At 40.4% G+C, this 288358-nt stretch overlaps 2 protein-coding genes, 1 long non-coding RNA gene and 3 pseudogenes across 7 annotated transcripts in view; 1 reads left to right on the top strand and 5 right to left on the bottom strand.

Moving 5' to 3' along the window:
* Positions 1-53112, bottom strand: part of PLCG1 (phospholipase C gamma 1) — a 64605-nt gene extending 11493 nt beyond the window's left edge. For 2 of the 5 annotated variants that reach the window (XM_074292641.1, XM_074292636.1), the window contains exons 1-22: positions 52332-52890; positions 52071-52190; positions 51488-51849; positions 18311-18463; positions 18093-18186; positions 17856-17903; positions 12558-12642; positions 12228-12311; positions 11450-11484; positions 10999-11071; positions 10606-10707; positions 9812-9930; positions 9574-9659; positions 9341-9461; positions 5342-5510; positions 4864-4986; positions 3972-4073; positions 3650-3837; positions 3167-3367; positions 2926-3045; positions 1587-1767; positions 621-698 (exon numbers count right to left, since the gene is read on the bottom strand). In XM_074292641.1, coding sequence (XP_074148742.1) covers positions 621-698; positions 1587-1767; positions 2926-3045; positions 3167-3367; positions 3650-3837; positions 3972-4073; positions 4864-4986; positions 5342-5510; positions 9341-9461; positions 9574-9659; positions 9812-9930; positions 10606-10707; positions 10999-11071; positions 11450-11484; positions 12228-12311; positions 12558-12642; positions 17856-17903; positions 18093-18186; positions 18311-18463; positions 51488-51707 — 2382 coding nt within the window. In that variant the 5' untranslated portion in view covers positions 51708-51849; positions 52071-52190; positions 52332-52890. Of the gene's footprint in view, positions 1-620; positions 699-1586; positions 1768-2925; positions 3046-3166; positions 3368-3649; positions 3838-3971; positions 4074-4863; positions 4987-5341; positions 5511-9340; positions 9462-9573; positions 9660-9811; positions 9931-10605; positions 10708-10998; positions 11072-11449; positions 11485-12227; positions 12312-12557; positions 12643-17855; positions 17904-18092; positions 18187-18310; positions 18464-51487; positions 51850-52070; positions 52191-52331; positions 52891-53011 lie in introns of those variants that run through there. The other 3 variants (XM_074292637.1, XM_074292640.1, XM_074292638.1) reach the window with 3 other exon arrangements.
* Positions 53113-80578: 27466 nt separating this feature from the next.
* LOC141557245 (ribonuclease P protein subunit p30 pseudogene) lies at positions 80579-81570 on the bottom strand (annotated as a pseudogene).
* Positions 81571-93356: 11786 nt separating this feature from the next.
* Positions 93357-199688, bottom strand: TOP1 (DNA topoisomerase I). Its single transcript, XM_074292657.1, has 21 exons — positions 199405-199688; positions 198812-198836; positions 158582-158684; positions 137654-137780; positions 136448-136503; positions 133936-134031; positions 131935-132010; positions 128880-128980; positions 122384-122499; positions 117114-117235; positions 115252-115374; positions 110959-111146; positions 110410-110554; positions 105588-105731; positions 104263-104448; positions 103722-103790; positions 103091-103205; positions 101808-101935; positions 96111-96205; positions 95687-95836; positions 93357-94560 (listed from the first exon to the last, which is right to left on the bottom strand). The coding sequence occupies exons 1-21, from the start codon at positions 199435-199437 to the stop codon at positions 94458-94460; spliced, it is 2301 nt and encodes a 766-aa protein (XP_074148758.1). The 5' UTR covers positions 199438-199688; the 3' UTR covers positions 93357-94457.
* A 47342-nt stretch (positions 199689-247030) lies between these two features.
* LOC141557246 (uncharacterized) lies at positions 247031-254580 on the top strand. Its single transcript, XR_012486749.1, has 3 exons — positions 247031-247312; positions 251669-251808; positions 252788-254580. It is a non-coding gene; the product is annotated as an uncharacterized LOC141557246 (long non-coding RNA).
* An 18778-nt stretch (positions 254581-273358) lies between these two features.
* Positions 273359-276371, bottom strand: LOC141557249 (splicing factor 3B subunit 2-like; annotated as a pseudogene).
* A 1901-nt stretch (positions 276372-278272) lies between these two features.
* Positions 278273-280379, bottom strand: LOC141557248 (protein ecdysoneless homolog pseudogene; annotated as a pseudogene).
* Between the last annotated feature and the right edge of the window lie 7979 nt (positions 280380-288358).

Below are 288358 nucleotides of genomic sequence, written 5' to 3' on the forward strand. Positions count from 1 at the left end.
TTAACCATCCTGAAAAATCATCTTCTGGTTTCCTAGGAACACTTTTGCTCAGTGCTGTTCTACCAGTACACCTTCCAAAGAAGGAGAAGCTGAATATTGACTACAAGTCTGTAATCTCTCCAACATCAGAAGTTCAGGTATGGGCAAGTGTGGGGAAGGAAGGGAAGAAAAGAAGAAATGCAAGTCACCTACCCTTATGGGAAATCTCCCCACTTATCTCTCAACTCCACAAGATAACCCAAAGGCAACCACGAGCTATCAGACTAGCGCTAGCCCAGGGGAAAGGGAGGTCTCAAGAAGGGATCCCCAGTCCCTGGAAAGAGTTTGAACGAGAGGCCATGGGGAACAATGTCAAGGTGATAGCCTCTAATATAGTTAAGTGCTAACCTAGCATTTTCAGGTTTACAAAATACTATACGTGTTGACTTGTCTGATCCTCACCACATCCCCATGAGGTTGGTGCTATTATTATTCTTATTTTATAGATGAGGAAACAGGCTGAGAGCAATTGCCTTGCCCAAGGTCACACAGCTAAGTAATTGTGTACGAAAGATTTGGACATAAGTCTTCCTGATTCCAAGTCTACCACAGGATCCCCTGTGCCACCTAGAACTCTTTACCTTAAAAGTTGGCATAGGATTTGCCTCCACGTAGAAACCTGGATTACGTCCTTCATACAGAGCTCCATAGTCAGGTTCCTGAAAAGAAAGTGACTTCCTATCAGGTGCAGCAAGATCTCTGGTCTCATCTTGCCCCTCTCGTGGTAAGCACATACACTCATCTTCTTCAAACTCACACTTCTCTTGGCTCCCTTCCGCTCAGAATGCTGGTCCTTGGTCTCTCTTCCCATTTTCTCATCTTTCTCCCACTCCCTAAAGTGATTTCCCTCAACCCTGCCCTTAATTTTCTCTCTACATCCTCTCCCTTGACCATTTCATCCATTTGCATGACTTTGATACTCAACACAAATGAGTCCCAAGTCTTTGCCTCTAAATCAGAACTCCACAGATGTACTTCCAACTATTAGTGAGATAAGATCCAACACTTCAGAATCAATGTCAAATATGAAGCTGTTTGCTACCCCAGACTGACCTGCCTTCCCTCCGAGTTTCTTTATTTCTGATGATAGTATCAGCACTGTTCTCTCAAGTTTGAAATCTTGGTATCATCTCTCATTTTCCCTAAAAATCAATTCCATTTCTGCCTCCTCTTCTTCACTCCTAACTGCCTGATTGCCTTGGACTATTTGTGGGTCCTATCCTCCCCTTCATCACCAATCCAAACCTGCTTGACTCAGCTTAAGCCCCACTGGCCATCCATGGGCTTTCTTGTTGCTTCCTGCTATTCATGGCCTCTCCCAGCCATCACTAGATGCTCCCAAATCAGCTACTGTACAAGATGCTACTTTTAAAAAATTTTTGGTTTTATTACTTTTTAATTTCAAAACCATCTCCCTATCCAGTGCTCTTATGTCCCCCAGGCCCTACACTCACAGATTCCCAGCCTTCTTCAAGTTCTCATATGCCTCCCCAGCCCAGGCCATCACTTCCCAATCCTCCCTGCCTTCCCAGGTGTCCCGCTCTTACCGCCGTGCCCATCTTTTCCAGTGCCTCCTCATTGATGGGGTACCGGAGCTTCATCTTTCGATACAGTGGATGCTTCTCGTAGTAACTGATGAGATCTACAAGGCTGTCAAACTCGGAGTTCCCCAGCATCACTGTCTGCCCCTCCTGCTGGACCCGGCAATGTTTGATCTTCCCTTCTGCCCTGAGGGGTCAGTGAGACAATAGCTCAACTCTCCACAGAATCGCCCCACCTTGGCACTGCATGATCACATCCGAATGTGGCACATATCCTCCCATCTCCTTGTCTTTGCTCTACCCATCTCTTAGGCCCTTAACATCCTCTCTCCTTTCTCTGGCCTCTAACACTCAAATAACAGGTTCAAGCAACTCTTTTACATGAAGCTTTGAAGCTTGTTCTGATGCCTCCTAATATTTGTCTCCCCCTTCCTCCCCAATTACCCTCTACCTACTGACATTTGTTCTCTACTTCTGCTATAAATACTTATACATGTTCTTGTTTTTTAGTTCATTAAAAAATAAACTCCTTGAGATTAGAGATAATTTCATGTTTAATCATTTGTAACAGGACAGTTAAATGGCACAGTGAATGGAACACCAGCTCTGGAGTCAGGGGGACCTAAGTTCAACCGTATTTTACATTTAAAGAGAATTTTCAACATGTTTTAGTTTTTAAATAATTTTTTAAATTCAATTTTAATTCAATAATTAATTTTAAAAAGTTTTAATTTTCAAAACACATGCACAGATAGTTTTCAACATTTACCCTAGCAAAACCTTGTATTCCAAATTTTTTCTTCCTCCTTTCCCCAATCCCTTCTCCTAGACAGAAAGTAATCCAATAACATGTTAAAATATCAACATTCATTTTTGTAACTTTGTGTTCCGAATTTTTTTCCTTCTTTCCCTCACCTCTCTCCTCCCCAAGACAGGAAACCTATCACTATAGTTTAAACAGGTGCAAGTTCAAATATAGCCTCAGACAGACACTTCCTAGCTGTGTGACCCTAAGCAAGTCATTTAATCCCAACTGCCTCCAAAGATAAAAATATACCGACTGACCCTTAAACATCTTTTTAAAAAATTGTAGATCTACACTTAATAAATGTGGCTGACTGAATGCCTGAACATAGGCCCAGGACCACCTGTCCCCCTCCTGGGCTTGCAGTCCCTGACAAGACTCAGACTCCTCTCAACCTTGTCCCACCTCCCCCCACCCACACAGAGGCAGAGCTCCAGGCCAGTACCTCACGGTCCCCTGCTCACCCACCTCCAAAGCCCCTCCCTCTCTGGCAGTCTCTCTGGCCCAGACACCTTTCCCCACACCCCACTAGGGCCTTACCGGAAGGAGATGGCATAGGAGTTGGGCTCGCTCCGCTTTCGCACGAGGAAGGCCCCGTCCCGGGGTACCCGCATCAACATATGCTCCGCCTGGGCTCGGGTCAGACTGGCATGGTACCACCTGCAGGTAGGGCCCCAGGTTAATGCGCTCCACCGTCCACTGACAGGACGGTCCCCCGCTCTCCACCACGCTCCCTCAAAGCGGCCCCTCCAAGCCTCGTTCCCATCGGGCTGGCCCTCACTCTTTGCTCTCGTGTGCGTTAGTCTGAGGCACGGGCTCCGTAAGGCGCATCTCAAACTCGTTGCATCGCAGCGGCACCTGCTGGTAGTGGGTGATGAGGTCATAGAGCGAGTCAAACACCAGGTTGTCTGTCAGGAAGAACTTGGGGCTGCCCGCGTCCTGACGCGAGTGGATCCGGCAGTGCTGCACCTTCCCATTCCGCCTGAGGGAGGCAGGGAGAGCATCAGGAAGCCCAAAGACATCAGGCTCAGAACTTCCCGAGGCCCTTCCCTTCAGCCCTTGGCCCGGGACGCCAGAATCCCGAGGCCCCGGGAAACATGCTGGGGGAGGGGTCTGAGGGTGGCCGTGCCAGCTCCGCCAAGCACTGCTCGTCTGTGACGCTCCCTCACAGAACTCCGGGTCCCGCGCCTCGGAGCCTGGCTCTAAGGCAGAGTCTGAATGGAGGGAGGATGTTCCCAGAGACGATGGGGCAGGGCAGCCTTACCAGAAGGACAGGGTGTAGTCCCCAACAAAGGTCTCACTCTCCCGAACCAGAAAGGAACCATCGGGGGCTCCGGTCTCGATGCAGTACTCGGTAAGCAGCCGCTCGGCGATGTGGCGCCCGTCCCGACCGGCCCCTAGCTTCCCATGGAACCATTTCTCGCTGGAGTGTAGCTCGGCGCTGCTGCTCACCTGGGGGAGGCAGGGCAGGGACATTTCACCCCTCACTCCCCTCTGGGGCTCGTCCGGTCAGCTGATTTCCAGCTTCCGTGTTCCATCACCTCCCCACTCCCATCTCCGACCCTCTGGGCCCAGCTCATCACCACCTCCTTCGGCTCCTCCTCGTCCTCGTTGCCCTGGTCACTGCTGGTCTCCTCTGAGTAATAGATTTTGCTGCTGGTCAGTACAAAATAGTGTGGGTACCACTCCTGAGGAACACAGGACAAAGTCACCAACGACCTCTAACTGACCCCATGATCCCTGCCCAAGTGCCCAAGATCCCTGGCTCCTCACTGCCCCCACGTCCCCCCCCCAAGATCCCTGACTCCTCACTGCCCCCACGCCCCCCCCCAAGATCCCTGACTCCTCACTGCCCCCACGTCCCCCCCCCAAGATCCCTGGCTCCTCACTGCCCCCCCCAAGATCCCTGGCTCCTCACTACCCCCACATCCCCCCCCAAGATCCCTGGCTCCTCACTGCCCCCACGTCCCCCCCCCAAGATCCCTGGCTCCTCACTGCCCCCATGTCCCCCCCCAAGATCCCTGGCTCCTCACTGCCCCCCCCAAGATCCCTGGCTCCTCACTACCCCCACATCCCCCCCCAAGATCCCTGGCTCCTCACTGCCCCCATGCCCCCCCCAAGATCCCTGGCTCCTCACTGCCCCCATGTCCCCCCCCCAAGATCCCTGGCTCCTCACTACCCCCCCGCCCCCCCCCCAAGATCCCTGGCTCCTCACTGCCCCCACGTCCCCCCCCAAGATCCCTGGCTCCTCACTGCCCCCACGTCCCCCCCCCCAAGATCCCTGGCTCCTCACTGCCCTCATGATCCTTATCCAAGATCTGAAGAGGGTCCCTGCACTCCTCAGGTTATATAAGTATATTGCCCGAGGTTATATAGGTATTAAATAGCATAGCTGGGATTTAAATCTAGTTCACATTACTACAGTAACTACACCGTCCTGGACCACTTTCTTTCCCGTGGCCCCGGCCCAACTCTCACGTGATTAATGGGGTCTTCCAAATAGAGGATGCCGTTCTTGATGGAATTGCTGATGTCGTTCTCTGAGTACATCACCGACGTGGGCACCTCTTCGTAGGCACTGCCCTCGGCCAGCTTCTTGTGCTGCAGAAGGGGCCAGAATCCTTGCTCACCCGATATTCCCCCCTACCTTCTGACAGTTTGCTAGAAAACCTCACCCTGTAAGGCCAAAAGTCCCTGACAGGCAGGGTCTGGCTCCTCGGCCTGCCTGTAGCTCTGCAAGGATCACTGGCGCCCCAACGAGGTCGGCCCAGGCCAGGCTCAGTCTGACAACTCTGGCCCCCAACAGGGCCAGGAAGGGAAAGGAAGCCTTGGGAACTGGAGGGCCTCCTCCTTCTCCTCCGTCCTTTCGTCACCTCGTCCCCCGCTCCTACGTCCTCCTGCCTGCTCCCTTCTCTACCCACCCCCCACCCCCGAGACCTGCCTACCACACAGATACCTTGATAAGGATTTTTCTCTTGAGCTGGTTGGGCGAAGGCAGACCATCAGCCGCAATGTCCACGGGCTTGGTGAGAAGCGTGTCGCCAAACACTTTCTTGAAGTACTGGGCCATGTTTCTCTGCTGAGCAATGCTGCAATGATCCTCAATGGACAAAATCACGGGGTACCTGGTTCAGGAAGGTGGGGGCCAGAATCAGGTTAGGTCCCCCCCAGGCTCAGCCCTGCTGAAGGGGAGAAGGGGAGGGACGTGGTCTCGCCTGGGATACACGGCACATAGCCCCAAATCAGGGCACACTCAGCATGGGAGAGGGGAGCACACAGTGCCAGGGGCACCGAAGGAGGAAGAGAACACCGATCGGGGCTGGTTCGGCCAGCTAGGTGCAGCTGCAGATAGAACGCTGGGCTTGGAGTAATCAAGACTCATCTTCATGAGTTCAAATCCAGCCTCAAACGCTTCCTTAGCTGTGTGATCCTGGGCAAACCACTTAACTGTTTGCCTCAGTTTCCTCGTCTGTAAAACGAGCTGGAGACAGAAATGGCAAACCAGCCCAGGACCTTTGTCCAAAAAAACCCCTAAATGGGGATCACAGAGAGTCAGATACAAACTGAGATGACTGACCAACAAGGGGCAGGCCGGGGGAAGCAGGGGTGACTGCACAAGAGCTCCTGGGGCTGGCAGAGGCAGAAAGACTCGAAGCTTACTGCGCCCTCCCCCCCCCCCATTCAGCACAGGGCTCTGTCTATAATCAGCACACTGTAGTCAGGGGATACTTCATGAAGGAAGCTAAAACGGGCTTAGAGGAGGGGATAGAGGAAGAGGATGGGGTGGGAAAAGGGGGTATTTCAAGCAGGCAAGATAAAAAAGACACGAATGGGAGATGGGCAGGGGACACTGGGAACGATAATAACAAGAGCTAACATATTTATAGTGCCTTACAAAGTTTCTCAAGTGCTTTACACATGTTATCTCATTTGAGCTTATACAATCTATTCTTATCATCCCTAACTGACACATAAGGAAACTAAGGCTGACCAGCATCAAAAAGTTCTCAAGTGTCTCAAGGAAGGATTCGAATTTAGTTCTCCTAGACTCTAAATTTAACCCTCAATCCACTTGGCCACCTAGGGCATCCTTGTATCACTATTTTATAAAAACAGACCAATGCAAGCTAAGGCTGGAAACTCAGGGAGATGCCAGACTGCTCTGTCCTTTACACTATCATTGGACAAGCATTTATTAAGCACCTACTACATGCAGGCCATTAATCTAAATGCCAGCAAGGCAAAGATGAAAAGGACTCAGTCCCTTTCCTCAAAAAATTTGCATTATACTGAGGAAGCAAATACAAAATATCTGCCCTACAGATGGGATGGACTGCTTGTAGGATGCTCTAAGTACTTCATCTGAGTTTTTAAAAAAGGACACGAGGGATTCTACAAGGATTAGGCAAGGAGGCAAAGGTCCAGAAATGGGAGACTGAATGTCAGGGACAGGGAACAGCAATAAGGCAGGTTCATTAGGAATAGAGAGTGTGAAGGAAAGTGATATGACATGTAAAAGAACAGGCTGGAGCAAGACTGTGAAAGGCCTTAAAAACAATACAAAGTAATTTGGTTTAGATCCTGGAGCAAGAGAAATTCCCCTGGAGTTAGTTGAGCAGGAGAGCCAAAATCAGCCAGACCTATACTGTAGGAAAATCATGGTACGAACAGGCAAATTCTCAATAATCACATAAAAATATTCTAAATGGCTAATAATTAGAGAAATGGAAATTAAAACTCAGGTGCCATATGACATTTATAAAATAAGCAAAAAGGACAAGTGCTAGAGGGACTGTGGGAAGGAAAACAAGGACACTGGTGTGTTTTTGATGAACCTATGGAAATTAATTTGCAATTAGGTCCAAAAAACTCCTAAAGTTTGTAGACAGTTTGACCCAGCTTTATTACTTCTCAGCCTAAAGAGATCAAAAAAAGAGGATAAGAATCCATATATTTAGGGGTTGTTTTGCTGAAACAATTGAGGTTAAGTGACTGCCCAGGGTCACACAGCTAGGAAGTGTTAAGCGTCTGAGACCAGATTTGAACTCGGGTCCTCCTGAATTCAGGCCTGGTGCTCTATCCACTGCGCCCCCTAGCTGCCTCAAGAAACTATATGTTAAAAATATATATATTTATGGCAACTCTTTCCATAGTAGCCAAAAAAGTGGAAATGGGTATAACATAAAATGAGTAGCTTTAGAGGAAATGGAAAAAACCATCATGAACCAATATAGAGTAAGGTGAACAGAACTAAGGAAACAACTTAAACAATTACACAACATCATTAAAAATTATTTTAAAAAATAACTTTGGAAGACTTTAGAATTCTAATCAATGCAATGAAAAACCATTTATTCAGGATTCATATAGAATGTGTTTTGTTGAACAAGGCATGTTTATAATAAGGGTTTTTTGGTTGTTTTTAATTTGTAATTTTTAAAAATATGTATATTTAATTTTTTAAAAAATAATCACACACACACACACACACACACACACACAGAGAGTTCTGTGAAATTTGTTTTGGAGAGGAGAAAGCCCAAAGAGTGAAAGACCAATTAGGAGGCTATTGGAGGAAAGAGGTGAGAAGGACCAGGACCAGGTGGTGGCCTTGTGAGAGGGATGATGGATATAAGCTCTATCAGGCAGCTAGGTGGCGCAATGGACAGAGTGCTGAGCTGGAGACCGGAAGACCAGTTTCAGGCATTTACCAGCTTTATGTCCTTCAGTAAATCACTGCGCCTATTTGCCTCAGTTTCCTCAACTGTAAAATGGGGATAATAACGGCACTTACCTTGCAAGGTTTTTGTGAAAATCAAATGAGATATTTGTAAATTATTTAGCATAAGGCCCAGCACATTAAAGGTGCCATCTAAATGGTAGCCATTTGTATTATTACAACGGTCATCACCATTACTGTTATATAAATAATGAAAGATCATCCTCACTATCACTTACATATCGTGAAAGAATTATCAACACCATTATTATGGTTAATTGGCAATACTGGGAAAATGACTGGAATAAGGGGTAAGAAATGGCTAAGAAATCTAGGCCGATTCTGAGAACTGGACCCCCTAGCAGGACAGGAACTAAGGAAGGAACAAGACCAAGTTATTACTGAAAAGGACATTAGCAATGATCTAGACTAAGTCTCCCATTTTAAAGATGAAGAAACTGAGGCGTACGGAGAGGAAGTGGCTGAGCGTTAGGAAGTCCACACTGGCAGGTATGGGCAGAAGGGATTGGATGAGGAGAGACTGGAGTCAGGAATACCTGTTAAAGCCTATTGTGGCAATTACACAAGGAATAATAAACAGAAAGAAAGGAGATGGGTGAAAGAAAATATAAACCAGATTAATTGGGAAATGTTTAACAAAAATATATACATAAATACAACACAAGATAGATAATGGTCACTTGTGGCTTCTAAGTCAACGTGGCCAGTAACGCACAAGATAAACAGGTCAAAAATGCAGGACTCGGATGGCAGGAGAGCCAGCCCCGTGAGCCGGAGTGCTGATGGGGAGCCAAGACTCCTGCGCTCAGTGTTCTGCTCTGCCACTAATTTGTGTGACTTCGGGCAAATCCCACAGACCACTAGAGCTGGAAAAGCTCTAAATAATCATCTGATCCAATTCCATTTCACAGATGGAAAAACTGAGAATCAGAGCGACAAATCAACAGGCACAGAGGGCAGCGCAGCAGGGCCAGGGATTCCCACAACTTTCCGTCCTCCTAGGACCCCCGTGAAGTCGGCTCCCCACCCCGGAGAAGGACTGGGACAGCCGCGCGGGCCGGGGCTGGACGCCCTTTCGGTCTCTTCCGGCTCTCGTGTCTATGAGCAGAGGCGGCCGTGGGCGCCGAGTCTCAGTGACCCGGCGGGAGCAGGGGAGACAGGCCCCCCTCCCCCCGACCCCTGCCTGGCGGTCCCAGCCCCCCTCCCCCCACTCACTCCGAGGTCACGAAGGCGTGCTCCTTGATGGTGTGCAGAACATCGGAGAACTTGATCTTGGTGGTGAGGGTGTGCCCGTGGTAAATGACCGGCATCCCGTCCGGCCCGTCCCAGCAGTCCACTTCAAGGGGAGAGACAAGGTGGTTGGGCCCAGGAAGGGCAGCAGCTAAGGGGCCCGCCGGACAGATGTCCCCCTCCTCCCCATCCCTCGCCCCCTTCCCGCCCCGACTCACGCTCGATGCAGCGGCAGCCCATTCGGAGGCACCGCGCGTAGGCCTCCAAGGAGGACTCGCTGGAGAACTGGTCCCCCGTCAGGTACCTGTTGCGCACAGGGGGGGTTGGGGTGGCCACGGGGCAGGCCCTGCCCCTGAGCCATCACCCAGCCTCCTCCCGGGCCAGAGCGAGGGAGAAGAAAGACAGGGGGAAAGTGATGCTGGGACGAGAGACCCCCCCCCATTCCCAGGTCCTCACGTGTTGTGAGATGAAGAGATCCAGTACTGAGACAGAGGGTTGTTCATGGTGTCTGCACACACCGAATCCAGCTGGGAGTTCCAGATGTTATTCTCTTTGGAAAACAGGAAGGTAACAAACTGCCCCAAAACAGATGGGGAAAATAATTAAATTCCCAGCAGTGTGAATACTATCTCCAAAAGACAGTCCGGGCTGAGGCTCCCAGCAAGGAGTGTGGCAGGGCAAGGTGCTGCGGGGCGGGCCACAGGCTACCGAGACCTGGGGGGAAGAGGCTGCTCCCCGAGGCCCCACCCTCCTATCTGCAGGATCCGGCTGCTCCCCTCGTAGGAAGCCTCTTTGGGCAGGAGCTCTGGGCCCAGGCGGCGGCGAAAGTCCCGGGAACGTCACATGAAAGAGGGAATCTGTCCCACCCAAAGGCACAGGCGGCCAATGAGAGGGCAGAGCCCAGACTCGGAACAACCGAGCTTCACACGCAGCCTGAGCCCTTCCGTGCCGCGCCGCACGGTTCCCCATCCACGAAGCGCAGATAAGCAACACCCCCAGCTCCCAGAACGTTGTGAGGATAAAACAGGACACTTTCTACAGTGGTTCACAACTTTAAAGCACTGTACAAGTGATAGCTCTTAACTCAATTATAACCTAGGAGGAAAAGCTACGGCGGTTGTCTCTCGATATATATAAGAAAGAACCTGCTGATATAACTAGGGCCGTCAAACAGATTTCCACGGAAGATAGGGAGCTCCCTGTGACGCAGGCATTCAAGCCAGCAGTCACAGACTCTGGGAGGGCCTCACCTCATCCAGGAAGAAGTAAGGCTCCTCGATTTCCCGAAGCGGGTCTTGGAGGAAGCTGAGCATGAACTCCTGCACCTGCAGCCTGTCAGTGGCCCACAGCTCCTGCGGGGGAAGGGCCGGCGTAGGGTACTCAGACCTCCCAGGCCAGCCCGCTCTCCGCCCCGGAGCCTTGAGATGAGGACGGGGTGCTCCGAAGGCCCTGCCTGCCCCCCTCAGAATCACCTCGCTCCTAAAACCCTCCAAAGCAGGGCCACACGACAACCACGGCCATCCCTCGATCCCGGCCTCCACACAGAATGTCACTCCCCAGTCAGGCAAGCTCAAGGTCATCTCCTACAACGTGGGGGGCCCTCTCCTCCTCCACTCCTCCCTGGCCCTTGGACCCCCCCATACCCCCTGATATTCCAGGAGAAACTGCTGAAACTCCGACAGGGAAATTCTGCAGAGCTTGGGTCGGTCCCCGCCCCTGCAGACAGGAAAAAGAGAGGGAGATTAGGGTTTCAGCCCACTCCAGCCAGAAAGGGACCCCGAGATCTAGTCTAAGAGTGGGGAAAATGAGATGGGCGACTTTCCCCAAGTCATATACTGAGTGACAGGAGTGGGATTTAAACCTCTGAATCCAAATCCTGTACTCTGTCTACATCACGCACTGTGCGTTAGATCCGTGTACTGCACCTACAGAGCAGCGTCCCCGTTTCCCTGGGAAGCCATTGAGCAGCCAGGGCTCTAGGGGAATCTTAATCGTATGAGGGTTCCATCCTTCTCCCCAGTTCCTCCTTCCCCTCTCCCCCATCCCAGCCCACCCCACCAGGAGAAGGGAAGGGAAGCACCCCACCCCACAAACCTCAGGGTGCTGGCTTCCAGGAAGGGAAGGTCCATCTGTGGGAGACAGCCAAATTAGGGGAAGGGGCTCAAAGATGCCCCAGGAATTGGAGGTGGGGAAGGCAGAAATAGACTTGTAGGAAATGGCTTCCAGGGTTAGGGTTGGTCCTAACGGGAGTCCCCTCGTATTCTAGTGTCTGAGAATCACAGACTGTCAGTCGGGAACTCAGGAGATTAGCTAGTCCAAGACTTGTCTCACAGGTGAGAAAGCGGAGGCCAAAAGCTTTGCCTGTAGTGTCTTTCCTATACTAACATGGCAGCGACAGAACCCTAGGCTGGCAGGGCCCAGGTTTGAATTCAAATCCTGCCTCAAATACCTGCAAGTTACTTAACCCGTCTGCCTCAGTTTCCTCATCTATAAAATGGGAATCATAATAGCATCTATTCGCCAGGATTGTTGTAAGGATTAAGTGAGATATCTGTAAAGCACTTTATAAACTTTAAAGTGTTATATAAGTGCGAGACATTATTATTTTTAAAGATTTGCTGAGGATCAAACAAAATAATCTTTGTAAAATGCTGAGCATGGGGCCTGACATACAGCAGGCACTAAATAGATGCTTTTCCCCTATGGTAGGTATTTAATAAATGTTTATTCAATTCAACTGAATGGAGGTGGCTACAAAGCAATCAGGACCTGGGGTTACATTCGTATGGAGTGAGGGGGTCCGGAGGGATTTCCAAAGACAGAATGCTGGAGGTGAATTGGGAAAGGGCGGCAGTTCCAGAGCAGTTCTCACCGATTTTTGGGCACTGAACATGAGGCTGCGATAGAGCTGTGCAAACTGGCCATAGGTGATGTCCCCGCTCCGTTGCTCCAGGTCCTGGCAAAGCATAAGCCCATGGGTCATCGCAGGAGTGACCAAGGTCAAAGGGTGTCGGGGAGAAGGGAGACAGTGAAATGTAAGGGAAAACTCAGCTCCCTCTCCTTCCTCCCAGGTTCCTCCTGGGGGGCAGCGTGTGCACCAATCCGCCCAGCTGGAGCCTCCTCTGTCAGAGCGGGTTCGGGCCCGGGCTCACAATGCTGGCCAGCCCCAGACAGACACGATGAACTGGGAAACAACGCTTACCGTCAACCGCTCCCTCAGGAACCGCATGTTGGGGACTCGGTAGTTGACCTGGGACAGCATGTTCTTAAGATCCTTGGCAGAAATCCTGAGAAGACAAAGACATCCCCTCGCTTTCACCCTGCGGTCATGAGCCGAGTGCCCATTCACAGGCCCGATTCCCACCCGCCCGAGGGCTCCCTTAACAAGGCCCTGACCAGGGCCAGGAACAGGAGGAGGTGCCTGACTGGCAGAGGGACAAGGAGCATGAAACCCCTGAATGTGAGAGCTGGGGAGGTCAGAGCTGGTCTCGGGGAAGCCCTCTGCTACTGTCCTCGTTTTTTAGATGAGGAAACTCATGAGGGAGGGAGAGCACAATAGGCTATGTTCTTAATTACCATTCAAGTCCCCACTTAGACCATTTCAACCAATTCTATCAGAACCACTCACCTAACTCCCAAGCTAAGCCAGCCTGCACTCAAAGGCTCGTATAACCTTATCTGATTGCTCGGCACCTCAGGGAGGGCAGAGGGGAGAGGGAATGAGCTTGGAACTCAAAACTTTTTTTAATGTAAAAAACTGCTTAATGTAATTAGAGGGAAAACTATTTTAAATAATATTTTTATTTATAATTATATATTATATGTATAATTATGTATAATACATAATTATTTATAAAACTAAAAAAGTAAAAGTTAAAATTTTACAGAGATTTAGGAGCTAGAAGGAAGAAAGGTGTGTGTGAATGTGTGCATACACACATGTTACTGAGGAAAAAGGGAGCAGCAGTGTATGAGATAAAGTTCATTTCTATCCATATCCCCAATTCCCTGCACTGGAGTAGGTGCCTAAAATTCATTTAACACAAATCTGTCCTCTCTTTAAGGCCCATACCATTTATTTTCCTTTTTTTTTTTTTTTTTATTAATTTTATAATTATAAAATTTTTGACAGCATATATACACGAGTAATTTTTTTTAATAACATTATCCCTTATATTCATTTTTCCAGATTTTCCCCTCCCTCCCTTTACTCCCTCCCCCCGATGACAGGCAATCCCATACATTTTACATGTGTTACAATATAACCTAGATACAATACATGTGTGTAAATCCCATTTTCTTGTTGCACATTAAGTATTAGCTTCCGAAGGTATAAGTAACCTGGGTAGATAGACAGTAGTGCTGACAATTTACACTCCTTTCGCAGTGTTCCTTCTCTGGGTGTAGTTGTTTCTGTCCATCATTGATCAACTGGAAGTGAGTTGGATCTTCTTTATGTTAAAGATTTCCACTTCCATCAGAATACATCCTCATACAGCATTGTTGTTGAAATGTGTAGTGATCTTCTGGTTCTGCTCATTTCACTCAGCATCATGTAAGTCTCTCCAAGCCTCTCTATATTCCTCCTGCTGGTCATTTCTTACAGAACAATAGTATTCCATAACCTTCATATACCATAATTTACCCAACCATTCTCCAATTGATGAACATCCATTCATCTTCCAGTTTCTAGCTACAAAAAAAAGAGCTGCCACAAACATTTTGGCACATACACGTCCCTTTCCGCTCTTTAGTATTTCTTTGGGATATAATCCCAGTAGTAGCGCTGCTGGGTCAAAGGGTATGCACAGTTTGATAACTTTTTGGGCATAATTCCAGATTGCTCTCCAGAATGGCTGGATTCTTTCACAACTCCACCAGCAATGTATTAGTGTCCCAGTTTCCCCACATCCCCTCCAACATTCATCATTATTTGTTCCTGTCATCTTAGCCAATCTGACAGGTGTGTAGTGGTATCTCAGAGTTGTCTTAATTTGCATTTCTCTGATCAGTAGTGATTTGGAACACTCTTTCATGTGAGTGGATATAGTTTCAATTTCATCATCTGAGAATTGTCTGTTCATATCCTTTGGCCATTTATCAATTGGAGAATGGCTTGATTTCTTATAAATTAGGGTCAGTTCTCTCTATATTTTGGAAATGAGACTTTTATTAGAACCTTTCCTTTTAAAAATATTTTCCCAATTTGTTACTTCCCTTCTAATCTTGTTTGCATTAGTATTGTTTGTACAGAAACTTTCTAGTTTGATGTAATCAAAATCTTCTATTTTGTGATCAATAATGATCTCCAGTTCTCTTCTGGTCATAAATTCCTTCCTCCTCCACAGGTCTGAGAGGTAGACTATTCTCTGTTCCTCTAATCTATTTATGATCTCCCTCTTTATGCCTAAATCATGGACCCATTTTGATCTTATCTTGGTATATGGTGTTAAGTGTGGATCCATATCTAATTTCTGCCATACTAATTTCCAGTTTTCCCAACAGTTTTTTTCAAACAATGAATTTTTATCCCTAATGTTGGAATCTTTGGTTTGTCAAACACTAGATTGCTATAGATGTACCCTATTTTGTCCTTTGTACCTAATCTGTTCCACTGATCTACCGTTCTATTTCTTAGCCAATACCAAATGGTTTTGGTGACTGCTGCTATATAATATAGCTTTAGATCAGGTACAGCTAGACCACCTTCATCTGACTTTTTTTTCATTAATTCCCTTGACCTTTTATACTTCCATATGAATTTTGTTGTTATTTTTTCTAGGTCACTAAAATAGTTTCTTGGAGTCTGATTGGCATAGCACTAAATAAATAGATTAGCTTGGGGAGTATTGTCATCTTTATTATATTCGCTCAGCCTATCCACTGAGCACTGGATGTCTTTCCAATTATTTAAATCTGACTTTATTTTTGTGGCAAGTGTTTTGTAATTTTGCTCATATAATTCCTGACTTTTTTTTGGTAGATGGATTCCCAAATGTTTTATGCTCTTGACATTGTTTGGAATGGAATTTCTCTTTGTATCTCTTGCTGTTACATTTTGTTGGTGCTGTATAAAAATGCTGAGGATTTATGTGGATTTATTTTGTATCCTGCAACTTTGCTAAAGTTGTGAATTATTTCTAATAATTTTTTATTAGAATCTCTGGGGTTTTCTAAGTATACCATCATGTCATCTGCAAAGAGTGACAGTTTGATTTCCTCATTACCTACTCTTATTCCTTTAATCTCTTTCTCAACTCTTATTGCCGAGGCTAACATTTCTAATTCAATATTGAATAGTAATGGTGAATAGTGGGCAACCTTGTTTCACTCCTGATCTTATTGGGAAAGATTCCAGTTTATCGCCATTGCACATTATGCTTACTGACGGTCTTAAATATATGCTCCTGACTATTTTAAGGAAAAGTCCATTTATTCCTATACTCTCAAGCATTTTTAGTAGGATGGATGTTGGATTTTATCAAATGCCTTTTCTGCATCTATTGAGATGATCATATGGTTTTTATTAATTTGATTATTAATATGGTCAATTATACTAATAGTTTTCCTAATATTAAACCAGCCCTGCATTCCTGGTATAAATCCCACTTGGTCATAGTGTATTATCCTGGGGATGATTTTCTGAAGTCTTTTCGCTAATATCTTATTTAAGATTTTAGCATCAATATGCATTAAGGATATTGGTCTATAGTTTTCTTTCTCAGTTTTCGATCTACCTGGTTTAAGTATCAGTACCATGTCTGTGTCATAAAAGGAGTTTGGCAGGACTCCTTCATCCCCTATTTTTTCAAATAGTTTATATAACATTGGGGCTAATTGTTCTTTAAATGTTTGGTAGAATTCATATGTAAATCCATCTGGTCCTGAGAATTTTTTCCTGGGGAGTTGATTGTTCTATTTCTTTTTCTGAAATGGGAGTAATATATCTCCTCCTCTGTTAATCTAGGAAGCCTATATTTTTGGAGGTAGTCATCCATTTCACTTAAGTTATCAAATTTATTAGCATAAAGTTGGGCAAAGTAACTCGTTATTATTTCTCTAATTTCCTCTTCATTGGTGGAAAGATCCCCCTTTTCATTTTTAAGACTATCAATTTGATTTTCCTCTTTCTTTTTTTTGATCAAATTTACCAAAGGTTTATCTATTTTATTGGCTTTTCCATAAAACCAACTCTTGGTTTTATTTATTAATTCAATAGTTTTTTTTACTTTCAATATTATTAATTTCTCCTTTTAATTTTAGTATTTCAAGTTTAGTTTTTGGTTGGGAGGGTTTTAATTTGGTCTTTTTTTAGCTTTTTTAAGTTGCAGGCCCAATTCATTAATCTTCTTTTTCTCTATTTTGATCAAATAAGCCTCTAAAGATATAAAATTTCCCCTTATTACCGCGTTAGCTGCATCCCACAAATTTTGGTATGATGTCTCATCATTGTCATTATCTTGGGTGAAATTATTGTTTCTATAATTTGCTGTTTCACCCAGTCATTCTTTAAGATGATATTATTCAGTTTCCAATTACTTTTTGGTCTATTTACCCCTAACTTCTTATTGAATGTAGTTTTTATTGCATTTTGATCTGAGAAGAAGGCATTTACTATTTCTGCCTTCCTGCATTTAATTTTGAGATCTTTATGTCCTAATATATGGTCAATTTTTGTATAGGTTCTATGAACTGCAGAGAAGAAAGTATACTCCTTTCTATCACCATTCAGTTTTCTCCAAAGGTCTATCATACCTAGTTTTTCTAATATTCTATTTACCTTTTTAATTTCTTTCTTATTTGTTTTGTGATTTGACTTGTCTAATTCTGAAAGTGCAAGGTTGAGATCTCCCACTATTATAGTTTTGCTGTCTATTTCTTCTTGTAACTCTCTTAACTTTTCCTGTAGGAAGTTAGATGCTATACCACTTGGTGCATGTATGTTTAGTATTGATATGGCTTCATTGTCTATGCTACCTTTTAGCAGGATATAGTTTCCTTCCTTATCTCTTTTAATTAGATCAATTTCTGCTTTTGCTTGATCTGATATAAGGATGGCAACCCAGGCTTTTTTGGCTTTACCTGAAGCATAATAGATTCTGCTCCAATCTTTTAACCTTTACTCTGTATGTATCTCCCTGCTTTAAGTGTGTTTCCTGTAAACAACCCATACCATTTATTTTCAATAACTAATTTAATACAGAAAAGGTGTGGGTGGGGCTTGTTTGCCCTCCAGGTCCTCTGGGTGATCCCACAGGAATCTTAGTCAGGAGGTCCCAAGGGGTTCATTCTTTCCATACAATGATGACCTTACTGCCTGTAGGAAGGAAGGTGGCTCTGTTCTGGGAAGAGCTATTGCCCAGGGATTACCCAGAGTCAGCTCCTAAGGGATGACCCAGCTCCTATGGGATGGCCCAGCCCCTGCTCCTACACCGAGGCAGCCAGCTGTTCTGAGACCGCCTTCCTTTACGGCAGCGCACTCCTGGGGCCCCACACTCACCTGTCTTCCCGATTCCGATCCACGGAGTAGAACTGCTTCCGGAGCCACCTGCGACAAAGCACAAAGCTCCAGGTGGGTCTAGGGCCAGCTGGCTCGGACCGGGTGACAGGACACCTAGAGTTTCCCTCAGCTTCCCCGTAAGGTGGGAACCACCCCAGCCCCCATCCTGGCCTGGCTCCCCCCCCCCCAACACACACACTCCGAGGAGCCAGCTGGGCTGGCTGACGGGACACCCACCTCTCGATCTGCAGTGGCGTGGCCGCCTGTATGGTGTCAGTCACCAACCAGTTCAAGCCCTTGATCCACATATTCACTTCGTCCTCCGATGTGGCTGCGGGGCAGAGGGAAAGTTGGGTGACCAGAGGCTGAGGCTGCCCTGCTGGCCCCCTCCCCATGAAGCTGCCAGACATACCCACTGGCCCTCCCTGTAGGCTCTAGGCTCCCCAGACCCGCACCTTGCAGACTCAGTGTTTTCAGACGGAATTCCATGCCGTAGAGGATAACAAAGCAATGGGACTGGTCGGGCCGGAAGGCCGGGTCCTCCTGGTAACGGTCAAAATCACGAGATGTTTTCCCAGGCCGGATCTCCTTGATTTCACGAATGTCAACTATGGAAGAGCAAAGGGCCTGTGAGTCAGTTCAGAAGTGCCTCCACCTGAAACCTCCAATGGCCTTGGCTCACAGTCAATAGCCAAGAGCTGGTGGGGCAAGGGGACTCTGAGACCTGGTTTGGACCTCCTCCTAGGCTCCTGCCGGGCCCTGTGAACTGGATGAATGTTTCTCTCCTCTCTGGGCCTCCATTTCCTCATCTGGGAAACGAAGGGAGAGGACCTTCGAGGTCCCTTCTGACTATAGATCAAGGATCTCAACCAACCCATTTTTATTCACATCTCTCCCCTTTCCCCCCACCCTACCACTAGTCTGTCTCTATACTGGGTTCTAAGTGAAACACACAAAAACAGACATTCAGCTATTAAAAAGCCCCCATTCTAGGAAGAGGAATAGAGACCCACATACTGTCACACTTTGGGGTTACATGACACAGGGACACACATTGACTGAGGAAGGATTAGAATTCAGCGTCTCCTCCCTCTAGGGCTGGTGCTCTCTCCACTACCCCATAGTAGGACATTTAGCACTAAATCATAAGGCTCTGAACACCATATGGCACCAGGCCGCATGAGGGACTTCCCACGTTCAGGTTGGCCCTACAGGGCAGAAATGGGAGTGATGGGGAAGTACAATAACACCTGGAGCTGTCCAGAAGTAAAAGGGATTGCTTTGGCAAGTAGTGAAGTGTTCCAAGCAGGGGTTGGAATGGCCACCTGTCCCGGATGGTGGAAAGGGGCTTCTTGACCAAGACCCGACTGGATTAGAACTCTTGAGGTTCCTCCCAACTCTCAGAAATTCTGAGCTCTGAGAAGAGACCAGTCGTAGCGCGGTGCAGCGAGAAGAGACTTTCTAAAGGAATGGATTTCTTTGTGGGGGATGTAGCTCCTCCAGCCCTGAAGGTCTTGTATGAGCACAGCTTTCAAGCCAGAAGCTCGTCAAGACCAGTCGCAAGGGCAGCAAGTGGCAGAGCTGGGATTAAAACCAAGGCCCCTGATTCCAAACTCATCATCATTTCTCTTTAGCTACGATATCATTTTACTTATCTAACATGACAATTTCTTAAGGGGATTCCAAGGGGCTTCCTTTATGTGGCAGGGAAACTTTGAACTAGATAATCTTTAAGACTCTTTCCAAATCCTAAATCTCTAAATTTTATAATAAATATTATAAATAAAGAGATCCTAAATCCTAAATATTCTACAAGGTAAGGTAAGATATGGTTGGAGGCAAAGAGTGCTCCCAGTAGAAGAAACTGCATGGGCAAAGAAATGAAGGCTGGAACAAACTTTGAAGGTAGGAGATGATGTAAAAATCATGTTATTGTATACCTCCTTGTTCCTTTACAGAGGTGGGGAGCCCACAGGCATAGAATAGTGCACAAATTGCCAGATTTTTTTTTTTTTATTTTGTAATTGACCAATTTAGCTGATGTTTTTTCCTCTTCTTCCTTGTTTTGTTTTTTCTTAAATTAAAAAAAAAAAAAAAAAAAAAAACAACCTTTGCCACATGGAATAGCTTGGGGAGACAGGAGAGGACCACAGAAGGAAATTTTGGTGATATAAAAACAGAAGATAACAATAGAAATTATTTTTAAAGGCCATTGTGCACTTGACCCCAGAAAAGAGCTGAGAAAATGCACGTTCCTCCCTTCTCCGAAGAGGTAGGAGACTATTGGTGTGTGATACTACACAGACTGCCAGACTAGGCCATGTTATTTGTTTTGCTGACTCTCCCCTCTTTTTTTCCCCCATTTTTGGTAGAAGGAACAGCTTTATTGAATAGAGGAAGGAGGCACATGTTCAGAAATAAAGTTTTTGTAAAAAGAAAAAAGCTATCAATTTTTTAAAAGCAAAAACAAAAATACAATCAATAAATAAAAGAGCACTAATTATAATCCTTATCAAGAGCACCCCTCTCCCCGTTTGGCTAAATTCAAATCCTGGCCTTGCTACTTATGATGTGCTCAAGTAAGTCCTGATCTCTCCGGGCCTCAGGTTCCCTCTCTGTAAAAGAAGATTAGATTGCATGACCTCCGAGGTGCTTTCCAGCCCTGGGACTCAGAGACTGCTTGAAAAAGCAGAGCCAGGCACTCTTCCAGGCTCTCAGGCCCAGACTGACACCACGACTAGCCACGGCCGGCCCGGGCACGCCAGTCCGGGACAAGGGCACCTCCCCAAGGCCGCCGGGGCCCGGGAGCTTCTCCCAGGGCTGAGGGAACCACAGCGACTCCCGATGACTCCCCCTGACCTGGCCCTCCCTCCCTCCGACGCCAGGGGAGCACAGTCAGGTAAGGAATGCCTGGGAAAAACTGGAGGGGGGTGGTGAGTGACACTTTGTGAGTCATTTTTTCTCAACACAAGGTACTTCTGAACAACAAACGCCAACCAATGGTGAGGATTCTGAGGGGTACTTGTGGTGGTGGTGGTGGTGGGGCTTGTTGGGGGGGGGGGTGCTGAGGATGAGGAGCTGCAGATGCCCCCCCACCCCCCCCCCCCGTGCCCTCTTCCCTGTGCTCTGCCAGCTTCTGGTCCGGTGGGAGGCAGTCAGTGGCCAAGGAGAGAGAGCCCGGCGCACCCACCCAAACCTCAGGTAGGAGGCAGACACCATGGAGACTATAAATACGGTTCACAAACATGCGGAGAGAAAGAGGGTTTGTCCTCCGAGCTGAGGGACCTGGGGGGAGCCAGGCTGGGCCTTCCCACAGGGAGGAAGCAAGCTTGTTGAAAAACACACTCACCCTAAGACTCAGGCGAAGGAGTGTCAGCTCAAGAAAAAGGCTCTGGAGGGGGCAGCGCTCCCCCGTGGGAATGACCCCTTAATGGCGGAGTTTCAGAAACTTCTGGAGGGGGAGACGTTGGCAGGGGCTGGCAAGGTGACTTCCCGGCACTTCCCGGCGCACCGAGGCGGCCCAGGAGCCGCCAGAACTTTCACCCCAGAGCCATCCCAAAGAGACGATTTACACAAAGGGCCACCCCATTTCTTCTCTCGGGCACATTTTACCTTGGGTTCAAACACTTCCCATGACAGGGAGCTCACTACCTCCCTAAGGGGCCCATTCCAGTTTTAGGCAGTTCTAAAAGTTACAAAAGAGGCAGCATAAAGCTCAGTGGATGGAGCACTGGGCCTGGAACCAAGAATACCCGAGTTCAAATCCAACCCCAGATCCCAGGCAAGTCACTTAGCCTCTGCCTTGATCCAAGGAAACGGCAAACCAGTATCTTTGCCAAGAAAATTCCAAAGCACTGCTTCCAAAGAAAGAAGTGTGGATCAAAGCAGAGCATCTTCACCTTTTGTTGTTATTTGTTATTTGTTTTTTTTCTGTCATTTTTTCCCTTTTTGACCTGATTTTTCTTGCACAGCACAATAAAGATGGAAATATGTTTGGAAAAATTGAATATGTTTAATCCGTATAAAATTGCTTGCTATCTTTCTGTCTCTCTGTGTCTGTTTGTCTCTCTTCTCTATCTCACTCCCTTCCTGTCTCTCTCTCTCTCTCTCTCTTTCTCTCTCTGTCTCTCTCTGTCTCTCTGTCTGTCTGTCTCTCTGTCTGTCTGTCTCTCTGTCTGTCTGTCTCTCTGTCTCTGTCTCTGTCTCTCTCTCTCTGTCTCTCTCTCTCTGTCTCTCTCTCTCTGTCTCTGTCTCTCTCTCTCTCTCTCTCTCTCTCTCTCTCTCTCTCTGTCTCTCTCTGTCTCTCTCTGTCTCTCTCTGTCTCTCTCTGTCTCTCTGTCTGTCTGTCTCTCTGTCTCTGTGTCTGTCTCTCTGTCTGACTCTCTCTCCTTTCTTTGGTCAAGTGCAAACCCCAGGGCTCGTGGGTTGTTTTCCTCATCTTCTCTTTCCCCCTTCCCTCAGTTCTGAGAATAGCTGCCCCCCCAGCTTTTCAGCACCCCTCAGCATGTGCCCTGCCCCCCTCCATGCCGGCTTCCTTCAGGACCTCAAACTGCCCCCCCCACTCCTTGCACTAAACCCGGGGCGTGCTCCCAAAGTGAATTAGCCCCGGTTTGGGAGGCAGAAGGTCCAAATCTGACTCTGGGCGCTGCTCTTTCCTGTCTGAGAGTGACTGATAATCAGTCCATGAAGCCCAGGAACTGCAGATTCCCAGCTGAAAACCGTGGCTGACAATCCCTCCGCTGCCCCCCCCAGGCACAGGGTGGGCTGCAGCCCCAGAGAAGGGAATGCCCGGCGCTGGGACCCTCAGCCACCGCGGAGGCCTGTGTAACAGGAGCCGTTAGCAGGAACAATAACAATTTCTGAAAGCGGGCACACCAGGAGGCAGAGACACGGGTCTGGGCTGGGAGGGGAGGAAACCAAGCGGAGAGACCAGTTGAGTGGAGTAGGGAAGGGGAGAGGGCCAGCTCTGCTGAGGGCAACTTCAAAGGCAGAAGGAGCCACTTAATGGCAGGTCCTCACTCACCCAATATGAAACCACACTGAACACCTCTGAAACAGAAAACAACTTTTCTTGTGCAAACCTGACCCTCCTCCCCCACACAGCAACGTCTGGTGCCCAAGCCTGCCCGCGGGGGAGGGGGGCAGAAGGAGCCTCCCGGGCCTGCCCTCCAGCCCAGCCTAGGTTGCAAGAAGGCGGCCCCCATGCCGGCCTGGGCAGTGAGGACTCCCTGTCAGCGAGCCAGACCTCTCACGCCCCGTAACCAGCAAACTGACAAAAATAAGGAAAAATGAAATGCTGTGACTACATATGTGCAACCTCTACAAATGTCTTGCCTTCTCAATAAGGGCAGGGGAGGGAGGGAGAGAATTTGGAACTCAATTTCAAAAGTGAATGTTGAAAATTGTTTTCACATGTAATTGGGGAAAATAAAATACTAAAAAACATAAATGCTGGTTCAGATGTAAAGAAACCTGGTGAGTCCCGAGTCTTTCCACAGAATAACTCCAGGAGGGGGTCTGAGGAAAAGCTCATTAAACCCCATTTACACATTAAGAAAACAGGCTTAGGAAAGCTGTGCCTTACTCAGTCACCCCGGTGCGTGCAAGGCCAGAGCCCTTCCTCCAGCCCAATGGCTTCCCTTCCGGTTAGGATGTGAGAGATGCTCTGTCAGTCCCACCAGTATTCGAGTCTAGTTCCCGTGTAGCAAACGTGGCGGCCCTTCGATTTACCAAAACTAAAATGATTCCACCTCCACAATGGAGGGACTAATGGTCAAATGAGGAAACACAATAAGAACCCCGCATCTCACTGATAATCAAACACATTTTGGGGGTGCCACCCCCAGGAAGAGGAATGGGGTCCACCGGTACAGGGAATGGTGAGGGTCTTTTCAGATCCTGTTCCAAAGAGCCTTCACTAGACCAAGAAGTAAAAGAAAAGTCCCTGAACGCGCCTCCCTCCTCGGGGGAAACCGGGTTCAGGGTCACCTCCTTTTTAACTCTGATCCTTAAAGAGTTGCCTAGAGAGCTGAGATAAGTGACATCTCCCTCTCTCTCTCTCTACCTCCCTCTGTGTGCGTCTCTCTGTGTCTCTCTCAGTCTCTGTCTCTCTCTCTCTGTGTGTCCCTGTCTGTGTCTGTCTCTGTCTGTCTCTCTCTCTCCCTATCTGTGTGTGTGTGTCTCTCTCTCTCTGTCTCTCTCCCTCTCCCCCCCCCTCTCTCCCTCTCTCTCTCTCTCCCCCTATCTGTGTCTCTGTCTGTGTGTCTCTCTTTCTCTCCCTATCTCTCTCTCTCTCCCTCTCTCTCTCTCTCCCCCTATCTGTGTCTCTGTGTGTCTCTCTTTCTCTCCCTATCTCTCTCTCTCTCTCTCTCCCTCCCTCCCCCCCCCCCCCTCTCTCTCTCTCTCACACTCTCACACACACACACACACACACACACACACACACAAGCAGATCTCAAACTCAAGTTCCTGATTTCAAGGCCAGCTCTATATACTATACCACACTGGCTCTCACCATATCAAACTGGCAAGCCAGAGTTACTCAATACTAATTTACTTTTAAATAAAAGAGGTACATTCCATATTCGGTGCTAACAGGATGGACAACTTGTATAATCTTTCTGGAAAGCAATCCAGGCAACATGAGGTAAAAGTTACTAAAATAATCATACCCCTGAAAGATAATTTCACTGCCAGGAATATATTTATCAGTGTTAGCAAAAAAACAAGAAAAAAAAAAAAGAACTATTTGCTCAAAGTCTTCACAGAAGCATTATGTGTAATAACAAAAAAATTGGGAGCGATCTAAATGTCTACTAATAGGGGGATGTTCAAACTGTGCTACATTAATATAATGGAATAATATGAAATAAATAAGAACAATTATGAGGAAAACAAAGAAATCCAGTAAGAGTTTTCTGAAATAATGGAAAATGAAAAAGGAGAACCAGAATAATGGAGTTCACTTAATTGCAGTCATGCAAGAAAACGTCATTGAGAATGAATCGTCAAAGAATATTGAAATAGAACTTGGTCTCTTGGAGGGACTAAAAAAGTGTTAAGTCATTTTGTGAAATTACTTTAAATGTGAATGGTTACTAAGTAAGTTTGGTTGTCTGTAATGATGTTCATTACTCAATTTCCAAGAAGAGATAAAATTTTTGTAAAACTTAAATTAAAAAAAAATAAGCAAAATGGAATGAATGTTCCACTTGCAGAGTGTATTTAAAAGTCACAAATTTCTGTTTACCCAATTTTTGAGAACTTTTGAAAATTAATATTAAGTAATATTGAACCCAGACATGTTATCTGTCAACTCATTCTCCTCCCCATCTCCAGGAAATAGGGAGAAAGCAACAATTTTCCCCATTTCGTAGATGGAGAAACTGAGACTTCAACAAGAGAGGAAAAGGAAGAAAGCCAAATGAGATCTCAAAGCTCCCACCCAGGGCTGGGTTTCTCCCGGATGTAGTAAGTCCAGCCTTGAACCCCTGCATTCCCTCTATGTGATAGCATCCCCCTCTTTTCAGATTCTGTTCCAAAGGCAGTAAAAGAAAAGCCCCTTGAACCAGCCTCCCTCCTCTGGGGGGAAACGGGGTTCAGTTTCAGCCCCAACCGGAAGGAAGCACCTTCTCCTCAAAACTGCGAGCTGGGCCTGGAGGAGGGCATGAGGCCCCTGGTACCTCAAACCCACATCCTGCCCACTTCCCAGCCCCCTTCCACTTTCCCATAGCACAGCGACCCAATTAACTCCTCTTCTAGGGGAAAGGAACAGAAGAACCCAGCAACAAGATATCAAGACACATTCCAAGAACTATGGACTCCATAACCCGTGACATGGACTAGACCCACACCATAACCTGCTGATCTAAATCCAAGAGCCACAGCTTTGGGGTCCAGAAGTCACCTCAAGATTATCTTACACTAGATGCAGTGGTACCATGACTTTCCCAGTGAACCATGAACCACAGATAGTATTTAAAAAAAAAAAAAATCATGGTGGGCTTTTTCCAGTCTAGAAACTAGAAACTTTCCAAACCCATCAACTGGAAAGCAAGGGAAGAAACTGTGACATTGGAAAGTCATGGATTATTACATCCTAGGAAGTGACAAATAGGAGGAATTCAGAACAACATGGATAGTATTCACAGAGAGAAGAACAACCAAGGAAACAATATAAATGATGAAAAAAACACTCAAATGAAGCAAAAAGCTCTAATTCCAGCGCTTTTGGTAATGTCTGATGTTGCCTGGAGACGTGAGGGGCTATGGGTGTACAATGCCACATATAGAGCCGGCCATGGTCACTTCCTCTGTTTGGCTTAGCTTCCTTTTATTGTTATTGTTTTTTTACAAGAGAAGGCTCATTCGAGAAGAGTGGAGTGGAAGGTGTAAGCATCTATCTGGAAATGACTGATGTAAAAACAAAAAGCATTAATAAAATTTTATAATCTAAAAATAAAATGAAATGAGGGGGTTGGACTTGATGACCTTAATGGGTCCTTTCCAGTTCTGACATTCTTAAATTTTAATGTGCACAGCAATAATCAGCAAGCGAGAAGATTAAGCTGGTGGGCATCGAACAAGTTGGTCATGGGAAGGAGGTCTGTGGGTGTTTTCTGACTGAAAGGAGACTATCATGACTATCCTGCAGGCCAGGACTAGAAATGATACAACAAAAGTAAGAGGGAGCTGATATCCAAGATATACAAGGATATGCTTAGAGAGAAACCAGCTGCTCCCACATCCTTAAGGACTGCAAGAACCAGCAGCTGTGACTCTGAGCCTCTAGCAGTGGTCTTTTCCTGAAAGACCACAAGCCTGAAGGCGGACAAAGGTTCTGATTTCCAAAAAAGAGGAAGAGAAAAGGCCTAAAAGCTATATATAGTCCAGGAAGTTTAACTTTAATTCCTACAAAATTCTAGAAGTAGTTATGAGAAGATATTTAGTAATTCTCTAGAAAGGGAAGTGGTGACTACAATAAGCCAGCATATATTTGCTCCTACGATGCAATGATTTGAGTAAATGGCAAGAACATCAAATCCAAAAATGACACTAAAAAGATCTTGGCAAGCTAGGAGTGAGCTGAATCTAATAAAACAAGATTCAGCATAAATAAATGCAAAGTCTTATGCTCAGGTCCAAAAGATTAATTTCACAAGCATAAGATGGAGAAGGCAGTTAGACAGCAGGTATTCTGAAAAAGATTTAGAGGTCTTAGTAAACTACAATATGGGATCGATGGTAATGATATAGCAATCAGAAGAAGCTAATTCAGCCTTGAGCTGCATTAAAGATCCCAGAAACAGAGAGGTGAGTGAGAATGCTACTCACTCTGCTTCTGTGGGACTGCATCTGGAATACTGTGCTCTGTTCTCCAGGTAGCAGTTTAAAGAGGATATTGATAAACTAGAGAGTATCCAGAGGAGGGAAATTAATATGGTAAAAGGTATTAGTTCATCTTAGAGGAGGATCATTGAAGTCAACAGAAAGCCGGTGGGAAGGGAGTTGAGATAATGATTGTCTCCAAATTCCTGCAGGGTTGTCATGTAGTAGAGCACTTGGGTTTGTTCTGTTAGCCTCTAGAGGCAAACCAGGAGCAATGGGTAGAAGACACAGAGAGGCCTAAGAGGCTTAATGTCAGGTAAAGCATCCCAACAATCAGACCTCTTGGTCAGGAGTTTTCCCTTCTTGAATTTCTCCCAGCAGTGGCTGGGTGGCTATGTTAAGCCCACTGTAGCAGGAATTCCTTTCAGATATGGGTTGGAATAGCTAGCCATCAAAGTCCATTCCCGTCTCTCAAATACTCTCAGTCATGCATCATTGTATCATTACCCCAAAAAAGGGAAATCAGGATGACAGCAGTAACTAACATCCCAGACACCTACTTTCTCAGCTCCATAAAATCTTCATGAGAATGGTCAAAGATTTCCTTCATGAATATATTTGTGTGTATGTATACATACATACATTTTACACACACAAATAGGCAAGTTTTTGTAGTTATCCATTACAGGCCACATCATCATAGTCAAACAACTGACTGAGAAATAAATACAAGGTCCTGGTATATTTACTGATCATAAAATTAAATAAATAAATAAAAGCATTTGGATTCCACGGAACAAAACGTGAGAATCTAAAGGGCTCTCATCCACCCCAAAGTGGCCCCCAGGCAACATTAAGATCTAAGAGAGTGCTTGATAGATGTGACCACAGAAATAACTTTGTTCAACAATACTCTGATTAAAAATATCAAGTGAGGCATAAAACAAGGAGGTGGATGTTTGCCAAAGGTGTTCAACGTTGTCAAGGAAGACATAACTGCATAAAGTCCAAATGAAGGCAAGATTCTTAATAAAAAGTTAAGGGCCTGTGGATAATCCAGTAAGATTTATGTCCTATAGAAAAACAAAATACAAATACATGTCCAGGAAGAGTCACTGATATCCATGAACCTCCTGGGAGGTGAGAGGCAGAAGGATAATTATCTGCCATTTTTAAAATTGAAGTTTAATTGATGCCTTTTGTGTTCCTAGCATGGTCGTTTTTAATACATCCAAACCCCCACCCAAAAGGAACGCCACTCTTACATACTGCTTCCCACAAAGGAAACCTTAACTGGTCACAAGGAAGAGAAAAACCATCGCACCAGTTTTGGTAGCACTCCACACCGAAGAACCTCCTTGCACAGAGAGAACATGCATTTCCTCTGGGAGATGCCATTTCTAAAAATGCATTTTCTCACTAGGTCCAGCAAGCAGTAGGAAACACTAGCCTAGAGCCTCTCCTAAAGTCTTCTGTCTGACCCTACAAAGGCGTGTATCTATATGTACATAGACATGCATGCACATATACACACATACACAGAGTACTTCCAGTTACATGCACACACACCCCCAACAGCAAAAGCACACATAACTACACACACACACACACACACACACACAAACACACACACACACGCTTGTGAGGAGCTCTGAGCCCAGGAGGAACAAGGGAGGAACAGGTTTGAGATGGTATTTCTTTCTACTCCACAAACCTAGTTGAAAATAGCATTTTTTTTTTAAGTTAAAAAAAAAAAAGGAAAAGAAAAATAAATATATATATATTTTAGGAATCAAGGCTCTTAGCATCTGGAAAGGATGGAGAGCTATGTTGTGGTGACACTACAGGTGCAGGGCTCGAGCTGGGTCATCGCTCCCCTCCTGGCTGTCAGCCTATGCCAGCTGGAACTCTCCCACTCTCTCTGGGGCCTTTACCACTTCCCATCACCTCCTCAGAGCCGGCTTTTCTTCTGCCGTCCAGGCTGGTTCTCTACCCACGATAAACTACGGTATGACACTGAGAGCTCAGACACAACACAGGGGACGAACAAAGTCACGAGGTCAGAATCCCCCAGTGAGCGAGTGTACCCTCAGACATATGTCCCTGTGCCTGAAGCACACCCAGAGTAGGTGCCCACACACACCGAGTACACATAAAGCCCCTCAGCCTGAAATATGCTGGAAGCCGTGGGGAAGCCCCTCTAACCAGACCAAACAACCCCAAACAGCAACCATTTCACCCAATGTCACCAAATCTTTGGGCCCAATAACCCACCAAGGAACAAGGGGAGACCAGTCTGATTTAGTGAAAAGGGCTTAAAAATGGAAATCAAGAGAATGAAGTTAAAACTCCTAGATCCTCCACTAATTCTCTCTGTCATTCCTGCCAACTTTATTTTCTCTAAATGGTAGGAGTGGTGGAAAAGTAAATGATCTCCCTGGGCCCTTCCAGCACCCAAGCTTCTATGCCCCATCTTCTTTTTTGTTGTTGTTCTACTGAGTATGAGGAAATGCTCAATATATTTGGTATTTTTTTAAGTTCACAATTTTTTTTAAATTCCAAAAGGAATTTTAAAAAACAAAACAGTTTATGTGTCCCTACTTACTGTGGTCCTAGACCCAATTTAGTTGTTTGCTGGGGAGGAAAGGCTCTCATGACCTAGGTTTATTTCCAAAGATGATTAGGGAAAAAGGAAAGAAACCACTGTTTCCAAAACTGTATATAGCAGTTCTCTTTGTGGTGGCAAGGAACTGGAAATTGCAAGGATGCCCATCAACTGGGAATAGCTGAACAAGTTGTGGTGTATGATTGTTATGGGATACTGATGTGCTAGAAGAAATGATGACTTCATTGATCTCAGAAAGGCACGGAAAGACTTCCATGAAATAATGAAGAATGAAGTGAAAAGAACCAAGAGAACATTCTATACACATACATGTGTGTGTGTGTGTGTGTGTGTGTGTGTGTGTGTGTGTGTGTGTGTGTGTGGTAACAGCAACATTGTTTTAAGAACAATTTTGAGCAAATAAGTCATTTGGACAACTATCAATAACCAGAGTAACTAAAAAGGACATATGAAGAAAGACTATCTGCATCCAGAGAAAGAAGTGACCAACAGGAGTATGTATAGAATGATTTTGCATATACATAAATATTTGTAAATAATGGTAGTCATCTCTAGAATGGGGGGAGGGAAAAAATTTTACATGATAACTTTATTATGTATTTAAAAGGAATAGCAAGGTGTATATAACAGATTTGCAGTTCCATGTACAATCATCTTTTTATTATACTGTTATGAAAACACTTGTTTTATTCCATAAATTAAAAATAATAATTTTTTTAAAGATACATGGAAGATACCAAAGGCAAAGACAGTAAGCCATCATATCTAGTCTGAGAAGACACCTTAATAGACCATCTAGATTCAGCTTCCTTTTTTACAAAAGAATTAGGGTGAGGCCCTGGAGATGAGATATCTACCCCTTAGCTGCACAGAATTCACAGCTGAGCTGGGATTTGAACCTGGACCCTCTCACAAACCAATGCTTTTACTACCACATTGAGCTGCCTTTGCTACAGTTCGCCATATCCCCAAGGCTTAGCACAGTGCCTAACACAAAAAAAAATACTTAATAAAGTTTGTCCCAAAGACCAGTCCCAGCCTTCATGCAATTCACACTTGTTCAAAACCAACTCAAGATTTACAAAGTATCAAGACGCTTCCCAGTTGGAAAGACAAAGACTCACACCCAGGAAACAATTAGAAAACTCAGAACAGGATGTAAGCAAGAGCTAAGTGTGTGGGAAAGATGCTGAGTGCTGCGGGATGCAGAGACTGATCGATAAGGACTGCCTGCCAACGTCCCCGGGGACAGAAGATGGAGCTGGGGGGGCCCCAGAGGACAGCAGTAGACAGGCAGGCAGAGGGGAAAAGAAAACAGGGAGAGTCATTGGGAGGGGCGGCAAAGGGGGGGCATAAAAAGAAAGGAAAAATCCCAGTACACTGAACTGTGCACAGGATGTGCAGGGAAGCACAGGGATAATCAGGACAGAGAATGGAATTCAGCCAGAAGCAAGGAAAGCCTTGGGTAAATGCCCAAAAGTCCCTGAGGGAGGCTTGGACATGGCTCCCAACATTTCGATGTTAGGACTGAGGCCTGTTGAGTACAGGGCTCTGTACTGGACACTATGGGGAAGAATCAATGCCCAGGAGGAGACCCCTCCCCCAAGATCCACAGATTCCACTGCTCCCAACATTGCCCTCTACAGACACCATCCAAAGCTCAGTCCCAGTACCTCAATACAGAGAGAGAGACAGAGACAGAGACAGAGACAGAGACAGAGACAGAGACAGAGAGAGAGAGAGAGAGAGAGAGAGAGAGAGAGAGAGAGAGAGAGAGAGAGGAAGAGAGGGAAAGAGGAGAGAAAAAAGGAGAGAGGGAGAAGAGAAGGAGAAAGGAGAGGGGGAGAGAGGGAGAGAGAAACAGAAAGGAAGAGAGGGAGAGCAGGAAAGAAGGGAGAGGGAAAAAGAGAAAAAGAGAGAGAGTGTGTGGGTGTGTGTGTGTAATAACTGTAATCATTAAATACAGGCAGTGGGGAGGGAGACCACTCTCCTCCTGGTTCAACTTCCCCAGGCTATGGGCCAGGCCGAAGGGCAGGGCTCATACTGGCTATCCTGTGAGGCTAAGGGCCCCAGGAGAACAAGGAACGATCAATGTAGGAAACAAGGAGGGGAAGCAGCCGCCATCCGGCGATTCCCACATCCCCCCAGCCCCAAGTTACCACAGGCCGGTTCCTGTGCAGCTGGAAGCTAAGTGTGTGTGATTGTGTGTCACACACTCTCTTCCTCCCCCTCTCTTTCCCTCTCCCTCTCTCTCTCATCCAGCCCAGACCAGCGAGGTCTCACACCTTGTTTCCTTGGCTGGCTGTCCTGGGGATCCCATGATCCTCTCCACCTCACCACAATCTCCACTTCTTTCTAAATTCTACCCATCTTTAAGTACTCCTCCAAGCAGCCTTCCCTGCCCCTCTCAGCTAGGAGGAGTTCGGACCCATGAACACACGCTCTGTCCCCCAGCGGACAATGAGTCACCACTGCGAGCCCTCTCAAACACGAGCTTGAGGTCAGGCAGGGATGGTACCTTCTATGCAGTCTCTGCCCATCCTCTACCACAAAGATAAATGCCCGGTGTGCAAGACATGTCCATGCAGGCCTTTGTGGCTATCTTGCAGCCATCCCCCCCACCACACTTTCTGCCCCCTCCATTCAGTCCTATTCCTCAGAATCATCTTCCTTATATGATAAAAATTCATAGCAACAGCACTTTAGAATTCAAAGACTGTAGTTCTGGAGCTGAAAAGGACCTCAGAGGTCATTTAGTCCAATCCCTTCATCTTAGAGATGAGGTCACAGATCCAATGCTAATGGCAGCTTTGAAACTCACACACCCGGGGCTCCTGCCTCTTTCACTCAAAAATCATCAGCCCGTTCCTCCTGCATCCCCCAAAAAGTTCAAGTTTTTTGCTTGGCATTCCAGGCCCTGCACATCCTTGATCCATCCAATCTCTGTTGTTTTATTTCTATATCTCCACTATTTGGCATGGCCTGAAAAAATGGACAATCAAGTTTTTTCTGTCTCAAGGAGCTCTATGTGACTAAACTTGCAGGAGGCACTCCTCGTCTACCTGCAACACTGTGTTTTCCTCTCAAATGCTTTTTTGTAAGCAATGGCACCGTAGTACCTAACACAATTCAGGTGATTAACAAATGCTTGCTGCATGAGCCATTTCCAACTTTTGCCCTGCCCACTCCATAAAAATTTCTAGCCAGATTTTACAAATCCAATTCAAACATCACCTCTTTAATGCAGGCTTCCCTGATCTGCTCAGTCAGGAATGATCTTTCTTTCCCCACTCTAGGATTCCCCCTGTGCACAGCACAGGGATTTGCACATACAGCTGGTGATTAATAAATGCTTATTGATTAAACTGAGTTGGGGGAAGTGGAAATAATAAATTGATGATAACCTAAGTGATGATAAGAAAAAGGAGGTGACAGCAATAAGAAGATAGTGACTGATGACTTCTCTGCTCCCATTCCCCCAGCCCCCTGCACAGACAGGTGGAAACAATCAGATTCACCTGAACCTCAAGGTTGGGGAGAAGAAGGAGGTATCTTATGGGGCAAAGTAAGGTTAGCAAGAGGAGAACAAATTACAGGAAAGCATTGTTCAGCCCCTGCTCTATCCTACAGGAGACCAAAGTTAAGTGGAGCTCCCTAAGGACCAAGATGAGAGAGAGCCAAGTGCTAAGCTGTACACACAGCTGGTGCTTAATAATGGCTGTTCCCCACACACTTCCCCAGCCCTGGCAAAGAGGAGCAGCCCCAGCTTGACTCACCATCCGGTCCCCTTTCCCTGACTAGGTAAACAGGAAAAGGCCATTCAGCCAGCTGGCTCAGGAGGGCCAGGGACCCCCTGACAGCCTCCTATCCCAAAACATCTCACATAATCACACACAATCTCACATACACACACACACACACACACACACACACACACACACACACACACACACACAATCACACACATACACACACAATCACACATACACACACACACACCCTGGCAAAGACAAAACAAACCCCAGCTCCACATTAGCCATTCTGAGGACAGGAGCAGAATAGGGTAAAAAAAGAGGAGGAAGAAAAACAATTTTAAGAATTCACCAGCAATAAGCAAGGCTCATGACTTTCCATTTGTAGATGGCTCTGCTATTTACAAAACACTTTCCCCAGAATCACCGTGAAGTTTAAGTACTAGTCCTATTTTCTAGATGAATAAACTGAGGCTCAAAAGGTTGAGTGAATTATTCAATGTCACACAACTAATATCAAAGCCAAGTTCTGAAATGTTTTCCTAACTCACATCTAGCACTTCATCCATTATACTATAATATCCTGACATAGGTCCTGGGAATGGAGAGGTATTTAGAAACATCTTCAAACCCGATACACACAAAGTAATTTCAACCCTGGGCATAGGGCCCATTTCATAGATGGAAAAACATGGCTATGAGATCCCACAGGAAGGATGAAGGGCCAAGTCAACTAAAGCACAGGTCAGGCAGCCTCTGTGAGAAGCTGGATGTCCATGAATCAGAGAAAGATTTCTGTACCAGGTAAGAGGGATAGACCGGAGCAGGGGTTTTTTACCATTTTTGTTTTGTGACTTCCTCTGGCAGTCTACTGAAACATGTGGACCCCTTCTCAAGATCATGTTTTAAAATAACCGAAGGAAATGAATGAAAATAAAGAGGTGATTCTGTTCATATAAGTTTAAGTATCCCCTGATTTAAAACTCCTCGATTTAAAGACCTCTAAAGTTTCTTTTCTAGATACATGATTTACTGACCACTTTCAGTAACAGGGAGCTCATTACCTTCCCAGGTAGCTGATTCCGCTGTTAGATAATTTCAGTTGCTATAAAGTTCTTTCTTTTAGTAAGCTAAAAATCTACCTACTGGAACTGCCACCTATCATCCTATTCTGACAAACACAAAACTTGTCTGCTCCTATCAGTTCTTCACTTATTTTGGACAGTGGTCATCCCCCATGACCACAGTTCTCCAAGACCCTGTTCTTCTGTGGTACAGAGGAATGTATGTGGCCTTTGGAATCAGAGATTACTGTTTTTCAACTGTTTCAGTCACGTTGGACTCTGTGACCCCATCTGAGGTTTTCTTGGCAAAGACAATGGAGTGATTTGCCATTTCCATCTCCAATTCATTTTACAGATGAGGTGTGACTTGCCCAGGATCACACAGCTAGTAAGTATCTGAGGATGAATTTAAACTCAGATCTTCCTGACACCAAACTGGGCACTCTTTTCTTTTTAAAAAAAAATTTTCAATACTTACAGTTAGTAGAATTGCACATGTTCAACATGTATCTGATTGTGCTTGTTGTTTTGGAGAAAGAGAATGAGGAGGAAAAATTTGAAACACAAAGTTTTGCAAAAAACAATGTTGAAAACTATCTTTGCATATTTGGAAAAATAAAATACCATTAATTTTCCAATATTATTTTATTTTCCAAATACATTTAAATATATTTTTCAACATTTGTTTTATAAGACTTTGTGTTCCAAAAATTTCTCCCTCCCTCCCTTACTTCCTCCTCCTCAAGACGGGAAGTAATCTGATATAGGTTAAATATGTGCAATCCTTTTAAACATATTTCCATATTTTTCATGTTGTGCAAGAAAAATCAGACCAAAAAGGGGGGGGGGGGGGGGAATTGAGAAAGAAAAAAATGAAACCAAAAAAAAAAAAAAAAAAAAAAAACAACAGATAAAAGTGAAAACACTATGCTTCTATCCACATTCAGTCTTCAGAGTTCTCTCACTGGATGTGGATGGCATTTTCCAACCTAAGTCTATTGGAATTGCCTTGAATCACAGGGTAGGTGGAATCAGAGGAGCTGGATTCTAATCTTAGTTCTCTCACTCTCTATGTGGCTTTTTGTCAGTCATTTTACCTCATTGTTCCCCAATTTCCTCATTTGTAAAATAAGGATTCTGAATAACTTCTTCTAGCTCTGCAAAGCCAGACAATGCCGGCCATGTGTCTGTTTTTATAGTTACCTGATCTTTTCTTCCCTCTCTATCCAGGAAGCACTCCGTGGACTCTTTCTAGCTTTTCTAGAATATGATATTTAGAACCAAGCACAAAGCTGCATTTGCTTTCTGGCCGGGAACAAGGGCAGCAGGACTTGCTTCTTCCTTACTCAGGCCACTGGGTTTTTGATTAGCACAAGCAAAGAAGGCCCTGCTGAATTTTGGTAGCAGCCACATCACAAGACTGGCTCATCACAAGCTCATGCTCGACGGAAACCACTGGGGCTTTTTCCAGTGAAAAACCACCAAGCCAACTGTGCCTCAGAACTACCCCTGAGTCCTGGGCATGCTGAAACTCTATGCAGGACTTTACATTTATCCTGTAAGTGTTCTCTTTGATGGTTTGGGTCCAGCATTCCCATCTGCTGAGATCATTCTGAAACCCGATTCTCAACCCCTTACAGTCTGGCTCCTGACCTCATCACTCCTGGGGAACCACTCTCGCAAAGCTGCTCTCTATCCCTGAAGCCCTCTTCTCAGTCCTTGGTCTTCCTCACTTCTCCTGAGCATCTGCCCCCTGCCTGCCACCCTCTCCTCCCTAGATGTTCCTGGTGGTATCTCCTGCCCATATGGCTGCTGAGGCTCAGTCTTTTTTGCTGGATTAATCCATGCCCCACCCCCAAGGGCTGCTACCTCCCAAGACCCTGCTGTGCACAAACTCTGTCCTGAACACTCTCAGTCTTACCCCTCCCACCTCTATCTTTCCCCCCTGTCTCTTTCTCCCTCCCCCTCTCCCTCCCTGTCTTTTCTGTCTCTCCTTTTTTCTTCCATCTCTCCCTGTCCTCTCCTCCCCTCCTCCTCTCCCTTTATCTTTTCTCCCTTTCTTTCTCTCCTCCCTTTCTGCTTCCCTCTTCTCTCTCTCTTCTCTTTCTTTCTCTCTCTCTCTCCTTCTCCCTCTCTTTCTCCCCCACCTCAAATTCATATCTCCTTTCTGACCTCCAGCACCATATCACCAACTGCCTACGGGACATTTCCTGATGGATGTCCTCAAATTTAACATGATCTAAACACCCTAAATTATCTTGCACTTACTTTGCTATTTTGAATTTACTCCCATGGACATGTGTTGTTTCCCCATACAAAATGTTAAGCTCCTCAAAGGCAGGGATTGTTTCATTTGTTGTCTTTCCATAACCAGGATGGTACCTGGTTATAATATATAATTGTATATATTGATTAGACAAGAACACTTCCTGTATCATCTTCTAAGTGATGGCTAAATAATACAAAAATATGAGCATATCTCTTCTATTCTCCACCAGACTCCTTGTTTCTGAACTATTCAAACAGCTTTGTGCCACTTAGGATTCAGTTTCCTCCTCCATAAAATGAGGGTTGGACTAGAGAGCCTCTTAAATCTCTTAATGCTCTAGATCTATAATATCATCTAGCAATCCTATCAAAAAAGAAATTAAGCTAATTTAGCAATTCTTAATAAATCCGGGTAAGAGTCAGTAGTTGCTCACCAACCATTTATTTACTAAATATTCTGAAATCTTCTCAGAGACAAAGAGCAAGTTTACTAGCCTATTGTTTTCAGAATCCAACCTTGTTTCTGTTTTTGAAACATCACAACAGGCTCTCAGTGTTAGCATCTCAGATCTCCAATTCCCCATAATCTTGTCAAAATGACAGCAGTTCTGGGAACACACAGCTGCATGTTCCTTCCTTCCTACCCCTCCTCCCTCTCTGTGTCCCACTTGCCTACAATTGGAAATACTGACTACCCAAAGTCTTAGTCAAAAAGCCCATAAGGCTAACCAGAAACTAAGACCAATGTTCGCTCTCAGACTCTGACCAAACCTTACACAATAAAAGTATTTTGATCCCTGGACAAGCCCATACTTCAAATGATCCATGGGATCATTTTGGAATCCCAGTAACAAAGTCTTGTTCAGTCTTATGACCTCTGCCTGTGAGACCAAGCACCTGCCTTCAGCTTTTACTCTGAGAGCTCCCATCAACCATAACCACCACTGCTTCTCATGGGACAATGGTTTCTTTACAAGTTTTATCCTTCGCTTTGCAGTCTGAAGACCGATCTCTATAAAATCCAAATCCACAACCATTTATTAAGCACTTATAAGGCAGTTAGGATACAAGAACAATATAAATAGAATAAAACTTTACTTGCTCCAGGAGCTTAAACTGTAGGAGGGAGATGCAATATGTATCCTAAAAACAAATACAAATTGACTTTTCGAGAGGGACTAGAGGGTTGGGAGAGGATTGGAAAAGAAAGTAACCCCACAGCGGCCCCAGGAAGGTAAGGATTCTCAGAAGTAAAAGTGAGAAGCACATGTATCACAAATACCCAAACCATCTAGTCAAAAAACAATCAGAGAGGTAAGCCACTCTCAGGGAAGAGTGTGTGAAAGGAATGGGGGAGGGATCAATACAAAATAAGACCAGAGAGGTAGGTGAAGCCACATTGTATAGAACTTTTTTTGAGCATCACAATTAAGTGACTTGCCCAGGGCCATGCGGCTAGTTGAAATCAGGCCCTCAGGACTCCAGGGCCAGTCTATGCACAGAGCCACCCAGCTGCCCCAGTAGAGTACTTTAAAGACTTTTCATTATTTCATTATTACTAGTTTACCCCTCTGGAGATTAGTGACATGATATTTCAAATACTTGAAATGTATATTCCTCCTAAGTCTCTTCTCCAGACCAAACATCCCCCGGTTCCTTCAATTCCTTTTCAGTCATCAGACCTCTTCACCATCTAGGTCACTCTCTTCTAGGGGCCTTTAAGCTCACCGACGCCCTTCCAGACACTGAGGCATCCGGAACTGAGCCTAACACTCCAATGGGGGTCTGACCATGGTAGAGCACAGCAAGACACTCCCTTCCCTCATCCTGGCCATGAAATCTCTCTCAAAGTAGCCTATTAGCTTTCTCCGTTGTACATGGCTCAAGCCATTTAGGTTTGAGGTCCATTAGAACTTTTCTCCTGGCAAACTAATCACACCTCCCTCATTTTGCATTTGTACAGATCCATTTCCTGAATCAAACTGGACTTTGTTTATCCCTATTCAATTAATACTTATATTCTACCCATTATTTTAATTTGTCAAGTTATTTTTAGACCCACAAAAGATCCTGGCAGTCAGTCAGTGAGCATTTATTAAGTCTCCTTTCCAATTCAGCATCCTCTGAAAACCAGTAAGCCCTGGATGCCTTCACCCGAGCCAATGACAAAAATACTGAATCCCATCAGGGTCCCAGGGTCTAGTCTCACTCCCCAGTCCTTCCTCCCATACCTCTGGGCCTTCAATCACAGCAGCTTACATTGACAGAGTTAGTAGGTTTGTTCACATGGTCCTCCAGCCTGTCCCCGCTGTCCTAACTCACCTAAGTCCCGGTCATCCTTGGGGGCCACTCAGCTCTCCTGCCAGAATGCTCGCTCGCCCATTCTAGCACTGCCTGTCCCTGCCTCAGTCCTCCTGTCCCTCGCACAATCTCTGAGACTCTTCGTGTCTAAGTCAAACTTCCAACTAAATGGAATTCAATTCAATTCAAAATTTACCGACTGCAGAATTTTCAGAGCAGAGACCTGCTCTGGGTACCAAACAGAGTTTAGCTAAAACGCTGTCCCTCACCTTCCCGGAGTTCAGTGTCAAAGGAGAACGGCACTAAATCTAAGAAGCTCCTGTGTGTCCCCATCAGCCCTTCATCACACTGTGCATGCCCTTCCCCTGACATTGGTTTTGATTTACCTGATAGTTGGCAAGCCCCTGGAGAGCAGGAATAGGTTGATTTGTCTTTACCTTGGCACATTAGTTAAATTGATGGAGGATAGGGGAGAGAAGCACTTATTAAGTGCCAAGTAACTGTGCTTAAATGCCTCACAGATATTATCCCCTTTTTACTTCATAGCTGAAGAATGGATGAGATTACAATCCTCATTTTAGAGTTGAGGAAACTGAGGCAGACAGAGGGTGTGAGTTGCCCAAGGTCCCATTCTAGTAATTGTCTGAGGCTGGATTTGAACACTATCCACTGTATCACCTAGGGGCTTAATAAATGCTCGTGACCTGAACTAGATCCTTCCTGAAACCTGTGGGAGCAAGAGCACTGAGAAAGGCCACTGTACCTGAAACACTCAGCAAATGTGGCCCTTTCAGCCCAAGCTCTTACTTTCTGCATGGCCCCAACATTCCAGATGCCCTGCTTGCTGTCACCCATTCCTGGCCTATCCTCCCATGTCCCCCGTGTGCTCCTTCATCTCTGAGCCTAACTCCGGCACCCCCTTCTCCATCCGGACTTCCCTGCATCCTCCCCTCTCCCCAGCAACGACTCTGTCCTGTGATTTCTAACATTCTGATAAGACCTCTCCTCTGCAAATGAATCATCTTCCTTCATGTCACAATTGTCATCTGAGTGTGTGACTTCCTCTTATGTGAGCTCCTTAAGAGAAAGATTCTGTGATCTCTTGATCCTCTCCACATGGTAATTTCCACAGAACGAAAGTTGTTGTGGAACTTAAGTAAATAAACGAGACCCTCTTGGGTAGGTTGAAAGCCCCATCTCTCTGTAAACCAAACCTAAGCGGAGAGGACGTCTCCTAGGACAGAAGATACTGGTCTGTCCTCCGGGAGGTTATAGCTCCCTCTTGAGAGAAGTTTGGTCACAAACCACTTCCCCTTTGCAGGCCTCAGCTTCCTCATCAATAAAAGAGCTGGACTAAAAGATATGAGATCAGAGTTCTACAAATGGAAGGGACCTTCAGGAAGCCCCCTTCCAGCTCTGACATTCCAGGCTCTGAAGCCCCGTCTAGTTCGGACATTGCGTGTTCCAAGGTCATTCACATTCTAAGTTGCTACCCTGGCTGCCCTCCCATAATGGGGACCCTTCTGACTGGCCCTGGGCAACTTCTGAAACAAGAGAGCCTTTCCCACTGCTGGTCCCCATCTTTAGTCCACATTTAACTATCCCTAGTCCAGGGGTGGAGGACGATTATAAATTCTCCCATCTCAGCTCAAGTGTCAACAGACAAGTCAAGAAAGTACTTTCTACAAACATATGTAACTACGACTCCTAAACGCTCCCACAGCCTGCTGGGACATTTTATTAATGATTTAATAATCACACCTAGATACTCGGGGAGAGGGAGAGGAGTTCAACCTTTTATAGGCTCCATTCTCTCTATCCATCCCCAAAAGATTAATTTTAGAAGCACTTTTAAAGTGCCTGAGAGCTTGAGGTGACAGACCAACAGCCAGCAGTTAAAGAAACAAATGAATAGGTGGGTCTGAGTTAGGTCAGAGCACCAGAAAAAAACAATGTGGTGGAAACGGCTGGTTTCAAAGATCTTAAAACGGGTCAAAGAGAACAGAGAGCAGGCTTCTTTTGTATGGCCCCAGGGACAGAACCGGCTTTTCATTCTGGCCCCCAGGGCACCAAGGGTGAGGAGGAACCGCCTCCGGGTCAGGGTTGGCCCCTCCCAGCTGGCACTGGCAGAAGAGGAGACTAAGGGAGGGCCGGAGAATCAGGACTTCTCACTAGACCCAAATAACAACTTCAAGGTTTCTGAAGGAGAAGTCCACACTCTCCCCCTCGGCCTCAGGCAAATTTCAGAAACCACATCCCCCACCTCCCCCAGGGGATGTAGGGTCACCTGGGGTTAGTCCCCAAACCAAACCACACACCAGAGGGAGGAAGTCGAAGTTCTAAGCTTGTAGGAAGGAGACCCAGCATGGGAAATGTCCACTTCCAAAAGCTACTCCACTAGTTATTATCCCTGGAGAACTGAGGCCATCTAACTGAGAAAAGAAACCCAAAGTCAATCCTACCAGGCAAAGTGAGACTCGAGGGACAAAAAAGGGAGGGAGGAGGGGCAAAGATGGGAACAATGTGTAATAGAAACAGCACTGACTTTGTAATCAAAAGATCTGATTTTATCCAGGCTCTACCACTTATTAGCTGTGTGACCATAAAAAAACTGCTTCCCCTCTCTGAGCATCAACAACTGGACTGGATTAGGGAAGAGGAATCCTAAAGTTTGTATTTTGTTGATCAAGGATCTCTTTGAAAGTCAACTGAAGTCTACAGACTCTTTCGCAGATTAATATTTTAAATGCTTTAAATAAAATACATAAGGGGTTGTTATTCTATGGCAATTTGGAACTATGACCAAAAGCTATCAAAATGTGCATACCCTTTGACCCAGCAGTGTTACTACTGGGCTTATATCCCAAGGAAATACTAAAGAAGGAAAAGGGACCTGTATGTGCCAAAATGTTTGTGGCAGCCCTTTTTGTAGTGGCTAGAAACTGGAAAATGAATGGATGTCCATCAATTGAAGAATAGCTGAATAAACTGTGATATATGAAACGAGCAGAAACAGATCATTGTACAGAGCAACAGTAAAATTATAGGATGATCAATTCTGATGGACGTGGCTCTTCTCAACAAGAGATGATTCAGACCAGTTCTAATAGACTTATGACGAAGAGAGCCATCTGTATCCAGAGAGAGGGCTGTAGATAGTGAATGTGTATTACAACATAGTATTTTCATCTTTTGTTGTTGTTTGCTTGCTTGTTATTTTTCTTTCTCATTTTGTTCCCTTTTGATCTGATTTTTCTTGTGCAGAATGATAAATGTGGAAATATGTTTGAAAGAACTGTGCATGTTTAACCTATCTTGGATTATTTGTTGTCTAGGGAAGGGACTTGGGGAGGAAGGGTGGAAAATTTGGAATACAGAGTTTTGCAAGGTGAATGCTGAAAATTATCTTTACATGTATTTTGAAAAAAAAAAGCTAGTATTATTTAAAAATACTTAGGGTTGCAAAGGAAACCAATTATATAGAAATAATTATTTTTAAAAAATTTTTTTAAGTTCAGGGACTTCAACTTAAGAACTCCTGGGCAAGATGACCATTTAATAGCCCTTCCAGCTCAAATTCTATAAACTTATGAATGCTCATATAATAAATAAATGGTCAGTATTTGAGGCAGGCATTTGAATCCCGTACTGGTCCCATAGGATCTACTAACAGTCTGGACATCACACAGCTAAGTATTGGATAGCATGCCATCTTGAACAGAGAGCTAATATTGATGATAAAATGATCATAGATGATCATTTCTGTTGTATATTAGACTCTTGGCCCTAATTAGGTTCTGAATTCCTCGAAGGTACATAGCCCACATACACCCCCATCCCCTTCCCAGAACACAGACAAGCCCAAAGCTCAAGAAGACCAGAGGAGCAGATAAAGAGAGTTTTCCGAGAATATCTTACTCCCTCCAGTTCAGTTCCAAACCATGATCTGGTACCAATCCTGGCCAATCCAATGACTCCTTTCCTTGTCTCAGCCTCAGCAGCCCTACGTGGCTGAAGGAGCCAAGAGGTTCCTATTCTCCCAGGTGTGCTGAAGCCACCTAGAGCCCTCAGCTGTCAAATTTTTCAGTGTAAAACATTTACCCCTTAGAAATCAGCAATTAATTTATTATTGATTGAAGAAAGTGACTGAGAAAATAAAATAGCAATAATGCAGACTCTCTGTGATAGAATATTTACCAGCACACTCCGTGTACTCATCATCCCACATCCAAACTCAGGCTGACCCTCTTAGCTTTCCCCATTTGTTGATCTCTCTTCTCCCTCTCCCCTCCTCCTGGCCCTCACCTCGCTTCTCCTCTCACCTCCTAACACAGCAGCTCTCTAGTGCTAGCAGTTCCCTGATCCTTCTCCCAAAGTACCCTCTAGCTGGTCCAGGATCCCTTCCCCTTACTGGGCAGGGCCCCCCTCCATCCTTTTCAACCCGAGCCCCTCCTAATCTGAGCTCCCTGGGTCCCCACCCAAGACTCCAGAAGGGTCCCGGGGGAGGGAGGGGGGGTGTTTACAGAGCATTGTTGTTTCTGGGGCCAGGAAGGAAGCGGCACCTCCTGTCGCCCAGGGTCTTGGACTCCAAACATGTGTTATAAAAAAGGTCCCCTTTCCCTGACCAAGACTGGCTCCCAGAGAGCAGGAGCTGGCCAACGGGGACAAAGCCCATGTTTTCTGGGAGCCAGAGTGGCCAGATGCTCCAGACTACTTTCAGAGGATTCCTAAACACCTCCTTTTGGAGGAAGGGTTGTTTCATGCTTTGTCCTCGCATATTTGTACCCCTGCCCCCAAGGCAAGTTGTTGATGATCAATTGATCCAGTTTCAGGCCTGAGGACTTCTGGCTCAGTGGGGAAGTCAGGATGAATTTGTGGAACAGTGGAAAGAATGACACACTTGGACAGAGGACCCGAGTTCACATTCTAACTTACTACAAGTCACTAATCATTCTGATTAAAGTGAGGGAGTTGGACAAAACTGACCTTTTTAAGATACATTCCAGCAATAAATTAAGAAGTCTAAATCAAAAAAAGGCACCTCACAGGAACAGTTAGGTGGCACAGTGAACAAAGCCCAGCCCCATAGTCAGAAGACCCCAAATTTAAATCTAGACTCAGATACTTGCTAACTAGTCACTCGACCCTGACAATCTCCCAAAAGAGAAAAGAAAAAGGCACTTAGTAATAGCAACATTACATGATAATCAACTTTGTTAGACTTTGCTCATCTCAGCAATATGATGGGCTAAGACAATTCCAAAAAACTCATGTTGGAAAATGCTATCCACATCTAGAGAAAGAATTATGGAGCCTGAATGTGGATTGAAGCACATTATTTTCACTTGTTTTTTATTTCTCATGGTTTTTCCTTTTGTTCTGGTTCTTTTTTCACAACATGACTAATGTGGAAATATATTTAATGTAATTGTACAAATACAACCTATTTCAGATGATGAATTGCCATCTTGGGGAGGGGAGAAGGAAAAAACTGGAAATCAAAATCTTATAAAAGTAAATGATGAAAATGGAAAAAAAAATGTTTAGAAAAATAAGATAAAACTATACTATTAAAAGAAAAGAAATGGGCATCTCACAGTTTCACCAACTGTGTCTCCTGAGAAATATTAAACTTGGCCCAGAAGCTACGCAGAACTCAGCTTTCACATCTCAGCCTCAGGTTCCCCAACCTCACAGCCAGCTCCAGCCCCAGCACACAGGACCGTCTGGACCATCAACCTAATCACAACAGGACTTTTACAAGGATTTTTTTAAGAAAAGAAAGGATTTCCCACAGCTAGGATATGGCAATGCAGGAATCTAATGATAGGGCTCCTGACTTCATCTTTCTCTTGGGCAGTATCAGCAGAAGGCAGCAGAATGCTCAGGTGGCCACTGGGTATAGAAAAATGCCCAAGGTTTACCAGCTAAACTAGTCAGTGTTAGGCAAGGATTAAGCCCAGGCCTTGATTCCAAGTCCAGGCTGCTGGTTCCGACAATGAAATGGGCAACCCTTCAAGGAGCTTCCTCTCCCCAGGTACCAGGAGACGAGAATGTCTACCTAAGATAATGCAGAGCCCTGAGAAGTTTCCTCTTCCATGAAATAAGAAGGATTGCAACTAGCTGGCCTCCAAGGTCATTTCCAGATCTAAATCTAAGCTTCAGGGAGATTTGTTTGCTTACTGGACACAGACAATGCAGAGATCGGTTTTGCTTGACCATACATAAAACAGAAGTTTTATTTTTCTTACTTTCTCAAGGGGTAGGAGGGGAGGGAGGGAGGAGAGACTACAGATCTGAAAATAAATAAATCTATACTTCTATGAACAGAGCTTCACTCGAAGTGAAGACCCAGGTTCAAAATTGGACACAAACTTAAGAGGTCTGTAATGATGTGGGGGGGAGATGAGCCTCAGTTTCCTTATCTGTAAAACATCTCACAGTATTTTGAGGAGAGTACTTTAAAGTGTCATGGACATATGAGTTATTATCAATATAATTATTATCCAAAAGACTCCATGACATAATAGGACAAAATTATGTCCTAGTACAAAAGGGAAAGAATATACTCCATGGACTCAGAGCCTGGTACGTAGCAAGTACTTAGCAAATATTTCTAGAATTGAATTAGACACAGCTGTTTCCAATCCCTGCTGGCGTCCCACCTCCATCCCTGCAACTTTCCTTTTCCATGTCTGACCTTGAGGGTCCCAGCAACCAAACCAAATAGTAAAGAGTTATCAGTCTCCAGACCAGATCCCTAACAAAGCTTGTGTCCTGCCAGTTCATCTTCCCTCCCTCCAATTCATCCAGGGCTGAGATCTTTGAAGCCATTTCTTTTGGGTAAAATCAAGAAGGGGAAAAGAACATATGATCAATCCTTAGGACAGAGACATTGGCCATGAGGAATGAGGACTGAGTTCCCAGTACAACACAAGTCCTAAGGGCTTTTATTTTCTACAAAGCAGCAGTTTCTCAGTCAATGTGTTCAAACAGCTTTTCTCTGCAGGTAGGCAACAAGTCAGAAAGCAACCATCCTCAGAAGGAGTTAACATTCAAAACAGATGAAAACTGCCTTTGGTCCAGAAGGGACAGACCTGGAAACATCCCTTCTTCCAGGACTCAGAATCACAAAGGCCTAGATCAACAAAGCTGGGGGGAGGAAGGGAAACTTGGAGGTCACTCAGCCCAACTCTCTAATTTTACTGAGAAGGGGAAATGACTTCTAGGGTCACTCAGTGAGGAAGTGGAAAATCTGGTACCTGAACCCAGGTCTTTTATCTCTACATCCAGAGCTCTTTCAATTATAGCACAAAAATACAGGGATGTACTTACTCAAGCACCAGAGTTCCTTTGTGAAACTTATCAGTCAAGCCACCAAGATGTATTAAACACACTTTTATATAGAAAAGCAGTATGGAGAGAGAACTGGTATCAGAGTCAGGAAGAACTGGGTCCAAGGCACACATGCCAGCTGTGGGACACCAAGCAAGTCATTTGTCTCTTGGTGCCCCAGGCAAGACTATAAATTGTAGAGAAAGTGTTGCCCATCTGCATCAGCACCCTCACTGGGTGCTCCCTCTGCTGAGGAAATCCCAGGTATTAGAAGGAAGTAAAGAAAGAAAGAAAGAGGGAGAAAGAGACAAAGAGAGAAAGAGGATAAGAGAGACAAAGAGAGGGAAAAGTCGAGTATGAAAGAGAATGAGAGAAAGAAAAAACAGAAAGAGAGGGGAGGGAGAGAAAACAGAGAAAGAGGGAGAGAGGGGGGAGGAGAGAAAGAGAGCACACAAACATACTATATTCCAGACACTAGAGATACAAAGACAAGAGTGAAAGAGGTTGCCTTCAGAGAACATATATACACAGAGGTAGCTACAGAATAAATCAACCCAAAATAACTGAGGAAACACAGGGGGAGGGCTGGGAAAGGCTTCTCGTAGGAAGCAGCACCTGGGCTGAATTTTGAAGGAAATGAGGGACTCTAAAGAGGTCAAGCTGTGAACTTAGCTCATCAAGCTGACCCTGGGCTGGGGCACTTCCTTACGCCCTCATCCCTCACCCAATCCCACTGTAGGCTGGGGAGACAAGAGGCCCGGGATGGCAGAGGGACATGCAGGATCCTGGGTAACAAGAGGCAGAGCATTCCCACAGAAGTCAAGAAGGTCGTTCCAGGATTATAATTCTTTGCCTCAGCCCCAAATACTCAAGATTATGATTCTGGACTTATCACCCATAACTTTTAAGGGCAAGAGTTCCTCACCATTTTTGTGTCATGGACTAGTCCCATCCTCTTATATCCTCTATCAGTTAAGTCTGGTAAAACCTCAAAATTACATTTTTAAATGCAAAAAATTTAAAGATATCTTCAACATAAAGAAAAACCAACTCACTTCCAGTTGATCAATGATGGACAGAGGTAGCTACACCCAGAGAAGAAACACTGGGAAGTGAATGTAAATTGTTAGCACTAATATCTGTCTGCCCAGGTTGCATGTACCTTCGGAATCTAAAGTTTATTGTGCAACAAGAAAATGATATTCACACACATGTATTGTACCTAGACTATATTGTAACACATGTAAAATGTATGGGATTGCCTGTCATCGGGGGGAGGGAATAGAGGGGGGGGGGGGGATAATTTGGAAAAATGAATACAAAGGATAATATTATTAAAAATATATATATAATAAAAAATTAAAAAAAAAATTTAAAGATACATAGGATTACAAAGGAAGCCTATTACACTGAAAAATAATTATCAAGTTTTTTTTAAATAAAGCAAGTTCATACACCCCAGGTTAAGAACCCCTACTAGTGACACCAATGATCAAGGACACTCAAAATCCCCCAGGTGAGTGCCGCTCTAGGAAGGCCGGTGAGGTAAGATTCAGATCTGGGACATGAGGGCTGGGGATCCAGACAGGAGCTTCATACTCCAAATGCTGCCCAGCTGACACTTACATCCACAGATAATGAATGCCTTACAATGAAAATGTGACACCTTCAGGATGAAGGTTACTCCATAAGGGAATGAAGGAGTCAGAGAGAAAACTCAAGTCTTCTGAACACTAATCCAGGGGACTTTAGATTTATAGCACACTGTCCTGTGGCACAGCAGGAAGGAGAGTCCTGGCTTTGGAGTTAGAAAAACTGAATACTGGGGCTGACTTTATTGTTATACTCTCTGGCTATCATAGACTTCCAGAATCACTTGCCTTCTTCTGCCTCAGTTTACTCTTCTTTAAAACAGAGATGAATGAAGATGTTTACTGTCTCTTCTGTTACAGTCAATAAGCCTTTCCTTCTCTCACACAACCATACTCCAGCCCACAGGTACAAATTCTCTTCTCTCTCTCTCCCCATCTCTATCTTTCTCTGTGTCTGTCTGTGTGTTTACCTCTCTCTCTCTCTCTGACTCTGACACACACACACACACACACACACACACGACAGGCAAGAACACATCAGACACATATATCCAGAGAGGAAGGCATGTGCACCAGCTCATCATGCACACATCCCCATTGCCACATATGTGTAGCAAACACTGGCAGGCAGGCACACCCCATATAAATATCTATATCCTTAAACACATGTATTGGTGCATATTCACAAGCACAGTTTGAGTAGCTGGATCCAAGACATTGACTGAGACACCAAGAAGCAGCAGCAGCACAATCCCTTCCTCAGGCTAGGGCTGAGAGTGTAAAGGAAGGGAAAAAATGGAGAAATGGAACCCCATAAAGCCCCAAATATAAGTTCCTGAGAAAGAGAGAAAGGAAAAAAAATTGGAGGGCTACCTAACCCACAGGGCCACTGTTTTTGTGTTTTATCTTACTAGATTATAAACTCCCCAAGAGCAAAGATCCTAAAGAAGCACAACATTCAGTGGAGTGGAAAAACCTAGTACGTGGAGCTGGAAAAACTAGGATGGAATCCTGACTTGAAACTTAACTTACCTAACATGCTCTCAGTCAAATGATATGACTGAGGGACAACAGGATTTCAAGCTGGAAGGGCCCTTAGATATCATCTTATCCAAGCCCTTGAAGTTTGAAATAAAGAAACCAAAGCTCAGAGTGAAAACCCATAAAGTTTAAAGCTATTCCAAGTTAAGGCAGGACACCTGACTCCAAACTGGCATTCTTTGCACTACATCACCTTGAAAGTGCTGGAGGGAAGGAGGAAGGAAACAAGCATTTATTAAGCACTATCTATGGCCAGGATCGTACAGGTTTCAAATCCAGCCCCTCTGAGTCTACCTCCCATGCTGTTTGGACATGTGAATTATAGGCCCTGAAAAATGCTTGACCTGGAAAGGTATCACATTTAGAAATCCAGACCTGGAAGCTGTGGGACTAGCTGGGAATGGGTCATCTTATCTTACAGTTACATCTATCTGAGATTCTGGAAACCGAGATCCAAGGGCCCCGTCTCCCTTTTCAAGTACCAGGTTTGAGATACCACTGTCCTCAAATTCCAAACCAGGTCACCCTACCCTCACGATTGTAAATCCCACCAAAACCTTGCCTCATTCCCATACCAAGCTCTCTATTTCCTCAACATGCCTCCTGCTGTCCAGATTCTGAGTCACCTCATGCACATCCTCAAACTATCTGCTGCCTATCCCTTCTCCAACATCCTCACCCCATCTCAAACCTGAGGCACCTGGCCCCGCCCACTCTCCTCAAATCAGGTGCTTTTTTCTCCTCCCCCAAACATCAGTCATGAGCAGCCAGCAGACACACACATCAATCCAGTACTGGGCATCTCCAGGAAAACGACAGAAATAAGAACAGAGGCCTCAGCCAAGGACCAGGAAGGGGGTGCCCTTTGGTCTATGGGGCCTGACAGCCTAATGTGCCTAGAGAAAGGAAGCAGCACCTCAACGGCTTCAATTCTCTAGCTCTTACCCTTAAAGAGATTCCTCCTAAGGTAATCTAAGCCTTCCCCTACCTCCACCCCAGCTCTAGCTGAAGAGAAAAAGCCCTTCATCAGTCTGCCACAGCCAGAGCTGTTCCTCTTCAGGCCTAGAATCCCAAACTCTCTTCAGACCTTCCTTAATAATTAATTGCCCATTGGGAGACTTCTCCCACCAGGTGCTACTTTCTCCTGGAAGTTCTGTGGGTTATTTCCTCTGGGGATCACTTCCAGGTTCCCATCTGGAAGGAGGAAGACACAATCCTAAAAAAGAAGTCCTGGATTTCATTCGCACCTTGCCCTCCTTGAAGCTAAGCTCTTGCTCTAGGAGCCAATATATATTCTCCTAGACCTAAGCCAACCCCCTCCCTGAGAAGAACTCTTCCTCAGGGCCCTCTTGGAAAGGGTAGCCTACACACAGGAACTGTATTACACACACACCCTCCACCAGACTAGAAGGGCTGGATGGATCAGAACGCACCCTAACTAGGAGAGGAACCCCATTCCCTAGGCAGGGAGTCTACCTTATTAACCAGGCCTAATTCCAAGAAAACCCCCTGTGGGCCTGACCCAGACTAAGCTGATATTCAGTGTTAGGACAAAAGGCCCAGCAGGAAGGAGGCAGCCTAGGGGAGGCCTTCTCTTCCCTCCCTCCCGGGCCTTCCCAAACAGCTTCCTTCCCTTTGGGATCGGGAAGAGCAGGGAGGTGGGGGAGGCAGGCGCCGGCAGGCTGGCCGGCCGGCCTCCCTCCCCACCCCCAAACCTAACTGCAACAATGTAACAACCTAAGGGAGACACTGTGGCTGTTTCTTTCCTCTTCGGGCCCAGAGCAGGAAAAAGCCCGGAGACAAAGCTACCCCTCTTCTCCCAGCCAGGGGAAGCCAGAGGCAGGGCGCGCACTTCGGGGAGGGGAAGGCGGGGAGAGAAGGACATAATGCCCATCCTTCGTCCCCCGGATTCGGTCTCCCCACACACGCCAGCATCAAAGGCTCCAGCTATCCTGAAGGAGAGAGCACACACATCTACGCTCTGGGCCTGTAGTCAAGAGTGGGAAGGTGTCTTTCACAGCACCTGGGCCCAATTTTCCCTGGATGAATCGTCATGGCAGCCAGTACCTGATCCACAGTCTGCGAGACGAATAAAACTCGCCAGGCTAAGGGTGAAGGTAACTAAGACCCTCAGCCCTTGCCCCCTCCCCAAAGCAACCGAATTCTGAGAAGTAGCAGACGGCGGAAGAGATCTAGAAACGCATAAAGTTTGCAAAAATATCTCCACCGCCCCCTTCCCCCAGCCCAGGACAAACAGCTGGACCGAGCGATCCGAGTTCTCCAACCACAGAAGGTGGGGAAGGAGGCCGGGGCCGCAGGCACCTACCCGCTCCCTCGATTTTATCTGCCCCTCGACTCCACGTGATCTGCCGGGTCTCCAACTTGACCTGGAAGGTTTTCCTCTCAGGTCGCTGGGATTTCTTGGAGTAGAACAAGGTCATGACTGTGCCCACTTCCAAACTCCGGCAGAGGTGAAGCGCCTCGGCCTCCGACGGCGCGCAGGCCCCGCAGCCATTGGCGAAGGGGGCCCCGACCCCTGCCATCATTCCGAGGATCTCTTGCTCTCTTCCGGAGCCGAGTTAGTCCCAAACAGCAGGCCAGAGAGCCCCGGAGGGCGCTCAGGAGGCAGCGTCCGGACGAGTGCTGCGTCGGCCAGCAATCCAGCAATCCGCGCCGCGGCTGCGGCTCCTGCGGGGGCGGGGAGGAGGAGGAGGAGGAAGGGGCCGAGTTAACGAAGGAGGCGCCCGGAGACTGACCCCCTCCCCCAGCGCCCCGCCCGCGCAGACCCCGCCTCCCATCCCGAACAAAGACCCCCCCCCTTCCCGCCCCCCAGCAGGCGGGGCTGTTCGCCCCCCACCCAGGCCGCGTCCTTCCCTCCCAGCGTTCCCCAGGCAAGCCCTCAGGACCACCTTTCCTCAGCCAGCACGGCCCCGGCTCGGCGCCCCAGCCCCTGGTCAGTCTTCCGATCTTACGAGCCCAGGCATCGATTCGAGGCCGATAAGATACCCCGAAAACTCAGGAAGTAATGGCTGAAAAAGAGCACAGAGCAGTGTCACACACTCACTCTCACACGCCACACACGAGCCCAGCCCGACTCCCTGCCACAGTCCTCCCGTGCCCCCTGAAGCAGCCGCCGCCACCCCCGCGCCCACCCTCCAAGAGCCACGTACAAATAACGAAAGTCGCGGAGTGCAATGGGACCACACAAACGGCGGCACACGCAAGTCCCTGGGACGGTCACACTCACAGCTGCACAAGTACCCAGACCCACCCCACAGCCTGAGCCAGTTTCACATCTCGGGCACCGCGGCTACCTGGGCCCGTCTTCCCCCTCTCTCTCTTCCCTCTGCTGGAGGGGGTGGGGAGGAAGGGGCTGATGGAGGGGAGGGGGAGGATCTTTTGACCCTAAATCAACACGTGCATGGGCTCCAGAAGAGGGAGAGAACCGAGTCGAGCAGCAGGGCGGTTCCCAATTTGCCTGCCCCTGCCTCCGGGCCTCTCCCTGTCTGCCTGTCTCTCCCGGTCTCCACTCTCCTCTCTTTCTTGTTCTTTTGGGCTGGGGCCCGGCAGGGTCTCCCAAGTGCCCCCGGGCTCTCGGGCCCCCGCTGCCCCCGGCCTCCCCCGCCCCACATCCGGTGGCGTCCGTAGCTCTAGCAGCAGAGGGAGCAGGGAGCGGGGAGAGGGGCCGGGCGGGCGACTTAGAACCAAGACGCTCCCCCTTTCCCGGCTCTCCGAAAGACAAAGCGGCGAGAGGGAGGGGGTGGGGGGAGCCCAACCTCTTAAAGGGACACCAGCTTAACTCCGGGGGGAGGGGGACTCCCTCAGATGTAATACCCCCTCCCTCGCTCACCTGAGCGCGTCTAGCTCAGCTCTGCAAAATGGGAAGGGAAGAGTCGGTTAGAGCTGGCCCCAGACCCCCGAATCGACCCTCTCTCCCTCTTTTTTCTTAGGGGGGGTAGGAGGGTGGAGTAAAGGACGGAAAAGGGGCTTGGGAAGGCGGTGCCACTTGTTGATTGGCCAGGGGGGCAACTGATTGACAAGGTCTCCTCCCCCTCCCCCTTTCCCATTGAGAGGTGAAGGCGGCCCTGGCTGAGGTCACTTCCAGACTGTCCGGACTAGGTTTTGACTACCTTCTCCCGCCCTTAAGGGCTTGCTGATTGATTAATTCCCATCTCCTACCAGCTTCTGGGGCTGCCTTCCCAGTCTCCCCACAGGTCTTCGAGTTAGGGACTTGACTTGTGGTTTCAATGTGGGTGGGTGGGTGTGTGGTTGCGAGCTCGTGCGCTCCCGATGAACTCTTTTAGCTATAATTGTCATAAAAGTTATAATTGAAGGAAATTTCATTTAGGGATTAGTAAAAAATAAAGCATTATTTTTTTTCCCATTCTTATTTACATTCCTAAAAATCTATCCATGGAGTCCTATTCCATGTTAAGAACCTGGTCTAATACAGCTGGGTAGAGCTCAGTCTCTTAAACTGGTTCTGGACCCCATATGGAGTCTTCTAATTGCATATGGGGAGTAGTAACATGATTTATTATCAACTAATGTTTGATTTGCATACCTATTTCATATACCTATATACCCAGGTCACATAAAAATTTCTCATCGAAAAGGAGTCAAGAAACTAGACATTGACCCACACTGAACACCAAGATAAGGTCAAAACGGGCTCATGACCTAGGCATAAAGAATGAGATTATAAATAAATTAGAGGAACACAAGATAGTTTACTTCTCAGACTTGTGGAGGAGGAAGGAATTTGTGACCAAAGGAGAACTAGAGACCATTATTGATCACAAAATAGAAAATTTTGATTATATCAAATTGAAAAGTTTTTGTACAAACAAAACTAATGTAGATAAGATTAGAAGGGAAACAACAAACTGGGAAAACATTTTTACAGTCAAAGGTTCTGATAAAGGCCTCATCTCCAAAATATATAGAGAATTGATCCTAATTTATAAGAAATCAAACCATTCTCCAATTGATAAATGGTCAAAGGTTATGAACAATTCTCAGATGAAGAAATTGAAACTATTCCTAGCCATATGAAAAGATGCTCCAAGTCATTATTAATCAGAAAAATGCAAATTAAGGCAACTCTGAGATACCACTACACACCTGTCAGATTGGCTAGAATGACAGGGAAAGATAATGCAGAATGTTGGAGGGGATGTGGGAAAACTGGGACACTGATACATTGTTGGTGGAGTTGTGAATACATCCAGTCATTCTCAGAGAGCAATTCGGAACTATGCTCAAAAAATTATCAAACTGTGCATACCCTTTGACCCCATCACGTTGCTACTGTGCTTATATCCCAAAGAGATCTTAAATAAGGGGAAGGGACCTGTATGTGCAAGAATGTTTATGACAGCCCTCTTTGTAGTGGCCAGAAACTGGAAACTCAGTGATTCTCCATCAAATGGAGAATGGCTGGGTAAATTGTGGTATATGAATGTTATGGAATATTATTGTTCTGTAAGAAATGACCAACAGGATGATTTCAGAAAGGCCTGGAGAGACTTACATGGACTGATGCTGAGTGAAATGAGCAGAACCAGGAGATCGTTGTATGCTTCAACAACGATACTACATGATGATCAATTATGATGGATGTGGCCCTCTCCAGCAATGAGATGAACCAAATCAGTTCCAATAGAGCAGTAATGAACTGAATCAGCTACACCCAGGGAAAGAACTCTGGGAGATGACTATGAACCACTACATAGAATTCCCAATCCCTCTAATTTTGTCTGCCTGCATTTTTTATTTCCTTCACACTATTTCCTACACTATTTCAAAGTCTGATTCTTTTTGTACAGCAAAACAACTGTTTGGACATGTATACATATATTGTATTTAATTTATACTTTAACATATTTAACATGTATTGATCAACCTGCCATCTGGGGGAGGGGGTGGAGGGGAAGGAGGGGAAAAGTTGGAACAAAAGGTTTTGCAACTGTCAATGCTGAAAAATTACCCATGCATATATCTGATAAATAAAAAGCTATAATAAAAAATATAAACATATTAAAATATAAAAAGGGGTCAAGAGTGGGAAATATTTAAGAAACCTTGAACTAGAAAAGTTTAATAGCTTGCCAGTGTTAAACAGGCAATATATATCAGTCAGGACTTAACCCACAGGTAGCTCTCTCTTCACTAAATCACTGTGGTCAGGTCTTTATCCCAGTCATAAATGGGCCCAAAATTTCAAAGGTAATATTCAATCATTTTGTTGTTAGATCACTTTTCAGTTAAATCCAACTCTTCATGATTTCATTTGAGTTTTGTTTTGTTTCAGTTTTTTTTTGTTTTGTTTTGTTTTGTTTTTTTGACTGAGATACTGAAGTGGTTTGACATTTCCTTAACCAGTTCCTTTTACAGATGAGAAAACTGAGGCAAACAGTGTTAAATATCTGAGGGGGTCTGAAACCAAATTTGAATTCCCTAAGATGAATCTTCCTGATTCCAGATCCAACACTCAATCCACTTCACCAACTAGCTCTCTAATCATATTCTAATTCAGGTCCTCAAACTTTTTAAATATGGAGCCAGTTCACTGTCCCTCAGACTGTTGGAGGGCTGGACTATAGTAAAAACAAAAGCTCATACTCTGTCTCCACCCCTCAGCCCATTTGCCATAACCTGGAAGGTCCCATAAATGTCCTTAGTGGGCCACATCTGGCCCACTGGCCATAGTTTGAGAACCTCTGCATTGAACAACTGAAGAATTCTATATTGTGCCTGGGGGCATTCCCACTTCCAGTTGGGAGCTTCCAAGCTAAAGCCAAAGTATGGAGCACACCGAAATCAAGAATTCACCTTCAAAGCCAAGGTGAAGATTTCCTAGATTTCTAAATTAATTTACCAAACATTTTAAAATTTATTTGTGGTCATCTATTCACATGATACAGTTTCAACTGGGAAAACAGACGAAAACTCCTTCCCTCTGGGAACTTGTCTTCTACTGGATAAAAATCAATACAAAATAATTTGAGATGAATGGCTCTAGGAAGTGGAAAGGAGTCCTAAAGGGCCTCAGGTAAGAAGGCACTTTACCTGAATCATGAAGGAAGTTGGAGATTTCCAAGAGACTGATTAAAGTTATTCATTCCAAATTTAAGGACAGTCTAGCCAAAGACCTGGAGACAATTAATGGATCAATAAAACTTATTAGACATCGACTTGTGCAAGGCACTGTGCTAAGTACTAGGGATATTTAAAAAAAAAAAAAAAAAAGGCAAAAGACAGCTCCTTCCCTAAGAAGTTTACAATCTAATGGAGGAGAGAACATGCAAATAAATATACACAAAGCAAGCTATACCCAGAATAGATAGGAAATAATGAACAAGAAAAAAGGCACTGGAATTAAGAGGGGTAGGGGAAAGCTTCCTACAAAGGAGAGTTAGCCATCAGAGCAGAGGAAGAAGAGTGCTCCAGGCATGGGGTATTGCCAGAGAAAATGCCTGGAATTGAAAGATGGAAGATCTTATCACTGGATCCAAGAGTGTAGAGGAATAAGATGTAAGAAGAGTGGGAAGGTAGGTGAAAACTAGTTTAGGTAGGGCTCTGGATGCCAAACAGATTAATTTGCATCTACTCCTGAAGGCAATAGGAAGCCACTAGAATTTTTTAATGGGGGGTGGGGGTGGTGTGTGTGACATTATTAGACCTGTGCTTTAAGAAAATCACTTTAGTGGCTGAATGGAGGATAGTTTGGAGTGACAAAACAAATCCACCAGTACTCCAGGTGTGAAGTGATGAGAATTACACTAGAGTGACAGCAATGTCAGAGGGGAGAAAGGGGCGTGTTCAAGAAATACTGCAAAGGAGAAATCAATCGGCCTTGGCAACCTAGATGGATAGAGATAGTGAAGAAAACCAGGATGGCTCCTAGGTTGCAAGCCTGAAGGACTAGAGGAATGATATCCTTTAGGTGAATTTGAAGGGAAGACAGGGAAGGAAGGCAGAAGAGGAGGAGAGACCCTGAGGGTCACCTATGGTTCGAGGGTGGAATCTGAAGGAGGAGCCAGGTGACAGAGAAGGAATAGTCAGTGACTAGAATCCTAAAAATCTAGAGAAAATAAAGTGGGAAGGAAATAAGAGTGATTAATACCGTGTTTCCCCGATAATAAGACACTGTCTTATTATTTTTTTGGGACTAAAAAACACCAGAGGGCTTATTTTCAGGGGAGGGCTTATTTTATCCTCCATCATGCCCCTTTTATCCTCCATCATGCCCATTTTAGCCTCCATCATGCCCCTTTTAGCCTCCATCATGCCCCCTGAGTGCTTATTTTATTCTCCATCGCTTACTGAACTTACCGAGTTTTTAGATGGTCCTGTCTCAGCTCTACTCCGCGGCGCTGCTCTCAGTAGCGCCAGCAAGCAAATCACCAGGGAAGAAGAGGATGACGCGCTCACTGCTGCAGCTCTGATTGGATGCAGCTCGGAGCGCGACGTGCGTTTCACCCGGGAGGGGAGGGCGGCGCTGCTTACTGAAGGTACCGCTACGCAGCATATAGCGCAGGGGATCACCATGATGACCGTTTTCATAGTAAGTTCGATAGGGCTTATTTTCGGGGGAGGGCTTATTTTAGCGGAATATTAAAGAGTATGTGGGTGTCTTATTTTCAGGATAGGTCTTATTATCGGGGAAACACGGTAGTATTAAAGGCTGCAGAGAGGTCAAGGAGAAAGATTGAAATGGAATGTAAGGTCTGAGGAAGGGAATAGACAGTTCTGATTACTCCCCCATATCCTTTTCTTGATCTGTACTGTTCCTCACTGTGGCTGCCACAATCTGTTTCTCTTTCTCCCTCCATACGTGTGTGTATACACACATATACATTTCTGTATTATATACTGTAGGGCTTTAAAAATTTTTTCCACTTGTGACCCCTATTTGCCAAAATATTTTTCCAGATTGGGATTTTATAAGTATATAAAATCTATATACAAATCAAACATTTACTACTAATAAATCATATTTTCATGACCCCCACATTCAGTTAGGATACCCCATATGGGGTTGCAAATCACTTTTTTTTTTTTTTAAAGGCTGGGGTTAAGTGACTTGCCCAGGGTCACACAGCTAGGAAGTGTTAAGTGTCTGAGACCAGAATTGAACTTGGGTCCTCCTGAATTCAGGACTGGTGCTCTATCCACTGCACTACCTGGCTGCCCCTGCAAATCACATTTTAAGAAGCTGGGGTATGTTGTATATATATATGTGTGTGTGTGTGTGTGTGTAAAATACACACATATATACATGTATGTGTGTCCCATATATGTATATGCACAGATGTATTTATATTTTATACATACATAAATTTTAACCTGTGAGAGCTGATTCTATAAATAGCATATATTATAATTATATACATATATGTATATATACATATATAATCAACTCCCGAAGATTCAATTATCTCTATGTATATGACTCCTAGATCAATATACTTGGTCTTTAGGCTGATTGCCAGTTCTATATTGCCAATTGCCTATGGGATATTCTGAATTAACTTTCCATCCATCTCTCCTGTGCTATTGCAATAATATTTTCATTCATTCTTAATTTCTATCAATAGAGGCTAAGATCTACAAGAATGTCCTGAATTTCATAGTCCCTGATAAAGCACTGTGCCTTGAGTCAGAAAGGCCTGATTTCAAACCTGATCTCAGATACTAGCAGTGAGAACCTGGTCAAATTACTTAATTTCTGTCTGACTCAGTTTCCTCAGTGGTGAAAGAGGGACACTGTCATTGTCTCATGGTGTTATAGTGAGGATCAAGTGAACTAATACTCATAAAGCACTTAGCACTTAGCACAGTTTCTGGGACACAGTCGGCATTTAATGAATGCTTATTTACTTCCTCCCTAAATTGATCTCTCTGCTTTTCTCTTTCCTCTCTAATCCATCCTTCATATGACAGTCTAATTTTAAAAAAGTGATATTCCTAAAGTAAAGTCTGACTAGTTCCTCCCCTGCTCCAAAAATTCCAGTAACTATTGTAACTATTCCAAACTTCTCCAGCACATAAAGAACCTGGCTGGAATCTAGTTCTAACCTACCTTTCCTGAAATACACTATTCCCTTTCTCACACTTTTTGGTCAGGTCATACTAATCCTTTTTTTTTCCCTTTCCTTGTGCATGAGATTCCATCATCATTCCATCATCCCATCATTCCATTGAAGAGATGTGCTTTAAAAAAAAAAAAAATGTTACTGTTAGGGCAGCTAGGTGGCAAAGGGGAGAGAACACCAGCCCTGAAGTCAAAAAGACCTGAATTCAAATCAAGCATTTAATGTGTGATCCTAGGAAAGTCACTTAACCCCCATGGTCAAAGCAACAACCACAACAACAACAAAATCCCCAAAACAAGCCTACAGACTATTGTTATCCCTGATTGTAACACACCACTTTTGCCTTCAGAATCCTCTGCTTCCTTCAAAGCTCAAGTCAAGATATTTCCTGGAGGAGACCTTCTTGATCCCTGGGCTAACCCCAACTCTTAGTGACTCTCCACGATTAGTTTTAATTTACTTCACATTTATTTTGTATTTAGACATGCCCACAGAATGTGATAGGATAACTTTGATAGAATATTAAATCCTTTGAGGGTAGAGCCTGTTTTGGTTTTGTCTTCATATTCCAAGTCCCTAAAGAGATCCAGATACTTAGTAAGTGTTTAATAAATGTTTGTTGATTGATTGAATAATGTACAGCAAACCCAGGAAGGTGGCATAGACCACAGATATCACCCACATTCAATTCAGTTCCATTTGACAGACTTTCATTAAGTGTTCTAGACATTGTGTTGGGGAGTTACAAAGACAAGAAGGAAACTCTCCATACTGCCAAAGGGGCATTCTCCTGAAAGGGATATTTTGTGGGAAAGTGGAGTATAATATATTCATAAGGTAGGATGTTATGGGAGCCAAAGAGAAATCTAGACAAAGTTGTCCAGAACCTGTTCAATTACTGGGATCAGCTTGCAGGCCATAATGATGGGAACCCAAGAGTGGTCAGAAGTTAGGATTGGGAAATCCAGGAAAGAGAGGCTCAGAGAGATGAGCAGAGATAAAGCTTGAGGGGATGGGAATGGATAGGGTAGAGAAACAAATGTGATAGATGGGAGTGAGATAGAGGACTAGGCTGGAGGTGTCCAAGGCTACCACAGTCTCTGGTTACTGCCGCCTGGAACACTGGGATCTGGTTTGTAGCAGAGAACAGAAGTGGAAAGGGCAAGAGGGAGGCTAACTTTCACTTCTCATTCTCTGCATGGCCTTCAGTAAGCTTTCTGGACAATTCTTGCTCACAAAATCTTTAAATTCCATGAAGGCCTATGTGAAAACTCTCTGTTTGGACTAAGTCTCATTGTTGAGATGCATGTGAAGGCCCCCCTCCCCCCTGCCCAGGGAGAATTTTCTCCACAACGAATATCCTTTGAATATAGATGCTGCCCCTCAAAAGGGAGAAAAGTTTCTGGAATAACATTTCAGACAGTCTTGAGTGCTCCTGGTGCTGTGGGAAAGGGAGAAGGAGGGAAACAGAATTCCTGCCCTCAAGAGAACTCCCAGTCGGGTTAAGGAGATCTCAGGACCCGCATTCCTGAAAAATTAAGGATCATACTTCCTGTAAAAGAAGTGATGCACCCAGAAGCATAATTTATTATAATAATAAATGCAAGCAGACAATAACAGAGAGAGTGGAAATGCTATGCTGTGGTCCACACTCAGTTCCCACTGTCCTCTCTCTGGGTGTAGCTGGTTTTCTTTATTACTGAACAGTTGGAACTGATGTGGATCCTCTCATTGTTGAAGAGAGCCACATTCATCAGAATTGATCATTGTATAATCTTGTTGTTGCCGTGTACAATGATCTCCTGGTTCTACTCACTGCACTCAGCATCAGTCCATGTAAGTCTCTCCAGGCCTTTCTGAAATCATCCTGCTCGACCCATGATATATTGATACCGTGATAAGGAAAGTTGCGATGTGGAAGGAATAACCGTACTTCTCTTTTTTCCCCAGAACAGACTGTATGTAACAGATAATCAGAGATTTGTATATTGTTCTCTCATGAAAACATTCATGTTTCTTGATTAAGTTCATTATATGTACTCATTTTTCCTTTAGAATGTTAGACACAAAAGTAAAAGCAATATTGTAAGATGATCATCTGTGAATGACAGCTATTCTCAGGATTATAATGATCCAAAATAATTCTGAAGGATTTATGATGAAAAATGCTATCCACCTCCAGAGAAAGAACTGATCATATCTGAATACATACTGAAGCATATTTGTTTAAATTTTCTTTATCTTGAATTTTTTTTTTTGCCTATGTTTTCTTTTACAACAGGACTATTATGGAAATGTTTTATGTGCTAATGTTAATATGTTAATATGCATATGTTAATGTTAAATATGAATCTGGTTGTAAGAGCAGGAAGTATTGGAGGAAGAGGGATCAGAAAGAAGGAAAACTAATAAAAAAAAAAGTGTTGAAATACTTCAGTAAAAAGAGTTCATGAAGTCCCAGCTTCATCAGGGTTTTGAGAGATGAGGATTAGGGAAAGAAATGGGAAGATGTTGAGACTGGGGAAGAGAAAGAAATTCTGGAGGGATCCCCCACCCCCACATTGCTATTCAGGGCTGCACATGCCCCACTACACCCACTTAGTGTCTGTCTCCCAGGCAGCATTGCCCGAGTCCCAGCTCCTTCAGGACCAGTAAAGTGTTTGAGAGTACACTGCAACTCCGTGCTTCAACACGCCCAAGCTGCACCTCCCCTGGGCATGGTTTGGGATTGGAGGAACCACATTATTGGATGTTAGGACTTGGAAGTAGTAGAAGAGGCCTAAGAAATCTGAGCACCTCATTTTTACAGAGTAGGAAACTGAGGCTCACAGAAAGTCTATAACATTTCATCCCAAGCCATGCTATTGACCTTAAAGTCTTGAAGGTTCTTTTCCCAAAGACAAGAAGACTCTGCTATCCTTCTTGCCCCAGTGCTCAAGATTACCCAAGTCAGAAGACATTTTTTTTAAAAACCAAATTTGTATTTAATTTCCTCCTGGCTGTTCTTTATGCATGGAATATTCTCCCTTCTTTTCACTGCCTCCTGGTTTCCCTGGCTGCCTTCAAGTCCCAGCTAAAATCCTACCCTCTATAAAAAGCCTTTCCCAAACCCTCTTAATTCTAGGGCCTTCCTTTAATCTTATATATGACTTTTTTTTTGTACATAGTTGTTTGCATGTTGTCATTTCTATTAGGTGATAAGATCCTGGAAGACAGGCACTGTCTTGTGCCTTTTTTGTATCCCCAAAACTTAGAATAGTATCTAGAACATTTGTTGTTGTTCAGTGTTGCCATCGTGTCCTATTTTTTATGACCCCATTTGGGGTTTTCTTGGCAGAGATACTGGAGGAGCTTGCCATTTCCTTCTCCAGCTCATTTTACAGATGAGCAAACAGGGGAAAACAAAATGAAATGACTTGCCCAGGATCGGAAAGGAGAGGGAAGGAGAAGAAAGAAGGAGGGGAGAGACAGAGAGAGGAAGAGGAGGGAGAGAGAGAGGGGAAGAAAGAGAGAGGGAGAGGGAAGAAGAGAGAGACAGAGAAGGAGAGAGAGGGAAAGAGACAAAGACAGAGAGGTAAAGAGACAGAGAGAGAGAGAGAGAGAGAGAGAGAGAGAGAGAGAGAGAGAGAGAGAGAGAGAGAGAGAGATTAAGCATTTTACTATGTGACACTATGCTAAGAGCTAGAGATACAAATACCGGGAAGCAAGATGGATAGTCACTATTTTCAAGGAACAGACTTTCTAATGGAGAAAGATAGCTTATTAAAGGAATCTGAAAAGAGTGGAGATGAGGAGCTGGAGATAAGGCACAAATCAGAAAGTGGAGGGTGCTGATGGCCCCTACTGAAACATTTCACCTATTTCACATGTGGCTCCCTTCTCCCACTGATGTGTTCCTTCCAGGATGCCTCTATTTTGTGGACAGGATGCAGCCCTCCCAGCTGAGGTTTTGATTCAGAATTCATCAGCATTCTCATCTCCCATTCTATTCCAGTCTTTTTTTTTTTTTTTTTTGGTCAACCTGCCATCTGGGGGAGAAGGGTGAGGGGAAGGAGAGGAAAAATTGGAACAAAAGGCTTGGCAATTGATAGTGCTGTAAAATTACCCATGCATATATCTTATAAATAAAAAGCTATAATAAAAAAAATAAAAATTAAAAATTAAAAAAAAAAAGAATGTGTAGGCTTAGACATTCTCCAAATCAAGGGTCATCATGGAATCATGGATTTAGAATTGACAGGGACCATAGAGGTCCATTAGTTTGATCCCCTCATTTTACAATTGCAAATTTCAATGCCATGTTTTAGAAAAAACACTGATAAATTGGGACAAATCCAGGGATGAACAATTATGCTGGTGAGAGAATAGTAGATCATGTTCATGCTATGGGATGATTGATTAATGGAATGCAAGGAGTTTAGCTTGGCGAAAAGGACACTGTAGGCTAATGTGGAAGTATGTTTAGTATGATTGCACACAGATAACCTATTTTGGATTGTTTTCTGTCTTGGGAAAGAAGTAGGGAAGGGAGAAAAAAATTAAGAACTCAAAGTCTTGTAAAAGTGAATGTTGAAAACTATCTTAGTGGTAATTATAAAAAATAAAATATGGGGGGGGGTGGAGCCAAGATAGCAGAAAAACCTTCTCTGACCTCTCAAACCAACAGCAGATTAAGCCTCTAAACTGGTTTTTGAGTCAACAAATCCACAAATATTTGGAGTACAACACATTCCCAGAAGAAGATACCTTGGAAGAACTACAGGACAGGTCTGTTTCAAATGGGCAGGGGGACAGTTTGCTGCACACAGGGAGACCAGGGAAAGGGGCTGGGGTGAGGAGTCAGAGCATTACAGTTTTCACCCACCTGGGAATCTTCTGTGAGCCTCTTAGGCTGCTCTGTCCTGGTTGCAAACAGATGGTTGGGCAGATTTGCTACAAAAAACAAATTGTAAACTACTGAGCCCCAGAAGAATGCCAGACCTACCAGCCATTACCCAGCACTGGAAATCAATCAGTAGAACTGCCCCATAACAAATTAAAGCAGCTCTCTCTCCTTTGCATTGAACAGCCTCAAGCCTTAAAAAAAATGAATAAAAAACCAAAAAGAATTCTCACTATAGACAGCTTTTATGGAGAGAAGAACAAACCCCAAATCCTGAGGTTCCTAAAGGCAAAACAATTCTAGATGAAGCTCCAAAGGGAGTCATGAGCTGGTCCCCATTTCACAAGGTTTTCTTCAAAGATTGCATAAAGGATCTTCAAAGAGAGAAGAAAAATGGGGAAATGAAATTAAATCATTTCAAGAAGGAATGGAAAAAGCATATAACGCCCTAGAAAAGAGATATGAAAAAGACACCAATACACTGAAAAATAAAATTTATGAAATGGAAAAAAAATGAACAAAAAAATTCAATTGGCCAATTACAAAAGGAGTTTAAAAAAGGTAACTGAAGAAAATAACACACTAAAACTTAGAATTGAACAAATGGAAGTGAATGATTATAAGACTTCAAGAACCAGTCAAACAAAAACAAAAAAAAAAATGAAAAAATAGAAGAAAATATGAAATATCTCCTAGGAAAAACAATTGACCTGGACTAGATCTAGGAGAGACAATTTTAGGATTATTGGACTTCCTGAAAGCCATGATGAAAAAAAGAACCTAGACATTATCTCACAGGAAATCATGAAAGAAAACTGACCTGATATTTTAGAATCAGAAGGTAAAATAGCTATCAAAAGAATTCACCCATCACCTCCTGAAAGAGACCCCAAAATTAAATCCCCAAGGAATATCATGACTAAATTTCAGAATTATTGCACCAAAGATATTGCAAGCAGCCTGAAAGAACCAATTTAAAAACCAAAGAGCTACAATTAGCTTCCACCTTAAAGGATTGAAAGACTTGGAATCTGATATCCTGAAAGACAAAAGAATTTGGGTTACAGCCAAGATTAAGCTATCCAGATAAAATGAGCATTATCTTTCAGGGAAGAAGATGGACATTCAATGATGTAGGTGAATGTCACCTATTTCTAATGAAAAGACCAAAACTGAACAAAAGATCTCTAAACACAAAACTCAAGAGAAGCATAAAAAGTAAAAAGGAAAGAACTCTTGAGAACTATATTTCTGTTATGGGTTTATTTAGAAAATGTAGGTATAATTTTATTTTATTATGATAATATGAAAAAGAAACTAGAGGTAGAAAGGAAATTGTACTGGAAAAAGGAGGTAAAATAAGTGAAATTAATCTCACAAAGAAGCAAAGAAAACCTATTATAATTGAGGGAGAAGAGAGAGAGGGATGAGCATTGTGTGAATCTTACTCTCATCAGATTTGGCTCTAAGAGAGAATATCAGACATATTTGGTTTCACAGAGAAACTTGTCTCCCCTTATAGAGAAATGGGAAGGAAAGGGGGGAAAGAAAGAAAAAAAACTAATAGAAGAGAAAACACAAATATTAGGGAAAAGGTATAAAAGGGGGGAAGGGCTCTAAAGGGGGAGTACTGTTTGAGGAAGGTGGTCATAAAAAGCAAAATATTGGGGAGTAGGGAAGGGAGAAAGAAAAGAGAAAGGCATAACTTAGGGTAAATTAGATGGCAGGAAATACAGAATTAGTTATTTTTACTGTCAATGTAAATGGGATGAACTCTCCTATAAAACAGAAGCAGATAGCACACTACAATATGTTGTTTACAAGAAATACATTTAAAGGGGGCAGTTAGGTGGTGTAATAGAGTACCAGCCCTGAAATCAGGAGGACCTGAGTTCAAATTTGACCTCAAATACTTAACACTACTTAGATATGTGACTCTGGGCAAGTCACTTACTCCTAATTGCCTCAGCAGAAAAAAAAAGAAAAGAAAAGAAAAGAAAAAAAAAAGAAATACATTTAAAGCATAGTGATACAGAGTGAAGGTAAAGAGCTAGAGTAGAATCTATTATGCTTCAGATGAAATAAAAAAAGCAGGGGTAGCAATCCTGATCTCCGATCAAGTAAAAGCAAAGATAGATTTAATTAAAAAAGATAAGAAAGGAAACTATATTTCACTAAAGGATACCATAGATAATGAAGCGATATCAATATTAAACCTATATACCCCAAATAAATAGCATCCAAATTCCTAGAGGAGAAGTTAGAAGAGATGCAAGAAGAAATAGAGAGCAAAACTGTACTAGTGGGGGATCTCAACCTTGCTCTCTCAGAACTAGATAAATCAAACCACAAAATAAGAAAGAAGTTAAGGAGGTAAACAAAATGTTAGAAAAGTTAGGTATGATAAATCTTTGGAGAAAATTGAATAGAGACAAAAAGGAGTTTACTTTTTTCATGGAATTTATACAAAAATTGACCATGCATTAGGACATAAAAACTTCAAAATCAAATGCAGAAAGGCAGCAATATTAAATGCATTTTTTCAAATCATGATGCAATAAAAATCACATGCAATATAAGGCCAGGAGAAAATAGAACAAAGTTAATTAGAAATTAAATAATCTAATCCTAAAGAATAAATGGATGAAACAGCAAATCATAGACACAATTCATAATTTCAACTAAGAGAATGACAATAATGAGACAACTTTGGGATACATCCAAAGCAGTTATAAAGGAAAATTTTATATCTCTAGATGTTTACTTGTATAAAATAGAAAAAGAGAAGATCAATGAATTGGGCTTACAACTAAAATAGCTAAAAAAAAAGAACAAATTAAAAACATTCAATTAAATACCAAATTTGAAATTCTGAAAAGGGGAGATTAATAAAATTGAAAATAAGAAAACTATTGAATTAATAAGTAAAACTAAGAGTTGGTTTTGTGAACAAAAATCAACAAAATAGATAAACCTTTAGTTAATTTGATTAGAAAAAGGAAAGAAGAAAATCAAATTGTTAGTCTCAAAAATGAAAAGGGAGAAATTTCCATCAATGAAGAGTAAACTAAAGCAATCATTTGGGAGTTATTTTGCCCAATTATATGCCAATAAGTTTGATAACCTAAATGAAATGGAAGAATATCTACAAAAATGTAGATTGCCCAGGTTAACAGAAGAGAAAATAAATTATTTAAATAGTCCCATTTTAGAAAAATAGAACAAGCTATTAATCAACTCCCTAAGAAATAATCCCCAGGACCAGATGTATTTACATCTGAATTCTACCAAACATTCAAAGAACAATTAATTCCAATACTATATAAACTCTGAAAAAATAGGGAAAGAAAGAGTTCTACCAAATTCCTTTTGTGACACAAACATGATACTAATACCTAAACCAGGTAGGGTGAATACAGAGAAAGGAAAATTATAAACCAATTTCCCTAATGAATATTGATGCAAAAATCTTTTTTTTTTTCCCCTGAGGCTGGGGTTAAGTGGCTTGCCCAGGGTCATACAGTTAGGAAGTGTTAAGTGTCTGAGATCAGATTTGAACTTGGATCCTCCTGAATTCAGGGCTGGTGCTCTATCCACTGCGCCACCTAGCTGCCCCTGATGCAAAAATCTTAAGTAAAATATTGGCAACAAGATTACACAAAGTCATCCCAAGGATAATACACTATGACCAAGTAGGATTTATACCAGGAATGCAGGGCTGGTTCAATATTAGGAAAACTATCAGCATAATCAACTATATCAATAAATCAAATTAACAAAAATAATATGATTATCTCAATAGATGCAGAAAAAGCATTTGATAAAATCCAACAGCCATTCGTATTAAAAAAAAAACCATTAAAGAGTATAGGAATAAATAGACTTTTCCTTAAAATAATCAGTAGCATCTATTTAGAACCATCAGCAAGCATCATATGTAATGGGAACAAACTAGAGCCATTTCCATTAAGATCAGGAGTAAAACAAGGCTACCCGCTATCACATTACTATTCAATACTGTATTAGAAATGTTAGCTTTGGCAATAAGACAAAAAACAGATTAAAGGAATTAGAGTAAGCAATGAAGAAACAACTTATCACTCTTTGCATATGATTTGATGGTATACTTAGAGAACCCTAGCGAATCAACTAAAAAATTACTAGAACCCATTCACAACTTTAGCAAAGTTGCAGGATATAAAATAAATGCACATAAATCATCAGCATTTTTATGTATTACTAATAAAATCCAGCAGCAAGAAATTCCATTCAAAAGAACTGTTGATAGTATAAAATATTTGGGAATATATCTGTCAAGGGAAAGTCTGAAACAATATGAACACAACTACAAAACACTTTCTACATAAATAAAGTCAGATCTAATCAGTTGGAAAAATATCAAGTGTTCATGGGTAGTCTGAGTGAATATAATAAAAATGACAATACTACCTAAATTAATCTACTTAGCTCCATACCAATAAAATTCCCATGAAACTATTTTTACAGATCTAGAAAAATTAGTAATAAAGTTCATCTGGAAAAACAAAAGGTCAAGAATTTCAAGAGAATTAATGAATAAAAAAATGTTAATGAAGGTGGCTTAGCTATGCCAGACCTAAAACTATATATTATAAAGCAGCGGTCATCAAAATCATTTGATACTGGCTAAGAAATAGAGTAATTGATCGGTGGAAGAGGTTAGGATTACAGGACAAAATAGGCAATAATTGAACTATAGCAAACCCAAAGACTCCAGCTTTGGGCATAAGAACTCACTATTTGACAAAAACTGTTGGGAAAATTGAAAACTAGTATGGAAGAAATTAGGGCTCAACCAACACCGTATACCAAGATAAAATCTAAATGGGTTCATGATTTAGACATAAAGAATGATATTATAAAAGAGGAACATAGGATAGTTTACCTCTCAGATCTGTGGAGAAGAAAGGAATTTGTGTTCAAAGAAGAACTAGAACTGATAACTGAACATCAGATAGATAATTTTGATTATATTAAGTTAAAAAGTTTTTTTACAAACAAAACTAATACAGACAACATCAAAAAGGAAGCAATAAATTGGGAAATCATTATTACATTTAAGGGTTCTAATAAAGACCTAATTTTTTAAATATATAGAGAATTGATTCAGACATAATAGTTCAAGCTATTCTCCAATTGATAAATGGTCAAAGGATATGAACAGACAATTTTCAGATGAAGAAATTAAAACCATTTCTAGTTGTGTGGAAAAGTGCTCTAAATCACTATTGATCAGAGAAATGCAAATTAAGACAACTCTGAGATAACACTACACACCTGTCAGATTGGCTAAGATGATAGGAATAGATGATGACGAATGTTGGAGGGCATGTGGGGAAACTGAGACATTGATACATTGTTGGTGGAATTGTGAATACATCCAGCCATTTTGGAGATCAATTTGGAACTATGCTCAAAAAAGTTATCAAGCTGTGCTTACCCTTTGACCCAGCAATGTTACTATTGGGCTTATATCCCAAAGAAATCTTAAAGAAGGGAAAGGAACCTGTATGTACAAGAATGTTTGTGGCAGCCCTTTTTGTAGTGGCCAGAAACTGGAAACCCATCAATCGGAGAATGGCTGAATAAATTATGGTATATGAATGTTATGGAATATTATTGTTCTGTAAGAAATGACCAGCAGAATGAATACAGAGAGGCTTAGAGAGATCTGATGCTGAGTGAAATGAGCAGAACCAGGAGATCATTGTACACGGCAACAACAAGACCATATGATGATCAATTCTGATGGACATGGTTCTCTTCATGAAATGATGGAGACCAGTTCCAATGATCTTGTAATGGAGAGAGTCATCTGCACCCAAAGAGAGGACTGTGGGAACTGAGTGTGGATCACAACACAGCATTCATACTCTTTTTTTGTTGTTGTTCACTTGCATTTTGCTTTCTTACTTATTTACTTTCTTTTTTTGATCTGATTTTTCTTGTGCAGCAAGAGAATTGTATAAATAGGTTTATATATATATATATTGGATTTACTATATATATTTTAACATGTTTAATATATATTGAATTGCTTGCCATCTCAGGAGGGGTTGGGGGAAGGAAGAGAAAATCTGAAACACAAGGCTATATAAGGGTCAATGTTGTCAAATTATCCATGCATATGTTTTGAAAATAAAAAGTTTTATTTAAAAAAAGAAAGAAAGAAAGAACCATCTATATTCATTGGGTTCACTTTTATACCTTCTACTCACTTCTCTCCCCTGGAAATTTGTCTCCCAACTCCATGACTCAACTGAAATTGTTCTTTTCAAAGTTACCAATAATGTCTTTTTTTTTTTTTAAATTAAAGCCTTTTATTTTTCAAAACAAAAAAATGAAATAAAATATCATTAAATGAAAAAAAAAAGTTGTCCTAGGATACAGGAACTTGATTTGCTTAACTCTAAAAGGGCAGACCTAGGAGGAGAGATAAGGAGAAATTCCTAGAAATTCAGGTTTAGTTTTCTTGTAAGGAAAACATTTCTTAGCAACAAAAGCTGCTCCAAAGTGTAATGGACTGCCTGGGAGGAAAGGCACATAGGCTAGTCACATCTTCTTTTCCAAGTAGAATTGAAGTAACTCAGAAGAAATGCAAAATGCACAAAGTTGGAGCTTCTACTCCAAATGTTCACATGGACTATTTGTGTCGACCTGAGGTAGAGTATGCTAAGCTTATGTTGGTCTGATTAGTCACAATGGGACACAATGTAACTTTATTTTAACATAGTGATGTCATTTTCATCTTCTTGGAGAATGAAGGACAACTAATCTCACCAGGTTGTACTCCTTTGGATTTCTCCATCATACCCCCAAAGCACTCAAACTCAAATCTTGTGACTACCCTGTTTCCCTGGAACCCCTCCCTCTGATTGGAGGGATCTTTCCCATAATTTTCACTTCAGGAGGGCACCCAGAACAACCAATTCTTCATTTTTTTTACATAAAAACACTCTTTGACCCAGCAGTACCATTACTGGGTCCGTATCCCAAAGAAATCATAAAGGAGAGAAGTGGACCCATATGTGCAAAAATGTTTGTAGCAGCTCTTTATGTGGGAGCAAAGAATTGGAAAGGGAGTGGCTGCCCATCAGTTGGGGAATGGCTGAACAAGTCCCTATAGAAAAAAAAAACTACCTGTGGAGCAGGATTATCCTTATTTCCTTTGTGTTTATATTCCCAGGATTTAGCTGTGTCTGGCGCCCAATAAGGGTCTGATAAATGTTGGTTGACTGACTCACCAATTTCCTATCTCTGGAGATCTTGGAGAAGAGGCTAGATAACCACTAGCTGAGGATGTTGTAGATCTTAGCTTCTTAAACCTGTCATAGATAATTCTGAGTAAGCTTTGGACTATTTCTTCTAGCTATTTGTCTCCTCTAACCCCGAGATTCTGTGTTAGCTCAGATCTGGACTCCTCAGCCTTAGCACTAATTCCCTCTCCTCTCTGATTCCCTTCAGCCTCTCCTACTTGGCTCTCCATACTTCTAGAGAAGAATTAAACTTTTCCCACCCTTTTCACCAGAGAAATGTTTACATGACCCTGGCTATATAGATATATAAAATAGGTATGCAAATCAAGCATTTACTGATAATAAATCATAATTTTATGACATCCCCTACATTCAATTACAAGACTGCATACAGGGATGAAAATCACAGCTTAATAAGCTGGGTCCTAGAACCTTTATTACAAAGTTAGAGGGAAAAGGGGAAGAATTACTATAGAAGGATTTGTTTTAAGAGAGTTTGTGTTCATTTTTCCCCCTCTGTCATTTACTTTCTGTATGACCATGGCAAATTGTTTCATATGGGCCTTAACTTTTCTCTTCTGTAGAATAAGATTTGGAACAAATGGTCCCTAAAGTTTTTTTCCAATTTTAAATCGATGACCCAAGAGGGAACTCTTGAGCACCATACATTTTGGCTATTTTTATCTTTGCCTTTTGTCCCAGCCCCACTACATTCTGAGGCTCTGGGAAAGCAGGGACTATAGCATATTCTTTTTTCTCCCTTAAATGCTAAGCACAGGGTCTGGGAACACAGTGAGTGTTCACTGATTGATTTATTGATTGTGGATCAGCATCTGATTGCCCTTCGCTCAATAAGCCAGCCAGACTAGCAGGATCACGTTTCTCCCCCAATGGATACAAATGAAAGACCCAGAGTCCTCATTTCTTACTGCTTTTTGCCCCTGCCTGGTCTTTGGACAGTTTTAATAGGACACCAACATCATTGGGACTAAGAGATTAAAAATTGAAAGAGATTAATTTTAGAGATTTTCTAGCGCTATTTTTTTTTTCTTCTTCTCCCTCTACTTCCCATTTTACAGAGGATTGGAAGGAAGCCTGATGAGATGAAATGTGTTGTCTAAACTCACACTCAGACATCAATTCAACGACCACACTCTTAATACCACTATTCCCACAATAAAGAAGGGAGGGAGATAGGTTATCTCTTCTTTGAGGACAAACTTGGAAATCTAGAAGTTCAAAAGTCATTTCAGCAGCTGATTCCAGGGGCTTACCCAGATAAAACCGAGGGCAGAAATAGGATTTGCTCTCACACTCGTAGACTGCCCCTGTGGCCCTCTGATCATAGCACATCATAGGATAAAATGCTCTGACTACAAATTCAGGACTCTTTACCATCCCAAGCCCCATGCCACGTGATAGGACAAACCAAAGAGGCTGCTTCATGGAATTGTGTACAAGGAGCTGTCCTTGGTGTCGGGTGACTTGCTGGCTATGTGACTGAGGAAGTCATAACCTTTCAGGGCCCTAGATAATTTGCTACACAATCAGATGCAGAGTAATTATTTACCCCCATTGGTAAAAGAGTTCCTAGATGGGAGCTTCTTACAAAGACGAAATCATGGGTCCAAGAACAAAACAAACAACAGTAACAAGAAGACAAACATTTATTAAATGTCTCCTGTGTGTGGTACCCAGTGCTTGGCTTTGAAGGGAATACAGATCTCCACCCAGCTGTCATGAAGGGGCAAATTTTAGTCAGGGCTAAGACTGGCATTGATAATTCTAATATCCAATAAAATTCAGGTTCACCAAACACATACTATACATAAGAAAAGCCTACTACATATTACATGTGTAATATGACATAATTTTGTACATATGACATAAACCCACTATATTTAACAATAGCACACTCCCATTATGCTTTAAAATTTGGGAAGAACTTTCCACAGAACAACTCAGTGAGGTAGATGGTAGTATTTTTTCTTCTTCTACACATGAGGAGATTGAATCTGAGAGAACTTAGGCGACTAAGCCAGATCACACAGCTAGTGAGTACCTGAGGTAGAACCAGTTTGAACACTACTGCCTTTACCACCTACCTGTCTCCTTTTTGGATGTAAACTCCTTGAGATCAGGTATTTTCAGGTTTTTCCCCTTTGTATTTCTAGTGCCTAACATAGTGCTTGATGTGTAGTAAGTGTTTAAAAAATCCTTTTTGACTGATTGATTAATGGTGTTCATTCATTTCCATTGTGACCCCATTTGGGGTTTTCTTGACAGAGATTGGGATGTTTTGCTTTTTCCTTCTTCAGTTCATTTTACAGATGAGGAAATTGAGGTAACCAGGGTTAAGTGACTTGCCCAGGCTCACACAGCTAGGGTCTGAAGACAGATTTGAACTCAGGAAGATGAATCTTCCTGGTTCCAGTCTAGTGTTGTGTTTACTGAATCACCTAGCTGCCCTTGATCAATTAACATAAGGACTATGAAATGAAAAAAGGGGTGAAAACAAGTTAGTAAAACTAGACAACAAATCACCCATATCTGGCATTGTATTCTGTGTTCCACACATTTAGTCTTCCCCTTCTGTGAAAAAAGGAAAATTGTATATTTTCCCATCTCTTCTTCAGGGCTGAGCCTGGTGGTAATGATATATAGCACTTGGTTTGGACTATTTTTGTTCTTTCCACTTATATTGTTGAAGGCATTGTGTATATTTTTTCCTAATTCTGTTTGTTTCAGTTTGCCTCAGTTCCTATAGAGATATGCATCATATGCATAATTTCCCAGAGTACAGTAATATTCCATTATGTTTATATACCACAAAAAATATAGATCACCACAATTTTGCATGTTATCTTTTCCATAAGGGCCATACCACTCTGCTCTGTATCATTATGATTTTAGTATTCTTGTTGACAAATCAAACAGAGATATGGACATTGCAGACACCTTTTTTCGGATAGTATCCCAGTACATTGCAGACTTTAACGGAAGCTACCCCAGGGTAAAAAAAAACGGGGGAAGAGATCAAAATATGAAAAATGTATGTCCACATACATTTCTCAGAATTCTTGGGTTTCTATCTTGTTTGCCCTCAAAGACCCAGATTTTCACAGGCTAAGGAGAAAGAAGAAACCTTATCCCTGTGACTGCAATTGTGAAAAAAAAAAAAAAAAACCCAAGTGTGAAGTGATCTTTTTGTAGAACTGTTCATGGAAGTGGATACCCAAGGGGAAATGGATAGAATATAAACATATATATATATGCATTTATATATGTGAAGTGTATATAAATACACATTATATAATTTATATACATGCACATACATGTTAGGTTCTTACTAAGTGCTACTGAGATAATGAGATATTAGGTTCTTACTAAGTGCTAAGTCGGTACTTGACAATTCTCTAGTTCCGGCCTTTACTGGGGAGGAGCTTGCATGCTTAGGAGGAGCAAGTTCATTGGTTGAAGTAATTTTTCCCAGAAGCCCTTGCATTATCCCATGCCCATTCTCTGGGAGGATAAAAGAAGGCAGCACTCCAGAGATAGGGAGTCTCTACTCTAGGCCAGAGTTGAGTCAGCTCTCTACAGGAAGAAGAATCTGTTTGAGAGATTTGAGTTGACATAGCAGATCTCCTCCCCAAGAGTGATTGAGAACGATCGGCAGCTTCTGGAGACAACAGCACGTTACAAATCGGCGTCCACAATGTGGGGCAAGGACTTTTGCTTATCCTGACAAGGACTTATTCTGAGCCTTTCAGAGGAGCTAGATTGGACCATTGCAACTTGGCACCTGAACAGGGACAAACACAATCCTGATTCCAGTGGGAAAGCCTTAGATCCAGATCTCAGTCTCTCTGACCCAGAACCGTGAGTAACAAGGAAACTTTGTTAAAGATTAAGTGTGCATTTTAATAGACAAATAAGGAACCTAACTTGTTAAGGGCTAAACCATCAATCTCTTATAGTGAAATGGGGCAAATGCCTTCTGTTCAAGGAAAATGTTTAGAGAGCATCATCAAGGTTATGAAAAGCCAATGATTGAGTATAATTTTGGAGGAGATTACTGAATTTTTAAAAACTATGAAGGTCATATGTCCTTGTTTTTCTCTGGAAGAAGAATTGGATCCAAATGAATGGGAATTAGTAGGAAAGCAATTAGGTGAACACTACAATTCTAGACCAAACTCAATTTCCAAAGATACTCTTCATACCTACAATTTAATCCAAATGGCTTTAGAAATTGTTATTCTAAAGGAAGAGAAGAAGGAGCAAAATGGGGAAGTGACAACTAAACTAGGTGAAAAGGATGAAGTCAGATAACAATGAAGTTAAGTACAATTCTGAGCAACAGGAGCATTTCTCATCTCCTCCCTTGTAACATGCTCTCCTGGCAGTTACAATTACTAGTCTATCCTAGGCCCAACAGAGTACCTTTGACCACTGTCCTTTGCAGTGTGAACTCTACCCGGCTCGCTTCCTCTGAGGCCTTCAAAGGTCTCTGGCCACAATCTCTTGAATCTATAGCTTAATAACCAGTAGCGCACTCAAGAACAGCCATGTGTAATCTTAAAAGCCTTTATTATACATACTCACATAATGCCCTGACTGATGCCCTGACTTGTTGGTTCCCGAATGAACACCTGGTCAGAAGACCCACGTGTTCACTACCAAAATCCTTACCTCTTTCGGCTACCCATCTCGGCTTGGCCACCCAGGCTAGAGAGCCAGGGTGAAGAGCGCCAGGTTAAAAAGAGTGACTGCTGCTTGCAGTGGGCTTATAAAGGACCTGTGAGGTCACACACACAGCCAATCAGCGAGAGAGTCACCCATTACGAAGCTATCTCATCGTGGCCAAGATCCCACCCAAGGGCAGTCCTAATATCCACAGAAATTACTTCTGGGCCTCAATCTCCCGATGCACTGTAGCGCCGCCCATTTAAAGGGCCCTTACACTCCCTCAATTAACCCTTCGGGGGTGGAGCAAGAAGGAGGATGGGAAGAGGCAGAAACACAAACAGAATCACCTGTGAAGCAGCCTAAGCCTATGACAAGATTAGAAAAAGCATTGGTTAAAGCTAAGAGAGAAGGACAGGATATAAGTGATTTTATACATGCATATCCTGTGATTGAAGAGATTGATTCTGTAGGTCAAAAAAGGAGAAGATATACACCTTTAGATTTGAATAAAATTAAAGATTTGAAAAAAGATTGTACCCTTTATAGGGCTACATCAGCTTATGTTAAAATGTTACTAGATGGTTTGTCTTATGAAGTCCTAACCCCGAATGATTGGAAATCCATAGCAAGGATATGCCTACAACCTGGAGAAAATTTATTATGGCTTGTGGAGTTTCATGAATCCAAGTCAGATGCAATTTGGAAATAGGAGTTAACACAAAATTCACTTTTGAGCACTTAGGTGGTGAAGGTCGATATGGAGAGAATTCAGAACAGATTAATTATACCATGACAATATATGAGCAAATTGCTAAGGCTGCAATAAAAGCTTGGGGTGTCCTCCCTGGACAGAAAGATCAGGGAGAGGCTTTCACTATAATAGAGCAAGGTCCCAATGAACCTTTTGCAGATTTTGTGGGACGTTTGCAGACTGCTGTCAAAAGAACTATTGGAGAAAATGCAGCTACAGAAATAATGACCAGACATCTGGCTAAGGAAAATGCCAATGAGATTTGCAAAAGAATTATATGGGGATTAGACAAAGATGCTCCTTTAGAGGAGATCATAAGACGCTGTGCTACAGTGGAAACAAATGCTTTTTACACCTGGACTATGATGAACGTGGAAAGACAGGGTCCCTTCTGGCAAGGGACTTCTAGAGAAACTCGGCGATGTTTTCAATGTGGAAAAATTGGACATCTAAGAGCTCAGTGTAGGTAAGGAGATACAGTGAGAAGACAGGGTGAGAGAAGACCTAAAACCCCATGTCCAAAATGCAACAGAGGACTCCATTGGGCATCAGAGTGTAGAATAATTCAGGGAAATGGGATGAGGGACCCAGGTCCAGGGCTCCAGGCAAAAAAGACTTGGGGCATGATGGCAGCTGATGTTACACCCAAAGAACCTTTAGAAGGTCAGGAATCTGATTTGATCAACCAGCAGAAAAGTAATCACATGGCAGAAAGGGATTACCTGATAAGTCAGCCAAAAGGCAATCAGATTGCAAAAATGGATTACACTTAGGGAGAATACAGGCCTTTTAAACCAACAGGGCTGTGTCCAGTGCAAACAACTCCAATGTAATTGCCAGATGATGAGAAGAGATTTAGAAAGTGGTAAATAGAAAGAAATTAGATAGGTTAACTGCCTGGGGGAGAGGGTTTGCTTGTATTTTAACAGACAGAAGGAAAAAGATGAAGAAGGAAACAGATAGGTGGCAACAAGTGCCTGGAGAGAGACAGAAAAAGAGAAAGACCTCAAAACAAAGGAGAAAATCTAAGAAACATCTGACACTAAAAGAGCATGGCTAATAAGAAGACTGTTAAAGAACTTTAAAAACCAGCAGGAATCATTGGATTTCCTAACACAAGATGAGACTAATGGACAATGCACTTAAGGACATTTATAAATTCTCAATTTATGATTATTTGATCATGTTATTTGTTACATACTTCTAGCATGTGTAACTATGTTACTATGTGTTTATGTAATCTATGTAATTATGTGTAATGCCTCCCATATTGATGGATTTGTGTTTCAAGGTCATAACCACCTTATGTTCTAAATCAAAAGAAAGGGGGAGATGTTAGGTTCTTACTAGGTGCTAATGAGATAATGAGATATTAGGTTCTTACTAAGTGCTAAGTCGGTACTTGACAATTCTTTAGTTCCGGCCTTTACTGGGGAGGAGCTTGCATGCTTAAGAGGAGCAAGTTCATTGGTTGAAGTAATTTTTCCCAGAAGCCCTTGCATTATCCCATGCCCATTCTCTGGGAGAATAAAAGAGGGCAGCACTCCAGAGATAGGGAGTCTCTGCTCTAGGCCAGAATTGTGTCGGCTCTCTACAGGAAGAAGAATCTGTTTGAGAGATTTGAGTTGACATAGCAGATCTCCTCCCCAAGAGTGATTGAGAACGATCGGCAGCTTCTGGAGACAACAGCACGTTACACATACATGTATGTGAATATATACATTTAGGATGCATATCTATGTGGGAGGTTGTATATGTAGTATGCATACATGTGTATGTATCTGTATATGTATTTATGGATATGAATGATGACCAGAGAAAGTGGAAAGGAATTGAGTCCAGAAAGATTGTAGGGTATAGTTTGGGATGAAATTAGAAACTGCCAAAGGTGAAGTAAAACAGGATTGTTCCATAGTTTCTTTCTCTACTTCTGCTTCCTGAAAGCATTATGAGGAAGCTCCTGTTCATTTCCATTCCCCTGCAAGAAAGGGAATTAGGAAGAAAAGAAAAAAATCAACCCAGATTTCAGTGTTATTATGGCCTGCTATATGGAGCTTAGTTTTATTGTTGATTTGAATTTCTTATGTTATTTATGTTAAAATACAGGGACATTAATTGCAAATGGTGAATCCTATGAGTTTGGAGTCTTAGGATTAAGTGGGGTATGAATCTAGTCCTTTGTGCATGTGGGTGTAGAAATGGGGGCTCCAGTTATTGGAGGAGAAATTTTGCATTTTGTGTAATTTTCAAGTATATTTGGGATCAGATCTGCTGTGCTACAGTTGCATATGGGATGAGAGAGAATGGGGGGGGGGATAGGTAGTGAATAGACTGCTCACAGGTAACTCGAGTACCCTCTGGTGGCTAAACAATGTACTTCCCTCAGTTTGCTAACAGATCACATGATACACCCTTCTCCCTCCCCAAGTCCCCTGTCTCTCTCAGCAGAGGGCAAGTGAACCAGCCAGAGGTGATTGATTGCCTCTGTTACTAAGTGCACCTTTTAGCAATGCACCCAGTACTTCCCAAACGCTATTATAGCATCATTACAAACTGGCTTCCAGAATGAATGGACCAATATGCATTTCCACCAACAAGGTTACTGGCCCTGTGCCTGACTTCCTAAAGCCCCTCCATCATTGACAAGAAAAACTTCTTCAAGAAGCTTAGGAGTACTTTGATTTGATTTTTCTTGATTTTTCTCCCTATTCATCATGAATAGGGAACCATGTTTAGAAGAACTGCACATTTTAATGTAATTCGGATTACTTACTCTCTTGTAGAGGGAAAGGGAAGGGGAAAATTTTGGAACACAAGATTTTGCAAAGATGAATGTTGAAAACTATTTTTGCATGTATTTGGAGAAATAGAATACTATTGAGAAAAACTTTAAGAGTCATGGGGAGGAAAGAGATGGATTGGTACCTGAGTGATATGGGAGGGTAAAAAAAAATGATTCTATAGGATTAGAGACATACATACATAATCAGGCTAGGAAAGAAGCCATAGCTCCTATGTTGACCAGCTTGTAGGTGATCTTATTGTCTTCCTGTTTCCAAACACGTGTAACATATTCTTCCCCTCCTGTGTTCTGTAAAATTTTACTACTTTTTGCTGTTCAGTCATTTTTCAGCTGTGTTCACTCTTCATGATCTCATTTAGGATTTTCTTGGAAAAGATACTTGAATGGTTTGTTATGTCCATCTTGAGCTCATTTTACAGAAGAAGGAACTGAGACAAACAGGCTAAGTGATTGGCTCAGGGTCACCCAGCTACTGTCTTAAGCCAGTTTTGAATTGAGAAAGTTCTTGAATCCAGGCCTGGCACTCTATCCACTGTGCCAACCTAGCTGTCTATGTTGCTGACATTCTTATATGAGTTTGTTGAAGGTCATACTCTAGGTTCTCTCTCCTTTTTTTTAATACAGAAAAACCTGTGCTATGTGTAATGAAACTCCATAGATAATTATCTCTGCACTGTTTAATTTGGTTGATTTTGCAATCAATAGATCCTCAACTTATCTCAGCAAGTTAATTCATTGCTCATGGAGCTATAAATTTGCTGCTTTGTCTGAAACAATTTGAAATCGTGGAACAGAAGTTACTAAAATGTTCATACATTTTGACCCCAGGATTCCACTATGAGACATCTAAATTAACTGATACTATGGTTATTAGTGGTCGTTCATTAGTCTTCTTCCTTTTATTCTTTCCTTTTTTTTATTAACTTGGACACAAAAAAAAGTTTCATAAATTGATTAATTTCAAAATAAAATTCAAGCAGAGAGCCTGGCAAAGTCTTTTCTTCATGACTGGTGGTGACAGCCAATGAGAGGAGAGGGATGTGCTGGTTAAAGTTCAGATGCCTCTTTTAGTCAGTTCTCACACTTGGCTTTTTTGCAGGCTGGAACACTGTCATCCTCCTCAGTTGTTCTTGGTTTCTTTGTTGTATAAATAATACCAAAAGCAGTTTTTCTAGTCTCTCCATGAAGAAGTGTTGCTCTGCAATTTGTGGACACTGCTGCCTTAGCATCACTTTCAGAGAGACCAAACAACAAACCTAAGTTTGCTACTTCATATGGTCCTCTTTATTTCTAAAGGCCTTTTTGCACCACTAGATACAATTACATTCTTCCCTTTGCAGATCTGCATCAGACTGAGAGCATTGGAAATGGTGTATCTTCTCATTGTGGAGTCTTTGATGGCAGGAGAATAAGAAATTTCAAAGCCTATGCCTCGCTCAATTGCCACATTAATGGGAGGTCTTCTGAAATAAAATGGCAATTTCTCTGTTACTGATATGCACACCAAATCCACATCTAAACTTGTGCAAGCAACATGGAAAAGTTTTTCTGTCTTAGGAAAGACTGCAACAATGTCATAAAGCTTGACACGAGAAGATGTTGCTCTCAGAACATTGCAATGAGATGGATCTGATACTATAAGTGCCAGTCTACTTAAAATTTTAATTGGTTTTGATTTCCCCTGTACAATAGGTAAAGATGAAAAAAGCTCTGAGGGAACTATTGGTCTGTCAATTTCCTGTTTCTTTTCCTTAAAGTCCACCACATGATTAATGGCAACAATGGAAAACCCAAGATGAGCGGCTTCCTCTAGAAGCCCCTTAAGCGCTTTTGTGTCAGAGCCCTTCTTCAGGTTCAAATCTGCAAACACCGCCATGCCGGCATCACGTGACCAGGTAGCCCTTTCTTAGAAAACCAGGCACACAACAGGCCTCAGAGGGAAGTTTCCTAGCACCCAGGGAGCTTCTTTGGTCCTTGAGCTAGAATCTCCAGGTGCAGCTATTTCCCCAACAGAGAGTTCAGCCTTTAGCTGATCCTGCTTGGATTCTGGTTTGCTTTTTCCCTCTCCCCTACTGCCTTTAGCTTTCTCTCTCACACATCTCCCGTTTTATTTGCATAGGCGTGGGATTGGAGCAGATGTACACAGACATTTGAGAGGACATTTCCCAAATGCTATACCTGTCTCGCAGAATTAGAGTTAGGAAGATAGAGATCATCTTGTTCCACTCCTTTAGTCAAAAAGGAAACAACAAAAGCCCTAAAATGTATTAGGGCTTTTCTTAGATAGTTTTTCATCTTGTACATTTACCAAAAGGATTATTTTATGGAGAGCCCCCCCTCCAGGGCAAACACTCACAAGGTGGTCAATAAAAGTGATATAAGGACATTCTCAAGGTCTCTAAAGAAATTTAGAATTGACTGCATGACATGGGAACTGCTGGCATGGTGTGTCCATATCAGAGAAGGTTCTGCCCTCTGTGAGAATTGAACTGGCTCAAAAGAAGCTCAAGATGTGCAAAGTTAGAGAAGTCACCCCAAATGTTCATCGGACTTTGTGGCAGAGCATTCTGAGCATTATGGGTCTGATCAGCCATAGTCAGTCACAATGTAACTTGATTCTAACAAAGTGATGTCATTTTGACCTTCTTCAGGAACAAAGGACAGCAGCCAACTTTCACCAGGGAGGACCTCAGAGTCAAGGGTTGCCTAATTAGGAAATTAGGAAAATGTAAGGGGGGGGGAGACAGGTAAATGTTTAAAGCTAAACAGAATAGATCAGGAAGGACCCAAAGTCAGAACTGACCCAGGGATGAAGGAGGCTTACAATACAGTGGATAAACCTGCTCTATTGACCCCTTCCAAACAGACCACTGACCCTACTGTTTGCTTTCTGAGGGGCGTGGATCTGTCTCATCCCAGAGTCACTATTCAGGTAACTGTCTAAATTGATAGGGAAATTCAGTGTGGGAGGACAGAAAGGGGAGAAATACCATCAAAGTCAAGGAAGTTATATGATGGATGAGGAAGAGTTCATGGACCCGCTTGCCAACTCTAGGGATAGTAGGATGAAAGGAGCCCCTTGAAGCCTGGAAGAGTATGTTTCCTTAGAGATAAAACTTTTACCTCACACAGAGGGAAGTGAATGGATATATACAGCTGACCTCCCTTCCCCCTTTCACTCTCAGGAACTGACTCAGGATGGAAATGGAGTGGGAGGCTTTAAATGTATACATGGCCTGCACATTAAAGGAAGTCAATGGGGGTTTGCAGATGCCATTAACTTTTTTAACAAAATTTTTATTGATGCCTTTTTAAAAAAAATCATAATCACATCTGGAAACAGTTACCCTCCCTCACTTCCTGTCACTTCCCTTATGGAAGTCCTCCCTAGTAACAAAAAAAAAAAAAATTAACCATGAAGACCTATATGATAATATATACAATGTTTTATTTAATTTTCTCTCCTCCAGGATCATTAGTTTTTGTTTTCAGTAACTCAGTTTAGTTTCCTTTTAGCCATCTTTTCAATAATGCTGTTGTAATCATTGTGCATATTGTTCTTTTGGTTCTCCTTATTTCATTTTGCATCAATTCAAATAAATTTGTCTCATGTTTCTAAGATTCAGTCAGTTAATTCTTCATATTCATTATTAGGGGTCCTTCATCTTGAAGGAATTTCGTTTACATCTATCTAATACACTTATTATATAATAGTTTACAGAGGGCTTTGGTTGGGGCTATTACCCAACCAAAACCCCATCATCTACAGAAAACCTCTCCCAATCTCTCTTCATTCCAATGTCCTCCCTTACATCTGTACCCTCCTTCAGGATCCCCATTAGAGCAGAAGGTACAATAAAATGAGACTTTACCCACTACTCAATAGTCATCCATTAATCAACTATTCCATGGGCTCATACTTCTAGAACCTGGGACTTCAGAGGCCATCTACTAAGTCCAGCCTCTCCGTTTTACATACTGGAATCTGTCCATTAAACTCATTTAATTAATTTTGTTTAGTTTAGTTCAATTCAGGCTGCCTTTGTGGAAGACACTACAGTAGATGTTGGGGATAAAATACAAAATTTAAAAATCCTGTTTCCAAGGTGCTTACAGGAGGACTTTGCTACTTCTTCCAGGGACTGGTACCTACTTTTATTAATTTTTTTTTATCATCCTGTATTGATTGTTCTGTGAAATAACTATATCCCAATGAAGGTAGTAAGCCCCTTGAGGAAAAGGATTGCCTCACGTTTTACTTCTATTACCGTGCCTGACAACAGTTGGTGCTTAATGTTTGTTGATTGATTGAATGAATGATCCAGAAACCAGTTCTTTCTGAGAAACCAGAAAGGGAGGGGAATTGAAGGGATAGGGGGAAAAAGAAAGGGGAAAGGGGAAGAAGGGATTTCCCCTTTTCATGTCCAAGTCTCATCTGGGAAGGGAAAATGTCTCAGCAAACCCCATTCCATTTACTGGGTACCTTTTAAATGAAGCCTTTCTTTCTAGGAACAGAGCTGGAGCTTATTTGGAAACTTAGCTAAAAAGGATAAAATAGAGCACGGAATTTCAGAATCCCAGCATTAAAAGGAATGAACAGATGAATGAATGAAAAATACCTTATGATTGGATCTTGTGATGAACCTAATGTTCATGGTGAACCTAATGGGTTCAAATTCAAAAACAAGTCTCGATAGTCTTATATTCTAATAGGGAAAGATAATACAGTAGGGCAATAAGAGTTACGAAGGGGCAATTAGAGGGATGGGGGCACTGCTGAAAAGTGGACTGCCCTACCTCCTCCTTGCAATGTGGCAGAAGAGAGAATTGTGGCTAGAGGACTAGAAGTAGAGAAAGATCGCTGTCTAGGCTGTGACATAGAGAGGTGGAGGTTAGGAAGTCAACAAGCAAACATTAAGCTCCTAATGTGTGGCTGGATATTATGCCAAGGGCTGGGTAGGGAGTGAAGGGAAGCAGGGTTTAGGAAAAGCATGGTCTTCAGGAGAGGCAGAGACTAGTGAAAGTGGAGAAGAGGAAGGGACAGATGAAGAGGAGGCTGGACAAGAAAGTATTTACAGCTTGATTCTTTGATTAAACTGTTAATTTTAAGGATGAAGGGATTGTGTCTCCTCTGTAGTGTCTCCAAAGGATTGCCTTTTGTTTTTCATCATTCTACTATAATTTACAAATGAGTCCTAAACTGCTTTCTTCCATTGAGCTCCCTTTTTCTGGACCCGCATATTTTATTTCTGGGATCCTTGTCATTGTTATTCTCATGTTCCAAATTTCATCTTTGAGTCCTTTTTGTTGTTGTTTTTTTTAACATTTTTTTAATAACATGGTATAGTTTGTTTACTTATCCCTTACATTATTCCTTGCACTCACTTCTGTTCCGACTTTTCCTTTTCCTCCCTCCATCCCCTCCTCTAGATGGCAGGCAGTCTTATACATATTAAATATAACATTTATTTTTATAAGCATTTACTATCTTTCCCTTCCACTGCTACTCTCAACCCCACTTCATTGTACAACAACAAAAGAAAAAGACACCTCTGTAATAAATATACATACTCCAGCAAAACAAAATCTCACATTAACTCTGTCTCAAAATGCATCTTATTTAAGGTCATTACTTCTGGCTTCTGGTGGGTAGTGTGTTTCAGCTTCAGTCCTTTGGCCTCAAGATTTATCATGGCATTGATCAGGATTCTAACATCTTTCAAAGTTATTTTGTTCTAAAATGTTATTTTATAAATGTTCTTCTGGTCACTTTACAGTTCAGAGATCATTCTGGTTTCCTCTGAAAATGTCAATTTTGCCAATTTTTAAACTATTCCATTAATTCCTATACCATAATTTGTTTAGCTATCTCCTAATAGGTTTGTATTCCCTTACTTTCTAATTTTGGGGTACTATAAAAAGTTATATCTATCTATCCATCTATCCTTTTCCTCTTTTTTTGATTTCTTTAGGGATACAAGTCAAGTGCTATGGTGGATCAAGGGTATGCACACTTTAGTAACTTTTTTTAAAATGAATTTTATAATTATAACATTTTTTGACAGTACATATGCATAAGTAACTTTTTACAACATTATCCCTTGTACTTCTTCTGTTCCGAATTTTTCCCCTCCTTCCCTCCACCCCCTCCTCTAGATGGCAGGCATTCCCGTACATATTAAATACATTATAATATATCCTAGGTACAATATATATGTGCAGAACCGAATTTTGTTGTTGTTGTTGTTGCAAAGGAAGAATTGGATTCAGAAGGTAAAAATAACCTGGGGAGAAAAACAAAAAAATGCTCACAGTTTACACTCATTTCCCAGTGTTCCTTTTCTGGGTGTAGCTGATTCTGTCCATCATTGATCAATTGGAATTGGATTAGCTCTTCTCTATGTTGAAGATATCCACTTCCATCAGAATACATCCCCATACAGTATTGTTGTTGAAGTGTATAATGATCTCCTAGTTCTGCACATTTCACTCAGCATCAGTTGATGTAAGTCTCTCCAAGGCTCTCTGTATTCATCCTGTTGGTCATTTCTTACAGAGCAATAATATTCCATAACCTTCATATACCATAATTTACCCAACCATTCTCCAATTGATGGGAATCCATTCAACTTCCAGCTTCTAGCCACTATGAAAAGGGCTGCCACAAACATTTTGGCACATACAGGTCCCTTTCCCTTCTTTAGTATTTCCTTGGGATATAAGCCCAGTAGTAGTATGTCTGGGTCAAAGGGTATGCACATTTTGATAACTTTTTGGGCATAATTCCAGTTTGCTTTCCAGAATGGTTGGATTCTTTCACAACTCCACCAACAATGCATCAGTGTCCCAGTTTTCCCACAGCCCCTCCAACATTCATTGTTATTTGTTCCTGTCATCTTAGCCAATCTGACAGGTGTGTAATGATACCTCAGAGTTGTCTTAATTTGCATTTCTCTGATCAATAGTGATTTGGAACACTCTTTCATATGAGCGGAAATAGTTTTAATTTCATCATCTGAAAATTGTCTGTTCATATCCTTTGACCATTTATCAATTGGAGAATGGCTTGATTTCTTATAAAGTCAGTTCTCTGTATATTTTGGAGATGAGGCCTTTATCAGAACCTTTAACTGTAAAAATGTTTTCCCAATTTGTTACTTCCCTTCTAATCTTGTTTGCATTAGTTTTATTTGTACAAAAGCTTCTTCATTTGATGTAATCAAAATTTTCTATTTTGTGATCAATAATGGTCTCTAGTTCTCCTTTGGTCACAAATTCCTTCTTCCTCCACAAGTCTGAGAGGTAAACTATCCTATGTTCCTCTAATTTATTTATGATGTTGTTCTTTATGCCTAAATCATGGACCCATTTTGATCTTATCTTAGAATGTGGTGTTAAATGTGGGTCCATGCCTAGTTTCTGCCATACTAATTTCCAGTTTTCCCAGTAGTATTTGTCAAATAATGAATTCTTATCCCAAAAGTTGGGATCTTTGGGTTTTTCAAACACTAGATAGCTATGTTTATTCACTATCTTGTCCTGTGAACCTAACCTAGTCCACTGATCAACTAGTCTATTTCTTAGCCAATACCAAATGGTTTTGGTGATTGCTGCTTTATAATATAGTTCTAGATCAGGTACAGCTAGGCCACCTTCATTTGATTTTTTTTTTCATTACTTCCTTTGAAATTCTCGATCTTTTATTCTTCCATATGAATTTTATTATTTTTTCTAGGTCATTAAAATAGTTTTTTTGGGAATCTGATTGGTATAGCACTAAATAAATAGATTAGTTTAGGGAGTATTGTCATCTTGATTATATTCGCTCGGCCTATCCAAGAGCACTCAGTGTCTTTCCAATTATTTAAATCTGACTTTATTTTTGTGGCAAGTGTTTTGTAATTTTGCTCATATAATTCCTGACTTTCCTTTGGTAGATATTTTCCTGAATATTTTATACTATCGACCGTTATTTTGAATTTTGAATGGAATTTCTCTTTGTATCTCTTGCTCTTGGATTGTGTTGGTAATGTATAAAAATGCTGAGGATTTATGTGGGTTTATTTTGTATCCTGCAACTTTGCTAAAGTTCTGAATTATTTCTAATAGCTTTTTAGCAGAATCTTTGGGGTTCTCTAAGTATACCATCATGTCATCTGCAAAGAGTGACAGTTTGATTTCCTAATTACCTACTCTAATTCCTTGAATCTTTCTCAGCTCTTTTGCCAAGGCTAGAGTTTCTAGTACTATATTGAATAGTAATGGTGATAGTGGGCAACCTTGTTTCACTCCTGATCTTACAGGGAAAGGTTCCAGTTTATCGCCATTACACTTTAGTAACTTTGAGGGGGTCATAATTCCAAACTGCTTTTCAAAATGGCTGTAAATTGGTACAAGCTACCAACCATATGAAAAAATTTGAGAAATAGAGAAATATTAAAGTAATTCTGTAGTTTCGTCTTTTACCTATCAGGTTGCCAAATTTGATAAAGCAAATAAGGTTATCCAGACTGCTGGAAAACTAATGAATCTTCTTTTTTCTTCCTTTGAAGACTGTCTATTCTTTGACCATCTATCAATTGGGAATGGCTTTTAGTCACATATTTTAACATTAGTTCCTTATTTTGCACATGAGAAAACTTTTGTCAGAGATATTTGCTTCAAAGTTCTCCTCTCTATACTCTGTCCCAGTTATTTGTTTTCATTCTAACCGCATTGTTTGTGCAAAAACTTTATATGACCAAAATTGTTTATCTTCTGTGATCTTCTCTGATGCTTGTTTGGCCATAAACTCTTCTCCTAGGTCTGAAAAGTAATTTCTTCCTTACTTTTGGAATTTGTTTGTAATTCAGCTTTTATGTCTGTTTCACATGCCCATTCTCAGTTTATCTTAGATTTTCCTACCAGTTTTTGTTAAATAATGAGCCTTAGGCCAGTATTTGAGGTCTTTGGGCTTATTGAACACCATGTTACTATGTTTGTTCTGTATGTTGTATATCTACTCTGTTCCACTGATCAATTTTTTTTAATAGAACCATAATTAAAAATAAAAACAACACAAATAAATGAAAAGAGTTATAATGGCTAGCATTGACATAGCACTTTGAAGTTTGCAAAGTAGTTTACAAATTATCTTTTTATCCTTAGAACAAAGCAGGGAGACAGATGCTATTATGTTAAAACTGAGACAAACAGGTTAAGTGACTCACCCAAAGTCACACAAGAAGTATCTGAGGCTGGATTAAAATTCAGGTCTTTTTGATTCTTGGTCCAATGTGCCTCCTTACTGCCTTTTAACCAATATTAAAAAATATATATTCTTGCTTTGTACAACAGTTTGACATCTGGCTTCATGAGTCTATCTCCCATCTTCTCTTCAATCATTTGACCAAATGATAAATTCTCTGTATTCTACCTCAAAAATATTTTGCTTTCATCTCCCTTCTTTATATTCACATAACCATCATCTTGATAGTTCTCATCACTTTTAGACTGAACTACTGAAAAGCAGATTCCTATTTGGACTCTCTGTTTCTTCACCATCCCCTAACCCCAGTCTAATCTGTAGAAGTCATCAAGTTAATCTTTGATCACATTGTGTCCATGTTTAAAAACCTTCCCTTAATCACTCCCCAATGACCATTAAAACTGTCCTCCAAAGTGACTAGTGACCTTTTAATTATCAAATTTAAGGGCTTTTTTGGTCTTCATCCTCCTAGACTTCTCTCCTCCTGCCCACTTTCTTCTCTTTGATTGTTATATCATTTTCCCTTGGTTCTCCCACCTAGTTGAACTAGCTTTCAAATTCTTCTCCCACTATGGATGTTATTCAGCATTGTTCCCAGATTCTCTTCTCTTTAAAATCTTTATGATCTTATAAATTCCCTTGGGTTTAAATATTACTTCAATGAAGATGATTTCCAGGTATACATACCTATGTACATGTGTGTGTATACACACACACACACACATATATATGTATAGCCTGAGCTCTGGTCCCATTGTCACCATCTTGAGGGTAAAATAGAGCCCATCATCTTTTCTTCCAAACCTCTCTTCCTAACTTCCCTATTTCTCTTCACTGCCTGAGTCTGAATCATCCAGGTGGACAACCTCAATCATCTGATTCTTCACTCCCTCTCTTCCCCCATCCCAATCCAGTTGCCAAGTCTTGATGATTTTATTTCCACTCACACGCCCGCCCCTGGACTTCAGTATCTCATCGCTCCTTACACATTATTAAAGTAGCCTCCAGATTGGTCTCCCTGCATTGCTTTCAGTGTTATTCCTCAACTACTGGTCTCAATGTGCAACCTTCCTCCCCCCCCCCCCAATCAAGAAACTCCAATGGCTTCCTGTTGAATTGAGGATCAAATATAGATTTATATAGAGGCATATATATACATATATGTAGTATGCATATGCACAATGCATAATTACTACATATGCATTCTTTTATTACTATAGATGGACATGGAGGTGGGAGACTCAAAGCCAGACCCTTTAAGTGAAATCTAGCACTTTTTTCCTTCTACCATTAAAAAAAAAAAAAAAAAAAAATTCAAATCCAATTCAGTATACTTATTTTTTGTTTTTCTTAGGGTATAAATTCACATTCATTTTTTACATATTTCCATGAATCATGTTGAGAAAGAAAAATCAAAAGGAAAAACCACGAGAAAAAAAATGAAAGTAATATCATAATATCTGGATGCAGATGTCATTTTCCAATCAAAGTTTTCAATAAACACTTATGAAAGAATACAAGTCATTTCCCAATTGATAAATGGTCAAAGGATATGAACAATTTTCAGATGAAGAAATCAGAGCTATTTCTTGTCATATGAAAAAATGCTTTAAATCATTATTGATTTGAGAAATGAAAATTATGACAACCCTCTGGTATCATTTAATATTTCTCAGATTGTCTATGTTGACAGGAAAAAAATGACATGTTGGAGAAGATATGAGGAAAGCAAACACTAATGCATTGTTGGTGGAGTTGTGAAACTGATCTTACCATTCTGGAGAGAAATTTGCAACTAAGTCTAAAGGGCTATCAAATAGTGCATACCCTTTGATCCAGCAGTGTCTCTATTGGTCTGTAGTCCAATGAAATCATAAAAGGGGGAAAGGCACCCATATATGTAAAAATGTTTGTAGTAGCCCTTTCCAATAGAGTTGGAATGGAAAATGCCAACCACATGCAGAAGGAGAACTATGAATACTGACTATGAATGTGTGAACATGTGTGTGTGTGTGTGTGTGTGTGTGTGTGTTTAATATTTTCATTTTTAATGGTTTTCTTTTTTTCTTTTTCATGCTTCCCCCCTCCTCCTTTTGGTCTGATTTTTCTTGCACAACATGAGAAATATGGAAATGTTTAAAAGAATTGTACGTATTTAACTTCTATCAGATTACCTGCTTATCTTGGGGAGGGGTGAGATAAGGGAAGGAAGGAGAAAATTTTGGAACACAAAGTCATAAAAATGAATAGTGAAAATTTATTTTTACACATATTTGAAAAAATAACTACTGAAAATTTAAAAAACTCCACTTATGAAAAGTCTATCAATCAATCATCAAGTATTTACTGTATGTCAGACACGTGGGATGCAGAGACAAAGAATGAAACTATACAAAATATAGTGCTTCATTATGGATTAGTATTGCTGTGGACAAAAGAGATGATACAGGGTGGAATTAGGCAGAATTAGCCCCCATCTTCCCTTACACAGGGTCTCAGGGTTGTGGGCAATATACCCACAACCAGAAGCACATTTAAGATGTCTGAGATGAAGTCCATAGCCTTATTTATCAAATCTGTTGGTGGGGTGTGTGTGTGTAACTGTTCAGGATGATCGGAGAGAGCAAATCTTATGCTGAAAAAAAAAATCATACTTTACTCAGCAGGGAGGAAATGACTGAAAGTTATCCAGTCAAGTGACGTTGTACAGATAGAAAATATTAAGGGGGGGCTTCAACAACTTAGAAAATCATAGCCATTGATACCAGTGTGACAAAGCCCTAACAGAGGGGAAGGGAAGTCTAGGGACAGCCTGAGCTTTGGGAGCTGATATCAGAATGATTCAGTGACAACGATTGTCTCCAAATGCTTTCAACATCACATGCCTGTTGTGTATCTCAAATCTCAAGGAGCATTCCTGACGTAAGGTGCATGGGGAAGGCAGAGGAAAAAAATACTTGAGACTTCTGCACTGAAGGGACTAGCATGATAGTTAGGGAAATCAGATATACATCCAGAGGAAAAGTTAATCAAGAACATAAGGCAGTACATGTACCCCAAATACCACATGAATAAATGGTAAGTTCAGAGAAGAAAGAGAAAGTGCTCCTTCCTGGGATGGCCAACAAAGGCTTCATGGAAAATGTGGCACTTGGGCTGAGCTTTGAATGATAGGAAAGAAGAAGAGACATTTTAAGTGTCAGGGGCATCATGTGTAGAGGCAGCCAAAAACCCCAATCATCATCCAAAGTCAAAGCAAAGTTCTCACTTTGACTGGTTTCAGGTCAGATGTTAAGGTCATCAGTAATACTGCCTCTCCAATTTTCTTGGCTTCAGTGTTGGCTTGACTCACACAAAAGAGTCTCTTTAGGCCAAATTCTGGCAAGGACTCTCGGAGCCAGCCTGATCGTAAAAGCTCTGGAGCCCTCAATACCCTCCCTCCAACAATGGCCACTTGCATCTTCCTTGCCCGGGAATGAGTCCTAGGGCTGGGGTGCTCTGCGTTTGCTTAGGACATCGTCAATCTGGAGGGGACCCCCTAGAAGTCTCTAGTCCAGCTCAAACATTGTCAGCAAACCATCCTTTATAACAGATCTCTAACTCCTGAGTCAGCCCACTCCATTCTCAGAGAGCTGTTGGGAAGCTCTTCCTTATACAGACAGAGATTCCTCCCTCTACCTTTCCCCAGTGGCCAGCCTTCCTCCCTTGCTCTAAGTCGCCAGCCCTGAGAACCTTTGAGGCAGCCCAGTTCTGACAGACGCCTTGCCTTGGGGAAGCCAACGTAGGACCTGTGCTGCTACAAGCTCTGTCTATATCCTGAACAAAGTCCAGTTTCGGCACCCAATGAGAGAAGTGATGACTGCAGAGACCTTAAAATTCAAAGGGCCAGTGTGTGTTCTCTGCCTGGGTTTTCTCTTGGTTCCATAGCTGCAGAAGAACCCCAACACCCCCCAGGCACCTCCACATACAGTTCATCCCCATCCAGAGGGGTTCCCCAAAGTCCTGTGTGGGTTAGTGTGACCTAACTGCCCCAAAGGTGCACACAGCCAAGCACGATGACATTACTGTGGAGAGAGCATAGCCAAGACTTCACTCTGCCCGGATCCGGGCCAGGGACCTGTGGTGAGAGGCTGGCTGCAGTTGGGAGGCCCCACTCCAGGCCCAACCATGCCATACTGCTGACCAAGGAAAACACAGACACCAAGATTCCGTTAAGTTGTAGGAATTTATTTTAAATAACCTACAGTTGATTAAAAGGGAATTCATGATAAAAATAGAAGATACTTGAGGAAAGATGTGGGAAATGGTCTATTGCCACTCTAAGCACAACTACATGCCTCTAAACAATAAAGATAATACGCAACAAACACAAACAACCACACACACAAAAACAAAATCATCAAAATAAAATTCTCTTTTTATGTATTATTTTTATTAATTTATACACAATTACACAACAGAAAACATAAAGCCAAATATAATATATTTTATCCTTTTGGGACCAAATACTCATTTCCTCGAATTATTGACTGTGACTACTTTTTATACACAATAGACTCTTTCAAGTAAAAACATTGGGTTAAAACGCAAAAAACACAACAAAACAACAACAAAACAACACAAAACAAAACAAAACAAAACAGAGAGAGTGTGGTATTTTAGAAGTGTACAGAACATGCTCAGAACAAAGAATGATGGGAAAATGGTTTCAGTCACTGATTATTTCATTATTCTCAAACTCACTCATCCCTCATCCCTCCCAACCCCAATCTACACGATCTTTAAGATCAAGAAAAAGGTTTAAATATTTTAAAATAATTAAAAGAAATAAAAATTCACATTTAAAAAGGAACACTCAAGTCAGGAAGCATCTTCCCATCATGCTTTGCTGTGAACAGATGTCTGAACTGAAACACTGCCGATGTCACAATTGCTTCAAGCTAAATGAAAATTGATTCCCATGACGATAGTGACAGCTCTAACAGGTGCGCTGGGTTTCTGTTTTACTTAATTTTAAATTTCTGAAATGGGAGAGGAGAAGGAAGTGGGAGGGAAGGGTTAGGAGTTCATTTTCTATTAAAATATAGAAGTTATTGCAAAACCCTAACTGTAAAAACGCACCAATATAATCGGACTTCGTATACAGTAGCTAAAGAACCCAAACTCTTCAGTGAAATAGCGAATTTGTCTGGCGGAAGGTTGACAAATTCCCATCCACTCGCCCTCTTAAAAACAAAACAAAACAAAACAAAACAAAAATGAAAAAAAAAAAAAATCATACAGCTAGAATTTTGATATCTGAAATATTTTTAAATAAGTTGTCCATAGGACAACTGGCTCAGCTCTCTGTTAGAATATTTCCAGGTTTTTCTCTTCTCAAAGATGTTGGCTTGTTAACACTTCCTTGCCCACTTGCTGTCCTTCTTTCCCCACCCCCTCCCCCCAAGTACAAGGGCAAGTAAGGCTCACAGTTTCTTAATATTCCTCAAACCTGTTTCCTTCCCATAAAACCTCACCCTGTAAAAACAGCTAAAATTCATAGTCTTTATCGGCCATGTCAATGGCCCAGGCAAACTTCTCTCGCTGGGTTTTGTTATAAATTTTCTCAATCGGGATTCCCCACTTCTTACACCTAGAAACAAAAAGGAGACAAATATTAGTTGTTTATCAATAGATTTAACGAGATCTCCTGGAGAGAAAAGACACAAGTCCAAACCTGATGTCCACTTCAAATTAAGGATCCATTAGAAAGAATCCAAAGACCAAAATGCCTCTTAAATAATGGTGGCTGTTTCAGAGAACAAACTTAGCACCATCAAGCCAAAATTACAAAAACACAACCCACTCCAAGGAAAGAGCTTCAGACTGTCAGTAGTAGTTATCTTTGGAATGCCATTCCATGAAAGCTTCTGTGTACATTTCTGAGTTTATCTTTGTTGTTGTTGTTTTTTTTTATTCTCTCACTAACTCTTCCCTGATATAGTTTTGTTTTTTTTTTTTTTTAATGTTTATCAAATAGCACTGTGATTTTCATTTTCAGGATGGATAAATTGAAGGGGAACTGTGGTCCAGAGGCTAGAGAGGCAATCATGGAGTTAATAAGAGCTAGGCTCAAGGTCTGCTTTTATAAAAAGCTCTGTAATCTTACATACTATTACTTATTACACATATTGGGACTCTGGCCATGGTAATCAATCTCCCTTTGACCCCAGCAATGTTAGTCACAGAGCAGGTATTGGTCTGTATTGGGATAAGAAATTTTGTCACTAGCAATTTCCTATACCTATGAAATCCCAGGTCTGGTCTAAAAAAGGAAGTTGCCAAATGAATGTCTTATGTTATGCTACCCAACAACAATCCAACTTATATGATTTGTTGGAAAATAAAAGTTCCTATAATAGAGTTTTGCTCTTAGTCCTAATAAGCCTAAATGTCTCTCCAGGAAATTTTAAAATAAAAAGGAAAAACCATTTCAAAAGCAGCAATCCTAATAAAAAAATATTGGTTGTTGCTGGCATTAACCTATTCCTTTGAGTTAAAGGGGAACTTTTGACTGATCAGCCTTCAGAAAAGGTAATGTGTCCCTGAGCCTCTTCTTCCAAAGCTGAGTTGCAGAGTTCAGCAAAGCCCTCACTACTGTCTCTCAGAAGGGAAGGGAATGTGAGAAAAGCAAGGAGGAAGCTGTACCCAGACTCAGCATCCCTCTGAAAAGGGTATAAAAGGCCTTACCTTCCTCAACATAGAGGGCAGATACTTACCAAGCAACTGAGATCCTGGGATCTAAATAGTTGAGTTTGGAGGTTCCCAAGGCAATCTGTTTGTTCTCCTCTCTGTCTGTGGCCTGAACCTCCAGTTTCATCAACTGCTCCTCCAGTCTCTGAACAGCTTTCTTCTTAGTTTCTACCGCCCTGTAAACACGGGGCATTACTTAGAGGTGCCCACCTCTCATGACATCTGCTGGACAGGCTTTGTTCACAGCTCAGTCACTCAGCCTGATTATCAGATGCCAAAAAAACCCTCTGACCACACAGCCTCCCACTCTTCCCCGCGCCTGGGCTCTCGTTGCTATGAACCCCCTTAGCCCTGGCAGGCCACCTCAACATCAGGACCTACTTTTTATTTTATTTTTTTCTTTTTGAGGCTGGGGTTAGTGACTTGCCCAAGGTCACACAGAGGACCTACTTTTTAGACTTGACATCCTTTAGGACCTTGGCCTCAGCTTTGGCACTTTTCAGATCTCTTCGGGCATCAGCAAGCTGGTCCTTCTTGGCATCAATCTGGGTCAGGAAAGAAACCACAATAGCAAGGATTTGGGTTAGACAAAGCTTATGCAAGAGGAAGGGCTCATGGTGATCCAGAGGAAAGGAGAGCAGCCTCACTGGGCTCAAGGAACTTAGGGAAACTCCAGGGCCTTTGCTTCTAGGCTCTAATTTAAAAAAAAAAAAAAAGGTTATTTAATGTTTCATTTTCCCCAATTACATGTGAAAAAAAAAAAAAAACCTTTATATTTGTTTTAAAAACTTTTTAAATTCGCCCTTCCTCCCTCCTTATCCCCCTCATTGAGAAGGCAAGCAATTTGATACAGGTTATACATGTGTAGTCATGCAAAACACATTTCTATATTAGTCATATTGTAAAAGAAAATATAAATTAAAAAACCCTCAGAAAAATAAAGGCTATTTCAAAAAAGCATACTTTAATTTATATTCAGATACCATCAGTTCTTTCTCTGGAAATAGATAGCATTTTTCACCACTAAGTTATGTTCAGAATTGCATGGGATCATTGCTTTGCTAAGAACAGCTAAATCGTTCAGAGCTGATCATCTTACAATATTGTTCCTGTTCTCCCAATTTTATTCATTTCACTTTGCATCAGTTCATACAAGTCATGGCAGATTTTTCTGAGAGCATTCTGTTCATAATTTCTTATAGCACAATAGTATTCCATTACAATCACACCAACAACTTGTTCAGCCATTCCCAAATTGATAGGCACGCCTTCAATTTCCAATTCTTTGCCACCAGAAAAGAACTACTGAGTACTTTTGTATATATAGGTCCTTTCCCTTAAAAAAAAAAAAAAAAAAAAAAAAAAAATCTCTTTTTGGATACAGATCTAGTAGTTGCACTACTAGATCAAAAGGTATGCATGATTTTATAGTCCTTTGGGCATAGTTCCAAATTGCTCTCTAGAATGGTTGAATCAGTTCACAACTCCACCAACAGTGAATCAATGTCTTGATTTTCTCATACCCCCTTCAGCATTTGTCATTTCTCCTTCCTGTCCTATTATAAACCAATCTGATAGGTGTGAGAGAGTACCTCAGAACTATTTTAATGTTCATTTCACCAATCAATAGTGATTCAGAACATTTTTCATAGGGCAGCTTCGATTACTTCATCTGAAAATTGACTGTTCATATTTTTTGATCACTTGTCAATTGGGGAATGGTTCTGATTTTTATAATCTAGGCTCTAAATTTTACATGAGTGCCATGACCTTAGACAGACTATTAATGTCTCAATACCTGTTTTCTGAAGGACCACAGGAAAACGTTGAAAAGGAGAGTTAAAGAAACGAAAACTTTTGGCAAACAATTGGCTGATAACAGTATATCACAGCAAAAGTCTCAGATTACCAAAACCAAGCAACAAGAGACAAATATATATACCAAGTGCCTACTATGTGCTGGAACAGTGGGTGGGTATATGAAGACAAAAGGAAATAGTTCTTTTTTCTCATATAAGAAAAATATACCCTTCCTCACATATATCCCCCTTAATGTTTTACTGGCTTTAAAAAGATGCCCAAGTAAGGAGTTCCTTCTGCCAATGCTCCTGTTCTGCCTTTTATGTTTTACAGGGCTACCCAGATATCTAACATGGATACAAATTTTGATTTGCTAAGAACACAAAGTCTGTGTATTCAAGGCTTCCAGGTCCTAGGACCAGGAACAGTGGCCATGATATCCTGCCTTTTTACACAAGTACACACAAAATATAAAATAATAAAGACAGGGCTGTGAATTGGTCTAGCCAATCTGGAAGCCATACTGGAAGTATGTTCTGATCCAATGATACAACTTTTAAGCCTATGCATTTTCCAATGAACGATGAATTAAAGGATTAGGAAAAGGATCTATACCTCACCTCCCCGTATCATAGCAGCTCTTTATTTGGCTGCCCCAAACTGGAAACTACAAAATGTTCTCATATTGGGGAATGGATAAGAACTGACAAAAATCAACAGTTTTAGAGAAAAGAGGGAAATCCTCTCTGAACTGATATAGAGTGAAGTGACTAGTACTAAGAAACAATTAATTCAATGGCAATGATTATAAAGCAACACAGCTATGAAAGACTTCAGAGCTATGATGAATGCAATGATAAACTCCCAGGCCAGAGGACTAAAGGTGAAGTAGGCCATCTACCTGCTGCCAGAAGTGATGGACTTAATAAAGAATGAAACATATTTGTTTTGATGGACTATGTATACTTTACAAGTTTTGTGGGGTTTTTTTTTGGTGCAATTAGGGGAAGTAGTAGGAGAGATGATAAATGTTTGTAAAATAAATTAATAGAAAATGTAAATAAAAGGTAATTTGGAGGGAGAAGACAATAGCTCCAGAAAGGCCTCAGGAAGAAGGGAGCACTTGACTTAAACCTTGGAAGAAAACCAAGATTTTGAACTTCCTTGTCATAAATAGCTAGTCATGAAGACCCGAATTTAAATCCGACCTCAGATACTCACTAGCTATGTGAACCCGGCTAAGTCGCCTCACCATTGTTGACCTCAGGGGTCTTATTTATAAAAAGAGGATGATAATAACACCTCCCTCCTGGGGTTAAGAAAATAACTATAAAGTTCTCTGCACAATGCCTGGCAACAGTAAGTACAGTATAAATGTTAGCTATTAATTCATCTGAATAAGATTTCTTCAACTCAAGAATGAGAAACACAGAACCTCTCAGGGACAAGGAACAAGAGCTGCTCAGACAAAGGATTCTCACTGGGCCCAAAGCATGCCCAAGGACAGACCCTCAGAATGACCCGGGGTTTTTACAGAGGGAACCCAGACAAGTACAGTCCTTTAAATTTCCAGGTCCCAGGGAAGATGGCAAACAACTCTTCACAAAGAGGAGGATCCAGACAAAACACAAGACATAAGCCTTGAGAGTCCTGGCAATGCAAGGGTACTTAAAACAGAGAAAAAATAGCTAGAAAAATGTGAAGTTATTGCACTTAAAACACCCAGCATTTGATCTAGCTGGTGATTACTCCCCATCCCTACACCATCACAGGATGAAGGGAACAGTCCCAAGGTAGAGATGGAGTGAGACGAGGCAGCAGTGGGGACACCCTGCCTCTCTCCTAACAATTGAGACAATTCCAGGCTCCTGTTGCTCCACTCTAATCCGTCTCTCCTGGCCCAAGATGCTTCACAGAGAGATCTAACGGAGATGGCTGAGGTGTGATTATGGCCTCTAACCCAATCAGGGCCAGGGGAAAGAAGTGGACAGAACGGGAATTGCTGGCAGAGGGGAGAGGCAGAAATGGGTCAGGAGGGGGATGGGCAAAGTAGCATAGCCAAGGACAAATCTGGGCCTCCATTTTTCCAGCTATAATTAACCTGCAGCCCACTAACTTTGATTAGCTCTCTCCATCAGTGACACGCCACTACTTCCAACTCACTCCTGGCATTCTCAGCACTGACATTCTCAATAGGCTCACAGGCCCTTTTGTCAGGGCCAGGGCAAATGTAAGATGATCCCAGAATAACCTGGCAGATATGCCAAGTTATTTAAGTGATTCCAAGTTCAAAAGAGCTTGTGAAGGAAACTAACAGGCAAGGTTAAAGCCAAGAACTGGGCGAGCAGCACAGAAATGGTATCAAATATAATCACTCTCTCCTTGGAATGAAAACTGCCCACTTCCTGAGATAGTCTGCTGATCTCTCTACCAGCTGTAACCTCCAGAGAACAGAGCAAGACATCACTCAGGGGCCTGGGGAGGCAGCTTGTAAAACCGCTCATTGTCTCCCTCCAGACACATACAGAATACTGAAGGCTAAAAACAGGGCCCAGCATTGTGAAGGACATTTGAAATAGAATCATCAAATACATTTTACTACCCATGGCTTTTGCCCTAACATACATGTTGGTTGAGGCCAAGCTAGGATAACTGAAGGCTGTACACAAAAGAAACCCTCACTGCACTAGTTGAGATCATCTTGGGGTTCGAAATGAGCCTTACCACAGGAATCATCACCCACTTTAAGAGAAGGCAAGTTGAGGGGAAGGAAAGGAAGGAAAAAGAGACGGAGAGCAACTGCTTGTGGAGCAGGAAAACAGCCACACTTGCAATGCAGCAAAAGGAACCATGGGATTTGGAGCTAGCAGAGACCTCATTTTATAGAGGAGGGAATGGAGGCCAGAGAGGTTAAGGCTGAAGGTACCACCATTTCTCCCAGCTTCCCAAAGACAGTCATTTTTAACTCTTGCCCAGGTCTGAACAAGTCACCCTCTGACTCAACAATCTTCATTGGTTTTCAACTGCCTTTATGACAAAGTACATTTTTTGCAGGCTACATTTAAAAACATTGCAATCTGGCTCCAACTTACTTTTTCCAGACTTTTTAATTTTCTATCACTCTCCTCTACACAAGAAGCATTCCAGTCATACTGGCCCACTTTCTATTCCCTGAATTGTATGTTCCAGCTGTTACTGGCATTACTTTTGCACAACCTTTCCGTAATGTCTGCAACGTATTCTTTTTCTACATTTTTGAAATTAAAAAAAAAAAAAATTCTTATCTTTTTTTCAAGGCTAATTTAGCTCAGGTCTCATCTCTGTGAAGCATATCATATCCTGATATACCTCATTTTTATTTCTCTAACTATCTAAAATTATTTGATGTTGATGACCTGTTTACCTGCTGTATACCTGAGCTAAATGCAAGCTCTTGGAAGACAGGAACTGCTAAAGTTTTCCTCTGTATCTTCAGGGTTCAGCATATAGTTGGTGCTTAATAAATGCTTACTGGATTGAAGTGATTTATCCAAGGTTACACATTCTAAGTTAACTTCCTAGTATTCTGAGGTATCTAAAAGTTAAGAGGGCTGCTTGTAGGTCTGTAAGTAGAGCCTGGATGTTAGTCAGGTATCTCAGAGTGAGGATTCTTTTGAAGAAAGGTTGGAGTAGGTAGTCATGAGATCCCTTCCAATTCTCAGATTCTGGGATTAAGTAATTGAATCAGGACTGTGTATTTAAAGTAGGCTTTATAAAGCCTGTATCCCAAATTAACATTAATTTTCTTAGTAAAAGTAATCTTGTCTTATTTCTGGTATGGACAAAGAACTGACTGTGGCTATCAAACCACCCTCTCCTGAGGTTTTTTCCAATCTGCCCAGGTCAGGAAAGGCCAGCCCCCTCCAGAGAGTAGACAGCTATTTCCTCCAAATGTGGTGCCTGAAGCTACCAGTTTGAGAGCAACTGCCCAGAAGCATAGAAAAAAGCGGTGAGTAAGTCATTTCTTCCTTTTCTGTGTCCATTCAGTTACAAAAGTTATAAGGAATATAACATACCACTTCCTCAACAGGTTACTGATGCTATCTTCTCGTAATAGCTATACAGAAAAAGGGAAATCTATAGTGTCCAAGATGTAATTTCCTTTCAACCTGTGGCAGCAGTCCTAATCTCTCCCACTTGTACATTTTGTGTATTTTCAGATAATAGCATTTGTTTTTTCCTTCTAGACCAGTTTTCACCACAGCAAAATTTTTTGATTCTGTATTGCAAAGGTCCTAATTTGTAAGCTTTTCCCATCTGCCCCCTTGGGGTATTGCTACTGAAGACAAGATATTTGAAGCAATTTACCTTAGTCTGCAGGTTCAGCATGGACTTCTCAAAAGTCTTTGGTGGTGCCCTCTGATGGTTACATAGAATTGCAACAGCTCTGTTGGCACGGTTATAAGAAAGGATCTTTGCTGGGATATTTTCATCCGCTATAAAAGAATAAACACCATCTTAAGTTGGAGAATTTGGTTTTGACATCCTAGTTTGCCTCTACCCCACTCAGTTTATTGGCTTTTATTTCATTCCAAAGATTGAGAGATGACCCTCGGAATCAAGGTCATGAAGATGGATGATAACAAATTAAAATACTACCTGAAATCCCACATGCCAGCTCATTCGGGGTTGGCCTTTTATTGAAGATTGGGGGAGCGGATGTAGAACTGAGGAGGAAAGGCTTTAGAGGATGGACTCTAGATGGTTAAGAACTTACTATTTATACCTTCACCTTTATTAAAGCCCAAAAAAACCTATCAATCCCATACCAGCACCATTCTTCCCATTCCTTAAAGGATCAATGGAAAATCTGCAGCTGGGCCAGAAAAAAGACCAGGAAAAACATGACAAGAATCTCAGTCTACAGATTTTTTTAAAATCAAGCCTACAACTCTCTCATTTCGGGGGGGAAAAAAAAAAAAAAAAAAAAAAAAAGTTACATAAAATGGAAAAGAGGCCATGTCTGGTGAACCTTTTTTGAAGGCAATAATAGCATGTCTCTATAGGTGACCTCAACACTTGAAAAGCTATTGAAACTCTGGCCCCCAAACTAAGCTGTCTCTTCTACAAATGATAACTCACCAGACCACTCCTTTATAATGTAAAACATTAAAGCCACTCTGCAGATTATGGGGGGTAATTAAAATCTGGCAATGATTTGCTTTGAGGTACTAGCAAATACCCTTTGGAGCTGGTTTTTGGGAAATACAACTAACTATGAGGGGAAAATAGTATATATAGCAAAAACCTCAGGGAAAGGTTGCTGCCACCTCCTCCATCTAGTAACCATGACAACCCCACTTGCTCTCCAATTTCAAAAGGACATCATATCACAATGTCTTCACCAGAGTGAGAGCTTTGTAACAACGTATATAAAAAAAGCCTTTTCAGAGCTGTGCCAGCCCTTTAGGGAATAACGATGCCAGCAGTCAGTGAAGGACTTATCAATCTCTGAGCTTCTCCAAACATGGACCCCCCCCCCCCTACACACACACCCCTATACATATGCGCCCGCACGGCTGGGCTTCGATGAGCCAAGTGTGCTGGATACCCAATACTGTGTTCATTCTATTCAGAAGGGGACCACTTACGGGCAGTGAGCTCGTTTAACTGCTGCTGTAGCGTGATAGAGGCGTTGTACGTACGGAAAACCTTGGCTGTCAAGCCCTCCATGAGATCTTGAAGGTGTTTGTTGAGGATACTGGTCTAGGAGAGGAATTGAGAATTTCAGCTGAAACCCTGGCCCTGGAATACCATTTGATTACTTTCAAGGCACCAGATCTCCCCCACATACCAATACAATTTACTCCTATTAGGGACCAATGAGATCAAACACAAGCAGAGGAGAGCAATTAGTGCCCCCTGCTGGATGGAAAATTAGGGACTAGCCATCTGAAAGCTGAAAAAGTAAAGTCTACCTTTCTCAACAAAAACCTAGAAACTAGAGCATCTCAGGTTTAGACAAACTTAAAGGCAGGTCTAGAATTTCAAGCTCAGGTCTGCATAAGGATTAAGAGAGGCTGCCAAAGCCTGCACTAACAAAAAGAGTTAGGAATACTCTGAACAAAGGACAGATTGGCACCAAAGCTGGCTCACTTGGGCTGTTTCTGAACCCTCCAATCTTCCAGAGCTGAGGAACAAAGTGGATTGACCCAAGTCACCCACAGGTGCTGCTCCCTAGCAGGAGTTTCACAATACAGCTTAACTCTTGAATATACTTACATTTAGTCTATCAAAAAGATCATCCTCAGGCTGCTTGTTCTCCATAAATAGCTGAAGATTCTTAAAAACCTAAAAGAAAATATGAGTATAAGAATATACTAAAAATATCAACATATTCATCATGCCCTGACCTAGAACCTTGCTCTGTAAGGGGTCATCCACTGAGGCACATCAGAAAACCTTCTTAGAGATGTACAATTAGGTAGTGGGGCCCCTAAATAGCTTTCTAGATAAATGACCACAAGTGAGGCTCAGAAGGGGTAACTGGGAAAAGCTTCTTGAAGGGCAGATATAAAAAAATGGATGGAGTTGCTAAGAGTCTGAACTTCATGTGTGAAAGCTTTGCACTGAACTAAAATCACTGCAATACTAAAGTCTCTGAAATACATTCTGCTGCATATTAATGAAGCTAACAGGTTGTTGCCTTATCCTTGGAGACAAAAATAAGGAAAAGAGATTTAAAAGACATAAAATAAGAATACTCTATGGCTCTAAGGTCACTCCCTTCTGAAGCCATGGAACATTAACCATGATTGCTTACCCTCTTCTCAACAGGGACCTTGTTGTAGTATCGGATGGAATCCTTTCCTAGGAAATCAAACTCAACCACGTATTCCTGGCCATCCATTTCTGGATGTAAGTTGATGTGCTCTACTCGGAGGGAACAGCAGCCCACAGTATCAGCTGTCTCTCCTTCTTCTTTCTCATTGCCAGCTCTCAGAGCAAGCTGTAGATTTGGCAGCAAGAATTGGAGGGGACAGAAAAGGGAGAAGAGTTGGCAGAAAGAAAAATATATAGGTGAAAAATGTGAATTAAAGTGGAGGCTAGAATGAGATGTCATGAGACTTAAAAAGGGAAGCCTTTTCCTCTCCTTTTGATAGTTTTGGAATTCCCATATACCACGATTGTGTACACTTTATTCCCTCAGCTGAGAATCCTCCAATATTCCAACAGGGTATTGCTACTGCTTCAGTCTTTAACTTTTTTTGTGTCTGTGTATCAGACGCCTCTCATGACTCCCCAGCAGCCTGTTGAGGCCTATAGCCCTCTGTTCAGAATTGTGTTTATAAAAATACAAAACAGAAGATTACAAAGGAAAGTAATCATACTGAAAGACAGTGATCAATGTTTAAATTTATGGATCCCCTGAAAAATAGCTACAGGTTAAAAACTTGCTGTATTGTGAGGTGAAAAAATAGAGATTGGAGAGATTTATAACTTAATTCCGACAACTCAATTACTGCTTTTTGTCACTAATATGTGTAATTTTTAAAAAGGGACAGACTGAATCTGGCTTTTCAAAATAAGGCTACAAATAAGATGTTGCCCCATGCTGAATTTTAAGATTTGAGAAGCCTGGAATTCTAAACAAACAACCATGCTCACTTGAAATGGTTTGCCATGGGCAAACCCTGTCTACACAAGATGTTAAGCAAAATGTTATTGGGCCCATTAGTTTCAAAGGAAAAATGCTCTAAGACAGTATTAAGCAGGGTTTCACAACTTTATGATGAGGCTTGATTATAAGACAGCAGAAACATTCTAATAAAACAATTTTGATTTGGGCTATTTTATGCAGTGTGTGACTATAGCCAGTATGGGAATATAAATAGCAGAGTAATGAGGCAAAATGACTTTGCCTTTCACTATAAGATGCTACAGGAAAGAACTGGCTTCTTTGAGATAGTAATTACATAATTTCCCATTCATCTTCATTATTTTATATGGATTATATCTTTTAATGCTGGCTGGAAAAACTTGGGATAGGGCTGACAATTGGCCCTTTACCTAGGGCAAGATTAAAAAAAAAGCAAAAGGAAAAGGGGAAAAGTCCCTTCCTAGTCTCCATGTCAGCATGCCTTTTACCTTGTCAATGAAGTATAATGCTACAGCCCTCTGTCGGACTTTCATTTCCTTGGACTTCCAGTCTTCTCGGTATTGGTTCCGGATCTTGTCTACACACTTCTTTAATCTACGGGCTGTCTCATACTTCTGCCAATCCTTCTCCCCCTGCAAAGACACAATCCCAGGAGTTTACTGCCAAGAGTCATAGGAATAAAAAATGTTTCTGAATAAAGCTCAAGCCAAGCATCTGAGGAGTTAATACCCAGGTAAAAAGCCTCAGATTGACAACGCATTTGGGCTCCAATCAAAAAGATCCTTTGAGTTGGTAAATGAATGGAGCCAAACTAAAAAGCAAATGGCAGATGAGATAGTTGAGAATTCAGACTATCATAAAGGGATTATCAAATCTAGCCCTTCATCTATCAATAAAGTCACTGGCTTTATCTCTGTAAAATGCCTCATATTTTGAAAAAAGTATCCAACTTGTACCAAATGAAATACTGCCATAATTATCACAGAAGGTATCAAGTATCTCAACATTCCCATTTCATTTGTTACATAGTCAAAAGCATTATATAAATGTGCCACAGGGCCAGAGTCCCTGAAAGTAGCTTCATTCCAGGTATTAGATTCTATGAAACTCAGTGTAATCAGGAAGACAAAGAAGCTGGGCCAAAGAAATAGCACGAGATAGGGTGTAAAAACAATTCCCATGTAAAGCTAATCATTTTAGGACCTCCTTATTTGAAGGCATTCTGTAGTACAATTTTGAGGTTATTAAATTCATGCTTTCATTTATTTCTTAAAACCTTTTTTTGCTAATCTTTTGTTTTGTTCTCTTCATTTTTGAATATATTCCTCATTCTTTTCCTCCCTAGAAAACTGTTCCTTGTAACAAATGTTATTTGGGGGAGGGGGGGAAGAGAGAGAGAGAGAAAAGCAATTCAGCAAAAGCAAATAATTATGAACAGTATCTGACAATATGAGCAATATTCTACACTCATAGTCCCCCACTTGGGCCTAGGATAGGCCAAACCTATTAAAGTGGTCAAATATTTAGTTTCACTTGCTTGTGGTTTCTGTTTATGCTATTGCAGCCTCTGTGTATACTGCTTTCTTAGTTTAACTTAATTTACTTTGCATCAGTTCATGTTAAGTCTGTTCATGCTTCTTGAATTCTTCAAATTAATTATTTTTTTTGTGATGCAGAAATATTTCTTTCCTTTCCCCCTTCCCAGAGAACCGTCCTTTGTACCAAGAGATTTTTTTTAAAAAGGACTTTGGTAAAATTAGCCAATATAATTGCCAAAGCTGACATAATATGCAATGTTCTACATCTGGTGTCCTCTCACCTTTATAAAGGAAGGATAAAGGAATATTTTCTCCTCTCTTCTTTGGGATTAAGCTAGATTATTCTAAGTGTTCAATTTATATTAGGAATATTGTTTTCCTTCTCCTTTTCCAATCTTATAATTATCATCCTGATTCTTCTCTGGACCCCATCCCAGCATTCCAGATCTTAAATCAGGTACCCAAAACAAAAATGGTTTAATCAATATAAATGTGGATGACAAGATGCTTCTTAGTTCTTCCTCCTTACACATGGCTGAGTGATTATAATGTAGAAGGCCTGGGACAGGGCTTGGAGATAAGGAAACAAACACATTCTTCCTGCTCTCAAGGAACTCAGTCTAGTCAGGAAGATAGGGCCCTTTGACAAAATATTTGTATCAGTTAAGTGCCAAATAAATGATAAGAGTTAAGTGCAGGAATTCTGCATCTTTTTTTGTATCATGGATTTCTTTGGTAGTCTGAGGAAACCTATTAACTTGAATCATAAAGGAAAACCAACTGCCCTGAAATACAATAAAAATATTTTTTAAAAAGTTAATGAAAAGGATGAATGTTATGAATTCAGAGAAGCATGGAAAGGCATATATGAAGTGATGCCATGTGAAGTGAGTAGAACAACAGGAAAAAAAAAAAAACAAAGACTATAATAACGTAAGTAGACACAACAATCAAAAACAATTCAAAGTGAACACTGCCTAGAACAAGCATGGCTCCAAAAAAGGAAAGACACAAAAATATGAAAAGACACACCATATCCAATTCTTTTGTAAAGGTTGAAGTCCACTGATGTGGAATACTGTATGTATTTTCAGAATTTTTTTTCCAATGTATTGATCAGTTTTACTTTTTTCCCCCTTGTTTGTTTTTTTTTTCTTTTAAAATATTCTTTCATTTAGCACAGGACTTCCCAAATAATTTTTTTCCCGTCATAAAAAAAGGATATGATTATATATTTTAAAAATAAATTTTATCACTTTTTCCATACAACAGTAAATAAAAATGAAAATTTTTTCTTTGTAAAATGAGATGACTATCTGAGAAGGGTTGGGGAAACAATATAGGAGAAACTTTAGGCAATATAAAAACAAAACAAACAAACAAACAAACAAAAATCAACAAAAATTTATAAAAAACAAAAACAAAAACAAAAAACAACAGCAAAGTTCACAGACTTTAGGTTAGAACTCCTGGTACAGAGGAAGTTTACACGGCTTTCATGGACCCAAATCCTAATTTTGAAGTCACTATTAGTTTATTGTTCTTGAACATCTCCTCTGCATAAGAATCCACCAGAAGCACTTGGGAGGGATTGTCATTTATTATTTGTCTTCCATCTAAGTTAGGGACATTATAGTCATTGTGTGTTTTTTCTAGTTCTGTTTACTTCTTTCTATCAGTTGATGAAAGTGTTTCCTTAATCCTTCCCTATTTATATTTAATTCATATTTATCATTCCCTAAAATGAAAGGAACTTTAGCCAATCCTTAATTGATGGGTATCTACTTTGTTTCTAGTGCATTATTTATACAAAAAGTGCTGCTATGAATATACTGGCCCATGAAAGACTTTTCTTGTTGGGTTAGGATGACTGTACAGTAGGATACCTGGATCAAAAAATATGGAATATTTTATTCACTTTTTAAAAGCATTAATTCTCACTGCTTTCTAGAAGGTTTGGACCAATTCACAGTTCTACTAGAAGTATATTAATGTTATTCTCCTCTTCCAATTCCTCTAACCTTGACTATTTCCATCTTTTGTCATTTTGACAAATTTCTACTTGTGAGATGAAACCCTAAAAACAGAATTGTTTTGATTTAATTTTTCTTATTATTAGTAGCAATTTGGTGCTTTCATATTTATTATTATTGTGATATAATGCATAGAGTGATGAGACTGAAGTTGTGAAGACCTGAGTCCAAATCTGATTTTAGACACTTAACTGTATTATCCTGCTCAAATCACTTCATCCTATTTGTCTCATTTCTTCACCTATAAAATAAACTGAAGAGGGAAATGGCAAACCACTCAGTATCTGAGTCAAGAAAATTCCAAATGGGGGCATAAAGAGTTGGACATGACTGAAAAACAAGTAAACAACAAATTCTTCTATGTTCATATCCTTTGCCCACATATCCACTGGAGAATAACTTAAGGTTATGCATTATTCTTAATTCTCTGCAAATCTTAGACCATCAGATCAGAACAAGATAGCTGATGTAAAGAATTTCTCAAGAGCTCCCTTCCAATCCTTGCCATATAGATTTTTTACATGCAGAATATTTTCAGTTTCACATAATAAGATTATCTAATTTATGTTTTGTGATCGTTTCAGTTGTTTGGTTAAGAATTCTCCCCCAATATTTAAAAAATTAATCTCATTACTTTCCCCCTAAAATTTACCCCTTTTACAAATTCCCTATTTTCGTAATTGTACCACCATTGCTCTTAAGTCTCTCAGGTTTGTAACCCTGACATTACCCTCAGCTCATAACTCATTTTCCTTGCTCCATTTACCCAATCAATTGCCAAATCTTGTCATTTTTACCTCTGTAATACATCTCACATTTCTTTCCTTTACTGTCCTCTACTTACAAAGCCACCATAACTTCCTGGGCTAGATAATGTTATTCTTCACATAGCTGCTAAAATGAGTTTTGTTAAGCACAGATCTGACCATGTTCGTCCATTACTCAATCAACTCCAGTGGTTCCCTATTGCCTCTAGGATAAAACAAACTCTATCCTTTCAGCCTCACTGGATATTACTCTGTGATTCAGTAAACTTCTATTTGTTCCTCACACATAACATTTCATCTCTAGTGTCTCATGACTGGAATGTAATTTCTCTTTGTATATATATCTAAGAAAACCCATCTTCCTCCAAAATGTATATAAAGTCTATTATTAGTTAAAAACTTAACAATTTATATTGCAAGTTTAAAAGGATAGCACATATTTTAACCTCTATCAGATTATGCTTGCTGTCTTGGGAAGGAGGGGAAGGAAAGAGAAACATTTGGAACACAAACTCTTACAAAAATGAATATTGAAAACAATTTTTACAAGTATTTGGAAAATAATACCAACGGTATTGGGGAAAAAAAGAAAAAAAAATTTATACTGTATGTATTCCTTATTCATTTGTAAGCTCTTTGAGCAGAGACTGTTTTACTCTTTGTATTTGTATTCCCAGTGCTTAGCATGGTGCTTGGCACATAGGAGGTGCTGCTCAATAAGAACTTAAGATTATAATCAAATATCTACATACCATGGGGTGTTCTATGCAATGGGATCCATCCCTCTAGATGTTGCTAAAGTAAACCTGTGAGGTGTTCTTGGCTGTTAAAGATTTTTTTTTTTTTTTTTTTTTTTTAATACGTGAGAGGCTTTCTTCAAAAACTAAGAGAAGTTTCCTATATGCTCAGGCTCCCTCCCAACACAAAGACACACACATTGGCTATGATGATTATTTCCAAATGCTCTGTTACCTTGATTCGTGAACTAGGGTTCAGCATAATGTACTTGATGGATCCTTGGATATTCTCAGTCCAGGATACCAGCCAGGTAACCTTGTTATCATGTCGAACTTCTTTCCATTTATGTCCAGGGGGAGGAGGAGGAACCTTGGCATCTCTACAGAGGACAATAAGAAAGCATTTAAATAAAGAGAGGTAATCAATAATAATTTCCTTTCTAAATCTATTGATTACTGTGTCCTAAAAAGTCGGGGGGGGAGGGGAGGGAGGAGGGAGAGAGGGAATTTTATATATTTGTATGTAATAATATAATAATATATATGTGTGTATATAAAACATAAAACAAAACATACATGTGTAACATGTATGTATGTGTTTGTCTTATTTGCACAAATTAAATTAACATTTCCAATTAGACTCTTGTTACATTGGACAATTTCAAAGAGCTATATGCTACCCCAGTAAAGCAAACCTTCCCATTTCCTCTCCTGCCACTTTACCACTATCTCCTCTTTACCACTTTAGGCACTTGAGGAGAATGTCAAAGATGACTGTGCTCACTTGCTACAGTTGATAATTATATCTTCAGGCATAATCCGCCTTTTCAACATTCCCATCTTGGGATGGTTGCCTCGGCCCCGGAAAAGACCTGGAGGTTCAATCTTGAAGTTGGCAATTCTCTCTCTGTGATTGTCCATCACACAGAAGCCATACTCTTTCAATAGCCTTTCATTTTCCTCTTTGATTTTCTATGAAAAAACAATAGCAACAAAATAGTAAAAACAGACTCAGACTCGAGTCATATTTTAGGATATTTTGTCAACTGGCCTACAGGTCAAAAGCACATATAGATTTAAAAAGCAATTAAAAAATTAATGCAACTAAAACATTAATTTGAACTCAAAATTATCACATGATACAAGTGATGTTCAATGACTAAAGTTTGGAATAATTTATTCCTCTATCTAGAGTCTTACCCAAAAGGTATAAGAGAATCTGGAATAAAGATTACATCTTACCCCTCCGCCCCCAAACCCCTTAGGGTTAAAGAAAACAGATTTTCTAATAGGACTGCTTTGAACTTCTACTTACAAGAATCATTTCTTTTATTTATTTTTTATTTCATTCATTTATTCATTTATTTTTTTTTGCCAATAATTTACTGACATTTTAATAAATATATGGAGCACTATACATTTTTATAGTATGCCAAGATTTATAAAGTGCAGCTTATGAAATAAGATATTATTATAATAAAAATTGTAATAACATTATTAATCTCATTTTTTGGATAAGAAAACTTTGTTCCAGTTACAGAGCTAAGCATTGCCTGGGACTTCCTGGCTCTAAATATAACATTTTGTCACACCACAGATATTTCCCTTTTCATTGACCAGACTTCATTTTTTCAGTGATTCCTATTTACATTGTAGTCAGTGAAACATCCCAATGTCCATGTATCACTAGAGGCAGAGCGATTACTAAGGAATTTTTATATCTGGGACAAGCCCCACAAAGCACTCAGAGCTAACTATATAAAAGGGCATCTGAGTTGGGTGGATGTAGTGAACCTTACAAAAGGGAGGGGCAGAGACCCTGGGATACCAATCACTTATTCATGAAAAGTCTTAATTTGTCCTCTTAGCAAAAGAGCATTACTGGGGAGCTTCCTATTTTAACTAATCAGGCTATCTGGATGCTAAAATTACACTATCTTTGGCATTCTGGAAACCTGATTATTAAAAAATGGAGGTAGGAATAGGAGGTAACAGATCCTTTGGTAAGAGGGCTAAGATCACTAAAATCCTATAAATGCCTAATATGTCAGAGGGAATATTTAATGTAATTCCTGGATTTTATAGAAAAAGAAAATGGTATCCCCAATCAGGGAAGTTACTTTCTTAAGCTCAAGGAAGATTAACTGAGAGTGGAGTCAAGAGTTTAAATTTCATAGACTCACTGTGCAACCCAGAGTTAGTGTTATTAGAGGCTTGAACAGAGATTTCCACCACTTCACTTCGCCTTGAAATAAAATTATCAAAATATAAAAATAGAGGTTCACGGACTCAGGGAAAACAAAAGTCATTTGAAAGGACAAATCTCTGAAGGAAAGGAAAAAAATCCCTGAAAAAAGAGGGAAAGGTACTCTAAGGAAAGTATGGATCTCTACAATGGGTCAAAGAATAGTTTTCCTTTTCCCACTTCTACCTCTCTGGACATGGCTCTTTTCAACAATGAGATGATTCAGGCCAGCTCCAATGATCTTATGATGAAGAGAGCCATCTGCACTCAGAGAGAGGACTGTGGGAACTAAGTGTGGATCACAGCACAACATTCTCATTCTTGTGAGTTGTTTGCTTGTATTTTACTTTCTTTCTCATTTTTTCCCTTTTTGATCTGATTTTTCTTGTGAAGCCTGATATCTGTATAAATATGTATGCATATATTAGATTTAAGATATATTTTAACATGTTTAACAGATACTAGGTTACTTGCCATCTAGGAGAGGAGGGGAGGGGGAAAATTTGGAACAGAAGGTTTTGCAAGAGTCAATGTTGAAAAATTATCCATGCATGGTTTTAAATTTTTTTTAAAAGAAAAAAAGAAAAAAAATTCCATCTCTCTTTGATCCAACTGTACTCTACTTCTGTTCTTTGATCTACTCCTGCCTCCTGGGCGGTAAGATATGTTGTATGATGCCTCTTAATGCACTACTGCTTTTAGAACAGGACCTGACTTCCATTTCTACTCCTTAGGCTGGGCCAGAGCTCAGAACCTATCACTCATGTTTTCTCTGCCCTCTTTTCTCTTGCCCAGTGAATCCCAGGACAGAACTTAGGCGTTCCATTAGCAGAAGCCCTTCCTTTCAATCTTCAATCAACTCTTTCTTCTTATAATCCTGTCCCTCCCCTACTACCCAGATTTGATTTCCCATACCTCTCTCCTCAAAACAGAAGTACAAATGTGTTTATCAGCCCACAGTTCTCATCCTGGAGCAAATCATGGGTTGCTCTGCCCTTCTTAAAGGCCTGACTACAGGAAGGAAGCCAAATATAATTCCAACTCTCCAATGTCAGATTTGTCTTGCTGGCCAAATTAGTAAAGTCAAGTCTTAATATATATTGTTAAACTCAGGAATGATCAAGTACCTCTTTTCTCATACTAAATTGCTGAGCTTGTGTGCCTGCAGTGCCAAGTGTTTTCCCTTTCTAAGGATAGATTAATATATTTATATTTTGTGGTGTCTGGGCTTCTATTAGAGAAGTTGTGGGCTGCTTTGTGGCCTTCTCTTGAAGAGCCTATGGAGTTATCAGAAAAAATTACAGGATGAGGAATGAATGAAGGGAAAGAATAAGAAAAATCAATCTCATTTTGAATAATTCTAAAACCTAGGTTGGCAATGGGCTAATCTGTTTTGTTTAAATCTACTTCATTGTGAAAGGAAAAGTTCTATAGACCAATTAGGTTTGGGAGGAAGAAAATCATTAGGAAGCCGGATTTTTGTTTTTTTAAAAGACCAATAAAACATTTTCATTTTTAAAAAATCTCTACTAAGCAGCCCCCAGAGACTACCTGAATTGTTTCGATAATGAAAAATAATGACACAAAGAAACACAAAAATACTTATATAAACTGATACAAAATGAAATAAGCAGAATTAGGAGAACAAATTGTGTAATTACTGCTATATTGGAAAGGAAAATAACTTAGAAAGAACTTTAAATAAATGTAATGATCAATCAATTACAACTCCAGAAAACTAATGATGAATCATGTTTCTCATCTTTCCCAAAGAAGAGGAGAATGAGTCATTTTCAGACAATCAAGATAAGGATTAGTTTTGTTTGATTATACTTACTTGTTACAAAGAAGGTCTTTTTTTATGGGGAGAGAGTAGAGGATTTCAATCAAAGGAAAGTAGGAAGTGTAGTGACAGTGATGTCAGAATGAAAAGAATATAAAGAAAGGAAGATCATTAGGAGACAAGGGCAGTATTAATACTACCACACTGCTTATAGTTTATATATACTTTTAGAAACCAAGCTGCAAATTTGTTTGTTTGTTTGTTTATTAGAAAAGATTTAATTAGAAAAGAAAAAAATTTACTTCCCTCATTACCTTGCAGAAGTAGAAGACTGTAAATATAGAATGATGCATATAATGTCAAACTTAGTTGAGATGCTTTTAAGTCTTATTAGACTGCTTTCCCCCTTTTAAAATTCTGTTTTAAGGGACAGCTCTTTGAAACAGGGTTATGTTAGGCAATAGATAAGATATAAAAACAAAAGACAGGAATAAAACTTTTTTTTTTTTTTTTTTAAAAGAAAATGATGTATTTTCCAAAGGCAAAGAAGATGTGTGTGTGTGTGTGTATTGACAAAAATAATGCTTTAAGAATATGACATTCAGGATTTGTTTATTCTTATAATATAGTCCAAAAGGGTGTTCCAAAAGTTTTAATAGCTTACAACTGCACAAAAACTTAAACTGTTCTAATCAGCTGACCCCAGGAAGACCACTCTTTAAGAAAAATCAGTAACACAAACTGAAAAAAAAACATATATCAGTTGAAAATCAAAGTAGAATTGGATAGTCTTGTCTTTTACTCCCAATTAAATGTTATTATGGAAGAGTGGATAGGGCAACAGCCCTGGAGTCAGGAGGATGAGTTCAAATTCAGCCCCAGATACTTAACAATTACTAGCTTGTGAGACTCTTAAAAAGTCATAACTTTACACCTGTCTCAAGAAAAGAAAGAAAGGAGGGAAGGAGGACAAGGGAAGAAAGGAATCATAAAATGCAGAAGAGTATTGTGATTATTAGTAGTATTGATGAAAAGTTTTTAAAATATACCAGTTTCTCTTCCTTGCTCATTTGCTTTCTTGCTTCTGACTGGGCTTTGAAATACTGGCTTATCTGGTTGAAGTCACACTTACTAAGACTGGTGATATTATTTTTCTCTTCATTTGTCATCTCCTGATGGGAAGATAATATGGGGAAAGTTAAAAAGGATCCAAGAAAGAAAAAACATTATAATTTCCTTTTTTCCCCCATTTTACTTAAAAAAGTTCTCTGGGAGGTAGCCAGTCTGAATTAATGAAAAGTTTAGTTTAAAATACATACAGTTTAATAACATTCAAGTCCACACAGTAATTAAGACATTTCTGGTACAGGTATGGTTTCTAAGACTGATATGAGATTAGCACACCAAGCACCAAGATTAGAGCAGACCTGTTTTCTGCTCACATGCCAGCCAGTTAAACAAGGGTGCTTTCAGAAATTTCAGAATTAGTGAATTTGTTATTATTTAACTGCTTGGCCACCAACATCTAAAAGCCCCAGTCCAATATGACGAAGGTTGAGCTGCAGAAGTAGCAAAATCAAATAAAACACAATAAAGAGGAAATTAAATTTCCTCTTCAGAATTTAGAAATATCCATTTCTTTTCTGCAGTCAATAAGAGAAATTGAAGTTTTCTCCCTGTATTACCTGCCAGCAACTCTCAAAACTGTCTTAGCTGTTATTAAAGAGCCTTACTTTGGCCATATGGTATAAATACCTTTATCTCCTCTCTCATATGAGGCACGACAACATTTAATTCTCCTATAAACTTCTAGAATCTCTTCCCTGCTATTCCCCTTTAAATATAGCTATTAACCAAAGATTAGTCCTTCATTCTTCCCTGACAATGGCATTTACTCTCAGAGCTTCAGTTGTCAACCTTTATATAAAAATCTCTCAAATCTTGATTTCAGTTTCTAAGCTCATACCACACCTCACTCTGGATGTCCTGTCAGAGGCATATTCAAAATGAATATGCCCCCAAATGAACTAATCCACCTTCTCCCTTCAAATCCCACTCACTTTCTTCTAACTTTCCTATTTTTGTTAATATAATCATAATCAGGGCAGCTAGGTGGTACAGTGGATAGAACACCAGCCCTTAAGTCAAGAGGACCCGAGTTCAAATTTGACCTCAGACATTAACACTCCTGAGCTGTGTGACCCTGGGCAAGTCACTTAACCCCAATTTTCTCAGGGGAGGGGGGGGAAAATATATATGTATCTCATAATCTACCCATTGCTTTCACAAAACCCTTCTAAGACAAGATATTCCATCTTGCATTAGAGTTACTTTTGTACATGTGCAATTATCCATTATTAGATTGTTAGCTATATAACAATACTCTGGTAAGGCAAAGTGTAGGATCTTGAGTATTAGAAGTTCATTTTAAAAGCTATTAAATTGAATAAAAAGATTATATGATTTACAGCTGGAAGAAACTTCACAGGTCGTCTGCTCCAACCTCCTCATTTACAGATAAGAACTCTCAATAACATGAAGGAACTTGCCCCAAGGTCAGTCAGAGATTTGAGCCCAGATCTTCTCACCCCAGAGGCAGGATTCTTTCCACTGGCCAATCAAATTTCACTCTAATTTTGGGGAACTTTTGTCAGTTATCAGTACTATTCAATAGACTTGTGATTTCACTGGCTTCGGCATGCTCTCTCGCTGATACAAAAAAATCAATTCTTCCAAACCTTAGATTTTCATGACTTGCTGTGACCACACAGTATAAGTTATAAAGACTTTAAGTAATTGTAGCTAGCTCTAATGGAGAATAATTTTTTTCCAAGTTCATCTCACCTCTCAGTACCATTCTATATTCAAGAATTTGAAAGTTTCATTTTACTAAAATCTGTGGGAGACATACCTTTCTCCAGTCTTTGAAGAAATTTTTCCTAAAAATATCCTTAGTAGTGTATTCGTGGTCAAGCATTTTTGCAAAGAATGTAGCCACTTCTTCTGCTTTGGGACTCAGCTTCATGACTTTACCTAGAGAAAAGATGTTCCCAACAAAGATTAGCCAAGAATTTAAAGCTACTGTCTGTATAAACCCCTTTTCCCAAGGCTTGTGAGACAAAGATGGCTTTTCTAAAGACCAAGTCACTATAATCAAACACATTTCTTTGGTAGTTCTTTAAAAGCCCTGAAACAGGCTTTTGATGCTGCTGATTCAGGCAATATAACCCCTTGGGAGAGACTAAAAACTCAGCAGATTCACATGAGAAAAGCAGTTCTTTCCAGGAAATGACAGAAGCATCTTTTCCAATATGCATATTATGAATTCAGATCTTTTTCCCATTTATAATATAGTTCCCTCATTCTGCAACTGAATATTCAGACTGAGCTTCCTGAGGACAGGAACTATGTTTTCCCCAAGATTTTGAACCAAAGAGGTACTTCATAAATTGAGGAATTATCTTGGGGCTTCCAGCAGTAAACAAACAGTATACAGAAGGTTAGAGCTAAAAAGAACCTTAGGTCATCTAATTATTTTGCTTTCTATACAAGGGCAGAAAGACCCTCAAGACTTGCCAGAAGCAAAGTAATTAATTACAGAGCCAGGTCTAGTTTCTCAGATTTCCTGCCTCATTCCATTTTTGTTTTAAAGCAATACCAATTTTACTAAATGACTGATAGTCAAAGTTTGATAAGTTTTATATACATATTTTTATTTATACATATTTATTAGTAGAGAGATATTTTATTGTCCATCTTTGAAACAATTTCTTTCTCTGGAAAATTCTAAAGGTCAATTTTAATTTTCTTGACAAATGTATTTTATAGAACTCTCTTAGATTCATGGATGATCTGCTTTAACCCCTTATTGTGGTGTAGACCCTTTTGGTAAGAATAGCATTTAGCTATAATTCAGTCAAAGTCCAGGAGAAAGAAAAAGATCAGTCAGAAAACAAGAATAACATTTCAGGATATAGCTACAGCCCTTAGAAGAATATGGCTACTCTTTTGTCTGAAATAACAAATTGTCAGGCCTAGAGGGAACCTTAGAGATCACCTTGCTCATCCATTTACAGAGAACAAAACAGGCCCAGAGAGTGGGCCTGTCAAGGTCACAATGAAGAAACATGAACCTGTTTAAAGGTCATCATTAGTCATCCCTTCAGAACTGACCAAAAGGTGGCGCTCTTTTCCATACAAAGATAAATTTACTTTTAGATCCTATAAGCCAAATGTAATAATCCAAAGGCCTATAACCCACAGAACCTTTGACACAGCTGTGGGAGACAAATCACTATAGACATAAGAAAGAACTTCAACAACGCAAAAATTCACAAGCAAACAACAAAAACAATAATGTAATACCCAGGTTGTATATGTAAATGATTGTTTGGCAATGTAAACAATGGTCAGGATGCTAACATTCTGGTTGGAAAAAACAAAAAAAACCTTGCAGCTAAAGTGCATAGACTGAAGCCTGTGCTCTCAGTTATAGCCAGCCCTGACCCAAAAAGCTTCACTAGAAGGGGTCAAAGAGCCAAGTCGCCACAGGAGTATATTCCAACTTCTCCAGTCTCTGGAATGTTAGTGAGTTTAAAATGAGCTTCCCAAAATTAATGATAGTTCCTTGTAGCACAGTAGTGAGAATGTGATAGGGCTGTTCCTGGCAATGATATCATTTATGGAACAGGAGAAGCACTGAGATCCAGGAAGAAACTGCTGAGTCAGAGCTGAAAACCTGATGTCTCTTCAGGAAGAGGAGCTCATGTTCTTAGTCATGGCAGGGCCCTCGCTCCCTTGCAGATTTCTCTGGGAAGGTAAATCTGACAGATGACTCAGAATTCTCTTCCCAAGAGTACTAGTAAGACCAGTTTTGACTTTTTCCCTAGGTGGAGCTTGCACAATCGTATAAGCTCAAATCAGAGGGGGAAGAACAAAGTACTAGTTAGTCAAAAGGGCTGAGAATATCTCACGCCTCCATAGGAAATGGAGCCAAAGCAGAGGCAGCATGTGGAAAAGGGCATAATGACGGTTACACATCAGAAAGACCAATAAACAATGATCAAATGCCAACAGAAAATAACTTCAAATTGACTACAGAATCAACACAAACAAAAATTAATCCTGTAATTTCAGTGTATGATGGAAGAAAAGAAAAGCCCTGAGTTGGGAGCTTTATTTTCTCTTTTTAAAAAGGAGACTATTTAAAAACAACTTCCAGCCCATAGCCAAAGTCACTTCTTTGGCAAATCTTTACCAAAACAAAGGAAACTTGTGCTTTGAAAGGCTACCTTTTTGAAGGTTTCTAGGGAATGCTATATTGGCCTTGCTTCCTAAGAAGTATAGATGAAAAAATAATTATATGCCAACTGTTTACATTGAGACACCAATGTCTTTATATAATGCTAATTCATTAAGTTTGATAGGTAGACCTAACCCTTTTGTCCAAACCATGATTTCATCACATTGAAAACACAAAAAAGTGCTATGAGCAATATGTAATTGTTATCTGAAGCAACTCTGGGGGGGATCTAATTGGAGCTCCCCATCATTGCTTCTCTTAGCTCTCACATGGGGTAAATTCATCACTTTACGGTAAAAACAACAACCATATGTATGTATGTGTGTGTGTGTTTATGTGTATGTACACACACTGCATTTGAAGGTTTGCCAAGTGCTTGCCTCACAACATCCCTGTGAGGTAGGTATTGCAGGTATTATGATCCCAACTATACCTGGCTACCTATCACATAACTAAGAATTGAGATCCATTCCAATGCTCCAGTTATTAATTACTAGTTTATTCTGAGATTTAATCAATATGAATGTAGCTTATGGAAAAAGGGAAAACCTGAGATCAACATCCTGCATATGAGATGCCAATAATGTCTTTCAACATGTACCCAGCTCCATGGGTTTGCAACCATTCCTGTAGCCAATGGACCAACCAGCCATTATCAAAAGAGAATAGCATCCTTGCAGATGCAATGTCCCAGAAGTGGGGCTGCCCAGAAGTAGTAGGCAGCCCCAAACTACATCAAACATTTATTAAGCACCCATTCAGTACAGAGCACTATGCTCACCTACAGGTGAGTCAAAGTTTAGACAAAATATAGTAACTGCCCGCATGGAGCTCACAGGCTAATGGGGAATAAAACACAAGCACCAAGTAAATGTAATACACTCTATTACACAGTGATCAGTTTAGGTAAGAAACTGAGTGTGTTACTAAAGATGTGAGGAAAAGGGTGGGCAAAAGCCATAGTCTGAAAGTGAAGGGTGTGTCTGAAGAAAGTAGTAGTTTGGCTGGCACTCAGAAAGAATGGAGGGGAGGAACATGAGACAACGCTAAAAGGCAGACTATCCAAGCTTTTAATATCAGACAGAAGAGTGTGAACTTTCTTCCATACACAAAAGAGAGACTGGAGATTTTTGAGCAGAGAACATAATTAGGTATATGCCTAAGAAATCCAGCACTGATCTGGATGGACTAGACCAAATAGAGAAGAAAGGCAGGATGTGTAATGGAACGATTACTATAGTTCAGGTGGGTGGTGATGGTGGGAGAAGGGAGAGAGAAGAAGGGAATGATCCAAGATACGTTGCAGAGGTAAAATGGTCAATATTTGGTAACTGACTGAATAGAAGAGTAAAGATAACATCAGTGATATAAGCATGGGAGATTGGGTGAATGACTGTTCAGTCAAAAGAAGGAGCAAGTTTAGGAATAAAAATGATGAGCTCAAAGAATAATACATGCCTCTTCAAGCCAAGGCAGAGGCTAGAACCAGAAAATGTATCTCACCCATTGCTGATTATTGTCTCAGATTATAAACCTCTGTTTATTGAAATTAAGTAGTATGTTGGCACTGAACCTTGAATAATACTGCTTCGTGCTTTTGTTAGAACTATTAATCCTAAGGGACACTGCTAAACTACAGGTACCATGAGTATACCTGTAGTTACCTACCTCCCAGAATGGCTGAAAGGATCAAATTAGGTCATGTGTATGAGACATTTTATAACCTGAAAGCATAATATAAATGTCAATAATTCTTACTTCTTCCCCTGATATATGGGTACCCTTCCATATACCTGGGTACTGTTAGTGGAGGGGTGGCAAGGTCAAGGTCTTTAGGACTAGGGTATCTTAGAATAGGTAACATTAGGGGACTCTGTTGATCTAGATATTTTGTGTTACAGGACCAGTGGCCTGAGATGTGGTTTGACACACAGCCTCTTGACATAATCAATTTCTATGATCTTCCCTTCCCTTGAAAAAAGATGAGAGGAGAGCAGGGGAACCAGATGGAAGGACCAACACTCATGGGATCACAGAGCTGGAATAGCCTTCAGTGGCTAATCTAACTCCTTCATTTCACAAATAAGCTCACTGAAGCCTAGGGAACCTAAAGACTTGCCCAATGTCATAGAGGCAATGGGGTCAAAATCTAAACTCAAGTAAAATGTCTTACCAAGGTAGTATTTTTTCTACTGCAATATAGGGAGTCCACTTTTGCAAATGAGGGGAACATGTTAATAGTCCCCCTCTCCCATTTGGGACCTCAAGTACTATATGGCCTAAGAGCAAACAAATTTTTTAAACTATTTGCTAAAAGGTGATTCAGACTGTTTCCAGGGCACCCAGGTTATAGAGGTCTATGACAAAGATGGTCAAATTCTAGAGTTTAGACCTTAAAAGTCACTTCTAAGATGTTTGAACTCAGAAGCAGATGCATACATATGCTTTGCTCAAGCTGCTATTCCTTCATGGACTCAAAGGACAGTACGATTCTAGGTTCATTCCCTGTGACATGTTATTTTGACATTTTCCTTGTATGTTTTCTAAACATATGTCTGCATTTGTGTTTACTAAAAATATGTTGCCATAAGTTTGGTTTTCCCAACTAATTTATTCACAAAAGAGATCACAATGGAATAGAACAGAATAGAACATTATCACGAGGGTCCCTTGAAATACTATTCCCATCGAAATAATCTTTAGATCAACTTCTGTGCTTGAAAATGTAAACAAAATAAACTAGATCTTTCTTCACAACACTGTTTTAATACTAAATTATTTTATTAGATCCTACCTCCAATTCTGTCCCCCTGTGGAGGGGTGGTCACCACACCATCCTTCTTCAGGACCACAACCCAGACAAATCCTGAACAACTCACCATCATAGTAGAACTTGACATTTTCTGGCAGAGGCTCGTAAGGTGGAGCAAACACAGGGCCTTTATGTTCCAGGAATTTCCACTTGATGCCTTCAGGATAGCGCTCTTCTTCCCACCTTTATAAGAGAGGGGGGCAACCTATATTAGCAATCACCTTGCGTAACATCACCCATCAAATGTCAAGGAACCTATAGTCTACTTGGTTGATTAGGATAGTTCTGAAATTCCAATTGTGTATCCAAAGTTTGTCCCTCAATCTGAAAAACCAGATGATTATGATAGTAAGTATAAGGAGCTCAGTAAAAAAGCATGATTTATTTGGGGAATGAAGATGTATCAATCAATTCCAAAATGTGGGATGCATCTAGCGAAGTCAGCAAATTAAATGCCCTTGTCATTATCAATTCACTTGGCCTTTTAAAGCACTATTAAAAAAGGCAAAGTTTTATCTCACCAATAAACAACCATTAAGATTTGGAAATTTCTCTCCCCACTTAAAACCATAAAACCTCATAATGAATATTCAGGCTTCTCCAATGCTATTTTCACCTTTACCTTTTTCAAAGGAAAAAAGTTAATATGCCATTTTTATCTTACTATTCTGAAATTTTAATCAGTTTGGACACATAAAACAATACATATTATATAATAACAGCAACATTAACATCAAGTCAAAGAAATACAACTAGTATTCAAATCATATAATTGTAGTGCTATTAGGGTCATAGCATTGCAGGACTTAAAAGAGTTAAAAGGAACCTTATACCTCATCTTACTCTGAGTCCCAGCATTGCATAGATTGAAAAACTATGGCCTGGAATAGTTGAGGAAAAAGAGCAAATTAATAGAAGAACTGGGACTAGAAGCCAGGTCTTCTGACTCTAAGTTTAGTGTTCTTCCCACTAAAAAACATGAGAATGCCAATCAATTGTTTTTTTCCTTGCTCTGTGTTGATGGTGAATAGACATGACAAGAAAAAAAGAATGCTTGCTCCAAAAAAACCCCACAGAATTTCCCCAATCTCTAAAAATCTAGTTTTCTACTTTATATCAGCTTCTATGTGGCCCAGCTATCTCAGGACCTACTGTTTTGTTCAAATACAATTATCCCTATTTCATTTTGCCTATCTGAGGCCCTTTCTATTCTCTAATTGTAATGGAGTCACTCAGGGCCATCAGACACTAGTTAGTTCTGTCTTATTAGCAGGAGGATTTGAGAACAGAATTTACAGAGGTTACTGTCATAGGATCAATATCTCTTGCTCTGAAAATAAAATCATTATTCAGGGATGGTATGCTAGACTTCTTGTTTTAAGTTTCCTGACAAAACAGTTCCAAATTATTCTTAATGAAATTTTACAGTGAGGATTATCAGAAAGGTTTAAGAGATGAAAATAAGAGAATGCTTGGTTAAAGAAAAAAAAAAAATACACAACAGTACAAGGGATTGATCAGTTACAGGGAAGTTAGTTCTTACAATTTTATGTGAATATCAATGCTAAATGGATCTTTGAGCATAATATCATTTCTATAGCATCCATAAAATCCTGGCCATTTTAATAAGTAAGACTCTTCCCTCCCTATATTATGATCATCTTTTATTTATTATGAGAAACTCAAAACTCTCAATAGAGCTCTAAACTAGTAATATTTCAGATGAGAATAATTTCAAATATCACTAAGTTTTTCTTTGCCTTAAAAAAAAAAAAAAGTTGTTTGTGGCTCTGTCTAGAAGGGATATCAGAAGTAAAATATAGGAAGCTCCCAAATTATAGATGTTCATTTTAGGATTTTAGTTTGTTAATGTTATCATAAATAGTAGTAATATTTCCAGGTTAGCCCAAAGGGTTATTTATTTAATGTATAATTGAAAATAGCAAGTACTTATAATGTAAAATTGTTAAACAATCCTGCTATAGATATCCACATTTCTACATTACAAATAAAACTCTTAACATGAAGCCTTCTCTTGGTATGGAGGCGACCCAGGTTTCTTAAAAGTCTTTTGTGTGCATTGTATAAGGCCTAGCAGGTTCTACCAAGCTGGAAATTGCAGGTACAGAGTTAAGAGTATGAGGTGTTTGTCTAAGGACCAGTACAGCTAAGTTCAAAGAAGCTCACTACCAGGATGGCTACATGATTAATGAAGTTTTTGGCCACAGAGATTTTTAGAGACCAGCCACTAAATTTTTTTGGGGGGAGGACTGTGATATGTCAGTGGAGGGGGTACCCATACTAAACTAAACTACAAATCTTTGGGAGTACTGAAGAATAGATTAAACACATTTTTGCACACATGCTTGGGAGCTTAGTCAATTAACGTTTTTTAAATAAAATTTTTAAAACGCTTCCATTAAAAAAAAAAAAAATCTTTTTTCTCTCCATTTCCTCCCCACTCTTTTACTATAGAAAATAATAATCATAATAATAATAATAAAAAGAAAACCAAATACATGTGCAACATTTCTTTAGGAAAACATGTTCTTTATTTATTATTATTTTGTAAGAAATGATGAGTAGGCTGATTTCAGAAAAGCCTGGAAAGATTTACATTAACTAATGATGAGTGAAGTGAGCAGACCCAGGAGAAGACTGTGTACAATAACAATAAGGTTATGTGATGATTAACTGTGAAGTACTTGGCTCTTTTCAACAATGTGGTGATTCAAGGAAATTCTAATAGACTTGGAATGGAAAATGCCTATCATATCCAGAGAGAGAGATATGGAGACTGAATGTGGAATATGGCATAGTATTTTCACCTTTTTGTTTTTTCTCTTTCATGTTTTTTTTCCCCTTTTGGTTTGATTTTTCTTGCACAACATGACAAAAATGGAAATATGTTTAAAAGGACAGCATATATTTAACCTATATCATATTGCTTGTTGTCTTGGGGAAGGGGGAGGGAAGGGAGGAAGGAAGAAAAATTTGGAATGCAAAGTTTTACAAAAATGAATATTGAAATTATCTTTACATATTTGGAAAAATAAAATAGTATTGAAAAGAAAAAAGGGAAAATGTGTTCTTTAGAAATATGTCAATGATGTTGCTTTTTCATCTCCTGGATGAGCCAGTAAAAAAGTAGGTACGTGTAGAGAGTAAGGAAACAACAGAGGGGCTGGGGTCTTGTGATAACCTCTTTTCCCACTTGTAACTACATTCCATGAGGTACTTGAGACTGTTCCCAAAGGTTAAATGATAGAAGCATCTTACTTGTTTTTTTTTCTTCTCATAACCTAACCACCAGCAAGAGAGTATTCATCTCCTGCCTCTTACCTATGACGTACAATAAAAAGAAAATACAGAATGGTATCCTGCTCTCTGTGGTTTCAGTAAGTCTGTCCCATCTATAGTATAAATCAACCATTCTCAATAAATAGGAATAGTTAGAATAGAGTTTGTACAGGCAAACTATGTTTCTTTTTCTGGGATGAATAAACAAGGAGAAAATCAAAACACTACAGTACTTTATGCTAAAAAGTCTGATTTGTGTTGAGAGAATTCAAAGTAAAATTGATGGAAAAAAAAAAATTGCTTTATTAATACTAAATTCTATTTGTTTTTATGAGCCTTAATCACCAAAAATAGTGAGCTAGGTTTTTTTTTCCCAACTACCTCAATCTCACTCTTCCCCAAATGCCATAAGTTATATAGCTATTGGTTCTTAAATAAGATTAGAGAAAGTCATATGGGGTCAACTTGTAGCACCTCATTTCAGAAGGATCCCTAAAAACTCAAGGAAAGTACAATACAACACCAATTTTGCCAGTGATTGCCCAGTGCTTTTAGTTTGTTTCTGGTCAGGAAAGAACAGAATGTAGAGCCTTCTCTTTTATGCAGAGTTTCAGTTAGGAGGAAGTGGCTAAAGTCTTCCCCAATCTCCTACCCACCCACACCCCAAAATCCCATCTGAACCAAAATACCTGCTCCAAGACAAAACACTATTCTCTACAATCCCACCTCCTATCTCCAAAACCACCAGTGTAAAGGTCAGTTCCCTCGGATAGGACTGGATTTCTGCCATCCTTGGATTTCCTTCCTTCCTAACAAAAGACCCTGCCACCCAAAGGCCCACTTGCTCCACAGCATCTCCCAGCAGCTACGGCTGTGAAAGCTGCCCTCTCGCATCCCACACAGGAATAGCTCATACAAGAACACAGCTAGTTTCCTGCCCTGTTTCACCTTCCCAGTCCAGTGTTACAGCTGAACTGAGAAATATCTAGAATGCCAAGCTTATTGAGGTCCAACAGACTGAGACAAATACCTCAAAGAGATAGTCTGCATATGGAGGGAACATAAGAAGTTTATTCGGATGTTCCAGATAGTTCAAAGTAGGTGGGTAGGTTGATTTTGGAAGTCATAGCTTCAAGGACAAAGTCAGAAAACAGCTGGAGTTTTTTCAAGGATGTGAGTTTAACAAAGAAGTACATGAACCAGATTAGAAAATCAATCTTAAACATTTTAATTATTCAGAAGAGAATAACCATATCCCTCTACTGTCACTTTATGCAGTTTGAACAATTAGAGGTGTTTTGGGATAGAACTGTGGGATATTAGTCAGTACAACAAATGCACTGAAATGGGAAAAGTAATATTCATGCATGACAAACAAAGCCTCTCAATGACAAGTATTTGAAGAAACAAAAACTGACTGGGGACATTCTAAGAACTGACTTGAAAGGAATACAAAATGCCCTGAGAACTTTTAAGTTCTGCCCTCTAAAGAAATTACAAGATGTAAGATGTAAGTCAATTTAGAAGAGCAAGCAAGCATCCTCAGCCTGGGAGATTGCTACTGCTTAGAAGTATAAAGGGGGAAAAAAAGAATACCTGACAAGTCAGACTTTCAAAATGTAGCAAATCACCTTCATATCTGGGACAGCCAACTTTAAGGAGCCTTGGAGACCACAGTGATCCATAGTGAAGAAAAAGAAAGATTAAAGACAGTCTGGCTCGTGTATAAGTTAGACAGAGACTCTTCAAAGACAAGTTAGAAAGAGACTTAAGATCTCTTATCAAGCCACTTAGTTCTGCTTTTAATTAAGACTATTAGAAGAAATGAGTTTTTCAAAGCTGAAGCAAGATGATTTTAGATAGCAAGTAAGGGGAAGCAGTAGGGAAAAAAAAAAGGAAGACTTGATCATCTAAGTTCCACGATTAGAAGTTGCCAATAAGTAACACTATGGTCAAGGGAACTGAAAACAAGACTGAAAGGTGATATAAAAATAAGATATATTAATAAATATTTTTCAAAAAGCTGAACTGAATTTTTAAATACAGAGCAAAGTACTTCTACAGTGATAGAAGAAAATAAAAACTCTTTATCTCTGAGTGAATTCATCATATCTTCAAAAAATGCAAGGTATGGATGCAAAAAATACTTAAGCTTCAATCCATTTCAGGGAAGTTAAGAAATTGGGGTTTAGAAGGAAACATGCATTTAACAACATTGTAAAAACTATTCATCTCTTGATCCATGACCCACGATTACTCACACATTCAATTTTTGGTTAAAGTGCATACTATGACTAGAGTTAACTAAATTTTCTTAAAAAACAAAAAAAAAAAAAAGAAAGAAAGAAAAATCTTCAAAGACAGCAGCTATTGTCATGTGAATTCAAAGTACAAATGATTAGTTAAAAGTAACACTACAGTATCCAAAAAAAGATAACACATCACCTAATAAAGATTTAAACATTCAATTGTAAGGTAGCTTCACAATATAAGGAAATGTTACTCTACTTATGAAATATTCCCCATGTTAAAAGGCCTCTCTTTGGGAACTAATATACACAGATATCAATGGGAAGAGAAGAAAGGAATCATGAACAAGAATCATAACAGTCAATTTTCAGAAACTAGAAATATGCTCAAGTTAGAATATACCTTGAATTAATCAAATGGAGGAGATGGGCATCTTCACTGACAAGATAACGAGATCAAAACTTTTACTAACCAAAACCACAGGGAAATAAACAGAAGAGCTTTTTTGTTTTGTGCTTTCTAATAATATGGCAGGAGAGGCCCCAAATCCCTTTGCTTTCTGAGCTCATTTGAGAAACTCCTTTCCCTGTGACTGCATAGCTTTTTCCCTTTTGCCAGACAAGTGCTAGTGCTTATTCATCTGACTAGGGCCTCTTCTGTTCCTGCCACCTTAAACTTCATTATCAGTGATCCCCTCCCTGCTGTCACCCAGACTCTAAATCACTCTCCAAGAGCTCTTCCTTTGTCTGGGCAGTGAGAGTGCTAAGTTCTGCCAAGCTATATATTCCAACCTGGAACTCTTCTCCTCCTACCCACATCTAATCTAAAGCTGCTAAAGGCAACCTAAGAAATCTCCTTTAGGGGGGGAAAAAAAAAAAAACCGACCTTATTTCAAAGAAAACTGTTTTAGAGGAGCACATATTTTCTACATTATTACCACAAAAGTGAACTTCCTAATTAGACTAAATTAGATAATAAACTGCTAAAATTTTAACCCAGTGATGACATGTTACCATTTCCATTTTTGCTCCTCCTCTTTCTTGGGCTTCTTCCGCTTGTTATCTGGTTCAGGAAGTTTCTTATCTTTGTTCTTGATTTTTTTTGCTTTGTTGTCCTAAGAGAACAGTTAAGAGAAAAGTGCTAAGTCATGGAAGGAAACTACTTAAGAGTCAGCATAAACTGTACCGTACTCACATACAAAATTTCTTGAAGGGTTGGGGATCTGAATGTTAAAGACTGCCTTCACAGCATGTCTAAATCAAAAGGAATTTTGGACATTACTAAGTCCTCCCCATGGTACAAGGAGAAAGCCAAGGTGAAGAATGAAGATATTAGTAGTTCTTTACAAAAGGAAGATAGCTCAGGGAAATGTACTTTTTTACTCGACTATACCTTGTTCTCAAGGACTTCTATCACTAGCAATCTAAGTATTTATGTGGTTCAATGTTCTCACAACTGACCTGGGGGGAAGTAATATATTACCACTATCAAAAGGTAATTACTTGAAATTATATTAAAAATGAGGTAGCAAAATCAACATAATGTGGCTAGAGAGACCTAAAAAGCTTATTCATTTCTTTATTGGGCTTTTTTTCAAGGTTAAATTGGCTCCACTTTGCCCCATTTTTCATGAATACACCAATCTCAGGCAATAGTGTTAAAATGGTAGTGATCCAACAGTAAATATAAATAGCAGAAGCTCACTGAAACTTTTGATGAAAAATAACATAACCAGACAGAACATGTATGATCATTGTAAAAATGCCATTTTCTTTAAAGTAAGAAGGCCTTTTGAATATAAAGAAACAAAATATCATGTATTTTACATGTTAATATATTTAGGATCTTTTCTTACTCTCAGGAAAATTAAGTTTTTGCATATGTTTTAGATACCTCACAGACAACAATATTTCAGCATTTATTCATGTGCATTTAAATCCTACTGGAAGAGTGTATGAAATTTTCAAAAAAGAAGATGTGGTTCATGAAAACAGATGAGAATCCTGAGTTTATTTAAATGACAAGGATTACCATTTAAACAAAAACAAGATAAAAGAAAAGGAAATACAGTTCAGTCAAATCATTCTCTTAATAGCTTCTGAAAACCTATGCAGATGTTCAGATCAGTAAACTACTAGCTACAGTATCACTTTCAAATCTCAAAATGGGAAAAACAGTAAGAGACTTCTGGGTAATTTTCAGATTGGAAAAAGTATAAATTTAAGTTTAAATTGGTATTTGAGTTCCCTGCCCTGCCCTGGTCCTTGTCTGATACAGTCCCTCTGTCTTAATATCTTATGTATTTATTTGTTTGGAAGAATGGAGATCAGCAAGAAAAGGGTAAGTAAAGGCTGAAAAGAGATAGGATGGGACAATAAAAAAGACAATTAAATATCTTTTTGAAAGGGTTTAACTAAGGTATCTATTATCCACAACCATACCTTCAATCTCAAAGATGGCTTATCTTGCTTTAAAGGACTCAAGTATACAATCCTCTTGGTGGAACAGTTAGTACTATAAAGTCAGTGTACAGAACACTAAAGCAAGAGCAAAGTCTTGGACTTAAGCTGCACATTCCTTTCTAGATTGGCTTATGCCAGTTACCTATATATAAAAGCACAATGATTGGCTATCATGAATCACCACTCAAGACTATTCTGAATTCCTTAGACTTGGCTGCCACAACTTGTACTACTGCCAGGAACAGGAAAGTAGTCATCAAAAGAAGGCTTTGAAAACCAGGGAACTGAGAAATGTATTCTCATAACCTTTCTGGACCTGTTTACTCACTACTGTTCCTAGAAGGGTTTATTAAAAATTCAGTTTAAGGGGATTGGACTAGATGCCCCCTAAAGATTTCTTCAACTTCCAATCTATGATGTTATGATCTCATTCTTTCTTTTAGATGGTTTTATAAAACTCACTATTATTTAATGTCTTCACTTCTAAGTCATTGGTTGACTCTCATGACTTTTCAAAATCAAAAGCTAACTTTCCTGTTATTATTGTACACTCTAACATTCCCTTCCAAAAAGAAAGGCTCAACAATATTCACAGCTAATGTTTTCCTTTCCTCTAAGTAGTAGCTAATAAACTAGCTAAGTATAAGAAAGTCTATTATCCCCTTTTCTTTCCTTTCTATTACTGTTTACTTCCACAGAGCTGAATAAAGATTAAGAAAACATTTTGTCTGATAAAAAATGAATAGCAGGACTGGAATGAAATAAAAAAGTGAAGACAGTCTCTTTTAAAAATAATAATGGACTATTCACATTATAGGAATTGAGGTTGAGCTGGAAAATATCAGCCAGCAAGGCTTAATTTAACATTAAGTGGAGACCAATTCCATCTAGCTGCTTTGCTCTAAAAGATCTCTAACTAGGGTAAGAATTAACAATTTTCTTGAATCCTCAGGGTGAGGGGAACCAGTAGACTGAAGAGGGAAGGTCAAGCACAATAGTTTTAAATACCCCTTTATCCTTCACAGAATAAACCTCATACCTGAATAGCTCAACATACAGGGGGATAGGGGAAAATGGCAAGACCATCCCAGCAATTTCCTAGAAAAGTAATGAATTTCAAAGGATAGGAATTCCAAGATTCCCAGAAAAATAAACTAGGAATCATTTAGCCAGGATTTGATTGAGTATATCTGAACTAAGTAGCATTCTTTTTTGGGAGAGGGAAGTGGTAAATTTAGTATATTCACTCTATGATGGGGAATGTCTTAAGACTTCACTCTCTTCACACTTGGGTCCACAAAGGAATTTTTTTCCCCCTAAGGTTGCTTTTACATCATAAGATGATATACTTAAGAGCTGGGAGAAATCTTTAAAGACCATCAACACCAATTTACATCTGAGGTACCTGAGGTCCACAGAAGTACCAAAAGATTTTGCCAAAGAGGCTGAAGGCAACAAATGGCAGAGCCAGGGCCTCACATACCAGACCCTGAACCCACTCTGTTGCACAGTGCTGTCTCCAGAGCAGATTCAGAAGCTCTCTGACGATTATGAGCTACAGAAGTCAATTCCAAACCAGAAGTCCTATTCCATTTTTCTTACTAACCTCCTCTTCCTCTGGTTTCCGCTTCTTCACCTTCTTGATATCTTCTGTTTTTATTTTCTTGGGTTTATAATCAGCACTAGAGAATAGCAGGGGAGAAAAAAAGTACTTATGTATAAATCAACTGCTCTTTTGTTCTTAACCATAAGAATGAAAAGCCCACAGATGGGAATGCAATGAAGATGAAATTGTAAGATCAAGTTACAGATAGAAAAATAGATACAAAAGATATATAGAAAAGTTACAGTCAAAAAGAAGACTTGTAGGCATGGTATAAAATTAATTCCTCTAGATGACGAGAAAGAAAATAAGCATTTATATATTGCTTCCTATGTACCAGGTATTGTATTAAATGATTTTTTTTAAATATAGCTTTTATTGACAGAACATATGCATGGGTAATTTTTACAACGTTGTCCCTTCCACTCACTTCTGTCCCAATTTTTCCCTTCCCTTCCTCCACCCCTCCCCTAGATGACAGGAAGTCTCATACATGTTAAACATGTTAAAGTATATCTTAGATACAATATATGTGTGCAGATCCATATGGTTCTCTTGTTGTGCTAAATGTTTTTTACAAATATTATCTCATTTCATCCTCATAACAGCTCTGTGAAGAAGGTACTCGTAATCACCCCGTTTTATAATGAAAGGAAATTGAGGCAAACAGGGGTTAAGTAACTTGCTCAGAGTTGGGGCTACTGGTGAGTGTCTGAAGCAGGATTTGAACTCCCAATTCCAGGCCCAGTGATCTATCCATTGCACCACCTAGCTACCTCTAGTTCCAGAAGAGTGAGTGTACAATGACAGTTTAGAAACTAAAATTATGACAACACTGTGAAAAGCTATGGTGAAAAGGAAAATAGCTTGTTCTCTTATTGAATAAACAGTGAATTTAAATTGATCTACTACTTTTCTTACTAAAACACTCCACCAGCCATTCATTTAAAGCCCGAATCTTATGAATTTTTAACAGATATGAACACTTGATTTTTTAAAACTTTGTCTCATATGCCTAGGATGCTTTCCATTCCCCTTTCCTTTCCAATTCCTGAATTCCTCCAAATTACAACTAAAATCCTACCTTCTACAAGGTTTTCTTGATCCCCCTCAATGTTAGTGCCTTCTCTCTGCTGCTTAAAATTCCATTTACCATATCTATATTGTTTGTACATAGCTGTTTGCATGGTGCTTTTCTACCTCACTACGGGCTGTTTGAGAGCAGAGACTTGTGTATGGAAGGGAGAGCCTGATGGGTGAGAAGGGGGCAATGGTAGAAAGAGAGGGTACGAAGAAGTGTTCTTAGTATCCCTAGTGTCTGACACAGTATCTGTCACATAATAGGCACTTAAATGCTTGCTGACTCAAAGGGATGTCTGACTGACCTCAAATCTTCACTATTATAGCTAGCTCCTGAACCTATTTCCTCTTATCTGTGTCCTGTGAATCCTTGCTCTATTTTTGGAAGCACAGTAAGTAATTGGTACATAAATGAAATAAACAATTAATGTTCAACAATATAAGGAAAGGAGAATGAGCTAGTTTGAAGTATAGAATATCTGAAAAAAGTGTAATTTTGATAATTTCTGTGTGTATCAAGTATTTATGCTGAATAAAACCCAACTTACAAAGGATTGCCTCAAAGTAACTACTTCTTGGGGAACTGTTTTAAGGAATAGTTTGGAACACCATATATAATTAATATATCAACTGGTTTTGAGTAATAAGCATTTCAAAGATACTCAAACTTTCTTTTGATCAGCAGTTTAAATATTCTGTTTGTTTTTTTTGCACTGTTCTTTTAAGCTCAATAAATCTTTTACTCCAAAGAAGGAAAACCATCTAATTTTATCCATTGAATCCAAATTCTGAATTACTCAAATTAATGAAGTTTCAAATTATATACTATGCAATCAAGTATTGTATCGACTCTTCTGGACAGCTATTCTCTAAACAGAAACAATCCCCTTCTCTACTCAATGAATCAAAATGAGAATTACTCACTCATCATCCTCTCGAGGTCTCTTTAAAGGCTTGATATCTTCTTTAGGTGAGGCAAAATAACCATCATCATCTGGTTCATCTTTAATACGAGGAGGGCTAAGGAAAGTTAATAAATCTTATTAGGAATACTGGAACTATCTGAACAAAAGGCAGAAATCCTCCTACTAAGAGATAACTGTCAGAATATATTTGGATCTTCACATTCTCTAGTTCTACATCAGAAATAGATTAAATCTCCCCTTGCTTTATATGTCCTTTTAGTTATCTGAATTTATCTATACTTTTTAGAATAAAGGGCTAAGTCATCTCACTTGAGATCTAGATTAGTTATACCCTTACTCACCAGAAATCACTCAAGCTAAAATCAACTGGAGCCTCTTCCTTATTGCTTACTCATTCCAGACTAGGGTGGATGGATTCAGTGCCATCCTTTCTGTCACAAGGTATAGCCAATCAGCTAGTCAGTGCCAAAGACACACTCCAAAAAATCTTTGCATCTCTGAAATAATTTCCTCAATATTGCACATATGATAAAGCATTAAAATTAGCATTTGAGGTGATCTAAGACAATTCCAATAAAATGGGGATGGAAAAATGGCATCTGCCATTCTCTGTTAAAGAGAGAACTAGGGAAACAAAATGTGGATCAAAGTATAGTATTTTAGCTTTTTTTTTTCTTTTCATTTTTTTTTTTTTTAAATTATCCTCTCTCATGTTTTTCCCCCCTTTTGATTTGATTTTTCTTATAGATTGCTTGCTGTATTTGGTAAGGTATAGGAAAAAAAAAAAAAAAACTGAAATGCAAAATCTTGCAAAAATGAATGTTGAAAACTATCTTTATATTTGTTTGGAGAAATAAAACCTTATTGAGGGGAAAAAAGCTTAAAGTGGATACACTGTTCAAAAACTATTACTTCTTGTAAAAAAACACTATAATTCTAAGCTTTAACGACAGTTTTCAAAAGCAAAATCTCCATTTACATAAAGGAAAGTTACATAAAATAGCTCCCTTTCTTGTGAAAATTCTTTTTGTCAACTCCTTCCTTCCCCAGGCAACTGGAGTAAAGTAACTTGCCCAGGGTCACACAGCTGGGAGGTGTTAAGTGTCTGAGGCCAAATTTGAACTCAGGTCCTCCCGACTTCAGGTCTGGTGCTCTATCCACTGCGCCACTTAGCTGTCCCCTTTTTGTCAACTTTTATAGTTACAGAATAGGAAATCACTACCCACAATCCTGAATGTTGAAAAGTTTCAATTGTTCTTTGCCAGAACACCTCAATGTTTAGAAACAAGCTAAATGCAAACGGTATTTTAAAATAGTCACAGGTAATAATAAACATATGCAAACATGTACAAAACTACCCTAAAGGAAGTACTCCATAAGAAACAAACTGGATTGTTCTTTTTCACAGAAGTACAGAAGACTACAGCTTTTTAAAAATGAACCCTGGGTATACTAATTTATCAGAGACAATAAAGGACCATGATTTAGAACTGAATAATTTTGTTACTACTATTTAGAAAAGGTTAAATCTACACTAGACCCAGAAAAGCCCAGTTATACTCTTAAGATAAAAATGTCCCAGCACTAATTAGTTCAAGGAGCAGTTGCCTTTTAACTTAAGCTTATTATTCTATATTTTTCACAAAATACTTTTAAATTATGCCTAATTTTAATTTTTTAAATTATACTTAATTATGCACCTGTCAATTCTACTTAGAGGGACTCAGAACTGACCAAAATTGTCCTAAACAAGATTTATATTCAGAAATGAAACTAAAGTTTTAAGAATTAAACTCAAAGCACTTGGCTGGAAGCAGCAAAGGAATATCTATAGCCCTTTCCAGCAAAATGAAACAATGTTATAGGATTATTATAGGGAATAAACTGCCATCTTAGGAAAGCAGAATTTAATTACTTATCCACAAAACCACAAAATTCCTGTACTTAACAGGTCATATTCCCCCTAAATATGCAATAAAATAGAGGTAGATTAAGACTAGTTCCATACAGTACTTGAGAAAACAACAAAGACTTGAGAGCCTGAGATTTGATAATGAAATTCTGTGAAAGAAAGTGGAATATCTCAATGGTGTTTCTTGTCACTGCTAGGAGAGAAGAAATTTTAGCTTGGTAGTAATAATGAATGGCTAGCACTAGTAAGAGCAAAATGGAAGCTAATAATTGGTTTTTGTTCAACATATCCTTGCTGTCCTATTCAAATTAGGCCACACATCCTCCTATTCACTTCTGGGGGGAAGAAAAAGCCAGGCTTCAATCACTTCCTACCAGCCATTGCCCCTTCAAAATAACTTATAGGTATGTTCATATTGCTACTCTCTTCCTAATGTTTGATAGAACAAGAGTTAATAATGGCTCAAATTAAATTCTTCATCCATTGCAATTGTCAAAAGACCAAGTAGGTCTCCTCTGTCTCTAAGCCCAATGTTGCTAACATGGCAATTAACTAGTAGACACCAATATTGAAAGATAAATCGATGAAGATTCCTTACCTAGAAAAACCATTTTCTTTCTCCTTCTTTATTTTTGCATCTCCAGATGGTCTTCCCTGTAAGGAAAACATACAAACTGATCAGCAGCTCAAATTATTTCAGTTTGAGTGAATCTCTCATATAACCATCATTATAAAGTTGTAAGTCTTTAGACATTCTTTTTAGCACAAGGTAGGTTTTAGCTTTTCTTTTTTTTTTTTAAGGAACTTTCCAAAGTTTTCTTGAAATGATAGAATTTTATTAGTTAGATGAGTTCAGGTAATCCAGTCCCCTCATTTTACAGAGGAGTATAAACTAAGGCTCACTGAGTTGGACTCAGAAAGTGGCAAAGCTGAGACTGTAATATGGTGTTCTATGGTCTTCCCACTAATACCCTGTTTGTTGATTCAATTTTTGAGAGTGATAGAATATGTAAATTCTCTATCAAAGAATATAACTCATTACATTCAAAGGTTCAGGGTAGATAAGGAGTAGAAGTCATGAAGAAACATGATTAGAGGGTAGCAAGAATAAGATGGTTAAAAAAAAAAGCTCGTGGGGGTTTTAAGACATAAGAATCTTTGGTAGTCAAGGACTATATACGAATAAAATTTCCCACAAACCAATATAGTTAATTGGGAAACAAAAGTTGTATCATACTAACTCCCTTTGGAAGGGAGTTTTGTTTCAGGCTAAAATGAAGATATTAAACCTTTGAGTATATGCCATTTCTTCCATTTCACAGACACCATAAGCAGAGCAGGACAAAATGGGGAGTGACCCACTATTTCATGTATTTTTAAACTTAGCCAAACTAAACAGCCACATTCCTTTCTCTCAATCTTCTAAGACTTGTCAGACACGTTGAGAATTTTTAAAAATTTGTACAGTGTGTTCTATCTCTAGCCAGATGGACAGAACCTCACTGAAAAAAGTTTTAATTGACTAGGCTGGGTCTGAGAGTCTCATATTTTTAGTTTATCTACTGATTAGCTAAAGGGTTTCCAGGAAAGAAGCAAAAACAATATGACAATAATCTGCTCACCTGGAATAATACATGAGTGATGGGAAGAAAGGAATTTGCTTTTTGTGGTTTAAGAATGATTTGCTTCTAAGTCTCAGGCAAAACTGCCTGTTTCAAGGATCTCTATTAATACAGAAAATTGCTGTGTTGTTTGGCAACTTAAAATACCACCTCCATTTCTTTCCCTCTGAAAAATAACATACCTTTTCTTCCTTTCTTTTCTCCTTGTCTCTATCTTTGTGTTTGTCTTTGTGTTTCTCTGAGCTGCCATCTTTGTGTTTGGTTTTCTCCTTTTCTCTGTGTTTCTTCTCTGAGGAATCTTTGTGCTCACTGAAAAAAGACACACTGAGTTAGCCTAAAGCAGAGATTACAGGCGTTCACTTCACAGGATCATCTCACAAGACACACTGAGATTACATGAATCATAGAAACTCACAATTACTTTATACAAACAGTCTTAGCACAAAGATCAAGTAGAGGCGTCTAGCCTTGTCTAAATTGATCAGTATTTTTTTTTTTAAACAAAGCAGCAAAACAGAGAAAGAAAACCACTAATAATGTCAGGATTAAAAACTTAAAATAATCTGAAATTTATAAAGACACTATGCTACTAGCACATTTCAATTATCCCATTAACAATAAAAACAATGTGAACTTGAATTGTTCATTAAAAAAGTTTTACATGGAAAGTATGTTTTAGGATTTTATCCCAGACTTAAGACTGACATGTAACAAGTATAAAAGCACAGAGATTTTTAAGTGACCAGCAAGAAAACAGGGCTTATTTCCAGTAGGCTCCGAGGAAAGAGATGCAGGAAAAGACTTGGATGGTTCAGAAATCTTGTTCAGTTATGAATTTTCACTACAAATCAAACTTCCCTCGCCCTATCTCAGAAATGAGTAGTCCTGCCATAGGAGGTTTCCATAAAATTTCAAAAAAGCACTAAATTAGGCTGTCCAAGAATACAAAACTCATTTTTGGGTAAACCTGTCAAGTAGTTCCACAAATTAAGACTGATCCAGAGTCAAGTCTGCTGGTAGTCAGTCTAGACTGCTCTAGCCCACTAAGTATAGAAACTGGATCACTCCCTGCTGATTAAAGGGTTGGTCTTTCACAGCATTTAAAGGTCCCTAGTTTTAGTCCTTGGGAAGATGCTATGGGTCTAGTCCATCTATATTATTAGAATATCATAATACTATAAGCTATTTGAAAAAATTAGGGAATGAAGAGTCCTACCAAATTCCTTTTATGACACAGACATGGTACTGATACCTAAACCAGTTAAGCTGAAAACAGAGAAAGAAAATTATAGACCAATTTCCCTAATACTGATGCTAAAAATTTAAATAAGATATTAGCAAAAAGACTACAGAAAATCATCCCCAGAATAATACACCATGATCAAGTAGGATTTATACCAGGAATGAAGGGCTGGTTCAATATTAGGAAAACTATTAGTATAACTGACCATATTAATAACCAAATTAACAAAAATTATATGATCAGGTCAATAGATGCAGAAAAAGCATTTGATAAAATCCAACATCCATTCCTATTAAAAACACTTGAGAGTACAGGAATAAAGGCACTTTTCCTTAAAATAACATCTATTTAAAACCATCAGTAAGCATTATATATAATGGGGATAAACTAGAACCATTCCCAATAAGATCAAGAGTGAAACAAGATTGCCCACTATCACCATTTTGGCAATAAGAGTTGAGAAAGGAACTAGAGTAGCTAATGAGGAAACCAAACTATCACTCTCTGAAGATGATATGATGGTATACTTAGAGAACCCCAGAGATTCTATTAAAAAGCTATTAGAAATAATCCACACCTTTAGCAAAGTTGCAGGATACAAAACAAATCCACATTAAGTCATAATGTATCACTAACAAAATCCAATAGTTAGAGTTACAAAGAGAAATTCCATTTAAAATAACTACAATAGTATAAAATATTTAGGAATCTATCTGCCAAGGGAAAATCAAAAATATGAGCAAAACTACAAAACACTTTCCATACACATTAAGTTTGATCTAACCAATTAGAAAAATATTAAATGCTCTTGGATTGGGTGAGCAAATATAATAAAGATGACAATGCTACCTAAACTAATCTCTTCATTTAGCGCTATACCAATCAGACTCCCAAAAAACTATTTTAACGACCTAGATAAAAATAATAAAGTTCATATGGAAAAACAAAAGGTCAAGAATTTCAAGGGAATTAATGAAAAAAAAAATAAATCAAATGAAGGTGGCCTAGCTATATCAGATCTAAAATTATATTATAAAGTAGCAATTACCAAAAACATTTGGTATTGGCTAAGAAATAGACGAGTTGATCAGTGGAATAGGTTAGGTTCAAAGGACAAAACAGCCAATAATGTTAATAATCTAGTGTTTGACAAACCCAAAGACCCTAGCTTTTGGGATAAGAAATCAATGTTTGACAAAAATTGCTGGGAAAATTGGAAATTAATATGGCAGAAACTAGGCATTGATCCACACTTAACACCGTACACCAATATAAGGTCAAAATTGGTTCATGACCTAGGCATAAAGAATGAGATTATAAATAAATTGCATAAAATATAAATATATATATAAATATATAATATATTTATATATTATATATGTAAATATATATTATATAACATATAATATATATAAATATATATAAAATATAAATAAAAAGAACATAGGATAGTTTACCTCTCAGACCTGTGGAAGAGGAAGGAATTTATGACCAAAGAAGAATTAGGGATCATTATCGATCACAAAATAGAAAAATTTGATTACATCAAATTGAAAAGTTTTTGTACAAAACTAATACAGACAAAATTAAAAGGGAAGCAATAAACTGGGAAAACATTTTTATACTCAAAGGTTCTGATAAAGGCCTCATTTCCAAAATACGTAGAGAACTCTAATTTATAAGAGATCAAGCCATTCTCCACTTGATAAATGGTCAAAGGATATGAACAAACTATGAACAAACAATTCTCAGACAAAGAAACTGAAACTATTTCTAGCCATATGAAAAGATGTCCAAGTCATTATTAATCAGAGAAATGCAAATTAAGACAACTCTGAGATACCATTACACATCTGTCAGATTGGCTAGAATGACAAGGAAAAATAATGCAGAATGTTGGAGGAGATGTGGAAAAAACTGGGACACTGATACATTGTTGGTGGAATTGTGAATACATCCAGCCATTCTGGAGAGCAATTTTGAACTATGCTCAGAAAGTTATCAAACTATACACACCCTTTGACCCAGTAGTGTTACTACTGGGCTTATATCCCAAAGAGATCTTAAAGGAGGGAAAGGGACCTGTACGTGCAAAAATGTTTGTGGCAGCCCTCTTTGTGGTGGCCAGAAACTGGAAACTGAGTGGATGCCCACCAATTGGAGAATGGCTGAATAAATTGTGGTAAATTAATATTATGGAATATTATTGTTCTGTAAGAAATGAGCAGCACGATGATTTCAGAAAAGCCTGGAGAGACTTACATGAACTGATGCTGAGTGAAATGAGCAGAACCAGAAGATCATTATATACTTCAACAACAATACTATATGATGATCAATTCTGATGGATGTGGCCATCTTCAACAATGAGATAAACCAAATCTGTTCCTATAGAGCAGTAATGAACTAAACCAGCTACACCCAGGGAAAAAACTCTGGGAGATGACTATGAACCGCTACATAGAATTCCCAATCCCTCTTTTTTTTATACATTATTTCAAAGTCTGATTCTTTTTTGTACAGCAAAATAACTGTTTGGACATGTATACATATATTATATTTAACTCATACTTTAACATATTTAACATGTATTGGTCAACCTGCCATCTGGGGGAAAGGGTGGGGAAAGGAGGGGAAAAGTTGGAACAAAAGGTTTTGTAATTGTCAATGCTGAAAAATTACCCTGCATATATCTTCTAAATAAAAAGTTATTAAAAAAAAAAAAAAAAGATTATCATAATACAGTAAAGACAATGTTTAGGGCTCAAAGATTATAGCCTAAGAGGAAAGATAAGTTCCTGGATCTTCCATTACTGCTATATGACTTTGTACAAGTTACTTCTGTTCTGACTCCACTTATAAAATGAAGGGGATGAGTTTTTTATTATTTTGAGCACTAATAATGGAGGAAAAAACCAACACTCTTCCCATATGTGACTTCTCCACCTCAACCCAAAGTTGTGAAGTGATAACTGAAGAGCTAATCTGAATTTCACAGATAAGGAAACAGAGACTGCAGTAAGATGAATAACTCACATTTATATAAACTAGTTAATCAATTTATAAAATACTTTTCCTCAGGACTCTGGGAGATAAGTAGTGAAAGAAAGGTCATATTACAACATGCAAGTATCACCATTTCCCTTTCAAGCAAGTACATAGTAGATAAAATGACTTGCCTAGACTATACTATTACAAAGCAGAAAGGCTGAGATTCAAACTCTAAATCCAAGACTAGTACTCTTTCTATTTTGCCATCTGGTCTCTAAAATACTAAGTAAAGCAAGTGTCAGGAAACAAGTTAAAAGTCAGCACAGAGGAAGGAAAATTCCTAGTTAACATTTGTTGATACTCTGGGGTTTTTAAATACTTTCATTTCATTTATCTTTAGATTCTTCCAAAGTGTGTGCTGGAGCCAGCTTGAATCAGCTCAGAGAAACTTATTTATTAAATTTTATTTATTTATTAAATTTTTATTAAATTTTCACAACTAAGAAACAACAAATGCTAAAAATCAGTGCTTGGTTTATTATTTTGTTGATTGCCTAGGTTTAAGAAAGTGATGGAAAAAATGTTTACAATGAACCTTAGGCTTAAAAATGTGTTTTTTACACCCAGTAACAAAGGAACTATAGCTAACTTAAAATTTGAATTTTGTTGCTGAAAATAAAATTTTGAGATCTCTGCGATAGTTTTCATCCTCCTCGTTCTACAAGAATTACAAATGATTGCTAAGAGGCACTACCTCCCATAAGGCTCCCTCTTTCTTAAGTTCCACTCCACTTACTCTCTCTGCCTTAATGAAGCTAATTCTCCCAGCGCTTTCGTGCTTTATTAGAACACAGGCAACAGTCTTTAACATTCAATTGCAATTAAAGTGTGCATAAGCACATGAGTGCTAACAGACTACTGAAAAAAAGACACAAAGCTTTATTTTATTTTTTCCAGTTTTCATTGTTCACCACACAATGGCCAAGAAGAGAAAAAAATAAAGAAATCACAAAGTACCCAATCTAAGCTAATTTGTAGTCTGGGCAGGAAGCAGCCCATGCCTCCCTTTCTCATCCTCCCCAGTACTGGTAATGATTGGCTGGCCATAGAGTTGGCCCCCGAGTCCAGAGCTAGGAACCAAGTGTAGAGGCTGTAAGTTGGACAGATTTTGTTGCAATATTAAAGAAAAACTTCCTGACAAACATGGCAACCACAAAATGGGATAGATTTAGCTATAGGAATTGTAAGGTTCTAGATTTCAAGCCTTTTCACTGTCTGTTCCTCAACTTTAGAATGCTCTCCTGGCTTCTTTGGCCTCCTTTCAAGACTTGCTTCACTGACTTACTAGTAGTCTTGAATGAGTATTTGTCAAGCATACTGTATGAGGAATTCCACATGAATTCCACATATTCATGAAATATGACTACATTCAATGACTTCTTTCCAAAGTTGATTCCAAAGAGACAAAAGGTGGTGCTGACAGTCACAGTGAATCACAATGCCTCTTCCTTTTCCAGCATTTCATGTAAGATAAGAAACTGTACCATTAGAAGCATGCTAGTTTTGGTAATGGATTTTTTTTCAGGCTTTGCCCAAATGAGATGAAACCAGGAACTGGCGCTTAGTGTGAAAATGGTCAAAGCTGATGTCAAAGCAGACAGGGAATTAACTCCAAGTCAGGGAAGATTTCTGCAGCTATTTTCTTTTCCCAAAGCTTTAGAATAAATCTAATTTTCATGAAGATTGAACAAACAAACCCCCTTCTTAACTTTTAAAATATCAAGGGATTTATGAATAGCACTAAGCAAAATCAGAATATAAATTCATGACATCTAGAGAATCATGAATATTTGGGAAGATGTCACCCTTTTCTTCAAATTCTATCACTTGAGATGAACTCACATTTCAAACAGATTCAAAAGGAACTTATGATATTCTACAGCTATTCTAAAATGCAGGCTCATTATAAGTTTAAGAGGACAAATATTTGAGCACTGTAGTAGAAAATATTCCCTTCCCTCAAAAAAAAAAAACCTCCTACTAAAAAACAAATTAAAATTTTTTTTAAAAAATATAAAAGTTAACTTATTGATTTGGAAGGTAAATCCATCTTTAGAATGCCAATCAGGTCCTGCTACAATTAAAGTCTAAATGCAGATAATGGTATTCCTAAAACTTTCCTATTAGTCTCACTTTTGATGGGATCCAAAATTACCCCCACCTACTCAGTATTATGACCCTCAAAACATTGGACTACCAGCTGTGCACAGATGCAGGATGCTTGGCTTAGATTTCATTTCTGCCTGGAGGGTAAGAGAGACTGCACTAGCAGAGAATGAGAAAACAACATTCTAAATGAAATAGAAGGAAACAAGGAAGCAAAGTCACCTTCCTAAAATGTTCATTTCATATTGTTATAAGGCTCCAGGTACCAGGAAACAAATATAGCCCAAATCCATAATATAGCTTCCTAACTGTGATGGTCAAATCAGTCAGGCATTCATTCAAAAGTAATGAAAAATGACCCTTAATTAATAGAGGAAAAACACTAAAATTGAGGAGGACTAAAAGACTTCCTGTAGAAGGTGGGGTTTTTACTTAGTGCTTGAAGAAAGCCAGGGAAGCCAGGTAAACTAGAAAGTGGAAATGAGGGAAAAAATCCAGGTATAATAAATAACTAGTGAATATGTGCAGACTCAGGAGAAAGTATCTTGTGCTGGGAAAACCAAAGATGCCTGGCTATAAGTGCAAAATATCAGAAGACTGGAAAAGTGTGAAAATGGAGGAAATAAAAGGTCTTCATTTTTGTTTTTTATAATATCCTCAGAACCTTGTACACAGTAGGTGCTTAATAAATGTTTATTGAAATGAACCCATGGATATAACATTCTTTCTTATGTACAAAGGAACACATTTCTCTCTCTCCTTCCTTTTTTCCTCATTATTTTTCTAGACCTAGTTCTGGTCCTAGTTCTGGACCTAGAAATAATGTCGTTTCTAAATGCCACTCTCAGAACTGAAGATCAATCAACCAATCAGTAAGCATGCGTTAAACATCTACTATATCAGGCAGTGTTCTAAGTGTATCTATCCCCAACTAAGTGCTGGGGATATAAATATGAATATAATAATATAAGTAGGAAACAATTCATATTTGCAAGGAGTTTACAATCTAATAATGGAGATAAATTCATATATAAAATAAACACAAAGTAATATAAGAAAGTTATTCTACATTGAATCTGTCCAGAATTGGTCTTTCTGACATAATTCTTCTAGTACCATCACCCTCTTTTATATTAATCCAAAGTAGCTGCCCTTGCACCTGTCTTCTAAGTCTTTAAAATTATCCTGAATTGGTGTTCCCAATGCATTGTGCATTTGTTTCATTAAATGGCATCCCATTTCATTCTAGTCAGGAAAATTTGCATCCAGATCATCAGAAATTTGGGAAAATATGACATTCCTTTTAAGTCAACTTCCTCTAGTGACTGTTAACTCATAACCCTATCCATTTTTCCCCCTGAAATCTATTCTATCAAACTTAGAAGATACCTATCAAACAAGGTCCAACTTTCCTATCTTTGCCTCTTGTGCTTCCTCTCATTTCTATTGCAGCAATTCATCTCCTCTTCCTCATCAGAATCAAATGCCTTCATATTTTGAGGGGAAAAAATATTTCCAAGGATATTTTATCAGTAGCTCTTAACTTTTACCAAAGCATTCAAACAGATGTTCCAGTAATTGAAGTGCCCCAATGCTACTACATTAACCCTCTATATCAGTTTTATGATTTGCTTTTCATCTCACTATTTATCCCTTCTATCCAGATATACTGCACTATACCAGTCCTGTAACATTTCTTTCTCCACTGTTCCCCATCTAAATCTTTTCCTCCTCAGTTTATTATAGATTTCCTCACAGGGGAACACTATCTTAATGGACAACACTATCCCAGAGCCTCTTTTAGGAAATTTGTTCTTTTTCAAAAGATTATACTTATCTGATACTGCCATATTCACATATCAGCAAGTCTCAGTTATATCTATGAAGCCTGACCCTACTTCTTGTCATTTAACATTACTTCTCCTCCCCAAGCTGTGAGCCTCTCTTGTTCTTCATGCCTTAAACATTTTCCCCCAAAGGGTTTCTTGATGTTGGCAGCAATTTTCACAAGCTTCAGATCATTCTATATTTGAGCCTTCTACATGCTAACTTACAAGTTAGTCATATTTTTTTGGATTCCTCTTTTGTTACTTCTACTTTCATCTTTTATCAAATTTCTTTTGAATTTAAGCAAAAAAGAGAAGTTCCTGTTAAGACACACTAATCTCAACTCCTTTTTGCCCTCATCCGACTTATATGCTATGAGTCCTTAGAATTTGAGAGGCTCTAATCTCTCTTGATTTTCAACTGATCATGAATACATTTTGGAAATTAATTCCCCAATTAAATGTACACATGTTTGATCATGTCTAATGTCTCCCTTCTTAGCCATTCACACTTGGCTGACAAAGTTATTATTAAAAAAAAAATACAATTTTTGCAACAAAACACAAACCCTATCACAAAAACACATTCCCCAAAAATGACTGAATAAACTGTAGAATATTAAGGTAATGGATATGAATTGTTAAAGAAACATCAAAAATGAAGAATTGAAATAAATGTGAGAAAGATAGTAGGAATTGTAATGGAACAAAATAAACAAGATCACCAGATTTTACATGATGATCATAATAATGTAAAGAACTACAACTTTGAAAGACCACAAAACTAATATAATGACCAATAATGACTTCAGAAAACTTATCATGAACCAATTTTCCTGTCTCTTGGTAGAGAGAGGAATAAAAAGATTTGAAATGAGACACATTTCTGGACATGGCCAATGTACTTATTTGTTTTGCTTAACTATACTTATAAGGGAATAGTTAGTGAAAAGTGATATGTTAAAGGGGGAAAAAAGCTTGTCAATAAAATGTTAAATATACAAAAGGAAAAATTCAGATAGGATCAGGACAATTACTTTTTAAAGTTAAATATGCACTTGTTTTAAACAAACTATGTAACAGAACTTCACATTTTCATATATGACACTGGGTATTTGTTTATAGCTAAATGATTGTTAATTATTAAGTTCAAAATTAAAAAATGTAGATTAAATCAAAAGTTAGTTTGTTGATCACTAACAAAGATAAAAACATGTCCTTTAATTTTTTTTTTTTATTCATTTTTCCAAATTATCCCCTCCCTCCCTCCACTCCCTCCCCCCATGGCAGGTAATCCCATACATTTTACATGTGTTACAATATAACCTAGATACAATATATGTGTGTAAATACCATTTTCTTGATGCACATTAATTATTAGCTTCCGAAGGTATAAGTAACCTGGGTAGATAGACAGTAGTGCTAACAATTTACATTCGCTTCCCAGTGTTCCTTCTCTGGGTATAGTTATTTCTGTCCATCATTGATCAACTGGAAGTGAGTTGGATCTTCTTTATGTTGAAGATTTCCACTTCCATCAGAATACATCCTCATACAGTATTGTTGTTGAAGTGTACAGCGATCTTCTGGTTCTGCTCATTTCACTCAGCAACAGTTGATTTAAGTCTCTCCAAGCCTCTCTGTCTTCCTCCTGCTGGTCATTTCTTACAGAGCAATAATATTCCATAACCTTCATATACCACAATTTACCCAACCATTCTCCAATTGATGGACATCCATTCAACTTCCAGTTTCTAGCTACAACAAAAAGAGCTGCCACAAACATTTTGGCACATACAGGTCCCTTTCCACTCTTTAGTATTTCTTTGGGATATAATCCCAATAACAGCAATGCTGGGTCAAAGGGTATACATGTCCTTTAATTTTAACAATGTGCTTTTAGCATTGTGATATAGTCATTCTTCACCCACTACTTGCCCCTTCCCAGCTTCCTCTCATTTCTACAATTCAACTGCTTAGTTTCATCTTCTAGGTCAGAATTAGGACCAAAGTAGTAACAATTCCTTGATTGTTTCTTCTGCATCCTGCAATTTCAAACTTTTACTATATCAAGTCACATTTTTATTAGCTCAGTCTCAGGAAGTCACAGATCTAGAGCTGGAAGGAATCATACAAATCCAATCTCATTCTATAGATGAACAGATTGAAGTTCAGAGAAATGAAAGGACTTGTCCAATGTCACACAAGCAGTAAGGACCAAGCAAGATATGAACTCGGTTCCTACACTCCCAAGTTGAGTGTTCTTTGCAATGTCCTTCCATGCTCTGTTTTTAGTGCGCACGCTCACATGCACATGCACATCCTATTTCTCTTCCAACACTATTTTATTTTATTCTTGTGACTTTTGGGGATGAGGGTGTTAATTAGAAACAATCCATTTCTTCTATATAGCCTAGGCACACTACAGCATATTCACAAAATACTTCTGATGCAGGATCACTGCCTTTTCATAGAGACAGTCTTTAAGAGTTATTGTGAATGGGGAAAAAAAAAAGTTATTGTGAATGAAAAATGTATCACCTTGTGGCCAAATAATTGCTGATTCTGCCATTTTTTCAGACCTGTTTGACTTTTCATGTCCCTATTTAGGGTTTTTTTTTTTTTGGCAGACACTGGGGTGGTTTGCCATTTCCTTTTCTAATTCATTTTATAGATTAAGGAACTGAAACAAACTGGGTTAAGTGACTTGCCCAGAGTCATGCAAATAGTTGAGTGTCTGAGGCCAAATTTAAACTCAGAGATATCTTCATGACTACAAGCCTAGCACTCTATCCACTATGTCACCTAGGTGCCCTAACCTCTCCAGTTTTGACAGTGATCTTCAGATGATAGACAATGTCTTTAGCTTATACTCAAAGCCCTTACATTCTATCTTCTAGAATAGTCTTCCCAGATTTACCACCAAGTTACAAAGTACTTGTGTAAGGTAAGAGAACTTCTCCCTCCTTCCGATAACCATATATATAATAACCAAAATATTCTCCATTGGTCTTTCTTGCTTAACAGAGTTATGGGTTTTCACACTAATGAAAAGTTTCTTGATAAACAAGTCAATTTATCACTGTATTAATCAGACATTCTTCTGAATAAGTCATTTATCTCATCAAATCTCAGCAATTCCCATCTGCATTTATCTTTAAGACCTCACACTTTGTTCTATACTTCAGCAGTATACAAACATCTGAAGTATTATTCCTACTCATTTTGCCATAACTAACTGGAAAAAGTGCCCTGGAGACCTTTTCTAGGGTACCTCATATGTCATTAGAAAGGGGAAATGATTGATAGGTTTAATGAGTCTCAGTAATTTTCATATCCCCAATACACCTCCCACTTCCATTGGCTGTGTCAAATATTTAAAGGATCACAACAGAGAAGATAGATGAAATTATGGATTTTCTGCAAAAGTGCCTAGAGTTAAATACAGAAGTGGCATGGTTGCTATAGTGGGAAGAGTGGTGGATTTAAAGGCAAAGGATCTAGATTCAAACTCCAGCTTTGCTCCTTAATATCTGTACTGACTGTGAACATAATCACATCTGAGTCTCAATTTGTTCATCTATTAAATAAGGGAATAAGATTAGGTGACCCCTAAGGTCTCTTCCAGCTCTAAATCTATTCTCTTATGGTCTTAAACATAATGATCAGAATGAAATTACATGTATCCTCTTGTATGCTATTACTTTTAGAAAAGTTTCCCAAATCTAAGGAACAGATATTTAATCCCATCTCATAAAATATTCCTCCCCTCATCCTCACAAAGCAGACTTCAAAAGGAGATCTTGTCTCACCAACATGCCCACATTTCTCACTCTGAAAGTACAAGCATGTAGTGCCAAAATAACCAAAAAGCTTAGTCTTCACTACCTCAAAAAATCAGTTTTTTTCTTTTCTTAGCTTCCCACAGACTTGTCATTTGTGACAAGTTCAAGGCTTGTGCTTGGGAGTTGGTGCAGAAGCAGCATAAGCAACAAGAAACAAAGCCAGGCAAAAACCAAAATTTTCTCAATCCTAAGGTAGTCTTGTTTGATTATCACACCCTCTCCCTTGCAAAAAGAAGGGGAAAGGACAGAGAACAAACCATTCTGTTACACTTAGCAACCCCTAAATAAAAAAATTTTTGATTTGGCATATGAAAAATGAAACTCTTTAAGGCAGTCATTCTATCAAATACCATTTTCCTTGTAGATTTTTGGTCTGGTAGCAAAAGCTATATATACAATGACCCTCCTCAAGGAGAGAAGGAGAATAGTATAGTGAAGCTATTCTGAAAACTATCATGCAAACAACTTGAAGTTCATTTGTCAAAACTGCTGCAAACTTCTCCAAATCATTTCGTCTTAAAATGACTATGATCTGGGCTAATCTATATTTTGTTTCTTAGAATTTTACTGGTCAAATCACAAGGGAAATGAATGTTTCTAAATTGTTCAAAATAAATAATGGCAATGAGAAGGTAGTAGGGTCAAGAATAAGGATCATCTCAAGTTTCTTTTCTAATTGTCCTTGGGGTTCACTATTCATCTAGCTAAAATTCTGCCTTCCTGTTTTACTTCCAGATATGTCTAACTCAAGAAGACTGGAAGCACATGTTGAAGAATAATACCTTGTTCCTCCCAGAAGCATTTTTTGGGGAAACACCTCAAATAGAATTTTTAAAACTGTCCACATCTAAATATTCATATAATGTGAAGGCTTAAGCATTTAAAAATATAGTAGGAGTCTATTGGATTTGTTTTGAGAAAGTACAAGTATGTACTTTTCAACTGTAAAGAAGATATTTTAAGTAAATTTTAGATCTCTAAGATGTGGGATCTAGAAGTGTCAACAGTGCAAATACAATTGGGGACATCCAGGCTCTCTGCAAAGCAGCAAAAAATCTCAAGGAAAAAGTCTGGAGAAACAGAGGGAGACAAAACAATAAAAGGTAACAAAAGGTGAGGGTCAATGGCAGAGTGAATGGGACTTGCAGAAGTCAAACAAGACTTAGGAACAGCTCTAACATACACTAGACAGGAGCGAAGAGTAGGAAGTCAAGGTTTCTTAGGGTTACTACTGGGGATGGTAATCATGACGCCAAAGGGATCAAAGAAGCAGTCACAGACCTGGAGCCCAAATAATCAAGAATTTCAATTAAGGAGAAGAGATGGAAGATGGTAGCTGTTTGGTCCTTCTATTGTATCAGTAGTGAAGTTCAGTAGCAGAAAAAGGGAGATAAGAACCTTCTGAACAGAGGTACCATAAGCCTATTCTGTCAAAGAATGGATATGCCAAAGGGCCTTTTTTGTTATTTGTTTTAGCTACCCTACTATTACGGGTATTATAACTCGTGGCTGCTCCCTCGTGGAAAGCCTTTTGTGTGGCTCCTAAGTGAAAGGCAAAAGAGACAGAAAACCTAGGGCTGCAAAAGGGATGTAGCTAGAGAAACAAGCAGCAATATGGCCAACATTCCCATGGAAAAACTTCTTGTTAGCCATGTAATTGTACACCAGCAAAAGCAGCCAAATAAGGAAATGAAAAACATTGCATTTCATTTTCACATTCCAGATGCAAACATGCTAAATCTTAGAAAGAAATTAAGTGATAGCATACACTAAAAAGTTATTATTCTCCTCATCCAAAACAAAAGTGAGGCTTAAGAAACCCAAAATTCTTGTAAGAACCAACCTGGTCAATTACTTCCATAAGAAAAATGGAATTAATTTCACTGGTTCATGAAAAAGCATATTTGCTTTGTGGCAAAGGGGTGCTTTTGTCAGAGGAAGTCAAAATGCAAGGAATTTTGAAAAAAAAAATTTTTTTTTTCTTCAACCCACATCATTTTAATCAGCACACTCAGGCTTTCTCATGTGAAGAGAGAGACTGGACCAAAGTTATTCACAAGTGAAAAGACAAAAGGCTAAATTTTCTCAGTGCTTTCAGGTAAGCAAGCTAAATGCTCTAATTCTAGCAACACTTTATACCTTTTATCAATGGAGCCCCCTGATTATAACTCCAGCAATTTAAAGGCACTAAAACTGAGTAGGTCATAGCCTTGAATCTGCCTGGAAACAAAACTGGATACAAACAAGGAATGGTAGAAAGAAAATTAATGTTCAAATCTGTAGCCCTTGTTATTTGGAAGGGAGAAAGCACCAGAATTTTGCTAACAGAGCAGGAACAATTATAGTGCAATTAAACTTCTATTCTCCCCTCATTCCAATATAACTTGGAATAAGTTCTAAGGGGAGACAGCACACTGCAGTTAAAACATTTAACATTATACTTTACTTCTTTCGTTTTCCCTTTTCATTTTATATTTGTTGTAGAACCAGAAAATTTGGCATTTTATCATAAATGTTTTTTTTTAAATCATTGTTTCACAAACATATTTTTTCCATTCCCCACTTGACCTGCACAGACAGACCCACTGTTTTAAACTTTCATATGCAATAAAGTATGGATATCAAATATGTCTCAACACAAAATTTGCTGATTGCTGAGGACACTAGGCAACACCAATATAGTAGAAAGTATACAGGATTAGGTTTTAAATAACCTGAGTTTAGTTTTAATACAGCTAATAATTAACAAGATATAGAACACTGGGCAAGTCACACCACTTTGTGATTCAATTTCCTTATCTATAAAATGAAGCCACTGAATTATATTCCTTTTTCAGCTATGAAATTGTTATCCAAGTGAAGATGCAAGGATAGTGAGACATATGAGACCAAAGAAGGAATGTCAGGACTAGGCATATAGATTTGGAAGTCAATTACATACAGAGTATCATTACTCTGAGGTAACAAAGAAAGAGGAGAATAAAGGGTCAGTGGCTGATGGTTAGAAGATGTTATAATAGTCACAGAAACCAAAGAAAGATAGAATTAAGGAGGAGGATGGCCAAAGACAGCAGAAGTCGAGGAGGAGGAGAGAGAAAAGATAACAAATTTTGCCTAAAGGGCAATGATTGGTGACCTTCATGAGAGTAGTTTCAGTAGAACAGACAGGACGAAAGGCAGACTGTGCCAGATAAGAAGGGAGTGGCTGATGAGGAAGTGAAAGTAGCAGAAGCAACCATTTATGGGAGAAATTTATGTGCAAAAGGTGGGAAAGAATGGAGACATAGATGACTCCAAGTTTTAGGCCAGGGGCACTTTGGGAATACAGAGTTTCTGACAGGAATGGGAGTTGTTTTTAAAAGTAGCTTGCCAACCATGATGTAACTATGACACACTGACACAATACATATATAGACTACAATCCCTCTCTGTAGAATGAAAGCACTTAATCCCAAAGCACACCACACATTGTTAAGATGAAAGGGTTTCTTGGTATGGAAAAATAGAAACAAATCTCAATTTGGCCACTAACTAGGTCATTGTATGATCCCAGGCAAATCATTTAACCTTGCTTGGACCTAAGCTTTAGAAGATGCAGTATGTATTGTATGAAGGAAATATTTAAATAAATTTAAGAATCTCTAAGACATACAATCTGAAGTGCAGGTATACAAACCAAGAAGGTCTAGGTAGCAGAATAACAAGAATCTCCAGGGGAAATACAAGGGATAATGTTATAAAAAAAAAATTACTCATGCACATATACTGTCAAAAAAAATTTTTATAATCATAAAATTAAAAAAAAAAAAAAAGAGAGAGAGAGAGCTGAGTTCAAATCTGGCCTCAAATATTTAATACTTACTAGCTGTGTGACCCTGGGCTTGTCACTTAACCTTAATTGCCTCAACAATAAATAAACAAACAAACAAAAACAAAACAAAACAAATAAATAAATACATGGAAGAAGAAGAAGAAGAAAGAAGAAGGAAGGAAGAAGAAGGAAGGAAGAAGAAAGAAGAAGAAAGAAGAAGGAAGGAAGAAGGAAGGAAGAAGAAAGAAGAAGGAAGGAAGAAGAAAGAAGAAGAAAGAAGGAAGGAAGAAGAAAGAAGAAGAAGGAAGAAGAAGGAAGAAGAAGGAAGAAAAAAGAAGAAAGAAGAAGAAAGAAGAAGAAAGAAGAAGAAAGAAGAAGAAAGAAGAAGAAAGAAGAAGAAAGAAGAAGAAAGAAGAAGAAAGAAGAAGAAAGAAGAAGAAAGAAGAAGAAAGAAGAAGAAAGAAGAAGAAAGAAGAAGAAAGAAGAAGAAAGAAGAAGAAAGAAGAAGAAGAAAGAAGAAAAAGAAAGAAGAAGAAGAAGAAGAAGAAAGAAGAAAGAAGAAAGAAGAAAGAAGAAAGAAGAAAGAAGAAGAAGAAGAAGAAGAAGAAGAAGAAGAAGAAGAAGAAGAAGAAGAAGAAGAAGAAGAAGAAGAAGAAGAAGAAGAAGAAGAAGAAGAAGAAGAAGCAGCTCAAGGGGAGAAGGAGAAAGAGACACGAGGGAGACAAGACAATTTAAAGGCTGAAAAATGTGACATGAGATAGAACAAAGGTCAGTGTCAGAATGGAGTATGAAGAGGCCCTGGGAGCAAGGCCTTGAGGGTCTAGACAGAGATGAGAATAGGAAGCCAAGATTTCTTAGGGATACATACCACTGAGGACTTTGAACATGTCAAAGGAATCTGAACAAGAAGCCAAGAGAAGACTTATTACTCAGGTAAAGAATTTCAATTAATGAAGAGTGGTTGCTGGTGATAGTTAAAAAGTAAAATGAGGGTCAAAATGATTTTCAAGATCTAGAGACATCTATGAAGTGGGGAAGATTTCCTAGATGTGTTATGCACGGTGGTCATTCAATAATAGGGCTTTGAAGATAAGGGAAAAAAAAAAAAAAAAAAAAAGGAACAATTTTTAAATCTATGGTAGAAAGAAGATACCCCAGTAAAAGAGTAAAAATGTCCAAATAGACCAGTCATAAAGACTGGATTTAGAAATTAAATTTTCATTTGAAATTACCTCTGACAAATAAGTTAGATCCACATAGTATTTCTAAGGCAAGATTCCAGAAAGCCTAGGGGTGGAAGATGGGAAAAGGGTAGCTGCTGCTTCTATTAGGCACCCATTGCTTCAGGTTTCCATATCCCTGACTGTCACTGCCAATAGGCCTTACAAGATACCAAATATTTACTAAGTGGTTACTGTGTACTAAGCACTGGGGATTCAAAGAAGGAAGGGTAAAAATATGATCCTAGCCCTCAAGAAGTAGACATTCTAATGGGGAAAGCAACTTGCAAACAACCACATATATATAAGATATATGTAAGTGGATTTGAATTAAACATTGAAGAAAGCCTGCAAGCAGAGCATTCTACAAATGGGGGACAGCCACTAAAAAGGCACTGAGTTGAGTGCTATGTATGAAGAACAGCAAGAAGACCAATATTTCAGGATCTTTGGGGTAAATGAATGGGAGTATAATCCTGGAAAGGTTGAAAAATGACAAAATGCTTTAACCTCAGACAGAGGGTTTGATATCTGATCCTAGAAACACTGGGGAGTCACTGAAAGTTACTGAATAGGGGAGGTGACATTATCAGACCTATATCATTCTGGACAGTGATTTAGGACTAGACAGTTATTAAACTGTGCATATCCTTTCACTAGCAATATCCCTAATAGGTCTATATCCTGAAGAAATTAAGAGGAAAAGGACCCATATAAACAAAAACATTTATAGTCCCTCCTTTTGTGATGACAAAGAATTAGAAAATGAGGAGGTTTCTATCAAGCAGAGAATGGCTATACAGTATGAGGATATGAAAAATTATGAAAGTGGTTGTTACAGAGAAACATGAGTAGACTGGCATAAACTCATGCAAAAAAATGAGCAAAACAAATTATGCAATTAACAATAATAGTGTAGAGACAAATACCTTTGAAAGACTCAACTCTGATCAATATAATAACTAACTATAATTCTAGGAGATTCATGATGAAATATATATATATAGGTAAAATGTTGGAATCAAAAAAGTGTAGACATATTCAGGGGAGATTACATGAATATATGTTTGTAAATGGATTTGTTCTTCTTTTTTTCTCTTAGAGAAAGAAAGGAAAATAATGTAGACTTGAAAATACAACTGAATTGTTAAGTCCCCTGATATCTGACACCTTTCCATAAATTGTGCTGTTGACGTCCAAAAACTACTGAAAGTGGGGCAGCTAGGTGGCACAGTGGATAGAGCACCAGCCTTGAATTCAGGAGGACCCCAGTTCAAATCTGGTCTGACACTTAACACTTCCTAGCTGTGTGACCCTGGGCAAGTCACTTAAACCCAGCCTCAAAAAGGGGGGAAAAAAAAAAAAAAACTACTGAAGTGAATCTGCCACCAGAAATCCTATTATTACAGATATACCCCAAAGATTTCAAAGACTGAGAAAGGAATGAGATATGGAAAAATTTGTATTGTAACACTTTTTGTATAGTGAAGAATTGTAAATGAAATGGGTACCAATCAATTGAAGGAACAGATAAACAAAATGAGGCACATGAATATCATGGAAAACTACTGCTATGTTCTAAAAAATGACCAAGATGCCAGATCAGGAGAAATTTGGGAAGACATGAATAAATTAATACAATGAAATAAGAACTTGGAAAATAATTTACATGCTGAACACAGTAATATAAAAGAAAACAACACTGAAAGATGTCACAAGTCTAATCAATCCAGAGACCAATCACGATTTCAGAAGACTAATGCTCTTATCTTAACATAGAAGTGATAAATTAGAAGGACAGAATGAGAAATACACTTCTAGATACCATCAGGTTGTTGATTTATTTGATACTTTATTTTAAGGAAGGGCTTCAATAGGAAGCAAGGGATAAATTAATGGATAATAAGAGATGCAAAAGAAAAAAATAAAAGAGTATCAATAAAACATTAAAATACAAGAGGAAAAAATAAAACCACTGTAGAGTTAAATTTAGAACAAGTGTGTTGTCACCAAGTTTGTTAAGGACAAATTTTAATTTAAGGATAAATTAAATATGTACGTTGAAAACTATGTTATCATATTTCATTTAACATAAATTTTAACATATTTAACATGTATTGATCTACCTGCCATCTAGGGGAGGGGGTAAGGAGAAGGAGGGGAAAAGTTGAAACAGAAGGTTTTGCAAGGGGTCAATGCTGAAAAATTACCCACGTATATATCTTGTAAATAAAAAGCCATAATAAAAAAGAAAGAAAAAAAGAAAACTATATGTTATCAAAGTTTACCCTTGTTCCTCTTTGTATTATGAAAGAAAATCTCTTTGATACCACAGGCTTGAGGTACAGAAATCAACTAGAAAGCTATTACAGTAGTCCTACTGTAGGACCATCACCAGGGTGGTTTCTATGTAAGTAGGGAGAAGGAGACTTGTATGAAAGACGTTTTAAAAGTAGAAATGACAAGGATTAGAAAACACCTTGGATAGATACATGCAGTAAATGTAAATGAGGCTGAGGAAGACACCAAAGTGGTGAACGTTGGTAACTGAGTAGAAGATGGCACCCTTGAGAGTAATTCAGGAGAGGAAAAGAATTTTGGGGAAAAGATAATGAGCTATTTTAGATGTGTTGAAGTTGATATGCCTAAGGGATGTACAAAAGGTAACTGATGAATCAAGACTAGAATTTAGGAGAAAGGTTAGGATTGGGTATATAGATCAGGGAATTATCCACACAGGGATGATAACTTAACTCACGGGAGCTGATATGGTTGCTAAGTGAAATAATATAAAAACTTCCTAGCTGTGTGATCCTGGGCAAGTCACTTAACCCCAGCCTCAGGAAAAAGAAAAGAAAAAAAAAAAAAAAAAAAAAAAGAAATAATATGAAGGGAAAAGAGAAGACGGCCTAGCTGTTGGACACTCTTGGTTAGTGGGTGGGGCCTGGAATAAAATGTACAGTAAAGGAAATAGAGGAGAATATATATAAAGAGAAAGGAATAATGTTATTAAAACCTAAAGAGAAAGAGTAGCAAGGAGAAGAATATAATTAACAAAGCTAAAGCCATTAGAGAGGTCAAGAAGACAGAGTAAAAAGATTACTGGGTTTTCTTTTTATTAAGTCTTTAAATGCAATTTTAAAAGCATCAGTTTCTCTTTCTGACAACTAGACCTTTACCTTGGAGCAGTTCTATTTCAGATCTTATCTCATGTAACAAAAGCAATAATCCCTTGAGAATAAAAGGAAGCCACCCCAAAGTAAAACTGTCTTGCCCTCAAGACATCTCCATCACATTTAAGTAAATTTGGGGGATTTTAAGAGAAGGAAAGCAATTCTTCACTGCTCAAGGAATTTACTAAGAGTCTGAAATGAAAAAGAGTGCCAAAGCAGAGACTAGAGCTCAAGTCTCTACCTAGTCTAATGTCTTCGTATTACTGATTCCAAAGTTTCACCTGAGCTTTGGAATTGATCTCAATTTCCCTATCAATCTGTCAAGTGGTACTTAGACTAAGCAATGTCTTTTTTATGTTTAATTCCCTCTGTTCCGGGCAAGGCCAGGAAAGATCCAATTCTTCCATGGCCCCAAATCAAAGGCAAAGGCAAAATATTCAGAGTTCCTGGAAGACCAGCTAGATCTGTTGTTTTCAAGAAGTGTTCATTTTGAATGTTATAATGAATGCACGTTTCTTTCTTTGAGAAGGGTAAAGACTTCATAGCATATCAAGGAAAATGACATCATAAGCAATGGTTTGATATAGTTACATAAGAACAACTACTATTCCAAGTAGTCAGTCAAAAGCATTTACTGAAAGTTTACTATGTATCAACAAAACAGAATTCTTATCATGGTCACCTTAACCAGCCTCTCCAGAATAAAGGGATAGCATATTTCTGCTTAGTTTTACATCGGCACTACCTAAAATTCTCTTGAAATTAGCTCTCATGTGAGCTAAGACCTTGTCAATTATCTAAATAGTGATGTGCTTACTAACAAAGATACTCTTACCTATTACTGTGCTTGGACTTTTCCCGGTCTTTTTCCTTGTCCTTCTTGTGCTCTTTATGTCGGTGTTCACGATCTTTGTGTTTATCTTTGTGTTTGTGAGAATCTGCAAGCAGAGGAGATGAGTCAGTCAAAGAAGTCATTAGCTCTAGCCTGCTTGCCTGCCTTATACTGGATGGACTGTTACCCAGTACAGCTTAAGAATCACAAAGACAGATTAAGTTTGCCTGTTGATGTTTATGCATAATTTCCCAAGAAGCTCAACAAGGTATGGGCTTGCTCTATCTGTAGCATGCAACTTACATGTAGGGCAAGAAGAAAACCTCTAGGGAATATGGGATTGCTAATCTCCTCTTCTTGTAAACTTAGCTTATTTTGTTATAACTGAATCTAGTCATTAAAAATCAAAAGGAAAACCATTTAATGACAGGTGGCTTAGCTACATGTCTCTAGAGAAATTCAGATCTCTGCCTACTTTCCCCCAAATCAGGTAAGTAAGCTTTGCTCAAAAATGTCTTAGTATTTGTCTTAGTTAAAAAGGTTCAATTTGGGGTGTCAATACCATATGTAACCAGAAATGCCTGGGATATCTAAAAACAATCAAAAGACACCACTAAAAAACTTAAAATGAAAATAAAAGCCAAAAAGCAATTATTGGGGAAAAGGTAGGAAATACATCAGGGACAGAAACAATGACACATTTGTTAATGCAGGGAGAAGTGAAGCAATGCTTGCTACAAAATTTACTGTGCAGCTTTTAAGTCTTGTGCTGACTTGCCATCAGAATGGATGGCACCAGACAGTTTGCAACTCAAGATTTAAAGACTGAGAAGGTTACTTTAACTCACACAACTGCAAAACAATTTATTAAGTACTTTCAATGAATGAATAAGGCAGGTTGATAGAAGAAAAAAACTCAAAGATGATGAAACAGTTCCACACCTACAAAAGTGTAGTTTGCATTCAAAAGAGGTGGAGACAAAAGCAAAATACTACTTTTTATTTGTTTGTTTTTCAAGAAAGGGAAAGTACTAAGTAACCCGATTAATACAAAGCAACAAAGTATTTACCAAATTCAAGCTACACTTAAGATACAGAGCTGGGTTCCAGAGACAAACAGAAGACAAAAAATTTGTGAGTCTCAAGAAACTTAGATCCTCTACAAAGGGAAAATGTTTAAAGGTCTTTAAACATATAAACAGCATCTAGACGATTATCTGAAGAAGGTTCTCAGGGTAAGATTTTGTGGAAGATGTAGTGCCTGGGCAAAGAATGTCTAAGGCAGGAGGTGGAATGTATTATTGAGAAACAGCAAATAGGAAAGCGTGGCTAGAACATAGATTGTATGAAATAATAGGAGTAACGGAATATAATCCTGGAAAAGTAAATTGTCAATTTCAGAGAAATCCTGAAAAGACATCATGAAATGACATAGTGAAGAGAGCAGAATTTATACAGTCACTACAATGTAAAGAAAACAAGTCTGAAAGACTTAAATTAAAATTTATCTACATAATGACTAACCATGCCTTCAAAATACTGTTAATAAAGCTTTCTACTTCTAGGCATGGTAGTGATAGACCAGAGATGCAAAGTGAGATGTACGTTTTCAGTCATGGCCAAAATGCAAACTTATTTTCTTTCTTTACATTTATTTGTTAAAAGGGAAAGTTTCTCAGAGGTGAGTGTTAGTGGTTAATGACAGTGACCCCCAAACAAAAACAAAAACAAATCCCTCAAAATAGCCACAACCCAGGTCAATAAAATATTCAGAAGAAAGGCCAAGAAGAGGACACAAAAGGCAACTTTGTTAGTACTTTATAAAATTTAATGCATATGTTTTAAGGACAGTTTAAGGGGAGAGAAATTGTGAACCCAGTTAGGAAATTGGTGAGAGGGTTAAAGGCTGAAATAGGTTGATGGCTGTGTGAACAGAAAGCAAATAAATTTGAGCTGTTGTGGGGATGGATTGCATATAGGGAGAAAATTGAGGATGATTCCAAGGGCATGGTGATACCTTCAAAAAAAGGGGGGGGAGAGGTGATGTGAAAGACAGGGTTTGAGCTGTCTATGGGACAATCCAAAAGTTTGGATCCAGTTCTGGATCCAACAACAAAAGCCATTTAACAAATCCAACCCTTTCATTTTAGAGATGAGAACCCTGGGTCTTTCTGAGACACAGATAAATATGAATTATTAGTAGGATTTGAAGAAGATCCAAAAGGCAATTGGCTAAAGTGGGACTAGAGCCTCAGAGTTAGATCTGAGAGTCATTTACAAAGAGATAATCATAGGAGCTGATGAGATCACCAAAAGAGAAGGTACAAAGATAGTACAGAGCTATGTCCAGGACACACTTGGGAGAAATTAGGAGAAGAAACAGAGATGATAATCAGCCAAAAATCCTGGAAAGGAGCCAATAGGTAGGAAGGAATCTCAACAGCAATGTCAAAAAAAGTCAAGGAAAGAGTATCTAGGAAGAAGAGAAGAAAGTCAAGAATGTCAAATAAGGCAGGTCTGTGGCAAGCATTGAGAAAATACCAACGGTTTTACTATGAGAACTTTGGTAGTCTTGAGGAGAGCAGTTTCATTTGAATGAATGAAACACCAGACTGCAAAGGTCTGAGAAAGAGTGGGAGAAAAGCTAGTGAAGGCAACAGGTATTTCTGCTGTTTCACTGTAAAGGTGAAGAAAGGTATCAGATGAAAACACAAGGGAATAAATAGCAGGATCCAATCAAGGTTTTTTAAGATGGGGGAGACCTGGGTAAGTTTGCAACCAACAGTAAAAAGGACCATTAGACAAGGAAAAAGAAATGAAAGATTTGGGGTGGATAGAAGATAGAAGGGGCAAGCTTTTACTTCTAGAGAGGTAGGGAGAAAAATCAAAGACACAGAGATAGAAGTACAATCTCTTTAGAAACTATTGTTTGTCCTTCATTTTTGAAGAGGCCCATGACATGACATCAGGGAAGTTAAATCATGACCATATGTAAGTGAATTGGATTTGGGCAAGGGGGTGCTATGCAAGATCTCCTGCCTCACTCTCCCATCTGGGTCCAGTGGCAGGATATAGACCATGGAGATTGGAGATGGCTCTGGATGCAAAGGGAATCCTCGGCCTTCTTAAGCTAAAGTCTTCAACAGGTTTCAGTTTGACTGAGGCTGTCTGTACCCATTCAGTGATTAAGGCTAGGTAGAAATTAAAGTAAAGGAATGGCCTTTTTCATCTGTCCAAAAAAACACTAAATAAATCTGGAAGGGGAAGACTCAGAGCAAAGGAGGAGAGAATGAGGAATGAATACATTCTAAAGTATGGGATATGGAAAAGATGGCACTCCTCTGATGGTAGTGGTAGTGTAAGAAATAAGAGAAGGTTTAGATCAACCACAGAGTAGTATGATAGATTGGTGGAGCCATGAGTTGAGGATAGACATCAAATTTGTAGTGATCTCAGTCAGCATAGCTATGTGAATCTGGTTATTTAAGGTTTAGCATCTCGAGTATAGGAGTGAAGGCAGAAAGGCACATAAGTTGGGAGTTTATCAAGACACAGGCAGCAACACAGAACAAGAGAGCAAGGAATTTGAGAACAGCGGGCAACATATGGTTGAACATACACTGTATGGCTGACAAGAAGATCAAAACTATAAAGGAAGAAATGATGGCATGGGAACAAAAAGGAAAGACCATATTGAGCAGATGATACTGTAACAATAAGAGTTAGCACAGCAAGCTAGGTGGTGTAGCACTGGCACCTTGTGAGTTCTTGGGGGGGCCATCTTTCACATCTTTTTGTATTCCTAGTACTTGATATAATGCCTAACACATAGGGGGTGTTTAATAAATATTTATTGCTTAACTGACTTATGGGGACAGAGCTAGAAGGAACTGAGTTCAAAATCTACCCCAGATATGAGATGCTAGCCCAGTTCCTTTGCTTCAATAAGCCTATTTCCTAATCTGCAAAATGGGGATAATAATAGCACCTACCTCCCAGGGCTTCAAACAATAAACATATGTAAAGTGCTACATAAATACTAGCTACTATTCTAAAACACTTAGAAAAATAATAACTACCATTTACATAGTGCTTTAAGGCATTGTAAAGAATTTTACAATTATTTCATTTTATTCTCAAGATAAACCTGGGTAAGTGGGATTATTATCATTCTCACTTTATAGAAGAGTAAACTGAGGCTGAATGAGGTTACATAACTTGCTCAAAGTCACATGGCCAAAAAGTGACAACAGGTTTTAAAAAGATTTAAAAACTGATGAGAAATGGAAGAAGGTGAGAAAGCTTGTGATCATTAGTTATAAATTTCAGAATTCTTTATGAACAAAATACTATATGGAGACAAATTGAAGGAGAAGGACAAGGAAGCTGAAGAGGTTAATGAACTCCTGGGAGGCTAGGATGCTTGAGGAGACATCAACTCATCTATCTGAAGTTGCCAAGTGTAAGGGTAAATACTGGAGTAAAGGAAGCCTGCTGAACTCCTTGAAAAAGGGGGGGAAATCCTTTTGTAGCTAAAAGCAGCAAAAAGGACCTAGCTATATAGTGAGAGACGAAGTGAATGAACATCAAAGGAAGAAATTGGATGAGTGGTGAGAGCAAGTCACAGAAAAGTATATATAAGAGTAGGTCTGTTCTTCCTTGCCAAGGGAAATAGAAGAAAAGAGATGAGAGAGCAAAGAACATAAGAGTTTTCTGAGGGAGCCAGATTTCTATTGAGTGCAAATAGACAGAAAAAGTGGGAAGAAGCCTAAGATAGAGGGAGATTTGTTAATAATGGAACAGGGAAAACACAATACAAATAGAGAGCAAAATAAAGAAGATTCAGGAAGTATTAACACTTAAGCAGGTAGGTATGAACGAGTGGGGAGAGGTAACAAATAAAGAAAAAGGGATTTTTTTGCCTAGGTATGTGGCAACTCTGTGGGGAAGTAATCTGAATGAAATCTGGGAAAAACCAGATCATGGGGGAAGACTTTAAATGTCAGGAAGGAAAGAAACAGCATTTTAGTGCCTACTCTGTGCCAGGTACTTTAAGTACTTTAAAATTCTTTAAAATATATTTCATTTTACCACTACACCTCTCAGATTGACTAAGATGATAGGAAAAGATAATGACAAATGTTGGAAAGGATTTGAGAAAACTAGGACACTGATATACATTGTTGGTAAAATTGTGAACGGATCTAACATTCCTTGTAAAGTACATAAATTTATCTCTTAGTGAAATTTATTTAGCAAATTACTAAAATGCACTGGAAGCAACTGCAGTCTTTAAAAATTAGTCATTTTCCTCCAGGTATTTTTAAAATACATCATTATATTCAATTTCATTGGTTAAGAGAAATGATTAGAAATAAAAAGCTCTAAACTGTGGTACTTTAGATCACTAAGAAATCCAGCTGACAAATAGGTTATGGCAATAAACTTCTCATTTTTTAAGCATTCAGAAATTATGGATGAAGCCAATGTAGCCTCTGATAAAGCAGCAGGGTCAAAAATGCAATCATGAAAATAACTATTTGCCTATGCACCTAAGGTGAATAATATTTTGTGTTAAAGAGCAGAAAAGCTTGCTGATTTCTATTCACTGTAATACTATGACAATTCCAAAAGTATGAAAGGAAAGAGTAGAAAATGCTTTTTTGAGGGTGGGGGTTGGCAGTGGCAACAAGGCACTCAAGGGAAATAGACCTAGGTTCAGTAGACAGACTTAGAAAACTAGTCATTGATTACCAAGTGAACAAAACTGAAGAGAAGGGCAGTAGAGACTACCTTTCATTTTAGGGAAGGGCACTTATTTTATATTACAAAGATGCAACGAGTCAGTATAAAAGATAAAGAGAAATTAATACTAAGGAGCTTGTCTTCAAAGCCCATGGAATTGCGGAAACTGGAGGGAGGGAGGGAGGTTAGGAAGAAGGGAGGAAAGAAGAAAGAGAGGGAGGGAGGAAAAGAGAGAAGGGAGAGAAGGGGGAAGAGAAAGGGTGAGAAAGGGGAAGGGAAAGGGAGGGAAGAAAGAAGAAAAAGAATGAAAGAATGAAAGAAAAGGAGAATAGGAAGGGAAAGAGGAAAGAAGGAAGAATGACATCAACATGTGCTGCACAACTATCCATTTAAACAGATTTAGAACTACTTGAATGGTTGGACCCCAAAAGTAGGCATTAATAGTCTGACACCAATTTGGAAGATGATATATCTTGTGGAGTGCCTCAGAGATGTTGGACTGTGTTGTATTTTATTCATGTTTGGCTAAAGGCATGGTGGACATAACTTACCAGGTTTTCAGATAACAGAAAGCTAGGAGATATAATTAATAAAGTTGATGACAATCCAGAACCAAAAGATCTTGACAATGTAGAATGTGGGCCAAGTCTAAAAGCATGATATGTAATGGGGATATATGTCAAGACTTACACTGGGGCACAAAACAATCAAGTGCAGAGGCCAAGATAGGAGAGATGAGGTTAGGAAGCAATTTATCTAAAAAAGATCTGGAGGGGAGGTTACTGGACTATAACCTCAATGAATCAATATCTCCCCAAATCTAATACAATTAGGATTCATTAAGAGAGGGATAATGTACAGGACAGAGTGGCAATAGTCCTACACTGCTCTATTCTAGTCAGATCATATCATGAATGTTGGGTTAGGGACAACACTGATAAGCCAGAGAATGTCCACCCAGAAAGGCACCCAGGGCAGTGAAGGGCCATGAACATCACAAGACTTAGAAGGAACATGATATATCTGTCAGCAAGGGCTGTATTTGAAGGGCTAGTATGTGAAAAAGGGATTAGATCTGTTCTGTTTGGTCCCAGAGGACAGATTAGGAATAATGAGTGGAAGCTTGAAAGAGATGTGATTTGAAAAACTTCCTAACAATCAGTACTTCAAAAGTAGAATAGGCTGTCTTAGGAAGCAGTAGGTTCCTCCTCAATGCAAGTCTATAAGTAAAGGATAAAAAACTTGTCAAGACAGTTACAGAGGGGGTTTCTTCAAGAAGCAGTTAATGTCTCAGAGATAGATCTCTTCCAACTCAGATTATGGGATTCTGAAATTATCCTTTGAAGAGGTGTCATATACATACATGGTGATAGAAATATATATTACATATGTGTGTATATATAGGTAGCTAGACACATACATATGCATACACAGAAATAGTCTTTTGAGTATGATTCTGATGGGTGATTCTCAAAAGATGTGCATCCTGTAGTGGTCTGTATCTGTTTTTATTCTTGAGAATCAAGCTAAATATGAAATGAATGACTACTCAACTACAATCAATGAATGGGATTTTTAAAAATGTTATATTTAGAACTGTGACCTTTAAAAAAAATGCAGCATGGATTTTTCCAAAGATGAATGTGTCTATATTAAATCAATAGATTGATGCCAGCACTTTGGCTTCTTACCCTGGAAAATATTTCTGCCTCCCTACCCAACTACTACAATTCAACGGACCTCTTTTATAAAAATTTTGGAAAGGAAGTCCTAAAGGTTCTATAGTAAGTTTCTTTTGGTTTCCAAGTGAAAGGTGGCACACATTAGAATTAAGGGGAATACTGGCTTTATCTGATGGTAGATCAGGGAACTGGTATAAGATCCCTTGACACTTCATGCTTGCTGGTTAATCTGTTGCTTTGCCAAGTGCCTGTGTTGTGACCTACAAGCCACCACTACAAAACTGTCTCTTCTGATGATGATAGGGGCAGAAACAAATGTTAGCACTATCCTTCAACCCAAGGAAATTAGAGGCAAATAACAAAGTGCTCCATTCCAAATTTACCACTAACTCCTTCTAAATGTACAACTTTTACCATTATCCATTATAGAAAAATGAAGAAGAATATAATAAAATTGAATCGAGGATGCAAGCCTTATCGTAGGTAACTCTTCCAATTCATCAAAATTTTAGTTACTTTGAATTCATTGAACTTCTTGCCTGGGAAGAGAGAGAGAGGGATATTTGGAAAGGCTGTGGGAGAGCTGCCTGATGAAGAGAGCTAAAACAATTATGAAGAAAAGCAAAGTGAAATATAGTAGAGAAAATGGAAGGTTGGAATTCATATTCCACATAAGACAAAATTTCTGTGGTTCATTTCACCTGTGAGCTTTAATTTCTCTCAATTTCCTTACTGGCAAAATGAGTTGTGTAATTCCTACTTCATAAGGCTGATGACTCAGAAGAGATCCTATGCATAAAGTGCTATGCAAACTTTTAAAAGTATTAAGTAAATGTCAGTAAATAGAATTCTGTCAGAGTGAAAGGAGAAACACAGAAAACAGTTGGAGTAAATCATTTCATTATTAGCAAAATTACATCATCTGCTATAAAGGCCCTGAACACCAATTCAGCTGCTGTAACTTTAGAAACCAAATGCAACATCGATCTTAAAAGGCCTAAGCTCACTTTGATTTAAAGTACAAGGTGAAAAGGGCTAAAGTACAAGGTGAAAAGCAGAGACCTGGGGAAATGCAAACTCATCAGTGGAGAAGTCAAGTTGGTAACATTCACGAACTATTGAGGGAGAGAGGAAGAGAGGGAGGGAGAGGAAGAGTGTAAGAGAATGAGAACCAATTGCTGCTTACTGCTAATAACATTTAAAAGAAAGATAAACTCAGTACAGTAAAAAATGGTATCAATTTATCAAATCAAAAGACAGATCCTATACATACACACATACACACACACCTACACATATCAGAGGGAGAGAGGGAAGGAGGGAGAAAGACAGACAGAGACGCAAGAGACAGAGACAAAGAGAAAGTCAAACAGACCTGCTGAAGGTCTTAGCTTAAAAAGGCCAAGGTCTCCCCCTGCATCCAGGGCCATCTCCAGTCATCCTGATATATATCTGGTCACTGGACCTTGATGGCTCTGGAGGGGAAAGTGAGGCAGAGGAGTGAGCCCAGCCCTCCCTCAAATCCAATTTGTATGTCATGGTTTTCTTTGAGAATGAAGGATAGGCAAACAACAACATACTCAAACAAAAGGGGGACAGAGTAATGGGACAATAAAAAGGCAACCAGACAAAAATCAACAAATATTTACAAAGGGCCTATATGTGCCGGGCACTGGGCTAAGCTGAGGATACAAAGAAAAAAAAAATACTATCCCATCTCAAAGAGCTTACAATCTAATGGGGACAATTTAATATAGCTATGTATAAATGAGATATTCAGAATCAATTGAAAATAATCTCAGAGTAAAGTACCAGCTTTTAGTGGGAGGTAAGGTTTGACCAGACACTTGGAAGAAGCCATTGAAGAAAGTGGCATTTCATGCCACTCAAGGTGAGGGCAAGAGAACAAGAGAAAACTTCAGATGGAGATGGCAAAGAAAGTCAAAAGATTAATGTTGACATGCAATATAAGAAATTGAAGTGTGTGTATTCCTAAAACTAAAAGAGTACTGGAAAGTAGTGTGTAGCTCTATAAGCCATTCAATGGCTTCCCTTCTGCATTAGAAAATGCTAGCAATCATCCTAATAATAATCATACTAGTGAAAGACAACTCAATTATCATGTATAGTGTTCAGAGCACTTTCCTCATAATAATTCTAGAAGATGGATTTCAAGTATCACCACCTCCATTTTACAGATGGGGAAACAGGATCAGCGGTGATAAGATGTTTTGCCCAGGATTATATATCTAGTGTCAGAGCTGGACTTCAAGACAAAGAAACAATTTTAGAACTGGAAGAGACATCAAAGACTGTCTAGTCCAAACCCATCATTTCACAGGTGAAAGAAACTATAGACAAAGAAATGCAAAGCAATATGCCAAGGGCAAAAAGAAATAAGTGGAAGATTCAGAATTCAAGTTGAGGTCTTCTGACTCCAGTTTGGGTACTTTTTTTTTCCTACTTCTCTATTGTCCCATGTATGGCACTTGGAATACTGGAAGAACATTGATTATTGAGTAAGAAGGGATTGAATGCCTTTAGGCTGCTTTTTTTTTTTCTAACTTAACTTAATATGGGGATCACAGACTTGACCAGTCTACGTGCAGAATCATCACCTATTTTCACGCAGTAAAACATACATTGTCCTCTGACCCCAATACTATCTCCCTTATTTGTTGTATGGCAGCTAAACCTAGAGAAAGGATGATGGGAAGCATTTGGGGCAAGTTCAGAGCCAGGCCGTCACCATGGAGATTCATTCAGGGGGAACCAAAGGCAAGACTGCCAAAAGGGGAACTCCAGGAAACTAGGGAAACTCAAGGCAGGATACGCCAATATGTGATCTTTCTTTTTACTCCCTAGGCTACTCCACAGGCTGCTCTATTTAAAAAAAAAAAAAAAAAAAAAAAAAAAAAAAAGTTTTATGGATGTATTTTGTTTTAAAGAGGTGTCTTGTCACAAAGTAAGACAATTAAGCAAAACAATATAGTGACCTCATCTGAAAGTGCATGCAACATTTTATATCTGTAGCACCTCTACCTCTATTTTTTTCATCTATGTTTAAAAATAAATTTTAGATGAACAAATTCTATTCTTTCCCTCCCACCCCATTAAAATAAAGAAAAACATTCTTTATCACAAATATGTATAGACAAAAAAAAAAAAATTTCCTCACCAGCTATATACAAAAGTGTATGTACCTCCTGTACCCTAAATCTGTCCTGTCAGGAGATGGATAGCATGTTTCCTCATTAGTCTTTTGGCATTACACATATAACATGGGTTGAAAGCATACAATCAAGCTTACAGTTAATTGAATCCCAAATGAACTTCTCAAGCCCATAGCTTTCCCAAAACCCTAAGTACTACAATTGCCATAATTGTGGCTAGTTATATACTATCTATGGCTGTGGTAATCAGGGGCTGCAAAATTCTCAGGCTTTTAGGAATATCTTGGAGGCTTTGGTAGAAGGGGGGGGGGGGGGGAAGCAGATATGGTTATGGTTCTGGGAGCTAAGCAGGAGGAACGGTGGCATTGTCACAGCCAGGAACATATGAAAGAGGGCTCAGATCTTAGATAAGTCACTTAACTTCCTAGGCTCACTTCTTATATTTCCATCTCTGTGGACAAATATAGAGTACCTATAATTGATACCTCGCTATTATCTATAGACATAAATAACTATAAAATATGGAGGTTAGGCAGGATGGCCTCTGGGGTCCCTTCCATCTCTAGACCCATGAGCCTATAATCTTAAGTTTAAAGTCAGGTCGTTACCATGGTAATCTGTCAAGAGCAACAAAGGAGTAACTAAGGAGAGGTTGCCAGTAAGGGAAATCCAGGAATCATCACCAGGGAAACTCAAGCCAGGGTGCAAGGCACACAAGAATCACTAACAAGAAAGAAGAGAATGCAGGGGGAGGGGTGAATAGAGAGAGAAAAATGCTTGCAATGAGTAACTTAATTCTTTGAGCTACTAATGGGATGTTCTTCTGCATGTGCACTGCCTATGTCTATCCATACTTCTGAAAATGTTCTGCACCCTGGCTGGTACACTGACCCACACAACTCAGGAACAAAGCAACAGCCTATAAATAAGTACACAAAAACAAAATGACTAAGTTTGACAAACTTTAGACCAAGCTTCAAAGTCCTAAGCAGTTAGTTACATGCTTATTATGTTGGCTAAAAAGAAAAAGATTAAAAAATTTTGGAGCTGAAAGAACAGATAGTGTAACCCTATTGAATTCAAGATAATGTGACTCACTAAAAGTCACTTGCTGAATGGCAAGGTTAAATCTGGAATAATCCAGGCCTCCCAACTTCTTTTGCCCATTATGTTACACTATACTTAAAATGTAATTCCAAGCCATCTCCTCTTATCCCACCTCATTGGCTAAAAACTTTCTCCTCAGACTTCACAGAGTACTTTGATTTCTAATTTTCTTGTGCATCATGTCACATATACTATTATAGATGACATCTATGTTGGTCTTTCATTCCCCTACTAACTGCGGGTGTCCTTTAAGGCAGAGATAGTTTTATGCAAAGTGTGTATCACCATCAAGGCCAACCACAGAGAGATGTTGAATAAATGCTGTTTTGTTGTTGTATAGTAAATACATACAACTGCCAAATTAAGAACCTCAGGTTCGAACTAACAAGATTTATTTTAATAGGGATAAATGTAAGGTGCTATATTTAGATTCTTAAAACAATAAAATTCACCATATATAAGGAAAAGAGGCCATGATAGCAATCCACATGAAAAAAACTTGGGACTATTTGTTGACCACAATCTATATATATTCAATGTCAATGTAATGGATCATTATGCAATTGCCACATCCTTATCAGATTTCCTTCCTTTATACCTATCTCCAGAAAAAGAAGAGTATCCATTTTTTAAGAAGCATATAAAACTCTGTACTACATTATATTTAGTAGCTTCCTTCAGCTTGGGAGCCAAAGAACTTACAAGTCTTTTCCAGTACATAAAAAGCACCAGCCAATATCCTGGTAAGCAGTTTGATTGCAACTAGAATCTGGCTAATACTGTTGCCAAGGTAATTCCATCTTGGATCAGAACTAAGGTCAAGTCAGCCCTGAGCAGGAATTTCTAACATGCTAGTGAGGAGGAAACTTATAAGGAACTGAGTCACACCCATGGCACAGAAATCAAATCACTTCCTCATCTGCCAAAGTTCACTCTGTGATGCAAAAATTGTTGGAACTCGAGAGCAATTGCGGCCACGTACAGGAGTGTGCCCTTTGCTTCCTTGTAAACAAATACATACTATTCTCCGGCAAAAAAAAAAAAAAAAAAAAAAAAAAAATAGTGAGGGCGTTCATAGGATTAAGTTGTTCAAGGAACCTTAAAATCATTTAGTCTAATCCTATCATTTTAGAGATGAACTAAGAAGCCCAAACAAGTTAAGGTCATTTAGGGTAGAAAGTGGCAGAGGGCATCTGGACCTGTCCTTAGATCAAACAGATTATGCTAATTCTGGCCAGCCGTTCCTCAACTTCCAACTCAGTCCCTCTTAAGCCCCAGATGTTTCAACACTAGGTGCATGTCTATGTAACAGGATTCCTTTTCTCAAATAGAACCATCAAGTCTGTTGTGTATAGTTCCAGTAAAAAGACTGTGCTGGATACAGAATGGGTTATTAAAGCATAAAATGATATTCCCAAATAAGTAGTCTTAGCAACAATGTACAATGGAACAGAAGAGAATAAGCTGAACTTCGGAACACTTCAGTTCCATTTTTTGCCATTTACTGTTGAATGGCCTTAAGCAAGGCAAGTAAGTCATTTCATTCTCTACTTTCTACATTTTACATTCTTTCTACATTCTCAGCTTTCCTTATGTTAAATTGGAATGATGGCCTCCATCTGATTCACAGAAGACTACTAGAATGTCTGTATGTGCTAGAAATTTAAGCTACAGTCATTATTAATCGGTGCTTGATTAAGCACCTGCCACCTCAGGGTTGACCTGTCTAAATATGGAGAGAGAACTTCCTAAGGCACAAAGGAGCCAGTTAGTGCTGGGGAACAGAGAGACGCAAACAGATTAGGTTTTGGGATATCTCTAAAATTTTTATTCTCTCTTCATCTAGGAATTCCTTCCCTGGTGCCTAAACACACTCACCCTTTAAAAAAAAACCTCCACTACATTCTTCCATCCAGTTTGGTTGCCTCCTATTTCTTCCTATCCTTTCTGGCTAAACTTGAAAAAGTCATCTGCACTAGGTGCCTCCACTTCTTTTTTAAACCCTTCACAATCTTACTTCTAATCTTTTAACTGACCTTGTTCTCTCAAAAGTTACCAATGATTTCTTAAATGCCAAATATAATAGCCTTAAAAAAAAAAAAAAAAGATCTTCCATTCTTCATCAGGAAGAGGGATCAGCCCTTTGCAGCAATTGACATTGTTGATAACCTCCTCCTGAACATTTTTAGTTCTTCTATCCATGTGACTATTTTCTCAGTCGCCTTTGACAGATCATCCATATGTATCATGCCCACTACCTCTGAGGTGTTCCTCAAATCTGTCCTGGCTGCCTTCTTTCTCTTTATATGCTCACAAATGGTAAGTCATCAACTCCCATGAGATTTATTATTGTTACAACACCAGCGATTCTCAGATCAATATATCCAGCCCTAGTCTCTCTTTTGGGCGCCATTCCTGCATCATCAACCGCCCGTTATTGGTCTTTTGCAGTGGAAGTGCTGCGAGCATGTCAACAACACATTCAAATCTAAATTATCTTCAGGGTAATTATCTTTATTCTCAAATAAAGCCTTTTTCCAAATTTCCCTATTACTAAGTATTATTCTTGACAACTTGCTAACTATCCGTACATTAAATCAATTTCAAAATGTTCTCTTTTCTGCTTCTACATCTCCCTCCTGAATATTCTTTATTCTCTTCACTTACATGGCCATCACCCTATTTCAGGAATCATACTAGCACCAAAATTAGTGTGCTAATCTTCTAAATGATATCCCTTCTCAAAATTCTTGGCATTCATTGTTCTTATGGTATAATAATATTATGTTTATATACTTCAATTTGTTTAGTCATTGTCCAATTGATGAACACCCACTTTGTTTCTAGTTCTTTGCTATCAAATAAGTTCAACATTAGTTTCACAAAGGCTACATTGCTACCAAAGAAGTATTATTCTATGTCTGGCATGCCGAAACCAAGGAAGCTCATTCCAGGGCAGATAAAGAGCTGGTCTTATTTGATAATGCCTAACAGCAGTTGTGGTCAGAAAAAAAAAAAAAAAAAAAAAAAAAAAACCACTTATTTTTCCTCAAAAAAAGACAACTAAAACAGCAAAGCATGTCATGTCTTTACTTGGATATTCCTACGTTGAGCTGTCTGAGTTTCAGGAGAACCCTACTCTAAGATTTTAAAGGAGAAAGAAGTTTTTCCCTAGTTTCTTTCCATACTTGCTACAATTAAGGCAGAGTACCACAGGAAACTAGTCTGAAATTCTTTTTGGTCCCAAACTTAAATCTGTTTCCCACTGTCTTTTAAGAGTCCCCACCAATATTTTTCAGTTTCCAAGTGAAAAAACTGATAGAATTCCAAGGTTTAATTAGCTTCCTGAGACTATGTCCATAAATTCCAGAGTATATAAGAGACCTAAATGCTCTTTCTAGTAAAAACTTTTTCTTTACTTATTATTATTTTTTTAATATGGAGAATTTAGCTTCTGACTTAGAAACTCCAATTTGGAAAGAGGATTCATTTTGGAGTTTTAAATAATCAACTAAATATCCATTCAATTAGTCCAAGAAATACTTGTGTACTGTTTTTTGAACATGACGAGTTAGATATTGATATAGAAATAGCTAGATATAAATAATATAAACTGAATGAGGAACCAAGACAATTTCATGCAATATTTTTCACAAGAAGGGAAACAAACCTCTTTGAGAAAAGTTGGATTCTTGTTTTTTAGCCTATAATTGTCATCTCTCAACAGCTTTGGAATCTGCTCTTTCTATCTCAACTGCACAAGCACACAGAAATACACTGAGGGGAATGCAGACTAAGAATATTTGCTTGCAAGAAGTCAAACACCAGCTTCTATTCACATCAGGCCCATGTATAGCTCAGTGACCAGGCATGAATGTTAGTGAAATTGAAAGCCCCAGACTTTCCCCACAGGGTTGAGAGTCAGAACAAATTAAAAGTCACATATAGATCAATTTGTGCCACTATCCACACACAAAATCCATTAGCAGTGCTACAATCATCATTTATATTTTCTTAAAATCCTTAGAAAATGAAAAACCCAAACTCTTAAATGCAACAGATTCTGTACTATACACAGAAGAGACAATCTTTTAAAATCTTATAAAAAAAGAGGGCAGCTAGCTGGAATGGCAGCCCTGAAGTCAGGATGGATCTGAATTCAAATCTGACCTCAGACACTTAACATTTCCTAACTGTGTGACCCTGGGCAAATCACTTAACTCCAATTGGCTTAGCAAAAAAATAAATTAAATAAATAAATAGATCTTATAAGCAGTTCTCATTGAACTTTTTCACTAATCCTAACAAGCAAGTTTTCTTCAACATCTTAGACCAGGATCTGATGCCATGTTACAAGAAGTTATAAATGAATATGCAATCTAAATATAAAAGTATGTCATGAAATAGCTGTACCAGAAAAACAAAATGCATCAATAAAAAATTTTTAAAGTTATTTAAAAATATCTAAAAGTATAATCTGAAAGGCTGTAGAATGTGAAGGGATAGTACAGCTAAAGAAACACTGGTCTTCAAATCTTGGAAGTAGACTGGAATTTCTATTTCTTGAAGCCACAAAATACAAAATAAGAACAAAAACGTATCTACTACTTGGCTCATAGGGTTTATTGTAAAGATCAAATAATTTATAAAGCATTTTCTAGGTGTAAAACTCCATTATGAGTTATTATTCAAAGTGTCTGAAGGCCTTCAGAAAAACATAACACTTTGAGATCCTAACTTTGTTCTGAAATAGCGGTTGCTAAGGAACCCAATGCCAAATGCTCTCCACGTGGGGATTATGATATACTATGGCAGCTAATCCACAAGTGCTTTGTACAGGCGTAACCAAATGGATATTTACATCTATTATCCTCTCTCCTGGCTAGGAGAAAGGTCTGGCAAAATAACCAGTGTTCCATAGTGATCTAGACCTTACTTTCAGAGATCAGAGAGTTAACTGGAAACTGGCTCTCTTTCTGTCTCTACAGCTCTGGGATTGCCTTAATCCATTTTTTCAGCTCCTTCCTGTCTACCGTCTATTTTCTACCCCTTCACTTCAGTGCCTTTATCCTCACCCTAGCCAACAGCCCATTATTTTAAACACTGACCCTAACAGAAGCAGTTTCTCTTTCACCTCAAATGATTTTTCTTTTACTTAAAAAAAGAGTAACACAATAAAGCAAAAAGAGCCAATGTGATCACCAAGTCACAATTAACAAAGTTTTCACATTCATAAAGGATAGTTACTTAATCCTGAAGAATGCAGACACATTTAAAAGTGGATGGATGATGGCTGCTCGGGTATATACCAAAAGCTAAATGCCATCCCAAAGTAGTCAGTTTTGAATGGCTGCAACAAGATATAGTGGGAAAACAAATTTTGTAGGAATTATAATTCTTCTGGAATTATGATAATTTACTGTTTTTAGATTCCTCTACTGAACAGAAAAAAAAAAAAAAAAAAAAAAAAAAAACCACCAAATCTCTGCACTGATGACAATTCACTTACAGTTTGTGTTAATAAAATAAAATATTGCATTAGTTTGATAGTAGTCGGGCAACAATTGCCTCAGCAAAAAAAAAAAAAAAAAGCTTAGAAAAATTACACATGTTTAACATATTGGATTACTTGCTGTTTAAAGGAGTGGGGAAGGGGAAGGGAGGGAGAAAAAATTTGGAACACAAGATTTTGCAAGGGTGAATGTTGAAAACTATTCTTTGTCTATATTTTGAAAATAAAAAGCTATAAATAAAACAAAAAGTCAACTGATCAATTAATGACCATTCATAATTGCTAAATACCAATGAGGAGGCAGCTCTCTGTACTCTCTTCCCCATCTCCTTCAAAGTGTTAGTGACACATCGGAGAGGTGACAAGACTCAGAATTCACAAAAAAATCTGGACAACATGGAGATTCATTTTGTTTGACTCTATAGATTTGTTACATGGATTTTGCTTTTCTTTTTTCAAGTGGGAGTGATAATAAAAAAGAGAGGGGGTTAAGTTAGGGATAGCATCCCCTTCTCATTCAAATGAGACCACAAAGCCAAAAGCAGACAAGCAGGATGTTTGGAAAGCAGTTTTGTGCACAAACCTCCTTTTTTGTTCTATAACATATATAGAAACTCATTTTATTCAGTGTTTGTTTCCTATAAATTGTTTCTTAATAACATGCACAGACTCTTTGGCAAAACAGAACTAGAGAAGCTGGGGGATCTAACAAAATAATGCATCATTTTTCATATCTACTTAACCTTAAACATGATTTCCCAAGGAACATATACATGAACCATGTGTAAATAAATGTGACAACACTGTATAATATAGATCGACCACTGAAATGGAAGTGAGAAGCCCTGCCTGACAGGCTTGCAGCTGCGGTCCCCTAACTTTCTAGATCAGGGTTCCTTACCTGTACAAGAGAAGAGGAGCTGAAACAGAGAGAGGGGGTCAGACAAAGATGATCCTTTCCAGCTCTAATAGTCAGTGATCTATTTAGCTGGTGTGGCTCATGATTAGAAGGAAGTCCAGGTATAGGATAATGCCCTGATAAGAGTTGCATGGGAGGAAATAATGCACCAACTGTGACTGTGCTGGAAAATCTTAAGGGTAAAAACAAAGCCCAGGGGAGCGGGCTGTGTCCCCAAATTCTTTCAGCAACACCTCAGCAGGTGATAGTAAATCAGCAAGCCAAATCACTGCAGCTGCTGCAGATTGCATCTTCAATTCCTGGTGTAATACAGCCAAGCTCTGCTTTTGTACAAGGCGCTAGAGAAGACTAAATGAGGCCCAGGTGAAGATTTTTAAATCCTCAGCTAAGAAAAGGCAGAGGTTTCCCATTGTAGAATTAGTGTGAGTGCTATTTTTAAAAATCTGCTTCTGGAGAAGGAGCCACTTGGGAGAGGAGCTGAGAAGAAAGCACTGCCACCTCCTTGCTCCAATGAAGCCTGGGTGTGAGTCTGTTGGAAGCTGGAGGGGAAAGAGCAATTCCAGCTGCCAGGCCTTGGACCAGAACCAGGAGATCTTTGGTGTGGGCCAGTATGTGGGTGAGTAAAGCTTGATGCTGAGAAGAGCAGGTGACCCCTAGCAAGGGGCCCAGAGAGGAAAGAGCAAGAACCCAGAATAAAGGCAGGCCCGGTGTGAAGGAGACAAGAGGCCAAGGGCAGTCCTTGCCATCATGAAGATGTCTGGGATCTGGGGCCTAGGCAAACCACTGACACTCCTTGAAAGCTGTCTCAAAGGACTCCCATGTTCTCCTCTCAGTCAGGCAAATTGGCACCAGTCAGTTCAAGAGGGACTGATCCACCTACAGTGGGTTGGTAAGGGCCTGTCACCAAGATGGGCCTTTCTCAGGTCCTGTCTCTTCCTCTGATCTAGGCCCTGCTAGGCCCAAGTCCCCAACCCTTCTCATCCCTGCCTCAGAGTTCGGTACCTTTTATACCAGGGGCTTGGCAAACTCCAGCTGGGGCCCCCTTCTGGCTCACTAAAGGCACTGAGCTGCCCTGGGGCCAGGGTGGGCTTAGTCCAGCCCTACTCAGGACTCCTCTGCATCTTCTCCAGCTCCTTTAATTTCCCTGAGGTTGAGCACCTCAGGGATAAGTCATCAGATCTTTTACCTCCTCTGCAAACTCTCAGACAACACCCTAAACCTGTCTCCTGTAGTCTCTGCCACTGAAACAACCCCAGAGTTCCAGTTAACACTACTTGGGAAACATGGCCAATTCCTCCTGGCCTTTTCCTAAACAGAAAAGACAAGATTCCCCCCTATTTCTTCCCAAGTGATTGGGCTAACGGGTTCTGAGAAGGTGCCATCTATTAAGTCAAGGTGAGGCTGTGCAATAACCCACTGTGAGCCCCAAATGTTATTGTCCTTGCAGGTGCTGCAACAGCTTTACTGAGTCATCACACTAGTTCATCACTTTCTTTTCTCCAGTTCAGTGGGGCCAGGGGCACCTGGGCTCAACCACCACTGAGAACGTGGAGCAGGGGCATCCAGGGCAATACAACCCAGATTCCCAGGCTGCTCTTAACCTTCTCCAAGGCGGGCAAATGGCCAGAAGCTAGCCTTCAAAGAAGGCAATTTCCCACTTGTGCTGGCTTCTGTCCACATGCAGCCCAAGCTCTTGCACTGCCACGGCAGTCTTGACCTGGAAGACTGAGGCCTACCCAGTAGCACTCTGGGTCTCTTAAGAAATGCCTTCTGGATAAAAGAATCTGACTGTTCAAAATGATGCACCAAGAAGAAAAGTAAGCATTTTAAAGAGGTCATCATTCAGAGTTTTCAAATCATCAGTTTAACAGTCTATTCCAAGAGAGCAGCCTGAAGCTTTCTTATTCCTGGACTTTAACTCTGAGGACTCTAGTACCCAGCATAGCTCAGGAAGGGCTTTTTTGAGACGACAAACAGGAAAACATTCAATGGTCAATGGCATCTAAATGCAAAAACATCCTTAACAAGAGAGTTTGCATACCTAAATTTGGTCAAATTGCATCAAATATCACATCGGTGGAATGGCTAAGAAGTATGTAACTAAATAAATACTCTCCCACAACAGGGGCAGAGGCCCACAGCTCCTTATTCTGAACTAGAGTTTTATTGCTTTGGTTAGCTCTATGGTAAGTTGGGTGGAGATAACTTCACCCCTACTGGGTTGTTGCATTATACTATCCCTTTCAGACTGGAGTCTCCTGGATAAAGAGAAATTGGAGAGCCCTGACTGAGCAGGATTTCAAAGGGCAGAGAAAACAGATGAAATCGGATGATAAAGGCTGTAAACAGCAAGGTAGATCAAGGTAAAGGGTTTTTACTTTCATGCTCATCTAGAAACCTGTGACTTTCCCTCCCTCCATTCTGCTGCCTTTAAGGAAGAAAGTGGAATGAACTGCACTGAAGAAGCTGAAGTGCTTTGTATTGTGCCTGCTGAGAGAATGGTAGAGTGCACATAAGTGAACTAAAAACCACCAGCAAGTCTTGGGGTCACAGCCTACTGGGACATATGCTGACTGTGTGACCCTGGACAAGTCCCCGGACTTCAAGTGCTATAGGTCAGTGGGGCCAAGAGGAGGACCAGGGGATAAAGGTGCCTGAAAACCCAGAGGGACAAGAGGGGAAAGAGTGATCAATTGTCCAGGGTTGCAGAGAAGGCAAGGAGAGAGCATTAAGATGACGATTTGGTAGGTAATGGGTCACTGGTAACTCCCCTGTCCAGTTAGTTTGGGCAGAATGAGACTGGAAGCTGGAGAGCAAAAGTGTTGGAAAGAGAAAATGGCAGGCCATCTGTTGTAGAAAACTTTTCCAGGGAGTTCAGTCACAAAGAGCAAAAGACGTACATGGAGACATACAGCAAGAAGAGAAGAATCAAGTGAGGGTTTTTGAGGAGGGGGCAAACCGACAGTTCATAGGCAGTAAAGGGAGTCAGATGGGTAGAAACTGGTGCCAAGTGATAGAGGGTAAGCCTAAGAAGTGAAGGCTGCTTTATCATCTGACACAGAGCTGGAGGAGGAGGAAATAGCTATCAAAGGCACCTGAAGGCCAGGAGATAAGGAAGAGGGAGTACACAGCCAATGGCCTCAATATTCTCTGTAAATCATGAGGGAAGCAAACTCTTGGGAGCCTTGAGGAGGAATGAAAAGTTTAGAAGAGCTGCTAGGTGAAGAGATGTAGCTAGTAGTACCTAGCAGCAGGTGAGACTGTATTATATGAACTGGTAGCAGACAAAGGTTAAGTGAGATCATTCTGTAGTGGACTGACTTGGAATGGTTTGGTGACTTTTCTCATTTAGTGGCAGGTCTATAGAAAAATAGAGAGGAGATGGCAGGAACAATCCAAAGTTGTTTTAGCAGAATGTTATCCATGAAATAAGGAGGCGGGGATGGAGAAAAGAGGGTAATGTAGTGTTGACTTGAACTGTTTCACCAAGGGGACAAGCTGGAGAAGAGAGGAATACAGGGGAGATGACCTGGGAGACGAGCAAAGAACACAAGGTTTGGGCTTAAGTTCTGCTCAAGACACCAGTAAAAATATGAAATTCTAGAGTCAAGATTTAAATTTTAAGCCAAGACAATTTTCTTCATATTTGAAGGAGGAAAAATGGAAATTTGTTCTTATAGTGAGCTGGCATGGTCTTTAGAAGTACCCTGTGGTTTAACTTCCTCACTTGACAGAGATGGCATCTGCAAAACAAGAGCTGGAGGGGAACAGGAAGGGGATAAATTACCCAGTGGAATTCTAATTTAGTAGTTACTCCCGAATTTTATTCTACTGTATTTCATAAACTGACCCAAAGTTCAGTTCTACAACTTTTCATTCATGGCCTACTAGAAGAAAGCAAATCTGAAGTGTTTCACTGTGGGGTTTTATTTTGTCTTTTTGGTTAAGTCTTCCCAACTTCCCCAAGTAGCTGATGGACCCAAAGAGTGTACTTTTGGTACCAGATACCCTTTTAACTTAGCCCTACTATAGCTCAGAACTCCTATGCTCAATTGATTCGCCAGCCTTGGCCTCCAGGGATTATTGACAATATACCATCATGCCAAGCAAAACACCCAGTAAATCTAAAATTTAAAATGTAATTACTTGTACAGCAAGTTCTTTTTTTTTTTTTCTTAAAAAACAAACAAACAAAACAGCAACCTACCTCATATTTGGAAATAGGTCGTGTTTATATGGCTCTTCACAGATTACAAGGTGCTTCCTTTTCCTAGAACTAAGAAGCAGCAATAACACTGGGACTATCTATTTTACACAGGAAGAAACAAAGCTCAAAGTTCATTGCTGCCCAAAGTCCCACAAGCTAAGCCTTAGAGCCAGCTCTTCTGACTCCAAGTGCAGGGTTATTTCTTCCACGCCACATCAGACTGACCTGGTTTGCAGGGAACTATAAAGTAGCTGGGCTTCAGGTGCTTTCTATCTCCTCTTCACCCAAGAAAATTAGCACAGATTCAAATCATCACTTTCATCATTTTCAGCAAGGAAAAAAAGTTCTAAATAAGAGTTCAATGTTCAAAATCCCCAACTCTGAAGATTTTCTTAATCTATCATCTGGTAATAGTTAAAGTGGGAGAAACCTCTCTAAGGTGGGCATTTCTATTTCATGTTTCCTTTCTGAAATGAATTGTGCTTTCACAAGGACCCCTCCATCCTGCAAAGCCTCCTTTTCCAAGAGGTCAGACTCAAAAAAGAGAGAGAACTTGTCTAACCTGAAAATGAGCCTTCTTAGGCAAGCTAAATTAGAACAGGTCCTTTCCTGCAACTGTGAAGGTGAGCCCATTCACCTAGTTTCACTGACTTGGGCTAGTAATAAAGAATTGGAAACTTCCTGTTTGGACTGAATAGGAATCTACAATTCATAATCATCTATTTTCCTAATTTAGAATAGTCTCTACAACTTTAGGTTAGCATCTTTGTGTGGCTAAGAAAAGGAATTTAAAATGGGACAAAATAGCACAACAAGACCCTGCTACTGGCCCTTGGTCCTATCCCATATTAGGACACTTTTCTCTCCCATAACTTAGACTTTCAAAGAACTTTTGATAACTATTACAATGTAGATTGCAACACATTTGCACGGTTTTTGGATGTTTGCTTTTTCTCTTTTTTTTTTTTTTTTCTTTTTGATCTGATATTTCTATTGCAACATGATAAAGGTAGAAATATGCTAAGAAGAATTATACATATTTAACATATTGGATGGCTTGCCCTTTAGGGGAGGAGGTGAAGGAAAAGAGGGAAGAAACTTGGAATAGGGTTTCACAAGGATGAATGATGAAAACTCTTTGCATGTATTTTGAAAATTAAAAGCCATTATTAAAGAAATACACAGCTTGAAAAAAAAACCTATTACAAGAGAAGATTAATGTCTCAGACATAAAGGAGTGTTTAAGTATGTTGGATGGGAGGGAGGTGAGAGGGGAAACTTGCAGGAGCAAGATGTTATCTAATTCTTCCCTAGAAATTTGACTATTTAACTTGTATGGGATTAGACATGTAATAGAGCTGAAGAACAGCTAACTCAACCTGTCCAAGAACATTACACAAAAGCCCTTTTAATGATTAAAATAAATTCTGTCTCCTGAAATTCTTTACCATCCCTGAGATGGAACAATGAGTAACTTGAACACTGCATATTTGGAAACGCTTAGTACAATTAAAAAAAAAAAAAAAAAAAAACACAACTTAGTAAAAGTCCAAGTGCTATAGAAATGTGTCCCTGCCACAACTACTATTCTTCTGGAAAAAGCAATTCAAATCACTAAATTGAACAAATGCTGTAATCTCATGCAAATATAAAACCTGCCCAGAAATGTCTCTATGGAAATTACCTCTATTAAACCAGCCAACCCACAGTGAAATAGGGGGTAGGACTGGGGGAAGGAGAGCAAAACATTCCACTGTATTATAAGATCCTTTAGAAGGTGGGAACTAAATGATAGCATGGTAAAGTGGAAACTCTTGGCCTGGTTTCAGGTTAGAGACTTTGGGTTCAAATCCCAATTCTATATTTAATAGCTAATAATTATAAGCACTTTTAAGTTGTGATTCTCAGTAAATCATTTTTTTTTAATTTGGGTTTCCCTTTCTCACCTGTAAAGTAAGGGGGCTGAGTACTAGGACAAAGGATCATGAAATCTGCATTTATCCATATGTACTTACTTCAGATAGTAATAATGGTTGAAGAAATGCTATAGCTGACTAAAAAAGATTTTCCTTTATCTTCTTAATAGCCTTTTGGATTATATGATTTAATTTGTAAAGTTAGACATGGATATTTCATTTTCTAGTCTTTCTTTGGCTCTGTTCCGTAAGAGGTTTTTGTTTTTGTTTTTTAATTGTTTGGTCTGGGTCTGTGATTAAAGAAGTCCTGGTGAGAAATCCCTCTACCTAAGGAGATTTGAAGGTTGTTCTTAGTTGTCTAAGTCACTGGAAGTACTGACTTGTCTAGAGTCCCACAGCTACCATGTATGTTGGAAGAAAAATGTCTACCTACTACTCTAAGACAAGTAGCCTCCTTTTAGGAGCATCTGCATGAAAACACTTGTTCAGGCCCAATCCCCAAATCACCTAATCCTCGGGTGACATCAGAATTAATTGGCCAGTTAAATAAGATTATTACAAAGATTACAACTCTAAAGAAGCAAAGGGTCAAACAGTAACACAGGCAGATAAACATCTTAGGTGTTATTCAGGAAAATGTGCCTGTAAAGGAGAAAACTAGAAAACACTTCCACTTAAATGCCGGGAGAAAAAGGCAAACCTCTGTAAAAAGTTCCTCAGAGTATCTCAAATCATGACGTAGTTTTTGGCCTACTTCTTAAAACCTAGAAGAGTTTAGCAACTCAGATCTAAAACAAGCAAAACCCATCGATGTGATACCTCTATCATATGAAGAGAAATCACACAGCAAAATGGGCATTATGGGGCTTTTTTGTATCTGCCACAAGCTAAATACAAAGATGCTCTAGAAATGTTACATTAAGTACTAGAAGACAATTCTTCACCCGGTTCTAAAAGTAAGTGAGTGGCTCTGCCCAAGGAAAAGATGGCTGAATGACTTACAAATAGTAGGAAGTGCTTCATCAAAGCTAACTGAATTACAGGAACTCAAGCATGATACTAGTTTTGGAAGACAGGCCAACAATGGCGGGACACAGACATATCTTAAGGAGGAGTAGGACTGGGATTGGCAAAGAGGGACACTTCAGGTAAGAACAGCAAGAGAACCAAATCCATAAGCAGTCTATATCAACATAGTGAAACCAGAGGCCTTCTGCTGAATAGCAGGAGATAAGGAGCTAGAAAGGAGAATCACAAAATGTCCGTGCTGAGATCACTTACCATTCCCTAAGTTGGTAAACCTGATGGACTTTTCCCCTTCTCTCTGACTTCTTTCTTTCCGGACTTTGGCCTGGGTCACCCTCTTCTTTGGCTAAGGTGATCCTTACAGGTCTCCTCCTTTGACTACCATTTTAATATTTTTTTTGCTGGCTGTTTATCTCTTCCTGTACCTTAAATGTGAGAAGTCTTTTGGGGGTAATCTCACCACTTACCCCCTCTTTTCATTTTCCTTTTTGGCAATCCCACAGCTTTAATGAGCACCAATTTGCTGCCTGGCTCCCAAAGTCCTACCTCCACGCCCCATTTCTGCCTGGACTCCCAACTATCTGCCCATTACCAATGAAATGTCCATCTAATACCCGGAACTAAATGTATCCAAAACAAAGTTCATCTTGTCTTCTCTGGGAAACCCATCATGCCTCATCACTGTAAAGTGATGACATGACCATCTTCCAGTCACCAAGATGAACTCTTCACTCATCTTTGACTCATAGGATGTCAAGGTCTGTCAATTCTACCTCTACCGTTTTTCTTATCTGTCCCTTCCACATCCACTGCAACCATCCTAATGCAAGTTTTTATCCCTTTAAAATATACTGTATGTCTAGTTTTTATTAAACGAATTAATCTATTTTCTTCCACTCTACCTCAATTCATCCTTCCACATAAGTCCCTGAACCTTGGTTCTCCATTGCCTCTGAAATAAAATACAAATTCAGGATCCTGGCATGCAAGACTCTTCACTCCCATTCCAACCTACCTTTAGAGCTTCATGTATACTACACTTCTCCTTCACATTATTACTTTTTAGCCAAACTCAGTTCCTTGTTCTTCTCACCTTCTCCAACCTATGCCTTTGTTCATTCCTCAAACTGATTATTACTTCCCATTCTCAAATGGTCAATACTGTTTTAAGTGTCTTCCTTCTAGGCTCCACTCTTCCTGAGGATGGTATCTTTAGCACAACTCCTTCCCTGACTCTCCCAAGAGTCTCTCCCTCACCAAACTTCTGACAACACATTGCCTATAATTTTCATACAGGTTATTTTTCTACATATCTCTTCCCTTCCCTAGAATAAAATCTAAGCTCGCAGAGGTCAGGATTGGTCAGGTCTTTGTATATATGCAGCATCTTACACAGGACAGGCAACTTAAATGAACATTGGAAAGGATCTTGGATTCAGTTCATTCCTCTCACTTTACATATTATTGGAGAGTCAAAAATTTATTTTGGTTCAGGTTTTTTTTATTTGTTTGTTTGTTTTTTGTATGTTTTTATCACTTAAAAAAAAAAGTCACAAAAACCTGAAATGTTTGTCTAGAATATCCTTTGATCCAAGTCCCAATTTTATTAAGTACTCACCTGAAGTCAAGGTATTATGATATACTAGGGATACAATGATAAAAATGTCCCCTGCCTTCTAGATAGATAGGACAGTATACAATCTTCTATAGTATTTTAAGGTTTAATTTAAAAGTTTTTCCTCAACCTTATGAAGGAGAGTTGAACATGATGTTCCCATTCTGTAAGTAAGGAACCCGAGAGTCGATGAGATTAAATTTCTGGCCCATAGCTGTGACTTCTTGTCAGATTTAGAATTCAAAAGTAGGCCTCCTGAGTCCATTACAGTAGTCTTTCCACAATACTGTAGAAGTAAAATGTGAAAACAAAGGAGATATTCTGAAAAATTCTAAGAAAGCCCAAGGAAAGGCAACCCACTTTTCAACTTAAGGAATTCAGGGAAGGCTTCACAGAAGCAGCAGCAGTAAGCTGGGTCTTGACAAGAATTTCAGCAAAGATAAGAACAGGAAAATATTGTGGTTCTATATGATTAAGAAAGCAGAAGTAGAACTTGATTCCATTTAACAATCACATTTAGCCAGAATAAAGAGTGCATGAAGGGGAATATTGAGAAATAATATTAGAAAGGTGGGTCACTCAAATGCAATCTAGACTCAGATTGCAAAAGATGTTTAAGGATTTTCCAATTTATTGTATATGAAATAAGACAGTAGGAAGGCCTTTTAGCAAGGAAGTGACACTCAAGACTGTACAACCAAATTTATTTTGACAGCTCTGAGAAGGCTAAATTGATGGAGATGGGGAAAGCTAGAAGTAAGATGCTCAATTAGTTATAATATTACAGATAAGAGGTGATAAGGATTTAGTATAGAATATGGCTGGATAGATATAAGGTTATAAAAACAGAGGAGAGATAGAAGAAGAAAGCTTTCCAATTTGGGTTACTGAAAGGTAGATCACAAATCTGCCATCAAACTAGATCCTCAACTTTACATAGAGAAAATGTTAAAGCTAAATTTAAGAGTCAAAATCTTTCAACAAGAAGCACTGTTCCTCTACCCTGGTTATATGACAGATTAAGAGAATTCTGCTTCTTCAGAACATTTCTTTACGAGACAATTGGGATAAAGTGGCTGGCCTAGGGCCTCACAGCTAGGAAGTGTACCAATTAGTACTTCGTATATTTCATCTATATAGATTTATCTAATCCTTCAGATCTCTGTGGGTCAGGAAGGGTTAACTTAAATGTTAAAAATTTAATTTATGATTCTACAATGTTTTCCTGATGCTTTCAAGTGGTGATTATAATCTTAATTTTCATACTCTTTGTGGCTCAACCTGTCAACACATTCTATTGAATGCTCTTTTTGCTGGAATGTATTCTTAATTTCAGATGCTTTAGTTGGGGGATTTAATATATTCTTCCTAATAAAGGGATATCTGGTTCTGAAGCACTCCCTCAATAATAGGTGCTTCTGATTAGCCACCTGCAACTCATGGGGGAACTGAATGAACTCCATCTAAGTCCTAAGATGCCTGACCTTTATGTCCAAAGATGATAGAAACTATAGTACTTGCCACTTGGATGAAGTAAGGATGGGTTATTCACACGAAAACTTTATGCAGAAGGCACCTGGGCATCCTAGCAAAGATTTAATTGCTTCAAACTCTATTAGCTCGCACAGTATGCAGTTCAAACTCTTCTTCAGAAGAAACATTTATAGTAATAAGAACAAGATATTTAAAATCCAACAGAAGTTGAAAAAGCCTTTATTCTCTTCAAAAAAATGTGCTCTTCACCGGTTAGCCCTAAACTGAAACTGCTGGAAAGTACCTCCCACTGAAAGAACCCATTCTCTATTAGCACAGTAGTGAGGGTAACCAGAAGGAGAAAACCAAAACACACAGATGCCTAGCTTATTATTGGTATTCTACAGTTGAAGAAATGAAAAAAAAACACTAACCTCTGTTAATCCTAAAACCATGAAAACCTGCTAATGGAAGAACTTATTCTTAAAAGGCAACTGTTTTCCTCCCATTTAAATAGAAGTATCAATTTAAGCTTTCAAAATAGATTTTTTAAATCTACTACACTAATCCACAACACTCTAAAATGAAAAGAAGCAGTTATTTACCAGTCGAACAACAAAAATAAAGAAATTACATTTGGTTTATGGAAGTTAAGTTATAGCAATGCCAACAAGTAAAAGACTTGATAGTTGCAGTGGGCCCAGACTTCAACTTTTGTTAGTAGTTTCCTCAAATATGTAAACAGCTATCACAGTAAATGTCAAAAGTTTAAAATTAAGAGTTTAAACAATTATTTTTACAATTCCAGTTTAAATGTATTTGAAAAGAGTCTTTGAGGAAATCATAAAGGACAAGGTGGTAATGTCTCGAGCAACTGAAAACTGGCCCAAGACAAGCCAAAATTGAGGTGTCTTCAAATATTTACAGCAATGGTATTAAACTCAAATATAAAACAGGGCCACACTACAATATATAAAGATCCCTGAAGGCTGCACATGATCTCAGAAAAATCGCATACTGACATTTTTATTGTATTTTTACATCTTATTTTGTTAAATATCTCCCAATTACATTTTATTCAGGTTCAGTTGTGGCCCACTGTTGTTGACACCTAGTTGACAGCACAGTAAGTATTTGAAGAAGGTTCTTTAAAATGTCAGGTTAGTCTATAAATCCTATTTTTGCCATGGATTTCCCCTTGAAAGTATTCCTCGTATGCTTTCTCTTTTCCTTAAGATTCTTCATTTTAAGTTATCTCTAGTTCTGTTCAATTTTTAAACTTGCTAGCCATATTTCAAATTGATAACCTTTTTCATCAATTAATTTTTAAGCAACCATTGGCTCAGTCCAATCTTACTCAAATGAGGGAATAAGACTTTCACAGCCCACATTAAAATGGGCTTTCTTTAAGCAGAACTTCTTGAAAACTGAATTCAAGAAAATTAGCTATTAAAAACGCTAGAATTCTGACCCTTTACTGAAACTTTGGCAGAACATGGACATTCTTTCTCTCAGTAGAGAAAATCATATTTTTCTACAACAATCTAAGTTCTCACTTTAAATGTTTTAAGGATGTGACATTTGGATGTAAAAATTGGCAAGAAGTTATCAGCTGGACTGTCAAAGTACATGTATTAAGATTTGCATATAAAATAAGAATTAATTTTTGGTGTACTGAACACAGTAGGCTCTCAGCTTGCAAGTTGAGGTTTTTTTTATAAGGACTTTCCAGATATAGCTCCTAATGTCAAAAAGAAATCTTTAGGAAGTTTAATGGTAAGAACAAGTCTTCACATCACTAATAATGAGAACTTGGCATTTCATTTATAAAATATCTGTAACCCAAAGCTTTGGGCAGCTTAGTAGAAAATCCATAGAGTTCTATTAAAAAACCTGTAAATTAGTTGTAAAATAGACTTCCCTAACTCTGTTCTGAGAGGATAACTTTGCTTCAAGTAATTGACACTACCTTTATCAAAAGCACCCAGCTTTCATAATGTTAGGACTCCTACAGAGGTTGTTTGCCATCCAAGCCATAGGTGGTAGAGGTTGTTGTTATTTTAGAAGCAGGGGCAAGTTCCTGGGGTTTTCTGGCCATCTGTAACAGTCTACTCCCAAAAGGAAAATGATCTTTAAAGCAGCAACTAATGATTACTTATCCATAGCAAAAAAAAAAAAAAAGAGAGAGAGAACACAGCAAAAAAATAAATCTGAAATCAAAATGCAAATATAACTTCAAGTTTTGCCTAGGTTTCATTTACCTTGTTTATGGAAAGAATCTATGACTAATTAAGCCCGGGAATTCCCTATCTAGAATCTTTAACCTGGAGTAAAATCTAAATTCCAAATCGTTTAGTGCCAAAGTCTGATATAAACTCAGTCTTTCTTATTCCAGTGTCCAGCATTGTATTCCCATGGCATATTGTCTCTACTATGAAATTAAGTTAACAATTTTGTAAATAGACTTTAACCAGCAGCACCTGTAAGACTATTTTAAGTAACTTCCCTTTTTACCAAAAAGTCATATAGTTCCATCATCTCCCTCCTCATTTTTACCTGTATCCTGAGAAAGAGTTAGGGCAACTTATCCACCAATGGGAATTCTTAAAAAGTTCCTCTGAGACATCATCTTAGAGATTACCTGTATCTAATGCTTATGAAGTTACCCAAAATCATGGTGGGGTGGGGATTGGGAAGAGAAAGGTAAGCAGTGCTGTGATGCTTTGGAGTTCACAGAATGCTTTACTTATAAGCTGTGGGATGGGCAGCATGAGAATTATTTCCATTGTACAAAGGCGGAAATGGTCTCTCAAGTTCACAGAGCCAGGACTTTAATGAGGCCTGAAGGCACATTCTACAAACCTGCCATACCACTGGGTATATTTATTAAAACAAAAATTTACATTTATGTAAAAAGATAGGAAAACGATGGTCACATTCTAGCCCCAAATAGAAAAATGGAAAGTAAAACTATTTCACCCAATAGGATTCACTGAACTCTAACTATTGGACTTTTCTGCCTACTTTCCAAAAGCATCATCTTGAGGAAAAAGTATGGGAAGAACATTTATTCTAGAATCAAAGAACTTGGGCTTCACGTTCTACTTCTGATTACCTGGATGATCTCGAGCAAACCCCTCATATAGCCTGGGTCGTGGTTCCCTGGATTGTAAAAGGAAGGGCTGGACCAGAAGGTCCTGGAGAACCCTCCCCCAACTGGGGAGAGATAAAATCCTATGACTTTTAGATGTTAAGACTAACAAAGAATAGTATTATAGTCAGTCATTTAAATGACTGATCTAGAATAACTTCTACCATGACCTGATGCATAAGGTAGCCAAGTACTTGGAAGATCAACGAAAGGATGAGAACATCAAGTTTAAGCTTCAAAACAAGCATAATAATGATAGTTCCAAGTTCCTGCAGCAAATACAGCTGAGAAAGGGGGCCAGTTCCCTCTAGATGAAAAACTGGCTTCTCTTACTGAGCTTTTTATTTCAAATATGCTCATTATTAGCTCAAAACACTTAATTTTTGCCCTATCATTCTCCAAAGGTCAAGCAAGGTTGGGAAGGAGTATGTGTGGGGCCTCCAAGAAATGGTTCTCAAGATACTTCAGGTGCATCAACAAAAGAGTTAAGAATAACATGGTATGCCTAGAGGAGGCAATTAGTCAACATAGGTACTGAGAGAATAGGGACACTTTCTTCTGGTATATTAATGCTGAAAACACTAATCTCAAAGCACTAAAGATTGACCTAAAGTAAATCTGTCCAAAGGAAAAGGTAACATGAAGTTTTGCTGAAGGAAATATTATAGACCACGAAATATTAAAGCCATAAAGATCATTTAGTCCAGTCCTTTAATTCTATAGAAGAAATGAAAGCCCTAAGAAACTAATTCAAGGACATATAGTTAGTTAGTAAGAGAGAACAAAATCTTTTTTTTTTTTTTTTTTTTTTTTTTTTTACTACAAATCTAATGTTCTTTCTATTGCCCAAGTACCTGTGAAACACTTCTCTTTCCAACACATGCCAATGTGCAATGCCTCTTAATCCCTCCCACCCACCCCCAAACTCCTACTAGTTCCCTTTCCCCTTGCACTAGGAAGTGACACAGGTGGAACTGAGTGTAGAACGAGTTGGAGATGTTAGTTTTACTGTGAAACTTGGGAAACACAATTGGTCTGAATCAAAGGAGTACTCCAAACAAAAAAGAACATTTTGGAGTGAACTAGAGTTATGATTTGGTCTAAGATCAAATCTTCCCAATATTAGTACCTTGTCATGTGAGTACAAAATACCCAAAGGACATTTATAGACGAGATGTTTTTAATGCATAATAGCACTAAGATTTCACCTTTATCCCATTAGTAGCAAAGTCTACTTTGGCATATATTTGGGCTCTAATAAAGTAAAATTGAAAAAAGCAGTTGAAAATTCTATTTTTGTACTTAATAGCTCTCTAATTCATAGGCAACTGGTTCCAGTTACTGGGTCATCCATAATCTGGGTAATTCTGAGATTAAGAAAGAAACAAGAACATCTACATTATGTAAAAGTACTTATCTGGGACCACATAGCCACAAAGATTTCGAGTGTGGAAAATACATGCCATAGTTTTGTTAAGACTAATTCCATATCAGAGAACCAAAAAGGAGAATTCAAATCTTCAGTAATCTTGATTTAGACACTCCAGAATATATATGAATTCTTTCATCCCCCCCCCCCAAAAAAAAAAGACCATAAAGTAACTTTAAGAACTCAGAAAGAAATCATACTAATTTGACTATTTGTTATGGAAGAATGAAACTTCCTTTCAAGGAAGGAATTTTCAAAGTTGCAAACTATTCTAAATAGTTCTACACGAGGTCCAAGTGACAAAATTATTAATAAAAACATAAAAAGTGTTGACCAAATAGTTAAAGAATGCTTCATGGCAATAATATGAAAAAAGGAATCTATTTGTTTAAAAATAGGAACAAAAGATAAGAATTATGGCCAGAAACACATTTTTTAATCTTTAAAGAAATTGGAGGGGAAGACTTATACCTCTTCCCTTAAAACTGTAGGTATATAAAACATTAATGACATTCCTGAATAACACAACCATTTGGATAATGATATCTCTTTCATTCTTTGACAACCTTCACCTGATCTATTTACTCAATAAATCTCAGCTATGCTATGACTTTCTTCTCCTTAGGCTTTATTCCCAAGTGTTTGAAAATTACTCTAGTTAAAGTAGATCTTGAGTAAGGGGTGTTTTTTTTTCTTTCACAAATACGTGAATGAATAGCAGTTCAAAATCAGCATATAACTTACAAAAATGAGCAATCTCTACCAGAAAAGATTCATGGCTACAATAAAATAGCTAAATGTAAGACAGCCCAAAACTTCCCCCCCAAATTCCTCCTTTTCCCATTTAATTCCACTTTTCACTTGTCAGTCTATCAGCACAGACCATACCTCTCTCTCCTCTTTCCCTCAAATACCAAAAGAGGGTCAAGTACAATGCTGCCACCTATGTATTTATGTAGGACCGATGAAATTTAAATTTCATCCTATTGCTGCTACTTATCTCCCCCATATCTGAGACCCAGGTTGGATAATGTAGCAAATACAGCCTGTAAAATAAAAATGACTGGTTTGCAAAGAACCCAAAGTGGAAAAGTATTTGTTCATAAGTTGCCAGTACATTTTACATGTTACTGTTAACACAAAGGAAAATATTTTAAGTCTTGGAGGTAGAAGGACTAATCTGGGCTTCAAAAACTTTTCTGCCACTTCTTACCAGTGTGACTGCATTAGGCAAGTTACTTATCCTATAATCTCTTTAGAACTCAGTCTCCATATCTGTAAAATAATGACTTTATGTTGGACTCAACCATCCCTCACAGCCCTAAACCTAGGATGCTAAGATTTCAAACAGATCCCCAACACTTACTTTATTCAGGTATTTCCCCACCCAATTTTGTCAAATTCTAAGTAAAAAATCTTGAGAAAGGGGTATTATGAAACTTACTAGCAAAAAAATTGTTATACTTTGCCTTTTCCTGGACCACCCTGTGATCTATGTGCCACTGAATCACTATATAACTAAGAGATTGCTAGATACAGAATTTGAATCAAAGGCTAAATACAACTGATTATTTGCAGCCTAAATACAAAGTTCATTGGGATGTCATTGGTCTTTTGAATGTCTTATCATCAGCCAAGCTCCTCAGAAATGCTAATTTTCCCTCCTAAATCTTTTGCTTCTATTGGCTTATTCAAATTGGAAATAAAATCAATAATAAGTTAAGGAAAGGCTCTCAAGAAAGGGAATACATGCAAGGAGAAATCTAAGTGATGTAAAGCAAAAAAACAAAAACACACTAAACTTTTTTTTTTTTTTTTTTAAAGAAATTAAATTCTCCAAATTTGGAACTTATCTTCATTAAAGTTTCACATATAAAGTAATCAAAAAAAGAATGAGGACAAGAATATTTATTTTCCATGTTGTACTTAAAATAATAATCCCTTTAAATCTTTATAGCACCTTTCAAAATAGTATATCTTTTATTATCTCACTTGACTAATAACAACCCCATGAAAGTGAATAGGCCAAAACAGGTAATGAATCAGATTGTTTCCTGGGATCATACATAAAGTGATAAGGCAAGGACTAGAACTCAAAACTTGGGAGGAAGGAAGAAAAATTTGCAACACAAGAGTTTTGTAAAAATGAATGTTGAAAACTATCATTAAATATACTTGGAAAAATAAAATAATATTGAAAATTAAAAGGGAAAAAAAAAATAGAACCCAAGACTCCTGACTCAGGCAGGCTCTTTCCCCTAAGACAAACTATTAAAACAGAGCCCAAATTATATATATATATATATATATATATATATATATATATGTATGTATGTATGTATGTATGTATGTGTGTGTGTATACACACAAGCACAATATCAAGCCTCTTACAAGTTCAATTAATCTCCTTGAATTTAACATTTACAACTACATTATAATATAATCTCAAAGAATCCAAGAAGCAAACACTGTCAAACAATATTCTGAAATCACTCCCCATACTTGAATACAGGTACCTCTGGCATGGAACACACCTGTTAACAAATCATGTATGCTACCATAAAGATCATCTAACATAAATCACACAAATTGTAAAATGGTCAGGGTATTGAATTAACACTGGGTTTTTGTCAAACAAAATTCTATCTTGTTAAGAATACTATCCTCCAAGAGTAGAGAGGACTTGAGCTTTAGATGACCAGCTTTTGGATGGGCAGGTCAAGAGTCCTCTATCTTCTCTAGAAGGGCATTGAATCAAGATGATCTGAAGAAAATAAATGAATCTTCTGACTCATGTCTTCACAATTCTACCTCAACAGTGGAAATTACCCTTATTAAGGCAGTCATATAAATAGCTACCTTTCTAATCATGATTATTCTGGGAAAATACAATGTCCTGTCTCACTTATTTTACTGCCTTATATTGTGTCAGGGAATAGAATATAAGTAAAATTATATGGCCTAGAAAATATTTTCTTTCTTTCTTTTTTTTCCTGAGGCTGGGGTTAAGTGACTTTCCCAGGGTCACACAGCTAGGAAGTGTTAAGTATCTGAGACCAAGTGTCTGAGACCAGATTTGAACTCGGGGCCTCCTGAATTCAAGGCTGGTGCTCTATCCACTGCACAACCTAGCTGCCCCTAGAAAATATTTTCTAAGTTGAATTAGCTAAAAACAAATTTTAAAAGTCATTTGATTTTTAGATACAGTTAAATGCCAATTATTAAAAGAATCAAGTGAATGTGGCCCTAAAAGCTGCTATTTAATTATTATATTAATGTTAGCTATTGAATTGTTTGCTAGCCCCTCCACTGTGGGAGAGGTCAAACTCAAATGTAGCCTGAGTCTGTAGGTTAGAATGAAATTTTCTACTATCTATGCTGTCCTGTCTCTTTTTACCCAGACACTCAAAAAAGTTGGCTAAATTCAGAAACATACCTACATTAGCCCACCGGCTGTTATACTGGTTTTTTCCTGTCTAGAAAATATGGTTTTTTAAAGTCTCTTGGATTTAAGCAGTGTGGCAGTAGGTGGATATGATATAGTGGATAAAGAACTTGCTCATACCTAAGTTTGAATTGGACTGATAACCACCCAGCTATATTATCCATGTATAAGGCATTAGACTTCTGATTTCGGGCTTCATGATAAGAAAAAAAGGAGCTAATAATTGCACCTCAGATGGGCTACTATATAAGACAAATAAGGCAAACTACATAAAACATTTTACACACTTTGCTATGATGTACAAATGTCAGCAATTATTGTCATCAAGGTCTAAATTTGTGAGATTTATGAGATCTACTAGATTGGAGATTCAAAAAGTATCTTTCAAGTAGTGCCTGCAGACTTCTCATGACTTCAATATCCAAAGGACCAACAGAATTCTTGTTGCAGTAGAAATGGATAAGGCACTATTTCTTGATACCTAATAATTCTCCAACGTTTTACTTTCAGGACATTTTTACATTCTTGAAAATTGAGGACCTCTCTACAAAAACTCTTGTTTATGTGAGCTTTATCTGTCAATATTTACTATATTTAAAATGAAAACATTTTAGTATTATAATTAAAGTTTTGAGTTCATGGACCCCTTGAAAAGGTCTCAGGAATCATTAGGGGTTCCCAGAACACACTAGAAATCACTGTCTAAGGAGATGCAAATGCCAGGTCCCACCATTCCTTACCTCAAAAACATGGTCAAAGAATTAAGAAACCAGGGGGAAAAAACAGATTCACAGAGCAGAACACACTGTGCCTCTGCCATTAGCACAGAAAAAATAAAAGGAATCAATACAATAGGATGTCAAATAATGAACAAATAGCATTACCTACAATAAACATGTCAAAATATTTAACTTTACTATATGACAGTGAATCTAAACATCAGTGATGGGCAAGGTAGAGCAGCAGTGTGACAGTTCTTAGTCCCTTGGAGCAATCAATGTAAGATCATGAGTGGCCAAGAATTTTTCAGTTCAACATACTCTTCACACCATTTTGACAAAATAACAGAACGGTAAATACTTCCCTAGCACTTAGATCTTTGCAGATAAGAGAGTGGAAGGGAGAGGGAATACCTTAAGCACCTGAAGTCTTATTTTATAATAAACTTCTTAAAAGAACAATAATACTTTTCATAAATAAGATTCCTTTTAGCAACCAAAAACAGGTCAGAGAATATGGGAGTTCCAAACTCAACAAGAACCAAAACAATAAACCTATATGCAATTTAAGATGGGATAGAATCTATTTTTACCCCTGAAAGGCATGGGGATGAGGAAAGAGGGCAATTCAAGTTATATGTATAAATTTGCACTGTTTTTGTAAAGTTTGTAAATTTGTAAATAGGACTAAGTCCACTCCTAATAAAGACCAACTTAAACAAACTTGCCTAATTCAAAGACTAGAATTAAGACAATTAAATTCATGTAATTGGACTTTGATGTTTCCCTTAGAAAAACAAGAGTGTAGAACTCTTTTAGGTGGTTAGATAATTTCTAGCTATCTAGGTGGCTCTTTATAATGCCAGAAGTAGGTTGCTAACACTAGCGTAAGCCTTCCTTTGAACTATGCTGGCAAAAACACAGCTCCTAAACTGAAAGCTTGGAGTTTTGGGGAACCAAAACCAAAACCAAGAAGCATCTTCTGCTAGAGAAGCAGACACCAGAAACACATAAATATTTGATGTTACCAAGTCTTTCCCTGCAACCTTTTCTAAACCTCTTCAAGTCTACATTATCATTTTTGATAGAGAAACTAAATGTTTGTTCTTCTCCATAACAAAATCTGTTCGAATTGAGATAGAGGTTGGCCATAATAACTACAGTAGCAAAGACAGCATGCAGATAAATTAGAAATTGCTAGAATAACTACAATCAATGTTATCTACAACATAATTTACCTCAGAAAAACAGCCTATTTCCCATGTGCAGTCTAGATATAGTCCTCGGAACTACTAACACATTGGTGGAGGAAAGAGCCTTAAAACATTCTGAAAACCTTGCTATAAATACTAGCTACATGCTAACTCACCCCCAGTTTCTCAGCCCAAAAATTTTTCTCCACATTACAACCTCAAGGATTCCAAAAGAGCAAAGAGATGAGAATTTCAACAAATCCTGTTCCTACCCAGGTTTCTCTATCATACCTCAATTTAGGGGAGAAAAAAGGGCAACTTAAAAAAATTTTGTTTCTGATTGTTTTCTGGGAAGCTAGTCTTCCCTTTTCAGACTTTTCTTTCTAGCCTTTAAAGGTCTGGTTTAAATGGATAGTAAAGAAATTCTTAGTTCTCTTATAATTCTCCCCCGGTAGGGAACAGTCTTCTACTCAATGCCCCATTTCATTGCTGCACAAGACAGTTTCAAACTAAGCATACCATGATGGTCTGCTTATTACAAGATTCAAAAACTCAGCAGAAGCCTCTTACCACTGAAGTGGCTAAACTCAGGCTAAATTGAGCAGAATTCTGTATTTATAGAAGTTACATATATAGCCAAGCTCATCAGTGGAAAGTGACAAAATGCTATATAGCATACAACTTTTTCCATTTGACTTTTCATAAAAGTGTGCAAGATGAACTATTATTTTATTGGGAAGGAAAAATTCCTCTTACATGGAATTGGTAGAAATAATAAACTAATTAATTAACTTTTCGGAAAAGGGTTAGAAAGCAACTAATAAAAAGAAAGCAAGAGCCCTCAACTCCTGAAAGTCTGTGGTTGGTATGTAATCCCAAAGAGAAAGAAATTACAGATTTTAAGGGCTGGTTGTCTTATCTGATTTGGGACGAACAAAATCCTCTTTTTTACTCTCTCAAATTCTAGAAGATAGGTCCTAGAGAATCTCTCATTTTGAAGCTAGACTTTAAACTACTTTTCAAAGCATTTCTAAGTGCCATAATCCACAAAGACAAGCTCTAGCCGCATGTGCTAATTGTCCGTGAGCAGTTGTTAGAATAAAACAATTTCTAAGCTTGGCTATCCCAATTCCCAAGACAAGCAATTTACAAACTTTTTTGGAATGGGGATAAATTATTACAGCACGTTTTCTTCCCCACCTTTGTTCAGAGCAAAAAATGATGCTCTACAGATGATGTATTTAGTTTTAGATTTATAATCACAATCTCAATGCAAGGTAAAAAGGTAATATAGATCTTGTTTTTTTAAAAAAGGGCAAAGCAACAGTTGCAAAACTGACCTTTCATTTTAGAGGGAGGAATGGAAACAAACCAGATGCAGAAGGAGAATGAAAAAAAATAATGTAAGCTTCTTTAGAAAAGAAAGAAAAAAAAATCAAACTCTCCCCTCTCCCTTCCAGTAAAGACGGTGATTTATAGGGCTTTTCTCTGCAGAAAGCTCCTCCTGGGCAGCTCTAGCAAGGAGTCGAGGGAGGGAGAGAAAGACAGACACAGAAAGAAGAGGAGAGAGAAAAAGAAAATGGCGCAGAGACTAAGTCCTGACTGTCGACAAGGCGACTTTCCAGGGGGGAATCCGGGGCCTGAAAGGCTCCCAGGCGCCGGCTCGGCAGGGATCAGGGACGTCGGAGGCCCCCTCTAGGGCGAACCGGGGTCCCCGGGGGGCCAGGAGCCCCGCAAAGGGGCGGTCGGGGCGGCTCGATGGGAACAATGGGGCCGGTGAGCGAGGGAGACGGGACTTAGTCTCTGGGACGCCATGTCTGTCCTTTCCCATCCGCAGCCGGGGAGAGCCGGGCGGCGCAGGCGGGCCTCTCCCCACCCCCCCAGGGCAGGGGGCCCAGCTCGGGCCGGGGTGCACACTCACCATTCACTCGGAAATCCGCATCGATCTGTGGGGAGGGAAAGGAGAGGAAATCAAGCCTCCAATAAATAAGGCACACTAGGTCGAGGTGGGGGTGGGGGAAGCAGAGAGAGGAGACTGGCGGGGGAGGGGGCACCAGGGGTCTGACTCCCTACCTTCTCACGGGGGGAGCAGAAAGCCGGGCACGGTGGGGAGGGGGCTCGCCCTTTCAAACTTTAACTTCCCGGCATTTCCAGCCCGCCGCCTCCAGGGCGCCCCCCCTTCTACTCCTGCCAGCGCGGATCCCCCAAAGCAAGAACCCCTTTCCTTCAACACATTCCCCAAACGACCCACGACACGGGGTGGGCAGGAGGGGGGGGACCTGTCATCTCCCCCAGCTACCAAAAGTCAAAGATGGAAGGGGAGGCAAGCTAAGGCAGCGTCCGGGGGAGGAAGGCCCGGCTCTGGGGGAAGGGGGAAGTGAGAAGCCGGCTCTCAGAGGAGCCGGGCCCGGGGGCGCCAGGAAGCCGGGCCCCGGGGCGGGGGCGGAGGAGCCGGGGACTCGAGGCCGGGGGCAGCCGAGCCCGGAGATCGGGGACATCTGCGGGCCGGCTTACCTGGGAGTCGTTGTGCAGTTGATCCCCACTCATGTCGGACGCAGCCGCGGCACCGGCGGGACTGGGAAGGGGACGGGCGATAGGAGGCACAGACTGCTCGGACCCCGGCCTTGAGTAAGGAGATCAGGCCTCGGAGCAAAGGAGGCGGTGGGCGAGAGAGGCCGAGGAATCAGCAACAGCAGCGGGAATGGCGGCGTCGGCGGCAGCGGCAGCAGCGGCAGCGGCAGACACTGGGGAGGGAATGAAGCTCCGAGGAGTTGTGTAACAGACTAAGTTCGCATTTCTTCCCACTGCGCCTGCGCGGCCGCTTTTAAACAGAACCCGGCGAGAGGGAGGGGGGCGAAACAGGAAGGGAGGAAAGAGCACTGTAGGAGGGAGGAAGAAGAAAACCAGCAGCCTTTAGAGAAACTGGCTTGGTTCTGGGAGAACCCGCCTCTCGCTACTCAAATGGTTGGCTCTGATTTGCATCTCAAGCCACGCCCCACGTCGAGACAGCCCCAACCACCCCATCCAGCGCGGAACTTCATTTGCATAAGGAACTCCTCCTTCCACCGCTCAGTCGGAGTCCCCGCTCTTCTCCAGCTTCTCTCCTCCCCCCACCTCCACAGCCCTGCTCTTGGAGTCAGAGCCCGCCGGCTGGCGCGGGGCTCGGAACGAAGGGGCTCCTGGCGGCGTCGGCAACCCCCGGCTCTGCGCAGTGCGCAGGCGCCTTTGGCCGCTCTGGGGCCTCCGGAGTCGCAGGGCGCTCGCTACATGGTTGGCTTTTAAAGACTGGCAGCCGCAAGCAACAGTGGGCGCAGTGAGAGAGAACCTGCCTGATCCTAAATGTCACATTTGTACATCCCCCCTCACCCCCCGGTCCGAACAGCATTACCGGAAGTGTTACCTTCCTAATGGAGTGTCCTCTGCTGCAAAGTGAGCGTGTGCACTGAGGATCTTTAACCCCTCCTGGCGCTAAATCCCACAATCCGTCCGCCTCGGCACTCATCCCCATGGAACTGGAAGTAACAGTCCAAACCTCTCATTTAATAGATAAGAAAATATTTTTTTAAAAAATAGATAAGAAAATAGAGGTTCACAACCACGCTTCTCCAAAATCAAAGGCCGGCCGCTGGCCAAAACTAGAACTCAGAACGCGGGCTTCCTGACACCGGCCACTGCCCTGTGTGTTGCCCACTGTGGAAAATACACCTTCTCAGCATTAAGTTAGGCGCTGTCTCTAAAGTCCCTCCCAGCTTTCACATGTTAGGGGCCTAGCTGCGCAACCATTCCAGTCTAATTGATTTGCTTTTCTGGCAAAAAGAGTGTCCATGGGCGGCCCAGTGGCCGTGGCCACTCTATGTGGTACTTCCAGGCTCCTCGGCCTTTGTAAGAAAGAACTGCTTTTAAAAAGCCGTTGAAATCTAACTCTTTTTATAGTGGGTGAATAATGGACTAAAGGTTCAAGAGACAGTACAGATGTACTGATGGCTCGTGTGTTTTGTTTAACTGTGCTGTGTTACAAGGGTGGCTGATTATACAGCAGGAGGGTGATTTCAGAGAGGCCTGGAGAGCCTCACATGAACTGATGCTGAGTGAAACGAGCAGGACTAGGAGATCGTTGTATATTTCAACAACAATAATATATGAGGATGTATTCTGATGGATGTGGCCCTCTCCAACAATGAGATGAACCAAATCAATTTCAATGATCTTGTAATGAAGAGAACCATCTGCACTCAGAGAGAGGACCATAAGAACTGAGGGTGGATCACAACATAGCATTCACACTTCTTTTGTTGTTGTTTGCTTGCATTTTGTTTTCTCTCATTTTTTAATCCAATATTAGATTTAACATATTTTCATCGTGTTTAACATGTATTGGATTACTTCCTGTCTAGGAGAGGGGGTCGGGGGAAGGGAGGGGAAATTGGAACACAAGGTTTTGCAAGGATTGATGTTGAAAAATTATCCATGCATCTCTTTTGAAAATTATAAAGCTTTAATTAAAAAACAAAACAAAACAAAACAAAAACAAGGAAGGGTTATATTTAAAGTGGGGGGAAGGGAAAAAGGAAGTAATTGGGGAGTTATAGCAATGTAAAAAACAATAAAAATTTTTAAAAATTAGAATTGCCTTTGGATATACTCTCTATTAGAACTATCCCTAGAATTGGATGTCAGGAGAGTAGGAGCCCTTATTGTTAAGTCATTTCAGTTCTGTCCAACTCTTTTCTATCCCATTTGAGGTTTTCTTGGAAAAGATACTGGAATGGTTTTCCATTTCCATCTGCAGCTCATTTTACAGATGAAGAACCTAAAGCAGAATTAAATGACTTGCCCAGGGTCACATAGCTCCTAAGTGTCTGAGGCTGAATTTAAACTCAGATCTTCCTGACTACAGACCTAGAGTTCTAGCCACTTCACCACCCAGAAAGAGCCCTATCCCTCACTATGAAGATCACTATGATCTTCTCATTTTCCTCTTTTAAAAACTGATCACTTACTTTCTATTCATTCATTGTATTTGTACACTTAGCACCTACTCTACTTCAAGGGTTAGGCTTAGTTAACACTTAATAAATAGCACTCAACAAATACTTAGTTGTTTTTTCACTAAGCATTAATTAAGAACTTATATTTACACTGTGAAATGAACCAAAGAGTTCACAAATAGTATAGGCAAAGCATCTTCTTTCTTCCAGTAGAGGAGAGAAGCTAAATAAAATCTCCTCTAAGATTCTATAATGTCTCTAAGTGGAACTACCTTCTGTCCTCTGAAAGTTGCATGACATTCTACCTCCTCTGCACTTTAGCTCATTTTGTGCCTGGAAAGGTAACACTTTTTTCCTTTCTTCTCCCTCACAACCATAACTCAATTTATCATTCTAGTTCTCTCTTCTCTTTCACGACAAAATCCATTTACTACCTATCTTCTCACTCTTTTCTAAATCTCTGAAATCTGGCTTCCCACTTGATCAGTAAGAGCCTCATCAATGACTCCTAAATTCCAAAAGTAATGGCCTTTTCTCAGCCCTCAGGTTTCTCTTACTCTCTGTGGCATTTGGCAATCTTGATTACCACATGCTCTCCTGGAGGAGCTTTCTCCTCCCGGGGTGCACAGGACACGGCTTTTTTAGGCTCCTTTTTCATATCGTTCTGGCTTCTTCAGAATATCTTCTGCTGGTTCTTCATTTAAATCACCCTCACTGATCATGGGTGCCCCCCACCCAAGGCTCTTTCCTGGGCCTTCTTTCTCCCTTCTATATGATCTCCCTTGCTGATCTCATCAGCTCCCATGAGTTCAATTATTAGTTCTTTTTTTTTTTTCCTTTTTTATTTATTATTATTGCTATTTTTTGCTGAGGCAATTGGGCCACACAGGGTCACACAGCTAGGAAGTGTCAAGTATCTGAGGTAAGATTTGAGCTCAGGTCCTCCTGATTTCATGGCTGGTGCTCTATCCACTGCCCCACCTAGCTGCTCCTCAATTATTATTTCTATGTGCATGGATCCCAGATCTATATATCTAGTCTCCCATCTCCAACCCTTAAACACCAACAGTCTTTAGGAAGTCTCAAATGGGATGTCCAGTAGGCATTTCAAATTCTACATCTCCACAATAAAACTTATCTTTTCACCGACATCTTAATGAACACTATAAGAGTTTCCTCATCCTGAGTAGCCACATATTGCTAGTGAAGTAAGAAGTGAAGAGATCCAGGGATTTAGACTGAAGACCTTAGAGAATGTCTAGCCCAAAATGCTCACTAAGCTTTCAAAGAAACTAACTGATTTGCCTGAGATCATAAACAACAGTGAGTTCACAGAGCTAAGACTCAAGCCTGAAACTCCTAACGAGGCTCTAAAACTTGTGCTTCTTTACTAATTAGTATTAGTCTGCCTTTTCCTGGAAAATTAGCTTCTGTGTGAAGTAATAGGATCAATAATGCACCAGCTCATCCTCTGAATGTCCCAGTGGGCCCTGTGATGTGAACATCAAAATATAGCAGCACTTTTTGTGGTAGCAAAGGATCAGAAGCAAAGTAGGTGGCCATGCCCTGGGCCATGGTGAAAGAAGAATGGCTCATGAATGTAAGGGACTATGTACAAAATGATAAGTGTAGTAAATAGCAGAGAAGCAAGGGAAGAATGGATGTGCAGAGAAGCTGAGCAAAGGAAACAACATATGTAATGTCTTCAAGGTAACCCATGTTGATGCTGTTGTTGAGTCATTTTAGTTTTGTTCAATTCTTCATAACTCCATTTAGGCTTTTCTTGGCACAGAGGAAACTGAGGCAAATAGGATTGACTGATTTGCCCACAGACACATAACTAGTAAGTGCCTGAAGTCAGATTTGAACTCATGAAGAAGAGTCTTCCTGCTTAAAGGCGGGCTGTTCTATTCCCTGAGCCATTTAGCTGGCTACCTTTCCATCCTTAAATAGCATTAAAATTTAAATAGTATTTGATAATACTATTTATTATATGAGATGGCTTTCAAGGAAGGGGAGGGGGAAAGATATTGGAGGAAACTATAACATAATTAACAATATTTTTGAAAATATGTAATATAAAGTCGGGCCTAAATGTTCAAACTATATGGATTCATTATTATTTCCCATTGATTTTTGTCAAAATAAATGCTTATTTATTTATTTATTTGAAAATGGCAAAAGCCTATTTTAATCTGATTTCTCTCCATGTAAGTATTTTCTTATTTCAATGGATGTTCCAAGATATTCCACAGACTTGGAAGAAATGACAAAAGGAAACCATTTGAGCAAGAATGGGCAAATATCCAAGTCTAACATGGAAAAGCCAAATAAAAAACAGGCTGAGCCCTACATAATAATCCTTGACTATGACAATATTGAGCACAGGATGCCGCTGAGGAGTAGAATGAATGAATGAAGTAATGAATGAAAAAGTATTTATTGATTTTTACTATGTACTAAGCTCTGGGAATATAAATCCAAAAGTAAAGACAGTCCTTAATTTCATGGAGCTTACATTCTCCTAAAAGGAGACAATATATATAGAGAGGAAGTAGCCAGAGAGGAGAACTTTGGCTCAGAAAATTACAGGGATAATGAGTAAGTCCCCAGAGAAGTAGACTGGCATATAGAAACAATGGCAGAGTTGATTTGATCATAGTTTCAGAACTGGAGAGGAAAGAAAGAAAGGGAGATCATATTTACACTTAGTAGACAGGACCTAGTGGTCAATTCCAGCAGGCTGCTTAAGACTTATGTTAGCAGGAATAAAGGTACTTTAAAACAGAAGTTCTGTAGTGGAAACTATATAGGAAATGATCTTACTAGACAAGGCTGTTGGTAAGACTAATGAGATGAGTCAGGAATAGGAAAGTACTCAATAGACAGGTACCTTCCGGCTATGTACCTTTCCTTATATTGTTTGATATTCCTGAATTGTCGACTTCCACTGTTGATTTTGGGAAGTTTTCCCTGGGCCCTTGGTTAAAAAAGTACTTTCTTAGATATACAACATTGTTTTTACCTCTCTAATATTCTCCTTAGGGATCGCAGTTTATTACATGTATGAATTTTATATCTTAACTCCTTACCTGAACTCTAAAATACATGAAGGCAAAGACCCTGTCGTCTCTCTAGATTTTGTCTTCTCCCTCCTTCCCCTTCCCTGGCACCTAATCTAGTGTTCTACACATAAGTGCTTAATAAATGTTTGCTGAAATGAATGAATGAATATGGATGGGGTCTCTTTTGCTAAATCACTTCATGTATTACTACATCCACAGGGCAGAAAACTAATATTTTTTTACTTGCTTGGTAGATTAGGGAAGAATTGTAAATATGTATTTACAATTAAAATATTTCCACACTCAATCACATCTCATTTCCCCTCAGGGATAGCAATGATGCTGGCTGGCAGCCTGGTAGAATGGAAAGAATATTGAAATAGGAACCAGAAGAAAAAGATTCTAGCTCTGCTAATTAGCTGTATGACCCTGGGCAAATCAGTTTACTTCTCAGAGACTTGATTTCCTCATCTGTAAATGGAGTTAATGGAGTTAACCATTATAGATCTACCAAAGCCATAGATTTGCTGGGGTAACATTTTCCTTCAGTCTACTTATTGTGAAAAGCATGGTTGGAATTAGATTTTGTAACTGGAAAAAGTTGATATTGGATTTTTTTGTGTGTGTGAACTACAAACTCAAATTCTCCTTCCCTTACATTTTTCTCTTTCCTTCATTTTTTTTTCCTTTTCTTGTCTTTTTTCTACTTTGGTGATTAACTTACTTGCCCAGGATCACATACCCTTTTCTATTTTGTAGATCTTTTCCCAGAGGCCTGCATGAGTATTTTTTTAAGTGTGTTTGGGTTTTTTTTTCTTTTTTGCCTCTTTCCAGTAGTAATATTGTAAATTTCTACTTGTTACATTTTATATCCTATTTGTGAGATTGTGATGAATATTTTCCTGACTTCATATTCCCTGTTTTCCTCTCTTCTTTGATTCATAAAATATTAGATTTAGAAGGTTCCTTTCTATATCAACTAGTTCTATATCAACTATCACTTCTCGTTGTACAGGTGAGCAAACTGAGGCTTAGAAAGGGAGACAAGTTATCTATGTTCATATCACAACTATAGAGAGCCAGAACCAGGTCCTTTAATTTCCAATTCGGTGTACTTGCCGTTATACTGTCTTTTCTGCCTTATTCTTATTTCAGGTTCTACTTTATGCATATTCCTCTAGTATTCCTCCTTTATGCCCAGTGCTAGTAATAATAGCTCACAGTTCTATCTCAAATTAAGGTTCTCCCTATAACACATACTGGCTGTATGACCTTGGGCAAGACACAGATAAGGAACCTGCATTTCCAATCAGGAAACTCTAGTCCAGTGAAATCCTAGGTCCAATAAGTAAACCAATCCTTCAAGATTTACAAAAGGCTTTCCTCACAACCATCTTTTGTTGTAAGGTAGTTCTTCTGTGTATTACATGTATAATCACATGTCAATTCCTTGTTCAAAAATCTCAAATCATTCGCTAAGATCTTGAGGATAAAATGCAAAAATACAAATTTCACAGTTGTTAAGCATTTAAAGTCCTTTGCAATGTGACTGCAGCTTATCTTTCCAAACTTACTGTCCATTATTCCCTTTCATACAATTAATGGCCCAGTCAGGCTACTTTACTTATAGTTTCTCATTCATGACATTACATCTCTCATTCCATCTTGCACTGACCAACCCCATGTCTGAAATATATTCCTTTCCCATAAGTGCCTCTTAGAATCTCTAGCTTCCTTCAAAACTCAGCTCAGCACCAACTCCACTTCTATCCCGTTCCACTCCTATTACCCCTCCTCAAATTACCTTTTATAGACTTAGAGTTTTGTATTCACTCATATCATTGTATGTTATTTCTCCTGATAGAATTTAAACTCCTTGAGAGCAGGCATTCTTTTATTTTTTGCCTTTGTATTCTTAACATCTAACATAGCAGTTGCTTAATAAATGCTTATAGAAATGAACTCCTGTAGCGTACTCACTCTTTTTATTGTTGTTTGCTTGGATTTTATTTTCTTTCTCAATTTTTCCTTTTTGATTTCACTTTTCTTGTGAAGCAAGGCAATTGTATAAATATGTATGCATATATTGGATTTAAAATATATTTTTACCATGTTTAACATATTGGATTACTTGCCATCTAGGGAAAGGGGTGGGGGGAAGAGAGGAGAAATTGTAACACAAAGTTTTGCAAGGGTTAATGCTGAAAAATTATCCATGCATATGTTTTGAAAATAAAAAGCTTTAATTTAAAAAATTGTACTTATTTCCCAGGGTTGTTGTGAAAAGCATGAGCTAGCTTATGTAAAGGGGTTTACAAATCTTAAAATTATATGTAAACGCAGCTATATTATTATACTATCCTTAACACAAAAATTTGTCTTTAAAAATAATGGCATTAGCTCCACTTAAAAGAAAAGAAAAGAAAAGAAATAAACTCCCTCCAAAATTAGATGGCTTGGAACCCATCTATATATTCTCACCTCGTGTGATGTAGTTTCTCCAAATCTTCCCTTACATCTTCTGTAGGGGATCTACCCAGCCTGAGAGAGGCCTTCTTCTAGATCTTTTATTTTTAAGTTTTTTTTTAATTCCAAATTTTAATTTTAAAAATTGTAAACACCCACCAAAGTGGATCATTTCCATATAGACAGCAAAACATAGGCCAGCACATGATTTGAGCTGTCCCTGTCATTTCTCATCACATCAGTTAACTGACTTTTCTAGTCATCCAAATACAATGAGTTTAATCCTCTATTATAACAATTAGCTTATTTAAAGACAAAAGGGCAATATAATGGTCCCCAAGATCCATTCATTTTTTTCTCTTTGACTTATAGGGAGTTTTTTTTTTTTTAAGATGAAAAGTTCTGAGGTCAATCACATTCCTTGGAGCTCCCTAATTAGGAAAAAGTCCTAAAACTTAGGAAGGGGTTGGGTTCTCTGCTAAGACTTACATTTATACATATCATTGTTTCTTTGTAGTCAAGGCAAAATTCAGATTACTGGAAGCACTTGGGTAAAGAGGCAGTAAACTGAATTATAGGGTATGGGAATAGACCCCCACCAGGCAGGAAAGTTGAAGAAAGAACAAAACATTTTTTAAATAAGATTTTATTTTTCCAAATACATGCAAAGGTAGTTTTCTTTTTTTTTTTTTTTCATTTTCCAAATTTTATTGAATGTAAATAGCATTTTAATGAAAAAAACTTACAATTTGGAAGATATTTACCATAATGTAGTAATCATATATGAATTTAATTTTGATGTCACCTTTTTTTATTTGAACACAAGATTGAAACATTTTTTTCAGCTCCAGTCTTTTTTTTTTTTATTCATTTTTCCAAATTATCCCCTCCCTCCCTCCACTCCCTCCCCCCCATGGCAGGTAATCCCATACATTTTACATGTGTTACAATATAACCTAGATACAATATATGTGTGTAATACCGCAAAGGTAGTTTTCAACATTCACCTTGTGTTCCAGATTTTTCTCTCTCTCTCCTCCCCAAGACAGCAAGTAATCTGACATAGATTAAACATGTACACTTCTTCTAAACATATTTCCATATTCATCATGCTGCACCAAAAAAAAAAAAAAAAAAAATCAGATCAAAAGGGGGAAAAAAAAAAAAAACCATGGGAAAGAAAAGAAAAACAAAACAAAAATCCCCAAACAATAACAATAAAAAGGTGAAAATACTTTGCTTTGGTCCACATTCAGTTTCCATAGCTCTCTCTCTGGATGTGAAGGGTACTTTCCATCACAAGTCTAGGATTGGAATTGCCTTGACGAGTCACCGCATTGTTGATAAATATCAAGTCTATCACAGTTGATCATCAGGTACTCTTGGTTCTGCTCACTTCACTAAGCCTCAGTTCATGTAAGTTTCCAGACTTTTATGAAATCAGCCTGAAGAGCAAAACTTGAGACTTCCATTAGCTGGATATTCTTTTCTGTCTCTCCATGAGATACTTTCCTCTTTGCTAGAACACAGAGCCACTGTTGCCCCATTCTTGCTCCAATGTCTTAAACCTCACCTTTCAGAAAATCTTCTTTTCTAATTCTGAGATAGTTTATGGCAATCTCTTCCATAATGGTTTTTATTCAAGAGGGAGAACAGGCCTTCACACTCAATTCTAATTGTTGGATTTAATGTAAAAATTGTCTCAGTCAAGGCATCTGGCCAATGTCATGCAGCCAGAAAATGAGGAGACCAAGACTAAAATGCAACCGTTTTGTCCAGTTTATTGCTCAGTTCAACAAACACTTATTATCTCCCCATCACACACTAATACCCCTCCCCCCCTTGGATCATCACCCTCCTACTCAAAAGTCTTTGATGTTTCTTTTCCCCCTAGAATAAAATTCACCCTCTTCAGTCTGTCATTTAATACAATCTGACTTCCGGCCACTTTTCCAGTCTATTTCACATCAAACCTGGCCTCAGACTCTTCCCAGCTTTGGGATCCTGGACAAACCACTTGACTCAGTTTATCTCAGTTTCCTCACCTGTAAAATGGGAATAATGATAGCATTCACGTTCCAGGATTGTTGTGAGGATCAAATGAGATAATAGCTGTAAAGGCTTAGTCTAGTGAATGGAATATAGAAGAACTATTATCAGTGTTAGCCCTTATCCTCTCAGCTGGAATATTGCCATTCATTCAAGGTTTAATCCTCGTGGAGACCAGTTGGAAGCCTTTCCTAATTCCTCCTAATTTGTGTTCTCTTTGTCCTAATAATGCAAAATGTTACATATTTACATATAATTGATGTAAAACAACACACAGCGTATGTTTACATATAAACACATGTGTGTAAATACATATTTACATAAAACATATATGAAATAAACAATAAATAACGTATACTTTATGTAACATAACGTAACTTGAAAAGTTTTTTGCGGGAAGTGTTTTATCTCTTCAGATCAGTGGGATTACGTGTGCGCTGGGTCTCTGCCTTTTTCCGCTCACTCCCGTGACAAAGTCTCGCACTTGGCGCACACACAATCCCAATCTGCGGAAGGGAATCCAAGCCCCGAGCGCCGCGGTCCCGAGCTCGGCACCGGGAGAGACCCGGACCCAGCCGGACCGCCCCCAGGCGGGTCCCCGAAGCGTTAGCTGTGAGACGAGGCGGGACTGGGGGGAGCGCCGCTAACACCCCCCGCCCCCGCCCCTCGGGATCCGTCCGGGTTCCTTGGCCCGCATTCCCCCAGATGTTCCCTTGCTCCCTCCCCTCCCCCGCACCGGGGCAGCCCCCTGGAGCCGGGCCCGCCTGCCCCAGCAGGGGTCCTTTCCTCTCAGCCCTAGCTCGCTTAGCTCGCCTCTGCAGCCGCTCCATGGTCTATTTCCACTTCCTTGGGGGGCTGGGGGTGGGCCAGCACCGTCTGAAACCCATCCTCTCCCTTCCCACCGGCGCGCCCTCCCCCTTCTCCAGCAGCCCGGCCGGCTCCCCCGCTTTCTTCCGGGGGCAGCTGTTCGCGGCCCGGCACTTTCATTTCCCTTTGGCGTGGGGGGGGGGGGCCGAGGGGGCGGCTGGGGACGTCCAGCTGTGCTCACCTGCCCCTTTCTTAGTCCGGCCCAATCTTGGCTCGTGGACATAACGGGCTCTTCCGCGTCCGAGGCAATCTCGTCACCCCTGACGGAGCGAGAACAGCCTCCTTCTCCCGGTCCTTTCCAATTTTCGGAACTTTCTTCCCGACGGACTTTGAGAGAGTCGTATCCCCCTTTTAGGGAGGAGCTGAGCTTTTCCACAGGTGATTCCGCTCCTCCGTGACAGAGCCGGGATGCAAACACTGCCTCTGCTTTGGAGTTTGCTTGCTCTTCTCTTAGGAAAAAAATAATTTTTTTATTATGGTATTTTTCTTTTTTCCAGATACAATCCAAGAGAGTTTTTCAACATTAGCCTTTGCAAAACCTGTACTCCAAATAAGAAAGCAAGCCATGTGACATAGGTTAAACATTTGCAATTCTTCTAAGTCTATTTCCATATTTGTCATGTTACACAAGAAAAATCAGATTAAAGGTGAAAAAGACCCAGCAAAGGATAACAACAAAATACGGCGATAATATTATGCTTTGATCTACATTTAGTCTTCATGCTTCTCTGTCCCGATGCAGAGAGTACTTCCCATTACACGGCTACAAAATAACTTTTTAACAAAAGAGTGTTAGTTATGAGTGTTGCGGCCAGGATTCCTACTCAGGGAGCTGTGAGAGCAGAAACGGAGAAGATGCTTCTTCTAACTTGGGGAGAGTCGGTGATCAGCAAAGGCCAATTAAAGTTACTTGTCTAGAGGAACAAAACTAGTGAGTAGCAAACTACCAGCCTCGTCAGTGCTCCTCTCACTGCTTTTTGCACCTTCTCTCCCCAGTTCCTTCAATGAACTCTTCCTTGGTATGGTCACTCTCTTCTAGTAGCTCCCCAGTTCATCAATCTCCTAAAATGTGGTGCCCAGGGCTGGGCACAGAAGTAGGTGGGCTAGACACAGTACGGATGGGGCTACTGCCCCCTTAGCCCCTCATGCACTATTTCATACTACTGACTGGACAGTGAGGTGATGGATGCGATGGATAGAGCCCCAGGTCTTAAGTCAGGAAGACCTGAGATCAGAATTGACTTTAATTCCAGCTGTGGAACAGTAGCAAGTCATTTAACCCTGTCTGCCTCAGTTTCTCATTTATACAGTGAGCTGGAGAAGGAAATAACGACCATTACAGTATCTTTGCCCAGATCCTCAAGATTCAGACTGACCACAGACTGGTATTGCACTCATAATGCACTAAAAACCCTGAGAACTTTTTCTCAGGAAATGTCATCCAGCTACAACTCTGCATTCCGGACTTACAAAGTTGATTAAAAACAAACAAACAAATAAAAAAACAAAAAAGAAGTTGAACCATGGTTAAGCCACTTGCAGGACTTTTATTTGCCAAGTTTCATCTCCCTTTAGTAATGTACTAGTCCTCTTCTGGAATTCACTTCCTCATCTCTGCTTCCCGACTTCTCTGACTTCCTTCAGGACTTAGCAGAAATCCCATCCTCTGTAGAAGGCCGCTGACAGTTCCTTTCCTCTGAGACTACCTTTCGTGTACACTGCATATACCTTGTGTGTTATTTTTATGTTTTTCCTTCCATTAGAATGTGAACTCCTCGAGACTAGAAACTTTTTCCCCTTTCTTTATATGCATACTGCTTACCCTAGTGCCTAGCACATGGAAAATGTTTAATAAATGCTTGTTGATAGCCTGATTTAAATAGCATCTTTTAAACTTTCAATCTCTCCATCTTTAAAAAGGGAAATAAGCCTTGCAATACTATCTCCCAGCATTGTTTGGAGGCGGGGAAGCACTCTGTAAATCACACAATGTTTTAGAAATGGGAATTCATTACCCATAACAACTTGCTCTTTCCATAAACGAAAAACACCTGGCAGTTGGTTCATTTCCTCTTCCCTTTGCTGCAGTCCTATTCCCTCATATATTCCCTAGCCCAAAGTCCAAACAGCTCTGCCGTTTTAACTAGGGCTGTTAATACCTTATAAAGTTTCCTTTATCCACGATTTCATTCCTAGAGTCTGGATCTGGTCCCTGTACTTACAATGAGGTTTGCCAGCCATGCTGGCCTATTTTCTCCTGATGCATTCTCTAAAAATCTTGCTTCTCAGCTGGCCCATCAATTTCTCCTCTTCCAAGAATCTGAATTTTGGCAAATCTGTTTGTTTTGTTGGGCCATCCCTGAAGAATTGGTAACCTGGGTCCCCATCATCCTCTATGTGTGGTGAACAGAAGGGATTCTCTTGCTGGACTCTTTTTAACTGGAAACAGTAGAATTTGCTTCTTTATTCCTTGTTACACCTTTTAATGACCCTTGTGGAAGCAAAAAAAATAAACAAGCCAGTAGTACTTGCTTCCATTCTCTTGCTCTTTTCTTTCTTTCCTATTTCTTGACTCTATCACTGAATTCTGTTGCTCTTCTTTTTAAGAGTACCCCTTCACAAGTGTTCTTTTCCTTGGTCCAAACTTGAATAGTAACACTAGCTAGTTGTCCCTTTTCTCATTTTTTTCTTTAAGTTCTTCAAGGCCTGTGCCTAACAACTGTCTTAATGTTCTTCTCTCATCATATCACTCCTATACTCGAAATCCTTTTTTTCTGTTGCAGGTTGAATAAGGTATAAACTTGATATTGAACAAGGCTTTTCACAAACTTACTCTAACTTACCTCTCCAGGCTTCTCATACAACTCCCTTTCAAGCATTCTTTGTTCCTGTCAAATTGGATTCTTCTCTATGTCCGGTTCTTGTCTTGTTCTTTCCTGTGTCTAGACCTTTTCTTATTCATGCCATAACTCCTGAAATGATTCCATCCATCCCTCTACCCCTACCTCTCCACCTCTTCCTTTTTTCTACTGAGATCATTCCCTTCTTTGTACTGCTAACTCAAAGTTTACAATCTCCAGGAAATTTTCTCTGACTTCTCTCTAAGCAAAAGTGATTTCTTTCCTCCCAGCTATCTTGGAATACTTTTCCTGGAGTCCTTTGCTTGCATGTATCTCAATCTCCTTTATGTCAGAGTTCTTTGTGTATATTTCTAAGGACCTTAGATTTTTTTTAGTGAAGCTTTTTAATTTCAAAATATATGCATGGATAATTTTCAGCATTCACCCTTGCAAAACCTTGTGTTCCTAATTTTTTCCCTCCCTTTTCCCCACCCCCTCCCCTAGATAGCAAGTAATACAATATATTATTGTTGTAGGTTATTATATTAATTATATATGTGTTATATATAATTAATAACATGATAAATATATTTAACATGGGCAATTTTTCATAGATATTTCCACAAATATCATGCTACACAAGGAAAATCTGGTCAAAAAGGAAAAAAAAGAGAAAGAAAATAAAATTCAAGCAAATAACAAAAAGAGTGGAAATGCTATGTTGTGATCCACACTCAATTCCCACAATCCTCCCTCTGGGTGCAGATGGCTCTCTTCATCACAAGACCATTGGAACTGGCCTGAATCACCTGCTGATTTAGAGCCAGAAGAGACTAGACAAGTAGAGAGGTTACTTAGTCACACTTCCTGACTTTACAGGTGAGGAGAAGGAAGCTCAAGGAGATTAAGTGACTTAGTCCATTTCACCCTGGGGTCTTTTCCCACTCTACCACACTGTATAAAAGCAGTCTCTCTGTGTTTAACCTTGCACTCCCCAGCAGCTGGAAGTGAGTATTTTGCAGCTATTTCTGAGTTTAAGAAGTGTTTCTGGAAGTGAATCTCTTGCCTCTTTTCCACTTTCTCTTCCACCCTAAGGAGCTGCGTCAGTGTTTCCTGGTAGTGCAGAGTATGTTATAGTCATAGCCTATACGGGGGATTTGAGGGATTTCAGAACTGTGTGGACACAGTGAAGAAACTGAGTGAGATTTTCGTGCATGGAGGTGTGTCCTCCCTCAGTTAAACGATCATGCTACAGGGTGCTGGCTAACAGTGGTCTCCAGCAGAGTGGTCTCTGGGGACAGGCCTGCATGGGGCTGATCTCAGCCCTGCTCTGATCTCCATTTTTATCCAGGTCAGATTCAGCAACAGAGGCTTGTCTAATTGAGTTCATAGGTGGTACAAAGCTGAGAGCAGGAGCTAATGCACTGGATGGTGGAATCAGACTGCAGAAAGAACCAAGAGCAGAATCAAACATAATGAGGTCATAAAAGGCTAAGTGCAAAGTTTCACCCTTAGGTTCAGGATGGGAGGCTGGATTTGACAGAAAGTACTTCAGAAAAACATTTAGGAGGGTTTTGTTTTTGTTTTTTTGTTTGTTTGTTTGTTTGTTTTGGTGAACTGCAAGAGCAATAAGTCCCCTACGTGACAGGATAACCAGAAAGCTAAAGCAACCTAAAGTTAAGAGGTTTAAGACTCAGAATAAAGATGGTGACAGTCCCATTGTATTCTGCCCTTCTTACAGCAAACTGGAGTGCGGTGTTTGGTTTTAGGTGCCCTGTTCTAAGAAGACTATAATCATCTAGAACAGTCTAGAGAAAGCAAGTATGAGGTGAGAGGTCTCACAACTCTGTCCCATAGCTGAGAGACAACTAAAAGAATTAGGACTTTTTAACCTAGAATAAATGAAGAGGGATTAGGGGATAGGGACATCATTGACCAGGTTCAGATTGTAAAATGGGAGAGGATGAGATGTATTTTGTATGACTCCAGGGATACAGTCAATCAATCAATGTTTATTTATTTATTTAATGAAGCTTTTTATTTTCAAAACATATGCATGAATAATTTGACAACATTGACCCTGGCACACCCTTGTGTTTCAGATGTTCTTCTCCTCCTCCCTCCTCTAAATGGCAAGCAATCCAGGCTATGTTAGACATGTTAAAATATAGGTTAAATCCAATATGTATAAACATATTTACACAATTCTCTTGCTGCACAAGAAAAATCAGATGAAAAAAAGAAAGTAAATGAATAAGAAAACAAAACGCAAGCCAACAACAACAAAAAGAGTGAGAAAGCTATGTTGTGATCCACACTCAGTCTCCTCAGTCCTCCCTCTGGGTGCAGATGGCTCTCTCCATCACAAGATCACTGCAACTGGCATCAGTTATCTCATTTTAACTTGTATTTATTAAGCATTTACCAGGTGCCCAATAGGTACTGTGCTTTGGGGAAACAGGATCAATGAGTGAAAGTTACAGCTAGAAAGATTTCAGATCCATATAGAAAAGACTTTGCCAATGAATGGAATTGGCTGCTCCTGGAGGCCTGAGAACATGGCCCTAGAGGTGTTTAAGCGGAGACTGGATTACGGGAAGACCTGTCAGAGAGGCTGTATGGGGGGCTGCAGAGTTCAACCTCTAAGCCCTGGAGCCTTTGGGATTCTCTTCAAAGCCCTTCACGCTCTCTTCTGACCACATCTTCCCATCACCCTGCTCACTGCCCTCAGATAGACGGCTTCCTTCTTTCTGTGGCGGAGCCCTTGTGGCCACATGCATCTTCCCAGGACATTTTCTTCCTTTCCCTTTGCCAGACCTCTGTCATGGCTTCAGGACCAAAATCGAGACTTCTGTCTCTCCAGGAGCTGCTCCTGATCAAGCTCACCCAAATCTGAGCCCTCCTTTCTACCAGTTCCTCTAGCCCTAGGTGTGACACAGAACATCCAAGTTCAGGCCTTGGAGGGGATGAAAAGTGGCCCAGATCACACCTGGAGGCCCAGGAAGAGCCATTCAAAGTCCATTGAAGTAAAAACAGCTGTTTGGAATGCAAATAAAAGCCACCTTCACTGAAGCCCAAGCACCTGGAAGCAAACAATGAAGTCCATTAAAATCCCTGTGGGACCACCTGGCTCTGGTGTTAAAGGCGTTAAAGAGGCAGAAACAGGCCTGGGGATGAATCTCTCTTGGGTTGGGATTTGTTTATTTTTCTTTCCATTGTGTTGAATGGGACAGAGTCCTAAACTCTGCAACTGTCCTAAGTATATCTGAAAAAGGACAGTTTTCCCCAAGGGTCTTAGGGCAGGAAGAATTAAGCAAGTTTTGCTGAAACTTCTAAAGAATTGATCAAGAATTAATCTTGTGCCGGTGTTAAGTGCCTGAGAATCATCTGTGCTTAGGGGACTGGTACACTAGCTTAGAAGACCAGTCTCTGTGTTGGGAGGATGTGAGACCAAGGCCTTCACCCATGCTAAGCCTGAGATTGCAGGCAAATTAACCTCTTCATGCTTCAGGCCACTTTCTGAAGTTGGTAAGCTGGTTGATTTTCATTAGTGGATGACGTTTTCACAATGGGGGTTTTCCACACTGGTAACATCATCTACTTCTGTCTCCTCCTCCTCCCAAAATAATTACAGCTAACCATACTGTTTGATTCTCACAGCAACCCTGGGAGGTATATTCAATTATACCCATTCTATTCCAGAAGAAAATGAAAAGAAAGATGATTTTTCCCTCCTGTATTTTATTTTTCCAAATACATGTGAAGATAGTTTTCAACACTCATTCTTTTTTATTTTATAATTATGCATTTTTGACAGTATATATGCATGAGTAATTTTTTTTATAACATTATCCCTTGTATTCATTTTTCCAAATTATCCCCTCCCTCCCTCTACTCCCTCCCCTAGATGATAGGTAATCCCATACATTTTACATGTGTTACAATATAACCTAGATACAATATATGTGTGTAAATCCCATTTTCTTGTTGCACGTTAAATATTAGATTCCAAAGGTATAAGTAACCTGGGGAGATAGACAGTAGTGCTAACAGTTTACATTCACTTCCCAGTGTTCCTTCTCTGGGTGTAGTTATTTCTGTCCATTATTGATCAACTGGAGGCGAGTTGGATCTTCTTTATGTTGAAGATATCCACTTCCATCAGAATACATCTTCATACAATATTGAAGTGTACAGCGATCTTCTGGTTCTATTCATTTCACTCAGCATCAGTTCAACACTCATTTTTGTAAGACTTTATGTTCCACATTTTCTTCTTCCTCCCTTATCTCCCCTCCTCCAAGACATAACTTAAACGTGTACAATCGTTTTAAACATATTTCCCTATTTGTCATGCTGTGCAAGAAACACCAGACTAAAAAGGGAAAAAAATGATAAAGAAAAATCAAGCAAAAAGTGAAAATACTATACTTTATTCCATAGCCATCGTTTTCTCTCTAGATGCAAATGGCATTTCCCATCCCAAGTCTATTGGAATTGTCTTAGATCACTGCATTGCTGAAAAGAACCAAGTCCATAACAGTTGCTCATCATATAATCTTGCTGTAACTGTGTACAATGCTCTCTTGGTTCTGCTCATTTCACTCAGCATCAGTTCATGTAGATCAGAATTAGGTTAAATTAAAGACTTGCTCAGAATCATACAACTAGTGGGTGTCTAAGGCAGAATTTGAACTCAGATAACCTGACTATCATTGTGCCACTGTTACCTAGCAGGTCATTCTCTTCAGTTAGGTGCCTAATTCTGTGGCAGAGCAAGAACCCTTATGGCACTATGGAAAGAGTGCTAACTTCAGAAGCTGACTTTTATGCAGCCTCAGTTTACTCATTTGTAAAATGAAGGTGTTGGACCTGATGGCCTCTAATATCTCTTTTGACTCCAAACCTATGATCCTATGATAGAGAGAATCAATAGGTATATCTTTTTTTTTCTTGAAGCTTTTTATTTTCAAAACATATGGAAGGATAATGTTTCACCACTGACCCTTGCAAAACCTTGTGTTCCAATTTTCCCCCTTTACCCACCTCTCCCCTACATCTAATATAGGCACACGTTTATACAATTATCTTGCTGCACAAAAAGAATCAGATCAAAAAGGGAAAAATGAGAAAGAAAATACAATTCAAGCAAACAACAAACAAAAAGAGTGAGAATGCTATGTTGTGGTCTGTTATGAGGCAGGTCACCCCGAAAGCCTCCACAGTTGTGGATCATAGCATCTGAAGGAGTTGCAGGGCAGCCTTTGCTGACACAGGTGTTGCGGACTGGGAATGAGATAAATTAGAGGCAGAGGGAAGAAGAAAGAGGTCAGACAATGCAACGGCCTCTCAGTCAGAGAGTCAGAGAACAGCAACTGCCTCTCCTTGTATCATTTTCTCAAAAGAGGAGATCCATTCTGGGTTGGATGTCCAGCAGCCACTGTCAGGTGGCTCCCGTGTATTCCAGCAGTGATTCACACTCAGTTTTCATGGTTCTTTCTGAGTGTAGATGGCTCTCATCATCACATGATCATTGGAACTGGCCTGAATCCCTTCACTGTTGAGAGCCAAATCCATCAGAAGTGCCCATTGTATAATATTGTTGTTGCTGTGTATCTCCTGGTTCTGCTCACTTCACTCAGTATCAGTTCATGTAAGTATCTCCAAGCCTCTCTGAAATCATCCTATGGATCATTTCTTACAGAAGAATAATATTCTTATTTTTATTAAAGCTTTTTATTTACAAGATATATGCATGGGTAATTTTTCCAATATTGACTTTTGCAAACCTTTTCTTCCAAATTTTCCCCTCCTTCCCCCCCACTCCCTCCCCTATCTAGCAAGTAGTCCAATACATGTTAAATATGTTAAAATACATGTTAAATCTAATATATTTTTACAGTTATATTGATGCACAAGAAAAATCAGATCAAGAAGGAAGAAAAAGAAAAACTGAGGAAGAAAACAAAATGCAAGCAAATAACAGAGAGAGTGAGAATGCTATGTTGTGATCCACTCAGTTCCCATAGACCTCTCTATGAGTGTACATGGCTCTCTTCATCACTGAACAAGTGGAAGTGGTTTGAATCATCTCATTGTTGAAGAGAGCCACATCCATCAGAATTAATCAAAGTATAGTCTTGCTGTTGCTGTGTGCAATGATCTCCTGATTCTCCTCATTTCACTCAGCAATAAGTAAGTCTCTCCAGGCCTTTCTGAAATCATCCTGTTGGTCATTTCTTACAGAACAATAATATTCCATAATATTCATATACCACAATTTATTCAGCCAATCTTGATGGGCATCCACTCAGATTCCAGTTTCTGGCCACTACAAGAAAGGGCTGCCACAAACACTTTTGCACATACAAGTTCTTTTTCCTCCTTTAAGATCTCTTTGGGATATAAACCCAGTAGTTACACTTCTGGGTCAAAGGGTATGCACAGTTTGGTAATTTTTTGAACATAGTTCTAAATTGCTCTCCAGAATGGTGGGATCTGTTTACAGTTAGTTCCACCAACAATATATTCATGTCCCAGTTTCCCCACATTTCCTCCAACATTAGTCATTATAGTTTCCTGTTATCTTAGCCAATCTGACAGGTGTATAGTGGTATCTCAGAGTTGTCTTAATTTGCATTCCTCTGATCAATAGTGATTTGGAACATCTTTTCATGTGACTACAAATAGTTTCAATTTCTTCACCTGAAAATTGTCTGTTTGACCATTTATCAATTGGTGAATGGCTTGAACTATGATAAGTCTGAGTCAATTCTCTCTCTATATTTTAAAAATGAGGCCTTTATCAGATCCTTTGTATGTAAAAATATTTTACCAGTTTATTGCTTATTTTCTAATCCTGTCTGCATTAGTTTTGTTTGTACAAAAACTTTTTTTAAATTTTGTTTATTAATTTTATAATTATAATTTTTTGACAGTAATATGCATGGAATACAAAAACTTTTTAACTTAATATAATCAAAATTATCTATTTTGTGATCAATAATGATCTCTAATTTTTCTTTGGATACAAATTCCTTCCTCCTTCACAAATCTGAGAGGTAAACTATCCTATGTTCTTCTAATTTATAATATCATTATTTATGTCTAGATCATAAACCCATGTTGACCTGATCTTGGTATACGGTGTTAGTGTGGGTCTATGCCTACTTTCTGACATACTAGTTTCCAATTTTCCTAGCTATCAAATAGTGAATTCTTATCCCAAAACCTAGGGTCTTTGGGTTTGTCAAATACTAGATTGCTACAGTCATTTACTATGCAGAACAATAATATCCCATAACCTTCCCCTCCCTCGACTTTTTTAGCTGCTCTCTAGCTGATGGGCATCCTCTCAGTTTCCAGGTTCTTGCTCCACCATTTTTGCACAGCTGGGTCCCTTTCAGTGGGTGCCCCTTTCAGGGACTTTGCCTTCCCCAGGTCCAGAATGCAAGACAAGACCAAGCTTCATTTTCCTCAGGGTATTGGGGCCATGGTGATTAACTCTCTACCCTTTGTAAGCTTGAATTGAAGTTGGGAAAAATAAAATTAACACAAGGAAACTACTCCAAGACAATTAAATGCTAAACTATGTCACATTAGTCAGAAGTAAGAAGGCTGGGCCCTCTCTGAAGTATGACTGAGTAGGTAGAAAGGGCAGTGGAACCTGAAATACCAGATTATAAACACTGGGAGTGTGCATGGTGCAGCAGAAAGGAGAACGGTTCTGGAGTGAGAAGGCTTGGGTTCAAGTTTTCTCTCTTTAATGGGACCTTTAAGCTTTCTGGGCGGGGGGGGGGGGGGGGAATTTCAGGTTCCTTATTTATAAAAAGAAGATGAGTTAGAGACATCATGGCAGTCAGAAAGTTGTGGACACGTCACCTACCAGTTCTGTTTCTTAGTTTCCTCCTGTGCAAGGAGAAGGGTTGGACTTGATAGACTCTAAGACCCCTCCCAGCTTTAAATCTATGATCCTCTGACTCTCCTTTATAGGTAGGTCAGGAGTGTGCTTTGTAAACTATATAAACTATATCAGATTGTTTGCTGTCTATGGAGTGGGGTAGGGAGAGGGAGGAAGAAACATTTGGAACACACGGTTTTGCAAGGGTAGATGTTGAAAACTGTCTTTTGCATTTGAAAAAAAAAAACCTATTAAAAAAGAGAGATAAATTATATGTTCCCTGATTCTTTTCTTCTCCAGGCTAACTAGAGGCATCTAGTGGTACAATGGATTGGGGACTAGACCACATGGAGCCAGGAAAAGGAGTTCAAATCTGACCTCAGGCACTTATTTGCTGGACAAATCACTTAGCCTGTCTCTGCCCCAGTTTCCTCAAATGTAAAATGGGGATAATGATAGCATTTCCCTTGAAATGTTGATGAGATAATATTTGTCAAAAATAAATTCTTGGCTCACAGTAAATGCTATCTAAATGCTTATTACTCCTTTCCTTAAATGTTCCTAGTTCCTGCAATCAATACTATCAAATAGAATGGACTCAAGTCCTTTTAACATACTGGCTGCGTTCCTATAGACATGCTCCTGCTCTTCAATGTCCCCTTCTAACACAGGGTCATCCAGGATTGAACACAAATACTACAAATGAGAACTGACCACAACAGAGTCCAGATAATCGTCTCCTGATCCCTAGAAACCGTGTCTCAACGCTTCCGAGATCACCTTAAGAGGTCAGGAAACTTTTCCCTATTCTTCTTAGAGCTACGTCCTTTCTTCTGTTGACTGCTTTAACTTATCTGTACCTACATAATTTGTACACAAAATTGTTTGCATGTGAGCTCCTTGAGAGCAAGAACTATTTTTTTTCACTTTCTTTGTCTCTTAGCTCCATACCTGACATAGTAGATACTTAATATATGCTGGTTGACTGACTGACATGAGGAGGTTCCCACACACATGCCACAAAGCTGACTCATTGGGTTTGAGGTACCCCAAATATCCAGATATTTCTCAGGAAAAAAGTTGTCTCACCATTCATACCTTCGGTGTCTCCGACTTGTAACTAGGGATTACGGCCTTGTGTTTGGTGCAGACAGAGACAGAGAGACAGAGACAGAGAGACAGAGACAGAGAGACAGAGACAGAGAGACAGAAAGAGAGAGTGTCTGTTTAGGTGGGAGTTGGGGGGAGTGATAATTTTTACAACAAGCAAGTGATTTGTGGGAGAAAGATACCAGATTTGAAGCTAATGTTCCCTAGCCCTTATGTCCACCCCCAAACCATCCAAGTATTATTTGAGAATTATAACGTAGTTCTGGGGTCACAGAGGGGGAAAGACTATAGAAAGGGACCTTAGAGACTATTAAGTCCAATCTCCTCATTTTATAAATGAGGAAACTGGGGAACAGAGAGAATAAGTGACTTGACTAGGACCACTCTGAAAACAAACAACCAGAGTCCCAGAGGTTTGCAACTGCTGCTGCCTTACAAAAGAGAAAGCTCCCATGGGTGATCACAATCACAGTTATCTGTGGAAATATCAAAGAGCTCTCACAGGTGAGCACAACCATAGTTAACTCGGGAAATGTGACACATGTGCTGGGGCCTCCTCTTAGACCCACAGTAAAGTGGGCACATATCAGTGCATCTACCAACGGCTACAGTGGGTATAGTCCTGCCAGTGAGGGGGTCACAGAAGCAATGAGACAAATTTGATTCCTAGCAGGGTTTCGTGACCAGAATGTGTTTCTGCAGGTATTTCTCCGAGCCCAGGGACTTCCTGGTGTTGCTGTGAAACAATTCTGGGATTTAGTGTGGCTGGGTTCCTTTAGAGCAGGTCTGGGGAATGTCCAGTCTGTGGGCCAGAAAAGGCCCTTGAAACCATTTGGCCCTGCCAAGGTAACCACAAGCAGTGAAGAGCTGAAATGCTCACCAATCTCAGTGCTTGAGTTTATAACATCTGAATGAAGTTTTAAATATTCAAATAGCCCTTGACAGGAAAGAGGTTCCCTACCTCTGATCTGGAGGGAAAGTGCAAAGGATTGTTGTTATGTCAAGCCCAGGACATAGTTTGCTTGCTGGGCTTCAGCTCTGGAAAACGGGATGCTTCCGTAAAGCAATAATAAATAATAAATAAACAGTAAAAAAAATGGTAAAATGAGAGGTGTAATCTTGGCATTGAAATCCTGGTACATTCATATAGCACCTTAACATTAATCACATTTAAAAGGTACCAGCAAGGAGTGAGAGTGGTGGGACAGGACACTGGAGGTCTGGCTTCTAGTTCAATCTCTGCCAGTTATTAGTTGTGTGCCCTTGGGTAACCATGTCACTGTCCAATAAATGCCTTATTGATAAAATGAGAGGACTGGATTTTGATTATAGATTTAGAACGGGAAGGTCATCTAGCTCAACTGGAAGGTCATCCTGAGTTAACTATAGTTGTGCTAACCTCTTTGACATCTCCACAGATAACTGTGATTGTGATCACCCATGGGATGTGGAAATAAAGGCCCAGAGAGGCTAAAAGACTCACCTAGTTGGCAGAGGTGGACTATGAGATCAGGTTCTTTAATACCAGATTGAAGGCTGGCCCCCATGTACCATGATGGTTTTCTGTGAATCCTGAAATTAAGAGCTAATGTTTAATAAAATCTAATCTCCTTTTTCTAATATGTTCTTTTTTTTTCTTTGATATAAAGATTATGATTTCATCAGGGTGAGACACTCCTTCACCACTGAGGAACTCCTTCTTCCAATATAGGTCAATCTCTTTCCTGCAATTTGCTACTTAAGAGAGGTGTAGAGGTGTGGGAGGGATGTATTGAAAGGTGCCCAGAGTCACAGTTTGTATATGTCTGTAGTAGGACTCGAACCCAGCTCAACTTGATTCTGAGACAGGGTTTCTATCTGTTGCACAATGTGACCTCTCATTGCTTTGTTCTTTTCTGTGAGAGATGGTGGGAGGATCATTGCAAAAGTATTTATAAGCTTACCTATCTCCATGTTTCTCAAAACCTCCAATAGTGATGCTGGAACAAGTTTTATAGACAGTTCACAATTTCTGATCATTGAGATAAGGTGAAGAACCAGTGTAGTAGGTAATTCAAGGAGACCACCGCCAACATTATTTCCTTTGTGACCAAGAGCAAGTCACAACATCTCTGAGTTGCATCCTCATCCATAAAACAGGGATAATAACACTTACTCTACTTACCTCATAAAGTTGTTGGAAGGAATGCAAGTTCCATATAAAAGTGAGTTATTATTCTTATGAGGGCTCTGAAAGCTAACCATCTCTCTTGTTGGTATCTTCCTTAGGCAAATATTGTTGTTGTGGGGCTTGGCTGGGTTCTGGGTTCCCAGACCCCCCCCAGATATTCCCAGGCCCATTGATCCTACTGCCCCTGATCAGATTTAACCTCCTAGCTTTGTAATGACCTCTGACCTCACTGCTGGTCATCAGATGACTCTAGGCCCCCAGCAGAGAAGCCCACATCTTCTGTTCATCAGCAAACACACCCATTATAATTTCATCATTTGGCTCTCTCTCCCATGTCCATCATCTCTCCTTCTCCACTCCATCCCCTAACCTGACTTTGTGTAGTAGAAGCTAGGAGACTTGGGTTTAAATTCTAAACTCAAAACTTGGCAGTGTTCAAGAGTAGACCCCAGTTTTCCCCTCTGTAAAACAAGCTGTTTACTTTAAATCGTAATAATTGACATTCACATAACACTTGAAAGTTTTACAAGTAACATAAATTATCTCATTAGAGCCTGTGAGGCAGGTATGACAGGTATCATTATCCCCATTTTACAGATGAGGAAATTGAGAGGTGGTGACTTGCCTATAGTCATGAAGCTAGTAAAGAAGTGGAGGTGAAGCAGCTGGTAGTGCAATAGAAAGAGCACTGAGCCTGGTGTTAGAAAGACCAGAGTTCAGATCCAATTTTAGATATTTACTAGTTGCATGACCTTGAACAAATCATTTAACCCCTAGTTGCCTCAGTTTCTTCAACTATTAAATGGGAATCATTCTAGCAGGGTTGTTGTGAGGAAAAAAATGAGATTATATTTGTGAAAAGTGCTTAGCCCAGTACCTGGTATACAGTAGGTGCTCCACAAATGCCTATTCCCTTCTCCAGAGGTGGATTTTAATCCAGGTCTCCCTGGCACCAAGTCTCCCTACACTCTCTACACTCCCTATACTCGCCCTGCTGGGACTGTCTCGTCCTGTACCTATGACTGATATCTAAAATCCCGAGGATGGGAGGTGACACACGCTTGTGACATGGGCCACCTCACCTGGGCAGAATGTTGGGCCCATTTTCAGATGTCATCACTGTTTCGGGAGGTACCCACCCAAAGGTTCTGTTGGGTTGAGAAATATCTTCTGGGATGAAGATTATTAATCTTGGGAATAATACAACCAAAATATTATTCCCAATCTCCTAAGTGGGAAAATCCTGGGTGGGCCGACACCCCCAGGACTCAGGCCCTGATCCATCAAGACACTTGTCTCCAGGCTACCTCCCCAGGGCTGTGTGGGATTTAATATAGCTCTGTATAACTGATCTATTAAACACCTTCTGTGTTCAGAGCCTGTGGGGGGTCCTGAGGACACAAAGATGTCCCTACACTCATGGAATTTACAATCTACTGCAGCAGATAATATGCACATAGACAAACATGGAGAAACATAAAATAGAGTCGTGATGACACAATACAAAAACAATCATTAGCTTTGAGGTAGAGGTTGCTGTCGAGTCTGATTCTTCATGACCCCATTTGGATTTTTCTTGGCAAAGTTATTGGAGCACTTGGCCATTTCTTTCTCCAGCCCATTTTACAGATGAGGAAACTGAGAGAAATAAGGTGAAGTGATTTACCCAGGGTAACAAAGCTAGTAAATGTCTGAGGTCATATTTAAACTCAAGAAGGAGTCCTTCTGATACCAAGCCCAGTGCTCCATCTACTGTGCCATGTAGTTGCCCTGAAGTAAGAGAATCAAGCTTCAAATACTCCCTACCTATGTGACTTTCTGGACCTCATTTTCTGTGTCTATAATTAGTGAGGGTTAGACTAGAGAGCTTTTAAATTCCCTTTCTTTTTTTTAATTAAAGCTTTTTAATTTTCCAAAGATATGCATGGTAATTTTTCAACATTAACTCTTGCAAAACCTTGTGCTCCAATTTCCCCCCCTTTTCCTCTACCCTCTCTCTTAGATAGCAAGTAATCCAACATATGTTAAATATGGTAAAAATATATGTTAATTCCAAATATGCATACATATTTACACAATTGTCTTTCTGCACAAGAAAAATCAAATCAAAAAGTTAAAAAAAAAAAAACCCAAGAAAGAAAATAAAATGCAAATAGAAAACAACAATAAGAGTGAAAATGCTATGTTGTCATCCACACTCAGTTCCACAGTTCTCTCTCTGGATTCTCTTCATCACAAGCTCGTTGGAACTGGCCTGAATCATCTCATTATTGGAAAGAGCTACATCCACCAGAAGTGATCATTGTATCATCTTGTGGCTGTGTACGATGATCTCCTGGTTCTGCTCATTTCACTCACCATCAGTTGATTTAAGTTTCTCCAGACCTTTCTGAAATCTTCCTGCTGGTCGTTTCTTACAGAACAACAATATTCCATAACATTCATATACCATAACTTATTCAGCCCTTCTCTGATGGGCACCCACCCAGTTTCCAGTTCCTTGCCACAAGGGCTGCCACAAACATTTTTGCACATGTGGATTTCTTCCCCTCCTTTAAGATCTCCTTGGATATAGGCCCAGACCAAACACTGCTGGACCAAAGGGTGTACAAGTTTGATAACCCTTTGGGTATAGTTCCAAATTGCTCTCCACATTTTAAAATCTGTGAGCCAATGAAGATGACAGGAGTAAAAGAGACAACCAAAGTGCTCTATGAAAATTTTAGGACAAGGGGGGGGTGGGGAGGTGGGGAGGGTAGAGCAGGAAAGGGATCAGGTGAGCCTAGAAAGAAGAGAAGGCTGCAAGAAGTGGAAATTTGGAGTTATGGGAGAACAAGCTTGGGTAACAGTTATTAGTCACGTTTGGCTGGAATGTATATAGAGTGCATAAAAAAAGCAAGATAAATCAGCATGGAAAGCTAGGATTGAGGCAGATTATGGAAAGTCTTAAAAGCTAAATTTAGGCGTTTGTGTTTTCACCTCTGGGCAGTAGGAAACCATTGAAGGTTTTTGAATAGATGAGTGACGTTTTGCCTTCCATCTGTTATATTATATGAGAAGCAGGGCTTCTTGAGTCAGCGAGACCTGAATTCAAATGTAACCTCAGACACTTACTAGCTGTGTTACCCTAAGAAAGTCCTTTAACCCCGTTTGTTTCAGTCTCCTCATCTGTAAAATGACAGAGAGAAGGAAATGAGAAATTACTTCAATATCTTTGGAGTCACAAAGACTCAGCCACGACTGAAAAAAACCAAAGTGAGAGGAGAATATTGGAGAGTTTCTGGCTAAAATATAAACAACTGCTATTTAAATTCACTCTGAATCAATTAGGGCCCAAACAATGACTAATTAGGGCTTAGCCTCGGACCTATTGTTGACCAATTAATGAAAGTCAGAGTGATTTGGATTTAAGGCAAAGTCTTTAAGAAAGAAATCTTGCTAGTAAATGCCCAGATATCTTGGGAGATTTCAGGGATTAAAAAAAAAAAGTTGCTTTTTTTGAGCAGCACACTTACAGGTAAGGGTATAATACTCAATGTGGATGGAAAGAAGGAAGGAAGGAAGGAAGAAGGAAGAAAAGAAGGAAGAAAAGAAGGAAGGAAGAAAAGAAGGAAGGAAGGAAGAAAAGAAGGAAGGAAGGAAGGAAGGAAGGAAGAAAAGAAGGAAGAAAGAAAGGAAGGAAGGAAGGAAAAAAGGAGGGAGGGAAGGGAAGGAAGGAGGAATAGAGGGAGGGAGGGAAGGAAGGAGGGAAGGAAGGAAATAGGGGGAAAAGGGAGCGAAAGAAGTAAGGGATGAAAAGATCGAAGAAGAAACAAATGAACTGTGCTCCTTTCCAGTTCCAGCTGGGTCCCTAGTGGACCAGTTTTCCTCACAGAGGTTGTTTGTCCTTCGTTCTTCTAGAGGACCATGACATCAGGGAGGGGATGCCATGACTTGCAAGTGAGCTGGATTTAAGTGAGGGAGGGCTATGCAAAGTCACCAGCCTCACTTTTTCCTCCAGGGCCTTGAGTCCAGTGGCAAGGTATAGATTCAGGACGACTGGAGATGGCCTTGTTCATAAATTTAAGCCTCAAGAAAAAGCATTTCATGAAATGCTTTATGTACCCCCTTTCTCACCATGTTGGTCTAGCCTGAAGGTGAAGATAAGGGATTTGATCATCTCAATTTTTCTATGGTACCAGCTTGTTATACTTGTTGGTATCTTCTTCCTCTGGTGGCTGCCTTCCTGAATCAAAGGAAAGGAGGTGCAGAGCCTGGATCCATGCCTTAGGGACAGATTTTTCTAGGGTCTAATTCCAGAGGATTTAGATCCCTGGTCCATCTGGCATTTTAAGCTGGACATTCTGCCAGGTGTACTGAGTGCCAGGGCTGGCAGGATTGTGGTGGCAGCAGGTACCCATGGCACCTTCCAAGGAAAAGTCAATAAACCAATTTGGGCTAATTCACTTGTTTCAGTCATGTTTGGCTCTTGGTGGTCCCGTTTGAGGTTTTCTCGACAGAAAGAGTGGTTTAAGTATCCACTGTTTTCCAGGCATCCAAAGGAAATGTACAGAAATATCTTCCCTGCCCACTTTCACATTTATCCCCCTTCCACCCTCCCACCCCCCCATCCCCTCTCCCAGGAATTTAAAAAATGCTTATGTTCCAGTGGTTAGTGGGGCCTTCATCATGTGGAAGCTAGAGTAATTCTGAATGACTGGATTTCCAAGTTGTTGAATAGGGATGTGGGGGGTGGGTGGACATGGTCTGGGGCAGGCAGAAGATGGGAAGGACTCAGTCTTCCTCTCCAGAGCTTCTAAACTGAACCTGGACCTGAAGCTTGTGTTAGGAGGGAACCATAGCAGGGGGTCCTGGCCTAAAATGTTTATGCTCAGGATAAGCTGGATCCAAATCCTGGACTGACTGTGAACTAGGATTTCACCAAGATTAATAAGTCAGGCTCTAAATAACTTGATGAACTTGAGACACAGAGAATAAGGGCTTGGATAAGGGCAGGAAGTGTATAGAGGGCCAGAACTCTGAAAAGGTGTACTTAAATCTAGGTCAACAAGGTACTTACTTATAGCTAAGCATATACTTAGTATGGTGATGTAATGGTTGCCTGTGCTCAACATATTGCAGTGATGTAATCCTAGGGAGGTATTTAAGGGAGCCTCAGACACAGCTCTGGGCTACATTCACAAGAGAGGAGCCAGATTCCAGACTCCATCTTTGACTAGCCATGTGGCCCTCCTGCCTCCCGCATTCCTCCACTAAGACAAGGACTCAGGCTAGTCCCGAGGTCCTCCAGAAAGCTAGTCCAGACATTAGAAACAAACAAAACTCAAAAGATTGAAACTGCGGGAGCGAATAGGGACAATGAAAGGGCCCCAGGCCTGGTGTTAAGGACCCTCAGTTTGATCTCCAGCACTGGCATCTGACAGCTGTGAGATCTCAGGCAAGTCTTGAGCCTCGGTTTCCCCATCTGCAAAATGAAGCTATTGACCGTGAGATATTGATTTAAGTGTGGCAGAAAGACAAAGTTAGAATATAAAACTTGGAGTCATGCTACCTGAACATGAATCCTGGCCCTGAAAGACCCATTTCCACTCTGGACCTCCGTGTCCTGATCTGTAACACAGGGTGATCAGACTAGATGGCCTCTGAGGACCCTTCCAGCTCTAGCTTTTATGCTTTATGTTTCTAAAGAGCTTTGCAAATCTTAAAATCATAGAAATATTAGTTCTCATTATGCATTATTCCTTCCCTCCATCACAATGTTACTTCTCATTTAAACCAATTATTCAAGCACGTTGGGGAGCCAGGACATCCATGTAGACATGAATGGACAGAAAAGCCACTGCTAGTCCTTTAATCTGAGTACAGGAGGATTAATTGAGAGGGAATTCTCTCTATTCGTTACTTCTATGTTTCAGAAAGACATCTTCCGACTGTCATAGTTCTTGAGTTCCAGTTCAGTTGTTTATTTCCACCATAGGTAGCGGGTCCTTGTTCACCTGGTCCCCGTGTCCTGGAAAACTTTCCTGACAATTCCTGAAGCGTTTTCTGCCTTCACATGGATTTGTTGGGTCTCTCCAAATGCGCAGTGAACTCTACAGACAGGGTCCAGCTTCAAGGTCTCGTGTTCTTACAGTTCCATTCTATATTTCTTACTATTCTTTGAGGGTTGGATCCCTTGAAGACACAGTAAATGCTTGTTGATTTGGTTTCCTATGGATAATCCCACAGGTATATCTGCATCACAGATTGACCTTTTTGGCCATCCCGTCTGGTTGTTCCGTTAACAGCTTTCTTCAGGGCTCCATCAGTCTGATGTATTTGACTGACATGCTATATGACAGAATGATTCTCTCTCCTCCTCTCATTCCCTTTCCCACACATACACAGAGTCTCCTTCTAAATGTAGGGGATGGGAGAGGCGTGGATATCAGTTGTCAGCTTACTTTACAATTTGGAAATTGTTGGAAATCTCAACTATAAATGCTGGAGGGAATGTGGGAAAATTGGGACACTGATGCATTGTTGGTGGATTGTGAACTGATCCAACCATTCTGGAGAACAATTTGGAGCTATGGCCCAAGGGCTATCAGGCTTTGCTTACTCTTTGATCCAGCTGTGTCTCCACAGGGTCTGTAACCCAAAGAGACAATAAAAATGGAAAAAGGATCCATGTGCAAAAATGTTTGTAGTAGATCTTTTTTTAGTGGCAAGGAACTGGAAACTGAGTGGATGCCCATCAGTTGGAGAATGGCTGAATAAGTTATGGTATATGAATGTTATGGAATATTATTGTTCTGTAAGAAATGACCAGCAGGAGGATGGTTACAGAAAGGCTGGGAGAGACTTACATGAACTGAGTGAAATGAGTAGAACTAAGAGAACATTGTACATAGCAAGAAGAAGATTATGTGATGATCAGTTCTGATGGACTTGGTTCTTTCCATGATGAGATGATTCAAGTCAATTAAGTCAATTTGTATTGGAAAGAGCCTTCTGCATCCAGAAAGTGGATTATGGGAACTGAATGTAGATCACAATAAAGTTTTTCCCCATTTTTAATTTCTGTTTGCTTGCTTTTTTCCCTTCCTCACTTTTTTTCTTTTTGATCTTTTTCCCCCCTTGTGCAGCATGGTAAATGTGGAAATATGTTTAACCTATATTGGAGTATTTGCTATCTAGGGGAAGGGAGTGAGGGGAAGAGAGGGAGAAAAATTTAAAACACAGAGTTTTTCAAGGGTGAATGTTGAAAACTGTCTTTGCTTGTATTTTGAAAATTAAAAGATATTAAAAATAAAAAGGTAAATTGTTTATCTCTTTCAACTATCCTTTTTATGTGCTTTTGGTCAGCAGTACCCCTATTTTCCCAGGAAGTTAGAACCAAAACTCTGGAGATCTCTTTGGTCCCTTCCTATGGAATGGGAAGGGATGGCATAGAATTGAATGAAGTGGGATGGGATGGAATTGAATGGAATAGAATAAACTGGGATGGGATGAGATACCATTAAATGATGTAGAATATGATGGGATATAACTGGATAGGGCAGGCTAGGACAGGATAAAATAAAGAGGAATAGGATGGAAAAGGTTAGGACTGGGAGGCCAATATAAAATGGATGAAATAAAACTGGACAAGATGTCGTAGCTTGGAAGGAGATGTAAGTGGGATGATGTGGGCAGCAATAGGATAGGATAAGATAAAAAAAGGTGAAATTAAATTAGACAAAATGTGATGATATGGAATGAAAAAGGATGGATTGGGTGGATTAGCAAGAGGAAGAACTACCTTTCCCCAGATTAGGTCTTCCCTTCTTCCCTCTCCTACCCATTTCCTATTCCCAGGGCTGACAAGGGATCTAAAGTTCAGGCTCAAGGTTTCTTACCCCTGATGTCCCAGAACATTAACAACCCTCTCCTTCCCTTCACCTTCCTAACCAAACTACAGATAGGAAACACTGGGTGAGAACAATCTCACAGCAAAATGGGCACCAGGAGGTTAATTTGCCTTTACTTTCTCTATAATGATAATCCCTTCAAAGGGATTAAAAAAAAAGTTTTATGCAGACGAGAATAATTAATTTCTCCAAAGGGAAAAAGAAAACAATTAGATGGTGTTTGTCATAGAAAGGAGTCAGTTTCTCCTTCTAGGCTTGTTGTATCATGTTCCTGGGTGCAGAGGCAGCAATTGTTTAGAGACAAAATAGCTGCTTTCTCGGGGAGGAGAATGGAGAAGACAGAGAAGGGGAAAGGTGGAGGCAGGAAGAAGGAAAAGGAGGAAAAGGAGGAGGAATGAAGGAAACAGGAAGAAGTGAAAGAAGGAAGAATAAAAAGAGCAGTGAAAGACTCTGTTTCAGCTGTAAAAATTCCAGAATCCTGTGCTCTAGGGAATAATTTAGTGATTTAGGCAGTGTGCTCCTGAGTGTGAGTAGAAGCAGTTGAGAGTGGGAAGAAAGGAGCTGGATGGGGAAGGCTTCCTGGAGGAGGGAAGAGGAGAGAAGGAAGGAGGATCAAGGAATAAGGCAGGAGAAGGGATGAAAGGAAGCAGGGAGATGAAGGAAGGAAGAGTAGGAGGAGATTGGACACAAGGAGTCTGGAGGATCCTTCTGACTGCTCTCTTTCCTCTTCTCCCCAGCCACATACCCTCCCAACTTCATTCCTTTGCTCGGGCTGTTCCCATTCCTGGAACCCCTACATCCCCCTTTGTTCAGTTTCTGTCTGTCTTTTAAAATCCAACGGCAGGTTCACAATTGATCCACCTCTCCTTGGGACAAGGTGGTATTGCAGAAGAGTCTGGGATTCTCAGTGTTCTGGGTGAGCCACTTAATTATTTGGTACTGGAGACTCCTCACACTTGGAATGAGGACCTTCCCCAGTGCGGGCTACAAGCTCTTTGGGCACCAAACTCAGGGACCAGGTAAATCCCCTGCCTGGGTCTTCATTGTTCTGGGTCACTGTGATGCCCTTCCCTATAATACCTGGTGCTGCAGGAGGTCAGGGACTGGGCCTGGGTACACTCTGGAGGGCAGCCTTCTCCTCCCCCAGCTCACACGAGCTATGTGTTTTCCTCACATGGCTGATTAATTAAAGCCCCTTGGATGAAGGGCTGACAGAACCAGGAGGTCACCTTGGCCACTGTTGTTCTCCATCAGGAGCCTGGGACTGTCCTGGGGGGAGCAGGAAGCTTCTGGGATAAAGGGTTAGCCTAACAACCTGAAGGTACCCGCTTGAGGCCATGAAGGGCAGCCTTTCCTGGAGCTACAAGCAGGAAAATTCTGGGAAAGGTCGGCCTCTGGACAGCTCAGGGCGTTCTACTCCTCAGCTGTTGTGAGCTTGAGAATAGTGCCAAAGGGATCCAAGCAGGGCCTCGAGGCCTGGCAGAAGGCCCGGAGTCCAGCTGCTTTGGTCTCTGCTGCCTCCTCACAATGACCTGTGGTCACTGAGAGTTGGGGTGCTGGGCTGCACTGTGGGACCAGGGGAGCCCAGTGGGCACAAAGTGGGTTTGTGTCCCTGTTTCCTAGACTACTAAGGGGCATGATATGGTGACAACGGCTTGGATTTGCAGACACGATATCCTGGTTCTCCGGCTCACTGGCTCTTATCCTGGGCAGGGCATTGCTCTGGGCTTTATTTCCTCATTTATGGAAAAGGTAACCAGGCAGAAGGTGGAGTAACCAAGGAGCACCTCTTTCTGGTCAGCAAGCAGTTGCTGGCTGTTGGGAGTGGAAATCACAGTACCTCTGGTTCTGGGAAGGGACCCCTCTGTTTTGGGGGGCAGAGTTTAGGAGGGGTGTGCATTGATTTTTTTTATAATTATAAATTTTTTGACAGTATATACGCATGAGTAATTTTTTTTATAACATTATCCCTTGTATTCATTTTTCCAAATTTTCCCCTCCCTCCCTCTACTCCCTCCCCTAGATGACAGGAAATCCCATACATTTTACATGTGTTACAGTATAACCTAGATACAATATATGTGTGTAAATCCAATTTTCTTGTTGCAGGTTAAGTATTAGATTCCGAAGGTATAAGTAACCTGGGTAGATAGACAATAGTGCTAATATTTTACATTCACTTCCCAGTGTTCCTTCTCTGGATGTAGTTGTTTCTGTCCATCATTGATCAACTGGAAGTGAGTTGGCTCTTCTTTATGTTGAAGATATCCACTTCCATCAGAATACCTCTTCATACAGCATTGAAGTGTATAGTGATCTTCTGGTTCTATTCATTTCACTCAGCATCAGTTGATGTAAGTCTCTCCAAACCTCTCTTTATTCCTCCTGCTGGTCATTTCTTACAGAGCAATAATATTCCATAACCTTCATATACCATAATTTACCCAACCATTCTCCAATTGATGGACATCCATTCATCTTCCAGTTTCTAGCCACTACAAAAAGAGCTGCCACAAACATTTTGGCACATACAGGAGACCATCGATTTTGGCAGAGCAGGAATCAGACAAGGATGGGTAGGACTTCGTGGGCAAAATCCCACAAAGGGAGGCAGCCCAGGAGGGTGGGAAGCCCTCTCAAGAATGAAATTCTGAAGATGTGAAGGGAAACCATTTCAGTAGGGAGGAAAAAGTTGTCAATGTGGAAAGTGCAATGTGGAAGTGCAGGGAACTCATTCAGCAATGTAAATTTTAAAAAGAACAGTATAAAAATGGAAAGAAGGGTGGATGAAAGGATGGATGTACAAGTATGGCATCTCTTTTAAGAAAAGGATCCAGATTTCTGAGACTTAGAATAAGTTGAGGATGGCAAAGCAAGGCAAGGACAGGAGAAAAATATCTTTTAAACTTTTGTAGTTTTACTTGGGAAAAGAGGATCAAAGACTGGGAAGGTCAATGAAATGACAAAAGATAATGGAGTGAAGGCAGAGCTGTTTGGGTTTTACATGTTTTCTATGGCAAAGAAAATAATCTCTGGACTTCAAAGAACAGAACAAAAATGAATAACAGAGCATTGAAACCCAAGATAAGTAGGGAGATAGAGACTATCTGGCTGCCCTTGACTAGTTCACATCCCAGACATCCCAGGCATTACAAGAACTGGTAGCTGTACTTACAGAATTCCAGTCCCTGACTGGAAATAAAGTAGAAAACAGAGTAGGGTTGCAGGACTAGAAAGGAAACCATGTTGTCCTGCTTTTTAAGAAACTGAAGACAATAAAACCTGAAAAATATGGTTCAGTGACCTTGACTTCCATTCCTGGCAAAATTCCATAATGTATTATTAAAGGATTATTAGTGAATATCTTGTAAAGGAAGTGGTGATCATCAAGAGCCAGGATGGCTTCATTAAGAACACGTCATGCCAGACAGATTAACTTTGTTTCCTTTTTCGGCAAGTTTACTAAGCCAGCAGAACAGGGGAATGTTGTAGATATAGTTTATCTAGATTTTATGTTATTTAACTAAAATATATTATATTGCTATCTTTTAATAACACACTTATTTCTGGAAATCCCTTTGCTCCTTCCAAACGGAACCCTCTCTTGTAACCAAAACCCCAACAAAAACCAATTAAACAGAAACATTCTGTGAGGTGATGACTGCGATGATATTGAAGACATCTGACAATACATGCAATATTGATCTTATTTTTGCCATTATGGGGAGTGCAGTATATTTCATTCACTGAGACTGTACTTAGTTTTCATTTGATCAGAGTTTTGTGTCCTTTTAGTGATTTTTGTCCCTTCAAAATGAAGAACACTCTGCTTGGGGGTGTATTGGTAAATATAATAACCAAGTTTTTTAAAAAGTATATGTGATACACTTTTCAATTTAATTGATATTCTTAGCATATCTCCCATCACTTTAAGTCTAGACAAGCAGCAAATCAATGAGTCCCTGAGCATAGCATTTGCAGTTTTCTGAGATGCAAATGTTCAAACTGAGAATTCAGCCTCAAGTCTCCATAAGAGACATCTCCCTCTCCTTCTTCCCCCTCAGAGGGGAAAGGTCTGTGTTTCTGTGTGTATTTTCATTATTTAGTACTTAGCAATTTAGCCCGAAGTAAGTAGTTAATAAATGCTTCTTGATTCAACCTGTCTTGATTGAAGATTTGAGTTCATGTTTTTCCTCATACATAATATCTGGATGACCCTGGGTGGATGATTACCTATAGTATGCAATTCTTTTGAAATCCGTTTATTTCCTTCGACCACTTATCTATTGAAAGAGTGGTTCATGGTGTCATATGTTTATGTTTGTATATGTCTTGGATGTCAGACTTTTAAAAAAACATTTTTTTCAATTAGTGATAGGCTAGGAATGGACTTATAATTTTACGGGTATGGGAAACTTTCTGATGAAGAAACTCCCTTTACCAATGCAGGGCAGCAACTTCTTTTCAACTTATGGTTTGAGAGAGTTTCCTAGACCACTAAGTGGTAAATGATTTGCTCAGGATCACATAGTCAGTATATGTCAGTCCCCAGAACTGAATCCAAGTCTTCTCGGTTTCAGTGCCAGTACTACCGTACTAATGTGTCCTTCTATAGTTATCTTTAAAGATTTCATGTGGTTTTTTTTTTTACTTCATCAATTTTGTTCTTGTAAAATTTTAAAAATATTTTTAAAATTTTTTGAATCAAAATCATCTGTTGTCTTTTTCAATCTCTTTTATCCTGTGCTTGGCTATGATTTCTGTTTCTAGTCATAGTTGTGAAATGCACACATATATTCCTGTTCTCCATTTTTTCTAATGATATAATTTGCCCAAATTTTAGCAAAGCACAAGCCAAAATTTCTCACGTTATTCTTTTGCATGATATAGATTGATGTGGCCTAGACTGCAATACAGTTGGGAGGATTTGGAATTACTTGATTGAGTAGATGCAAAGAGATGTCATTCATGATTTAATGTCATTTTGGTAGGAGATCTCAAATGGAAGGTTCCAATGATCTGAGCTTATTTTTAAGTGGTGCAATTTTAAAAATCAACTATTTGAAAAAAAAAGGAATGAAAAAGACAGTCTAATTAAATTGATTGATTAAACTAATTTTTAGTTTGAGCATTTACATCTCAGAAATCAGCAAATGCAGGTGACATGAAACTAGAAAGGATAGCTAACAGTGGATGGGAGGGTTAGAATCCTTAACAATCTCAATAGGCTAGAATGTTGAGTAAAATACTTGTATGTGGGGAAAATATATATGTAAAATTTTACATGTGGAGTTAAAAAGTCATTTTATGAGTCAGAGGTAGGGGAAGGGTGGTTAGTAATAGTTTGTTTGAAAAGATCTGAGGATTTTGGTGGATTACAAACTCAGTGTGAGTCAACAGTGTGAAATGGTTACCCAGAAAGCTGATGTGACCTTAGGCGGCAAGGAGAGAGAGACATAGTGTCTAGGGACTAGGGAGGTGTCTGTTCCCTTGTCACCTGCCGTCTTCAGTTCTGGCTTCTACAGCTCAGGAAGACAATGATAAAATGGAATGTATCCAGGAGGCAGCAACTTAGAAGGCAAAGAGCCTTCCTATTATTTCTGCCCTCTGGTTGGTTAAAGACATTGGGCTGCTTTGGTATTTTGATTGAAATGACACTGAATAAGTCAATTTAGGAAGAACCATAACACACTTACATTTGTTCTGCATCATTAACATTTTCTCTGTCACTTTCTTAAATCTAGACATGTCACAAAACAAGGAACGAAGACATGTTTATAGTTGTTTGCCAGTTTCTGACTACACTGTCCATGGGTACATGGGTCCTGACTGACTTGCTTTGACATTCTCCTCTTGTTCAATAACTAATGAATGGAACCTGTCAGGCAGCTATGATATATATATATGTATATATGTATATATCTATATCTATATCTATGTAGATATAGATATATAGATATGTAGACATATCGATATCTATGTCTCATATATAGACCTTGGTCTACAGTCAGGAGTGTGGGATTTGTGTCATACCTCTGATGTTTAATAGGCTAAGTTACTTAATTCTCCATTCTCTCCCCAGATTTTCCTTACTTTTTTCCAGGTGCCTTAATTTCTTCCCCTCCTTTCCCTTTCATATCCCCCCAACTTCTTATCTTCCTTTCACACATTGTCTCCCTCTCTTAGAATGTAATCTCCTCGAGAACAAGAACTGTCTCTTTTTTTGCTTGTGTTTGTTTAACACAATATCTAACTCATGGTAAGAGACTTCTTACTATGTTTGTTCACTTAACTAGACTGATTTAATAGTTGTGAGCCTCAACTTCCTCATTTATAAAATGGGGTTGGTAATGTTCACAGGATCTACCACATTCTTGTGGGGGAAATACCTTACAAACCTTAGAGTGATCTAGAGATTGATTAAATTTATTAAATATTTATTAAATACTGGCCACTCCAAGCTCCCACTGCATTCATTTATTGAGCAAATTTGCATTAAGTGTTTGTAAGAGAACTCTCCCACATTTGCTGCCCTGTTTACAAAGCCATTTCATACAGCTATTTCTCTGAATTCTCACTAGGACCCTGTAAACTTCAAAGGGCAGAGACTTTCAGGACCTTTGATTCATTAGTTAGACCTTTGATTCATCAGTTTTTCCTCTGTAACATGGTGATAATATAATTAATCATCTGATAATGATGACATTTATAGAGTGCTTTCAAATTTGTAAAACACTTTACGTGCACACTCTTTTCAGGGACCAGTATTCACTGCAGTATTCATAGCACCATAAGGTTTGCATAAAAGCTTTCTAAATATTATCTCCTGGATTCAGACCAGCTCCAATGATCTTGTGATAAAGAGAGCCATCCATAACCAGAGAAAGGACTGTGGGAATTGAGTGTGGTTCTCAACATAGTGTTCTCACTCTTTTTGTTGTTGCTTGTTTGCATTTTATTGTCTTTCTCTTTTTTTTCCTATTTTGATATGATTTTTCTTGTGCAACAAGATAATTGTATAAATATATATGTTTATATTGGAATTAACATGTATATACCTATCATGTTTGATATATATATTGAACAACTTGCCATCTAAGGGGGGAGATGGGGAAGAAGGGGAAAAATTGGAACACAAGGTTTTGCAAGGGTCAATATTGGAAAAATTACCCAGGCATATGCTTTGTAAATAAAAAGTTTTTAATAAGAAAAAAGGAAGAAATGTTAATGGAGACTGTGGCCTGAACATAATGTGTGAACTCTGTTTTCTTCAAAGTTACTGTGATTGAGATTGCCAGATCTGATGGACTTTTTTCAAAGAAAGTGACCTTCCTTCTTGACCTCTCTGAAGTCTCTGACACTGTTGACTATTCTCTTTTCTCTCTCATATATTTTTAAACCACAATATTCTCTCCTGGTTCTCCTCCTGCATCTCTTTCTTAGATCCCTTTATTGGATCTTCAGGTCACCACCACTAATGTAAAGTGACGCTCAAAGCTTTGTTCTTGTCCTCCCTTATTTTCTCCCTCTATATAATTTCATTTGGTGATCTGATTAGCTCCTGTGGGTTCAGCGGTCATTTCCTTACCTTTTTTCTCAAAAGTATTTGATTTTTCCAAATACACATAAAGATAATTTTCAATGTTCCTTTAAAATATATTTTTATTTTTCTAAATACATGCAAAGGTAGTTTTCAAAATTCATCTTTGCAAAACCTTGTGTTCTAAATTTTTCTCCCTCCTCTTCCAAGCCAGAGCAAGCAATCTAATATAGGTTAAATATGTGGAATTCTCCTATCCATATTTCCATATTTGTCAAGAAGCACAAGAAAAAATAAGATCAAAAACTGAAAGAAAAAAACACAAGAAAAAAAATCAAACAACAAAAAAAAGTGAAAATACAATGTTTTGATCCACATTCAGTCTCCATAGTTCGCTCTCTGGATGCAGATGACTCTTTCCATCATAAGTCCATTGATATTGTCTTGAATCATTTCATCGTTGAATAGCACATTATCTTGTTGCCATATACAAGGATTTCCTGGTTCTACTCACTTCACTCAGCATCAGTTCATGTAAGTCTCTCCAGGCCTTTCTGAAATTAGCCTGTTGGTCATTTCTTATAGAACAACAATATTCCATTACATTCATATATCATAACTTATTCAGCCATTCTCCAATTGTTGAGTATCCACTCAATTTCCAGTTCCTTGCCAATCTCAAAAAAAGCTGCTACAAATATTTTTGAACACTTTTTCCCTTTTTAATGATCTTTTGGGGATCTTTTGGGCACTGGAGCAGGTCTGAATCCAGGAGATAATATTTGTAAAGTGTTTATGCAAACCTTATAGTGCTGTGAATCTAGAGTTCTAGATCAAAGGCTATGCCCAGTTTAATGGGCATAGTTCTAAATTGCAGAATTGTTGAATCAATTCATAACTCCACCAATATTATGCATTAGTGTTACAGTTTTACCATATCCCCTCCAACATTTATTATCTTTTTTAAAAAATAACTTTTTATTTTCAAAATACATGCAATGATTACTTTCAACATTCATCCTTGCAAAATCCTAGGTTCCAAGTTTTTTTCCCCTCTTTCCCCCCCCCCACTTCCCTCCCCTAGACAACAATCAATTGAATATATATATATATCATTACCTTTTCCTGGCATCTTAGCCAATCTGAGAAGTGTGAAATGATACCTCTGAATTGTCTTAATTTGCATATCTTTAATCAATAATGATTTAGAACATTTCAAAAAATATGACTAGAAATCAACATTCATTTTTGTAAGATTTTGTAGTCCAAAATTTTCTACCTCTTCCTAATACAGCAAGAAATCTGATATAGGTTATAAAAAGGTACAATTCACTTAAACTTATTTCCATATTTGTCATGTTGTACAAGATCAAAATGGAGAAAACCATGAGAAAGAAAAAACAAACAATAAGGTGAAAATAATATGCTTGAATTCAACTGTCATTTTTTTACTAAAGATTCCCAGATCTGTGAGACCCTCTCTAATCACTCATCTCAAATCTACAACTGTTTTTTGTGTATCTTGAACAGGATGTGTTGAAAATATCTCAAACTCAGCATGTCCATAACAGAACTTATTATCTTGAGACTCCCTAAATGTTCTTCTTTTCCTAACTTTCCAATTACCACAGGGGATACCATAATTCTTATAGTCACCTGGGCTCATAACTCCATCCTCTCTTCTTCTTCTGCTTCCACACTTGCTCTACAGAGCCTATCTGTGGCCAAGTCACCTTGCTTCTACCTTCACACCCTCCCTTGTAGAAGTCCCTTTCTCTTCACTCATAGCTCCTTCTCCAGTTCAGACTCTTATGACCTCTCAAGTGGAGGATTGCCTGCTAATTTGTATCCCTGACTCAAGTCTCCCCTCACTCCATCCATCCCCCAATGAGATGGCAAACATCAAGATTGGATCATGTCACCTCCCTCATAGTAAATTGCATTGGTTTCCTATTACCTCTAGGATGAAACACAAAATTTTTGGTATTTTTTTTACAACCTGGATCCTTCCTGTTTTTCTGATATTTTTACACTTTGATTTCCCTTTAAGTACTCTACAATACAGCAACACCAGCCTTCTTGTTGTACCTCACACTCAACTCTCTCCCTTCTGTTCCTGTCTTTATTCTGTCTGTTCTTCAGATCTCAGAAATGCTCTCCCTCTTTACTTCTATTTTCCTTTAAGATTTAGAAAAAATTTATACTTTCTGCAAAATGGTTTTCTCATATTTCTCCTCTCCTCCCCCTTTCCTCCCACCGTGCTAAAGCCTTTTCTTCAAGATTACCTTCCATATCCTCTATATTTTATGTATATTTGCATGTTGCCTTCTTTACTAACAGATGAGCTCCTTGTGGGCTAGAGCTGTATTTTTGCCTTTCTTTGTATACCCAGTGCTTAGTACAGTGCCTGGCACGTGCTAAGCTCTCAATAAATGGTTTTTCACTAAAGTATGAACAATGACAAGGGCAGAATAGAATACCCTTGGCAGTATTCTGAGGGGCTTAATGGAAGAATGAGAAAGACCACTTACAAAAAAACTGGAAACCGAGCAACTGCCCATCAGTTGAAGAATGAGTTATGGTATATGAGTGAAATGGAATATTATTGCTTTGTAAGAAATGACCATCAGGATTAATACAGAGAGGCTTGGAGAGACTTACATGAACTGATGCTGAGTGAAATGAGCAGAACCAGGAGATCATTGTACATAGCCACAAGGCTGTATGACATTCAATTCTGACAGACGTGGCTCTTTCCAACAATGAGGTGATTCAGACCAGTTCCAATGATCTTATGATATAGAAAGCCATCTGCACCCAAAGAGAGGCCAGTAGGAACTGAGTGGGAATCTTAATATAGCATTTTCACTTTTTGTTGTTTGTTTGCATTTTATTTTCTTTCTTATTTTTTTCCTTTTTGATTTGATTTTTCTTGTGTAGCAAGATAATTATATAAATGTGTATACATACATTCAACTTAACATATATTTTTACCATGTTTAACATATATTACTTGCTACCTAGGAGTGGGGGTAGGGATAAGGGGAGAAAATTGAAAAACAAGGTTTTTCAGGGGTTAATGTTGAAAAATTCATTTCTTTTGAAAACTGAAAAACTTTAATAAAAAAGAGAAATTCCACTTAGTGCTTATCAAGCAACAGATCCATTTGTGGGAAAGTCCAAAAGGGGCCATGCGATTTAACTGGAGACATTCAAGTGGACAACAAGAGAATGGGTTCTGGGGAAACCTAATGCCCCACTGTTTACAGTTGGGTTGCTTGTCCTGCATTCTCAAAGAGGACCATGATATCAGACCATGACATGCAAGTGAATTGTATTTAAGTGAGGGAGGATTGTACAAGATCTCCTATCCTCCTGGGCCTAGCAGCCAGATGAAAATATGCAGGACTGGAGATGGCCTTGAATGCAGGGGGAGACCTTGACCTTTCTAAGCTAAGGTCCTTAACAGGTTCAGTTACCTTATCAGTGATTAAGGATAGGATTGACATTTCTAAACTGTTACCCATCATTCCTCCTCTCCCCAACATAATGGCAGGGAATGAACATCTCAGACTGAGATTTCAACCCCCTTCATACAATGAAACAAGATTGGGAAGTGGGCAGGAAAGGGAAATAACCAGGAATGTCCCCAGTAAGCCTCGGTTCTCAGGAGCCTCAGGCCTTGCCAGGAAGAGGGATGATTGTGGATTCCTGGGTCAATATTTCAGGACAGCTCAGGGGTCGTAGTGGCTCCTGGATCACAGATGCTCCCGGGAGGATAGGTATCCTGACGGGGTGCATTGGATTGGTTTCCCATCCCAGGGCACAGGCAGAAAGCCAGCCATCAGTTAGGAAACTGAAAGTTCTAGCCTGGAATGTCCAAATATAGACATTTCCACATTACAGGAAGGAATGTTCCTGCAGGGCAGAAGGAAGGGTCATGTAGGACAGAGAAAGATAGGCTAGTAAAACTAGAAGATTATATCAGTCTGCCTACCCAACAGGACGGCTTTGCCCATGTACAATTAGAGGAAATCTGTACATCTGGCAGATGAGTCCTCCTCGCCAACAGGACAAAGCTGTGGGGTACATAAAGAACTGGGCAAAAATCCCTCTAATTTTGTCCGCCTGCATTTTGGATTTCCTTCACAGGCTAATTGTACACTATTTCAAAGTCCGATTCTTTTTGTACAGCAAAACAACTGTTTGGACATGTATACATGTATTGTATTTAATTTATACTCTATCATATTTAACATGTATTGGTCAACCTGCTATGGGGGGGGAGGGAAGGAGGGGAAAAATTAGAACAAAAGGTTTGGCACAATGTTGTAAAATTACCCATGCAAATATCTGGTAAATAAAAACTATTAAAATATTAAAAAAAAAAAAAAAAGAACTGGGCAAAGAGGTCCTGTAAAGTGGAACTTTTATAACACAACAAGAACAGAAAGCAAAAGTCAGAAAGCAAATCTCAGGAAGATTTACTTTGGGGACTGTTACCTATTTGCTTTTAAATTTTAAAATACATATTTATTGCTGTCCTTTTTTGCACCATGTACATTTTTCAATTCATTCTTCCTCCTTCTTCCTTTCAGAGAGTTATCCCTTATAAAAAAGGATAAAAATGTTCATGAGATTAACCAACATAAAAAGGCTGACATGAAAAACAAACAAACAAAAGGCTGACATTACAGGCCATATTCCATACCCATTGTCTTTTTTTCCTGCATCTCATCTTTTTTCTTTGGGGCCAAGCTTGGACATTATAATTTCACAGTATTTGATTGTTATGTGGTGGTTTGGAGTCATTGCACACAAGGCTTTTCTGGTCCGTACAAGTCCTCTGTTTCTGACATCTGTCATCTCACTACCTCCATGGGGCTGCTCCCCCAGCCTGCCCCTTACAGCACAGTGATATTCTTGGATTAGCTGAATATATAACTGCCTCTGACTCACCATGCACAAGCTTCCGGTAAAACAGGCCACTGTTTCCCACTGTGGTGTTTATCAGCCCCCTTCCCCATGAATAATTCCTGTACCAATCTGATGTTCTAGAACAGAAATATTCAATGCGCTCTGACTGATACCGACACAGGATCACAGCAAAGTGGCTTCTCCTCCCTAGTGGATAGTGGGGAGAGGGTGTGGGAGAGGGTTCCGGAGGAGGAGCTGGCCAGAGGGGAGAATGAGGGCCCGCGTCAAGACTACGCTTCAGTAGAATCTCTCAAGAAAAGAGAGAAAGGCCAGAAGAAGGAGAAGTTTCCCGACTACAGATAGGGCCTGATTAGTGAGAACAATGACTCCCCTGAAGTGGTCCCAGGGATTTGATCTCGGTTAGAATTCTATAAAACGTGGTCATTTATTCCCTCCCAAAGGAAATGTACAAGTTTGAAAAGTGGATCCACGTCAGGGGTTGCTCTGCTTGTGGGAGTCTGAGAGCTACTTGTATACACAGAAACACGGAAGGGACAGCAGAGCGTGTGAGCCCCACAGGGACTCGAGGGCAGAGGTGTGAACCGGGCCGGGAGCACGAACCCCTGGTGCTGAGCAGGGACAGTGAAGGCTTCTGTGCGGGCCGCGGTCAGGGTCAGAAGTTTCCAGCCTCCCCGCCTGGTGCAGGGCACTGGCCTGGGGAGCAGAGAGAACCTCACAGAATCCATTCTTCCCCTTCCGCCCACACAGCGGTTGTGTTCTTTCTAGCTTACCCTTTCCGTCTGCTCCCCCAACCTGACACCAAATAGCCCAAACCTGGCAATGCTGAGAAATCTGTTGATCCTGTATTGGTCCACCTGCCATCTGGGGGCGGTGGGCGGGGGGGGGGGGGGGAGAGGAGGGGAAAAGTTGGAACAGAAGGTTTGGCAATGCTGAAAAAATACCCGTGCATAGATCTTGTAAATAAAAAGCTCTAAAACAAGAAATCTGTTGATGGAGGGAGACACCTCAGAGCTGCAGCCTGAACCTGTGGGGACCAGATAGCTAAGAGTTTGATCTTTTTCAGACCAGTGACCCCGCTTTAGCAACAGACCGAGTCCTTCCTTTTGTTCCAGGCTTAGCGTCAGACTGGATTTTATCTGTAGTCATAGCTTGGGTTTGAACCCATAATCCTGTACCGTCTTAACTGAGGCTCTAGAACGACTTGGAAATCTTGGCCCAGCAATCCTGCTTGAAGCTGTTTTGTGTTTTACGCCTGGCACCTACTCCCCGGGCCCTATTTTCTGCTTTCCAAGTTGATATTTCACTAATCTGATCTTCTAATCCTTTTGAATGGGTTAATAGCCCTCGTCTTGGATGTTGATGGTAGGAAAAGTTGCCCTTTAGATATCCTTTAAACTTGCCCTAATTGTCCCAGTTCTTCGAACCTGCTAATTCGCTCAATCAATATTTTAGCCCCTTCCTCTATTTTTTTTTTCTTGTGGATGCAATTGGGATTAAATTTCTTGCCTACTGTCACATGACTAGCATACGTCAGAGGTTCCCTGCCTCCTTCTCTCTCTCCCTTCCTCTGTCCTTCCCTCCTTTCTTTCTCTTTATAAAAACACTGTGCTAGGCTCTGAGAAAAGAAAAACACAAAAGAGTTCCCTCCTTCGGGGAATGATCATGCAGAAGCCTTCTTTGTGGGCCCTGCTGTCCCAGCCATGAAGGAATGGCCGGGAGTCGGAGCCCAAATAAGGAGCGGGCCAGCTGCCAGCCAGGGTACAAAATGTGCACGGATGCAACATGGGAGACACTGTTGCTACCATACTTATAAATATAATTTTTTTCTGTGCCCCAAACTTAACCCCACGGTGTGGAAGTTCGGCAGGATTTGGAATAGGAGGATCTCTTTCTCTCACTCACTGGCTGTGATGTGGGAGCGATCAGTCCTCGTGTCTCTACAGCTCCTCGCGCAGGAAGTGCGGCCTGGCCCGGAGAGCGGTTAGTCTCCCAGCTTATGGCTCCCGGCCTTGCGAGCACCTGGTCTCCCGCTGATGCCTGGGACTCCGTGGCCTCAGGCAGAGCCCCGGGGACCGGGAAGGAAGTGAAACCCAAGGGGACGGATAGAGGAGGACGGGATGACTCAGCCCGGAGAGGATCCTGAGACTAAATTCAAATTTATTTCCATTTCTAGTTTCAGGTACCCGAGTCAGAACCTCCTAGAGTTTTTAATGCCTCGGGCTCCTTCCAAGAGCAAGCACAGCCTGACCCCTCGTGGCCGCTTGGAAAAGGGAGGCGCCACGAAACGTGAGAGGCTCCTGAGGGCGGCCCTTGCCGAGCAGCGAGGAGCCGGGGTTGATCCGACCGTGACATCCGGAAGCTCCCAAGCTAAGGCGGGGAAGGCACGAGCCCAACGGTACAAAGGGCCAATGAGGCGAGTTCGGAAGAGAGGCCGAGGAAGGCGCGAGTGAGGAGTTCTAGGAAGGAGGGGTTGGCTCCCCCGGGGAAGTTCGGGAAGGCCTCCCTGAGGAGATGACTGACAGGCCTCGGAGGTCTCCAGCAGACGGGTTCGGCGTCCGGCCGGACAAAGGCCCGGATGGCGGCAGGGTTGTAGCGGGGTGAGAAGTGTGAGAAGTGTGTCTGGAACACGGAGAATGTAAAGCGTGTGCCCGCTGTGTGGGAGCACGGTGTGAGACCAGGCTGGCTGGGGAGACTGGGCTCAGACTGTCGAAGGTCAGGGTGAAACCGCATTTTGTAGGTGACATGAACCAGTGGTCTTGGAGTTCCGCCTTTCTTTGTATTCTCAGCACAATGCTGGTATTCAGCAGGTGTTTAATAGATGCTTATTGACTGACTGACTGACTGGAGGGACTCTGGCGGCTTCAGCAGGATGGTCAGGGCCTCTATTCGCGGGGCTTCCCTTCTGCCAGCGGACGGCAGGGGAGATCCGCTGCCTGCCACTCGCCGGGGCAAGCTCTCCGGACGCAGTCAGCGTCTTAGCCAGGGGACAGACTGGGCCCGCCCAGCACAAGGACGGTTCTGGAATGGGGGATGGCAGCGCCGTGGCTCAGTCCGGCCCGAATCTGAGCGGGAATTCCTAACAAACCGGCCCAAACAAGCGGGGAGACTTCCGGGGACAGAGAACGTGCCCCTTTGAGTCGGTTTGGACAGTTCTGAGAGATCTGAGGAGCGGAAATCGAAGGGGCTGAAATGTCTTCCCGCTGGCCTGTGTGTCCCGAGCTCAGTCGGAGCGCGCTTTTAGATCTCAGGGGACTCGGATAAATGGGGGCGGCTCCTTCCCTCCCTCCCCCTTTCTTTCTGCCCCTTTTCCCTCCCTCCCGCCTCCGAGGAGGAGCTGCCTCCGCTGTGTGCAGAGGGAAGGGAGGGAGAGGAGGGAGGAGTCAGAGGGAGGAGTCAGGGACACCTCGCCCTGAGACCGGCAGGGCAGCGCCGCCAGGTTTGCTTTCCCAGGGACGGGGTGGTGGCGCCACCTCGTGGCTGCGGTATGAAACGCCCATGTGACGGTCCGGGACTGGAGACTGGCCCAGGCGGCGCGTGAAAGTCCTCTCAGCTCTTCTGGGTCCGTCCCGGAAGCCACAGTCTCTGAGGGGCCGAGGCTCGGTACCGGAGAGAGAGCGGCTCGTGCTTCACAGACTTCAAAGACCAGACGCATTGTTTTGTTTTGTTTTGTTTTTTTTCTATGTGAAACGTATTTTCTCTTCTAAATCCCTAAGAAATGTATCGTTCTTTGTTCAAACCCGAGGCCACGAAGGGAGTTTCAGGCCTCACACACCCCGCGGTGCAGAGGCCTGTTGGGAGAGGCGGAGGGGTCAGAGGTCACTTGTGATATAGGCCAGCGTGTATGTCACGTGGGGGGCCGGAGATGGGAATGTGCTGGTACATGTTCAACAACCACCACGTTAAAGGTTCCATCTGAGCCATTAACACGTTCTCCATGCCTTAAGTCTAGAAATCAATAGAACGTGAGCAGTCATGTCCTTCCAGCTCTCGAGTTCTGTGCTCTACCTCCCTTTTTGCTCTGATATTGTACGTTCTCTGCAATCGGGAAACCTCCCACCTGAAGGACACGGGGGCCGGCTAGTTCAGTCCATGCCACCTTTACATCCTCCACCCTTCCCCTAATCTTCCTGCAGAAGCAGCTCTCCCTCACAGCCCTGAATGTGGTCACATAGCCTTTGCTTGAATAGCATCTGAGAATGAAACGAATGAATAAAAAAGGCACTAATCTAAGTGCTGATTACGTGCAAAGCTTGGCGCTAAGTGCTGAGAACACAAGGAAAGGAGAGTTCACAGATCTCATTTTTTTTTTTTTAATCTAAATTTAAGAGACAGCAAATGAAATGATCGTTTCCATCTACATAGAAAAGAATTGTACACAGAACTGATCATTCTCTATCATGTGCAGCTTATTTTCCCTCTTAAACATAAAATATCAATATATCACTTAAGGATATAATGTCAATGTGTCACTAAGCTCTTTTGCTGTTCTGCAATTCCTTTTGGTTTTCTGTGAATTGTAAAGAAATGCTTCAGTAATCCCCTTTGTTTCTTTTATCTTTATTTTTTTTTTGAAGGAGGAGATATTTTCCCTAACTCTTTCTTCCCTCCTCTCCTCCCAAATGAAAACTGAGGAAAACAAAACCCTTTGTGACAAATATGTATAGTCAGGATTGTATCTGATGAAGGATTGCTTTCTTCTGCACCCTGAGTCCCTCTCCTCTGTGTCGGGAGCCAGGCAGCCGCCTTCATCATCAGTAGTTCCCTAGAGCAATGATTGACCGTAGTGTTCTCTTCTCTAAAATATAATCTTCTCTGGGAGCAGGTTTCTTGGGGAGCTTCTGGGAGCAGCAGCCTTAGTTTCAGTTCAGAATAATCACTCCAAATGCAACCAGGGATTAAAGTCCAAATCCTTTATTTTTTCCCTCAAAGTCTTGAATCTTTTCCTGGGACCTATCTCTCTCCTTGGTTCCGAGAAGTCTTGCTGCTAGTTCTTTGTCTCTTCCAGCTTCGGCCTCTCATTTTCCCAATGTCTCCAGCCAGCACAAAGGTGGAAGTTGGAATGAATCTGACTCCGCCTCCGAGAGTGGGGCTTCTGACTTGTGAATCTCCTGGAAGTCCAAGAGTGGGCTTGAACTTTAATGGGATTGTGAACTCCTCCTTATATATGTTCTCTAAAAGTGTGAATGTGTGAACTAATGTGTGAACTCCTTTAAAGGTGTGAACTAAATACATAAGCATTAGCACCTTGTTTCCAGTTCTGGCCCATAACAGTTGATCACAGTGCTGATCAGGATCATTAAGTCTTTCAAAGATGTTAATCTTTATATTGTTGTTACTGGATGCCAGTAATTTTTGGTTTCTACTTATATTACTCTGTCATTTCATACAGGTCTTCCTAGTGTTCCCAGGTCATTGGTGACAATTGGCTGTGCTTGATTTTAATGGGGGTGTTGTGAGAATGGTGGCCTGCCTTTTTTTAAATTCAGATTATTTTTTCTGGATGAGGCTATAAGTCTAGCCTGGAAATATCTCCACTTTTGGACAACTCCTGAGAGAAATATCAGGAAATATCAATTAAGAAGACTTGAGTTTCAAATCCTATACCTACAACACACTTTGGCTATGTGACCTTTGGCAAGTCACTTAACATTTCAGCATGATAGGCAGATAATTAAGCCCATGAATTGTGGAACAATTGTTCACAGGTAGAAGGAGTTTTTTTCTGGCCAATTCCTATATTTTTGGAATCACAACTATGGACCATCCTCATCTGCTCCCCACCCCAACTCAGGTTTTTTTTCATGTTACACTGAAATTTGACTCCTTTCAACTTTCACCCATTTCTTTTAGCTCTGCTCTTTGAGGTCAAACAAAACAAGTTTCAATAATCTTTCAGAAGACAACTCTTGAAAAAACTCCCCAAAAGATCACATGTCCTTTTCTCTTTTCTAGGCTAAAGGTCTGAGCTAAATATTCCCTTTATCCTGCCCTCCCATGTCATGGTCTCTAGTATTCTCCCTTTCCTGTTCTAAGGTGCCTCCAATATCCAACATTCTCTGTCCTTATTCTGAAGTTGCTTCCAACTCTGACAGTTTAAAGGATCAGAGATTTCCAATCCCATCTTTCAGTCAGTTGCTAATATGATTTTTCTAGCAGGCAGAAAGGTCTGACAATATCATTCTCCAACTTAATTCATCTCAATGGTACCCTATTATTTCTTTAAAATGTTTTATAACCTAGCCCTACCCTATGTTTCCAGTTTTATTATACACTATTCCTCTTCTCTTATAGTATAATAGATGTCTCCAAACTAACTTTCTTTTCAACATGAAGGATCAGTAAAAAAAGAATCTGAATATGTGTCCTATATAGACCCAACAGGGGACTTTGTTTTATATATATATATATATATATATATATGTGTGTGTGTGTGTGTGTGTGTGTGGTTGTAATTATGTATAGTGATATGCATATATGAGTTAGACATTACATAAGTAGCATTGTAGATATAAAGCTTGAAGGAACTCAGTTGATTAGGAAGGTATAAGAGTTGTCAGAGTAAGGAAGTGATATGGGAGGAAGATAGAACAAAGGAGACAGAAAAGAAATGATCAAATAGGAAAAGCACCAGGAGAGAGCAATGTTACAAAAATCTACAAAGAAGAAAATATAGATGTAAAAGGGCTGAAACTCTTAAAAGTTGTGCTTAAATCAGACAAGCAAGCACTTAAAGTTAATTACCTATTGGACAATGATTCTATTAGCATGTTTGGGAAAATGGCCTTTCTCACTGTTCAGTGCTGGCTGGATGTTTGGTGTATACAGATAATCATAGGAGGGCTTAGAGGGTGGTGTGAGACAAGCCAGATTCACTTTGTAGCAGAACCAGGAGAAGGGAGGTTGGTGGCGAGCTTGTGGCAGTTTGTCCATCTCCTTTACTTCTTCCCCTAAAGACTAAGGATTTTTGCTTATCCTGATTCTGGCTGTTCCTGAGGCCTCTAGGGAGCTAGCATGGCCTTTACATTTTGGCACCCAGTCTGTGAACCAAGGACTCTAATTTCACTGAAGAAGTCCCAGGTGACCAGGAAATAGGGTGAGTATTTATTTTAACAGACAAACAGGGAATTTTCTTTGTTAAGGGCTAAACTAGTAACTCTCATTTTCTAGATGATATTAGGAAAAGATTCTCCCCACCCCCAACCCCACCCCCACCAAAAGAACTATAGGAAGCATACTCAGACTGATAAAAAAAAATCTTAATTGTAACTTGGGAGCAGATTGATGGACTTGTGGGTACATTAGAATGTATGTCGCCTTGGTTCTTCAAGGAAGAAGAAATAGAGGCAGATAATTAGAAACTAATAGGAGATCAACTATGTGAATATTATAATGATGAATGGTCCTGATTCAATTTCCAAGGAAACATTCTATATATACAACTTAATACAATTGGCCTAAAAGAATTCCACAACTTATAGAAAAAAGAAAAGTTTTAAGAACGGCCAGATGAGGAAGTGTGAGGAGAAAGAGGAAGACAAAGCTGCTGTTCCTGGAAGAAGACAGGAACTCTCTCAAATACAGACATTTTCCCATCGTTTCCTCATGATTAGAATGTTCTTTCTCCTCACTCCTGCCCATTGATTCCTCCAAATCTCAGCAAAAATTACACCTTCTAATGGAAATCTTTCCCAATCCTTCTAGTGACTTCTCTTTCCTAGTTATTCCTATTTATGCCATTTATAGCGTTTTTGTACCTATTTGCTCATTGTCTCCCCTTAGACTATGACCATTTTGGTCTTTCTTCGCCCCCTCAGCGTTGGGAACAATGCCTGGCACTAGCAGTGTCCGATAAGCTCTTACTGGATGGCTCCTCCTGGGCCCTTGGCCTCCTGGCCGCCAGGCTCAGTGATCCATGTGCAGGGCCTTCCTTCATCCCCCACAGGCTCTGGGGACCCCTAAACAGGGTTCAACCACCTCTGACCTGGAGGTCAAATCCCGTTTTTTATCCTGAGCTAAGAATGGTTTTTACCTTTTGAAATAAACGACCATTCTTTGTTTTTCTGACCCTGCAGAAGCTGCCCTTGGCTGGATTTGCCCCCGTCACAGATGCCAGCCCAGCCCTACCACATGATTCACTCAGGCTCTGGCCTCAGCCTGGCATTGTTCTGGAACCTTCCTCTCAGTGAGAGTGTGGATCCAGAGCAGGCTGCCGTTTCTTCCGTCTGCACCTTCAGCGTTTGGCGCAGAGCCCTATGTGGCTGATGAGTCCTTTCAGTTGTCTGGGACTCTCCGTGAGCCCGTTTGGGGTTTTCTTGGAGAGAGGCGGGAGCGGTTTGCATTTCCTCCTCCAGCCCATTTTATGGAAGAGAGACTGAGGCAAGCATGTGCCGGGCAACGCTGTAAGTGTCTTTGGCAGGATTCGAACTCGGGAAGATCGATCTTCCTGACTCCAGGCAGTCTGCCGGCCGTGCCATCCCAACCGGGTATACAGCAAGGGCTTAGTCAGCATGTCAAAGGTCTCTTGATACAAAGGAAGGAACAAGGCTGACGACCCCCTGTGCTTTGGCGGTCACTGAGGGCGCTCCCGATAAGGGGGCGTCCTTCACTCCCCCTCACAGCCGCACAGGACGCTTGCCCCTCTGGGGCCGCCCAACGGGCCTCCCCGGCCTTGCGCACTGGGATGGAGTCAGAGAATCTGCGCTTGAGACCGGCTCCTCCTGACGGCCCGGCTGAGTTGGGAGGAAGCGCGGGCTCTGAGTCTGCGTCTCCTCCGGAAACGCCCCGGGCTGACCCACCGAGCCTAAGGTAACTTCTGGGCCCCAAGCTGAGGGCTGACCCCTGGGCCCGGCTGTCCCGCTGTCCCCACTAGGTGTCGCTGTTGCTCTTCCCGACAGCCGGCTAGTCCCCCCAGCTCTGGGTCAGGGGCTGAGCGGACCAGAACTTCTCGCCTCCGACAACCAAGAGCGGACCGTGTGGCCCAGAGAGAGTTTTGAATTAGATCCAATTAACCGGGAGAGAGAGGACACAGGACCATTCCTGGCTCTCCGCAGCCTGTGCCCGGGGCTCTGGGCCAGAAGCAGGTGGTTCCTCCGGAGGCGACGTGGTCCCTGCGAGGTCTCAGAGCCTCCTGACCTGTGCACGTGTCCCCCCACAGAGGCGGAAGCCCGGGCCGAGGGGCCCCGCCCGGGGCGGGACGTGGGGTTCGCCCCGGGCAGTTTCTGCTGCGCCGATGTTAGGGAGACCCTCCTCTCTGAGCTCAGTGGTCCTTTCTGACTGCAGCGTCTCTCCCCGCTCTGGTGCCCCATTGTACGGCCCCTCTGCGCTGTCCCTGTGTGGGACAGACTGTTTTTCTTCAGCCAGTGGAGCGGAGCGCCCCGAGACCCTGTGCCGGTCGCCTGAATGGGGGGGCAGAGGCTCGAGCAGCCCCCGGGGTGTACGTGCTGCGTGTGGGGAAAGAGGAGGCCCCGGGCGGACGGTGTCGGCGGCTGCCCCAGCGCCGGAGCTGCTGCCTCCGCCTCCTGTGTGCGGGCCTGAAGGCGTCGCTGCCCGGTTGTCCGGAGTGCTCGGGAGACCAGAGGGACGTCTCTGTGTGGGGAGCGAGGGACAGGTGCGGGGGGAGAGCGCGGAGGCACTAGGGCGGGCCTGGCGCAAACGGGGCTTGGAGAAGAGGCTCTAACCTCTGCCCAGCGCGCGTTTCTTCGGAGATGCTGTAATTGTGCTTTCCTCGCCGAGGGCAGTGACGCAGCCACGCCGGGGCTGTCCTGCGCCCGGGTCTCCCCTGTCTCACGATCGGCATTGTTTTATTTTTTGCCTTTGGATCTTTAACATCTAACATAGCAGTTGCTTAATAAATGCTTATAGAAATGAACTCCTATAGCGCACTCACTCTGTTGTTGTTTGTTTGCATTTTATTTTCTTTCTCATTTTTTCTTTTTGATTTGATTTTTCTTGTGTAGGAAGATAATTTTATCAATATATACGCATATATGTTGGATTTAACATATATTTTTAGACGTTTAACATTTGTTGGATTACTTGCCATCTAGGCAAAGGGGCAAAGGGGTGGGGGAAAGAAGAGGGAAATCGGAACACAAGATTTTGCAGGAGTTAAGGATGAAAAATTATCCATGCATGTTTTGAAAATTAAAAACCTTTAATTAAAAAACATTGTACTTCTCAGGGTTATTGTGAAAAGTATATGAGATTGCTTATGTAAAGGGTTTTACAAACTTTAAAATCATATGTAAATGCAGCTATATTATATTTAATACAAAAAAAATTTTAAAATAACGACATTAGTTCCACTTAAAAAAAAAAGAAATGAACTCCGTCCAAAATTATGCCTTAGAACCCAGCTGTACATTTTCATCTCGTGTGATGTAGTTTCTCCAAATCTTCTCTTACATCATCTGTAGGGGATCTACCCAAGCTGAGAGAGGCCTTCTTCTAGGTCGTTTATTTTTAAAATATTTTTTAAATTCTAAATTTCAATTTAAAAAAATTTTAACACCCTCCAAAGTGAATCATTTCCATAGACAACAAAACATAGACCAGCACATGATTTGAGCTGTCCCTGTCATTTCTCATTATATGATCTGCTAACTGACTTTCTAATCATCCAAGCAGTATGAGATTAATCCTCTATTATAGCAATTAGCTTATTTAAAGCCTAAGGGGCTATGGCCCCCAAGGTCCATTCATTTTTTCTCTTTGACTTATAAGGAGTTTTTTTTTTTAAGATGAAAAGTTCTGAGGTCAATCACATTCCTTGGAGCTCCCTAATTAGGAAAAAGTCCTAAAACTTAGGAAGGGGTTGGGTTCTCTGCTAAGACTTACATTTATACATATCATTGTTTCTTTGTAGTCAAGGCAAATTTCAGATTACTGGAAGCACTTGGGTAAAGAGGCAGTAAATTGAATTATAGGGTATGGGGATAGACCCCCACCAGGCAGGAAAGTTGAAGAAAGAGCAAAACATTTTTAAAATAAGATTTTATTTTTCCAAATACATGCAAAGGTAGTTTTCAACATTCACCTTGTATTCCAGATTTTTCTCCCTCTCTCCTCCCCAAGACAGCAAGTAATCTGACATATGTTTAGAAGAAGTGTACATGTTTAACCTATTTCCATATTCATCATGCTGCACACACACACACACACACAGATCAAATCAGATCAAAAGGGGGGAAAAAAAAAACCATGGGAAAGAAAAGAAAAACAAAACAAAAATCCCCAAACAATAACAATAAAAAGGTGAAAATACTTTGCTTTGGTCCACATTCAGTTTCCATAGCTCTCTCTCTGGATGTGAAGGGCACTTTCCCTCACAAGTCTAGGATTGGAATTGCCTTGACGAGTCACCGCATTGTTGATAAATATCAAGTCCATCACAGTTGATCATCAGGTACTCTTGGTTCTGCTCACTTCACTCAGCCTCAGTTCATGTAAGTTTCCAGACTTTTATGAAATCAGCCTGAAGAGCAAAACTTGAGACTTCCATTAGCTGGATATTCTTTTCTGTCTCTCCATGAGATACTTTCCTCTTTGCTAGAACACAGAACCACTGTTGCCCCATTCTTGCTCCAATGTCTTAAACCTCACCTTTCAGAAAATCTTCTTTTCTAATTCTGAGATAGTTTATGGCAATCTCTTCCATAATGGTTTTTATTCAAGAGGGAGAACAGGCCTTCACACTCAATTCTGATTGTTGGATTTAATGTAAAAATTGTCTCAGTCAAGGCATCTGGCCAATGTCATGCAGCCAGAAAATGAGGAGACCAAGACTAAAATGCAACCGTTTTGTCCAGTTTATTGCTCAGTTCAACAAACACTTATTATCTCCTCATCACACACTAATACCCCTCCCTCCCCTTGGATCATCACCCTCCTACTCAAAAGTCTTTGATGTTTCTTTTCCCCCTAGAATAAAATTCACCCTCTTCAGTCTGTCATTTAATACAATCTGACTTCCGGCCACTTTTCCAGTCTATTTCACATCAAACCTGGCCTCAGACTCTTCCCAGCTTTGGGATCCTGGACAAACCACTTGACTCAGTTTATCTCAGTTTCCTCACCTGTAAAATGGGAATAATGATAGCATTCACGTTCCAGGATTGTTGTGAGGATCAAATGAGATAATAGCTGTAAAGGCTTAGTCTAGTGAATGGAATATAGAAGAACTATTATCAGTGTTAGCCCTTATCCTCTCAGCTGGAATATTGCCATTCATTCAAGGTTTAATCCTCGTGGAGGCCAGTTGGAAGCCTTTCCTAATTCCTCCTAATTTGTGTTCTCTTTGTCCTAATAATGCAAAATGTTACATATTTACATATAATTGATGTAAAACAACACACAGCGTATGTTTACATATAAACACATGTGTGTAAATACATATTTACATAAAACATATATGAAATAAACAATAAATAACGTATACTTTATGTAACATAACGTAACTTGAAAAGTTTTTTGCGGGAAGTGTTTTATCTCTTCAGATCAGTGGGATTACGTGTGCGCTGGGTCTCTGCCTTTTTCCGCTCACTCCCGTGACAAAGTCTCGCACTTGGCGCACACACAATCCCAATCTGCGGAAGGGAATCCAAGCCCCGAGCGCCGCGGTCCCGAGCTCGGCACCGGGAGAGACCCGGACCCAGCCGGACCGCCCCCAGGCGGGTCCCCGAAGCGTTAGCTGTGAGACGAGGCGGGACTGGGGGGAGCGCCGCTAACACCCCCCGCCCCCGCCCCTCGGGATCCGTCCGGGTTCCTTGGCCCGCATTCCCCCAGATGTTCCCTTGCTCCCTCCCCTCCCCCGCACCGGGGCAGCCCCCTGGAGCCGGGCCCGCCTGCCCCAGCAGGGGTCCTTTCCTCTCAGCCCTAGCTCGCTTAGCTCGCCTCTGCAGCCGCTCCATGGTCTATTTCCACTTCCTTGGGGGGCTGGGGGTGGGCCAGCACCGTCTGAAACCCATCCTCTCCCTTCCCACCGGCGCGCCCTCCCCCTTCTCCAGCAGCCCGGCCGGCTCCCCCGCTTTCTTCCGGGGGCAGCTGTTCGCGGCCCGGCACTTTCATTTCCCTTTGGCGTGGGGGGGGGGGCCGAGGGGGCGGCTGGGGACGTCCAGCTGTGCTCACCTGCCCCTTTCTTAGTCCGGCCCAATCTTGGCTCGTGGACATAACGGGCTCTTCCGCGTCCGAGGCAATCTCGTCACCCCTGACGGAGCGAGAACAGCCTCCTCCTCCCGGTCCTTTCCAATTTTCGGAACTTTCTTCCCGACGGACTTTGAGAGAGTCGTATCCCCCTTTTAGGGAGGAGCTGAGCTTTTCCACAGGTGATTCCGCTCGTCCGTGACAGAGCCGGGATGCAAACACTGCCTCTGCTTTGGAGTTTGCTTGCTCTTCTCTTAGGAAAAAATAATTTTTTTATTATGGTATTTTTCTTTTTTCCAGATACATGCCAAGAGAGTTTTTCAACATTAGCCTTTGCAAAACCTGTACTCCAAATAAGAAAGAAGCCATGTGACATAGGTTAAACATTTGCAATTCTTCTAAGTCTATTTCCATATTTGTCATGTTACACAAGAAAAATCAGATTAAAGGTGAAAAAGACCCAGCAAACGATAACAACAAAATACGGCGATAATATTATGCTTTGATCTACATTCAGTCTTCATGCTTCTCTGTCCCGATGCAGAGAGTACTTCCCATTACACGGCTACAAAATAACTTTTTAACAAAAGAGTGTTAGTTATGATTGTTGCGGCCAGGATTCCTACTCAGGGAGCTGTGAGAGCAGAAACGGAGAAGATGTTTCTTCTAACTTGGAGAGTCGGTGATCAGCAAAGGCCAATTAAAGTTACTTGTCTAGAGGAACAAAACTAGTGAGTAGCAAACTACCAGCCTCGTCAGTGCTCCTCTCACTGCTTTTTGCACCTTCTCTCCCCAGTTCCTTCAATGAACTCTTCCTTGGTATGGTCACTCTCTTCTAGTAGCTCCCCAGTTCATCAATCTCCTAAAATGTGGTGCCCAGGGCTGGGCACAGAAGTAGGTGGGCTAGACACAGTACGAATGGGGCTACTGCCCCATATATTGCTCTACAGGGGGATTTCAGCGATGCATCACTTCCACCAGATCCGTCTGGACACTTTTCGTGCATGGAGGTGTGTCCGCCCTCAGTTAAACGATCATGCTACAGGGTGCTGGCTAACAGTGGTCTCCAGCGGAGCGGTCTCTGGTGACAGGCCTCGATGGGACTGATCTCAGCCCTGCTCTGGTCTCCATTTTTATCCAGGTCAGATTCAGCAACAGAGGCTTGTCTAATTGAGTTCATAGGTGGTACAAAGCTGAGAGCAGGAGCTAATGCACTGGATGGTGGAATCAGACTGCAGAAAGAACCAAGAGCAGAATCAAACATAATGGGGTCATAAAAGGATAAGTGCATAATACATTGTTGGTGGAGTTGTGAAAGAATCCAGCCATTCTGGAGAGCAATTTGGAGCTATGCCCAAAAAGTTATCAAACTGTCAATACCCTTTGATCCAGCATTGCTGCTATTGGGCTTATATCCCAAAGAAATACTGAGGAGGGGAAAGGGACCTGTATGTGCCAAAATGTTTGTGGCAGCTCTTTTTGTTGTAGCTAGAAACTGGAAGATGAATGGATGTCCATCAATTGGAGAATGGTTGGGTAAATTATGGTATATGAAGGTTATGGAATGTTATTGCTCTGTAAGAAATGACCAGCAGGAGGAATACAGAGAGACTTGGAGAGACTTACATCAACTGATGCTGAGTGAAATGAATAGAACCAGAAGATCGCTGTACACTTCAATGTTGTATGAAGATGTATTCTGATGGAAGTGGATATCTTCAACATAAAGAAGATCTAACTCACTTCCAGTTGATCAATGATGGACAGAAATAACTACACCCAGAGAAGGAACACTGGGAAATGAATGTAAATTGTTAGCACTACTGTCTATCTACCCAGGTTACTTATACCTTCGGAATCTAATACTTAATGTGCAACAAGAAAATGGTATTTACACACATATATTGTATCTAGGTTGTATTATAACATATGTAAATTGTATGGGATTGCCTGTCATCAAGGGGAGTAGAGGGAGGGAGGGGATAATTTGGAAAAATGAATACAAGGGATAATATTATAAAGAAAAATTACTCATGCATATATACTGTGAAAAAAAATTATTAAAAAAAAAAAAAGGCTAAGTGCAGAGTTTCACCCTTAGGTTCAGGATGGGAGGCTGGATTTGACAGAAAATACTTCAGAAAAATACTTGGGAGGGTTTTGTTTGTTTGTTTGTTTGTTTGTTTTGGTGAATTGTAAGAGCAATAAGTCCCCGACTTGACAGGATAACCAGAAAGCTAAAGACCTAAAGTTAAGAGGTTTAAGACTCAGAATAAAGATCCAACTCACTTCCAGTTGATCAATGATGGACAGAAACAACTACACCCAGAGATGGAACACTGGGAAGTGAATGTAAATTGTCTATCTACCCAGGTTACTTATACCTTCGGAATCTAATACTTAATGTGCAACAAGAAAATGGTATTTACACACATATATTGTATCTAGGTTTTATTGTAACACATGTAAAATGTATGGGATTGTCTGTAATCGGGGGGAAGGAATGGAGGGAGGGGGGATAATTTGGAAAAATGAATACAAGGGATAATATTATAAAAAAATTACTCATGCATATATACTGTGAAAAAAAATTCTAAATAAATAAAAAAAAAAGACTCAGAATAAAGATGGAGACAGTCCCATTGTATTCTGCCCTTGTCAGAGCAAACTGGAGTGCGGTGTTTGGTTTTAGGTGCCCTCTTCTAAGAAGACTGTAATCATCTAAAACAGTTCTAGAGAAAGCAAGTGTGAGGTGAGAGGTCTCACAACTCTGTCCAATAGCTGAGAGACAACTAAAAGAATTAGGACTTTTTAACCTAGAATAAATGAAGAGGGATTAGGGGATAGGGACATTATTGACCAGGTTCAGGTTGTAAAATGGGAGAAGGATGAGATGTATTTTGTATGACTCCAGGGAAACAATCAATCAAAGTTTATTTATATAATAAAGCTTTTTATTTTCAAAACATATGCCTGAATAATTTGAATTTGACCCTTTTACAGCCTAATGTTTCAGATGTTCTCCTCCTCCCCCCTCTTCTAAATGGCAAGCAATCCAGTCTATGTTAGACATGTTAAAATATAGGTTAAATCCAATATGTATAAACTTATTTACACAATTCTCTTGCTGCACAAGAAAAATCAGATGAAAAAAGTAAATGAGTAAGAACAAAACGCAAACCAACAACAACAAAAAGAGTGAGAAAGCTATGTTGATCCATACTCAGTCCCCTCAGTCCTCCCTCTAGGTGCAGATGGCTCTCTCCATCACAAGATCACTGCAACTGGCATCAGTTATCTCATTTCAACCTGTATTTATTAAGCATTTATCATGTGCCAAATAGGTACTGTGCTTTGGGGAAACAGGATCAATGAGTGAAAGTTACAGCTAGAAAGATTTCAGATCCATATAGAAAAGACTTTCCCAATGAGTGGAATTGGCTGCTCCTGGAGTCCTGAGAACATGGCCCTACAGGTGTTTAAGCGGAGACTGGATTACGGGAAGACCTGTCAGAGAGGCTGTATGGGGGGCTGCAGAGTTCAACCTCTAAGCCCTGGAGCCTTTGGGATTCTCTTCAAAGCCCTTCATGCTCTCTTCTGACCGCATCTTCCCATCACCCTGCTCACTGCCCTCAGATAGACGGCTTCCTTCTTTTTGTGGCGGAGCCCTTGTGGCCACATGCATCTTCCCAGGACATTTTCTTCCTTTCCCTTTGCCAGACCTCTGTCATGGCTTCAGGACCAAAATCGAGACTTCTGTCTCTCCAGGAGCTGCTCCTGATCAAGCTCACCCAAATCTGAGCCCTCCTTTCTACCAGTTCCTCTAGCCCTAGGTGTGACACAGAACATCCAAGTTCAGGCCTTGGAGGGGATGAAAAGTGGCCCAGATCACACCTGGAGGCCCAGGAAGAGCCATTCAAAGTCCATTGAAGTAAAAACAGCTGTTTGGAATGCAAATAAAAGCCACCTTCACTGAAACCCAAGCACCTGGAAGCAAACAATGAAGTCCATTAAAATCCCTGTGGGACCACCTGGCTCTGGTGTTAAAGGCGTTAAAGAGGCAGAAACAGGCCTGGGGATGAATTCTCTCTTGGGTTGGGATTTGTTTATTTTTCTTTCCATTGTGTTGAGTGGGACAGAGTCCTAAACTCTGCAACTGTCCTAAGTATATCTGAAAAAGGACAGTTTTCCCCAAGGGTCTTAGGGCAGGAAGAATTAAGCAAGTTTTGCTGAAACTTCTAAAGAATTGATCAAGAATTAATCTTGTGCCGGTGTCAAGTGCCTGAGAATCATCTGTGCTTAGGGGACTGGTACACTAGCTTAGAAGACCAGTCTCTGTGTTGGGAGGATGTGAGACCAAGGCCTTCCAGTCACCCATGCTAAGCCTGAGATTGCAGGCAAATTAACTTCTTCATGCTTCAGGCCACTTTCTGAAGTTGGTAAGCTGGTTGATTTTCATTAGTGGATGACGTTTTCACAATGGGAGTTTTCCACACTGGTAACATCATCTACTTCTGTCTCCTCCTCCTCCCAAAATAATTACAGCTAACTATACTGTTTGATTCTCACAGCAACCCTGGGAGGTATATTCAATTATACCCATTCAATTCCAGAAGAAAATGAAAAGAAAGATGATTTTTCCCTCCTATATTTTATTTTTCCAAATACATGTGAAGATAGTTTTCAACACTCATTTTTGTAAGACTTTATGTTCCACATTTTCTTCTTCCTCCCTTCCTTATCTCCCCCATCTCCACGATTTAGCTTAAACATGTACAATCGTTTTAAACATATTTCCCTATTTGTCATGCTGTGCAAGAAACACCAGACTAAAAAGGGAAAAAATGAGAAAGAAAAATCAAGCAAAAAGTGAAAATACTATACTTTATTCCATAGCCATCGTTTTCTCTCTAGATGCAAATGGCATTTCCCATCCCAAGTCTATTGGAATTGTCTTAGATCACTGCATTGCTGAAAAGAACCAAGTCCATAACAGTTGCTCATCATATAATCTTGCTGTAACTGTGTACAATGCTCTCCTGGTTCTGCTCATTTCACTCAGCATCAGTTCATGTAGATCAGAATTAGGTTAAATTAAAGACTTGCTCAGAATCATACAACTAGTGGGTGTCTAAGGCAGAATTTGAACTCAGATAACCTGACTATCATTGTGCCACTGTTACCTAGCAGGTCATTCTCTTCAGTTAGGTTTCTAATTCTGTGACAGAGCAAGAACCCTTATGGCACTATGGAAAGAGTGCTAACTTCAGAAGCTGACTTTTATGCAGCCTCAGTTTGCTCATTTGTAAAATGAAGGTGTTGGACCTGATGGTCTCTAATATCTCTTTTGACTCTAAACCTATGATCCTATGATAGAGAGAATCAGTGGGTGGATCTTTCTTTTTTTCTTGAAGCTTTTTATTTCCAAAACATATGAAAGGATAATTTTTCACCATTGACTCTAGCAGCAAACCCTTGTGTTCCGATTTCCCCCCTTTACCCCACCCCTCCCCTAAATGTCAAATAGTTCAATATATGTTAAACATCCAATATAGGCCCACATTTATACAATTATCTTGCTGCACAAAAAGAATCAGATTAAAAAGGAAAAAATGAGAAAAAACAAAATGCAAGTAAACAGTAACAAAAAGAATGAGAATGCTATTTTTATTATTATAGCTTTTTATTTACAAAACATATGCATGGATAATTTTTCAGCATTGACCCTTGCAAACACTTCTGTTCCAACTTTTCCCCTCCTCTCCTCACCCCCTCCCCTACATGCAGGTAGTCCAATACATGTTAAAGTATATGTTAAATTCAATATATGTATACATATTTATATAGTTATCTTGCTGACTAAGAAAAATCGGATTTAGAAGAAAGTAAAAAACAAACAAAAAACAAAACAAAACAAAACAAAAACGACAACAACAACAAAAAACAAAACCTGAGAAGGAAAACATTAAAAATGCAAGCAAACAACAGAAAGGGTGGAAATGTTATGTTGTGGTTCACATTCATTTCCCATAGTTCTCTCTTTGGGTGTACATGGCTCTCTTCATTACTGAACAATTGGAACTGATTTGGATCCTCTCATTGTTGAAGAGAGCCACATCCATCAGAAATGATCATCACAGAGTCTTGCTGTTGCCGTGTATAATGATCTTCTGGTTCTGCTCATTTTACTCAGCATCAGTTCATGTAAGTCTCTCCAGACCTCTCTGAAATTATCCTGCTGGTCGTTTCTTACAGAACAATAATAATATTCCATAATATTCATATGCCATAACTTATTCAACCCTTCTCTGACAGGCACCCACTCAGTTTCCAGTTTCTTGCCACTACAAAAAGGGCTGCCAGAAACATTTTTTGCACATGTGGGTCCCTTCCCCTCCTTTAAGATCTCCTTGGATATAGTCCCAGAACAAACACTGCTGGACCAAAGGATGTACAAGTTTGATAACCCTTTGGGTTTAGTTCCAAATTGCTCTCCACATTTTAAAATCTGTGAGCCAATGAAGATGACAGGAGTAAAAGAAAAAATTAAAGTGCTCTATGAAAATTTTAGGACAAGGGGGGTGGGGAGGTCGGAAGGTAGAGCAGGAAAGGGATCAGGTGAGCCTAGAAGGAAGAGAAGGCTGCAAGAAGTGGAAATTTGGAGTTAAGGGAGAACAAGTTTGGGTAACAGTTATTAGTCATGTTTGGCTGGAATGTATATAGAGTGCATGAAGAAAGCAAGATAAATCAGCATGGAAAGTTAGGATTGAGACAGATTGTGGAAGGCCTTAAAAGCTAAATTTAGGCTTTTGTGTTTTTACCTCTGGGCAATAGGAAACCATTGAAGATTTTTGGAAAGGTGAGTGACATTTTGCCTTCTATCTGTTATATTATATGAGAGGCAGGGCTTCACAAATGGGATCACAAACACTCAGCCACGACTGAAAAAACCCAAAGTGAGAGGAGAAAATTGGAGGGTTTCTGGCTAAAAGAAACTGCTATTTAAATTCACTCTGAATCAAGAGTCCAAACAATGACTAATTAGGGCTTAGCCTGGGACCTATTGTTGACCGATTAAAGAAAGAGTGATTTGGATTTATTGCAAGGTCTTTAAATCTTGTTAGTAAACCCCAAGAAATCTTGGGAGATTTCAGGGATTAAAAAAAAAAAAAGTTGCTTTCTTTGAGCAGCACACTCACAAGTAAGTGTATGATACTCTCTGTGGATGAAAGGAAGGAAGGAAGGAGGGAGGGAGGGAAGAGAGGAAGGAAGGAAGGAGGGAAGAAAGGAAGGAAATAGGGAAAGAAAGGAAGGAAATAGGGAAAGAAGGATCGAAAGAAGGGAGGGAAGGATACAAGAAGGAAGAAATGAACTGTGTTCCTTCCAGCTGGGTCCCCAGTGGACCAGCTTTACTCACCGAGGTAGTTGTTTGTCCTTCGTTCTTGCAGATGACCATGACATCAGGGAGGGGATGCCATGACTTGCAAGTGAGTCGGATTTAAGTGATGGAGGACTATGCAAAGTCACCAGCCTCATTTTTTTTCCTCCAGTGCCATCTGGGTCTTTAAGATGTCCCAACAATATTTTACAATTTCCAAGTGAAAAAAGATTAGAATTCCAAGGTTTAATTAGCCCCCTGAGACTAGGGCCGTAACTCCTAATCTAGAGTGTATGAGAGACCTAAATGCTCTTTCTAGTAAAAACAACTTTATCTTTACTTATTATTTTTTAATAGGGAGAATTTAGCTTCTGACTTAGAAACTCCAACTTGGAAAGAGGTTACATTTTGGAGTTTTAAATAATCAACTAAATATACATTCAAATTAGTCCAAGAAACATTTGTATACTGTTGTTTTGAACATGATGAGTTAGATATTGAAATAGATATAGTTAGATATAGGTAATATAAACTGAATGAGGAACCAAGACAAGGTCATGCAATATTTTTCACAAGAAGGGAAACCTCTTTGAGAAAAGTTGGATTCTTGTTCTTTAGCTTATAATTGCCATTCTCTCTTAACAGCTTTGGAATCTGCCCTTCCTGCCTCAACTGCACAAACACACAGAAATGCACTGAAGGGAATGCAGTCTCTAAGAATGTTTGCTTGCAAGAAGTCAAACAGCAGCTTCTATTCACATCAGGCCCATGTGTAGCTCAATGAACCAGGCATGAATGTTAGTGAAATTGAAAGCCCCAGACTTTCCCCACAGTGTTGAGAGTCAGAACAAATTAAAAGTCACATCTAGATCAATTTGTGTCACTATCCATACACAAAATCCATTAGCAGTGCTACAATCATTATTTATAATATTTTTAAAAATCCTTAGAAAATTAAAACCCCAAACTCTTAAATGCAACAGATTCTGTACTATACACAAAAGAGACAATCTTATAAAAAGGAGGGCAGCTAGCTGGAGTAATGGATAGAGTGGCAGCCCTGAAGTCAGGATGGACCTGAGTTCAAATGTGACTTCAGACACTTAACATTTTCTAACTGTGTGACCCTGAGCAAGTCACTTAACCGTAATTGCCTCAGAGGAAAAATTCTAATATGCAATCCTCATTGAACTTCTTCACTAACCATAACAGGCAATGTTTTTTTCAACATCTTAGACCAGGATCTGATGCCATGTCACAAGAAGTTGTAAATAAATGTGCAACCTAAATATAAAATATATATTATGAAGTATATCGTGAAATAACTATAACAGAAAAACAAAATTCATCAATAAAACATTTTTAAAGCCATTTAAAAATATCTAAAAGTGTAATCTGAAAGGCTGTAGAATGTGAGGGGATGGTACAGCTAAAGAAACACTGGTCTTCAAATCTTGGAAGTAGACTGAAATTTTTATTTCTTGGAGCCATAGTTGCCTTATGTACAAAAATAAGGAAAAAATGTAGCCACTCACAGGGTTTATTATAAGGATCAAATAATTTGTAAAGCATTTTCTAAGTGTAAAACTGTTATGGGCTAGAACTTTGAACTTGAAACAAGTTTGCTTACAAGGTACTAAGTGGAATTGATAGAGACAATGGTTATTTAATTTAGCATGGCTCACTATGACTGATTTAATCTTATAACAAATAATGGTTTCCTAGTGATTTACTCAGTAAGGAGCATATAAACTAGGAGCCTTAACCAGGTTGATTCAGAACTAGAGATTGAGAGTGAGAAAAGACATGAGAACTGGAGGCAGGAGCTTAAGCTCTCAGAATGAAGGAGAAAGAGATTCATTCCATCTTCCTGGTGGCTGGCCTGATCTCCCCCACTAAGACCAAGGCCAGACTGAAAGGCTCTCCAAAAAGCTGCCCAGCATCAGGCAAAGAGATAATAAAGGATTTGGACTTTAACCCCTGGCTTCTCGTGGTGTTTACTGAACTGAAAAGAAGGTTGCCCAGGGACTTCCAAGAAAACCGAACCAAAAAACATTACATAAAACTCTATTGTGAATTATTCTTCAAAGTGTCTGAAGGCTTACAGAAAAGCATAACACTTTGAGATCCTAACATTGTTCTGAAAGAGCAGTTGCTAAGGAACCCAATGCCAAGTGCTCTCCACAAGGGGATTATGATACACTATGGCAGCTAATCCACAAGTGCTTTGTACAGGCATAACCAAATGGATATTTACATCTATTATTCTCTCTCCTGGCTAGGAGAAAGGTTTGGCAAAATAAGCAGTGTTCCATAGTGATCTAGACCTTACTTTCAGAGAACAGAGGGTTAACTGGAAACTGGCTCTCTCTTTCTGTCTCTACAGCTCTGGGATTGCCTTAATCCATTTTTTCAGTTCCTTCCTGTCCACCGTCTATTTTCTACCCCTTCACTTCAGTGCCTTTATCCTCACCCTAGCCAAAAGTCCATTATTTTAAACACTGACCCTAACAGAAGCAGCTTCTCTTTCACCTCAAATGATTTTTCTTTTACTTAAAAAAAGAGTAACACAATAAAGCAAAAAAGAGCCAATGTGATCACCAAGTCACAATCAACAAAGTTTTCACATTCATAAATGATAGTTACTTCATCCTGAAGAATGCAGACACATTTAAAAGTGGATGGATGATGGCTGCTCGGGTATATACCAAGAGCTAAATGCCATCCCAAAGTAGTCAGTTTTGAATGGCTGCAACAAGATATAGTGGGAAAACAAATGTTGTAGGAAATATGATTCTTCTGGAATTATCATAATTTAATATGTTTAGATTCCTCTACTGAACAGAAAAAAAAAACCTCTGCACTGATGACAATTCACTTCCAGTTTGTGTTAATAAAATAAAATTTCATTAGTTTGATAGTAGTTGGGCAACAATTGCCTCGGCAAAAAAAGGTGCTTAGAAAAATTGCACATGTTTAATGTATTGGATTATTTGCTGTTTAAAGGAGTAGGTAAGAGGGAGGGAGAAAAAATTTGGAACACAAGATTTTGCAAGGGTGAATGTCAAAAACTATTCTTTGCCTATATTTTGAAAATAAAAACTATAAATAAATAAAACAAAAAGTCAATTGATCAATTAATGACCATTCATAATTGCTAAATACCAATGAGGAGGCAGCTCTCTGTACTCTCTTCCCCATCTCCTTCAAAGTGTCAGTGACACATCAGAGAGGCGACAAGACTTCACAAAAAAATCTGGACAACATGGAGATTCATTTTGTTTGATTCTACAGATTTGTTACATGGATTTTGCTTTTCTTTTTTCAAGTGGGAGTGATAGTAAAAAAAAGAGGGGGTTAAGTTAGGGATAACATCCCCTTCTCATTCAAATGAGACCACAAAGCCAAAAGCAGACAAGCAGGATGGTTGAAAAGCAATTTTGTGCACAAACATCCTTTTTTGTTCTATAACATACATAGAAACTCTCATTTTATTCAGTGTTTGTTTCCATAAATTGTTTCTTAATAACATGCACAGACTGGGGGACCTAACAAAATAATGCATCATTTTTCATATCTACTTAGCTTTTAACATGATTTCCCAAGGAACATATACACGAACCATGTGTAAATAAATGTGACAACACTGTATAATATAGATTGACCACTGAAATGGAAGTGAGAAGCCCTGCCTGACAGGCTTGCAGCTGCAGACCCCACAAGGTCCCCTAACTTTCTAGGTCAGGGTTCCTTACCTGTACAAGAGAAGAGGAGCTGAAACAGAGAGAGGGGGTCAGACAAAGATGATCCTTTCCAGCTCTTACAGTCAGAGATGCTATTTAGCTAGTGTGGCTCATAATTAGAAGGAAGTCCAAGTATATGATAAAGCCCTGATAAGAGTTGTATGGGAGGAAATAATGCACCAACTATGACTATGCTAGAAAATCTTAGGGTAAAACCAAAGCCCAGGGGAGCCGGCTGTGTCCCCAAATTCTTTCAGCAACACCTCAGCAGGTGATAGTAAATCAGCAAGCCAAATCACTGCAGCTGCTGCAGATTGCATCTTCAATTCCTGGTGTAATACAGCCAAGCTCTGCTTTTGTACAAGGCGCTAGAGAAGACTAAATGAGGCCCAGGTGAAGATTTTTAAATCCTCAGCTAAGAAAAGGCAGAGGTTTCCCATTGTAGAATTAGTGTGAGTGCTATTTTAAAAAATCTGCTTCTGGGGAAGGAGCCCCTTGGGGAGAGGAGCTGAGGAGAAAGCACTGCCATCTCCTTGCTCCAATGAAGCCTGGGTGTGAGTCTGTTGGAAGCTGGAGGGGAAAGAGCAATTCCAGCTGCCAGGCCTTAGACCAGAACCAGGAGATCTTTGGTGTGGGCCAGTATGTGGGTGAGTAAAGCTTGATGCTGAGAAGAGCAGGTGACCCCTAGCAGGGGGCCCAGAGAGGAAAGAGCAAGAACCCAGAATAAAGGCAGGCCCGGTGTGAAGGAGACAAGAGGCCAAGGGCAGTCCTTGCCATCATGAAGATGTCTGGCTCCACAGCACAAGGCTTCTGGTCTGGGATCTGGGGTCTAGGCAAACCACTGACACTCCTTGAAAGCTGTCTCAAAGGAATCCCATGTTCTCCTCTCAGTCAGGCAAATTGGCACCAATCAGTTCGAAAGGGATTGATCCACCTACAGTGGGTTGGTAAGGGCCTGTCACCAAGATGGGCCTGTCTCTTCCTCTGATCTAGGCCCTGCTAGGCTCAAGTCCCCAACCCTTCCCATCCCTGCCTCAGAGTCTGTACCTTCTACACCAGGGGCTTGGCAAACTCCAGCTGGGGCCCCTTCTGGCTCACTAAAGGCACTGAGCTGCCCTGGGGCCAGGGTGGGCTTAGTCCAGCCCTACTCAGGACTCCTCTGCATCTTCTCCTGCTCCTTTAATTTCCCTGAGGTTGAGCACCTCAGGGATAAGTCATCAGATCTTTTACCTTCTCTGCAAACTCTCAGACAACACCCTAAACCTGTCTCCTGTAGTCTCTGCCACTGAAACAACCCCAGAGTTCCAGTTAACACTACTTGGGGAAACATGGCCAATTCCTCCTGGCCTTTTCCTAAGTAGAAAAGACAAGATTCCCCCCTATTTCTTCCCAAGTGATTGGGCTAACGGGTTCTGAGAAGGTTCTGCGTCACCCTCTTCTTTGGCTAAGGTGATCCTTACAGGTCTCCTCCTTTGACTACCATTTTAATATTTTTTTGCTGTCTGTTTATCTCTTCCTGTACCTTAAATGTGAGAAGTCTTTTGGGGGTAATCTCACCACTTACCCCCTCTTTTCATTTTCCTTTTTGGCGATCCCACAGCTTTAATGAGCACCAATTTGCTGCCTGGTTCCCAAAGTCCTACCTCCACGCCCCATTTCTGCCTGGACTCCCAACTATCTGCCCATTACCAATGAAATGTCCATCTAATACCCGGAACTAAATGTATCCAAAACAAAGTTCATCTTGTCTTCTCTGGGAAACCCATCATGCCTCATCACTGTAAAGTGATGACATGACCATCTTCCAGTCACCAAGATGAACTCTTCACTCATCTTTGACTCATAGGATGTCAAGGTCTGTCAATTCTACCTCTACCGTTTTTCTTATCTGTCCCTTCCACATCCACTGCAACCATCCTAATGCAAGTTTTTGTCCCTTTAAAATATACTGTATGTCTAGTTTTTATTAAACTAATTAATCTATTTTCTTCCACTCTACCTCAATTCATCCTTCCACATAAGTCCCTGAACCTAATGGTTCTCCATTGCCTCTGAAATAAAATACAAATTCAGGATCCTGGCATGCAAGACTCTTCACTCCCATTCCAACCTACCTTTAGAGCTTCATGTATACTACACTTCCCCTTCACATTATTACTTTTTAGCCAAACTCAGTTCCTTGTTCTTCTCACCTCCAACCTATGCCTTTGTTCATTCCTCAAACTGATTATTACTTCCCACTCTCAAATGGTCAACACTGTTTTAAGTGTCTTCCTTCTAGGCTCCACTCTTCCTGAGGATGGTATCTTTAGCACAACTCCTTCCCTGACTCTCCCAAGAGTCTCTCCCTCACCAAACTTCTGACAACACATTGCCTATAATTCTCATACAGGTTATTTTTCTACATATCTCTTCCCTTCCCTAGAATAAAATCTAAGGTCCCAGAGGTCAGGATTGATCAGGTTTTGGTATATATACAGCATCTTACACAGGACAGGCAACTTAAATGAACATTGGAAAGGATCTTGGATTCAGTTCATCCCTCTCACTTTACATATTATTGGAGAGTCAAAAATTTATTTTGGTTCAGGTTTTTTTTTTTGTTTGTTTTAACTTGTGTATTTTTATCACTTAAAAAAAAAGTCACAAAAACCTGAAATGTTTGTCTAGAATATCCTTTGATCAAAGTCCCAATTTTATTAAGTACTTACCTGAAGTCAAGGTATTATATGATATACTAGGGATACAATGATGAAAATGTCCCCTGCCTTCTAGATAGATAGGACAGTATACAATCTTCTATAGTATTTTAAGGTTTAATTTAAAAGTTTTTCCTCAACCTTATGAAGGAGAGTTGAACATGATGTTCCCATTCTGTAAGTAAGGAACCCGAGAGTCGATGAGATTAAATTTCTGGCCCATAGCTGTGACTTCTTGTCAGATTTAGAATTCAAAAGTAGGCCTCCTGAGTCCATTACAGTAGTCTTTCCACAATACTGTAGGAGTAAAATGTGAAAACAAAGGAAATATTCTGAAAAATTCTAAGAAAGCCCAAGGAAAGGCAACCCACTTTTCAACTTAAGGAATTCAGGGAAGGCTTCACAGAAGCAGCAGCAGTAAGCTGGGTCTCGACAAGAATTTCAGCAAAGATAAGAATGGAAAATATTGTGGTTCTATGTGATTAAGAAAGCAGAAGTAGAACTTGATTCCATTTAACAATCACATTTAGCCAGACTAAAGAGTGCATGAAGGGGAATATTGAGAAATAATATTAGAAAGGTGGGTCACTCAAATGCAATCTAGACTCAGATTGCAAAAGATGTTTAAGGATTTTCCAATTTATTGTATATGAAATAAGACAGTAGGAAGTGACACTCAAGACTGTACAACCAAATTTATTTTGACAGCTCTGAGAAGGCTAAATTGATGGAGATGGGGAAAGCTAGAAGTAAGATGCTCAATTAGTTATAATATTACAGATAAGAGGTGATAAGGATTTAGTATAGAATATGGCTGGATAGATATAAGGTTATAAAAACAGAGGAGAGATAGAGGAAGAAAGCTTTCCAATCTGGGTTACTGAAAGGTAGATCACAAATCTGCCATCAAACTAGATCCTCAACTTTACATAGAGAAAATTTAAAGCTAAATTTAAGAGTCAAAATCTTTCAACAAGAAGCACTGTTCCTCTACCCTGGTTATATGACAGATTAAGAGAATTCTGCTTCTTCAGAACATTTTTTTTTTTACAGGGCAATTGGGATACGGTCAGATTGAACTAGGGTCCTCCTGATTCCAGAGCTGGTGCTCCATCCACCATGCCATCAAATTGCCCTGCTTTTAGAGCATTTCTAATGCAAGAGACTTAAATGTTTTCCCCTTTTATATTATAGTGAGGGCTGAGACTTCAGTTTGAATTCTTTTTCTGACACAAAATTAGCTATGTGACCACGGGGGAATCTTTTCATTTCTTGGCATGTTTGTTTCTGTTAAATAGGGAGAATGCTTTTATTCCCCAACTCAAATCTGTTATGAGGAAAGTATTAGGGAAATGGAAAGAGATTTGGCCAAGTATGCAAAAAATATAAAAAATAAAAACAAATGAGACACAAGCTAAATTGCATAACTTCTGTTAGTTCCTGGCCTGCCCCCACTCAACAAGAAATCAAAGGGTTTTCAAATTCAGTAAACAGGGGCTGCTCTGAGTTCTAGCATTCTCTGCTGCTTTGCTTTCCAAGCTGGCAGTCCCAAGGTAAACTTCCACGGTTTGGTGACTGCAAAAGCGAGCCAATTTTCTTCTTCTGATTAGTTCCATTCAAAGCTGCACCAATTTAGAGGTTGACCAGAACAAGTTTTATTTCCATTTATTATTTCCCCTGGGAGGGAAGAGCTTTATTCACAAAACAGACCTGAAATAAGAACATGGGAATGAACAAGAGTTCTTGGAATCTTGAGGGCCTAGGAACCAAAGGCAGAGTCCAGGTTAGGGAGAAGGAGCCGGTGCCTTCGGGGTTAGAACTTGAATTCTTTGTATTTCTTGCTCCCCCCGCGGCTGTCCTGGAACTGAGCCTTCCGCTTCTTTTGCTTCTGCTTGGCAGTGTGCTTGGCCACCGTGTCGCTGAAGTCTTCTTTCTGGGCCTGCTGCTCCTGCACGTGCTCCTTGTACTTTTGGGTCATCGCCATGGGATCCAGCTCCAACTCCTCCGGGCCCTGCGCTTCCACCCCTTGAAGTTCAGCGGCCGGGTCCTTGCGGCTCATCACCGAGAACAGCTCATAAAAATGGCTGGAACCCAAGCTGGCTGTTCTAATCTCAGGCAGCGCCGTGAGCAGCTGCGGTGTCTCGCCGAAATCCATGGCCTCTCCAATCTTCTTCCTTAGTTCGAGCAGTTCCAGCGTCTCCATCCCAGCAGGGACTGATACGAAGCCCCGTGGGGTGATGAGACCTCTGTCTGCAGGGGGGATGGAGCCGGTTTCGTCAGCTTTGTCTTCATCGTCCTCCTCTTCCTCTTCCTCATCGGATTCCTCCTCAGAAGGTTCCAGCTCTCCCCACAGCTTCCGGTTAATCTCTTCTCCCTCCGTCTTGGTCTGGGATTGCGCCACGTTGGTGCCAAACACGTGGTAGCCGAGGGAACAGCTCTCGGGGATGGGCGAGTTCAGTCCGGGGATCCTCAAGTTGGGGTAGGAAGGGGGAAGCCCATATCTCTGCATGGCGATCAGCCACTGGGGGGGGCGCTTTGTGGCCGTTTGGTCCAGCCCGCATCGCCGAGGAAATCCTCAACTCAGGCTCTTTGCCCTCGTGGTACAGGTCCCCGTGAAGGGTCAGCTTGGGCTTGCTCCGCCACTTGGAGAAGGCGTCGTGCTGCTTCTGGTAGTCAACGGCAATCTTGCCCATCTTGGGGCTCACCTTCTCCCGCATCCTTGACTTCGTGGTCTGCTGTTCTTCCTTCTCCTGCAGAGCCTCCCGCATCTCCTGAATCCCCGGGCGCTTGATGGAGTCTAGCAGTTCCAAGGGCGGCTTCTCGATTCCCCGCTTGCCCTGCAGGTATTTGTGCTTAAAGCACCAGTGGCGGGGGACCCTCACCGAGTTCCTCGTGGCCTTCAGGTGCACCAAGAGCTCGGAGTCCTGGGCGGTCACGTCATGCATTTCCACCAGGTCCGGCCGGGCCACCAGCTGTTTCAGTTCCGCCACCGTCAAACGGTTCTTCCTGCGCATTTTTTTTCTTGGAGAGTGTAGGTTTCTGCTCGTCATCGCTGCTGTCGTAGTCGCTGTCCTCGTGCTCCTCCTCAAAATCCTTCTTCTTGGGGGCGGCCGCGTTCTCCAGCTTGCCCAGCTTCTCGGGCTCCTTGTGCTTCTCCACGTCGTCAGTCAGCTTGAAAGCCTCAAAAATCCTGCTGAGGAAGATGAAGTTGGGCTTACGGGTCTCCGGATTCTCAGTCACGTACGCTACATCCATTGTGGCCGCCGGGGCCTCCGCGGCTCCAGGACACAATGCCTCTTTCTCTCCGTCGCCTGGATTCCCGGCGGCGGCTGCAGCCCGGCTCGATGCCGAACGCTGGGGCTTCTTCTTGCGGTTTCGGCGTTTTCGGTTTTTTCTCCTTCTTGAATAACGACACGGTGTCCTCTTCAGGCCCCGAAATAGAGACCCCGAGGGATGAGCTTTCGTCAGTCTCAATGTCCGATTCATCATGCACCGAGATCAGCTCTTCCTGCCGAACCTCCTTCAGCTGCAGGATCCTCTCCAAGGCCTGAGGGGTCTTGGGACCCACACTGGGATCGCCAGTCTCTCTGTTTTTTCCTCTTGGGAGAGGTGGGGGGGCCCGAGGACGGGGGCCTGGAGCCCCAGTGAGAACACCAGGAGGTGGAGGACCTACAGGAGCTGCAACTCGAGTAGCCAGAGGGGGGCTGAGGAACGAGAGACCCCATCTTGGCCATATGCTGCTGCTGTTCCAGTAACACGGCTGCCTGCTTCTCGGGAACCATCTTGGCCCTTTCCTCCTGTTGCATCAGCCTGGCAGCCTGCTGCTGGGCCAGCTTCAACCGGCCTTCCTCCGCAGGATCACCTACTCACTTGGGAGGTGGAGGCTCCAAATTCAGTGGGTGTGGCCCTACTCCCAAGGGGAAACCAAGTCCTAGACCTGGTGGTGGCTTGTAATGTTCTGGTTTAGCTTTCCGGAGGTTTTTCTTTGCTCTCAGCAGAGTGAAGTCCAAAAGCCTTTATTGTCTCCTTCACAGCCAGTCTCCTTGCCTGGGACTCAGGCTAGCTTCCTGGAGGCACTTCAGACTGGCCTTGGTCTCGCTACCAAGAGAAGTGGAGGACGGGCAGCCCACCACAGTGGTGTGAGATAGAATGAATGTCTCTGGCCTAGTTTGTCCCAGCTTATACACTTTCTTATAATTACATGAACGTAGGTGTGAATCTTGTAGAACTATATTAAGTACTAAGTACATGTACTCAACTAGAGAACTGTTAAGCATCATGCTAAATAACCCTCAGTTCCATTGAGTTAATACCTTGTTGTAAGAATCCGTTTCTAAGTATATTTCTCCAGGATTGTGGCCCATTACAGTGAAGTTCCGGGGAGGGGGGGAAGGAAAGAAGACTGATGGGGAGGAGACAGGGGGATTAGAGAGCTGTGCTGTCATGGGGGGAGGGAGCATAGTTTTGTCTCTATCCTAGCCTCTCAAAACTGGCTGATTCAGCACAATGTACCTCTGCCCCCTCTAGGTTTGCAGTCTCTTCATCAGCTCCTCCAGGCTTCCTTGAACTGGGGCTCCCATCTCCTCCAGTAAAATAATGCATCATTTTTCATATCTACTTAGCTTTTAACATGATTTCCCAAGGAACATATACACGAACCATGTGTAAATAAATGTGACAACACTGTATAATATAGATCAACTGCTGAAATGGAAGTGAGAAGCCCTGCCTGAGTGACAGGCTTGCAGCTGCAGACCCCACAAGGTCCCCTAACTTTCTAGGTCGGGGTTCTTTATCTGTACAAGAGAAGAGGAGCTGAAACAGAGATAGGGGGTCAAAGATGATCCTTTCAGCTCTAACAGTCGGTGATCTATTTAGCTGGTGTGGCTCATGATTAGAAGGAAGTCCAGGTATAGGATAATGCCCTGATAAGAGTTGCATGGGAGGAAATAATGCACCAACTGTGACTGTCCTAGAAAATCTTAGGGTAAAACCAAAGCCCAGGGGAGCGGGCTGTGTCCCCAAATTCTTTCAGCAACACCTCAGCAGGTGATAGTAAATCAGTAAGCCAAATCACTGCAGCTGCTGCAGATTGCATCTTCAATTCCTGGTGTCAGCCAAGCTCTGCTTTTGTACAAGGCGCTAGAGAAGACTAAATGAGGCCCAGGTGAAGATTTTTAAATCCTCAGCTAAGAAAAGGCAGAGGTTTCCCATTGTAGAATTAGTGTGAGTGCTATTTTAAAAAATCTGCTTCTGGGGAAGGAGCCCATTGGGGAGAGGAGCTGAGAAGAAAGCACTGCCATCTCCTTGCTCCAATGAAGCCTGGGTGTGAGTCTGTTGGAAGCTGGAGGGGAAAGAGCAATTCCAGCTGCCAGGCCTTAGACCAGAACCAGGAGATGTTTGGTGTGGGCCAGTATGTGGGTGAGTAAAGCTTGATGCTGAGAAGAGCAGGTGACCCCTAGCAGGGAGCCCAGAGAGGAAAGAGCAAGAACCCAGAATAAAGGCAGGCCCGGTGTGAAGGAGACAAGAGGCCAAGGGCAGTCCTTGCCATCATGAAGATGTCTGGCTCCACAGCACAAGGCTTCTGGTCTGGGATCTGGGGTCTAGGCAAACCACTGACACTCCTTGAAAGCTGTCTCAAAGGAATCCCATGTTCTCCTCTCAGTCAGGCAAATTGGCACCAATCAGTTCGAAAGGGATTGATCCACCTACAGTGGGTTGGTAAGGGCCTGTCACCAAGATGGGCCTGTCTCTTCCTCTGATCTAGGCCCTGCTAGGCTCAAGTCCCCAACCCTTCCCATCCCTGCCTCAGAGTCTGTACCTTCTACACCAGGGGCTTGGCAAACTCCAGCTGGGGCCCCTTCTGGCTCACTAAAGGCACTGAGCTGCCCTGGGGCCAGGGTGGGCTTAGTCTAGCCCTACTCAGGACTCCTCTGCATCTTCTCCTGCTCCTTTAATTTCCCTAAGGTTGAGCACCTCAGGGATAAGTCATCAGATCTTTTACCTCCTCTGCAAACTCTCAGACAACACCCTAAACCTGTCTCCTGTAGTCTCTGCCACTGAAACAACCCCAGAGTTCCAGTTAACTCAACACTACTTGGGAAAAGGCCAATTCCTCCTGGCCTTTTCCTAAGTAGAAAAGATTTCCCCCTATTTCTTCCCAAGTGATTGGGCTAGCAGGTTCTGAAAAGATGCCATCTATTAAGTCAAGGTGAGGCTGTGCAGTGACCTACTGTGAGCCCCAAATGTTATTGTCCTTGCAGCTGCTGCAACTGCTTTACTGAGTCATCACTTTCTTTTCCCCAGTTCAGTGGGGCCAGGGGCACCTGGGCTCAACCACCACTGGGAACGTGGAGCAGGGGCATCCAGGGCAATACAACCCAGATTGGCGAAGAGGGACACTTCAGGTAAGAGCTTCATCATTCAGGGTTTTCGAATTAATCATCAGTTTAACACAGTCTATTCCAAGGGAGCAGCCTGAAGCTTTCTTATTCCTGAACTTTCTTAACTCTGAGTACTCTGGTACCCAGCATAGCTCAGGAAGGGCTTTTTTATTTGTTTGAATGGCATTTATTAAGTGAGTAGAATAACAGAAGGCATATCAGATAGACTTTATTGGAGATTTTGTTATACTTTCAGTTACTTGCTGGGATGCTTGTGATCTACATCGTCAGGGAGCTGTACACCCATGCTCTGTAGAAGGTTGGAAGCAGGTCCTGCTAGTCCAGCTTGGGAATGATAGGATTCTAAGATATTTGAGACCAAATTCAAATCCACATCCACAGGTTCCAGAACAGAACCATCTGCTGTGGCTTCATCATCATCAAAATTGTTGCCAAGAGTCTGAGATGATTCCTTTGTCAAGTTGTCCCTTTGTTTCCAGGTAGTGAAGCTTTTCCCAATGCTTGTCTTGGCAAGTTCCTGGTCCATCTGTGCCATTAATGACTTAATGCTCTCCAGCATTTCCTTAGTAGAGACCTTTCCTTCAGGGTCCTGGGTTCCAAGGTCTAAATCATCATCACTGTTGAGATATTTGGAGTTCTCCTCATCCAGATTGTCATTGTCACAATCATCAGAGTCTGATTCCCCAGAATCTGGACCCAAAATCTTGTCAAAATAATTGAAGAAAGCATTTGCATCAAAAGTGACAGGTGCCTCCGCAGGCTCCCGGGGCAGCTCTGCTCCTTTATGGGTGGAGACTTTGGACACAAAGGCCTTCATACTGTCTGTGACTTTGGTTAGGTCATAGGGCCACTCTGCCTCCCGCTGGGGAGTGGGAACTGGACCCGGTTCGCCTTTATCAGCGGTCTCCTGCAGAATCTGGTCCAGCTGATCCGATGAGAGATACAACCAGTGATCATCATCCTCTAAGGGGAGATCAGCATCTTCTTTCTTAAGCTCCTCCAGTTCAAAGGGCATTGTTTGTAGTAAGGTTAAGATTTCTTCCCCTGGAGTTATGTCAGGAAAGTTTTCTGGCCCATTCACAGATTGCTGAAAGTAGTTTTCTGCCATGTGTAGTTTCTGCAGGTACTTAGCAGAGCCTTCTATCTCTCCCTCAAAATAATCATTCTGTTTCAGACTGTCAAGAAAGCCATTCCAGAGAGGGGTGGTAGTCACTGGAGATTTCTTAAACTCGGGAAGCGGACTGGCTTTAGAGCACAAAATCTCAAAGCCATGGGCCAGTTTCATGCCCAGTTCATGTGCTCGGTACCGGGGGTGAGACTGGGGAGGCAGACTATACCCACTTCGGCGGTCTGGCACAAACCTCTGTTGTACCAGCTGCGCATATAGACACTTTGTGAATGTGACTGAAGCCATGATACGCATTTCTGGCGAGAACGTTTTGAAAGTTCGGCAAGCTTGAAGGTCAATAGGATCCCGTAAGTAAAAGGCCTGGACAGCCGCAGCTACCAGCTGAGGACGTTGTTTCAAAATTGCCACAGCAGCCGCTGGGAGGAAGCAGTGAGCTCGATGAAAGGACGTCTGGATTTTTTCGGGGTACCCCTTGATGCGCCTGTTAACTGCTGCCTGGATAGATTCGGAGGCGAGGATTTTTTCAGAGTGTCTGGTGATAATGGACAACGCCTGACTGATTGTCGGAGGTGTGGCAGGTAACCAGGATATCTCCCCAGCTTTTCGTGGTGCTGGAATAAGGCACAGTTCTCCATAGTGGAAAAATACTCTGTTGGTGCTATTATCAGGATCCAGCCACTTAGGGAGAAACTCAGCAGCTTCTATTAGCAGGAATTCGCCATCATTGTCTTCGATCCTAGCTACTAACTCTGGAAACTTCTTTGTAATCTGCTTTATTAGGTAAACAATAAACCACTCATCCTCAATGTTGTCCCCAAATTTCGTTACACCAACAATGTGAGCAGGAATGCTACCTTTAGCAGGTTTATATCTGAGATTAAAAGGCTGATTCTGCCAGATATAGGAGACCAGCATAGGTGCAAACTGGGTTGTTATTGTTGCAATATACTTCTGAAGGACCTCTCTGTGTTTTTCTGGATCTCTTGGTTCTCCTGGTAACAGAAAGAGATGATACTCCACTGCATCTTCTGCCATTGACAGTTTCATGTTCCCCTCCATTCTTGTTCTTAGAAACCGCCGGCAGGCACGTAGGTGGCAGAGGTGGTGGTTCTTCTAGAAGCAGGGACAAGTTCCTGGGCTTTTCTGGCCACCTGTAACCGTCTACTCCCAATAGTTGATCTCCACTCAAGTCGGACGTAGCCGCGGCCCCGGCGGGACTGGGAACGGGGAGGCACAGACTGCTCGGACTCCGGCCCTGGGTATGGATCAGGCCTCGGAGCAAAGGAGGCAGTGGCCGAGAGAGGCCGAGGAGGCAGCAACAGCAGCGGGAATGGCGGCGTCGGCGGCAGCGGCAGACCCCGGGGAGGGAATGAAGCTCAGAGGAGACGTGTAACAGACTAAACAGGCCGCATGCGCGGCCGCTTTTAAACAGAACCCGGCGAGAGGGAGGGGGGCGAAACAGGAAGGGAGGGAAAAGCACAGTAGGAGGGAGGAAGAAGAAAACCATCAGCCTTTAGAGAAACTGGCTTGGTTCTGGGAGAACCCGCCTCTCGCTACTCAAATGGTTGGCTCTGATTTGCATCTCAAGCCACGCCCCACGTCGAGACAGCCCCAACCACCCCATCCAGCGCGGAACTTCATTTGCATAAGGAACTCCTCCTTCCACCGCTCAGTCGGAGTCCCCGCTCTTCTCCAGCTTCTCTCCTCCCCCCACCTCCACAGCCCTGCTCTTGGAGTCAGAGCCCGCCGGCAGGCGCCGGGCTCGGAACGAAGGGGCTCCTGGCGGCGTCGGCAACCTCCGGCTCTGCGCAGTGCGCAGGCGCCTTTGGCCGCTCTGGGGCCTCCGGAGTCGCAGGGCGCTCGCTACATGGTTGGCTTTTAAAGACTGGCAGCCGCAAGCAACAGTGGGCGCAGTGAGAGAGAACCTGCCTGATCCTAAATATCACATTTGTACATCCCCCCTCACCCCCCGGTCCGAACAGCATTACCGGAAGTGTTACCTTCCTAATGGAGTGTCCTCTGCTGCAAAGTGAGCGTGTGCACTGAGGATCTTTAACCCCTCCTGGCGCTAAATCCCACAATCCGTCCGCCTGGGCACTCACGGACTTTCTACTCATTCATTCTTTGTATTTGGACACAACACCTGCTTCCAGGGTTAGACCTAGTTACACTTATATTTACACTGTGGCGTGAACCAAAGAGTTCTCAAATATAGTCAAACCGCTTTCTTCATTTTAAAACTAAATATGAGGCTATGGTCTCCTCTAAGATTCTATAATGTCTCTAAGTGGAACTACCTTCTGTCCTCTGAAAGTTGCATGACATTCTACCTCCTCTGCACTTTGGCTCATTTTGTGCCTGGAAAGGTAACACTTTTTTCCTTTCTTCTCCCTCACAACCATAACCCAATTTATCATTCTAGTTCTCTCTTCTCTTTCACGACAAAATCCATTTACTACCTATCTTCTCACTCTTTTCTAAATCTCTGAAATCTGGCTTCCCACTTGATCAGTAAGAGCCTCATCAATGACTCCTAAATTCCAAAAGTAATGGCCTTTTCTCAGCCCTCAGGTTTCTCTTACTCTCTGTGGCATTTGGCAATCTTGATTACCACATGCTCTCCTGGAGGAGCTTTCTCCTCCCGGGGTGCACAGGACACGGCTTTTTTAGGTCCTTTTTCATATCGTTCTGGCTTCTTCAGAATATCTTCTGCTGGTTCTTCATCTAAATCACCCTCACTGATCATGGGTGCCCCCCACTCAAGGCTCTTTCCTGGGCCTTCTTTCTCCCTTCTCTATGATCTCCCTTGCTGATGTTATGCCAGTCTCCTTGAGCTGTTCTACCTCAGTTTCCCTGCACTAGTTTCCCTTATTGTCCTGAATGAGTTTCCACGAATTGTTCTATCTCAGTTTCCTTAACTGTTCTGCCTTAATCCCTTTAGTTGTAAAATCCCCCTCTGGTCCTTTATGAAGACTGAGGACCATTTGCTCTAAGGCTATAAACTGTCAATGAGAGGCTCAAGATGAGGGGGAGAGCAGACTTCCTGGCTCCTAACTTCTTCTGCCCCCAAGAATATATGACACTGCCCCTGTAAAATATTCCAAAAGATAAGACTATCCCGATACCTCATTGACATCTCTACTTCTGTTTATTTGAACTTCCTGACTCTGGCTTTTAGTAAGAATTTATAGCCTCCCCCCATCCTGACAGAACCAAATGGTTCTATAAAACTCTTCCGCTCTTTTTTTCTCTTTCTTTGTTCAAAAAGGTATAAGAGGACTTGATTCTCCCATTCCTCACTGGATACTTTGAGACGAGAGTCCTGTCCAGCCAATCATACTCTCCAATTAATAAAATATTAAAAACTCTCTAATCTCTATCTTGCCTCAGTTTCTCTGGCATTACACTGATCTCATTAGCTCCCATGAGTTCAATTATTATTTCTTTTTTAATTTATTATCATTGTTATTTTTTGTTGAGGCAATAGGGTCACACAGCTAGGAAGTGTTAAGTGTCTGAGGTCAAATTTGAACTTGGGTCCTCCTGACTTCTGGACTGCTTCTCATCTATTGCTTCTAACTGCTTCTCAATTATTATTTCTAGGTGCACGAGTCCTAGATCTATGCTCACTGAGCTTTCAAAGAAACTAACTGATTTGCCTGAGATCATAAAAAACAATAAGTTCACAGAGCTAAGATTCAAGCCTGCAACTCCTAACTAGACTAAACCCTGTGCTTTGCTCACTAATTAGCAATTTTGCCTCTTGACATCTAGTAATATCAGTTTGCCTTTTCCTGGAAAATCAGCTTCCGTGTGAAGGAACAGGATCAATAATGCACCAGCTCATCCTCTGGATGTCCCAGGGGGCCCTGTGATGTGAACATCAAAATATAGCAGCACTTTTTGTGGTAGCAAAGGATCAGAAGCAAAGTAGGTGGCCATGCCCTGGGCCATGGTGAAAGAAGAATGGCTCATGAATGTAAGGGACTATGTACAAAATGATAAGTGTAGTAAATAGCAGAGAAGCAAGGGAAGAATGGATGTGCAGAGAAGCTGAGCAAAGGAAACAACATATGTAATGTCTTCAAGGTAACCCATGTTGATGGGTTAGGCCGATTTTTTTTTTTTTTCCCCCTCCTCTTTGTCTTTTTCCATCTTTGCTGTTGTTGAATCATTTCAGTCTTGTTCAATTCTTCATAACTCCATTTAGGCTTTTCTTGGCACAGAGGAAACTGAGGCAAAGAGGATTGACTGATTTGCCCACAGACACATAACTAGTAAGTGCCTGAACTCAAGATTTGAACTCATGAAGAAGAGTCTTCCTGATTCCAGGCTGGCTGTTCTATTCTCTGAGCCATTTAGTTGGCATTAAAAATTTAATTAGTATTTGATAATACTATTTATTATATGAGATGGCTTTCAAGGAAGGGGAGGGGGAAAGACATTGGAGGAAATTATAACAATTTTTGTTGTTATGTCTTTTGCTATTTTAAAAATGTATTTCATTGGCTTGTGACTTTTTTTATTATTATAGCTTTTTCTATACAAAACGTATGCATGGGTAATTTTTCAACATTGAGCCTTGCAAAAATTTCTATTTCAACTTTTCCCCTCCTTCTCTTCACCCCCTCCCCAGATAGCAGGTAGTCCTATACATGAAACGATAACATAATTAACAAACATTATTATATAATTAACAATATTTTTGAAAATATGTAATATAAATTGGGGCCTAAATGTTCAAACTGTACCCAGATTAAGTATTTTCTATTGATTATTGTCAAAATAAATGCTTGTTTATTTATTTGCAAATGACAAAAGCCTATTTTAATTGGATTTCTTTCCATGTAAGTATTTTCTTATTTCAGTGGATGTTCCACAGACCTAGAAGAAAGGGCAAAAGGAAACCATTTGAACAAGAATGGGCAAATATCCAAGTCTAACATGGAAAAGCCAAATAGAAAACAGGCTGAGCCCTACATAATAATCCTTGACTATGACAATATTGAGCACAGGATGCCCCTGAGGAGTAGAATGAATGAATGAATGAAGTAATGAATGAAAAAGTATTTATTGATTTTTTTTTTACTATGTACTAAGCTCTGGGAATATAAATCCAAAAGTAAAGACAGTCCTTAATTTTATGGAGCTTACATTCTCCTAAAAGGAGACAATATATATAGAGAGGAAGTAGCCAGAGAGGAGAACTTTGGCTCAGAAAATTACAGGGATAATGAGTAAGTCCCCAGAGAAGTAGACTGGCATATAGGAACAATGGCAGAGTTGATTTGATCATAGTTTCAGAACTGGAGAGGAAAGAAAGAAAGGGAGATCATATTTACACTTAGTAGACATGACCTAGTGGCCAATTCCAGCAGGCTGCTTAAGACTTATGTTAGAAGGAATAAAGGTACTTTAAAACAGGAGTTGTGTAGTAGAAACTATATAGGAAATGATCTTACTAGACAAGGCTGTTGGTAAGACTAATGAGATTCAGGAATAGGAAAATACTCAATAGACAGGTACCTTCCTGCTATATACCTTTCCTTATATTGTTTGATATTCCTGAATTGTCGACTTCTACTGTTGAATTCCTGTGCATCCTTTAAACACCAAATTCATCCTCTTTCAGGAAGTTTTCCCTGGGCCCTTGGTTAAAAAAGTACTTTCTTAGGCCTCATATACTACATTGTTTTTACCTCTCTAATATTCTCCTTAGGGATCGCAGTTTATTACATGTATGAATTTTGTATCTTAACTCCTTACCTGAACTCTAAAATACATGAAGGCAAAGATCCTGTCTTCTCTAGATTTTGTCTTCTCCCTCCTTCCCCTTCCTTGGCACCTAATATAGTGTTCTACACATAAGTGCTTAATAAATGTTTGCTAGAATGAATGAATGAATATGGTTGGGGTCTCTTTTGCTAAATCACTTCATGTATTACTATATCCACAGGGCAGAAAACTAATATTTTTTTACTTGCTTGGTAGATTAGGGAAGAGTTGTAAATATATAGTTAAAATTAAACTATTTCCACACTCAATCACATCTCATTTCCCCTCAGGGATAGCAATGATGCTGGCTGGCAGCCTGGTAGACCGGAAAGTATACTGGAATAGGAGCCAGAAGAAACAGATTCTAGCTCTGCTAATTAGCTGTGTGACCTTGCACAAATCAGTTTACTTCTCAGAGACTTGATTTCCTCATCTGTAAAATGGAGTTAACTGTTACAGATCTACCAAAGCCATAGATTTGCTGTTGTAATGATTTGCTTCAGCCAGTTACTTATTGTGAAAAGCATGGTTGGAACTGGATTTTGTAACTGGAAAAAGTTGATACTGGATTTTTTTTGTGTGAACTACAAGCTCAAATTCTCCTTCTCTTCCATTTCTCTCTTTTGTCTAATCTTTTTCTTTCCTTCTTTTTTCCCTTTTCTTTTCCATTTTCTACTTTGGTGATTAAGTGACTTGACCAGGATCACACACCCTTTTCTATTTTGTAGATCTTTTCTGAGAGCCCTGCATAATAGGATTTTTTTTTTTTTTTGCCTTTTTCCACTAGTAATATTGTAGTTTCTACTTGTTACATTTTATATCATATTTGTGAGATTGTAATGAATATTTTCCTGACTTCATATTCCCTGCTTTCCTCCCTTCTTTGATTCATAAAATATTAGACTTGGAAGGTTCCTTTCTATATCAACTAGTTCACTTCTCATTTTACAGGTGAGAAAACTGAAGCTTAGAAAGGGAGACAAGTTATCCATGTTCATCTCACAGCTATAGAGAGCCAGAACCAGGTCCTTTAATTTCCAATTTGGTGTACTTGCCGTTATACTGTCTTTTCTGCTTTATTCTTATTTCAGGTCCTACTTTATGCATATTCCTCTAGTATTCTCCCCTTCTGCCCAAGGCTAGTCATAATAGCTCACAATTCTATCTCAAATCAAAGTTCTCCCTATGACACACAATGGCTGTAACCTTGGGCAAGACACAGATAGGGAGTCTGCATTCCAATCAGAAAACTCTCTAGAGCAGTGAAATCCTACTTCCAATCAGTAACCCAATCCTTCAAGATTTACAAAAGGCTTTTTTTTTTTTCCCTGAGTCTGGGGTTAAGTGACTTGCCCAGGATCACACAGCTAGGAAGTGTTATGTGTCTAAGACGAGATTTGAACTGGGGTCCTCCTGAATTCAAGGCTGATGCTCCATCCACTGCACCACCTAGCTGCCCCACAAAAGGCTTTCTTTACAACCATCTTTTGTTGTAAGGTAGTTCTTCAGTGCATTACATGTATAATCACATGTCAATCCCTTGTTCAAAAATATCAAATGATTCTCTAGAGTAAAAATACAAATTTTTCTGTTGTTAGGCATTTAAATTCCTTTGCAATATGACTGCAGCCTACCTTTCCAGACTTACTGTCCATTATTCCCTTTCATATAATTAATGGCCCAGCCAGGCTACTTTACTTTTAGTTTCTCATTCATGACATCTTGTACGGACTGACCCCATGTCTGGAATATATTCCTTTCCCATCAATGCCTCTTAGAATTCCTAGCTTCTTTCAAAATTCAGCTCAGCACTACCTTCATAGAGGAAGCCTTCTCTGACCGGCCCCTCCGCTGTTGCTACACTTCTATCGCCCCTCCTCAAAATACCTTGTATTGATTTTGAGTTTTGGATTCGCTCATATTGTATATTATTTCTCCTGATAGAATGTAAACTCCTTGAGAGCAGACATTCTTTTATTTTTTGTATCCTTAGCATCTAACATAGCAGTTGCTTAATAAATGCTTATAGAAATGAACTCCCATAGCACACTCACTCTTTTTGTAATTGTTTGCTTGCATATTATTTTCTTTCTCATTTTTTTCTTTTTGATTTGATTTTTCTGGTGCAGCAAGATAATTGTATAAATATGTATGCATATATGGGATCTAACATATATTTTTACTATGCTTAATTTATATTGGATTACTTGGAAATTACTTGGAAATAGAGAATGAAAGAAGATTGAAAGAAGGAAGGGAGGGAAGGCTAGAAGGAGGAAGAAATGAACTATGTCACTTTCCAGGTCCATCTGGGTTCCCAGTGGGCCAGCTTTGTTCACAGAGGTTGTTGTTTGTCCTTCCTTCTTACAGAAAGACATCTTCCGACTGTCATAGTTCTTGAGTTCCAGTTCAGTTGTTTATTTCCACCATAGGTAGCGGGTCCTTGTTCACCTGGTCCCCGTGTCCTGGAAAACTTTCCTGACAATTCCTGAAGCGTTTTCTGCCTTCACATGGATTTGTTGGGTCTCTCCAAATGCGCAGTGAACTCTACAGACAGGGTCCAGCTTCAAGGTCTCATGTTCTTACAGTTCCATTCTATATTTCTTACTATTCTTTGAGGGTTGGATCCCTTGAAGACACAATAAATGCTTGTTGATTTGGTTTCCTATGGATAATCCCACAGGTATATCTGCATCACAGATCGACCTTTTTGGCCATCCCGTCTGGTTGTTCCGTTAACAGCTTTCTTCAGGGCTCCATCAGTCTGATGTATTTGACTGACATGCTATATGACAGAATGATTCTCTCTCCTCCTCTCATTCCCTTTCCCACACATACACAGAGTCTCCTTCTAAATGTAGGGGATGGGAGAGGCGTGGATATCAGTTGTCAGCTTACTTTACAATTTGGAAATTGTTGGAAATCTCAACTATAAATGCTGGAGGGAATGTGGGAAAATTGGGACACTGATGCATTGTTGGTGAAGTTGTGAACTGATCCAACCATTCTGGAGAACAATTTGGAGCTATGGCCCAAGGGCTATCAGGCTTTGCTTACTCTTTGATCCAGCAGTGTCTCCACTGGGTCTGTAACCCAAAGAGACAATAAAAATGGAGGACCCATGTGCAAAAATGTTTGTAGTAGATCTTTTTCTAGTGGCAAGGAACTGGAAACTGAGTGGATGCCCATCAGTTGGAGAATGGCTGAATAAGTTATGGTATATGAATGTTATGGAATATTATTGTTCTGTAAGAAATGACCAGCAGGAGGATGGTTACAGAAAGGCTGGGAGAGACTTACATGAACTGAGTGAAATGAGTAGAACTAAGAGAACATTGTACATAGCAAGAAGAAGATTATGTGATGATCAGTTCT

The sequence above is a fragment of the Sminthopsis crassicaudata genome, chromosome 2, assembly GCF_048593235.1.
Source record: "Sminthopsis crassicaudata isolate SCR6 chromosome 2, ASM4859323v1, whole genome shotgun sequence".
In the NCBI taxonomy this organism is placed as follows: domain Eukaryota; kingdom Metazoa; phylum Chordata; class Mammalia; order Dasyuromorphia; family Dasyuridae; genus Sminthopsis; species Sminthopsis crassicaudata.

Excerpts from the sequence above, each read along its gene's own strand:
- TOP1 (XM_074292657.1), bottom strand. The coding sequence starts at position 199,437 with ATGAGTGGGGATCAACTGCACAACGACTCCCAG. Across the intron at positions 198,837-199,404 it reads AACTGCACAACGACTCCCAG|ATCGATGCGGATTTCCGAGT; the intron begins GTAAGCCGGCCC and ends CCCTCCCCACAG. Across the intron at positions 103,206-103,721 it reads ATCTTTTTGATAGACTAAAT|ACCAGTATCCTCAACAAACA; the intron begins GTAAGTATATTC and ends TTCCTCTCCTAG.